The sequence below is a fragment of the Canis lupus genome, chromosome 15 (genome assembly GCF_048164855.1).
Source record: "Canis lupus baileyi chromosome 15, mCanLup2.hap1, whole genome shotgun sequence".
Classification (NCBI taxonomy): Eukaryota; Metazoa; Chordata; class Mammalia; order Carnivora; family Canidae; genus Canis; species Canis lupus.
Genome location: NC_132852.1, coordinates 41,999,687 through 42,260,164, shown reverse-complemented (window position 1 = coordinate 42,260,164; position 260,478 = coordinate 41,999,687). Strand labels below are relative to the sequence as shown.

Genomic DNA, 260,478 nt, shown 5'->3' with positions numbered 1-260,478 from the left:
AGCAGTTGTTCTGAGGTGGCATCTTCTTTCTTTACTGTCCAAACTCGACTTTGAATCCCCTCCCCCTCAGCCCTGTTGGGCGGTAAGGGGTGTGTGCAGCACCCCTCACTGGCTCTGCCCTCACCTAGTCCTTTTCCTGTCCGGCTGCTCCTGCAGTGATTCTTGGAAACAACAGCTAGTCTACAACACTGCCTTGAGTAAACTCATACATTGAAGATCAAGTTCAAAATCCACAACAGAGCAGTCAAGGCCCTCACGGGCTGGCCCCTGGCCTTGAAAATAGTTTCCCATCAGCGTGCACTCCTTCCCGCGTCTCACCGCTACAACATTCTGCCCCTAAATACATGTATTCCTTCTACCTGCAGCATCTTTCCTCATTTTCTCACTCTCTTTATCTGTTCAAGTCACTCATCTCTGGGAGTCTTTCCCCATCATAAGTAAATTAACTTTCATTTTTGTCCTGGTGCCTTAGCACTGGCGCTCTGTGAGCAGTCTTTAACTGCCATCAGTTCCTCTCCTAGAACTTTATTTTTTGGCTATTCCTAACTTTTCTTCCACAGCTCCTTGAGGTATAATTAACATACAGTCTGAACTAATGGGTGTTTCCAGAGTACCAGTTTCTATATACGTGTGATTTCTCCAACCCACCTAAGTTTAAACGTCCTGACAGCATGATCAGGACTTAAAATGTTTGTCTCCTGAGGCCCTCACTTAAGTGCCCAGGGAGTGTTGGTCAGTGGTAATGATGTGTGACCTTCCCAGTTGATGATTTAGGAAACAGCAATGGATTGATTGGGATTTTGTCCTATATGTGTACATATGAATTTCGTTTTGAACAAGTTTGAGGTTGTCTTAGGACACTCTCCCTCCAGATCTGGTGGTGCTTATGTACTGCCAGGCCCACCATAAGTTAAGCCTGGGTAAGTGTAGGATGTAGAGCTGTGCTGGGCAGGTGGAAGAGGGCACGGCCAGCTCTGAAGAGTTACAGAGGGAAAAACACGATGATAAGATGACAGTAACGTCCATGGTGACACCCAGCAGGGTTACTCAGGACTCCCCCAGGCACTCAGTAAATTTCTGATGGTGATTAAGCAGCAGTGCTCAGTAGTCACAGCTTCTGCCAGTCCTTGGGACTTTAATACATAAATGTGAGCATAGCAAGGAGAAAACTGGAACTTGTTCAATGCAAAATTCTTGTGATTCTGTCCTTCCAAGCAGAGTTTTTGTGAAAATGAAGGAAAGTACATCCCACCTCACGTGAGGCAAGCTGAAGAGACAGCGAGTGGTCAGAAAAAAGAGGGACTGGAAAGACTAAAGAAACACGTCAAAGGTCTCATTAACAGGTAAAACCTCACAACATTGTCATTCCATGCAGCGCCAAGAGCCTATTTTCCAAAAATACAGAAACTTTCCCAGGAATTAAACCGTAAGTGACGGGCGTGGCAAGGATTGTAGGACTCAATTGGCTCCTTTCTGTTCCTGTCTTGTTGCAGCTTGAAGAGCAGGATGCCCACATTTACCATTTGGTACTTTGAACCTTCAGGGTTTGAAAGCCATACAGGTTGCCCACATGGTTGTTCTGAGAAGTCCCAGGAACAGGCCTGGCAGGGCCGACTCTTGCAGGGACACTGTGTCAGGAGTGCGGTCTTCTGCCCCCTTGCTCGTTACACGTGTGTGCATTCTCTGAAGCGTTTTCACACAAAAAGTGGCGGGTACCTGCCCACAATGAACACAGGACCCCCCTGGCATCACATGGCTCTCCTGCTAGCCTTTGTGGTCCCACCCAGCCCTCCCCCACCCTCTTCCCCACTCACACCCATTGCTTAATTTTTAATTAAAACAAAATGCTGTTTCTGGGGCAGCCCAGTCAGTTAAACATCCAACTCTTGATTTTAGCTCAGGTCATGATCATGAAATCTAGCCCCATGTCAGGCTTCTGCTCAGCAGGGAGTCTACTTGAGATACTTTCGTCCTAGCCCTCTGCCCTGCCCCTACACTCACTCCTGCATGCACTTGCAGTCTTTCAAATAAATCTTTAAAAAAAAATTTTTTTTAAGATTTTATTTTATTTTATTTTTGAGAGAGAGAGAGATTGCTCATGCTCACAAGCAGGAGGAGGGACAGAGGGAGACGGAGAAGCAGGCTCCCCACTGAGCAGGGAACCTGATGTGGGGCTCGATCCCAAGAGCCTGAGATCATGACCTGAGCTGAAGGCAGATACTTCAACAACTGAGCCACCCAAGCTCCCCTAAAGAAAATTTAAAACCGGGAACCCTGGGTGGCTCAGCGGTTTAGCGCCTGCCTTTGGCCCAGGGCACAATCCTGAAGACCTGGGATCAAGTCGGGACATTATAGGCTCCCTGCATGAAGGCTGCTTCTCCCTCTGCCTTTGTCTCTGCCTCTCTCTCTCTGTGTTTCTCATGAATAAATAAATACAATCTTTTTAAAAAGAAAATTTAAAACCAAAACAAAATACTGTTTCCATGATACAGCCTGGAATTTTACCAAACATGCTTTTTTAATGCTCAGTGTCAGCACAGGTGCAGTGCATAATCTTCATGTGTGTATCCCTCTTTCCCCTCCACTCTGAATAGAGCAACCTTTCCCAGGGTGGGAACTAAAGATTTTTATGCTGGCCACTCACCAAAGAGTGGAAAAGTTGGATTTTTTCCCTACAGCACATACTGATGTGCTAAAAGTAAGGGTGCTTCCTTGCCTCTGACTCAGATGCTGGATCAGATACCAGGGAAGTATGGTCATTACAGTCTCCCTGGTCTTGAAGAGAGTCCGTGTGTGCTTCCTTGGGGCCATATTTCAAGTGGAAAGATGGCAGTGTGGTTATTAAAGGATTCCAGAGGATTATGTGCTATTACATGCAGTATCTGCTGGGGCGAGATAAAAACTATTCACGGGTTAGAGGTGTACATGAGATAGGATGTATTGGTAATGTTGATGACTTTCATTCTTTTAAATCAAACTAAAAACTAATTCCTGATTTGAGGCCTTTACTACTGTCTGCAGGTTGAGTGAACCGAGCATAGCCTCCATAAGTGGGCAGCTGGAGGAGCTGTACATGGCCCACAGCAGGAAGGACATGAACGACACTCTGACGGACATCCTCATGAGTGCCTGTGCTCCAGACACCGCCATGCCCAGCAGGCTGATGATGGAGCATGTGCTCCTGCTCAGTGTTCTTCACCACACAGTTGGGGTGGAGGTAGGGCTCCCTTCCCCTGGGCTGTTACCAGTGTGCAAACAGTGCCTTGCAGCGGGCTCCGTTCGGGAGATACCACTTTGTTACTGTCACATGAACACTTGATTTTGTGCTTGATCCAATCTAACGTGCCTTCTCATTTATTAATGACTTTTTTGGGGGGACTGACATTTTGGACTGCCTTCATCTTTGAATTCCAGCTGTACGGGTAACTTGTTTCAGATATTCTGAGCACTGTGGTCCATATGGTCTTACTACTTAAGCATTCATACTGGATGGAGATCAGTTTTTCATCAGTAAGAGGGCCTGAAGAATGGGAGGCAAAACTGGATTGAATTAAGTGAGGGGACGTGTGACAGGCCCGAGGCTTGGAGCCCCCCGGGCCACCTCCAGGTGGGCTCCAGACCTTCCTGTGCCCTCTTCTGTGAAGTGGGGTATTTTGTCAGGATTAAATTGGGCAGTGTACGCAAAACACCTGCCTGATGCCTGCTACCAAATAGGTGCTACTGAGCAAGTTGTTGTCCCCACTTCTCTTGTGTCCTCTGTCCTGGGTCGGTGGCCCTCTGGGTCAGCATCAGGGAGGCTCTGTGGTGTCAGCTCCCCATCTGTCACCTCATACAGTGCATCACAACCTCCAGGCAGTATTCCATTCCCTCGGTGTGGCCTCTTCGGGGTTGTTGCAGGAATAGTCTGATCCCAGAAGTTAATACTGCGGCATGGGAACAGACGGTGGATTAGTGAGTAGGGCTTCATTTTCCCAGGGGATGTTCCTAGGCAGAACTCATTGACCTTTTGAGTCTTTCTGTGGGACAGTATTTATTGTGGTGGTTGGTTTCTTCCGTTCTGATCATCCTCCTCCCAACAATGGGCCTCAGCAACAAACACCGCTAACTGCCTGAGCCCTGGGGGAGGTTTGCATATCAGTGTCTCCCTTACTCCTGGCCCTCTCAGTCCCCAGCAGGGCCAGGAGTACAGGTAGGCATGCAGCCCCCTTCACACCCACAGCAGAGCCCAGAAGAATGTGTGCTGGCCCCAGGGTGGCAGCTACAAAGTGCTCTGGAGCTGTTTCAGCACCATGGTCAGCATGCATTACCCCCTCATTTTGTCATTTGTTCCCAGAACTCACTGGAGTCTTGCAGAGCAGGCCTGTGCATGGGTCATTTTAAAGGCCATGGACTTGCCAACCACGTCCTTTTTGCTATTAGAGGTTCTGCAGGAGGGGGACGTGCCAGCATCCACCACATCAGGGATGCCAGCTGGCAATCTCCACACCAGTATCTTCCCCTGTAGAGTTGGTTTATGAGGTCTCCGTGCAATGAGGACATTCCGTGGCATGGTCCATAGGAAGTGCTCAGTAAAGGTTGCTTAGTCGTACTAAGCTCTGCTTGATGTGGGAGGATGTTTTCTGGTTGAAAGGCTCTCATCACCTGAGCCTGTCTGGTTTCACATGATCATTTCTTTAAAAAACAAAAAAAGATTTTATTTATTTATTCATGAGAGACAGAGGGAGAGAGAGAGAGACGCAGAGACACAGGCAGATGGAGAAGCAGGCTCCATGCAGGAAGCCTGATGTGGGACTTGATCTTGGGACTCCAGGATCACGCCCTGGGCTGAAGGTGGTGCCAAACTGCTGAGCCACCCAGGGATCCCCCAGGTGATCATTTCTTGCCCAGTGTGCTGACATCACACCATGCCAGCCCCTGTGCCTACTTCTGCCCCCCCTGCCCACCAGCCTCAGCTTGAGATTGAAAATGAGTGTTGTTAAGAGTAGTTTGATAGATAAAATCCTTAAAAAAAGAAGCAGCAGGGATCCCTGGGTGGCGCAGCGGTTTGGCACCTGCCTTTGGCCCAGGGCGCGATCCTGGGGACCCGGGATCGAATCCCACGTCGGGCTCCCGGTGCATGGAGCCTGCTTCTCCCCCTGCCTGTGTCTCTGCGCCTCTCTCTCTGTGACTATCATAAATAAATAAAAATTTAAAAAAAAAAAAAAAAAAAAAAAGCAGCAGCAGCAGCCTGGGTGGCTAGAGGTTGAGCATCTGCCTTTGTCTCAGGTCATGATTCCAGGTTCCTGGGATCAAGTCCCACATTGGGCTCCCTGTAGGGAGCCTACTTCTCCCTCTGCCTGTGTCTCTGCCTCTCTCTCTGTCTCTCTCATGAATAAGTCTTTTTTTTAAATTAAAAAAAAAAAAAAGAGTAATTTGACCTGTAGCCGTTCTTAATGTTTTTAATAACTTCATTTTTCTAAGGAACTGGAAGGGCTGCTGGCCAAAAATACTGCCTTGTTGGATTTAAAGACCAGAGGATGTGCTTAGAGATTTGGGTGTCACGGCAGATGGCTGTGTGGTGTCATTTACTGTAGCGTTCTCCAGTGTGTACACAGCTGCTTATAAAGTTTATGCCATATTGGAGTTTATACCATACTGTGTGTATGTTTTACAGACTAACTTAAAAAGCACTGATCTTTTTTCTACATACAGTTAAGTTTATTGAAAGAGGAAGAAAGATCCCTGCAAATAGCTTGCTAACATTTGATTCTTACGTGTTTGCAGTGATACTTTCTCTGCTCTGTTTGTCCAGGTCGGTGCTCACTTCTTGGAGGCCGTGGTGAGGAGGTTTGACACCATCTATAAGAATGGAGGAGGAGGGAAAGAGTGTGAGAACCTGCTTACCATCATTGCCCATTTGTATAACTTCCACGTGGTACAAGCTCGCCTTGTCTTTGACATTTTGAAAAAACTTATTGGAACTTTCACAGAAAAAGATATTGAGCTGACCCTGTTGATGCTGAAAAACGTGGGCTTCTCATTGAGGAAAGATGATGCGTTGTCACTTAAGGAACTGATCATGGAGGCCCAGGCCAAAGCCAGCGAGGCGGGTGGCAAGTTCCAGGACCAGACCAGGGTACAACTGTGTCTCCTGACCTTCCTAAGTCCCCAGATGCCCACACACTGACCAGAGCTTAAAAATAAGTATTTGGGGTAAAATCGCATTTACCCCACTGTCTTCTGCCTCATCAGGTTCTGTGGCTTTATTGTCAGTATGCAAATGAACTTTGTTTTTCTGCTAAGAACTCAGGTGTTCTGCGAATTTCAGAATCAGTTTCTTTAAAATTTATCTTCAAAACACGTTTACTGAGGAAGGCAATGTGGCATGGGCCTCAGGCATCAGCGCTCTTGCATTTCCAGCTCTTCTGCTTAACAGTGACGCACCCTGAGTCTTCCCAGCCTTGGTGTCCGTGTCTAGGAAATGGGGGCTCATTGTGGCTCCTGCCTCATCTGCTGGTTGGGAGGCACAAATAGGCTCCAGGAAGCCCATAAGGGAGGAAAGGATGTCACTCTGGGAACAAGAGAAGAGTTTGTGTCTGGAACCTGCAGGGAGCAGGGCAGTAAGAGTGGGCAGAGGCTAGCCTCAGGAGTGCTTTGTAAACCCTTTCAGGGACTTGGGGTTTTATCCTGGAGGCACCTGAAGGTTCTGAGCAGGCAATTAATGTACGATGTTTTCATGTCACTTTGACTACACTGAGAGAAGGAGGAGGTAGGCAGGCCGGGAGCCTTAGCATTGTAGCAGTAGATATGGATTTAGGAGTTAGAAGTGACCAGATGGTATAGACTGGAGGAGAAGGCTGGTTTAAGGACAGGAAGGGCCAGGGTCACCCCTGGTAGACCGCAGGACAGTAGGACAAGACTCAGACTCAGGAGGAAAGACAGGCCCATTTTGGAAGTCCTGAAATGGAATGCTGGGGTCAGCCATGAGAGGTGCGGTCCTGGGAGCTGTGCAGGTTGGGAAGTGAACAGAGCCCCACAGTTTCAGAGCACCAGCATTCATCTGCCTTGTTGGGAGGAGGAGCATGAGGAAGCTCCTGGAGTCAGGTCCCTGAGTGTCCCAAGGAAGCCCGTGTCCCTGGGCTGAATGCTCAGAGGCAAGTTTAAAACACAAAAGTCTACAGAGACAGGAAGTAACCTCTGTGCCCTAGGGCTGGGGAGGATGGGGATGCCTGAAATGGGTTTGGAGTTTGGTGGGGGTGAGAATATTCTGGAATTGATGAAGGTAGCTGCACACCCCTGAATGTGTTCATTGTATGCTTTTAAATGGGTGAGTTTTATGGTGTGTTAATTAGATCTCAATAAAATGTAGTACATGAGGAAATCTCAGAGAAGGATATGCAAAAATTCTTTTTTGTTGTTCTTATGACCTTAATTACAATGTTATTTCTAATTTAAAAGTCAAAAAGTAAGAATGGGGAGGAAGTTGAAATATAGTAGGGAGAGAGGGTAACTAAAACTGTGAGAGTGTGGGGTGGGGGGCCACTGGGGCAGGTCAGAGGAGGTGGGGCAGGGCGGGGGAGAGGAGGGCAGATCTGGCCAGAATTTCAGGGCGGGGGGGGGGGGGGGGGTGTCAGTGTCAGATGGAGGCCAGGTGGCACAATTGTATTAAAATAGGCTAGTGTCCTGAGCAGGAGGTTCATATTCATGGCCACTGTCAACTTGGAAGACCATCTGCGGTTGGTCAGTGGCAGTGGTGACTGTGCGTGTCCTTCCCAAGTCGGACAGTCGGATGTTTAGACTATATGAAATGATGGTTTCTTCTGTTCTCGTTTTTCCTTAAAGGTTCGGTTCATGTTAGAGACCATGTTGGCGCTGAAGAACAATGACATGCGTAAAATTCCAGGCTATGACCCTGAACCAATGGAGAAACTCAGGAAGTTACAGAGAGCTTTGGTGAGGCATTTTCACTTCTTATTTCGAGTTCCCATGTCTGCATGCGCTCGTTGTGACAGTACGGAAAGCATTTGGTGCTGTAAGATGCCGTATCTGCTTAATAAGATGTCCTGGAGGGACGCTGGGGTGACTGTGTCGCTCTAACGGCTGACTCGATTTTAGCTCAGGTCATGATCTTGGGGTGGTGAGATCAAACCCTCTGTCAGGCTCCATCCTCAGCAGGGAGTCAGAGTCTGCTTGAGATTCTCTCCCTCTGCCCTTCCCCTTTCTGTGAGCTCGCACACTCTTGCTCTCTCTCAAATGAGTAAATAAATCTTAAAAGAGTTCCAAGATACTGGGAGGAACCCTCACATTTCTGTGGTGAGAGCCTCAGAGTGGCCCATGGGCAGGGCAGCCCCTGTGAGTTAAGCGTCCCCAGCACTCAACCTGTGCTGCTGGACTCAGCTGCACAGTAGGTCTCTGATCACTTTGAAAGGAGGCTCAAAAAAAAAAAAAAAATGAAAGGAGGCTCAGGCCAGGATCCACCCAGACCAGTGAAGTCAGTGTGGCAGTGGGGGTGGGGATCATCTGTTGGAGCACCTCATGTGCCCCTGACATGGGACCACAGCTCCCCACTGACACCCTCAGTCAGGGGGGGTCCTCAGCCCTGTCTCTGGACAGATCTAGAATCGTTGGTTCAGCAAACCCCAGGCGCTGCTGGGCCACATTCTCACCTGGAGCTCCACTCAGCTCTCCTTGGGGCCTGAGTCTGAGCTTTTTCCCTGCTGTGACAGCTTTCCAGACACAGGAGTGTTTGGGGTGATAAGCCCACAAATCTCAGCCAGAAGCACTGAGTTTACCTCTAACTTTGACATTATTCCACACTAGCTAGCTAGTTGTCAGTGACTAACAGTTGTCAGTGACTCAGCACAATATTCACAAACCAAAAACTCCATGATCCAAAAACAGAAAAAGCCTAAGGGTGATGATCATGCAGACTGAGCCAACTAAACTGTTTACTAGCTCCTTTTCCTTCTCTCAGGTACGCAGTGCTGGCTCGGGTACTGAAACTCAGCTCCGCATCTCCTGGGACAGTGTCCTGAACGCCCAGCAGACCGGGCGCTGGTGGATCGTGGGGTCCGCGTGGAGTGGGGCCCCTATGATTGACAACAGCCAGCAGAAGACACTGGAGAAGCACCCCTCGGAGACGGTACAAAAAGCCCTGCACTCCTACCAGGAGCATGTCCATATCCCCCATGGTGTCTTGGGCATTCCCTGGAGTAGCCGCCTTATTCATTGGGTGGTTATCAAGACGTGTAGATGTGGGTTTATTCAAAGACCGTAGAGCAGTGGTTACTGTTCTGTGATATAATTTAATTCATTTTGTTATTTCTTTTTAACATATTTTTATAAGTCCCACAATAGCATACATAAAGGACTTAAAACTTGAATGAAATCAGGGGAATGTGTGAAAACCCAAATGTGGGATGCCTGGGTGGCTCAGTGGTTAAAGCATCTGCCTTCGGCTCAGGGCATGATCCTAGAATCCTGAGATTGAGTCCCACTCAGGCTCCCTGCATGGAGCCTGCTTCTTCCTCTGCCTGTGTCTCTGCCACACACCCCCCCTCACTCAAATAAACAAACAAATAAAATCTTTATTTAAAAAACAAAAACCGGAACGCTCCCCTTGCAGGTAACAGGCTTGAGAGGCAGACGGTGTGTCCCAGGAGGTGTGGCTTCTGGTCCATTGGGCTTAGATTGTTGGAATTTTTTGTATTTCTCTATATTTTATTATTAACTAAAGTCCTTATGTTATTCAGATTTCCTTCATTTTCCCCCAATACCCATTTTTTTTGGTCTCAGGAGCCCATGTCACACCTCGTCATCCTGGCTCTTCTAATTCATGTCATTATTGCCGAGACTGAAGATCATGCTGCTCCTAAGACGCTCTCCCAAGTTGGGCAGTTTTCTGAAACTCTTGTGGCTTGTTTTGTCTCTTGCTGCTGTTTTCTCTTTGTGGGTGCTTACCTGAGAACAAAGATTCAGCATTCACTTATGTATATTTACATGTAACCAAAATTAATCTTCAGAAGCATCCATGTTATCTTTTAGAAACTTTGATACTACAGTAAACCAAGGTAACTGTTCCTTGAAACAATCTTGTGGTCTGTGCCTTAATTACTCCTCTTTCAGGTTAGTAAGAAGATATTAGAACTCGCCCGAAAGCAGAGAATGAACACCGATGTCAGGAGAAACATATTCTGTACAATAATGACTAGTGAAGATTTTTTGGACGCATTTGAGAAGCTCCTGAAGTAAGCATTAGTGCAAACACTTGGATTAGATGTTGAAGAAATCAGCACAGTTGAGTTTCATGTTATGAAGGGTTGGGTCAGATGCTGCCCAGGCGGCGGCATTGTCCTGTTTCTCCTCCTGCCCTGGCTCCAGGCGTCCCCTGGTCAGCAGTCTTGCTCCTGTGAACTGGCCACTGGTCATTCCAAATTGGAACATTTTATGATCTATTTTGATTAAAAATATTAGATGACCAACTGATTATTCACAGTGACTGTTGGTTGCCATAAATTGCTTAGAATCCTCATATTGAGGTGGTTTTTCTGATTACTTCTAAATTAAAAACTTCCTGGTATAATTTCTATATTTATTTGTAAAAATTTTTAAAGTATCTGCGTACCTTTATAAAATATTTCTTAACAAATCTGATATTTTCTTTTATTGCTTCAAACACAGAATGAAATGCCTGGGCACAAGGCCAGGCCTGCCCGTAGCACCTGTCTTGTAACTCCAATCCCCCTCTCCTCGGTTCCCTTTTAACCAAACTGCCAGGCAGCATGTGCTCCTCTGAAAGATTCCTTACTCATCACTATCTGTTTTGTAGGCTTGGGCTGAAGGACCAACAGGAGAGGGAGATCGTTCATGTTCTCATGGATTGCTGCCTTCAGGAGAAAACCTACAACCCTTTCTATGCGTTGCTGGCTGGCAAGTTCTGTGACTACCAGAGGAAGTTCCAGGTAACCTCACTAGCAGCCCACCGGTTACCTGGGCCCCACAGTTTTCCTAGATATTCTGTCTGGCTCATCCCACCCGGAACGAGTGCCCTGAGTGAGGGGTCTATCCAGCTGAGAGCTGTGGGGGTGGGGACAGTACCAGGGCTCATGCCTACGGCCAGGCACCCCCTCCCAGGGAGCTAGTGGACATCACTGAGGCAGAGTGGCCGGGCTACCTTTTTTTGTCGCAGATGAGGGTGTCTTGTGCCCCCATCCCTGGGGCAGTGCCTCCTTGATCTTACGTGGAGCAGCTTTTTATGATCTTTCTCAACATTTCTGCCGATCAGAGCCAGAAAATCCAAATAAATTACAGTGGCACTGTCTCAAACCACTGTGTTGTCCTGACTCAACTTTGAAGATACTGCAAGTAGATGAGCAGTAGAAGACCTGGAGGTTAACACCGTTACTCACTTACTGTAACAATTGTCTGCATTGTAACTCTTTTTTTTTTTTCCCAATTGTTCTATTAGATGACTGTCCAGTTCAGCATATGGGATAAATTTCGGGACTTAGAAAATTTGCCAGCCACTAATTTCTCTAATTTGATTCACTTGGTAGCCTACTTGTTGAAGACAAAATCACTTCCACTTTCTATTTTAAAGGTTTGTATTGTGGATGAAATTATTAAAAGCAATGAAAAATGAAAATGATAGTGCAATTTGGTATTGATAGTGGTATTGATTTGGTATTGATAGTGTAGTTTGGTATTTTAAGAAAATGCATTTCCTTAGATTCTAGCTTATCTGGAAAGGGTTTTATAATGTCCTAGCCATCAGATAAAGTTGCCAGGGTAGCTTGCAGTGTAAACATAGCTCATAAACGAAGACACAGTTAAAGTCGTTTGGCTCATCTCCGAGAATCTTGTTTGGACTTTGGGTTCATGTGCAGGTCCTAGTTAACAGTCTTGCATTGGCCACTGGCGAATCAGGAGGAGGATGAGGAGACGGAGCCAGTGAGCTGCAGTGCAGGACTCACGCTTTTTCTCCCTTTGTGATGCCACCCCCCTCCCCTGCCAGCCCCGCCCTGTTTCTGCATCACATCCGAGTCAGGGAAATGCAGGTGCCCTGACGTTGGTCTGGAGTGGACAGGGAGGGAACCTGAGGGCCAGCGTGAGTGTCCAGGGTCTGGACTTCTGTGCCTCTTGCTCCCTGACCCGCAGATAGACTACAGATGGAATTTCCTGGTCATGCTTATATGTCTGTCCACCAGGGCACTGAAGTGGTTGACTGTGTGTCTGGGCTGTGCTACGAGGGGTGGGCCACTGTAAGTCCCACTGAAAGTCAGAGCACTGAGCCTTATGCCACATTATAAAAATGAGAGTGCTGTAAAGCATAGAGAGTACATGCCTTCTCATTGCAGGACTAGATCTTGCCTTCAGTTCACTCAAGTCTTGAGCTCCAAACGAAATAGGCTACGGTGTTTCCCTAGATTCAGTAGAACCTAGAGATGTCCTAGAAATCTGTCCCCGGTCCTCACTCCCCCCTTCCCACCACCAATTCACAGGGGCCTCTCTTGAACTCTTAGTGCAGATGGCACATCATCATGCACACAGTTTTCCTCCACATGGATAGCATTATCCTATCCCCGCCTCCACATTCTCTGTGGGTGGGGGTCAGGCCAGAAGAGGTCGGTTCCTCTCTGGCGCCTGCCTTCCCTCAAACTCAGCTTGAGCTTAAATGCTCAAAAATCTTCCTACAGTTCCCTGTTAAGTCAGCATGAGTTTGCAGTATATCCACGTGAATATCTATAATTCTGTTCTCTGATTTTATTATTTCTGTGCTGTATTTCCCTGTGTAAGTGTACTAAAATGTATATAAATTTCTTAGGGAATACATATATATGTACGAGTGATTTTCTCCTAGATCTGAATTTCTCATGTATGGTCTTAATTAGGGGGCAGTTTTTTCAAGGCATGGAGATATGTATGTTTCAATTCCTGAATTAAATTCCTGATTCATAAGTTCTGCACCCATAAAAGCTTAGCACTGGCAGTGTGCTCTCAATGGTGGTGTGCACATACCTGTGGGCAGTGTATAGGGTGGCCTGTGGTGGCCTTGCCAGCAGCTCTGCATCTCCTACAACTGGAAGTAGCCTTACTTAAAGGGGGCGGGTAATTTTTTTACTCTATTTTTAGAAATTAGTGAAAAAATTGACTAAATTTAACTTTCTCTCTGTCCTGACTCTAATTAGGTAGTTGAATTCAGTGAATTGGATAAACCCAGAGTCCACTTTTTACGAAAAGTATTACATATTCTGTTAATGGAAACAGAAGTTGAAGACCTTGGTTCAATTTTTGCAAGGTATGTTCTCAGCTTGTTCTATGAAAATATGGAAAAGAGATAAAGAGAATTATTTTCACTTATGTTGACTTATAAAGACAAGGTTGTTACACATTATGTACAGCTTAATACATTATTTTCAGTTTTAATTTTAAGCTAATATACATTCGATTTGGGGGACATGAAACTTGCCTAATAGCAAACTAATGACGATCTCTAACATGTAGAATATGTTGATAAGCTCTTGAGAATTCTATTTTTAAAAGCAGTTAGGTTATATCTCCCAATTGGAAATTGCTAGAAACTGCAGTATGGGAAAGACTGGCTTATCCCTGATGCACATTTATGCACCTCCTTTACAGAGTGTCTGACAACCCGAAGCTAGGCTTGTTGAGAGAAGGTCTGAAGCTTTTCATCAGCCACTTCCTGCTGAAGAGTGTGCAAGTGCACACAAGGGCAGAGGAGGCCAGTGTGCTGAGGGAGAGGGCTGACCTCGCAACAAAGTCTTTGCAAGGCAAAGCTTCCCTGAGAATGTAGTCTGGAAAAGGAGAAGAAGGGCGTGGTCATTTGTCTGCAAATGTCCTTTCTAAACCCAAAAGGCTTGTTACTCTGCTGACCATGTGCAAAAGCTTGGTTGAGCTATATATGCTACAGTCTTGTATTTAAGATACAGTGTTTGAGATCATTTTTTAATTCGAGGTTATATTGTGTTTATGTTTTAAACGATTTTCACATATCTGTATATGGAATGGGGTGAGGAGAAGGCAAGGGGGAAGGACAGGCAGACACGGGACACATTCTCTTAAGTAATGAGACTGGGTGGGATGCGATCGTTGTAGTCTTCCATAGACAGACGGTCCACTAGAGGGTGCAGTTATGTAGAAATTGATGCGGTTTTTATCTTTTGTGTGTATTGGTTAAAAGTTCCAAAACCGTGAGTTAAATGTGATACCTGATATTGGGAAGTACTGGGAATGCAAGTATGTTTGAAAAGTCAGCGGTTGACTTAAGCCTTGCAGGTACCGGTACAGCCTGGTATGTCCGGGAGCTTCCCAGCAGCACTTGCCTCTCAAGGACACTGCCCCTGTCTGTGTCCATCGCCTACACTCATCAACTCCAGGTTGTAAAGCACTTTACTAAACAACTTTGAAGTCCCTGGATAGATACAGGACACGTAATGGGTGTGCCTCTGAGCTGGGTTCTAGGAGGAGTAAATGTGAATAACACAATTGCCGCCTGCCAGGAATGAACGTTCATCTAGTGGAAGACACACCCCGCTGAGTACAGTAAACTGGCAGATTCTCTGAAGGAAGTAAGTCCTAGATTGACAAACATCTGTTGCTTCCCCGGCTCTTAGAATTTGCTTCTCTGTCTTAAATGCTGTAAACTTGATTTAAGTGTCACCTTTGGTTGAAAGTCATCAAAACGTGTGCTTAGAACCATGGTTTATATGGCATAAGCACATACCTGGCAGCGTGCTGTCCCACAGAACGACCACCTTGGAGAGCTGCCCTGGCCTGAGTGAGGTCACCCCAGACTCCCCTCTGTCTCAGACTTCCAAGTACGATCTTCACGTGACTCAACGCAGTTCATGTTTAGAAATCACCATGTGATATAAGCGTCTCCATGTGCACTCCTGAACTAATGGTTTAAGTCTAGAGATGCGCAAGGCCCATGAAAGCCTTTGTGTCCCCAGTTGGCTAGCCCACCAGCAGAGAACGGCGTGAACGAGCTGAGAGCCTCCACATTCTCTGTGGGTGGGGGTCAGGCCAGAAGAGGTCGGTTCCTCTCTGGCGCCTGCCTTCCCTCAAACTCAGCACACTGCCAGCCTCCAGGTCCTGCTCTGAAGAAGGCAGCATCCGTCAAACTAAACAGTGCACTTACTGACACAGTAAGTGCAGGCTCCTGCTTCCACAAAGACTCATGGAACTGACCTGAGGCCACTCACTGTGGGGGGCAGCCGCTGAGACCCCAAATGGTCCCTACCACCCCTGACATGCACTAAACCTAGTCGGGGGCATGGCTCAGCTCAAGCTAACTTTGCAGAAGAGGATCTTTTGTTAACAGAATCCCATTTTTATCTTGTCTTTTATAATTTGTCTTTTTTGAGTATAAAAGCCCCTGTTAACAGCAAAATATCAAAATATCATGGGTTATCACATTAGTAAGTATACTTATTAAAGTAAAGAATTCTATCTTGAGGGCAGCCCGCGTAGCTCAGCAGTTTAGCGCTGCCTTTGGCCCAGGGCGTAATCCTGGAGACCGGGGATCGAGTCCCACATCGGGCTCCCAGCATGGAGCCTGCTTCTCCCTCTGCCTATGTCTCTGCCTCTGTGTGTGTGTCTCATGAATAAATAAAGAAAATCTTTAAAAAAAAAGAATTATATCTTGAACAATAGTCACTGTGAATTCAAACTTGCTTGTGAATACATAGGTTTTTAAATGTAGTAATACTCCACATTTGAAAAATATTGGAGTCTTTGCTTGGTATGTATGTGAATTTTTGGACTTTTGTGATGCAGGCTTAGAATAGTGATTGTATTGATAGAATTTCTGAAAAGAAGCTGTCTTTTATTTTTTTCCTTGTTTTTTTAAGATTTTATTTATTCGTGAGAGAAAGAGGCAGAGACACAGGCCGAGGGAGAAGCAGTCTCCATGTAGGGAGCCTGACATGGGACTCGATCCCGGGGTGGTGCTAAACAACTGAGCCACCCAGGCTGCCCTATTTTTTTCCTTTAGATAATCTGCACCCAACCTGGGGCTTGAACTCGGCCACCCTGAGATCAAGAGTTGCATGCTCTACCGACTAAGCTACCCAGGAGCCCCTAGGGGACTTCATGTTTAGAATAGAGATATAAGGGACATAAGACAATAGAGACATAAGAGACATAAGGGTGGCTCAGTGGGTGTTGGGTGAAGCGTCTGCCTTCGGCTCAGGTCATGATCTCGGGATCCTGGGATCAAGTGCACTGTTGGGCTCCCTGCTCAGCGGGGGGTCTGCTTCTCCCTCTCTCCCTGTTCATTCTCTCTCTCGAATGAATAAAAATCTTTTAAAAATAAAGACATAAGGAACAGACTTTTTAATGTATTAAAATGTATAAATAAAATTATTTTTTATATTTTATTTAGACTGCCAGTAAAGGTTTATTTTGAAAGGTTTGTTGGTACTGCTACCTTATCTTTCCATTTTTTTAGGAAACCTGATTAGCATGTGGTTTGGGCTACACCTAAAAAATACAGTCTCCGTCTCCCACCTCCCCACTCTCTGCCCAAAGACCCAGATAAAGCAAAGGAGGCAAAATGTTAACCATTAGTGAGTCTGGGTGAAGTTTATACAATGAAGGATATTCTTACAACTTCCCCATAAGTTTTAAATTATTTCAAAATAAATAATTTTTATAAGGTATTCACAATGCAGAATTCATCCTTCAAAGTTTTAAAATGCTCTAATTTTTTTTTCACACAAATAATGAAGCAAATCGCCTTTGCCTCTTTTGTAACAGTCTAACTAGGCCTTTCTGTGTAAACAGTGATAGGATTTTGGTGTGTCACTAGCGTTTGGCGCTCCTGGGTGAGCAGGAGCTACAGCAGGTGGAGGGGCCGTGGGTCAGAGCCTCCAATGGATGCCTGCGCGGGGCTGAGTGGCAGCTGGCAAGTGGCTCAGAGCCGAGCGCCCCTGGAAGCTGTGCAGCCTTCGGACTCCTGTGTGCTCGAGACACCAGTACCCTCCCATCCTGAGGCACAAGCTTGCACTCAGCTCTGTCCCCATGGTCGGTCAGTAGGGTGGCCCAGGGTTATTTTCTGAACCACCGGAGAGGAAGTTGCATCGTCACATCATCCCTTCACCCTAAAGGACTGGATTTCCTAATTCTTAGGAATCAGGACGTGAACATGGGGTGGGAGGTTGGCGTAGAGTCCCTTCATGTGGGCTTTGGTGCTGTTCCTGACAGTCCAGTTGTACCTTCCATTCCTTGTCAGTGGACCACATCAGGAGGCACATGGTGACGATGCTAGCTGGCTGGCAGCGGAGGCAGTGTTGGCTGGGCTCTGCACCAGCTCCCCCGCAGGCAGAGCATAGGAAGCCACTGCTGCATCCCTGGTCACCCTGTGGCCTGCTTGGATTGGAAGGCCACAGTCCTTGCCACCTGGGATTCTCTGGGTCTCCCCGCAGCCTAGCTGGAAGGTTACAGTCCCTTGCTGCCTAGGATTCTCTGGGTCATGTTGATAAGCAGCTTGGCTAGGCCGCTCTGGGTCACACAGGAGGAGCTGCCCACCACCTGTCCTGGCAGCCCGATCCCCTCATGGATTAATCTTCAGCCCAAATAGTGAGGAGCTTCTGTTTCTTGCACCGAAGGCTGACAGTGTGGCAAGATGCGGGGCCAGGAGCGCTACACAATACCCTCCCCCCTGGCCACTGACGTCCTTTGCCCTTTGCTTGACCTTTTGCATCGTTGGGCTTTTCTGCCCCGGAAGCCAGAGTGTGTGTCAACTTGTCGAGTCCAGTGAGCACATGCAGCACCCTGGTCACCGTGTCCTAACAACAGGCTGGCCACAGGTGCACGGCAGGCGCTGTCTGCTGCGGGAGCTGCGGATGTGTCCTCTTGCATCTCACCCCACCCCCTTGGCTCCCTTCCAACTCCCGGTGTCGTGTGCGCGGATGTGGCATCTCTGACATGGCAAGGAACTTGGGTTTTCTCGGGAGAGTAACACTGGCCCAGGGAGCCGAGCTTTCCTTTTTCTCACCTTGGAGGTTCTGCGTCCTCCACGGACACTGGTGGGAGGCGCTGGCCGCTGCGGGGCCGAGTTCACAGGAAGGGGCCGTTTATCTTGAGCACAGCTGGATAAATGATGAAAAATTGTGTTTGCACGATAAGATGATGAAAGAGAAATGGGGCCCAGCTTCGAGTGCTCCAAGGGAGCAGGGGTGATGTCAGGAGCAGGGAGGGCTGCACGGGCTTGGAAACAATGCGCTGTGTGTGCCCCCCGGGGCCCAGGGAGCCCAGCGGCTTTGACCTTGAATGTGTCCAAACAAGGATGTATGGGCCACTGACCTTCACGGGTTATCGAGGCAGTGCTTTCTCACCCCTCCCCTAAGATAGCCCCCAGCGTGCGCAGGGACCTCACTACAGCCACGGCCGCCACCACAGGGCAGCCCACCTGGCACCGGGGAGCAGCAGAGAGGAGACCACCCGTCCCAGGCAGGGCCAGAGGCAAACCCCGGGCGGGCTGCGGCTTGGGCCAAAGGGAACGTGGGTGAGAGCACTTCAAAATGCTTCTTTTAGGAAGTCACTTACTAGGGACCAGTCATCTCACTTTCCTTTGTCATGGCAGGAATGTTTCCAAAGGAAGAGGGCGAGTTCTTCCCCTTCTGTGTTTGCCAGGGTTGCCTCCTCTCCTTCTGTCTGTCCACAGGCCTGTGTATTCAGCCACGTGCTGTGCTGGAGTGGTTTGAAAACACAGACGTGGGGACATTCACCTCCTAGCGCCTGGGCCTGCGTCTCTGGTCCTGGCCTGTCTTCACTCCGAGACCAGCGCACCGCCCAGTCCTAATGCTGCTGCGGCTGTTCAGACGTGAATTTTCTAGAGCCGTGTCTCCCCAGCGTCAAGGATACCACCAGGTCCAAGCACCACATGTCCTTTCACCTCTCATTTAGCACAGAACACCTCCCTCTCTGTTTCTTGAGAAAGTTCATGATGCCGGGAGTTTGAGGAGTCCTGTCCAAGGGTTAACGTGGAATTCTGGATGTGCCTGGGGAGCCTCGGGGTAAATGCTTTGGGAGCAGTGGCAATGACCAATGCAGCGCCTCCGCCAAGGCAAGTAATCCCATCAGCTTGAAACACCCCCCCCCCACCAGTCCCAACTTCCGTCTAAGGTCAAGGCCACCAGACCTCTCCACAGTACAGATACATTGTTACCTTTGTCATTATTAAGGGAAATTAATCACCAAATTCAAGGACACTTTACAAGGGGAAAGGATGGCAAAACATGGATTTCCTGTTCCCCACCAGTACTTGGTGGCTTTGGCGGCCATCGGTCACCTGAGCAGCCTTGGGGGTGCAGAATGGCTAATTGTCACTCCTAGGTTTTTAGCTGCCATTCTTATTTTAAACGAATTCTCCTAGGGGAACACCTGGCCTCTCAGGCAGCAGAATTTGCAATTCTTTTTTTTTTTTTTTTTTTTTTTAAGATTTTATTTACTCATGAGAGAGAGAGAGGCAGAGACACAGGCAGAGGGAGAAGCAGGCTCCATGCAGGGAGCCAGATGTGGGACTCGATCCTGGGTCTCCAGGATCACACCCTTCAGTTTGGGCCGAAGGCGGCACCAAACCGCTGAGCCACCGGTGCTGCCCAAGTGTGCAATTCTTGACCCCAAGGTTGTGAGTTCGAGCTCCACGTTGAGTGTAGAGAGTACGCAAATAAAAATAAACTTTAAAAAAAAATGAGCACACAACACGAGTCTTCCTCTGCCTCTCTCCCCTTGCCCTGGAAAAGCTCAAACTCTACCCATTTTAGTCTCCTGGAGGGACACACGATCCCCTGACTCGTATGTCTTCAGATGTCATCATTGGCTGTGGCTCTCCACCAGCACGCAGGAGCTGCCAGGCTGGGGTGGGCTCAGTGGAGCATGGTTCTGCCATCTCCAGGTTGGTGGCATGGCCTTCTGCCTGTCAGGGGCACGGGAAGCCCTGGGTACAAATGCCCAGCATGGCCTGGAACTCCAGCATGACCACCCCCATGGCCCAATGTGCAGGTTTGGGGTGCGTTTCTTATTACACCATCAACACACTTCTGTTATGTTGCCCGTGAGCTATTAAAGATGAGGCATCACACTGTACAATCCCACTTGAATGAGACAGTTGTGACCCTGACTAGACATGTGCCACTCGGTCATAAGGTGTAGAGAGACAGATGTGTCAGACCTGGCCAGCCTCCGCTGACCCCACAGCAGCTGCCCCACCTGCCCCATCGTGGAACTACTATTGCCTACCACATCACCCCGCCGTCGATGTTTTTGCTGATTGTTTAGGTGAGTTTGTGAACACCTATAAGTACATCAGTGATCTCTGCAGGACCCAGGATGGGCTCACTAGCAACTAATTAGGTCATCCTGTTCTCATGTCTTCTTAACACAGAAGTGAAGACTCCTGTCCACGAGCAGAGCAGGCAAGGTGACCAGGTGTCCTAGGTGCCCAGGCATCGGGGGCTCCCAGGATGGAGCTCTCTTGGTGCTAAAACTGGGGGAGTCCCAGAAAGCTGTGATGGAATGGCCACCCTAAGTCCAGGAGGCAGTGTGCAGCCCCAGACAAGGTCTTGGGTAAAATCTGCAGGGACAGGTTGGGGCTCAGGTACTGAAGTACAGGTGAGTGGGTGGGACTTGTCACTGCACCTGTGGTGCCCATCGCCACACCTGTGCCTGTTTTTTTTTTTTTTAAGATTTTATTTATTCATGAGAGAGAGAGAGAAACAGACAGACAGACAGAGGGAGAAGCAGGCTCCATGCAGGGAGCCTGACATGGGACTCGATCCTGAGTCTCCAGGATCACGCCCTGGGCTGAAGGTGGCGCTAAACCTCTGAGCCACCTGGGCTGCCCCCTGTGCCTGTTTTAATCAATAACTTGGTCAAAGAGGTAGAAAGTGTGCTTATGGGTTTAGCTGACAAGCTGACACTGGCAGGAATGAGGGCACGTCTAACTGGTGGGGTCTGTGAGTTTACGACCCAGCACGGTCTGTCTCCAGGTAGGTTCCTATCTAGACCAAGCAGGTGCCTGTTGGCCAAGAGCAGAACCTGGTCACTTCTCATCCAAGTGCAAGGATGGTCTCCAAAGTCATTCTTCTTTCTCGGTCCCCAGTTTGCCTCAAGTGTCATCCCAAAGGTCCGTATCAGTACCTACCTTACACTTCTTGAAAGCTGATGGATAATCCAGAACATTTTTACTGTTTCCGGGAAAATGATCCTAAAGGAAAGCAAAGCAGGACCTACAAAAAAGGACAAGATGAAACCAAGGTTTTGAAAGCCACACCCATTCCTAGAAGGTGCTACAGGAGTACCTGGCACCCGCACGCCCCCATAGGACCAAGGGCTGGGGTTATTTCTAGTGTGGTTATTACTTCACTTGCCCAGGCGTGGCCAAATCTCTGATTTCCTAGAAAGAGTCGACTCTGAGCAGATGTGCCCGACGGCATGATTATCGGACAAGATGCAAAAGCACTGCATGACAAAGGCAGATTTCCTAGGAAGTTCTTCTCCAGGGCTTGCTGTGCAGAAAATCAAGTTCCTGTGTTTAGGGCATAAAGCACACTTCTTTAACTCATCAAAAATACAACGTGTTTATTTGAGATTTATTTTATCCTCACCCTCAAACTCTTGATTAGTGAAGGAAGTGCATTTCAAGCTGGCCCCAGACCAGCAGGTGAAATCCATATAGCCCTCATTAGCACCCCTGCACAATTTGACTCAAATGGACAATGAGATTTTTAAAGCGCCCTCTGCTTTCCACATCAGACCTAATAGGGCAGACAGACTCTGCTTTTCTACTTCAGCACCTGTGAGCTCCGCAGCTTGAAACTAGGCCTCGGAGGCCTCCCAGTTGGAGCTGGGCCTGGGGAAGGCTGCAGGCCCCGGGTCTGCCCCGGCCCCGCTGTCCTGGGACATGGCCCGGCTTCCACACCCTGTAAATTCATGCAGAACAGTGACACGGAGAATCCTGAGATGCAGGACTGGCTTAGGGAGCTGGAGGTGAGTATTCCATCTTGTGTGCACCGTCGGTCTTATTGACACAGCCGTGTGTTCTGTGCAAGAATTTGAGTGGGCCTGGTCTTTTTCGAAACCGCAGGTCTAGGCCGAGCACAGTGTTTTCCAGAACCACAGGTCTGGGCCGAGCCCCGTCTTTTCTGGAACCGCAGGTCTGGGCCAAGCCCTGTCTTTTCCAGAACCGCAGGCCTGAGCCAAGCACAGTGTTTGGGCCGAGCCCCGTCTTTTCTGGAACCACAGGTCTGGGCCAAGCCCTGTCTTTTCCAGAACCGCAGGTCTGGGCTAAGCCTGGTCTTTTCCAGAACCGCAGGTCTGGGCCGCTTGCTGTAGGAGCTGAGGAGGGAGGAGCCCCATGGCCACCCATGGCTTTCCAGAGGGACTCCCCCCAGGCGGTTCCTCCCCAGAGCCAGACTGGCCTTCTGGGGCCTGGGGGAGCCCTGCTCTGCTCCAGCCTGCGGCCACCTGCCCATAAAAGACCCGGAGTTCCAGGGCCGTGGAACCCCGGGACACTCGTTGCTGCGCCTGAAGCTAGGCCTGAGGAAAGGTGTGCTGGCAGCTATCTCTAGAGGCGGGTCAGGAATCTGTGATCTCACCGCTCCCCACGGGGATCAGGGGCCTGGGGGCCATCGGGAGCGAGGCCGCCCACTGGCCCGAGGAGGCGGTCAGAAGGCTTCGTGTCCCAGGGCCCCGGGGTGGGGGGCGGGGCTCTCAGGGGTGCCCAGCAGCTGCCCCAGCCTCCCGGGCCCTGGACCCCAGATGGGAAAGGCCTGGGCGCCCCGGGGCTCCCCGCCTGCGGGCGGGATCATAAAGCGCTTTGTCACCTATGAGTGAGGCTGGTCAAAGCAAAATAGTATCACACCGCCTGTGATTAGGAGGCAGCTGGCACTGGAGCCCGAGGAACATTTATGAGTAAATATAATTTATTTCTCTTCTCTGATTATGAAGGTCACGGTGGTTTAACCCTGTCGGGAAGGCCTCAGACACATTATCTGCTCAAATAGAACTGGGAAAGAAAACACCAGCGCTCATTAAAAGTGAATTACTTTGTTTTTTGAAGATAGAAGGCCTCCCAGGCCTCGTGATGTGGGGGAGGTGAGGGCCTCTGGGGGGAGACACGGGGACCCTCCCATTCACCTGTAAACCTACAGGGAGCTTCAGGGCAGGTCGTGGGCTCCCCTGGTGGCTTGGAAAACTCTGGATTCTTCAATGGATTTTGGAAGCTGCCAAGAGTGCACGAGGGAGTATCTCCAGTGTTTTCTTTACCTGTGAAACTGAGGAAAGGATTTTTTTTTTTTAAAGATTTTATTTATTTATTCGAGAGAGAGAGAGACAGGCAGAAGGAGAAGCAGGCTCCACGCAGGGAGCCCAATACAGGACTTGATCCCGGGTCTCCAGGATCAGGTCCTGGGCCAAAGGCGGCACTAAACCGCTGAGCCACCGGGGCTGCCCCGAGGAAAGGATTTCTAAGCGCCAGCACATCAGCCTACATTTCTGGTTTTAGATTTAGCAGAGCAGTTGTGTTTTTTGACACCCTGGCTTTATTTTTCAGAGTGAAATGTTTGGCCAGGGATGACAGGGTTTCAGTACCCCCTGACTCAGTGAACCGGGGCTCCTCTTCACTGACCCCCCAACCCTTGGGCTTCTGGGGCCCTCCTAGTGGGGACTGGCTTATCTGGGCTCCATTTAGAAAAGCTAATGCTGGTAACAGAAAAGAAAGGTGGATGGGCACCCTGGGGTGTAGCTCCGTTCCCTGTATCCACCTCTACACTGGGAACTAGGGGGAGTTTAGAAAGCACCCGAACAGAGCTTGAAGGAGCAGATTTTTTTTTTTTAAGAATTTATTTATTCATTCATGAGAGACAGACACAGAGGGAGAAGCAGGCTGTCTGCAGGGAGCCCCATGTGAGGCTCCATCCCAGGACTCCGAGATCACGCCCTGAGCCAAAGGCAGACGCTCACTTACTGAGCCAGCCACCCAGGTACCCCAAAGGAGCAGATTCTTTTTTTTTTTTTTTTTTGCTGGAGGTGAGGTGGCCGACCCGGCCGGCGGGCCGCGCCCCCCCCCCCAAAGGAGCAGATTCTTAGAGGCAGAGTAGGCACCCAGAGGCCGAGGGAGGGTTCTCGTTTAATGGGACAGAGGTTCTGTTGGGGATGATGAGAGACTGTGTAGACAGGGCTGGCAGGCACACGACGTTGTGAGTAGATCTGCTGCCATCGAGTTGTACACTCGCAAATGGCTATTATGTGTGTTTCTCCACAACAGAACTAGAGAACCCCCACACGCACGGACACCTGTGGCAGTTTGTTAGCTGTTCCCCAATATCCAGTCTTCATCCAGGCCTGCAGCCAACCACAAGTCCTTATTTCCCAGTTCTTGATGAGACCGCCGGTGGCCGTGGGGAGAGCGCTTAGCCAGTCGGAGAGAAAATGCCGCTTCTGAACTCCCCGCAAGGTTCTGCATGCCTTGGCCTGTGTCCTTCGCCCTGTGGGCCCATATGTGGAACCCCGGAGCCATCCTGAATGTGGAGGAAAAGCCACGTAATTAGCATGAGCCGTGGGGTAAGAGGCCTGGGCCCTGGAGACCGTGGGCCCAGCCCCGCCTGGGCAGCCTCGGTGCCAGGAGATGGAAATAAACTCCTGTCGTGTGACCCACCGCCATCAGCTCTGCTGTCGCTCCAGCACCCCCAATCCTGACTGAGGCAATGGCTGGTACGGGCCCTGCGAGGAAGCAGCCAGCAGACTCCCGAGGGCAAGGCCACACTCAGTAACGATTAAGACCCTGTGGTCGTCGTCGGGACGGGAGCCTTGTAGAGAAGTCTCCAGAGTGCTGCCCACTCCGGCCACCGAACCATCGGCTTGGCCCTGAGGCCCACAGTGTAGACCACGTGGCTCTGCTGTCTCCTGCCTCCTGTCCAGCACCTGGCACAGCGTCTGGGGTCCACCAGAGGTCCAGGTAGCAATCGGTGGTCGGGGGCACACTGCCATACTTGCATGGGTGTGGCTTGAAAAGATGGTGTGGCCATGTAGCATGCTCTTGTGCAAGAAGCCACCTCAGACACATGGCCTTGCCTGCTGCTCAGCTGGTAGGACTCGTGCCTGGGGCCCATGTGGACCAGCACCTACCAGCCAGCCTCACATGCAGCTGGGGTGCAGTTTTCAAGGCTCTGGCCTCCTCACATTTCAAATATCCTGTCAGTCAGACCGGATCGTGCTCCCAGGTACGGCAAAGATGGAGAGGACCCCCCAGGGCCCTGGGCCTGAACCAGGAGGCTGACCCCTGGCTGCTGACAGCAACCCCTCCTCCGTCTCTGTGCTGATGGGCCCAGAGTCAGGGCTTGTGGGCAGAGGCGTGGACACACCTGCCAGGCAGGCCCAGGAGGGCAGGAAGGGGGCGGGGAGACCCTAAGGCTAGGGGGGGTGGGAGTTACTTCCTCTGTGACCAGCCCTGCCTTCTTCCTGCCCTCATGCAACTCTTTCAGCCCTGCTGGGAGCCAGCCACTGCTACTCCCAGCCTGACATGACAGAGGAGACTCGGGGCTCAGAGAAGTGTGGTCACTTGCCCAAGGCCACGTGGCTTTGTGCTGGAGCCAGGCTTTTGCCCCAGCTCTGCACCCCCCTCTGTCTACAAAGACTGCCTCCCCACCACATACACCTCCTCGCCTCTTACCCAGACTAGCCAGAGCCATACCTGTCTCAGGAGAGCTCGTGATACTGACTGTGAGGCTGCATGGGTCTGGAGGCCTCGGGTTGAAGAGGAATACACAGGGCGGGAGTGGGGGTGGGCCTTCTGTGGGTGAACTGTCCTGGGAGCCTGTATGTGGTTGTGTCCAACCCTCATGTCACTCTGCGAGACGGGCAGGGTCCTTATAGTACAGATGAGGCTGCCTGGGCACAGGGCACCAGGGACCCACCAGCCATGCTCTAGGTGAGGCAGGACACAGGCCCAGGTGCTGGGGCTCTGGGGCCCTTCCTTCCCCACGGCCCTTTGCTCTGGGCACAGTGACTTCATCTGGGGGGGATGGCTTGCCTCCCATCTGGGGGAATGGATAGGAGTAAGGAGAGCGAGGTGATGTGTGTCAACAGGAAGGACAGCCATGCAGACGTGTGGACACAGACACACCGTGCAAAGAGGGTGCTGCTCAGGTGCCAGGCAGGGGCGCAGGGTATCGGCGGTCACTGAATGTGCAGCAAGGGGCCATGGTCCGTGCCCTGCTCTCAGTGGCACCTGAGGCTGTGCCTGGCATCAGGTCACTGGTCCTAAGCTCCCTCTTCCAGAGATCTGCCCAAGTCTCTGAAATTGGCCATGAATCTTTCACATGAAGATTTTGGTTTTTATTTTCTAGAGTGGTGTTAAATGTGTGAATTAACTATTAACATTACAAAATGATGCACGTGGGGTGCTTGGGTGGCTCAGTCTGTTGAGCAGCCAACTTGGTTTTGGCTCAAGTCATGATGTCAGGGTCGTAAGATGGAGCCCCACATCAGGCTCCATGCTCAGCGGGGAGCCTGCTTCAGATTCTCTCTCCCTCTCCTCCTGCCCATCCCCCTCTCTAAAATAAACAAATCTTAAAAAAAAAAGAAATCATGCACCTAGAACTAATACAGTGTTATATGTCAATTAGATCTCAATAAAAGAAGAGAAAGAAATCACACATGTAATCTATTTCTCAAAACTCCTGCTTGCCCTATCCATAAACTCTCTGTTCTGTGCCCTGAAATATTCACGGCAGCAGAAGGCTGGAAGGGAGCAAGTGGTGGTCTGGGCACAGGAGCGGCGTCCTGCACATTCCTAGAGGCCTCTGCCGCCTCCCACCTCAGACAGCCAAAAGGAGGCTGCGGAGCTACCACCAGCTTCCTCACGCAGCTAACCACCTCCCACGTTGCAGGTCAGGTTCCAGGTGGCCGCTGTGGCCCAGCGGACTATGCTGACACTCTAGACCTGCCTTGGCCTTACTTTACAATGATTTACAACGTTGGACATAACCTTGTGTATTCATGCACCTTTCACGTTATATAATTTATGGTTTATCTTCTCTTTTCTCTACAATGTAACACCAAGAGGATGGAGATTTGGGGCTGCCTGGTTCACCAGCGCTTGGAACAGGGTGTGAAGTGTAGCAGGTATCCTTCTGAAAGTCTGGTTGAATCAATGACTGCCTGGGTTAACTGTTACTATCTCTTCTCTGGTCAAAAAGACTGCAGTGTCCCCGGGGGCACCTAATCCGAGGGCATATGGGAATCTAATGACACCCCCTGGAGAACATGTCATCACCAGGATTAATCCGCCAGGGTGGTGAGAGGTGCGAGGGATATGCTGCAGGCCCAGGAAAAAAAAACAATTTGCATTTCCTTTACAGATGTACCTATTTTACGAAATAAACTGCAAGCTTCCTGTCAGGGCCTTGGCCTCTCTGCTGTAACCCCCAGAGCCACCCCTTCCGACCCACCCGGCGTGGGCCTCTGCTTGGGGGGGAGGAGCCTCCAGAGGGACGCGCCCCCCTACCCCAGACTCAGGCCCCGGGGGACAGGGACAGGGACAGGGCCGCACTGACCCCACTCGCAGATGCCCTGCTTCTCTTTCCGGACCTTCACGACAGAACAAGAAATTTTAGGCTTGTTAGAAAGGATATTAAGAGGGAAGGTGGACGGGAATAGTAACCGACAGGAAAAGCGGAGGCGTTCCAGCGACAACGGGTGACCTTGGAACCATAACCGAAGGCCGATCCCTGCTCCCCCGCCTCTGCCGGGCACCCCGGCATCCCGATACCCCGGGGGAGCGTCGCAGGCGCCCCCTTCACGGCCCGGCGAGGTCCGGGCGCGCGGGCAGCGGAGCCCGGTCAGCGCCCCTGGCACAGCGCAGGGGGCGCCCCGCAGGACCGGTCGGCCCTCCCGCCCCCCCCCCCCGCGCCCCCGGCCTGACCCCGCGCCCCGCCGAGATAAGGCGGCGGGCCTTTGTTCCTCCCCCCAGCTGGGTAAACCGCGCCGCCGCCCCCCTGGCCAGGCCGCTAGCGGAGGGGCCCCCCTTTGTCCTGCCGGAGCGCGGTGGACAATGGACCGGACGAGCCGCACATTTTCCGGCACCGTGTGCACACCTGGGGGCGGCAGGTGCGCGGGGTCGGCGCGGGGCCGGGGGCGGGCCTCGCGGGGGTGGAGGGAGCAGGCCCGCTCGCTGGACCTGGCGGAGGGGGAGGAGGTTTCTGTCGGCGTCCAGTTGGGGACACACCTGGCGCGTCGCAAGGTGATTTACGAAGTGAAAGTGTTAAACGAGGCCACCAGCTGGAGGCCCGACCCGGCTTTATGAGTTTTATTAGGTGCCCTATTATGGAAAATAAACTTTAATCCGACCATAAAAACCAAATCTGAAAAACATATTTGCCCTTGTAGTCCGGAACAGTGCAGCATTCTTGGTGGAGGTCACACCTCCGAAGGGATTAGTTTTATTGAGGAAGACACAATGGGCCGCAGGACTTTGATACGAGACGGAGGGCCGCGCACTTTTGCGGGGGGCACGCCCCCACATCGCCCACGCCCTGCGCTGGCCCCTCCCTGCAGGCCCTGCCCCCCCAGCGGTCCCACCCCCACGGCGCGCCGCCGGCCAACCCTCCCGCCCCCGGCGCGCAGTCTCCGCCCGGCCCGGGGACCTGGCCAAGGATGGGGGTTCGGCCTACCCTCCAGCCTGGGCTGGTGAGGGGCCCGGGGGGCGGGCCGCAGGGCTGAGTTAAACCCGCAAACCTGCACCTGCCTGGAGTTCCGGGGCCTGGGACCCCGCCCCCCCCCCCCCCCCCCCCCCCCCCCGCGCCCAGATGTCCTCCTGCTCCTGTCCGGGGCTCCTTTCCTCTGCTGGGTCTGCCCCCATCTTTAAGGGAGGGAGGGAGGCGGGGGGGGGGGGGGTGGTGGGAAGAGAGAAAGGAAGGAGGACCGGTCTTTGTTTTAAGCAGCGTTAAGTGTTAGGGCAGTATTGTAAACTGGTTGGACAAAAGATCTCTAGAATCTTTTCATCTCCCAAACTAAAACTCTGTGCCCCTCGACAGTCACCTTTCCCCCTTCCTCCCAGGCCCTGAAAACCACCCTTCTACTTTCTGTGTCTTAAGAGTTTGATTTAGATTCTGCTTACAAGGAGGGTTATGCAGTATTTGTCTTTGACAGTATTTGTCTTTGACTGGCACTTGCTTCTGGCAGCAGAACGTCCTCAAGGTTCATCCATGGGGTGGCAGGTAGCAGGCTTTACTTCTCTTCAAAGGCTGAATACTATTCCATTTTCTTTGTCTCCTCATCTGTGCACAGACACTTAAGTCACTTCAACCTCTTGGTTATTGCGAATACTGCTGCTGTGAGCATGGGTGTGCAAACACCTCTTCCAGATTCTGTTTTCAATTCTCTTGTATTTAATACAGCTAGCAGTAGGATTGCTGGGTCATGTGGTAACTCTAGGTTTTTTGTTTTGTTATTTGTTTTGGTTTTCTTTGTTCCAGGAAGCTCCACCCAGCTTTCTAGAGTGGCCGAACTAGTTTACGTTCTTACCAGCAGTACACAAAGGTTCCCATTTCTCCATATCCTCGCCAACACTTGTAATGCTCTGGTTTTGATTTTAGAACAGTCATCCTAATGGATGTGGGGTGTTATGTCAGTGTGGTTTCTTTTTTTTAAGATTTTTTTTAAATTTTTATTTATTTATGATAGTCACAGAGAGAGAGAGAGAGGCAGAGACAGAGGCAGAGGGAGAAGCAGGCTCCATGCACCGGGAGCCCGACGTGGGATTCGATCCCCGGTCTCCAGGATCGCGCCCTGGGCCAAAGGCAGGCGCCAAACCGCTGCACCACCCAGGGATCCCTTTTTTAAGATTTTATTTATTCATGAGAGACACAGAGAGACACAGGCAGAGGGAGAAGCAGGCTCCATGCAAGGGAGCCTGATGTGGGACTCGATCCTAGATCTCCAGGATCACACCCTGTGCTGAAGGCGGTGCTAAACCACTGAGGTCAGTGTGGTTTCAATCTGCATTTCTCTAATCAGGAGTGACATTGCGCATCTTTTCATGTGCTTCTGGACCATTTGTGTGTCTACTTCAGAGAAATCTCTATTCAAGCCCTTTGCCTGTTTTTAAATAGGATTCATGTTTTTGTTGTTGAGTTGTATGAGTTCTTTACATTTTGGAATATTTACCCTTCACCAGACGTATGATTTACAAACATCTTCTCCCAGTCTCAGATGCCTTTCATTGTTGATGATTCCTTTGCCGTGCAAAAGTTTTAAAGTTTGATGGAATCCCATTTGCCAATTTTTGCTTTTGTGGTCTGTGCTGTTGGTGTCCTAGAAAGTGTTTTAAGCTGATCTTGGCCTGCTGACTTCTCTCTTCAGCCAGATTGTGGAAGGCCCAGCTCAGAACCAACAGATCCACTTCTAGGTTCTAGTCGTGTCTGCACCTCTCCCACTCTGCCTGTTAAAGCTGTGGGGGCCAGGGACCCTGGGCCACAGCTCTGCCTGGACTGGACAAGAGACCCGTGGGCTGGCACCAGGAAGATACACGTAGATTGGATTCTTTGTCACAGAAAGGGCTTTATCCACATCCTTTTGTTCGTGCTGGAGACACTCTCCAGGGCAGGTGCACCTTTTGTGAGAACGAAGTTGAATCTCCCATCCGCGGTAGAGAAAGCATGCTCAGACTCCGGCCCTGGGTAGGCAGGGGGTCAGGCTGGGGTTCTCAGAGCAGCCGGCCCCGTTGGGTGGGAGCCTGCAGGATCTTCGGGGCGCACCTCGCTCCAGTGGAAAACGGGATGGAAAACGGAAAGGCCCCCGCGATAGCCCAGGAGAGCCAGGGCCTGTCTGAAGACCATGCCTTCGTCTCCCCGCGGTTCGGGGTGCGAGGACCTGCCTCCAGGCCTTGGAATCAGGGTCCTGGAGAAGGGGGAGCTGCAGTGCTTCCCCCGCCCCTCGCGCTGTCAGCGGGGTTGGGGGCGCGCCCCGCAAGGCGGGCGGGGCAGGGCCTGGCGGCCGTTCATTAGGCGGAATGAATTGTTCGCCGTGCCCGGAGTGGGTGAGGATGAGCCAGTGATTATATTTAAATTTGCTATAATTGATTTGGGGAAGAGCTCCTGTGACAAGAACGAATTGATCATTAAATTTATTAGCGAGATAAATTCCGCCGCGATGAGGCAGCTGGCTGCAGACGCTGGGGCCGCGGGCGGCCCGGCTCCCCGCCGCCAAGTCCCCGCGCCAACGGCGCCCTGGGCTCCCGGCCGGGGGCGCTCCCGAGGCTGGGGATCCCTTGGCGGGAGGCACCCCGACTCCCAGGCCCCGCCGCCGGCCCTGCGTTGGCGTGGGGGGGGCCGCTGACCGAGCCCGCCGAGCTGGGGGCCGCCCCGGGGGAAGGCAGCCGAGGAAGAGATGGCCTCAGGCTGCGCTGCACCAGCGTGTTGGACGTTAAAGCGCCGGAGACGCAGACTCCAGAGATCTGGTTTGGTTTGGTTTTTCCTAACCCCTAAAGGCACCCGCCTTTCCCCTCTCTCCCTCCCCACCCCCTCCCCTCGGGGCCTTCTGGCTTGCCCAGTCTCCGGCCCCCCAGAGCACCTCTGGACCTGGAGGTGGCCCAGCACCCCCCACCAGCTGCCCCCGCGGGCCTCCGGCAGCGCGCGCCCGGCCTCGACCCACGCTGCACTTTATGGAACGAACCCCGGGGTGATAATGAGCTGCCAGAGAGGATATTAATCTGACCCCAGCCCTGAGGTAGAGGAGTGGCCCCGCTGGTCCGCGGTAATCACCCAAATGAAACGCCAGGCCCTCTGAACTCATTCATCAGCCGGGAGGGGGGAGGGGAGCGGGGAAGGGGCGCTCCCCTCCCCCCCTCCTCCGCGCCCAGGGGCTGGGGAGGGAAAGTGAGAAACCGCAGCGCCGAGGAGGAGGGCGAGGGAAGGAGCGAGAAACTGCGTGCCAAGGCCGCTGATCTCCTCCCGGCCCGCGAGGGGCAGGGGCGGGCGCGCCGGTGGAGCGGGCATGTGTGCGGCACCTGCAGGGCGGCGGGGCCGGGTGATTGATGGCCCGCGGCGGCAGGCTTTCCGAACCCAGAGCACTGCAGCCCCAGCGGGAAGCCATCCCTCCGCCGCCGCCGCCGTCCTCGCGGACGTGTGCACAGATCCAGGGAACCGGTGTCTGGCCGGAGCTAGAGAGGTCCTGCGGGAGAGAGGGCTGGGGAGAAGCTGGGGGGTTACTCGAGGCAAAGGGGAGAGCTGGGGCCGCCCGGACCCCAGAGGGCAGGAAAATCACCCAGTCGTTCTAAAGCTTATTTTCTGAAACATTCAAATAGTGTGTTTCCACTCCTGGACCGCCAGTGAAGCAAGATCCTCAACGAAATGAAAAAATAAATACTCGAGATCCAAAGTTACTCTCCTGAGATTCACACATTTGGAGGCACATACAACAGGTCTCAGGTGTTTTCACCAGCATTTCACACGTGCGACTCCCCTGTAGTGAGAAGGGAGTTCCCAGACCGGGTCACAGCCCAGAAGAGGAGGTGTTCCCCACACCTGTTTGGATTCTGTCAATTGCAGAATACAACCCCCATCATTTCAACAACAAAAAAAGTAAAGTGCACCTTCATAACTCACTCTGCAAAGATTTGCACTCTCATCCAGTAAAAAACCAATTTATTTTACATTCCATCGTGGGCGATGGGAAAAGCTAAATAATAATTTAGCATGCATAAGTAGATGCTTCTTTATATATATATATAAATACAATATACAAAAATAAAGACAGTACAGTTTTGAGATTTCCAGCAGTTTGAATGCTCATGACATCAAGTTTCCCCTAAGATAGGTAAGCACAAAACATGTTCCCTTTTTCAATACTCAGCAGAATGGCGATTCTGGAGAAGGTTTCAAGTCTTCCAGGTCGTCCAACACTGTAGGTTCCAGCCTTCTCCATTCAGGAAGAGGGGAGTGGGAGCCTCCCCTGGTAGTGGTCTGCTCTCATGGACACCACCCCCCAACACTAACCAAAATTAGGTTTAAAAGAACAGGAGTTCAAGTTCGAACCCGCTGGGCCTCCCTGTCTGTCCCTGGAAAAGCAGCCCGAATGGGCAGCCCACCTGCGAGGCTGGCCAGGCGGCTGCCTGGAACTAAAAGGGCCCCTACTGGGGTGGGGGCTGATGCCCGGCCCCCCCGGGCCGTGGAGGTGGCGAGTCGGCTTCGGAAGAGCAGTCAGAGGATACAGCGTGTGTGCTGGCACCGTTGCTGTAGGAGAAGTGGTCCTCGTCCTCGTCCTCCTCATCCTCCTCTGGGTCACTGTCCCTCAAGTCCCGCAGGCGGCGTCCGCTGCCTTTGTCCCCGACTGCTGGTGGCCCCAGCAGCTCGTCCTCTCCCTTGTCCTCTGCACTGCCACCTTTGCTCGCGCCCCCACCACCCTTCTGCTTCTCAGCCTCCTGCGCCGCCTGCTCCTTGGCCTTTTTGCTCCGTTTCCACTTCATCCGCCGGTTCTGGAACCAGATCTTCACCTGAAATCACAAGAGGTTGTGAGGCACTGGCCACCTCCTTCCCCACCAGCTGTCTCTAGGGGGTCCCCGGCTCCTGCACCTGCACCTCCCCAGGGCCTGGCCTCCCTCTGTGCCCAGGAGTGGGCTTCAGAGTAGGGGACACAGAAGCTCCAGGGAGAAGGAGCTCCCCACCTTGAGGCATCAACACACGCAGGAGTGGGGCTGGGGGATTCCGGGGAAGCTCAGACTAGACCTGGGCTGCTGGCTTCATGTCTTTCTCTGGAGGTGCTCTCCCATTGCCTGGGAAGAGCCAGAGCAGCCAGCGGAGATGTCTGCATATCTCAAGGTGTTCCCTCCTCTCTTCCCTCTCCTTCTGGAATAAAATTTCTAACATGTGGCCTGAGGCTTCAGAATGGGGGAGTGGGTGAAGGTGTCCTTAAAATGCAGATTTCTGAATCAGGCCTCGGGACTTGGTATGTGGGCCCAGGTCCCGGCAAATGAATCCTCCGCTGAGGTCTAAAGGGCTCTTCCCAGGTGCTGGGGGGGCGGGGGCAGCGGCAGAGGGCGAGTGCAGAGGGAGCAGAGCAGGCCCTAGGAGGCCAGCAAGTGTCCAGACGCTGCAGATGAAGCGGGATGGTGTACCTGGGTCTCCGTGAGCATCAGCGAGGTGGCCACCTCGAAGCGCTTGGGCCGAGACAGGTACTTGTTCAGCTTGAACTGGTGCTCCAGCTCGAGCAGCTGCTGGCTGGTGAAGGCAGTGCGAGGCCGGCGGCACTTCCCCAGGAGGTTGGACTGCGCCTGGGCTGAGGAGAGAGAGAAAATGACGACGTGAGGCCCATGGCCTGATGCAGTGTCCCAACCCTTCACTGCCATCCAGCGCCACCAGTGCGGTTCCCACAATGCTGCCACCTGGCCCACCAACCCTGCCTTCGATGTGGGCACCCTCTCCAGCAGGGACCCAGTGACGGGAGAGGACCCTGGAGCCCAGGACCCAGATGCCAGATGCCAGGTGCAGCCATCTGGGTTTGGGACTACTTTTTTTTTTTTTTTTTTTAACTCAGGGTCTGGGTGTTCTGATGAAAGAGAGCCTCTCTCTGGGGCAGCCCTGTCCATCGGGTGGTGGGCCGTCCAGGAGAAGGCTGCCAGCTAGCGGGAAGCTGAGGCCAGAGACACAGAGCTCCTACCTGCCCCTCGCTGAGCCTCCCCCAACTCAGCCTCCAGTCAAACAGCTCTCGGGAATTACCAGTCCCATTTCCTGCAGCCAGCAAGGAACTGGGGCAGAATTCTCACCATCAACTCCTTAAGTACAAAAGGAGGAGAAGTCCGGAAAAGGCAAACAGCGAAGGAAGGGAATGACCACATTCTCTGGGCTGTACATGTGAACTCATCACACTCCCCCACTGAAAATTCTTCTTGGCAGCCCCCCCCCCCCCAGCGAGGAGGGCAAAGCCCAGGGAATCTGGCAGACGGTCCAGGGCAGTTCTCATTTCGCAAATTAAAGGCCAAGGCAAAGGGGGATCCGGCTTTCTGAACGTTCAAGGAGGTCCCTTGGCTGCATCTACATAATTTCACACGGTTACATCACAGAGAATTTTATGACCTCAAAACGAGACTTCCCTTAATTTCCCAGGAGCCTGACAAGTGTTAGACAATAAACGAAAGGGAAGAACAGAGGCCAGCACAGCCGCAGAGCTCGGGCCCCCCGGGCAGGCAATTTGCTTTACGGGAAGGCCCACGCCCCCAGCTTTAGGTAAATGAGGCCCCAATTCCCAACTTGACAATACATTAGAACTTTAATTAAAACATTGGCTCCAAAGGGACCATTTGGGAAATGCCATCCAGCAGCAGAGACAACCAATTAAAGGAAACCAAACAGGTTTTCCAGCGGCCAGAGGAGGGACTCTCAGAACACATTCTGGCATCCTGGCTTGTTTATTATTGCCCTTTAGGATTTGGCGTTCAGATCCCTTTTCTAAACTTAAAGCTGGCTGGGTTTTAATTCTGCTACCTCTAGGTCAAGATTAGGAATCAGGGACGGGCAAAAGAAACGCCACTTTCACCAATTTCCTGGGCGACCTTGAGCTCCACGCAGGCCCAAGAAAGCACCCTGGTGGCCAGGGGAGGCCTGTGTGGAGACCACTAACCCCCTCAGTGGGAGACTAAGCATCCCAGCCTCTGGGAAATGCAGTTCATAAGGGAAAATCCGTGGGGTGGCTTTCCATCAGAAAGGGTTTGTTTGCTGGGCTCCACAGCCAGGCCCAGGAAGAGTGCTCTGAGTTTGGTTGACCCGGGATCAGCAGGTTCAGATATGTCTGAAGTTGCTGCCCCCAAACTGAAAGGGAGGTTCCAGCTTTTGCTGCTAGGGATCAGGAGGAGTTGACGTCCACCTGGAAGGGCTGGGTGGCCGTGAGGGTCTTTTGGGAGCTGAGCTGGAGAAAGCCAGGGGTGGCTAGGGGCAAACAGTGCACAGGCTGGGATTTTCTCACCAGGCTGTGACTTCTCCAGCTCTCAGGGCCCTAGCTTTTCTCTGTTTAGTCACAACCCTAGCTTCTAGCAGAGGACTCTTAATTCTGCCAAGTATTTATTTTTGTTTTCTTTTTTGCTTCTTCCCCTCCTATGCCTGCATCTCCCCAGTCTAAAGACATCCACTCAGAAGGAAACAATGGGGTCTCTTTGTTTGGGTGTTCTGCAGCTGAAAGCATAAAGTCTCATGCATCAGCCTCTGAGTGGAGCCCGGGTGGGGCGACTAGAGGGGAGATCCCGATTCCCCAGAGTCAACCCCATGTGCCCGCCCAACGGGCCAGGTGAGGCGAGTGGGCTCAGGCCTCCTGTAGGTGTACACGGGCCTGGCAAGCATGCTGCCCACCACCCAGCAGCTCTCAGGTTGGGGTTGGTCAGCTCTCCCCTGCTCCAATCTTGGGGAGAGGCTCACTCTCTGTTGGGTGCTTCCAATTCCGGGCAGGCACATGGTCCCTAGGATGGGGTTGGTGAAAGTGGCACATGTCCCATTCTGCAGCAGCGCACGGCCGCTCTGTGCAGGTTCGGCCATCTGCCTCCTGGGCATCACAAGGCGGACCAGGCACCCTCACTGAGGCGGGCAGAAACCCCGGAAGGGCCAGAGCCAAGCCAGGGACCTGGCTTTGCGGCGCTGGCCTCTTAGAGCCCATTTCTTGTTCTCTGCTCCCTAATTTCTCCTCCTGGGAGGGGCTGGGGGGTCTTCCAGAACCCAGAATGCGGTACTAAGTCAGGTCCGCTTCCCTGGAGATATAAGCTCCTGGTTTCCCTGGCCTCGATGCCCAGGCAGCCGAACTTGGGCGCTCTTTGGCTCGCCTTCCCCCACCACTTCCTTCTCCTCTAGCCTGCCGGTTAATCATTAGATTTTAGTCTCACACCTCCAGCTGCCCCTTCCCGTTAGGAGAGGAAGAGAAAGCAGGCCCGCGCGTGGCCATTTTAATAATTCGTCGCCGACCCCACGGCGTGCAGTCCACGCGAGTCTCCGCGCCCCCGGCGGCGCCTCCACCGCGCTCTCCGAGCGAGCCGGGAGCAAGGAGGGGTGCTGCCCGTGGAGGAGGACGCGCGGGAAAACCGTGGCTCGGCAAACCCCCCCCCCCACCACCACCACCGATGTCTTCCTTCTTTTCCTCCCTCCCCAGGCCCGGGCGCTGCGCGGTACTCACAGTTAAAGTCGGGCATCTTGGGCAGGATCATGCCTGCGGTGGACGCACGCAGCCACTGGTCCAGCTGGAAGGTGCCGGCGCCCAGCTTGATGGGGTCGGCGGGGTGCGCGGGGTGGGCGCCCTGCACCTGCGGGTAGGAGTAGGAGAGCGCAGGGTGCTGGCCAGCCAGCGCGGCCGCCGCCGCCGCCGCCGAGTAGCCGTACACCGGGTGGCCGTAGAGCGCCGCCTGCGCGGGGAGGCCCGCGCCGCCCTGCGCGCCCCCGGGGTGCAGCCCCAGCGCCAGGCCCCCCGCGGCAGCGGCGGCGGCGGCGGCGGCGGCGGCGGCGCCGGGGTGCGCGTGGTGGTGGGGGCCCCCGGGTCCGCCGCCCGCGCCCCCTGCGCCGCCGCCCGCGCCGCCCGCGCCCAGGAAGCCGGGTTTGGGTAGGAGCGCGCAGTGCGCGGCCAGCAGGCGCGGAGGCGAGGGGCTCTCGGTGTGCAGACGGTCGGCGGGCGCCGCGGGCGGCTCCGAGGACTCGGGGCTGCAGCTGCCGCTCGCCCCGCCGCTCGCCCCGCCGCTCGCCCCGCCGCCGCCGCCGCCGCCGCCGCCCGCGGGGCCAGACGCGGCGGCCGCGAGCGACGTGACCAGGGCCAGCGGCGCGGTCTGCGCCGAGGCCGCTCGCGGGGGGTCCACGGCCAGCAGCGCGTCGATGCGGAAATTTTTGGATTTTTCCATCGGCTTGTTTGGGGCTGGCGAGCAGGGCCGGGCGGTGGGCGACGCGGCCGGGGGCGGGCTCGCGGAGCCGAGCGCGGCGGCCGCAAGCCCCAGGGTTCGGTATTGTTATGGTGATTATTTGCCAATAATCAAAGTCGCCGCCGGAAACTCAGCCGAGGGTGACCATGGTCCGGGCGCCTCCTCCGTGCCGGCCCCGCCCCGGGCCGCGCCCGCACGCGCTCGCTCCGACTGGAGCCGGGGTGCCTGGACGCGCCCGGCCGGGGAGCCCGGCTCTCCGCGCTGGACCCTCGAGCGACCGCGCCGAGCCCGCCGGCGCCGCCTGGGCACCCGCGCCCCTCCGCGCACTTGAAGCGCAGCGCGGCCGCCGATTGGCGCGCTCGGCGGGCGCTCGGGGAGGGGCACGGGCCCGGCCATTGGCCGAGGGGCGCACCTGTCACCGTCCGGGCCGCCCGCCGCCCCGCCCCCGCGCCGCGAGGTCCTAGAGCGCCGGGCTGCCGAGCGGCGGCGGCGGGGCGGAGACGGCCACCGGCAGCCGGATCGGAGGCCCCGCCTGGGGAGCCCGCGCGCCCTCCCGCAAGTGCTGGGCGGGGCTGCGGGCGCCGGCACCCCGGGTCCCGGCGTGGGCCCCGCCGCCTGGGTCCCGCCCCGGAGACCCGCGGTCCCGCCGCGGCCCGGCGACACCTAGAGCCAGCGGCGCGCGTCTCGTGGCGCCTCCGCGCCAGCGCTTGAGCCTGGGCGCTGCTGCGTCGGGGAGCCCGCTTTGCTCAACGACGGCAGCACAGCGACGACCAAAGCGGTCCCCAAGCCCTGCTCCCGGGGCTCCGGGTGCACGGCAGCACGTGCGTCCCTGTCGTCAGCCCTCTGCAGGTCGAACCTTATTGCATCCTCTGGGAAGTCCTGTGCGTTTCAGACGGCATGCGTGTGAGAGAGCGTGAGTTTGCCTCCCGCAAGTCCTCGCCGTGAGCTCCTGCCCCGCCTGGGCGGAGAGGGCAGAGTCTGGGAGCCCCTAGGCCTGCAGGACCCAGGTCGACTTGGAGACGCTGCCCACCTGCTATTGGGAGGATCCTCTTCTCTGCGGAAGGACACCCGTGGGCGTGCAAGAGACAGCACCCTCCTCGGCTCTGGAAAGTCAGCGGGAGCCCCGAGTCCTCCCGAGGCGGGTCACTCTGCCCCTGGACCCTGGTTAGTCCCCGGGCAGCAACATGCAATGTCTCTCCTCTCCCCACCTGCAGCCTGGAGCCTCGGGGCGGAAGGGCTTCCGCTGGCTGAGCACCGTAGAGGAGTGAGAATCCAGACTACACGCCCCCCCCCCCCAGGCGGCCCCCCATACACACACTCCAAATATTTACAGTAAAGCACTTCCAAAGGCTTTTCTGGGCCGAAAGAATCAACACGAAGGTCGGGGAGTCAAGCGGCCACCAGCTCGAGGCTTTGCCACTAGCTCAGTTAGCTCTAGTTATCTTGCCCCAACAGGGGAGGGAATGCAGGAGGGGGTTTCAGTTCTTGAAGCCAGCTTCCTAAGCAGGTGAGAGGTGAGTAAAGGACAGGGTGGGGGCCCTGGGAGGGGCAGAGGAGAAGGAAAACTCAGGGCAGGTCAACTTTAAAATTAGCAGATCAGGTTGCTGTAACAGGGATTTTTTTTTTTAAAGGTAAGTATAGGGATCTCTTAGTTTCCCTTCAAAGGGTTTTTTGTTTTGTTTTGTTTTGCCTTGGCAAGCGTTGATTGCGGTGATTCTGTTGGCAAGAGGCGAGTTTCTTTTTCATTAAAATAGGGTAGTTCTGAGACACAGTACTAGCTGGAAATTAGGAAGATACAGTGGATAAGGGACAGCAGTGGAAGTAAATGTTATGTGGCTTTGCAAAAAACACTGTCAACTTGTAAATAGAAATTATAGCATTTATGTGGTGTTTGTCTAGTCTTGAGATGCTATCTCTTTGGGGTGGTAAAATGCAGTCCTGCATTTAAGGGGAGAGAGAGGACACTTACATTTCCTGAACACTGCTATATGCCATGAGCTTTCTAGAATTCTCTTCTTTAATCTTCATTGTGAATTAGGAGAAGGATTTTATCCTCTCCATTTCAGAGACTACAGGTCCAAAGAGGTTGAGACTCTTGTTCCCAGCAAACCGTTAAGCCTTAGTAGTTTGGAGTGGACCAGGTCTGCCGCAAGGGCCACACGGCGGTCACCTGCGGCCAACAGTGCTGACGTCCCCAGCCCTGTTTCTCCATGCCTCTCCATTCCCTTTGGGGAGGCAGGGTTTATGAAGAGACCTGAGATTCTTAGCCACTTGTTCGGGGCAGGAAACCCTTCGCCTTGCAAGGGACAGTAATGATGACGTTCTGGCTGTCACTCTGCCTCCTCCAGAGGGAACAGCACAGCCCCCACCAAGACAGGGGTTCTCTCTAAAGCGGACTGCCTCTCTCTCTCTCTCCTCCCTCCTCCACCTGCTGGGGCAGGACTCCTGGGATGGAGAGCAGTGATTTAGGAGGCTGGGGGAGGGGAGTGAATGAAACAGCCCAAGATTGATCTTGGAGAGCCTGCTGCCCTCTCTTCTCCCCGAAATGCCCACCACCAGGGCTATTTTAGTTAGAGACAGGTGTGCAGTTTATACACAATAAATCTCCCCATGTTCCTCAAAAAAAAAAAAAAACATGCCATTTTTTTTAGAACTCCTGGAGAATTCATTTCACGTCTCTTTGTTCCACAGTAACCATGCTCCTAAACTACTCAGAATCCTTGGCAGGGCCATGCCAGTCCCCCTTGAGAGCAGCTGAGAGCACTTCCTGGAAGACAGATTGGACAGGTATGTGGGGGAAGGCAGGTTTGACCCCTGAGACCACACCACCTATGGGGGCTGCCCAGGGAGGTGTGGAAGAAGCACTAAGCGCCCCGTGGGTCCTGGTCCTGGCCACCCTTCTGACTGCTGTGCTCCTTTATTTTTATGGATTTCTGTTTCTTTATTTAGAAAAGCCGAGGTTCAACCAATGCATTCTATGGGGCTAAAGGGCTTTAAAATTATCATATATTCCGTGTGTGTTAAGAAAAAAGTGAATATATAGTGGAGTTTTTCCGTGAAGTACGGAAAGAGAGGGGGCAGAGAAAGAGGGAGAGGTCTTGGAAGTTTGGGGTCTTTGTGTGGTTTATGAGGTGTGAAGCGGAGCGCACTGGGGCTCTTCCTGTTTCCAGCATCTGTATTGATCCAGCCCAGCTGGCTTTGAAGAAGGTTTTGGGCTGACAGGAGCAGGGCTTACGTCTGTTGGAGGGCCCTAGCCAGAGATCAAAGGTCTGGTCCCAGCAATACTCTGAATCTGTCTCTGGGTGACTCCGTCCCCAGCAGCCCCAGTGCACTAGGCAGCCCTGGGACGATGGGGAAACTCTGTTTCCCGAGTGAGCAGCAAAGGCTTGGTGTGCCTTTCATCTTGGCCTCTTCCCTGCCTGGCACGACACTCTTTCTCTCTCCACGCGGTCTCCCTTCGAGATACTGAATACTGCCTGCAGGCGCCCTTCTCCTACTACTTAGAATTGTGGTTATATCAACAATTGCAAAAAAAGACATTTGGGTTTTTAAAAAATATTTTATTAAAATTCAATTTGCCAACATATAGTATAACACCCAGTGCTCATCCCATCTAGTGCCCTCCTTAGTGCCCGTCACCTGGTTACCCCAGACCCCCTTCCCAAAAAAGACGTTTGTAACCCATGTCTATTTGTGTCTGGAATAACGTAGGTATGAAGTTGGGAACAAAACAGAACAAAACATATTCACACACGCAGAGGGTGGGAGGCAGGCATGGATGGTTATCACGTACATATTGCTTTCTTGATCGGGCAGTGGGGCAGGTACAGGAGATTACCCTGAGACCACCTGGGAGGGCACTGGACCCTGGGGGCTGCAGCCAGGCTTTCCCGGTAGAGTCCCTGTGCACACCCCCTTCCCACCCTGCAGCCCTGGGACGTGCTCGGTGTCCAGAGCCTCCTTGGGGACCTGAGCCAGGCCTAGGGTCACCGGAAGGCGAGTGCGGGGGAGGGGGGTAGGGGAGGAGGGGCAGACCGCACAGGTGTCCCCTCCCCCCCCAGCAGAGCCCCGAGGGCTAAAGGTATCACGTAGTTAGTGCTGCCCTTTGATCTGCTGACCTCCTTCCTGACCCGGGGCACTCCGCCAGCAAAGGGATCTGGAAAGGGTGGGGCCGAGCCTCCGCTCCACCAGAGGGGGGGCCTGGCAGCAGCTGTCCCAACCTTTCCTTGAGGCCCCTCCAGGTCAGCCTCGCCCTTCACACCTGGATTTCATGTGGCCCTTTCGAGATCGCCGCCCACAGTTCCCGGCTTGACCCTAACCCAGCCCACCTCCGAAGTCCCTGCGGCCGGGTCTGTCCCCGTCTACCCCGCCACAGGCCTTGTGCAAACAACCAGCAGAAACGGGGCTCACTGCTGGGGTTTGGATAAGACGTCAGGAGGATGCTGCATGATGTAAATGCCTAAACATTCAGCAACCTAAGAGCCCTACATTTTTGGAAATTTTCTCCAGACACAAAAGTATCTGCTTTACGCACAGACCTTGGGCAGTCTCTCAGCTTCTGTGGACACCAAAGAGGGGACAGGCCTGGCTGTGAGGTGAGGGTGGAGGGCTGGGGGGGGGGCATGCTCAGCCCCCGCCCCTGTGGGGAGGCAGGCCACATCCACCTGCTATTTTCCTTCTGACCCAGCAAGCAATCTGAGTGTTTCCAGCCTCTGTGTGGCACGCATTCGAAGCTCCGGGTTACAAAGAGAAATTCCTCCCAAGACTGGGGGAGTACAGGGGGAAGTCCACGTAAGCCCCTCAAATCAAGCTGGAGGGCGACGGTCTTCAGCAGAGATGAAGAACCTCCCCCAAGTAGCTTGTAGTTTTGCTAGAAGAGTTTAATTTAATTTAATTTCAGCATCACTCTTTCATACCGTTGTCGGGAACAAGGTATAGAACACACACGCCCGCGAAGTCAGCTTCCCCCCCTTCCAGTGTTGCAACCTTCACCACCCCTCTCCAGATAAGTGAACACCTAACCTGCACGTTGAAGGGAGTGGGTCTGAGCCTAGGAGCTTTCTTGTTTTGAGACCTGCCTTAGAGGAGCCCAGCTGTGCGATGTCCCCTGTAAAACGTGTCTAGAGGCAGAAGGCTCCGCGCTGCAGTTCTGGGACCTTGTGCCCAGGCAGCCCCATCCCCGCTGCCGCCGCTGCCACAGAGGGTCCAGAACCCATGCGGCCCCCAAGGAGGCCACCACAGCTGGGAGGGTCCCTACCGACCTGCGGGGTTGGAGGATACAGGGGAGACGCACAAAGAACAAGATGCCGCTTGCGATATTTTAATGCTTTGGTATATGGACTCATGAGTGCCTTCTGACTCCAAGTTATCGCTGAGTAGTAGCCCGGTAATGTCCAGATCCATGGCGGATAATGGCAGGAAGGAGCCGCTAATTGGTCTCTTTAGTAGTGCTGAGGTGGCAGAAGCTGGGGGTGCTGGCTGCACAGGGAGGGGAGGAGGGAGGAGAGGGGAGAGAGGGGGAGGATGAATTTCTTAAGCCACTTTCCAGAGCTGGGGGATGTTCCCCAGATGGGCAGATGGTGCCTGTGGTCCAGTTCTCTTTCCACCCAGCCCCCAGGTGCACACCCGAGGCCCAAGGGATGGATCTCAGGCTTGGAGTGGACTTTGGCTGGGGGCCGGGGGGGTGTCTGTCAGCAAGTAGGACTTGGCTGGCTTGCCCAGGACGTTATTCCCATGGAGCCTTCCTTAGAGCAGCTTCTCGCCCTTACACCGCGCCCCATCCACGTTTCCTAATGACTTGTGGAGGGGGGAGTGTGGTCTGCGGGGCAGAAGGAAGCTAGTGGATGGGGAACCCTCTGTCTACCGTACCGCTGGAACAGGATATGCTTTACCCAAGAGGAATGTGAAGCTGATGTCATAACATGCACAGCTTGGGAAGCCAGGTTTGAAATGGACTCTGAGGCTTGGGGTTGGTCGTGCCCCTGCTCAGCCAGGAGGCCCTCACAGTGGATGGTGTGCTCAGTGTACCCTCTTGCAGAGCCTCACCCACTAGGGACTGTAACTGAAAAATGTTGGGTGCCCCAGTCTTACAGACCCGCACCCAAGTCTCTGAGAAACGCAGGTGCTTTGCTGCAGAGCCCACAGCCACAGGGCCAGCCGTGACCTCCAGGCCCCGGGAGGGGCCTTAACCCCAACCCACTCAGCCACATTGGCCATTAGTGATAATGTCCTCGTTGTAGGATTCTAATAAGTTTTTCCCACTTGGCCTTTGACTAGCCAGGCTCCTGCCTGTGGAACATAAGGGTGGAGAGAGGTGGAATGCCTGCAGCTCATCGCCCGGAGCTGGGGTCCGTTCTTGCTGACACCAGTGACATGGGGCCATTTCCCCTCTTGGGCCCCTGCACGGCTTCTGCCCAGACCAAGGCGTGGGGTGGAGACAGACGCGCCGCCCGGCTCCGCCCCCTTCCCGGTCTCCGGGGCTCGGCGCGGCCCGCAAGATAATTTGGCTAATGAACTCGTTAAAGGGCCCCTGGTGACCCGCCCCGGCCTCCCCTCGGCCCATCTGGGAAATTCCACTGAAAGGCTGGGAGCCGCCGTCTGTCGCCGCAGGAGGCGCGAACCCGGTGACGCGGGGCCCTTACATTAAAATAATTACCCAGCGGAACAGGTGGCCCACTCCGGACGCCCGGGCGCATCTGGCCCGGGAGCCGCCGCCGCCGGGGGAGGGGAGCGACCCGCCCAGGGGTGGGAAGGGCAGGCCCCGGCCCCGGAGCCGGGAGGGCGCGGAGGGGCCCGGGCTCAGCGGCCCAGGCCGGGAGGGGGTGCGGAGCAGAGCGCGGACTCGCAGCGGCGGGCTCCGAGGCTGGACAGACCTCCCCGGCCGGCGGCGAGCGCACGTGTGCACGCGGGAGAGTGCGTGTGCAGGCTTTGCACGCGCGTCTGGAGTGTGCACACGTGTGTGGCGGCGGCGGACGGCAGCGCAGCCCCCAGCTCCCCGTGGCCACCTGGGAAGGTCCTGGGCTCCCCGCCCTCTGCGCGCCGCTTCCAGGCTTCCAGGCCCGCGGGGAAGGAGGCCCGGGTGCTGCTTCAAAAGAGACGCGCGATCCAGGCGCGGGGCCAAGCCTATTGCCAAAAACACATATTACACTGCGACATTCTGTAAATGAGATAATGATACATAAACCCGGATGATAGATGTGACATGCCTGGGATGTCTTCTCTAAATTAGCTGCTCGCATCGACTGCTAATAATGGTGAGTTTATGAAAGCAATTTCAGTGCAAAATGCGAGCGGGTCTTCTTACTCTAATCAGCCCGCCTGGGTTAATGCATGAGGGGGTCAGGCTGAGAATTATTGACACGCCCGTGCCCTTAACCTGTTTCCCAATAAAGCTGATTAGTTTTTGTCAATTCATCAGCTAACCACTCTTGCTGGAACTGCATCAAAGCCTTATTTGCTCAGGGGAAATCAACAAGTCACAGATCAGCTCCATTAAGGGGCTGCTGGGCCAGGACCATCCTGGGGCCTGGGGCCGCCCCCTGACCTCACGCCCCCAGAGTGGCTGATAGCATGGCCCCCTAAATTCCAAGCGCCACAACACAAATGAACATGGCACACTTGCTGGGTCTGAAGACCTACTCTTCCTGCGAGGGGAGGCCTCTGAGCCCAGAGCTTTGGGCAGGTGGTCCTGGGCCCTGACAGTCCTGGTTTGGGCCGGGTCACCTTCCAGTTGAGGTGGCAGTTACAGGGGCCCAGAGTGAGGGTGCCTGTCCCAAGGCTGAATGCCCTTCACCTGCATCCCCACAAGGTGATAGAAGGAGAAGGATTGCTGACTGCGGACTGAGCGGCCACACCACCAGCCTAAGCGCTAACAATGGGCAGAAAGGTGTTATCTGGGCGGGGTTACACCTACACCCAAAGCTGACCCTGACCTTGCTTAGCGACCTCTGTAGGCACACGGGAGAGAGCACTGGGCTTCCTGGGACTGCATCTGGGAAGGGGACCTTGTGCAGCTGCCCTCATCTGTACCCCAGGTGAGCTGGCTGCAGAAGCGGTTGCCGGCCTTTCCCGCAGGCAGGAGGGGCAGATCTGCATCTGGGGGAGGTGATCTGAAGGCCCTGGCCTGTGGGCGGGTGGGGTGGGGGAGGAAAACGTGTGCTGTCCCTTTAAGCCCTGGGCCACCGTCGCCTCCCGACCCCATCCCCCCTCAATTTAATTTCATTAAAACAGAGCATGAATATTTCTATTAAACCTAAAATGAAATATGAAGCCATTTAGACTCTGCCTGCACCAATCACCCAGATTTATGACTTTTATTCATCACATCAAGAGCTTGGAAAAATGAATTTTCTTCACCCAGGAAGGAAATAAAACCTCAGGCTTGGTCATTTCCAGAAAGCTGTTAATTTGACCGTGTGGTAATTACTTTCACAATTAACTAAAATACAAATCAACTTGACAAATTGGGCTAGTTTATATATTAATTAGCCCGCTTAAATTTATTCATTATGAAAAGACAATTTAAGGGGACCTGTGGTGTCTGTTTTATTGCAATAAATTATTGTTAGGAAATGGGTCTAATAAAATATCTTAATATTTAAGGATACTGTATACGCGAGGGGGGATGCTTTATTGACAATTTCATTTTCCAATTAGTAATTTTGTTGTAATATATCCGAGCCCAGGCCTCGCAAGCGGGCAGGCCGGGTTCCCCCAGCCGTGGGCAACAGCCAGTGTCTGGGCCTGGCCATGGGCAGAGGACGGAGTCAGTTCAGCGGGAAGAGCCGGTGTCGGATCGGGTGGCGGCTGGAGCGTCCAAGGACGCACGGAACCTGGGCCGAGATGCTGCGCTCGCCAGGGCCGCCTCCTCCGCCCGGGGCCCCGGGGCTGATTTAATAGAATGTCGATAGAATCATTCGATGCCTTTTAGCTTGTGATCTTTATAAATGTCCCTCTATTAAATTAGAAAATGATTCTCTTCTCGTTTAATTGTATTCTTTCGTTTCTTATTTCCAATTAATTAGTCCTATCGACGTTGCAATATTTTAAGTGACTCGAGTCCGTTTCCAGTTAGAATATATGGGTCAGCACAGGCAATTTTATACCCGACAGAACTATATAATGTGGGTTTTAACTACTCGCTTCTCATCTGTCTTAAACACCTGGCCGGAATGCGGCCGCCGCCCCCCCCCCCCCCCCCACGGGCCGCCTGGCAACTCCCTCTGGGGTAGGTGGGCACCTTCGGCCACCCGGGGCGCTTATTTGTAATTCTGTTTGAGATCCCGTCCCGGCCGTGGCTGGAGGGAGCCGGGAGCCCGCAGAGGAGCCCGCCGGCGCCAGGTGCTGTCCGCGGGGCGCGCGAACGGGGGTCCCCCCCCCCCACGGGCTGCCCCCCGCCGGCAGAGCCGCCCTCCGCCGTCGCCCCCGCGGCCCCCGGCGCCCAGGGGCCCCGCGCCGCGTTGGCGGAGGGACCGGGGCGAGGCCCGGGAGGGTCTCGGTGGCGGCGCGCAAGGCCTCCAGGCCAGGCTCCCCGCCCCTTCTGTTCCATTCTTGCCCCCACTTGCCGCCTTCAGGACTTTAAATCACTTCTCGAGAGCACGGCCTTCGCCCAGGCTTCTTTCCAGGCCCCCCGGACCTCGACCTCTGCGAGGGCCTGTCTGCCGCCCCTCACTGCAGGCCGCACCTGTGCCCCTGGGGACCGGTGGTGGCCCTTTCCTCGATGGCGTCCGCCGCCCCACAGCCACCCAACAGCCGGTGCGAGGGCGCAACTCAAACTGGGAGGGATCCACCATCCTTTTGTTTCATGGGCGAATTAACGAATTCCATCCGGGAAGATGTACGGGCTGCTGCTGGGGCCAGCGTCCTCCCCGGGTGCGGGTGCGCAGGCCCGGGCCCCCAGCACCCACCCCGCCCCCGCCCGCCGGGTCACAGGTTGGGGGGGCGGAGTCCACCAGGTGGGCACCGGTCCCGCCGCCCCGGCTCCGCAGGCCTGGGCGCCCGTTTGTCCTGAGGGTCCGTCCTGCAGGGGGAGATGGACTGCGGTGAAAGCCCGGGCCGCAGGAGCCGAGGGGCCGGCACCCCTGCGCGCCCCCACCCGCAGCCGCGCTCACGTCTCCCGAGGGCTCGAGGGCTGGGGCTCCCGAAGCCCCGGCTGGGAGGGCGGCCTGCCCGTTGGCCTCCCAGCCGCCTCGGCGGCTCCTCCGCCTCTCTTTCTCCTCCCTTCCAAGGGGCTGAGGGTGGGAAACCATCTTGTGTATTTCTCACCGATCCTTCTAGTTTACCAGTTTCCCAGGCTTCTTCTCCAGAGCAGACACCCCCCAGTCCCTTCTCAAGGCCTAGGTCCTAAAATGGAAGCAGGAGCCCCGGGAGAAACCCTGAGGTGTCCCAGCCCCTCCCCTCCGCTTGGGATAGCAGGGCTCTTCCGCAGAAACCTCCTGCCTGTGTCTCCAAACCTGGAAGGGTCCAACCTGGCTGGCTTCGGGAGGAAGGTGAACATTTCAAATCTGGACCTTAGGGACTGGCACCTCCTTCCTGACTCCCAGCTGGTGCCTCTTCTCCTGCTGGCGCTTCTTGTATCAGCACCCTTCTGCAGAGCACACCTGCTCTCAGGGGAAGACAGTCCTGGACCATGGGGGTCTTTAATGGCATTTTTGAGCTGGGAGGAGGATTTTTGATCAGGTGAGGTTGGTAGCCCATTAGTTCAGCACTTCTGCCTGCAACAGGAGGGTGGGAGGACCCTGTGAGCTGACTGACTGTGCCAGGCTCCTAAAGCACCTCCAGTACCAACCATCACAGCAGATTAACTTTTCTCTGGGGGTGTAAAGGGCAGGCCGCCTCATTTTAACCACCCTGAAGTCATCTGCTGACTAAAAGAAAAATCTGCTCACCTCCTCTCTCTGGTTATTAGCTCAGGTTGTCTACTGACAGGTTAAGGGGGATGATAGTCCTCACAATGAAAGAGCACTAGAAAATCTGCAGAAGCAGCCTGGCTTCCTCATCCACACTGGGGGCAGGGCTGTGCCTGGAGCAAAATGATGGACTTTGTTTCTGTGTCCACTGTCCAGTCTGAAGGCAGACAGAACAATGGCCTAAGATAGGCCTGCAAAGCCCAGGAGCCCTCATAATGCCCCAAAGTGGGCTGCCTGCCAGGCAGCAAGAGCTCCCTCAGATCGCGCTCTCGGAACACTGCAGCCCGCAGAGGAACTCGGCCTCCTCTTCCCTGCCTGGAGTGACAGCTCCACATACACTTTGTCTCTCCGCCCCTAACAGGCTATTGAATGGGACTCAAAGTAGCAAGTACTTCTGAAGCTACTTTGCGGGACCAGCTTGATACTGAATGACAGATAAGGCAGTAACTTAGAATACCCTTTCTGAGCTCAAGGAACTTTATTCCTTCTTGGAAGAGAAGAAAAGTATGTGTATGAAACAAATAGAAAACCCCATGGGATCAAGTATAATGATGTATAAGAATAAGAAAGAGAGGTGCCTGGATAAGAAAGAGAGGTGCCTGGCTCAGTCAGCTGAGAACCCGACTCGATTTCAGCTCTGGTCCTGATCTCAGGGTCGTGAGTTCGAGCCCCACATGGGGCTCTCTGCTGGGCGTGGAGCCTGCTTGGGATTCTTTCTCTCCCTCTGCCTCTCTCCTCAAAGCCTTGCCCTCATGCACTCTCTCTAAAAATAAATAAGCAATAAATGAAATCACAAACTTCAAAAAAATTTCTTTTCAATCATAAGGGAATTTTTTTTTATTTATTTATGATAGTCACAGAGAGAGAGAGAGAGGCAGAGACATAGAGGGAGAAACAGGCTCCATGCAGGGAGCCTGACGTCAGACTCCATCCCGGGTCTCCAGGATCACATCCCCGGCTGCAGGCAGCACTAAATCGCTGTGCCACCGGGGCTGCCCATCATAAGGAAATTTCTTAAAATTGTGTGTGTGTGTGTGTGTGTGTGTGTGTGTTTAATACAGTAGCTCAGTAGAGAAAGGGAAATTAAAATTGTTGAAAAATCTAGTACAAGCAGCTGCCATATGTAGTCGTATGTCCATTTTACAGGTAAGGAACCAGGAGTTTTGGTTGATTTGCCCCCAGATCACAAATCCTGAAAGTGGCAGAGTCAGGATTTGAACCCAGACCCGTGTGGCTCAGGATTCTCCTTGCTCATCACCCTTTGCAACAGCTGGGTGGCTCTTTGCAAAGGTGGCTCTGCAACAGACCAGCTCTAGTCCTAGTACCTCAGAGGGAAAAAATTGCCATCTGTACACAGGGATGATTTGCCCTGTCAGCAGGATAAAGTTTCACATTTCTTTTCTTTTCTTTTTTTTTAAAGATTTTATTCATTTGAGAGAGACAGAGCAGAAGCAAGGGGTGGGGCAGAGGAAGAGGGGGAAGCAGACTCCCCGTGGATGCAGGGCTCGACCCCAGGACCCTGAGATCATTACCTTAGCTGAAAGCAGACGCTCAGCCACTGATGCACACACACACACATACACACACACACACACACCGCCCCATGCACCGTATTTCTGATTAAAAAAAAAAAAAAAAAGTAAGCACCTCTGGTCTCTCAGCCGGTTTCTTTGTCGCTCGAGAGCTAGAGTTCAAGCAAGTACATCCAGAGGACAGAGCAAGCACAGGGCCACAGGGCGGTTGGGATGCACAGACAGAGCCACCAATGCGAGCCCATGACAACCAGTGGACAGAGGACAGCCACGGAGTGCCAGGGCCAGCTGAGGGGAGGAGGAGATTGTAAAGACAGCTTAGGTGGGTCCAGGTGGTCGGGGCGGGGAGGCAGACACGAGGGGTGGAGGGAGGACATGAAGAGAGTCGGCAGGCAGTTCTGGAAATGCTCCCAACACTGGAAGGTAAATATTAAGTAGGAAGAAAATTACAGATAACATCTAAAAAGCCAAAATAAAACTATAGAGATAGGACCAGAAAAAAATATCATAACTAATGGGAAAGGTGAGAAGTTTTTAAGATCCTTGAAATTGCCTCCTCTGGCCTTGTCTCCTGGTGGCCCCAGGTGAGGGGTGGAGTGGTGGTGGGCCCCAGGCCCTGTTCCCGCCCTGGGCATCTCCCCAGGAGACAGGTCTCTCGGTGCTGCGCTGCGGGGAGCTTGTCACTAGAGGAGAGGCCCAGGCACCCGGGATTTCGCTGAGGAAGACCTTGTCAAACCTGAGAAAGAGGGGTTAGGTATCTAGCAGTTGAGGAAGGAAAAAGGGGTGGAATTCTGGCCAAGGTAATTGTGGAATGCTGCCAAATGTGTGACAAGGAGCTTTAGTGTTTGTCTGGTGGGCATTAAAATACCATGAATCATTGACAAGAAACCAAACAGTGCTGATCTATATAACAATTCGAAACCATATTACTCCAAGTAAAATCAAATTAGAGCCTTTCCCCAATTAGGTTACGCAAACGCTTACAGAAAGCACAAAGAATGATGTTCGCGGGACACATGCCGGCGGCCCCCACCTTGCACCTCACGCAACACAGATACTCTCAAGCACAAGGGCTCAACACCCATGTTCTGTCAACATTCTACCTCTAGATAATAAATATGAGACACAGCACACACTGCTTTTAATTGCATCGATAAACTGGGATTAACCCCCAAGTCAGGCTTCACTATTGCAATTAAATGTCCTCAAATAAATTGTTTCCTCAATAAACAAATGGAAGGGGCCGTGTTTGCCCTGAATAATAACAGGTGTAATATTTTACCAGCTAAAGTTAAGTATTAAGTGGAATCACTTGCTGGCCCTGATTTATTCCCTGAGATCGGAAAGTCATTTTTCATACGTCATGTGCTGCTTCAGTACTGTATAAACAGCTAATAATGCACTAAATCAACCTAGCTTGACCTTGCATTTCACCTAAAGCCATCAGGCCTCAAAATCCTGGTGCTGACAGTTCTAAAGAATCAGGAGCTAGAAGCTGTTCTGGAAAGACAGAGTCTCTAGCTTCTAGGATTGGTAAATTAAGAATTGTATGAAAACCTCCCTCCTGACAATGGGCCTGATTTCCTTTATTCCCTTCATTGGCGAAATTGCACTGGAAATTCTGAAAGCCATTATTTCTCGTCCATCGTGCATGCTCACCTCTGCTTTGATGTTTGCGTAGACATAGGATAGACTTCCAAGGCCTTCAGTGTCCATGGACAACTTGTGGTCTCTGTGTCACCCTTGACTTTTAAGGCACCCCTGAAGGGCAAGCGTAGTTATGTGTCCTGGGAGTTTGGGAGTGAAGGGTGTATTAGTTCTCAAATAACCAGGATCTATTCCATTCTTCTAGAATAAAGTAGGATAGAATAATATTCTTGTTCTATGATAGTCTACAGGGTGTAGGCCAGCTCTATCTCTATTGTGAGTGGGGATTTGTTCCAACAGGGGCCTATGCAAACGTACGCCCTGCTGCTGACCATCAGTTTTACTCGGCCATTTGGAAAGTGCATAATCTTTTCTTCTGGTTCCTGAACAAATGTCTAGCCATGAGAATTTGTAAATGACCATTTTGGTGTTCATTATAAAAATAGATCTGTTTATAATCTTCCTATAATTTACTTAGTCTGTTGCTTCTTAAACTTTGCAACATGAAAGCACCCTTTCATTGTACCCTCTAAGCCATATACTTGCACTCAACCATATTAAAAACAACGCATTGCTTTTCTTTAAAGTGAGCCAAATGCATAACCTCTCACCCATATGAAAGGGCTGACACCTGCAGCCCCTAGAGGATCCCAGCTCAACCGGAGATGCTGCAGACTTTGGTAAAGGCAGCCTCATGGAAAGAAAAATGCCAGAATTCTACTAAACTGTCAGTATACTGAGATGATCTGAAAGACACGTCTTCCCTTCCCCCATGACTACCCTTCCTCAATGCCTGGAGACCTGGAGATTCTCGGTTGGGATTTATTGATTGAGTTAAAGAGCAATTTAAGACACATTTTATTAATATCCTCTTCATCAGCTCACTACCCCTCACCCTTCTCATCTTCACCACATCATTCTCCACGACTATGGAGTCACACTTATCTTGAGTTAGTGAATCTTCTACACTTACATTACCGCAGGACTCCTCCTCTTCCTTGGGCTCCCATACAGACAAAAAAAATATGCGTGGGGAATTATTATTAGCATGCCTTAAATATAGCAAAATAACCTTCCTTTGAACTGATGCCCTATAACTTGAGATAAAGAGAGCTTGGTTTTCCCAAACTATTATAAAACATCTTTTGATGATAAAGAATATCAGATGAGGAAGATAAAATATTTAGCATGCAGGACCTCATTCAGGGCATGAATATATCTATAGATAATTGTGAGTTCCTAGGAATACTTGATGGGAAATATATTGATAATACAATTTTTCTTTTGAAAGGGGTTGTAATGATTGCAAATTTGGTTAAATAATTAAATTAATAAGGACTATTTGATTCAAACACGGGCCTTTTAATGATATACAGAGCTAATAATATCCGTCTTGCCAGCTAAAGAGATTTTAAAAGACTGCATCGGGCCATCTACAATTAGAGCACCTAGCTGCCCTTTATTAATGCAACATTAACCTTTATATAAAAATGCATTTGGGGGGGCGCCTGGGTGGCTCAGTTGGTGAAGTGTCTGCCTTCAGCTCAGGCCATGATCTCGGGGTCCTAGAATCGAGTGTCACGTCAGGCTCCTTGCTCAGTGGGGAGCTTGCTTCTCCGTCTCCCTCTGCCTGCCACTCCCCCTGCCTATGCTTTCTCTCTGTCAAAAAAAATAAATAAAATATTTTTTTAAAAATGCATTTAAACATAGTCTGAAAATACTAAAGAAAAAACAAATACAAAATAGTTCACAATAATACCCTTATTTTACTGTTGTGAGTTTAAAAAATGTTATTTAGTTTTCCACAAAATACAGCTTTTCGAGTTTTAGGAAATCCATTGTAGAATAGAGATAAAAATACCTCATCTGTGTCAACACATTTCAGAACAGGATCTTACAAGTCAGTGAGAAGTTCAGGATACGTCTGCATTTTGTATGTAATGAGTGCATTTGGTCACTGGTGTGTGGGAGGCCAGCAGGTCTGGAGGCCGAGCAGCTCCGGCCCTGCATGTTATTATGTGACTCTGGATGAATTACTTGATCCTTCTCGACCACGTTTCCTTATCTTATCTGTAAAATGGGGATAATAGTGTGTCAATCCTAACAAGGAAGTTGGGAACAGTAATGAAAGTGCCCATATGGAGCATCTGGCATGCAGTAAGTGCATAATACGTGCTGGCCCACTAGGTCTCTCCGAGGGATATATGATATTTGCTACCAACTACCTGTGACCAGTGGTGGTGCGGAACTATGTGTTGGTGTGCGTGCCCATTCTGGCCTGAATATTCGTGTCCCCCCAAATTCATATTTGAAGTCCTAACCCCCAGTGGGATGGTATATAGAGCTGGGCCTTTGGGAGGTGCCTTCGGGTTTAGATGAGGTCGTGGGGTAGGGTCCTCATGATAGAAGAGAGACCCCAGAGCTCCCTGTCTGCCTCGTGAAGAGTTGGGAGGAGGCGGCTGTCAGCAAGCCTGAAAGTTCTTGCGGACCAGGATGGTCAGAGTTCCCAGCCTGGACCTCCAGCCTCCAGAACACTGAGGAAGGCATTTTTGTTGTTTAAGGACCATGACTCTGTTATGGCAGCCCAAGCTACAGAAGTGCCTGATAACTAAGGTTGAAAACCAGAAGCTCAACTCACTGTGCTCACGGTTTGGCAGCCTGCAATATGCCCATTCACTGACTTAATCCTCATGTGTCTGTGAGAGGGTTTCTACTCTTGTCCCATTTTACTGATCACAAGACTGGGGCTCAGACAGACTCAGTAAGCTGCCTAAAACCCTCTAGCTGGTAAACGGATTCACACCGAGTCTGATGCCCTTCACTGTGTGTCTGGCTTGATTTGCTAGTTTCCGCCCAGTGCTTGTTGGTTGATTATTGAAGAGAGAGAGTTAGACTGCATTTTGGAGACGCAGATGCCCTGAGAGTCCTGGGGGAGTTGGAATCTCCAAAGGCTGAGCCTCACCTTCCTTGGCTCTGGCTGCTGGAGGTCCATGGCTCTGGCCAATCTGGTGGGACTGGGAGACAATCCTGAGTCCCCTGCCCTTCCTGATCCATCTCTCCTGGGTCCTTTCAAGTGAGTGAGAAGCTGGTGCCACCCATGTGCCAGATCCTGGAAGCAGCATATGCTCAGAAAGCTGGCTTGCTGGCCACCACTTTCCACCCTTTCCAAGCTCAGGCATTTTCTGGGCACAGAGAGTCACAGGAAATGGTGAAGTGGCTTAGAGAGGTAACTTGTCTGGCCACAGAGCCGGTGAAGGCAGAGCCAGGGTGAGAACACACTTATGTGGGACTCCAAGCATATGCCTCTGAGCATCAGAGTCTTCTGTCTCCGGAGCGGTGGGGGCAGGGGAGGCAGAATAAGGTGGGGAGCAACAAGGAGAGCAGAGTGTCTGAGCCCCAACCCAGATGGTGGCTGCCATCTAGGGGGGCTCATTGTAGGCCCAGCACAGTTTGAGTCTTGATAATGTCTCTTTTCATTTATTGCTCACAACAACAGAAGTCTGTTTTCCAGAATCAAAACTGAGGAAAGGAAACTGTTGTTACGTGCCCAAAGTAACAACAGTTTGTGGTGGCAAAGGTGGGGTTCAAACCCAGGGCATCTCCTGCTACCCTCTGATGAGTGTCTTTTCTTTGCATCTGATCCCAAGTTGGGGACAGGACCACAGCTGGAATCTAAGGCAGAAGCTCCATTATCCTGGCTGGGTACCAATAGTGTGGGTGATAGGTGAGGCTGTGGCCCATGGGGCCCATGGTGTCCAAGTGGGTGCTGGGCTTGGAGCAGTAAGACCAGTTCCAGGTCTCATCGGCCAAGGGGAATTTCAAATGTCTTCTCAATGGGGTTGCCCTGGGCTCAAGGCTGATTGGCGCCTAGTCTGCAGTCTAATGGGCTCATGATGTATTAACCAAGAACAGACACCTTAGGGGCTCTGAGCCATCCTGACACTTGTCTCCACTCTTCTGTGAGGGTTCTCACCCCTACCTCTGCCTTTCCTGCCCTGCGTGACGCCAGGTAAGGATGGCTGGTTTCCTCTGGGTTGTCATGAAGTGAAGAGCCATGGCCAACACCATGAGGACCTGGTGGAGAGATGGGGCTTGCAGGGTTGGGGCCATGGTGAGCAGGGCAGGGAGGGGGGCTGACGGGGTTAGTGGAAGGGCGCAAGGCAAACAGGGATGTGCCAAGGGCCAGCACAGACTCCACCTCAGAGCTGAGAGCTCCTGCAAGGAAGAAGGGGCCTAGGGCCAGTTGTGTGTGGAGCCATAGCCATAGGGGGTAGGGGGTGGGGGAGGGTGGCAGAGGTGGGGGTGGGGTGGGAGCAGATAGGTGCTGTGTTCCAGGCACTGGCCAGGCGGTCAGAGCTCCGCCTTGGGCCTTGTCCCCAGGCCCCAGGTGCCGGGCAATGGGGGAGCTCCTCTGGATTGTCTGGAGATGGCAACACCTTACATATTTTGAAATAGTCCCGGGCTCTGTGGGCATGGGTGTCAGTGTCTCAGCGTCTTTTCATCTTTAGAGGACTTTCCAAACACTAAATGCAATTTATTAAAAAATGTTTTGTAAAAAATTAATTTCCCAAGAGCTTCCTCTATATTACTCTAATTGCTTTTCCTTGACTAATTTTTTAAACAGCAGTTTAATGAAAAAAAAAATCCAAATATTTCTAGATGAGAAATGTCTCGGTGGGAATTCAGCTTTCAGTGGGGTTTGTAATCTTTATATCTAGGTTTATATATTACCCTTCTATTGACACTACTTTTTGATTAATATTGTGTATAACATTCCTTAATGCATCAGCAGAATTAATTATGCAGAAACATTCAGGCACACGGACATTATATTGATGAAATGACGTTTTATTGACAAAATGACAGTTTAATACTGAGCTTTCTTGAAGCCGTATATCCAATCGATCGCCTCAAGTCTGTGAGTGAATCTGTCGGAGTCAGAGTGAGGTAAATCTGTCCTGCCTTCACCAGGCGCACCAGTAGGTGGGTGTGGGGCCTCAGGCGCACACACTGCGTTTCTGTACAACATGCTGATTTTGGTGAACCTCCTGAATGAATATGAAAGCTTATTCATCCCTGGTGTACTTATTCACATTTTTAAAAAGATTTTATTTATTTATTTATTTATTTATTTATTTATTTATTTATTTATCTATTTATTTATGTATGTATGTATTTATGTATGTATGTATGTATTTATTTGAGAGAGAGAGAGAGAGCACACAAGCAGGGGTGTGGGCAGATGGAGAGGGAGAAGCAGACTCCTCGCTGAACAGGGGCCGGACATGGGGCTCGATCCCAGGACCCCGAGATCATGACCTGAGCCGAAGGCAGATGCTTCACCAACGGAGCCCCCCCAGGCACCCCTTATCTGCATTTCTTTTACAAAAGTCTGCGACTCACACCTTTTACTGACACAGGCTCACCTTCCCCTGTTTAGTGGGTTGAGTTTTGTTCCCACAGAACGCGTTTGTTGAAGTCCTAAACTCTGCTACCTCAGGTCACGACCTCGTTTAGAGAGCGGGACTTTACAGATGGGCCCGCGGAGACAAGTCACTGGGGGGTCTGGTCCAACATTACCAGTATCCTCACGAAAGGGGAAAGTCCGACAAGCCACGAACGCAGTTGGGAGCTCTGCTACCCGGTCAAGGAACCACCGGGAGCTGCGGGGGAGGCCCTGGACCGACTCTTCCTGCCTCCTGTGGAGGGAGGCGGCCTTCACCTCTGACTTCTGGCCTCCAGAACTGTGGGAAGACGGATGGGTGTTGTGTTAGCGGCTCAGCCTCTGCTACTTTGTTCTGACCGCCCGACAAAACTCAGTTTCCAAACTGAGCGATGCCTTCTTCTGTCCTCCTCACAAGTGGAGACACGCAAGCCGGTCCTGTCAGCCGGTGGAGCAGCCTTCCTGAGCCCCCGGGCTCCAGCTTACCCGGGCCTAGATGGTGGCTAACTGGGGGCGGTCTGGGCTCCCACAGCCTGGTTCTCTGGCCGGACCCTCTGCACAGAACTCGGTCTCCTGCCCCGGGACTGGTCCTGAAGACTGGCTCGGTGGAGCTGGGACCTGAAAGAGGGTGGTTCCTGTTGGAGACATGTTCCTTTGGAGACCACTTGTGCCATGAGGATAAGTCCCCAGTGCAAGCTGGTCCTGCTGCCTCGGCAGGCAGCAGCAGTGACCACCCGAGAAGGGGCTGCAGGCAACCTTCAGTCTCCTTGAGAGGGTCATGCCAGAGCAGAGGGTTCTGAGTCAGGGCCGCTTGTCTGGCCTCAGGACCCACGGTGGGAGCCTCCCGCTGGCCCTGGGAAGCAGCACCTGTCAGCAGCCTTTGTCCCCTTGCACAAGGGCAGCAGGCAGCCACGGAGGACAACAGCCTGCCTGCCCACTGCTGATTGTCTGCATGTCACCTGGCACTGTGTACCTGGTTGACACACAGCAATCTTCTGCTGGGGTTTGGCACCTTGTTGGAAGGAGATCATTATTCCAATGTGACAGCAGGCTTCGGTGCCTGAGTACACCTGCTTCCCAGAACCCACGTCAAACCCAAACAGAGCTTGTCACAACACCTTGGCCAGCGGGGTAACCGGTAACTAGCATCTCGTCATTCTCTTTCTTTCATTACCAAAGATGATGAACTTTTATATTTATTTTTTTTAAGATTTATTTATTTATTCATGATAGAGAGAGAGAGAGAGAGAGAAAGGCAGAGACACAGGCGGAGGAAGAAGCAGGCTCCATGCTGGAAGCCCGACACGGGACTCAATCTCAGGTCTCCAGGACCGCGCCCTGGGCCAAAGGCAGGTGCTAAACAGCTGAGCCACCCAGGGATCCCCAAGATGATGAACTTTTAAAAATATATACACTATTGACCTTTTGTATTTTCTCTTAGATTGTATCCTTTCCTTTCTGTTTGGAATAGCTTTATTGAGGTGTGATAGCCACACAGTGAACCACAGCATCTTTGTGAGGGACCTGGCTGGCTTGGTTGTAGAACATTTGACTCTTGACCTCAGGGTCGTGAGTTTGAACCCCACATGGAACATTGAGTTTACTTTTTTTAAAAAGATTTTATTTATTCATGAGAGACACAGAGAGAGAGAGGCAGAGACACAGGCAGAGGGAGAAGCAGGCTCCATGCATGGAGCCCGACGTGGGACTTGATCCTGGGTCTCCAGGTTCATGCCCTGGGCTGAAGGCAGCGCTAAACCGCTGAGCCACCCAGGCTGACCAAGTTTACTTTTTTTTTTAATTTTTAAAATTTTATTTTATTATACATATATTTTTAAAGATTGTATTTATTTATTCGAGAAACAGAGAGAAAGGCAGAGACAAAGGCTGAGGAAGAAGCAGGGTCCATGCCGGAAGCCTGATGCGGAACTCGATCCCAGGTCTCCAGGATCACGCCCTGGGCTAAAGGCAGCGCTAAATCGCTAAGCCACCCGGGCTGCCCAATTTTAAAATTTTAAAAAAGATTTTATTTACTTATTCATGAAAGACACACAGAAAGAAGCAGAGACACAGGCCGAGGGATAAGCAGGCTCCCTGCAAGGAGCCTGATGTGGGGACTCAATTCCAGGATCTTGGGATCATGACCTGAGCGGAAGGCAGACATTCCACCACTGAGCTACCCAGGGGTCCCTCAAGTTCACTTTAAAAAAGAAATAAATAAAGCAAAATGTACCACTGGATAAGTTTTGACCTGGGTGTACACATGCAGTGAGACATGACCACAGGCCAGGTGACGCACACACCCATCACTGACCAAGATCTTCTGGCACCCTCTGTAAGCCCTGGCTTTCCCCTGGCTTTCTATTCCCAGGCAATCACCAGTCTGCTTCCTGTGACCACAGATTATAGATCATACATAACACCCTAGAATATAGACTCTTTTTTTATCTGGCTGCTTCACTCACCATATCTATTTTGAGATTCATCCATGTATCAAGTATCCCTAGTTTATTCTTTTTTTTTAAAGAGTGGTAAAAGCCATATTTTTAGGTAGCATCTTCTGCCATTTTTTTGCCCCATGAGATGGCCAGCTTTTTCTTATTGATTTATAAAAGCTCTTTATATTTAGAAGGCCCTACCATGTAATTATTACATATGTTGCAATATTTTCCCCAGGTTTTTATTTACAATTTAATTTTTATTATTTAAAACTATATATCAGTAGTTCGAGAATAATCTCATTTGTTTGTTCACCGGGATGATACTGATAACAGTCAGAGAGAAACAGAGCCACTGTCTGGGTGGCCTAAGATAGTTTTAGACCTTCTGGGCATCTCCTTCTCAATGGGTAGGGGAGCACACACAGGATGCACGTCTCATGATTCAATGAAGCAGGAAAGCCAAGGAGGAGAAGGTGAAAAGTTACAGGGTGCGCTGAACTCTAACTGCAGAGAAAAACTGGGGTTTTTCTTCCAGTTGTTTCTATTGCAATCCTGTTTTGTCCCCAAATTCCCCTGTTTGCACACTAAAGACCTGCTTCCTTGTGCAGTTTGTGAAAATGTCCTAGGGTGTTTTCAGCATCCTTGCTTCCTCTACCATTTGGCCTTCATTACACTCACCCAGCAAAATGCCACCCTGATGTCTCTTAGCATCTAAACGGTCACAACTGGGCACATAGCCATGCTGAGGAAATTGATGATCGTGGACAGCACTCAGGCTTATCCCCTCCCCCAACCCTGGCAACCACTGGTCTGCTGTCTGTCTGCCCAGACATTTGCCTGTTCTGGAATTTCCTATCAAGGGAATCCTAGAACACATGATCTCTTGGGACCCACTTCTTTCATTTCGGATGTTTCCCAAGAGGAGCCATGTTATAGGAGATGTCACTCCTTCCTTTCCTTTTATTGCCAAATAATGTTCCACTGAATGGAGTGACCACATTTTACTTACTTGTTCATCGGTCAATGAAGACTTGGGTGGTTTCTCTCTTTGGGCTCTTGTGAAAACTATGACTTTGAACATTTGTGTGCAAGTTCTTGGGTGGAATGGCTGGGTTAGGGTAAATCTGTGTATAAGTTTTGGGCAAGTATGTGATGGTCAATTTTACAAGTCAGCCTAACTGGGCCACAGGTGCCCAGGTGCTCGGCCAGACATGGCTCCACATGTCTGTGAGGAAGTTTTTGGATGAGATTAACACTGGAATATGTAGAGCGGGTCCAGCAGATGGCCCTCCCCATGTGGGTAGGCCACATCTGGGCCCTTGGAAGCCGGAACAGAGCAAAAAGGCTGAGAAAGAGGGAATTCTGTGGCCTGATAGATGAGAGGGAAACTGGTCTTTGCCTGCCTTCAGAGTTGGACTGAAGCTCCATCGGTGTTCAGACTGGAGTTTACACCCTCTGATCTCCTGGTTCATAGGCCTTCAACTTAGGCTGGAACCACATGGTGGTCTCCTGGGTCTCCAGCTTGCTTACTGCAGGTCCTGAGACTTGTTGGCCCCTGTGACTAGGAGCCAGTCCCTTACCATAAATCTCTACATGTGTGCACACACATCCTAGTGATTCTGCTTGTCTGCAGAACTCTAATACAGACCATCGTGATGGACCTTGTGCCCTCTGCTGGGTGAGCACCTGTGGAGAAGGTGGTTGTCTGCAGGCCAGGACACAGGCTTTGCTGGGAACTACATCTGCGGGCACCTTGATCTCAGGCTTTCCATCCCCACAACTGTGAGAATGACATTTCTGTTGTTTAAACCAGGCAGTCAGGGGTATCATGTTATGGCAACCATGCTGATGAATACCAACTGGGAAAATGTTTTTCAAATGGCTTCACCATTTTACACTCCCACCATCAATGTGTGAGGGCTCTCCATGCCTTTACAACACTATTATTGCTTGAGTGTTTAATCATAGCCATCCCAGTGGGTATGACGTGTGGCATCTCATTGTGCTTTTGAGTTCATTTTCCCAATTGCTAATTATCTTGAACATCTTTTTGGATGCTTATTGGCCATTTGTAGACCTTCTTTGAAGAATGTCTGTTCAGATCCTTTGCTCATTTTTAATGGGCAGTTTGTGTTTTTGTTGTTGAATTATAAGTGTTCTTTACATATTCTACACTTTTCAGGTGTATGGTTTGCAAATATGTTCTCCTACTCATTGGGCTGTCTTGTCACTCTCTTGAGGATGTCCTTGGAAACACAAAAGTGTTTAGTTTTGATGATGCCAAATTTCAAAATTTTTAAGGAAGATTATTTATTTATTTATTTATTTATTTGACAGAGAGAGAGAGAGCACGAGCAGGGGGAGGGGCAGAAAGAGAAGCAGGCTCCCCACTGAGCAGGGAGCCTATAAAATCAAGGTGTCTGCACTCTGCCTGATATGGAGCTTGATCCCAGGACCATGGAATCGTGACCTGAGCCGAAGGCAGACCCATAACTGACAGAGCCACCCAGGTGTCCCCCAAATTTCAAATTTATTTTCCTTTTGTCACTTGTGCTTGTAGTGTCATGTTTTAGGAGTACTTACCTAACCCAGGTCATGAAAACTCGCTCCTGTGTTTTAGCCTAAGAATTTTTATAGTTTCAGCTCTTAAATTTATGTCTCAAAATTAAATAAAGTTAATTGTTCTGTATGGTGCAAGGAAGGGATCCGAAGTCATCCTTTTGCGTGTGAATATCCAATTACCCTGGGACTGCTTGCTGGAGAGCCTGAATCAGTGCTGCCTCGGCCAGGGATAGTAAATGTAGCTGCTGAGGCAGCCACTCTGAAGTCTCAGTGGGGTGTGTGAGGCTCAGAACGTGGGAAGAGCGACCGCATGCTCCAGCCGCGTGAGTGTCCCGGGGGCACTGTTGCAGAGCACTACACCCCAGGCAGCTGGGAACCATGGATGTTGCCACTGTCTCTCCACCCTGGAGGCCAGAAGTATAAAATCAAGGTGTCTGCGCTGTGCCCTGGGAAGGCTTAGGGGAGGATCCTCGTTTGCCAGGCTTCCCCGGGGGTGGCAGGAAGCTCAGGGACCTGGGGCTGGCAGCTGCACTGCTGAGTTCTGCTTCCACTGTCACCTGGTCATCTTCTCTGGGTGGACCGGGGCCACCCTAGTCCGGCATGACTTCATCTTCAGGAATTCCACAGGCAACAACCCTATTTTTCAAATAAGGTCATGTTCTAAAGTCCTGGGGATTAGGACCTCAGCCTATCTTTTGGGGGGCACAATTCAACCCGTAATGCCCACCATGAGGAATTTAAGTGGGGTGACAAAGCAGATCGGAAATGCACCAAGCACAGAAGCACACAAGAGGACGTGTAACACGTGTTGGCTTCTCTGTGGGGCCAGTGGGATGAGAAGGGCCCCAGGGACTGAGGAGGAATGGGATTGGGCTTTGGAAATGAGTGGAGATTCTTCTTCCATGAGGGAAAACTCTGGGAAAAAAGGCCAGAGAGAAGAAAGACCTGGGTCCCCCGTGGGGCTGGCAGCAGACACTATGGGTGCCCCCAGACCCTGTCACCCGGCCTGGGCCCAGACCTGCTGCTGTGGGGCACTGAGCAGGGTGCCAGATGCAGAGCCTGCTGGACTGTGGGTGACTTAGGGTCCAGTGCTTTCCCTGGGATCGTGCCACGGCTCACCTTTCCTAAGAAATCATCCTGATCCACCTATCCCCTTCTGACACCCCTGTCCCTTCCAGATCTTTTTAGAGAGCCACACCTCCTGGAACCTCACAGGCTTTGTCCCCACCCTGAGTTTCACTTCTAGCACAGGGAATGGGGTCCACCGGGCGGGAGACAGGAAGACAGATTACAGGCCAGATATGTGATCCATCGGAGGGTGGCCATCTGGAGGCTGACTGGGGAGCCAGGCCACTCTTACATTTCTATTTCCATGGATGGAATCAATCCCAGCCATTGGATAAACAAGGCAGAGAACAAGTTCCTGGATTGACTGAACATCATCTTTCTATGTCAGGCATTTACATCAGCATTTCCTGACCCGTGTCCAGAAATGCAGCTGAGTGACCTCTGCATTCACACAACAGTTTGTGACGTGCACGAGCCATCGGGTCACGTTGGCAGATGCATCCCCTCACCCAGCCATAAGCCTCGGGGTTGAGCATCTGCAGGTGCAGGAAGCGTGCAGCCTGGGACACCAGGTGCCTGTGAATGTTGCTTCGTGTGAACACCTCCGGGTCCGTGAGGGTCCATGTGGCCTGCACATGGGGTGATCGCATAATGAAGAGAGAGGAAATACTGACATGTTGTGTGTCTGCCACCTGATGATGGCCTAGGAAGAGATATCTCGGTGCTAATGGAAATGTGATTGATGTAAGACTGTGATTCCTGTAGTGACTCCAAAGGCACAAGGCTCACTTGTACAACAGATAAGGTTGGAGGGAGCAGCAGGAATCCCAAGGCATTAATCCTGCCTGTATTTCTGGTGCCAAAAGCTAATAAGTAGCTGATTGTTTTAATTCAGATAGGTACCACCACTATTTATTGTATTCTCCAGATCGGGCCTGCCTGCTGATGAGTAAATCAATAAGAGCTTCATTATTTCATTTCTTCTCCCTCAACAGAGCATCTGCGGCTTCAGCACGACACACTGTTATTGATGTGACAATCCCGGAGGGGCGGCCGCGGAGAAGCACATCGGACGTACTCCAAATTCATAAACAAAAGTGCTCTGATGTGATGCTTCCTACGTGTAGCTGCCGTTCTTAGCTCCAGGCCCCCCAGGCCCCTGCCATGGGAGCTGGTGACAGGTGGCTCATTGTCACCCTTGCGTTTCCCTGTGTTGGAAGTGCACCCTGGCCCCTGGGAAGATGGGCCCTGTGGGGACCCAGGGTTCATTGTCTGGGCCAAAGGAAATGCTGCAAGGGCTGCCGGACCCCTGGCCTGCCTGCTGTACAATCCCGGCCTTGCCGCCACTGTGTCCCCACACCCCAACTCAGCCTGCACACTCCAGACCTCATGGGGCCTGCGCCCTGCCACCTCCCTCAGCTGTTGGCTCTGGGTGGGTTCAGACAACGGAGAGGCAGGTGGAAGATGGGATAGTCGGCGGAAGGGAGAAGCCAGGGTGCGTTTCCCTGTCTGACCCGAGAGGCATCCTGGCAGACAGAGGTCTCCTCCAGAGTCTGGTAAACGGTCCCCCTTTTGTTCCATCTGCTTCCAGAATGGTGGTGGCTTCCAGCTACTGCAATTTCTAGTGTGCCTCTAGCGGTCACCCACTTGGTTTACCTGCTCTTCCACCCTTAAGACCTCCCTCGTTTTAGATACGATCGAGTGTTTTCTGCTGTTCCGGCTGGAACCTGGTTCCAGTCCCCATCCTAGGTCAGGGATCCATTATCTTTTTTGTGCCATGGATCACTTTGGCTCTTTGCTGGAGCCTGAGGACTGCTTCTTGGAAGAAAGTTTTTCAGGGACGCCTGGGTGGCTCAGTAGTTGAGCGTCTGCCTTCAGCTCAAGTCATGATCCCAGGGTCCTGGGATCGAGTCCTGCATCGGGTTCCCCACAGGGAGCCTGCTTCTCCCTCTGCCTGTGTCTCTGCCTCTCTCTCTGTGTCTTTCATGAATAAATAAATAAAAGAAGAAATTTTTCAGTGCATAATGAAAAATACATGGGCTTAAAAAGGAAAACAATTATATTGAAACATACTTATCAAAATATTTATTTATTTTTTTTAAAGATTTATTTATTTATTTATTCAGAGAGAGAGAGAGAGTCAGAGACACAGGCAGAGGGAGAAGCAGGGTCCATGCAGGGAGCCCGACGTGGGACTCGATCCCAGGTCTCCAAGATCATACCCCGGGCTGCAGGCGGCGCTAAACCGCTGGCGCCACCGGGGCTGCCCTATTTATTTATTTTTAAAGATTTTATTTATTTATTCATGAGAGATACACACACACACAGAGAGAGAGAGAGGGAGAGAGAGGCAGAGACAGGCAGAGGGAGAAGCAGGCTCCAGGCAGGGAGCCTGATGTGGGACTCGATCCCTGGTCTCCAGGATCACACCCTGGGCTGAAGGCGACACTAAACCGCTGAGCCACCTGGGCTGCCCAAAACATTTAAATAAACACATGCTAAAGTGGCACACACACCTCTTTATCAGTGGGTGACATGGCAAGTCTCATGGAGGTCCTAATGCTTCCGTGCTTTGAAGGAGTGATATGTATACCCAACATCCTGAGATCTCTGCAAAAATGTGGTGCATCCTGAGATGTCTGCCATCACAAGATAGTAAAAAGTATCTGTGCTTTGATACACTTGAAACTAATATAACACAGTATGTTCATTATACTTCAATTAAAAAAAGAAATATCTATGCCTTGGGGGCACCTGGGTGGTTCTGTCAGTTGAATGTCCAACTCTTGATTTCAGCTCAGGTCTCAGTCTCAGGCTCTTAAGTTCAAGCCCTGCATTGGGCTCCTTGTTGGCCATGAAGCTGACTTTTTTAAAAAAAAGTATCAGGGCACCTGGGTGGCTCAGTGGTTGAGCGTATGCCTTTGGCTCAGGTCATGATCCCGGATCATGTCCCGGGATCGAGGCCCACATCCGGCTCTGCAGGGAGCCTACTTCTCCCTCTGCCTGTGTCTCTGCCTCTCTCTGTGTCTCTCTCATGAGTAAATAAATAAAATATATTTTTTTAAAAAGTATCAATTCTTTGTATTTGTGATATCGCAAGCTAACTGTTGTTTGTTGCCGTGTCCCATAATGAAAGGGCATGCCAAATTTTAGTTGGAGGTTAGCGAAAATAAAGATATAATTATTTCTTATCTAAGTTCACAGACTCCTGAAGTTTATCCACAGTGCTTTTAGGGGTCTCAGAAATGTAGATTAACAACTTGCCATGGACAAGCCAAACAGCCCTTGGATTTTCAGGGTGAGACTCACGCCGCCTTCCCCCAACTGGCCATTTCATTGTTACCCAGTCTCTAAGTGACCATGCTCCCTCTGTCCCCACACGTCGGGCCACCCCCTGCCTTACCCGTCCCCGGACCCCCTTACACTTGGAGTCCTCTGGGCCCTGAGGCTGGGCATTCTCTGCTGGCACTGCTGCCTAGGTGCTGCAGAATCCCACCTCCTCCACGACCGTCTTTAGGGTTTGAAAGCCTCAATTCCACTTCCAAAGCCCTTCAGGCACATCATCTTCAAGGGGGTGTGAATAAGTGCAGGTTGGACTCTTGAAGCAGAACTCTACTTTTAATATTTTAGGGAAATTATAGGATAATATATTTCTGCACAGGAGACAGTTTCCTGGCCCCAAACAAACCATTAGTCAGTTGTGGTGCAAGCAGACTCTTTTCCTAATGGAGTCATGTGCATGTCTTTGGCCCCATCAGAGTTCTGAACTGGGTCACAGACAGACGTTTTGTCGGGTTGCTTTAGTGCTCAGGTGTTGGCGGATGACACCAGGCCTCCACCTCTGATCCTCGTGGAAAGACCACCTGCACTCTTATGCTGGGATCGTGGGGGTGAGATGCTCCCCTGCTAGTGAGCTCAGGCAAACTGCTGATGAGAGACGCCAAAAAAAATCAGGGAAACTGTCTTTTCACCCCTTTGTAATGAAACTGACTGGTTAGGTAAAAAATTCTCGACACGAACTGTGCATGTGGATCGTGTACTGACTGTACCAGTCGTGGGGCCGTGGGCTGTGTTTGGAGCACCCGGCTCACAGCACGTTGGCACCATCCCAGCACCAACCCAGTGTGTGTAACAAGGGCACGGTATTATCTCTGGCCTCAGGGGCTGGAAGCCTGAGATGTGGTCGCGGAGACAGGGCAGGTTCCTTCTGGCGCCAGAGGGAGAATGGGTGCCGCGCCTCTCCCCAGCTCCAAGGATGCGCTGCCATCTCTGGGGTTCCCTGTGGTGGGGAACGCCCCATCTCTGCCTCCACTTTCCGTGGCATCCTGTGTGCATCTGTCCTGTGTCCATATTTCTGCTTTTTATGAGAAAGCAGTAACGTGGGAGTAGGACCCCCCTGGAAGACCCCGTTTTAACTTGATCACATTCGCAGGCAGCATCCATGGTGGTGACAGACAAGCCCTGAGACAGCCCGTTATGGCTCCTGACCTTGGCTGGACATCTGCTCCTGTTCCTCGGCTTCTTGCAGTTCCCTGAGCCTGTTCTCAAGCCCTCTATCCATCCCCTGAGCTATCGATGTATTCCCCATGAATTCCTTTTTTGCTTGAGTTAACCAAGATCCTGTTTCTTGTAGCCAAGAACCCCAACTAACGGGCATCAGTAGGTGATTGCTGCGTGAACGGGTGAGCTACAGGCGGCTGTGGGTTTCAGCGGGTCCCTGCTTGTCCCTTGGTGCCACCGGGCGGAGGGTGGCTGGGTGTCCTGGGAGGCCTGGGGTCACCTGCTTGCTCTGTTAGACGATGATGGGGCCTGCCCTGGGCATTGTCGGTCATGCCCCCCTCTGCTTTCGCCCTCTCCCCTGCCTCCCATATGGAGATGAGGCTACGTAGCTTAAATATTTATCAAGTGCATCTCTTATGCCAAGAAAAGACCAGGAGACCTTGACACAAGTTACTACTAAAAACAGTGCTGTGATGTATGTCCCCGTAAAGATGTCTGTATGTATGTACAAGAACGTTTACAGAGGAATTCTTGGGCCGGAGGGGACGTTCATTTAAAATTGTGAGAGGGGCAGTCCTGGTGGCTCAGCAATTTAGCGCCACCTTCAGCCCAGGGCCTGATCCTGGAGACCCAGGATCGAATCCGACATGGGGCTCCCAGCATGAAGCCTGCTTCACCCTCTGTCTCTCTCTCTGTCTCTCTGTCTCTCTCTCTCTCTCTGTCTGTCATGAATAAATAAATAAAATCTTTAAAAATAATAAAATAAAAAAATAAAATTGTAAGAGATGATCCCAGATTGCCCACCCAAGAGATTGTATCAGGTCCCCACCGCACAGAGCCACGTGCAACAGGGCTCGTCTCTTATCACCCCTGCCCCAGATGTCATCTTTGCAGGTCAACTAAGTGAGAAACACTTTCCTTTTAGACTTGATATGCAATTTGGCTTTATTGTTAGTGAGGAAAGGGCTCTTCAGATGCTTGAAAACACTTGTATGCCTACAAGTTCCACAGCCTCTTGACTGCTTTTTCATCAGTGAAATAATCAGCAGTAACGAGCAGCACCTCCTGGGTGGTGAGATTTACATCAAACGTGGTAGACATGGCTGTTCCATAACAGCTGGTGGCCTGGTGGTCACCCCAGGGACGCAAGACGAGGGGTGCATGAAACAATCAGAAAAAAAAGCAAGAAGTGGGGCACCTAAGTGGCTTAGCTGGCTGAGAGTCCAACTCTTGGTTTCAGCTAAGGTCTGCTTGAGATCCTCTCTCTCCCTCTCCCTTTGCTTCCTTCCCCCTCGTACTCTTTCTAAAATAAATAGATAAAATCTTAAAAAAAAAAAAAAAAGAGAGAGAGAGATGACTTGGGACAACTGGGTGGCTCCGTGGTTGAGCATCTGCCTTCAGCTCAGGGCGTGACCTGGGATGGAGTCCCACATGGGGCTCCCAGGGAGCCTGCTTCTCCCTCTGCCTGTGTCTCTGCCTCTCTCTGTGTGTCTCTCATAAATAAGTAAATAAATATCTTTAAAAAAGAGGTGACTTTAATCTGGAAAAAAAAAGAAAAAAAGCAAGAAGATATAGGATGTTGTTAAATATTCTCTGTCTCACTGTGATGAGCAAGGGTAGAAACAGCAGGTGCCATTCACCCTGGAACCTCCAGGCAGCTGATGCATCAGTGGACCCTGCTCAGAGCTCACCTGATGGTTGGAGAGAATGCCCCTTCTGCACCACTGGGCACTTGTCCTGGGCAATCAGAGGCCTTGTGCCTCCCATGAGGATTCCCACCTGGGCATAGGTAGGAAGTCTTTCCCAGGCACCCTTGCCGTCCCCCCCCCGCCCCCCGCCTTCCAGGCAGTGCTGTCAGAATGTTACCCTCCCTCTGCAGAGCCCACATACTATCCCTGCCTCTTTCTGGAGGCTTCTTTCTTTGTTTGAGCTCTGGCCCATCCCACTGAAGCTTCCATCAGGCGTCCCACTTCCATCAAGCATCCCCAGTGACTTTATGTAAAACGAAGGACCCCTCCTCCATAACTTGTTGCTCTCCCTCCACTGCTCTGCTTCCCACCCTTTTTTAAAAACCTGCCCTGATGTCCAATTTGCTTGCTTTAGGTCTAATTATGGACAATATGTCAAAGCCATTCATTAGATAATTCAGTTAAACGTATTAAAGACCAAACTACAAAGGTTGCTTGTGAATAAAAAAAGGGTCATGTTTATGCATGAAATAACTCAGATTGGTCCTCTCGGGGTGGCACCAGCAGGGGTCTGGTTCCAGCACTCTGGCGGCTCCAGTCACCCTGTCTCTGTAGAGCTACTAAGCTACTAGGGGGAGGACCACAGAGGTGTCCTGCCAGTTGAGGAGGGCCGGGCCGCAGCACCCCCCCCCCCCCCCCCCCCCCCCCCCCCCCCCCCCCGCTTGTAGCTCCTTCTGTCCTGGGTATCACAGAGCCCCTCCGATGGAGATGCACTTCCCGGTTGCTCTGGGTTGCTTCGGCCTTTAGAAGGATTATCATAGCGGTGCCCCCCACCCCATTATAAGCCCTTCCCATTTCAATCGATGGTGTTTGTGGGTAACCTAAAGCCTTTGATCCAAGGTTGTTTACCTGCCCAGGGACACCATTAACTTTCCTGAACAATGGCACAGCTCCAGGGAGTTATCTGAGACTCAGACCTAGTTCCAGAACAATCAACTCTAAGTTGTTTAAGAAGGCTGTGTACATTAAAACAGCCATAAATCACGGTAATGAATCCAGCAGCGTGGGGAGAAATTCATTACCCATCTGATACATGGGGCTCTTACTTCAGTGCTTGATGCATATCCTTTTGTGGGTGGTAAATGAGAAGATGTGATAGTAACACACTGCTCCATAAACAGAAAACATTGCACATGTATGGGGGTGGGGGCAGAGGGGTAAGAACCCAAGCAACCCACCCAACACGTAAGCGCTTTATTATTATAAGATTTCTTGGGGCCAACAGTTCAGCAAGGAGAATTTATAAACATATTTCAACCCTTGGAAGGATTTCAGCATAATTTGCTTGGGCTCCTTAAGCGAGGAGGAATGCATCTCTGGGTCTCTGCAGAGCAATAAAAAGAGAGAAGTGGCTGTTTGTATGTGCGTGTGCTTTCACAGCATCTGAAATGCTTCATACTTTCCAAACTAAATGGGTCTGTCTGCCTTCGAGACCAGGAAGGATGGCAGAGCCCAGGAGCGTCTGGGGAAGGCACAGAATGCTCTGAGCGCGGGCATGTGCTGCCAGGCAAGCCAAGGTCAGCGTCTTTCTGAAACTTTCATTTGGAAGTGAAAACGCTGATGCATGGGGCCCAGTTCTCATTTGATTTCCATTTGCAAATGAACAGGAATGATTTCTTCCACTTACCCTTGGTGATTAACGTTGGCCATCAACACTGCACAAACAAATGAGCCTGCCCCAGTTCTCAGCTGCATACGTTCGTTCAACACCTCGGAAATGTCACATCTTGGGTTTCTGGGTCAGGAATGAACAAGCACAGGGAACTACGAGGAGTTAACCTTGGCTTCTGGGGCTGGCCTGGTTCTTACATGAGACTTTTCAAATATTGGTCCTATGTCGGGTTCTTTCAAGTGGGTGATAGCTGGGGGAAGTGCCTGTCATCCAGAATGCTGTGGCCAAGCCGTCCCTGCTGTGTCCCAGCTGCTCTGCTGGGCAAGGAACAGCCGGGCCATGAGGACGTTTGCTTCAGGATCAGAAGGGGTCGTTGTGAAGAGTGAGATCACGCTGGCTCTTTGGGAACTTGCTTCCCCTACATACCACAGAAGCCACAGAACAGGGGCCTGTAGCGGTGCATCCAGGTGGTCCTGTCCTCCCTGGACGTGCCCTCTGAGCTGCCCTTGCATCTCTGGGAGCGAAACCCCGCCTGCCCTGCAGAGCCTCCCGAGGCTTCAGCAGATGGATCAGGGATGAGCATCTGTGACAGAGAAAAGGACATCCTCCTCCAGACCCAATCCCACACCCACGGAGCGGATGTGACCTTGGGATGCCCACTGAGTTTGGGACAAGCATCTCCTCATCCCCGGGCGCCCTGTGAGGCAAGAGAAGATGCTTAGGTGGGGTGGGAGAGGTGTAGAGGGAGGGATATCACCTGCTGATCTTGGGTGAAAACATGGAAAGTCTAGCTGTCACGCTCTCACGGCGTCCCCTCCCTGCCTCTCCTGCCTTCCTCCGACTCGACTCCTATGCCACCCCAAGCCCATCCCCCCGAGCCCACCCTCATCTATGCGCCCACCTGTCACCCAGAGGCCTGGAGTCTCCCTCAGGGGCTCCTAGATCCACTTCTCCTCATCCCACGCCCCCTGCTCGCCTCTGGCGGTGCCCACCTCGATTTCTACCATAGCTTGTGGATTTTCCTGCGTTTATCAAATGTTGCATTTTCTCGGGATCCCGGCCTATTCTCATGTTAAACCGTCTTTCTGTATGACGGATCTAACTTCATGGTTCTAACTCCTGACTCAGTATCCTCATCCTCAAGCCCTCCAGCGCTCGGACGGAATCGCGTGGCTGCTGGTCTGCGGTCTCCATGTGGGTGACTTTCAGGCAGCTCCCACCAACATCTCCAGGATGGACTCATCGCCTCCTTACCCTTAAAACCACTGCTCTTCTAGTGTTCTGTTGGTCATGGTGCCACCACTCACTTGGTGACTAAGCCAGGCACAGGGGAGCTCTGCGGGGCTCCCCGCGACTGTCCATCTACACCACCCGTCTGTCACTGGGATGCCTGGATGCTCCCACCAAATCACTCCTGAACCCACTTCTATGCATTCCAGCCCCCAGCCCAAGCCTCCATCAGCACCAACCTGAGATGTCCCCATAGCTTGGTGCCCTCTGGGCATCGCTTTTGGCTTCTCTAGTCTGCTTTCCACACTGTGGACAAAAGGACATTCCAGACTCTCAAAAGCAGTTCTTCAGTAGCTTCCAGTGTGCACAGACTCAAATCTGAAGCCCATAATGTGGCCGGTGACACAGGATTTGGCACCTGCTACCTCTGCCTTGTTTAGCTGCCTTCTTGTTTACGTTCTTTCCGGAACCGGATTCAAAGAGCTCCCGCATCGTAGAGGGCTCTTCCTTCTGGTGGGTCTTTGTAAAATTCACGACGCTGACCTCAAAGGCAATGGGTGAAAAAGACGGCATCTACTGCTGACATGAATGACACCACTGGAACTCTCCAGAATTGCTGACTGTGATGTCACTTGGCTCAACCACTCTGGAAAACTGACTGACTGCCTCCACCACAACAGATTGTACCTACAGCCCATGGTTCCTAACTCTACTTCTCCATGTGCACCCACAAGATACAAATAAGCACATTCACGGGGGGCAAAATGTAATCGTAGCCCCCGACTGGGAACATGCAAATCCATCAATGGCAGAATGGATACCTGGTGGCAGAATATTTACTCCGTGGGCAACAGCCAGCAGTGGGAATCACACTGCTCGGCCTCAAATACCCTTCAGGGAAGACTCTTCTTTCAGAACCAGTGATGTGCGACATGTCCACCCAGCCCTTTCCATCTGAAGAGTCACGTCCTTCAGTCCTGGGAAATGTACTGGGTTTTGTTGGTTTGTTTGTTGTACTTTCTTCTTTCCTGTTTTATCTCTTCTCCTTTTCTGGAACTCCTGTTTGTCTAACGGACGTTTGGGGTTGATCCTCTAATTTTCTTATTTTCTTCTCCTACTCAATCTTTTTGACTCTGTACATTTTTCCAGACAGATTTCTTCAGCTTTCTTTTCCAAGCTTTGAATTTTTAAATTCAGGATCCTATTTTTAGTATCTAAGAGCAGCAACTGGTTACTTGTGAACTGCTCCTGTTTTGTTTTGTTTTTAAGATTTTATTTATTTATTCATGAGAGATGGGGGGAGGGCAGAGACACAGGCAGAGGGAGAAGCAGGGCTTCTCCTGGTTTAAACTGATTCTGGGGGGCGCCTGGGTGGCTCAGTTGGTTAAGCATCTGACTCTTGATTTTGGCTCAGGTCGTGATCTCAGGGTTGTGGGGTTGAGCCCCACGTCCAGCTCTGTGCTCAGCATGGAGTCTTCTGGAGATCCTTTGTCTCCTTCTGCCCCTTCTGCTCGTGCACGTGTGCTGTCTCTCCCTAAAATAAATCAATAGGTCTTAAAAAAAATAAACTAACATTCTGTTCTATTGTTTCATGAATCCAGTATCTCCCTTATTTCTCTGATGATATTCATTACAGTAATTTGGTTTTTAGTTTTCTTTTGCTCTTTTTTGTTTGCTTTTTAGTGACTTCCTCTATTTTTCCTTAGTTTCATCTTTGTCTTTGTGTTGGAAGCTCTATTCAAATCTCTTGTGATATTTGGCTATCAGTTCACATTTGGGAACGAGGCATGCAAAAGCTGTTCAGAGCTCTCTGTGTGTGATGGATTAAAGATGGCCACACATTGTCTCTTCTCCTCCCATTAAATTACATCCTGAGACCTCCAAGGCCAGATCATAAGCAGCTGTGTGGCTTTTGCCCAGGCTTCCTAGAACTTTTGCTCATGGAGGCCACCTGCCACGCTGTGAGGAAGCCCAAAGAGCCACATGGAGGAGCCTGTGTTGGGGAGAACTGAGGCCAGCAGGCTGGGCCAAGCTGCTAGCTCACAGCCACGTGCATGAGCCATTCTGGAACCCGTTCCACTGTGTGAGGAAGTGTGTCTGCTGAGTTCTGCCTAAATTGGAGATTTGCGAGGAAAAGCAATTATTCCTGTTTTAAGCCACTGTGTTTCAGGACCACACGCCACATGATGCCACACGACACCACACGGTGTACAGAACTGCTTGTGTGCACAAGCAGGGCATTTCACCTGGTGGTACTCACTCTGGGGTGGTTAGGTGGCAAACGGCCTTTGGTTAGGGAAGCCCCCAATAACAGCGTTTGTAGACAAGATGCTGTTTGCCTCCAGCCAGATGTGCAGCCATCACTACCCTCTGCCTCCATAGCTCTTTTCATCTAGGAAAACAGAAACTCTACTATCCTACAATGTTTGATTTAACCAGCTCCAATTGGTTTCTATTCCTTGAAACTAAGTTCTAGCTAGGACATGTGGAACTGTGCAAGGCGTGTCTGTGCAAAAGCTGTAGGTGGAAGGCCAGCTTGGATGGGATCACTGTGGGTGCTGAGGTAGGCTGAGCTGAAACCTTTCTTAGGTGATGGGAAGATTCTGTGTTTTCTGAGCCACAGATGAGTAGTATAAAACTGTGTTGAGAAGTCGGACTTGACAGTGTTGAGTAATACGGAATGAAGAGGAATATGAAAGCAAAGGAGATGAGTTCATTAACTCAACAAGTATCTATCAGGCTCCCTGTAGACACCACGCCCTGGTCTTGGCCTTGGAAATACAGCAAGGGACAGAATAGTTGAGGTCTCTGCCATCATGACATTTATATTCTACTTGGGAAAGACATATAAGGTACAAGTCAATGCATACACAAGATAATTTCAGAGAGCAAAAATTGTTACCAAAGAGGGGCGCCTGGCTGAGCAGTTAGTTGGTGAACACGTGACTCTTGGTCTCGGGGTCGTGAATTCAAGCCCCATGCTGAGGGTAGAGTTTCCTTAGGAAAAGAACCAAATGAGATGGCAAAATAAACAGTGTATGGAGAGGGTGGGGTCCACTTTAGATATATGACCAAACAAGAAGTCTGTTAGGGTGGGGAGATGGAAGTACTGGTTAGGACAGTTAACTCAGGAAGGACTCCAATCAGTCCTGTTGAATTCCACAAATTTGCACCTCTGGCACAAAATCCAGGAGTTTAAAGGCTTAAATGGAGGCCAGAGGTTAGGGGGCACACAAAAGGCTGGTGCAGAAGAAAGTTAGTCTAGGGTCATTGAAAGAAGTCGAATGTGTGAGGAGAGTTAGTTTTGGGGGAAAGTTGATTCTTTCCATTTGGGATTTGGTAGTTTGAGGATATGAATGGGACACCTGAGTGGAAATGTCCAGCAGACCCAGAGGTCAAGCCTGAAAAAGTCAGCTCCTTTCTCTGCCTGTACCTCCTCGTGGATCTACCTCCTGACAACCAACCTTGGCCATCAAGCCCCTGTCCACGGCCACCCCGAGGTCAGGCACTAGTCCCTTCCGGCCTGTGGCTCAGCAGCAGCCACTTTCTTGACTTTACCTCCCAGTGTGAGGCCAACAGGAGATGCTCCACAAATGTTTGCCGAATGAAATGAGATGGAATCTGAGATGTGCAAAAAAAGAGGGGAGTGTTAAGCTGCTGAAATTTGGAGTTGGCAGCATTTTTATACTTTTTTTCCAGACTGGCAGGAAGAAGAGGCTGATGGGTTACAAAATGGCAGTGTGGCAGGAACATCTTGGCACCAAGGGCAGGCCTGAGACCGTGGCCCTCTGCTGTCCTCAGAAAGGTGGTGGAGCACACCCAAGATGACGGGTGGCCAGGGGCTTTAAAGAGGGTGCACCAGAGAGTTTCTGGGGGTCTCCGACAGTCCTGAACAAGTGGCATCCGTGTTCTGGGCCACTTTCTGGCTTATCGTTATGTCCCATACCCCTCCTGGCCTCCCCAGGAATTAACAGTGACCCTAAGAGGAGGCAGTTAGCCTGGTGCCAGGAAAGTCTCTGCTGAGCAGGTGCAGAGAGGAGGACATCGAAATTGGAAGTCACTTCTTGAGAGCCACACAGCAGGGCAGTGGTGGCAAATGGTAGAGGAGCCCCCACATCTTGTGCTTCAAAACTTGAGGCAGTGGTTCCAAGCAGCTCTGGGGTAGCTAAGCACTTGCACTGCTAGGCTGTCCCACAATGAATCCCCTTCTTCCCTCCTCTGTACCCTCTTCAGACAAGATTTACTGAAGTCAAGTGAACCTTGGTTCAACCTTGTTCGCAGGTTCTAAGTGGTCGTTTCACTTAAGACATTTACCTAAAAGCCCTTTCCATAGAACCAACTCCTGCAGGCATGCTGCCAGCAATTAATGAAAGATGATAAAATAATAAAAGAAGTAATACATTAACTATATTATCCTTGCACATTTGGGCAGTCCTTTTCATTATATCCTCTTTATGGACATTCTCCAGCAACATTTGAAGAGCTCCTTTATTGCTGTTCTGTGCCTGTTTAGGTTTCTAGACATTAACAGGCTACTTAAATGCTAATGCTCTCTTCGGCTCTCTGTCTTCGCTGGTGGGCTTTGACGCAAATGCTCAGTGGGTACATTACATCCATACCTTCCCCCTTCTGCTTGGAGAGGGAGCGGAAAGAGAACTCGGGATGACAGATTTCACTTTTGGGCTCCCAGCCCCTGAAGGAGATTGGATTGCTAATTAAGAGAAATGATGCAATCGGCCTTCATCTCTAATTTGCTTAGAGAACAACGTGGTCTAGAAGGCAGCGTCCCTTGGAGACCTAGGATTTCCAGGTCACAGTCTGGGGTGGGCACGAGCGACACCTGTCTTACCCGGAGCAGCCGACCTGGGGTGACATACTGTGTGCTGCGTGTCTGTGCTTCTGTTCCACCGGCTTGTCCCGCCCCCTCCGAGCCTTTCCCAGACCCATTAATACCTGTCTGATACACCTAAGGCCCAGCTGCTAACTTTTGAAAAGAGCGCAGGTTTTGGAGGAGAGAAACTGTGCCCAACAAAACCACGAACTCTTTCGGCAGCTGTGGTGGCCACGTGACACGGTTCTGACCAATGAGATGTGAGGAGAAAGTCGGAGGGGATGCCTGGGAAAGTCTATGAGACCACGTGACAGTTGACCAATGAGAAGCAAGGAGAGTTATGGGTGTGATTGTTGGGAAAGTTCAGGTGGCCACGTGACACGGTTCTGACCAATGAGATGTGAGGAGAAAGTCGGAGGGGATGCCTGGGAAAGTCTATGAGACCACGTGACGGTTCTGACCAACGAGATGTAGGCCGGATGGCACGATTTCTAGGAAAGTTCCTCTAGCCTCACTCAGGAAGCCCTCCTTCCTCTCTTTCCTTCCTCCTTCCTCTTACCTTCTTTCTGCCTGGCAAGGGGACGGATGGACTCCGGACAGGCAGCCTGCACCCCGAAATCATCGGGTAATAAGCCCGAGTGTGGAAATGAGCACGCTCAATGCGAGGAAGAGAGCAGAGACACCGAAGAGCCTGAGGGTCTGGCAGCATCTTGAATCGATGTGGGTCGGGTGTGGGTCACCTACCTCGGGACTCGTGGCAGAGACGAAGTCCCTGGGTGTAGGAGCCACTGTGGGAGAGGTTTTCTGTTCTTGCAGCTGGTTGCCTTCCTCGCTGATGTGGTGTCACAAGGAGAGAGCTGGGCCGGGTGAGCAGTCATCATCTTTGAAGCCTGGGCAGGACTGGGGACCGGCCAGGGGTCCTCTGGCGGGCACAGCCTCACCCCTGCTATAAACTTGGTCCCCGTGGCCTCCATTCCTCCTGTGCTGGTCACCCTTGTTCCTGTGCTTACCTGGCAAGAGCTGACCTCTGGAGGCCCCGCCCAGGACGCGGGCTGGGCCCCTCTCCCTCCCCAGCGTCTCCTCTTGTGTCCCCACTGCAGGCACATCTTCCAGTTTTGACTGTTGTGTGACGGAGGCGCAAGCCTTCTACCTCCCCCTGGCTGGAAGCTGACTGCTCTAAAGACAGCAAGTTGAGAGCAGACGACTAGAGAAAGTGAAAAAGACGCCAGAGAGCGGCAGTGGGCGCGGGTGAACCCAGCTGTGCCCCCTGAGAGCTTATTCTGCAAACCTCCTGTGTCTGCCTTCCTTCTTGAACCCTCAGTTGAAGAACTGAGCTCAATTTTCTGAGCTAATCCAAGGAAAGGAGAGAGCCTTATGCCGCTGGAGCGTCGTGAAGGAGAACATGGGCTGCTGGCCAGATGCCTGTGGCCTCCCTGGGTGTGGACAGGTGCCCTCAGATGGGAGGAGGCCACCATTCACTGCAGCACACGTTTCAGTGGTCTCTTGCCATTTTACTTTTCAGCTATTTTTATCAAAAACTTAATTTTTCCCTGCAGTGGACTTACCGGTCCCTTTGCCTAATGATAGTTCTGATTCTTGGAAGCTGAATGTCATTCGGGTTGTGCCTCCAGTGTGACGGCGTTCTGGGGCAAGGCCTTCTGAGTTCCAACCCTCTCCTTGTACTCCTGAAGAAGCTGTCCCAGAGGTGAGTGGCACTCCTGCCACAGCTGCAACCCCCCACCCCCACCCTGGCTTTTCTCTTCAGGGTTCTGGGCCTCTGCTCTCTCTGGTAAAGAGCAGAAGTGGGTCTCCAAGGAGGCGGACAAGCAGGATTGAGATGCAGAGGGGACAGGTTCCAGCACAAGGTAAGGTCAGGAGCCCGAGAGGTCACAGTCTTTTGTGAGCTCAGGAACAGGGTGACCAGGACAGGAAGGGAGGACAGTAGCCAAAGAAGAAAGCAATAATCTTTTCCAAACTTCGAGGCCTCTCCTGCTCTTCCCTCTCACATGACTTTCCTGGATGTCTCTGCTTCTCTGCTAAGACTCCCAGCATCTGTTGGCTCCTCAAGTTCATAGGGGACCTGTGGACCCCAGTCCTTTGCTGTGACATAGCTGAGCTCTCAGGCAGCTCGCTCCCCAGCCAGCTGCCCCAGAGGGTCAGTATGAGCTCGTCCTGACCTTGGATCAGTCCTATCTCCAGTGAACACCAAGAGCTGTTTGGGGAGGAGCTCCAAACTGACCCTGTGAACCCCATAGAAAGTCCCATGTGTGTAATGCTGTTGAGGCCTGAATGCTCTGGAGAGGTCGCCTCCAGCACTCATGGTGATGAGAAATTTTTGTGAATTCATGAGCACCTGTTTTTGCCTAAAGAATAAAAAAGACAAACACAAGTTGCCCGTGAGAAAAGGTCCTTGGTTTCATCCTCTTCGGCTCAACCGACCAGTGACATGGCTCGCTGGCACGACAATGACATATATTCACTGTATTAATATTTCGTGAATGGTTAATCTTATGCATCCTCCTTTATTCCTTTTATTTTGATCTTGGAAGGAACACTCATAACCTTTCAATTTAGACATTTTATATTATTCACGATGGAAATCAAAAAGCTTTGCCAGATTGGAGCTGAAATGTCAATTAATTGTCAATTCGTCACATTGAGTAATTGATTAATTGGCACAATGTTAATCTCTAAATCAGTGGTAATAAATTACTTGGTTTTTAATCTTGACCTTCAGAGTGCTAAAACTCTTCAAATTGCCACTGTTCTGTGGGAAAATGACTGATGGAGCTACATTCCTCCCATAATTTTTGTTGCTCCTAAAATTTCTACCTAATTGAGAGTCACAGGAGTGCCTGGAAGCCAGCTGAGCCAGAGCACTCCAGCCTTGCGCCGACGTCAAGGTGGAAGGATGAAAAGTGGGTCAGGGCGCCGGCTGTGCCCAAGAGCACAGCCTGGTTGATGGCTTTGGTGTGGGGTTTTTGGATTTTTTGTTTTTTTTTCAAACCTAATCACTTTAATATCACTTAGAATTAATGTAATAGGTGCCCTATTTACCACAAAATTTATAGCTAAGCCACTGAGAAAGTGTCCTTTTTTCTTTCTTTCACTGTTGAGGCCAAACACGGAATATGTAGTAACTGTGTTCTTCACTGTTCTCAGATCTGGCTTCCTGGGGTTTCTGGTCTCACATCCACAAACCCCATTCTCTCCTTGACCGGAGGAATAAATGCATTCACCCTGACCCCACATGGCTCATAAAGGGTAACGTTTTTGCAAGCTGGAAAGCTTTGGGAGTAGCTCCTTTGAATTTTCTTTCTAAACCAGGGGTGAGATTTGAGGTAGGTCACCTGGTCCTGGGCCTCAGGGCTCCACTCTCAGCCTCCTTTGTCCTTCCCATTCCACTGCTCCCTCTTCTGTGAATGCACAACAGATAGCTCGCGTGTGGACCTGCCACCTTCTGGGGCTGCTTGATAATTAACAGGTCCCAGAGCTGCCCCTGATGCCCTGGGAGCCCCCACGTGCCCCCCCCACCGCTGCTGTCAGCCTCTCCTGGTTGACAGTCCGTGGACTGTCCTGGGACTGGAGCATGGGCTCCTCTGAGGGACCACGGACAATCAGCTGAGGAGTGGTCACGTTGTTATGTGAACATGTCTACACAGCTGGGCTCTCACCACCTGGACCTGGCTACCATCATTCTGCCTTTGGGAAGCCACTCTGGCCTCCCTGAGGGCTTTCCCATGTGGAAAAGGTTTAGGAAGGTAGCGTTGTGTATACATAAGGTGGGATTTCACTTGTTTGATGTTTCTAGGAGTTTCAGTGAGATTCATGGCTTTTCTGGGAACCCCCCACTGTACAACCATCAGGCCTAGGGGCCTCCTGACCCTGGTTTCTCAGGTCCTCCTGGGACCCCACAAGGGACTAGGCCAGGCCACACACAGGGAGATTGACCACCAGCCGGGCCACGGTGGCCTTGAACGCAGCCCCTTGTGACCCAGGCAAGGAGGCCAGGCTGGCAGAGGCAGAGGAACTATAGGACTTGGGGTGGGCGTCATGGAGACGGGAGTGTGTATGTCCTATGCTAGTGCGTTTTGCCAAAAAAAACCTCTTCTGCATAAACATAACCTGTGTCATCTTATTCCCAGAGATGCTAGCTTGCATAAAATTAGGAGGAAACAAGCAGGACACTACAGAGAGGGGTCACCAGACAGAGTCGGGGAGACCCCGCCTGGCCTCAGCTGGCAATTTGATGCTGTGGAAAATAATCCCTCGTGTAAAAGAGACCAGCAGAGTAAAATCCAAATGCTGTGTAGGGACCTGCAGGGAATCATGACTTTAAAAACTCCCTCTTTAAATGGCATTTAGGGGACAAGCGGGGAAATCTGAGGATGGACGGCATAGCATGTGATCTGTGGGGTGGTCTGTTGTCTTCAGGGTGATGGTGACATGGTGCTTGTCCCATCACTTCAGGAGATGTGTGCTGACGTATTAGATGTGAAAGTCATGCTGTTTGTAGTTTACATTCAAATGGTTCAGCAAAAAATGTGTACACCCTCGCCCACCCAAACAATACGCCCACAACTACATGGACACGTGTGTATACACACCCACGTTCACATCCACAGACATGTACTGCATGCATACACATGCACATAGAGCAAGAATGTAAATGTGACAAGATGTTAACATTTGGTGAATTTAGGTGTAGGATATGTGAATGCTTTTGTACCATGTGTTTAGTTTTCTGTAGATCTAAAAAAAATTCTTTTTAAAGATTTTATTATTTGAGAGAGAGAGAGAGAATGAGCAGGGGGAAGGCAGAGAGGGAGAAGCAGACTCCCTACTGAGCAGGGAGCCCGATGTGGGGCTTGACCCCAGGACCCCAAGATCATGACCTGAGCCAAAGGGCAGACGCTTCACCAACTGAGCCCCCCCAGCTGCCCCAATTCAAACATTTTTTTAAAAGGATTTTATTTATTCATGAGAGACACAGAGAGAAAGGAGGTAGAGACACAGGCGGAGGGAGAAGCAGGCTCCATGCAGGGAGCCCAACGTGGGACTTGATCCCAAGTCTCCAGGATCACATCCTGGGCTGAAGGCGGCGCTAAACCACTGAGCCACCCAGGCTGCCCTCAAACATTTTTAAAATAAAAAATGGAGTGATAAGCACTGTGCAGGTCAAAGAAAACCCATTCATGGCCTGGGTTTGGCCTACTGTTGCCCGTAGAAAATTCTAGAACTAGTGGTTAATTTAAATTTAGATTTGAATTTTCTTCTTGCATCTCCTAAGCTGCTATAACTTAAAAAAAAAATACTTGAGAATAAGTAAAGAAATAGTATTACAAGTTTTTCTAACCTTTTGCTTCCTTCTTCAGATTTCCAGCCATGGTGTCTATTTGGTTGGAGAACAGAGGGCAATAGCCACAGAGAAGGGAAACATTCTGGATTTTCATAATTTATCAGAGAGCTTAGCGGAGACCTGACTTGATATTCTGCATCGTGTGGGCCCGTTTTACTGACTAGGACTGACTACTGCCTGGGTCTGGAGACCAAGGGAAAACGCAGGGCTCTTTCTCTCTGTCACTCCCAGGTGCTGGGTGCTGGTTTGTGTCCAGGACCCTTGGGACAGGAGGTGTCTGGATCCTGTCTGGACTAAATACCCTCCTGTGCATTTGCCTCCCTGGAGATGCTCTTCTGTGGTCCAGTATGATGTGTGCTTGAAGAATGTCCTAGAACATTCTGAAACATTTTCAGCTTGGTTTTTCCCTACGAATGAGCAACGTGGTTTTCCTCTCACTGGGAGCACACCCCAAACACTAGTGTGAGGAGCTCTCCTCCGGGAAGGTGATGACAGGCACAGAGCGGGCCTCCGTTCCTGAGGTGGACTCGGGAGCTTTTGAGCGAGGAATGCTAATTTCCGGGCCCTGTGAGCTGGTTGCCTTGGGCTCCCTTGTGAGCTGGCACCATGTGCGCCCTCTGCTTCTTGGGGGGCTTTGGTGGGGGGCTTTCCTGCCGCTGTGGGAGGAGGGCCGGGCCCAGTCCTCACCCAGCAGGGTCCTCAGCCACCGCTCAGGTGACAAGTGACAGACGCCCATGGCCACTCCGCTGGATCTCAGCCCAGGACCTGGGTCCTGCCCAGGGAGCAGCGGCAGTTTGCATGGTCTCCTGACCCAGCGACTGGGAGGGGACCCGCAGCCCCCAGGACGGTGGTGAGGGCGGGTCTGGTCGGGGCCTTCACCACCTGCTGGCACCGACCTGCTGTCCTCATGGGGCACGAGCACGAGAGGGCTTGGAACTCGCGGCCCTCGGGTCAGAAGTACAGTATAAACACCTTGGCAACACAGGCTGAGGGCGGGGCTGAGGATCGCATGCTCACCGAGCGATCCGGCAAGAAAACCCCGGGAGGGCAAGATGGCCTGGGTGGTGTCCGGGTGATGCAGCAGGAGGACTCCGGGACCCCGGGCCGTGGGGCACAGCTGGGTTTTCTGCTCCAGGCTTGAGGCCCTCAACACGTGCGTACCACCAGATCCATGGTTCTGCGTTTGCCTTTCCCGTGAGACTGGGCTGCTTACAGTTGGGAGTCCGTCCCTTGCTGACCCTTGGTTCCCGAAGACCCCACCCCAATCGGTGTCCTAATGCTTCTGCTCAAGAATCCTCAAAAGGAAAAAAAAAAAAAAAAAAAAAAAAAAAGAATCCTCCAAGCTCCAGTTGGGGCTTTTGGTGTCCCCGCCTGGGGCTGGGGACTTGAGGCTGCTCCTGGTGCCTAGGACACCCTCCCTGCCGCCTGGCCCCTGCACCCCCAGAGCCAGCCTTGGGCCTCTGGTAGCCTGCAAGGGGCCCGATGCTGCCAGATGTCCTATAGCCCCATGGGGCACCCCCTGCAGCACAGAACGATCTGATCCCAGTGCCGAGGTTGACAACTCTTCCTGCCCATACAGCCCTCTAACCCCGTTCCTAAGTATAGTGGACTATTTATAAAAGACTTTATTTATTTATTTGAAAGGGAGAGAGCACCAGCAGGGGGAGAGGGAGAAGCAAGGTCCTTTCTGAGCAGGGACCTGGATGCAGAACTTGATCCCAGGACCCTGAGGTCATGACCTCAACTGAAGGCGGATGCTTTACCAACTGAGCCACCCAGGCGCCCGAAGTATTATGTATTTTAAGTAAGAACTTAGAGAGACTGCTCCCTTAATTCCAGGCCTGTCCTTCTAGCCAAGGGTGTCATAGGCCTCTTGGGGACGTGTTGACGGGGACGTGAGGAGGAGAGGGCAGACAGAAACCGTGGTGGCCTCGCTGGGCCCTGGGCTCAGTCCATGTGGCTGGCCAGTCAGCCATGAGGATTCAGATTCAAACTCTTTTTCTTTGGTCACAGTATTTGGCCTAAATGATACAAATCATTCCTTTAATTCATCTCCCTTTTTCTATATGGACAACCAGAGGGGAAGTCTGTTTTCTTTGAATGTGTTCTTCCCCTTGCTCTGTGCATGCTCACAGGCATCTACACACCACAAATGAAATACTAAAGCCAATGAACTGTGTTGACTAAACTTGCACTTTAGCAGGTGGCTTCAAAGCCTCTGAGTAAGAGCATGAACATGCACAGAGCTTTGCCAGGCTTCTTCCTGATTCGGCTTCCTTCCCCATCCCCAAATCAACTTCTGACTAAGGTGGGAATGCCCAGTTCTTGAAGGAGCTGCTATCTGTATGATGGAAGCTTGAAGAATGTCCTGGAACAACAGTATACAGTGTGTAGGGAACATAGTGTGCACAGAGCGAGAGTCGGTGCCAATGAGTAGTGGGGCCCCCACATAGCCTGTGTTCGCCTGCGACATAGACGTGTCCTCCCGTGCAGCCAGCAGCATTGATTTCATGCTTCACCAACCAGAGCACCATGCTGGTTTTGGGGGGGACGCTTGGAGGTGTTAGCACAGACCTCTGGTCTCCCGGGATGGCTCATGAGCGCCGGACAATGGGCTTCTACAGTCGGGGTGCCCCTGACACTATTTATACCCTCATTTGCCAACTTGCCCTGGGAGCAGAGGACGGACGGCTCACCCAGCTTCCGCTTGTAGGAGTGACCCCACACATGGCTTCGGTTTTTCCATGCCCACTCAGATGCTTAGCACCCACATCCCTCCCCCAAGGCAGGGGGACAGAGGTCAGGTGGAGAGGCAGTGATCACACTGCAGGGCATGGCTGTGCTGCTCCAGCTTCTGCTCCTCTCGCTGTGCTCAGCTCCTGCCCTTGCGGCCCACTCCTGTCCTGAGACTTCGTCCTTGGGTTTCGGTGGGGGGTGTCCACAGGGCCCATGGAGACCAGCACGGGGGAGACAAATCGCCCACTTGTTTGACAGGGAAAGGGCCACAAATCAGCATGGGATGTGCGAGGGACGAGGGAGCGGAGGTCGGGTAGCAATCGGAGAGTGATGGGGGAGGCCGATGCACTCAAAACCCAACCCCCGCATTCACACCTAAAAATATAAAACTGTCAATTTTCATTAAGGCTGAAGCAAAGGAAATCTAGATGGTGCCAAATAATTAATGACTTTTAATAACCCTAATAAATTTGAATTTCATCGAAACCGTGTTGCCTACCATGGACGAGCTCTAGGAGAGTGGGGAGCTGTTAAGGGGATCCTAACACCTGTGTAAAAATGGATGCCACTGACATCCTTCCCAGGTACATCAATTATAATTAAAGAGTAATAAGAATGCCAAAATGGACTCCTTTAGCACTTTGATACATAGGCCTTTGCATTTAAAATTAAATCCATTAATTGTAACTACTGTACTTTTGTGATCCTGCAGGTAGCGCACAAACTAATTCATGGTTTTGGCAATCACACAGGCTTTGCTAATTAAGGATCTTGATTTATCTCACATAGGGAGGGCAGCAGGAGGGTGCCCAAAATCACACTGATAAAGGGTCATTAGATCATTTTGCTCCAGACATTTTAGGAACTGATCATGAAATATGTTCTCGAGAACCTGGACCAGAAATGACTGGGGAAGACGCAGTGGCATCCAGCTGTCCCAGAGCTCGCAGGAAAAGAAGCATGGTTTTCTCTTGCCTGCATGCTGGAAATTTATTTTAAAATAAGAGATTTTTAATGGCACTTGGCATTTTTTCTGACTATTCGGGTGGCGGCCGTTTTGATGCATCCATTTAGACTTCAGCCCACAGAGGCTAGAGGGGGAGACAGAGGAACCGGCCTCCCAGCAGCCCAGGCGGGCCCGTCTGGAGGATGACGGTGGGGCGGGGGGCCGAGGGGTGGCCAGCCTGCCGCTTGGCCCGAGAGAGCAGGGAGCAAGGGAGAAGAGGTGGCTCCGGGTGGGCGCTGCTGGCCCTCTGGTGGGAGGCGCCGGGGGGAGGCTGGGTCTGCCTTCGGGACCAGGGCCAGGGCCCCCAGTGGGTGGTGGCCAGGGCGGTGGCAGGGAACACAGGAGGGGCCCCCGTGGTGGAGGCCTTGAGTGGGGAGACAGGCCATCTGCCTGGGAAGGCTGCAGGTGGAGGCTGCAGAGGGGAGGCCACACAAAGTGGAGGCTGCGGGCAGAAGCTAGGCCCTGGGCTCCCGGCCGAGGCACTGCGAGGGTGATGTCCTGAGGAGAGTCCTGGAAAGGGGAGAGGCTTGTCAGAAGCCGACAGGCCCTGTGTTGAGTCCAGCCCCCGTGGGATGCCCTGACCCCACTGAGCGGGTGGGGTCCCCTGCTGTAGAGGTGGGGGGATGGTGGACAAGAGGTCCAGCAGGTGGATGACCAGCCCCCGAGGACTGTGTTGTTCCCTGATGCTCCCGCTGCCCCTTTCTGGCTGTCCCCTCACCTCCAGTGTCCCCAGGGCAGTCCTCCCTGGTCTCCTCTGTCAGGCTGGCCGGGGGTCCTCAGTTTGTAGCTCTCAACGCACTGCATGTCCTTGAACCAACCAGTAAGCCTCTCAGGACGGGGTCTCCCTCCATCATAGTGCATGGCCGGTGCCCTCCTCATGAGCCTGGGACAGCCACCACGGACGGAGTGTGGCTGGAATCCTTCTCTGTCCCTCAGCCAGGTGCAGCCTCCCCTCCTGATTTCTCCAGAAGCAGTCTCACCAGTTTCTGCTGAAAATCCTGAATTGTCTCCCCAGGAGCCCTCAAAAAAGCTCTCTCCTTCAATGTGAAGCTCTCCCACATATCTTAAATAAAAAATATACTTCTAGTAGGCAGAGTAATGCCCCGTAAAGAGGATCGCGTGGTAGTCCCAGAACCTGTGACTGTCCCACCCTAGAGGGTGAAGCGGATGAATGTGGATGTGATTATTTAGGGATGCTGACCTGGGGAGATTTTCTGAACTGTCTAGCGGGGCCCACGGCAACCCAGGAGTCCTTATAAAAGGGATGCGGGAAGTCAGGGTCAGAGGAGGAGACGTGAGCACAAGAGAAGCAAGAGCAGTGTGGTGGCCAGGAGGCTGTGAGCCAGGGGACAGAAAAGGCAAGATTCTCCCCCAGGCCTCCAGAAGGAGCCAGCCCTGCTGGCGAGCGGGAGTGTGCAAGACCTCCGAGCCTCAGAACCGTCACATGATGGGTGTATGTGTTTTAGGCAACTAGATCCACGGTCACTTGTGATGGCTGCATGGGAACTGATACAACACTTATATTCCCATCTCCTAAAAATGAAAACTCAAGCCTTCCCTGCTCCGTAAGAGCAAAGCTCAATAGAGTCAAGAGGCCTTACCCAGCACCCCAGGAAGTGACAGCCTCGCCGCTCAGCGGGGCCCTGCACACCTGCACACAGCACATCTGTCCACGCAGTGAGGACCTGGAAGGCCACCCCCCACCCTGTTGCCTCTTTCCTGCGTCTCTCCCCCAACCTGGCCACCAGCCGGTGCTCAAGGGAAGCCCCTAACTGGCACGGATGGTGTATTCAATCTTTACCCTAAGACTCTCTGAAGCCACAGTCTGAGATTACCTAATACCTAATAACCTGATCACTTATTCAAAATAATTGACACATTTGGTAACATAGATAGGACATTCTCTGCTCTTGGATTTTGAGGTTTCATGCTTCCAGTTTTCATTTTCACACACCCTCACGATACATTCAGTATCTTCACTCAACCACATACTGTGCTATTCGTACTTTCTTTTAAATCAAAAAGAGTTAAAAGTTATGTTAATCTTGAGCGGTTTTTCAACTTATTGTTTTAAGACTTAATTCTTCGGAAGGCCCTGGGACTTCACAAACTCAGGTGTGGCGTTGTGTCAGGTATAGCAGATGTGTGGCTATGGTACAGGGCGGCTGTCATGCACCTGATGGATTGGCCGTAGAACGTGGTGCGCGTGGACCGGAGAACAGCACCCGGCTTGCACCAGGTTGTGTGAGTCTTCATAAGGTATGTGAAGAAATCTCATATCCTAGCTGCTTCACTCACAAAATACTGTTCAAACTGTCACAGGGCAGGTCTGAACAATTGCTAGCAGTGTGTGGACAGGAAAGGAGATGAAGGTTTTTTCAGCATCAGATTGCATTACCCGTGTAGGGAGAAGAAATGTCCTAAAAAGCAGGGATGTGTGGAAATGTGTCAGGAATGGCAATTTCTAGAGCAAACAGCTACATGAAGTTGTTATTTTGGTTTATGAATTGCTTGTCTGGAAGCAGAGAATCCTGACAGCGGCCTTCTGTCCAGGCCCGGGAACAGAACTAGTAACTGAAGATTAAGTTTTTCTTGATTTCATTTCATCTCACAGGCTGAGTATATTTTATGGGTTTCGTGAAAGGCATGATTTATGCCTTGAGACTCCTGGAAGGGCTCACAGCTTTTAAAAATAATTTCTGAAAATGAATTTCTTTTTGGGGTCACTGACTCTACTGTGTAGCTCAAGAAGACTCAGGCATTTCCAACAACAGAGAGTTAAAATGTTCCCCTCTTCCTTCAAAATTCATTTATTCCTATGGAATCTTAAAAAAAAAAAAGTCAATAGTATCCATGTAAAATACGCATCTCTTATCTTTAACATATTCATGCTCCTATCCCCCAGCATTTATCTCAGCACCTCATCTGTGGTAGGCGAGCCATAGACATTGGCTGACTTAATTTCGGGGAGCCTACAGATGCCTCACCAGATGGAGGTGCCAGGCAGGCTGTTGTTGCCTCAGAGCTGAAGTCCTCACAGAGGTTGTGATCAGCATCAAGGTCAAGGTTGTGGAAAAGAGCCCATACCCAAGCCTATGTACATATTCATCACCTCATGCAATTACCATGTGTGTCGAGGAAGTAGAACCTTTAATTTTTAAGATCTGTCCACTTTGGAAATTTCAAGCATACGGTATAGTATTGTTAACTAAAATCACATTGCAGCTTATCAGGCCTCTAGGACTTACTCATCCTGCGGAGCTGCAACTGCGTTCGGCAACCAGCACCATTCCATTTGCTGGCCCCCACCCCAAGCCCAGCCCAGCCCCCCAGCAAGTGTCACCTGTGCTGTGTCTGTAGCTCTCACTGCATTAGATTCTACCTACAAGTGAGGTCATGCGGTCTTTGTCGCAAATGGCAGAGTTCCCTACTTTTTTTGAGACTAAATGATATTCCATTGGGCATATAGGCCACATCTTTTCTACCCATTCATCCATGGAAGGACACTTGGGCTGTTCCCCCAACTTGGCTGTTATGAATAATGTCACAGTGAACATGGGGCGCAGATCTCTTCGAAATTCTGATTTCAAATCCTTTGGTGATGGTGTATACGCAAAAGCGGAATTACTGGATCATAGCGTAGGTCTATTTTTAATTTTTTGAGGAACCAGCATACTGTTTTCCATAATGGCTGTGCTAATTTACATTCTCAGCACCAGCGCACAAGGGTCCCCTTTTTTCAATAGGCTCGCCAACATTTGTCACTTCTTGTCTTTTTGATAATTGCCATCTTAACAGGTGTGAGGTGACATCTCATTGTGGTTTTGGTTTGCATTTCCATACTGATGAGTGACATCAAGCACCTGTGTGCCTATTCAGATCCTTGGTCCACTCTTTCATTGGGTCATTTGTTTTTTGCTCCTTATATATTTTGGATACTGACCCTTATCAGGTATATGATTTGCCAATATTTCTTCCAAATCTGTAGGCTGGATTCTGCTCTGTTGCTGGTTTCCTTTGCTGTGGAGAGGTATTCCAGCTTGATGTTGTCCCACGGGGTTATTGTTGCTAGGTACCTGCGGGCGGCCCTCCACCCCCATCCCTGATGGGGTTTTGGAAGACCTCTTGAAAGCAGTTGTGGGGAGGCTCCCTCGTGTCCCCATTCTCCCTGTGAGATGCTCTTCCTCCCTGGCAGGATCTAAAATGGTTAAGGAGGGATAAGCCCTTTGGCTCCCAATGCTGCTGGCCTTGCCCCCGGCCAATCCTGGGCTCAGATGGAGCAGACACCGCAAGGGGATAAACAGGAGGAAGGAGAAGGAGTAACGGGTGGGTGGGGGGGGCGAGGGGAATTCCCAGGGAGAGTTTGCCCCTCACTGATCCTAAGAATTCTGAGTCAGGCCTAGGAAAGGGGGGAAGGGGCAACTTTGATAACAGATAATAATGGAGACAGGAGGTAGGTGAGGTGAGGTCCATGTATTACTCTCTCGTGTATTACTCTCAAAACTCCCTTCAAATTCCTTGACTATTTATTTATTTACTTATTTATTTTTCTTAACTAGGCTCCCTGCCCAGTGTGGAGCCCAACATGAGCCTTGAACTCACAGCCTTGAGATCATGACCTGAGCTGAAACCAAGAGTCAGATGCTTAACCAACTGAGGCACCCAGGCACCCCAGATTTCCTTCCTTTTTAAGGCGGGTTGAGAGTCCAAAATTCCTTTTTCAACCCATAACTTAAAAACTTGCCCTGAGGAGCCTAGCTGGCTGAGTTGGTAGAGTGTGCAACTCTTGACCTCAGGGTTGCAAGTTGAGCTCCACGTTGGGTGTTTTCTTTAAAAACAGAAAAACCTTCTTCTTAGCTTATCAATCTTCATTGATAGTAAACCAAAACTTGTCCCTACGCTGCTTAGCACCCTCCTGTTGGGGATCAGAGGGGCCCTCTGGGGCACTCTTTTTGGAGGCAGAATCCAGTTTACAGTCTTAATCACAGCCTTCCAGGGATGCCCCCATCTGTCCCCCAGAACATTCTCTCCATGCTGGGCACTGGCCCCACCACGCTCCTTTGGGTCACCAGGGGCCACAACTGCTTTGGCCTCAGGGCATCCCTCTGAGCTATTCCCTGGGTCCCGGATCCTCTTCTTCCACATTCCCTCCCCACTGCTTCCTAACAGTGAGGTGTCACTCAGTCACCTCCGCAAAAAGGCTTTCCTGACCTTTGGTCAGGCATTGTCCTCTACCCTGCCCCCTGTCAGCGTCACACCATCCATCTTACTTCCCTCCAAACCCGGGTCATTCTTCATGTGTCCTCAGCCTGGAGAGCTCCCGAGGGCCAGCACCTGGTTTGGGCTTCTCCTGGCACTACTAGACAAGAGCTGGGCGCAGGGCAAGTTTCAAGACACTTTATCAAACGGGGACACGAGGCAGACACGAGAGGTTGGTGGCACCCATTTGATACCCCAGAAATATTGAATGTAAAAACACCTACCTGGTTGTTAAGTTTCAGGATATTAGGGTGACGATCCTGCACATTTCTGTGGTTGGAGGAACAAAGTTGTGTGCAAAGGATTGGAAGTCAGAGCCTCATCAAATCCTCAAAATCACCAAGGTAAATGATGAGACAGTGAATCTAGTGCTCTACATCCAACCAAACTATTACTTACTTACATGTGAGGATAGAAAAAGACATTCAGAGACACTGAAGATCTCACAAGATCGACCTGTCTTACATTCTTCTCCACCAAGCTATTGACAGATGTGTTCCACCCAATGGTTGAACCAGGCCCTAGGAGATCACATTTCCAGAGAAACAGCTGTGTCCTCCCAGAGACAGATGTAGCTGACAGGTGTGACTGCATGTGTGACTGAAGGTGTGGCTGACAGGTATAACTGACAGGTGTGGCTGACAGGTGTGACTGACACGTGTGGCCAACAGGTATGGCTGACACGTGTGGCTGACAGGTGTGATAGATGTGACTGGCACATATGACAGATGTGACCAGTAGATGTGAATGACATGGGTAGCTAATGGATGTGACTGTATAAAAAGATTATTGGAAACATTGGGAGACATTTTATAGGGCTGCTGGAGGTGAAGACATGGATATTTGAAAGATAAAGAAATACATAAAAAATTAGACAGTTATTGGGACACCTGTGTGGCTCAGTTGGTTAAGTGTCCAACTCTTGGTTTCAGCTCAGGTCATGGTCTCAGGATCACGGGTGTGGATCGAGCCCTGCTTGGGGCTTTGAGCTCCACACAGAGTCTACTTAGGACTCTCTCTCCTCTCACTGCCCTTCCCTCTTGCTCATTCACACTCTCTCCCAAATAAAATAAATAAAATACTTTAAAAATTAGGTTTTTTTAAAGTAAGCTCTATATCCAACATGGGGCTTGAACTCATGACTCTGAGATCAAGAGTCAAATGCTCTACCAACTAAGCCAGCCAGGCACCTCAAAAATTAGATATTAACTTTTGGGAAAAGGTTATATAAGAAAGGAAATACCGTCGTAGTATAGATTTATTGTGGTGTCTAGTATGGGAGCCATGAGACACAAGTGGCAATTTAAATTAGAATTAACTAGATTAAACACAATTCGGTTCCTCAGCTGCGTTGGTCACAAAAGCTCGTAGCCACATGCATTTAGTGCCTTCTGTATTAGCTCAGATACAGAACATTTACGTCATCACAGAAAGTTCCGTTGGGTAGCACTAGCACAGAACTTGGGTCAGCAATGAAAAGTATTTACACAGAGTCATAATGATGAAAACACTAAATGTGGATATACTATAAAATTGTAATATATCTGAGGTGCCTGGGGGACTCAGCTGGGGAAGCATCTGTCTTCTGCTCAGGGTCAAGTCCTGGGATCGAGTCCTGAGTTGGGTTTCCTGCTCAGCAGGGACTCTGCTTCTCCCTCTCCCTCTGCTCCCCCTGCTTGTGCTGACTCTCTTTCTCAAATAAATAAAAATTGTGATGTATCTGTCCTGGGGAGATGGGGAAGGGGAAGGGGCACAGAGAGCTGCAATCCTCATCTTTAACCCCACGTCATCTAATGTAGCCAAAGTGTTGAAGACGGACATATCAGGGGCTAGCTGATAATGCATTTTATATAGAAATGAGGAGGGAAATAGCCAGAATAAATGACTAAAAGAATTAAAAGTGGCCACCCCTGAGGATTGTGGATAAGGTAAGTTGAGACCTCATCAAAATTTTTTTATGTCTACAAAAAGCTGTACGTATTTAATGCATATAACTTGATGAGTTTGGAGATGAGTATACACCCATGAAACCATCACTGTGATCTATGCCAGAAGTCTATCCATCACATGAAAAGTGTTCTCCCACCCTCTTATAATAATAATTATTATGTTTTTTTGGTGACAAGAGCACTTAAAAGATCTATCCTGTTAGCAAACTTTAAAGTGTGGAATAGAATATTGTTCACTCTAGCATTACGCTCTGTGGTCGCTCTGTAAGACATCCATGTCCTGTAACTGGAACTTTGTATTAATTACTCCCAATGTCCCCCTTTCTCCAGCCCTTGGCCACCACCGTTCCACTCTCTCCTTCTATGAGATGTTTTGTTTGTTTGGTATTGTTCAGTGTAAGGAGACTTTACTGAAGTCAGTGCTTCTGTAAAGAGACTGAAGACACTGTCCACATAAGACATAATGTTACATAAGACTGTAACATTTGGCAGTTTCTCAAGGAAATGCCAATAATGATGATGCTCACGCCCACAACCGTCGACAATCACATTTTAGAAGCATTTTCAACCATTTTAAAGAAATGCTTATAACATCGTTGTATGCTTATATGGGTTTCAATAGTTTGAATTCTTCACATATAGGGCATTAGCAGTATTTGTCTTTCAGTGACTGGCTTATTTCGCTGAAGATAATGTCCTTCAGGTTCAGCCACGTAGTCACCAATAGCAGGATTTCCTTCTTTTTTTGAAAAGGCCGAATAGAGGGGCTCCTGGGAGGGCTCCAGTCGGTGAAACATCTGCCTTCAGCTCAGATCATGATATCGGGTTCTGGGTTTGAGCCCCAGGTCGGGCTCCCTGCTCAGTGGGGAGTCTGCTTGTTCCTCTCCCTAGCCCCCCTCCTTGCTCATGCTCTCTCTCTCTCTCTCTCTCGAATAAATAAAACCTCTAAAAATAGATAAATTAAAAATAAAAGGCTGAATATACTTGGTGAGATATGCACGTCACATTTTCTTTATCGGTTCATCCACTGAAGGAGCTAGGGCTGTTTCCACACCCTGACTACTGTGAGTAATGCTGCAGTGAACACGGGGTGCAGACACCTCTAGGGGATCCTGATATTACTCCTAGAGGTGGGACCGCTGTGTCATATGGTAGTTCTGTCTTCCACAGTGGCCGCATCAGCGTGCATTCCTGCCAGCAGCGCCCAAGGGGGTCCCTCTTCTCCACATCCCCACCAACACCTGTTGTCTTTTATTTTTTATTCTATTTTTTTATAATAGCGTCCTCGCAATGGGAGGGGCTATCTCATTGTGTTTTTTTTTTTATTTATTTTTTATTGGAGTTCAATTTGCCAACATATAGAATAACACCCAGTGCTCATCCCATCAAGTGCCCACCTCAGTGCCGGTTACTGTGGTTTTGATTCGCATTTCCCTGATTTGTGAGCCATGTCGAGCAACTTCTTGTATAACTGTGGGCCATTCATCTGTCTCCTTCAGAGATATACCTGTTTGGTTCCCTTGCCCGTGTTTAAATCTGGTTGTTTTTCTGCAATTAAGTTGTAAGGGACTCTTGCTTTTGTTAAAAGCTTTGCAGTACTCTTTGATTTTGAAAACCATGTTCGCATACTCCTTTGAAAACAATAAAAAATAGTAAAAAACACGAGAACTGCAAGCCACATGGTACACTTGGGAGACAGAATGCTGGGGAACGCACATGGAAGATAGAATGGTGCCCTTGGGGCCACAGGGAGAGGAGGGACACGCAGGAGTATTTCCCCAATATCTGACAGTTTATTTATTTATTTATTTTGAGGGAAAAGGGTGTAAAGCAAGTGCAGGAAATATTTATTTTATTTTATTTAAATTCAGTTAATTCACATATAATGTATTATTGGTTTCAGAGGTAGAGGTCAGTGATTTATCAGGTTTATATAACACCCAGTGCTCCTGACATCATGTGCCCTCCTCAATGTCGGAAATATTTCTTAAATGTGGGTGATGTATAGACAGCTATTTGCTATGGCCTCCGTACTTGCGTATGAAATACTTCAAAGAATGAAAGAGAAATTCCCCCTTACAATGAGGTCTGCGGTCCATTTCTAGCAGAATGCATTAAGGTGGGCTCTTTCGTAAATGGGGCAGGGATCATCTGAGTCAAGCCTGGAATATCTTGTCATCAAGAAAGCTGTCACAGGTGGCACGGTTGATGCCAGGTGGGCGTGGAGGCTGGGCACTCTGAGCATCTGGAAAAAGAATGATTACCGTGGGTTAAACCACATCAAATGTATTTTCACTGACGCTTTATAAAACCTTTGCTGTTACCCAGTTGGCCCAACTACCCTCCACAGGACTGCTCTGGCTTCACACACCAGTCAGAAGTTTGGGGTCTCCAGGGCTACTCTCACTTCTGACCAGCTGGCTACAAATTCTGGACCACCCTCAGGTTCATTAATTCAGCCTACATAGAAAGTCTAGAAAAAGGGATCCCTGGGTGGCTCAGCGATTTAGCGCCTGCCTTCAGCCCAGGGTGTGATCCTGGAGTTCCGGGCTATCTGCATGGAGCCTGCTTCTCCCTCTGCCTGTGTCTGCCTCTCTCTCTCTCTGTGTCTCTCATGAATAAATAAATAACATCTTAAAAAAAAAAGTCTAGAAACACTGGCAGAACTCAGGAAAGAGTGATCCTTAGGGTTATAGTTTCATTAAAAAGGATGCAAATCAGAACCAGGCAAAGGATGAGGCACAGCCCAAATGCTGTTGCCTTGTTCTTAGGGATGCATGGCCCTCCCAGCATCTGAGCGTGACTATATACTCAGAGAGCCTTGCCAGTTCTTACATCTCTGGCTCTCTGGCATCTCCTGCCCCTGAGGAGGTAGTGGATCTTGTCTGGGGCCTTCCCCACACACACACCCCAACCACATTCGTATAAACCGTCATGTGTCATCCACATGAAGAATGGGGACTTGGGATCCCTGGGTGGCGCAGCGGTTTGGCGCCTGCCTTTGGCCCAGGGCGCGATCCTGGAGACCCAGGATCGAGTCCCACATCGGGCTCCCGGTGCATGGAGCCTGTTTTCCCTCTGCCTGTGTCTCTGCGCCTCTCTCTCTCTCTGTGACTATCATAAATAAATAAAAAATTTTTTTAAAAGTTAAAAAAAAAAAAGAATGGGGACTTGCCCAGCACGTGCAACCTCCAGGGTTCAGAACACATGTCCAGGGGACAGGGACAAAGGCCCGCCGAATTCTTTATGACACTGCTGGTCCTTTGGAGAATGCTCAGGAGCCAATGCTTTATTTTCAAAGCTGGTGGACAAAGGTAGAGAGCCAATCAAGCATTTATCCCTCTTTGCCTTTTTTATTGTCTCAGGTTACCAAATCAATGAGGGGAAATTTTTCTTAATAGAAGTTTGTCATTAGTAAAGAAAGAGGGAATGGACTGGAATCCATGAACTGGAATCTCTTTGTCCAGCACACACTCATAGAGGTTGAGTGATGATGGTGACAACAGGCACCAGCATGTTGGTGAGACTGCTGAGAGGCAACAGGACAACCAGCATGACCAGCCTCCTGACGCTGCCCAGGCCCACGGATCTCACTGGTTTCATCCCCACCACAGGGATGAATTTTGTATGACAGGCACCAGGGACCTGGTGTCTTCAGAAATGAATTGTTGAAAAAAAAAAAAAAAGAAATAGAAGTGGAATTTAGAGATTATATTATATTTTAGAGACATCTCCACAAATTGCCACCTGTGAACATCATTTGAATCCTGACTCGAAACAAAGTAAAAAATTATGAGGCCCTCAGGGAATCCAAACACTGCCTGGATATTGGATAGATTAAGTAATTATTTTTCATTTCTTTAGGTGTGATAATAGAACTGTGGTTATAGTCTAGAAAAAGAGCACTCCTTATCTTTTCAGGAATACAGCCTGAGGTATATATGGAGGAAATGGTGCAGTATTTGGGGTTAGTCTCAAAATGATCTGGGGCTGGGAAGAGGACAGGTGGCCAGAGAGGAAACACGATCAGTTATGAGTTGGTACTGTTGAAACTGAGTGATTGATCCAAGAGGGTTTATGATATTTGGCTCCCTACTTTTACATATGTTTAAATTTTTCTCCAATAAGAAGCTTTAAAAATGTCCATGTTGTTACCTGGGCAGAAGAAGAAACATTGATGTGTCATCGCTCACTTCCAGATCAGCAGCTAAGGCCGTGGGAGCAGGGGACGGTCAGGTCAGGAGTGGCCCCCCGCCAGGGCCTGGCAGTCCTGGGCCCCAGGTCCCTGCGGGAGGTCCTGTAAAGGGGACCAGGATGGCATGAAGGAGGGCAACAGGCTGCCGCTTGGCCCAATCCTGGGTGTGTTCTGCTGAATGTCCTCCCGGTCCTGAAATGTAAGGGAAAAGGCTCTCTTTGAAACAAGATTGAGATAATGTTAGGATAATAAACAAGGCATCATGATATTAATGTAAAGAATGAGAATTGGAAATTACATCCACTCGGATAATTTTCTTGACTTCTCTGGGTTCAAATTTTTTAATCTGTAAAATGAGAGGGTTGGACAAGATCCATGGCTATCAATCTTTGTGCTAGTTAACATTGATCTATTTAATATCTGTATGTCAGTCTTTGCACCTCAAAAATACATTAAATATTTTAAAGTAATCACATTTCCTCAGGAAAAATATCATCATAAACCTACTTACCAAATTTAATTTGAAAGATGAGTTACAGGTGGATTATGAAGGCTTGCTTTCTAGTGTGACACTGAGCACTTGGACATACATTCATGGCTCTGCATTCATTTATTATTATATTCTGCTTTTTTTGTGTGTGTGTAGAAGTGACTATAAAACCCAGATTCCAGGATATGATGTTCTATTGCACATCAATTCTATAATTTTTAAAAAGATTTTATTTAGTTATTCATGAGAGACACAGAGAGAGAGGCAGAGACACAGGCAGAAGGAGAAGCAGGCTCCCTGCAGGAGCCCAATGAAAGACTAAATCCCAGGACCCTGGGATCACAACCTGAGCAAAAGGCAGATGCTCAACCACTGAGCCACCCAGGTGCCTCAATTCTATAATTTTTTAAATTATGCAGTCCCAGGACATACGCTCTTAAATAGCTTTGAATCCAATCACAATTTCCAACTTCAGGAGGAAAACATCCTTGCTTGAGGAGCCTAATTTCGCCCTCCCCTGAGCCAGCAGTCTTGTGATTATTTTCTGAGGAGTTGTCATGGGTGGCAAATGACAGAATCAGCCACTGCCTTCACATGCACACCAGATTTCATGTTTCCTTTCTGTGGCCGTGATTGTGCCATAGCAGAGAGGAGTTTTATTGAGTCCCCAGGTATATGACTGATGGAATTGGAAGTGGAGACTCAAACATACCTGTACACCAATGATCACAGCTTTATTATTTACAACAGCCAGAGGTAGGATAGCTAAATTCACAACAGCTAAAACATGGAAGCAATCCAGGGTCCACCGATGGAAGGATGGAAAACTAAATGGGAAATATCCATACACTGGAAATTATCAGCTTTAAAAACGAAGGAAATCCAGACACTTGCTACAGTACGGGTGACCTGCATGGGCCAAGGGAAATAAGACAGTTGCAAAGGACAAATACTGCACAATTCCACTTTCATGAGGTCCCTGGCACCATCAGATCCATAGAGATGGAGAGTAGAGGATGGGCATGGGGAGAGGGGCAAGGAGTGTTAGTGTTTTATGGGGTCATAGTTTCAATTTAGGAAGATGGAAAGTTCTGGAGACGGAGTTGTGATGGCTGCACAACAATATGGATGTACTTAATGCCACAGAACTGTGCACTTTAACATGGTTAGCACGGGGGGCATCTGGCTGGCTAAGTTGGAAGGGCGAGACACTCTTGATCTCGGGGTCGTGAGTTCAAGCCCCATGTTGGGTGCAGAGATTACTTATATAAGTAAATATTCTAAATAAATAAGTAAATAAATAAATAAATAAATAAATAAATAAATAAATATAAAATGGTAAATATTACGTTGTGGGTATTTTGCCACTAATAAAAAAATGCATAAGTACAAAACAGGTTAGGTTTAGCTCATTCCTTAGACCCCATCCCTTGACTGGAGGGGGTGTGGGAAAGTCCTGAAGGAGGGACTGAAAACAGTTCCGTGGCCCTCCTCAGAAAGCAGTCAGCTGTGTTTGCCCCAACCGCTGTTGGTAACACAAAGGTGCCAAGCTGCTCCTGGGCTGCGGGGAGTGGGCTAAGCGTTTGGCTCAGGTCATGAGTCCTGGATCAAGCCTGATATCTGGCTCCCTGCTCCAGGGGAGTCTGCTCTTCCCTCTCCCTCTCCATGTGCCCCTTCCCTGGCTTGTGCTCACTCTGTTTCTGTCAAATAAATAAATAAAATCTTTTTTAAAAAAGATCAAAGGAAAAAAATAAAATAAAATAAAAAAGATCAAAGGCTCCCTCAAATTTCAAATACAATGTACTATGACATTCAATAGTTTGTTATAAGGGTTTTCTTGCTTTTAAATTCGATTATAGTGGCAGACTTTCAGATAGAATCCCTTATCTTGAAGGAGACTCTGGTCCCCTAGGTATCTGCCAGCTGGGAACGAGTAGGATCCTGCTGAGCAGGTCCCCAGGACGAGCGTGCTCGGGGTGCAGAGATGGGGGTGGCTCTATGCACCTGAAGGCCAACCTTGAGGAGAGGCCAACCCACGGTTGCCAGGCTCGGTGGCAGACGGGCCACAAACAGGGCTGGAGGCGCTAATGGGGAGGACTACAGGATGGACCGGGCAACCTGCTGGTGTCCCCAGAACTCCGACCCAAGTGGAGACAGAGAAGGTCGGAGGACGTACCTGCTCTACCCACCAGTAGGAGCAAGGCCGTGGCGGTCCTGAAACATGTCAGTGCGGAGGCCCTGGGTAGTGGTGCCAGCTTCCCAGACTGTTCTCCCCTGAGCCCCCTGCTTCTCTGGCACATTCCCTCGAAAGCCCCCACGAGGCAGGATCTAGAGGAGGACAGGCTTCTTCTGCAGCCTGAGGCCAGGGGCTCTTCCTACGACCATGAGCTGCTTTCCCCTCATGTGCTGGACACCGACGAGGACACTGGCCACCACGTTATCAAGGTACAGCTTTTAATTCTAGACCTAGGCAGTGTTTTAAGGGGAAAATGGTCAAAATATGGCACAAACAGCCACACTTTAACTCATGAGCAAGCAAAACACGGAAGGGGATGGAGGAAAGGTGATGGGCAAACCCTGCAGGTGGTTCTGGAAGCCTCCTCCCCTCTGCCTGCTATCTGCTTAGTCTTGTAAAAATAGCCCCTTCTGATCAAATGAGATTAAAGACTCATAACAGCTCCATGTAATGTCTGTTCCTCAACTGGATTCTGAACCAGGAAGAAAACTCCAAATTACTCTGGAATGTCTCAGGAAGTGGTTACAGGTGGCTGGCGGAGCTCAAGCGGCAAAGGTGAACCGTCAGGGCAACTGGGCAATGGCGCCCAGTTCTTCCAACTGTGATTGTGACTTTTCCATGTTTCACATTTTTTGTTTAATTTTTAAAAGTTAAAATAAGTTCAGCCCATTCTACCACACACCTCCCTCTGTGTGCCCACTCCCAGGTGGGAACCTCAGGTGGCTTTGTGAGTGTGACAGATGCACAGTTCCCAAGCCACCACTGCATCCTCATCAGACCCTGCTGTGACCCGTGGGGCCGGGGGTGACTGGAGTGGAACAGGCATTTCAGAAGCAGTTATGAAAGTGAATTGCATCAAAGAAAAGCCTTCTGCAGTCCTTGAGATCCGGCATGGCTCAAAGGTGAAGCTGGGCACAGGGCAGGCCTGGGGGTGCAGCTGCTGGCACTTGGCCCCTGGGGGAGAGGGAGCCACAGCCCCTTCTCAGTCATGGGCCATTCCAATCCAGGTGGGTGTCTTTAGAGCAGACACATGGTGCTCCAGCCCACCAGCACCTCCATCTGGAAACCTCTGGAACTGACTAAAAATTGGCTCTGCAATTTTCTCTGGAGAACTTGTATCTCAAGGGTCTGAGTACTGTAAACAGCAGCGCCAGGATCCAGCTTGACTGCTTTTCCTGGTATCAGACCCACAGTCCTGGCCTTATTAACTCTGGGCAGATCCAGATTTGCCTTAGAGCTGTATTGCTGCCTAGAGAATTACCCCAACAGCCAGTGGCTTAAAACAATAAACATTTTGTATCTCAGTTTCTGTAGGTCAGAAATCTGGGAATGGCTTAGCCTGGTGGTTCTCCCTCAGGGTCTCTTGGGAACTTGTAATCAAAATGGTTCTGGGGCTACAGCCTCATCTGAAGGCTCACCTGGGGCTGGAGGGGCCACTTCCAAGATGCCACTTTCTCCTGGTTGTTGGCTGGCAGCCTCGGTTCTCTGTGTTAACCACATCTTTTATCTTCTGTGTTCTGAGACTTTGATGTCTGGGCCTCACTGGCCCTGGAGGCTCTGCCTACCCAGGGTTGGCCACTGCTTAGGGACAGTCGACACTTGTCCACCTGTGAGGGCATTTCACAAATGCAAACTAAGCAATTTGGAGCCCATACCCCTATCACCTATTCTATTGGGTCCTCACACTCTGGGCCACTGTTCACCTGCCCTAAGCACCCTAGAGCAAGGTCCCAATGATTTGGGGGTGGCTCCTATGCCCCAGAGTCCTCTTAAGTTGTTCAAACCAACCAATCCTAAGCCTAATTACCCTGCCCGCCCATTCCTTTCAGCAGAAACCACAGGGAAAGCTCTTGCCCATCTTGCCCACGTCACCATCACCTGCCCCCACACCTCTTGACTTGCTTTAGTGCTTCCCACATGGCCCCCATGGTGTGGCAAGCCCCCTCCTCTTGGGACCTAGCATACTACTGTTTCACTTGGCAGTTTTGTCCAGTCTGTTGGCCTCACATGCCTGACTAATAAAGCCTACTAGACCAGACACCCAGCTTGGTTCTCTCCATCCCTTGCAAACACTCATTTGATGCTGCTGTAGACACTGTTGAGGTCATAGCTGGAGGATTCACCTGCTTAGACCTTGTCTGAATTACAACTGACTGCTGTGTGGCCTGACTGCTCATAGAGAGCTCTGAACAAGGCCGGATTTTTCTGGATTTTCCTTCAGGCTCCCTGTTGCTTAGAGCCTTGGCTCTTAAATGAACACCTTGTATCAGAAGAGATTTACTACTCTAACTATATCCGTATCTCAATTTAATGAAAATGTTAAGGATACTTTGATGGTCTTGCGCCAGTGTAATTTTAAATAAAATGTCTTCATTCTTTGGCAGCATATGCTGCCCTGATGTTTAACTATTGGAAAGTACTTAAGTGAAGTGCTCTTTACAATATTGTCTTTACAACATCAGCTTGTTTTACAGCATTATTTTCCCAGAGTAAACAAAAAATGTTTATGGAAATATTTAAGGCAAAACTTCATCTATGTTGCTAGAAATTAAATCTTAGTTGACGTAGATTATGAAGCAATGTATCTTGAGCAGGGAGGGGTGGGGGGGGACAGAGGGCTTTGAAGTTATGCAGTAGCTCTGGATTTGAACCTTAGCCATGTGCAGACTAGCTGTCAGACTTGTTATTAGAGTGTCCAAGCTTTGGTTTCTGGGTTTGTAAGATGTGGATAATGGTATTTATCTCGTAGGGTCGCCATGAGAAGCTAATGTGAAAAAGAATCCATTTTCTAACTATGATGCCAGTCAGAAAATGAATGCTTAAAACATAGTTGCTTCTTTTTTCCACTGCTGTGTTTATATACTCTAGCACTTAGTTATTTGTAGGTGACTTTGAACAAAAGTGTAAGTGTGTTTCTTTCCAAAACACAGTGCATTTGGAGGTTTAATACTTTTGCTCAGCTTAGGGAGGAAGAGCTCTCCTGACTGTCCTGGCAGCTAACAGCAGGCCAAGGCAATTTGGAACATTTGCAGTTTGGCCTCCTGCCTCCCGCATGTTGACACTCTTAATTGTCTAACCTTTTTAAGTGATTAAAATGATGATGATGATAATGCATAAAAATAGAATCAGTAAAATGTTAACAACGTATTACTGATGCTGGGCCTTTCCATATTGCTTCTTGTTAAACTTTCTTTTTTCTCCTGGGCACTTGGCAAAATGTCCTTTGAGTATAGATGTTTAGTACAAACAATAGACTACAATGGCAACGTTCGTTCGATGTATTTGTATCACCAAGACCTCGATCTCAAGAGCTATCTGGGCCTGCCAATTTGGCAGGTGAAGTTGATGAAGTTACAAAACTCATCCAAAGTCACACAGCCAGGACAGCAGGGCTAGGACCCCTACATGGGCAGGGCTGGGACCCAAGGCTGCTGTGGCACAATGCTTTGCAACAAGAAAACATGTTACCTTATAGCAATTGCATTAGGTATTTACCCCAAAGATACAAATATGGTGATCTGAAGGGGCACCTGTCCCCAATATTTATAGCAGCAATTTCCATAAGAGCCAAACTATGCAAAGAGCCCAGATGTCCATTGACCAATGAATAGATAAAGATTTGGTATACATATACTATGGAATATTACTCAGCCATCAAAAAAAAAAGAAATCTTGCCATTTGCAAGAGGATATTATCCTAAGTGAAATAAGTCAATCAGAGAAAGACAATTATCATATGATGTCATTCACATGTGGAATTTAAGAAACAAAACAGAGGATCATAAGGGAAGAGAGGAAAAATAAAACAAGATGAAATCAGAGAGGAAGACAAACCATAAAAGACGCTTAGTCAGGGATGCCTGGGTGGCTCAGTGGTTTAGTGCCTTGCCTTCGGCCCAATCCATGATCCTGCGGTACTGGGATCGAGTCCCACATTGGGCTCCCTGTATGGAGCCTGCTTCTCCCTCTGCCTCTCTCTCTCTCTCATGAATAAATAAATAAATAAAATCTTAAAAAAAAAAAAGACTCAGTCATAGGAAACAAACAGGGTCGCTGGAGGGGTGGGGGTGGGGGGATGGAGTCACTGGGGCATGGGCATGAAGGAGGGCACGAGATGGGATGAGCACTAGGTGTTATATAAAACTGATGAATCACTGAACTCTACCTCTGAAACTAATAATATATTATGTGTTAATTAATTGAATTTAAGTTTAAAAAATAAAACTAAAATAAAAATATGACCCTCATAGCAAAGAAAGAAAGAAAGAAAGAAAGAAAGAAAGAAAGAAAGAAAAAGAAAAGAAAACATGTTAAACTTTATTTTCCTTTGAAAGTGGAAAGCAGGGATCCCTGGGTGGCGCAGCGGTTTAGCGCCTGCCTTTGGCCCAGGGTGCCATCCTGGAGACCCAGGATCGAATCCCACGTCAGGCTCCCCGGTGCATGGAGCCTGCTTCTTCCTCTGCCTGTATCTCTGCCTCTCTCTCTCTCTCTCTATCATAAAAAAAAAAAAAGAATGTTTGAAAGTGGAAAGCATGCATGGACATATGTGCACCTGTTAGTGACAATAGGAAGAAGGTAACATGGCCATATAGACAAGGCAACTCGAAAGGATGAGGCCATTTTGTATTAGATTCATTTCAGTTTTTAGCAAAAGTAAATAAATAATTCATAGCCCATAATCTTTTTTTTTTTTTTTAAGATTTTATTTATCTATTCATGAGAGACACAGATAGAAAGCAGCAGAGACACAGGCAGAGGGAGGAGCAGGCTCCATGCAGGGAGCCCGACGTGGAACGTGATTCCAGGTCTCCAGGATCAGGTCCTGGGCTGAAGGCGGTGCTAAACCGCTTAGCCACCTGGGCTGCCCATAGCCTGTAATCTTAAAGAGCTTTCTGAGAAAGAGAAGAAAGGTAAACACTGATCAATGCAAAGCCTGGTTATGACTCAGGAGCTCTGTTTCACTCCATTCGTCACACAGGACCTGCCTCCAGCTTCTGGACGTGGCTGTGGGCCTTTGCCTATTTTCGTACATCCCCAGCCTCTTGTACCTTCACTTCCTGGTCTCTACATTTAAGGTACAAAGTCACGTATGGTGACTAGGACCATGGGACAGGCCTTTGGGGGCACATTTTATGTCCAGAGAGAGCATGTGGCCCTGGACATTAGGCCTCGGAGCACTGCGCTGACCCCAGTTTCCAGAAGCGTGGTGCCGAGTGCTGGCACAGCTGACAGCACACGAGGCTTCCCACCGCCGTGGGGCCACCTCTACTGCTGCAGCAGAGCGAGAGGATGTTCATCTTGGGCCATACAAAGTTTTGACCTCATTGGGCGAGTGCAGCTGATGGTAGGTTTGCCCGCATGCAAATGCCACGTGTGCCCTGACTGTCCTGGTCCTGCACCAGGTGAGAACATCAGAGAAGGTGTGGCTGTGGGCCTCAGCCTGGGCACAACCTGGAGGGCATCTCGGCCACACAGCAAGGGCTTGGGGCCAGCTGCTGGAGCACGGCCTCCACCTCGGCACAAGGCATGGAACAGGTCAGATGGGGAGACACGCTGGCTGTGCAAGGGTACAGAGGGAAGGGGCCCAGTGATCCCACGGCAGCCCGCATAGTACCTTCAGCGTGGAATCAGCTGTATCCAATGTGGGATACGAGGAAACTTCCCTAATCAATGGGCTGTAGGTCTAGCAATTCTGCAGTAAGGCGCAGGCCAAGGGCCCCTGTGGGGGAAACTCACGGTTCCCAAACCACCACGGCGGAGCCCACTCCTGGCGGACCTCTATGCCAGAGACACAGTTCAGGGGGAAAGAGATGAGGGCTTTCAGACATTTGGGGTAGGAGAGAAAGATGACCCAAGTCAGGTCTGCTTATTGGGCCTGTCCCACCGCAGATTTGTAAAGTTCGCAAAACTGCAATATCTTGAGTCCAGCTTTCTGAAAAACTGGTCCAGGTAAATCGGCCTCCTCCTGTGGATGTGGTGGCCACGTTGCACAATTAACCTCTCGGTAGGAACCAAGAATGCCTGGCACGGGGGCCTAACTGGCACAGGTGAGCCACATTTTTGTGAGCCTAAAATTTTATCTACCTGTGCTTGGGATACCGCTGCCCCTGCCATGATCTCCAGAGTGTTCTCTGGATTTTCATTCATCTCAACAGGCTTTTTTGGTTCCCCTTGCGATCTCTTCCTGAGCTAGGGACCATCTAGAATGTGTTAAGCTCCACATTTGTGACTCCCTCAAATTTTCCCTGTCCAGGAAATGATCATTTCATTCCGCTCTGGTCAGAGAACATATTTGGATTTCTGTCCTTTTACACGGACCAAGATTTGTTGATAGCGAGCGTGTGACCCACTCTGGAGAACGTTCCACGTGCGCCGGAGAAGAGCTGTGAGAGGGGGCACTCCTCAGCGGTTGGTGCACACTCCAATTCCCTTGGATTTCCATCTTGCAAAGCAAGCGATTTAATTTTTGTACTTTCCTTCCCCTGGAATATAATGGAAGAGGAGTATTTATTCAAATTAAGGGCATCTTCTTACTGCCATGTTACTCATGTTATGGACTGTCCCCCCATTCCTATGTTGATATCCTTATCGCCACCGCCCCTTCGCCCCCCGTGATGCTGTTGAGAAGTAGGGCTTCAGGAAGTGATGCCACATCCAGAGGAATCCCCTCAGGATTGGGATTAGCACCCTTATGCTGGGGCCCAGGGAGCCCCTCAGCTCTGCATGTGAGAACCTGGGAGGGTGCCAAGAGTGAACCGGGAAGTGGTTCTCACCAGACATCAGATCGCTGGGCCTTCTCTCGTTTGTAAGCTACAGAGTCTGTGGTGTCCTGTTGCCCAAGCTAAGACAATGAGGTCTTTCTAAAAGGATCTTATCCTTAAAATCATTGCACACACAGGAGGTATGTGTAATCTATCCACATTCCGAAGAATGATACCAAAGTTAGCACCCCCCAGGCTAAGTGCAGCCAGTACCTGAGAAAGCTCCCCCAAGACCTTCCCTGACCAGCAACTATCAACTATCATCCCCACTTCTGCAACAAAATTCTTTTTTTCTTCCTTTCTTTCTTTCTTTCTTTCTTTCTTTCTTTCTTTCTTTCTTTCTTTTTCTTTCTTTCTTTCTTTCTTCTTTCTTTCTTTCTTTCTTTCTTTCTTTCTTTTCTTTCTTCTTTCTTTCTCTTTCTCTTTCTTTTCTTCCTTGTTTCTTTGTGTATTTCTTTCTAATTTAATATACTGGAGTCTTTTTGTATTTTATTATTGGAAAAAATGTGATCACTTCCTCTCATTGCATGAGTTCTGGTTAATTCTACCAGACAATGTGGGTGGATTTTGGGGGGCATGATAAATGGAGGAAGGAGTGAATTTCCAGCCTTGGGTGTACAGTGGCCTCGGTGTTAATTTAATGAATGCTCTCTCTGGATGAATTCCAGAGTCTCTGAGGCAGCACCTACATGGCTCACCAGCATTTCTAGGATGATCCCAAAGGAAGGGAGTATATCCTCTGGGGAGAGTGAGGAACTGACCTTATCAGATGTAAGCTTGCACCCCTACAACTCAGCCATGCAATGTTAGGAAGTCTACCCCACAGGAAGAATTCATTCCTAAGCGTGAGAATGTTCTTGTGGCAGAATTTGTAACAAAAAAATGACATCAACTTCAGCATCAAACAATTGGGAAATGGTGAGATAATAAATTATGGTCCATCTGTACAATGAGATCCTAGGTAGCCAATGCAACTAATGCAGTACATTTTTTAAAAATTATTTATTTATTTATTTGAAAGAAAGAGAGCATGTGAGCATGGGCTGGGGTGGGGGGGAGGTGGTGGGTAGGAGCAGAGAGGGAGGGAAAGGGAGGGGGAAAGATTCTCCAGCAGACTCCACTCTAAGCATAGAGCTCAATGTGGGGCTCGATCTCACAACCCTGAGATCATGACCTGAGCTGAAACCAAGAGTTGGTTGCTTGACTGATTGAGCCACCCAGGTGCCCCCTAATGCAGATTTCTAAGTCCTGTCATGGAAGGATATCCATGCTACATTTGGTACCAAAAAAAAAAAAAAAAAAGATTTTGGGGTTTTGGAGGTTAATACAATCTCTCTTTTCTTTTCTTTTTTTTTTTATTTATTCATGATAGGCACACAGTGAGAGAGAGAGAGGCAGAGACACAGGCAGAGGGAGAAGCAGGCTCCATGCACCGGGAGCCTGATGTGGGATTTGATCCCGGATCTCCGGGATCGCGCCCTGGGCCAAAGGCAGGCGCCAAACCGCTGCGCCACCCAGGGATCCCTCTCTTTTCTTTTTAAAGTATGTTGCACACCCAACTTGGGGCTCGAACTTACAAACCTGAGATCAAGTGTCACACGCACTTCCCACTGAGGCAGCCAGGTGCCCTGATCTCTTTTAAAAATAGAACAATCCCCAATAGACAGCATGGTACCCAGAATAATGCCTCTCCTTCCAAAGATGCCCACATCCTAATCCCTAGAGCCTGTGAATATGTTACCTTACCTGGAAAAAGTGACTTTGCAGACGAGGTTCAATTAAAGATCTGGAGATGGGATGATTATCCTGGATTATCTGAGTGGATCCAGTGTAAACACAGGGGTCTGTATACGAGGGAGGGAGGAGGGTTAGGTAGAGAGAGGTGTGGGGACAGAAGCAGAGGACGGAGTGATGTGAATGATGGATGGGGCACCAGCTAAGGATGTGGAAGCCTCTAGAAGCTGGAAAGGGCAGGTAGATAGATTCTCCCCTGGGGCCTCCTGAAGGAATCAGCCCTGTAGACACTTTGATTTTGGCCTGGTGAGATTTTTAAATTTTTTTTAAAGATTTTATTCATTTATCAGAAAGAGAATGTGCCCATGAGAGCACAAGCTGAGGGTAGGGGCAGAGGGAGAGGGAGAAGCAGACACCCACAAAGCAGGAGCCCAGTGAGGGACTTCATCCCAGGACCCTGAGATCATGACCTGAGCCGAAGGCAGACACTTTACCCACTGAGCCCCCCAGGTGCCCTCCACAAGACTCCTGACTTCCTGAACAGTATGGTAATACATTTGTGTTATTGAAGCCACGAGATTTTTGGTGATTTGTTAGACTAGTGAGAGGGAACTAAGGCAGAGAGATCATCTCAAAGGCAGGGTGAAGGCAATGCAAAGCAGATGGAAATTTTCACCTTGTACTTTGCTTATGTTGCTACTGTTTTTATTTTAGTACTAAATAGTATTTTTTTTAAAGATTTTATTTATTTATTCATGAGAGACACAGAGGGAGAGAGGGAGGGAGGCAGAGACACGGGCAGAGGGAGAAGCAGGCTCCATGCAGGGAGCCTGATGTGGGACTCGATCCCGCGTCTCCAGGATCACTCCCTGGGCCGAAGGCAGGCACTAAACAGCTAAGCCACCCAGGGATCCCCTGTTTCATTTTTTTAGAAAAAGAAATGACCAAACGCTTTTCCAGTATGGCTGTAACATTTTACATGGGGGAAGCTGGATTTCTCTACCTCCTTGCCAGGATTTGGTGCTGTCAATATGTTGCAGTTTAGCTGTCTTAATGGCTGAGTAATAGTTACCTGATTTTAACCTACCTCTTTCCACAGCCTTTTAGAAATCATGGATGCAATTCACAAATACTTGAGGGCCTATTGCACAGCAACTAGAGCAGAGCCGCGAGGGAGCCAGCTGGCTCCTGTGCTCTAGAGAAGCTGCGTTCTAGAAGAGGAAGAAGGATAGGACACAATTAAGGGTCACTGGAGTTACATTCCACTGGCTTTACGCTCTAGGGTCAGCACATATGGTGGGGAACCTTTATCCCCAACCTATCCTTGACAACTGTGGTTAGTTTTTGTAGGATGATAATGATAGAATAATGTCTTCAAAGAAAATTCCCCCCCTTTTTAGGAGACACATACGGACATATTTACATGAAATGACATCTAGAGTTTGCTTCACGATAGTGGGGAGAGTGGTTAAGAGATGGGACATGAATTATACCAGAGTGGCCACGAGGTGATAATCTCCAAAGCTAGGTGACAGGTAACGGGAACCCATTACACCATTTTATACTTTGCATCATTAGCCTTGAAATTTCTTTTTTTATTTTTTATTTTTTTATTTTTTTTAAAGATTTTATTTATTTATGATAGTCACAGAGAGAGAGAGAGAGAGAGAGAGAGAGAGAGAGAGAGGCAGAGACACAGGCAGAGGGAGAAGCAGGCTCCATGCACCGGGAGCCTGACGTGGGATTCGATCCCGCGTCTCCAGGATCGCGCCCTGGGCCAAAGGCAGGTGCCAAACCGCTGCGCCACCCAGGGATCCCTAGCCTTGAAATTTCTACTTAAAAGTATTTAAGAAAAGTCTTTATAAATCTTTCAGAGTCCCTTTCCGGTGGTGACGACCTCCCCACGAGAATATGCCCCTTGCAAAGGATCTCCTGCACTCATCCCCGTAAGAGGATAAGAGGAAGCACAAGAAGAAGCACCTAGTGCAGAGCCTCAACTCCTACTTCATGGATGTGAAGTGCCTGGGATGCTACAAAATCACCACCATCTTCAGCTGCACACAGACGGTAATTCTGTGTGTCGACTGCCCCACTGGCCTCTGCCAGCCGATGGGAGGAAAAGCAAGGCTTACAGAAGGATGCTCCTTCAGGCGGAAGCAGCACTAAAAGCTCCCTGAATCAAGATGAGTGGGACACTATCCCAATAAACAGATTTTGGATACTACTACTACTACTACTACTACTACTAATAAAATAATGAATAAAAATCTTTCAGAGTGGGACACTATCCCAGTAAACAGATTTTGGATACTACTACTACTAATAATAACAATACTACTACTACTAATAATAAAATAAATAAAAATCTTTCAGAGGAATCATATTTTGATAAGCCATTTTTCCCTCTAGCTCGGGACAGATGACTGATTCTTTAGTGGAGCTCTAGGGCAGTACTTGGCTCACACAGCAGGCCACCTGATAAACCAGCAGAATGGTGTTCACACCACAGTGGCAGGTGTAACCTAAGACCAAGAGCAATGCTGGCTTTTTTTTTTTTTTTAAGATTTTACTTATTTATTCATGAGAGACACACACAGAGAGAAAGGCAGAGACACAGGCAGAGGGAGAAGCAGGCTCCATGCAGGGAGCCCGACGTGGGACTCCATCCTGGGACTCCAGGATCACGCCCTGGGCTGAAGGCGGCGCTAAACCGCTGAGCCACCCAGGCTGCCCAATGCTGGCTTTTTTAAAAAAATAGAACCATCTTCCCTGCACATGGTCCTGGTCAATTAAAACATTGGAAAAATACTCAGATGGAGGCCACATGCCTTACTTCCCAACAAAGCTGGTACAGGAGAGCCAGGGGTGGTATTCACACCTACTGGGATTGTCTGGACTGTCGAAGAGTTTATCTGCAGCCAACTCTGAGAGCTGTGAGCAGACTCACTCACTCAGGGCACATACTGGACATTACCAATAGTTTTAAGCACTGCTCATCTGACAAGTTAAAGAAAAGCATGATGTTCTATTTACGAAATCTGGAAAATTTCGGACGGGGTAGAAGTCAAACATCTTTGTTGAATCAAGGATCTGTTGACATATCAGAGGAGCTGTATATATTAGGTGGTATAGTGAGTACTCTTCCCGAGGCTTTCGAAGTTTTTTGATCCTGATTTATAAGAACCACACTCTGTAATGCAACCCCATTCACAGTTTGTGTGCACACATGGCACAATTTTTGAGACTGAAACCCATATCGTGTTGTGAAAAGTAATTTGTGCTTCATTAAAACTAGCATTAAAAAGGGACGCCTGGTAGGTTCAGTTGGTGAAGCCTCTTCCTTGGCTCAGGTCATGCCCCTGGGGTGCTGGGATCAAGCCTTGCATGGGGCTCCCTGCTTATCGGGGAGTCTGCTCCTCCTTCTCCCCCTCCCCCTCCCCTTGCTAGTGGTCTCTCTCTCTCAAATAAATAAATAAAATCTTAAAAAGGCTCAGGGCATTGCACCGTTAGGATAAAGCGTCCTAAGTTTGGTTCCAGCGGGGCGTAGATGACACGCACCTATGTGTACGCACTGTGTGTGCGCGCACGGGCGTGCACCTGCACGTGTAGGACGTCCGCGTGCGCCTGTGCACGCTCGCACAGCAGTGCACGAGCACACGGCGTGCAGGTGCCGGTCCCCGCGTCCTGCACTTGGCCCGCACGCTGGCCGCTCCCAGTCTCCTCCCAGGAAAGCGCACGAGCCCCTCGGCGCCCAGCGTCTGGGTGCACCTGCCCCGGAGTGCGCTTTCGCGGGGCTCCCCAGCACCACTCCCCCGGGGAGCCCTTCCCTTCCCTTCCCTTCCCTCCCCTTCCCCTCCCCCAGCGTCCTCGCCGCAGAGCGGGGTCACCCCGGGGCCTTCTCAAGCTCCGGCGCGCCTGCGGCGGGCGCGCGCACGCTGGCGGGCTCCGAGGAGCGCCGCGGCGCCGGCGTCGGGCGCGCGCACGCCGGCAGCCCGCGGGGCGGAGGGCCTCGGCGTCGGCGGCGGGCGCGCGCCCGCAGGCGGGACCGCGCACGTCAGCCCCGGCCGGCGGCCATCTTTCCTCCCGGCGGCTGCTCCCGGTGCAAGTGTGGGGTCTGCGGCCCTGCCGGCGCCCTCGGCCTCGGCCGGAGCAGTGGGGAGGCGTGGATGAGGGGGGAGGTGAGGAGGAGCCGTCCCCTCCCCAGCGTCGCCGCCTCCCCCCCGCCCCCGAGGGCAGGCCGGGCGGGCACAGCCTCCAGGGCGAGCTCGGGCTCGGGCTCGGGCTCGGGCTCCAGCTCGGGGTCGCCCCCCGGCGCGGCGTATCCCACCCGCGGGAGACCCCTCTCCTGGCAGACCCCTCCCCGCGGAGACCCCTCCCCCCGAGACCCCTCCCCGCGGAGGCCCCTCCCCCCGGAGCCCGCCCCGCCCGCCCCGCTGCTCTCAGGGTCGGGGGCTCCTCCCAGATGGGATAAGCTGTAAAGATGTTTAGTTTTGAAGGGGATTTCAAAACGAGGCCCAAAGTGTCTCTCGGCGGCGCCAGCAGGAAGGTAAGAGCGGCCTGCGTTGGTGCGGCGTCGGCTGGGCCTCCGGGGCGAGCTGCTCCGGGGCGGGGGCGGGGGCGAGGGGCGGGGATCCGCGGGCTCACCTGCTGCCGAGGCCCGGGGGCGGGGGTCCGGCCGGAGCCGCGCGGGCTCACCCCTGCAGCCCAGGCCCCGGCGGAGGTCCGCGAGCTCCTGAAGCCGCCGGGACGCTGAGGGCGCCCAGTCTCCCCGTTCCCGAGGTGAAAGCGCTCGGGCGAAGGGCTGTGTTTCTTCTCAGAGATGAATTCTGGATACTTTGTCATCCGTGACCTGAGATCGCGGTCGCGTGGAGGACGCTACCTAAGGAGTGTTTCCTGCTGTAGCAAGCGAACGGGTGTGTGAGCCCATGTCAGCAGCTCCCGAAATCGAGGCTGACCGCCGCCTCGGCCACGTGTCTGAACCCGAAGCGGCGTAGATTATTCTTGACCGGCTTTCTGGAAACGTTGCTGGGGAGACTCTGGACCGTTGCTCTCTGAGGCCCGGTCGTCTGTTACTCTTGCAGTTGTTGAGAATAAGGGGACGAGGCTGCAGTTACTCTGCCGTCCTCCCTGATGCCTGGCATCTATTGATCCAGCGGACTTGCTGATACATGGTTCGTTCGGTGCCAGCGTCGCTTCACTCGCTTGTTTTCACCTCTTCTCCACTGTTCTGGTTCGTGGGCGCCTTTTCGGTCTGTTTAGATTTTAACGGGTTAAAAATAAATGTGTGGTCTGCGTGCTGAAAGTGCTTGAAAAGTGTAAGTGAATATAATTAGCTGATTGTTTACGAAAGGATTTTTTAAATGTGTAAATGCTTTGCATACTATTTTTGGCCTTACTCAGGTAACTGTGTTGGCATGTAATTCTGGGGGAATGCTCGAATCCAAGGAGGAACTTGGATCGTGCCCTGGGTGAGTGCGTGTGATGGTTTCCTAGGGTAGAGGAAAGGAACCCAGCAGGGAGTTGGTAGAGAACTGCTGGTAATTTTCAAGTCTTGAGTTTTGCATGAAGGTAGCTGGCTGCAGAAGTAGGTATTGGTACTAGGTACTGTGTAGGTGTGGCAGGATTCCTGTGGGTAACACTCCCGGCCCTGGGTATTCATGAAAATGACAAATGAGATAGAGGAATTTCTGCCCTTGGAGGGTAGAAGAGGCCTTGGGGATTCTGTGGGCAGATCTGGGGTACAGGTGAAGTAGAGAGCAGATGGATAGATAGTACATGGCACACAGCAAGCTGGTGGCAGGCCACCAGCTCATAATTTCCTGACTTGTCTTTCAGACAAGGGTGCCCCTGCATGCCCTGCCCAGGTTCTCAACTACTAAGACAACTCTAGTCTGAGGAAAGTACTCATCTGTCCATCAGAATCTTGGGGAGATTGTACATCTTGCTGTTCACCAGTGCAAAACAATTTTTCTTTTTTATCCTTTTTGATTGAGGTATGGACTAAACCTTAAGTGAATGTGTCTTAGGTCATGTCCCAAGAAGAACTTGAGGAGGTGACCTTGGTGCATGTGAAATTGAGGGAGGGAAATGGTCTTCTTGCTTGGCGTCTATCTGTAGCCCAATCCCACCGAGAACTTAGGACTGTAGCTGGCATCATAGAACTGTCCCTTCTTGACGTACGGGGGTTAGAATTTTGTAAACCTGCCCCCCTCCCCCATCAGTTGGTCATTGGCCAAAGGCGGGAATGTGACACTGCTGGCCTCTGAGCTAAGTAAGGGCAATTATCCGGAGAAGGTAGCACTAAGGAGCCAACAATAGTTAACACACAGCAGCTGGGCGATGGGTGCTCTGATCTGGAATCTGGGTGAGGAATCACCTGCAGGTTCAGCTGGAAGGATTTTTATGGATGACTGCCCCCTTGCGACCCCTCCCCCCAAATCAAATAACATTCCCAGCATTCCATAGGCTCCCACCTGCTCCCTTCCATTTAGTATTCCTTCTCCTGAAGACAATTGATAATTGCTGTTAGGTCTTTTACTGTAGCTTAGTTTTGCCTGATGAATTTCATGTAAATGGAGTCACATTACAGTTTCTGTTTTTTGGGTCAGCATTCTGTCTGAGAGGCGGAGTCCATTCTCCTTGTTCTGTTGCATTGTATGAAAATAGCGTAGTGAGTACAATCTGTTTCTAGGTGTCTCCTGGTGTGCTCACGCGCACTTAAGCTGGGTTATTCACACACTGAGGCCTAGCTCTGGTGCACACACGTGCCGTGTGTCCAAGGGTATCGGTGGCCTCACTTGCTTTCAACATTTATTGTCAGTCCTTTTAATTTTGGCAGTTCTTTCTTTTTCTTTTCTTTTCTTTTTTTTTTTTTTTTAAGATTTTATTTATCCATGAGAGAGACAGAGAGATGCAGAGACACAGGCAGAGGGAGAAGCAGGCTCCATGCAGGGAGCCCGACGTGGGACTCGATCCCAGGTCTCCAGGATCGCCCTGGGCTGAAGGCGGCGCTAAACTGCTGAGCCGCTGAGCCACCCAGCCTGCCCTAATTTTGGCAGTTCTGGTGGGGATGTAGTTTCATTGTTGTTGTAGTTTTAATTTTGTTCCCTGGCAAAATTGTTGAGCACCAACAAATGCATATTATCCTTGATTCTCATTAGCTGCAATGTAATTCCTTCCCCTCACTTAAAAAGCAAAAGGTTGGGATGCCTGGTTGGGTCAGTGGGTGAAGGGTCTGTCTTCAGCTCAGGTCATGGTCTCAGGGTCCTGGGATTGAGTCCCACGTTGTGCTCCCAGCTCAGCAGGGGAGGGGGTCTGCTGCTCCCTCTCCCCACTGTTTGTGCGCTCGTGCTCTCTCTCTCTCTCACTCTCTCTCTCACACGCACACACTCTCTCTCTCTTTAAAATATTTTTTTAAAATTTTTATTTATTTATGATAGTCACACACAGAGAGAGAGAGGCAGAGACATAGGCAGAGGGAGAAGCAGGCTCCATGCACCGGGAGCCCGACGTGGGATTCGATCCTGGGTCTCCAGGATCGCGCCCGGGGCCAAAGGCAGGCGCCAAACCGCTGCGCCACCCAGGGATCCCCTAAAATATTTTTTTAAAAACCAGAAAGTTATAATGGTCTTTTCCTTTAAGGTCTTTCCTTAAAAAAAAAATGGTATTTTTTTTTAAAGATTTTATTTATTTATTCATGAAAGACACAGAGAGGCAGAGGGAGAAGCAGGCTCCATGCAGGGAGCCTGATGTGGGACTTGATCCCGGGACTCCCGGAATCATGCCCTGAGCCAAAGGCAGGCGCTCAACCGCTAAGCCACCCAGGCGTCCCTTTTCCTTCATGTGTTAAATGATTTGTAATTTGTCGTCCTTTCTTGAGGTTGGTGGAAAACTGAATATTGCTACCTTTTTAATCTTATCTTTTCCAAATTAAATGAATATTTTTAGTATTTATTTAGAGGTTCTGTGTAGCATTTGAAATGTAATAAGGAGAATTCTGCTCCCATTATAATCTTGTTAGAGAGATAAGACTTAATTAAAATTTAAGTAACAGTAGAGAGGGCAGCCCCGGTGGCCCAGCGGTTTAGCGCTGCCTTCAGCCCGGGGTGTGATCCTGGAAACCTGGGATTGAGTCCCACGTCGGGCTCCCTGTGTGGAGCCTGCTTCTCCCTCTGCCTGTGTCTCTGCCTCTTTCTCTCTGTGTCTGTCGTGAATGAATGAATAACAGTAGAGAATAGTTACTGTGTTCTAGATTTCCATTGGGCTGGTCCAGGAAAAGGGTAGAGTTGGTTGGGGTTTAGTCTTTTTTTTTTTTTTTTTTTAAGATTTTATTTATTTATTCATGATAGACACACACAGAGAGAGGGAGAAGCAGGTTCCATGCAGGGAGTCTAACGTGGGACTTGATCCCTGGTTTCCAGGATCACACCCTGGACTCAAGGCAGCATCAAACTGCTGGGCCACCGGGGCTGCTCAAGTTGGGGCTTAGTCTTGAAGGATGAATAGAATCAGGTTTGGCGGGGAAACAACACCGGCATTCTAGAGGTGGAAGGGCATACATGGAATAAGTATGCACTGGATTCCACTATTCTAAGTTACACCGTTTCCTACTTTTTAATGTTCCTGAGATCAGAATACATCTTAGTGGCATGACATAGTTCACTGGCAGTATTTTTTTTTCCCCCTTTCTTATAGTGCAGAGAAGAGTATCTTAGCGGCCATTCGATTACAAGTATAGAAATCCACTGAAAATTGCTTAGTGGGGGGAAAAAAGTGTATGGGAAGAATATGATGATTTCTCAAAGAACCTAAGCACAGAAATATATCCAATTACCAAGTCATCAGCACCAAGGTGGTTACTCCTGCGTTTTCTCCCTGGGCTGTGCTGTCTCCTTCATTCTTGCTTGATGCACTGCTGACTGGCTTCCTCCCTTTTACCTGTGCATGACCTTGGCAGTGTATGCTTTCCTAGTTTAGGTGTCCAACTGAGACATTTGGATATCAGTTCTATTTCTCAGGAAATCTGGTGTGGGTCTGCCTTTCACCTGATGAGCTGAGTCTGGGATGGGGTTGTAGGGAGTCTAGATGTGTGAGTTGTAGGGAGTGGATTATCCAATAGGGGGAAGTGGTTGTTGAATGGAATGTCTCTGTTTCTGTGGACTTAGGTAGAGGTGTGTAACGGGCTGTTGATTGTCTATGTGTGAAATGAGGGAGAAATTGGGGCTAGACATGCAGATTTGGTAGTTACAACAGGTAGGTGATGCAGAAAGAAGTCCTTAGAGGAAGGCCTGGAGTTTGGGGTGGGGTGGGCTTGTGGGCTATTATAACATCTAATGGGCAGCCCAGGTGACTCAGCGGTTTAGTGCCGCCTTCAGCCCAGGGTGTGATCCTGGAGACCCGGGATCGAGTCCCACATCGGGCTCCCTACATGGAGCCTGCTTCTCCCTCTGTCTTGATATATATATATATCAAGAATAAATAAATAAAATCTTAAAAAAAAACTTAAAAAAAAAAACATCTCATAAGTGAGGAAGAATACTTAAGAAAGAATCACAGCTGGCCTGGGGCTAGAGCAAGGAGGGGGAAGTGACCTCAGTGCTAAGTGCTGCAGGGGTGCCATGAGGATACAATAACCAAATATGAAGGCCCGAGTGACTTTATGGGGTTAATAGTCCAGGGTAGTAGGACTTGGAAGTCAGATTGCAGTACATCAGGGAGTGTATGGGAGGTCCAAAAATGATTAGATCTTTTCTGAAAAGGACTCAAAGAAGGATGCATTTGGGGTCTAAGGAAGGTTTTGTTTTGGGCCTATGAAAGAAGCTTGAGCAAGTTACAGACTGGGGAAGGAGCAGGTGCAGGAGGGAGGAGGACTAGGGGAGGGAGTGGAAAGAGGTGTGAGCAGAAGAGGAAAATATTTTGATATGTACAGGGAAGAAATGGATGTGGATATAGAACAGTTTGTAGGTAGGAAGGAAATTAAAACTTCTTTTCCAACTTTGCACAGTTGAGGAAGAGTGGCAGGAGAAGTAATATTTCTTATTTGTTTTTAAGATTTTATTTATTTGAGAGAGAAAAACAGGGAGCACAAGCAGGGGGGCATGGCAGAGGGAGAGAGAGAAGCAGACTCCCTGCTGAACAGGGAGCCCAACATGGGGCCTGATTCCAGGACCCTGGGACCATCACCTGAGCTGAAGGCAGATGCTTAACCCACTAAGCCACCCAGGTCCCCATAATATTTCTTTAATGTTTGTCTGTTGCTTTAAAAAAAAGTAGGACTTTATTTTTTAGAGTTTTATAGAAGAAAATCAAGCAGATGGTAGAGTTCCCTTTTGCCCCCTCATCCTCCACCTTCCATTTCTCCAGTTATTAGAATCTTGCATTAGTGTAGTTCATTCGTCATAATTGATAAACCAATGTTGATACGTTAACGTTCACTCTTTATGTTGTATTTTCTTTCCTTCTTCTTTTTTTAAGATTTTATTTATTTATGCATGAGAGACACAGAGAAGCAGAGACATAGGCAGAGGAGGAAGCAGGCTCCCCATGGAGAACCCAATGTGGGACTGAATCCCGGGACTCTGGGATCACGACCTGAGCTGAAGGCAGATACTTAACCACTGAGCCATCCAGGCGCCCCTATGTTGTATTTTCTATGAGTTTTAACAAATGTATAATGACGTTATCCACCCTTATAGTATCATACAGAAAGATTTATTGCTCTAAAAATCCTACCTGCTTTACCCATTCATCCTCCCTCATACTCCCATGGATCATTCGGTAGGAGTGTTTAGTTTTAACACTGCAGAAGCTAGGGCATCTGGGTGGCTCAGTTGGTTAAGTGTCCAACTCTTGGTTTCAGCTTGAGTCTTGATCTCAGGGTCCTGAGAGTGAGCCCGGCACTCAGTAGGGAGTCTGCTTCTTCCTCTCTCCTTGCCCCCCCCCCCCACTGTATGTGCTCTCTCTCAAATAAATAAATACATCTTTAAAAAAGAAAAAAATCTACAGAACTGTCCTCCAAAGTGGCTGCACCATTTTGCATTGCCACTGGCAATGATTGAGAGTTCTGTTGCTCCACATCCTTTCCAGCATTTGGTGGTGTCAGTATTCTGAATTTTGGTCATTCTAATAAGTGTGTAGTGGTATCTCATCATTTAATTTGCATTTCCCTGATGACATATGATGTGGAGTGTCTTTTCATATGCTTATTTGTCATCTGTATACGTTACTTTTTGCCCATTTTTTAATTGGGTTGTTTATTTTCTTTTTACTTCTTTTCTTTTTTTTAACTAATTTTTTTTAAGTTGACTCCATGCCCAGTGTGGAGCCCAGTGTGGGGATCAGTCTCGCCACCCTGAGATCAAGACCTGAGCTGAGATCAAGAGTTGAATGCTTAAGCGTCTGAGTCGGGTTGTTTGTTTTCTTATTGTTGAGTTTTAAGAGTTCCTTATATATATTTCTTATGTATTTGAAGGTGCCTCTGGGTTGTTTGTTTTCTTATTGTTGAGTTTTAAGAGTTCCTTATATATATTTCTTATGTATTTGTATATATTTTGTAAATATGCAAGCCCTTTGTCAAATATGTCTTTTGCAAATATTTTTTCCCACTTCTAGTTCATTTTTAAAATTATCTTAACTGTCTTTTGCAGAGCAGTTTTTTATTCTAATGAAGTCTAGTTGTATCAATATTTTCTTTCATGGATTATGCTTCTGATGTTGTGTCTGAAAAGTTGTTGCCAAATACAAGGTCACCTAGCTTTTATAAAAATGCTATCTTCTAGTAGTTTTATAGTTTTGTATTTTACATTTAAGTCTATGATCCATTTGAGGTTAATTTTTCAGAACGGTATAAGGTCTGTGTCTAGTTTATTGCTTTTGTTTTTATTTTTTTTCACGTGGATGTCCAGTTGTTCAGCCTGTTTTTTGAAAAGCTGTCCTTAAATACCCACCATTTGCTTCAACGTGGATGGAACTGGAAGGTATTATGCTGAGTGAAGTAAGTCAGTCGGAGAAGGACAAACATTATATGTTCTCATTCATTTGGGGAATATAAATAATAGTGAAAGGGAATATAAGGGAAGGGAGAAATGTGTGGGAAATATCAGAAAGGGAGACAGAACGTAAAGACTGCTAACTCTGGGAAACGAACTAGGGGTGGTAGAAGGGGAGAAGGGCGGGGGGTGGGAGTGAATGGGTGACGGGCACTGGGGGTTATTCTGTATGTTAGTAAATTGAACACCAATAAAAAATAAATTAAAAAAAAAAAGCTGTCCTTTCTTCATTGAATTGCCTTTGCTCCTTTGTCAAAGATCAGTTGACTCTGTTTTTGTGGGTCTATTTTTGGGCTCTTTTGTTCATTAATCTATTGGTTCTGTTTTGTTTTTGCCACCATACTATCTTGAATTCTGTAGCTTTATTCTAAGTCTTGAAGTTGGATAGTGTCATTTTGTTCTTTTTCTTCAGCACTCTGTGAGGTATTCTGGGATTTTTGACTGGGATGATGTTGAATCTGCAGATCAAGTTAGAAAGAACTGATAGTGACAATACTGAGTCTTTCTATCCAACATGGAATATCTCCAGTGTTTAGTTCTTTGACTTCATTCATCAGACTTTGGTAGTTTTCCTTATGTAAACCTTATATATATATATTGTTAGATTTAGACACGTATTTCGTTTTTCTGGTGCTAATGTAATGATACTGTGTTTTTCATTTCAAATTCCAGTTGTTCATTGCTAGTATATAGGAAAACAATTGATTTTTATATTTATGTTTCTATTTCTCCCATCCCCTAGCCCCTGGCAGCCAGTTTTCTACTCTGTGATTCCAAATGTTTGGCTTTTTTTTTTTCCTTAAAGATTCTACATGTAAGTGAGATCATACAGTATTTGTCTTTGCTTGGCTTATTTCACTTAGCATAATGCCCTCAGTGTCCACCCATGTTGTCACAGATGGCAGGATTCCCATCTTCCTCGGGGCTGAATAATATTCGATCGTGTATATAATTTACCACATCCTTATCCATTCGTTTGTTGATGTACCCTTATGTTGTTTCCATATCTAGGTTGTTGTGAATAATGCTGCAGTGAACACAGGGGTGCAGGTATCTCTTTTATATCCTGTTTCACTTCCTTTGGTTATATAGCCAGAAATGGGGTTACTGGATCATAAGGTAGTTCTATTTTTTATTTTTTTGAGGAAGCTCCATATTGTTTTCCACAGTGGAAGCCATATTTTTGTTTTTAATTTCAAATTCCAACTTTTCATTGCTGGTATGTGGAAAGGCAGTTGATTTTTATATATTAACTTTGTATCCTTCAATCTCATTATAATCACTTAATAGTTTCAGGAGTTTCTTAAATCAGTTGTTTGGAAATTCCTACATAAATGATCCTGTCATCTGTGATCAAAGGCAGTTTTCTTTTTCTCTTCCCAAGTCGTCTACCTATTATTTTTGTTTCTTTTCTCCCTGCATTAGCTAGGACATTTAGTAAAATGTTAAAGCAGTAGTCTGAGAGGGAGCATCCTTGCCTTGTTCCTGATCTTCCTGGGAATACTTCTGGTTTCTTACCATTAAGTATGATGTGAGCTGCAGATATTTTATGGATGTTCTTTATCAAAGTGAGGAGGTTCCCTTCTATTCCTAGTTTACTGACAGTTTTTTTTTTTTTTTTTTTTAAATCATGAAGGGGTGTTGGATTTTGTCAAATGCTTTTTCTGCATCTGCTGTTGTGATCATGTGATTTTTCTTGAGTCCGTTGATGTGGCAGATTGCACTAAGTGATTTTGGGTGCTGAACCAGCCTTGCATACTTGGGATAACTTCCACTTGGTTATGATGTGTAATTCTTTTTATACATTGTTGAATTCCTTTTAATAAAATTTTGTTGGGAATTTTTGCATCAATGTTCATGAGAGATAACTGGTCTGTGATTTTACTTCTTGTGATGTTTCTGTCTGGTTTTGTTATTAGGGTAATGCTGGCCTCATAGAATGAGTTACTATACTTTAGGGCCTACCAAATCCAGCTATTGCAGTTTTAATTTCCCCTTTGATAGGTTTAGACTATTCTTTGGATTTTAAGAACTTTGATTTGCTGGCTTTACAAAACTGCCCTTGTTCTGCAATTGCAGATCTTACTTAAAATATTTGAACTTAAAAAATATTCCTTACTATATATATATATAATTTTAAAGTAGGTTACCTGCCCATTATGAACCCCAACATGGGGCTTAAACTCATGCCTGAGATCAAGATCTGAGCTGTGATGAAGAGTCAGATCTTAACTGACTGAGCCATCCAGGCGTCCCTCCATGCTCCTTTTTTTTTTAATTTGGCATTCGGTAAATGGGTTGTCATGCTACTCTGTGTACATAGAAGTGTAAGATAAAACTGTTTCTTACAGATCTGGCATTAACTAAAACAAAAATATTTTCTTTTTAAAGATTTATTTATTTATGATAGACAGAGAGAGAGAGAGGCAGAGACACAGGAGGAGGGAGAAGCAGGCTCCATGCCGGGAGCCCGATGTGGGACTTGATCCTGGGACTCCAGGATCGCGCCCTGGGCCAAAGGCAGGCGCTAAACCACTGAGCCACTCAGGGATCCCCACAAAAATATTTTCTAAGATCAGATTTAAAAAAAAACTTTATTGTCAGGTCTGGTGTTATTACATTGCTATTTTTTTAAAGATTTTATTTATTTATTCATGAGAGATAGAGGCAGAGACATAGGCAGAGGGAGAAGCAGGCTCCATGCAGGGAGCTTGATGTGGGACTCGATCCTGGAACTCCAGGATCACGCCCTGAGCCAAAGGCAGACACTCATGCTGAGCCTCCTAGGCATGCATCCCTGTTACGTTGCTGTTTTATCTAGCAGTACCACATCTGTTCTCTTGAACATAATTGTTGGTAGCTTTCACATATGAGACCAAAAAACTGCAGTTCCCTGTAGCAGATAAGGTCAGGAGTTCTTGACCTGGTGCTTAGGGAAATTAAGCAGAATAGAAGGGCTGAGACTATTTTTCTAATTACCTCTGTACTTTTAATCAGGGCCTGGGGTGAGACAGCAAGGCACCTGGGGCACAAAGTTTAGGGAGGTGCTCACTTCAGTTGCACAGCTGCATGGTGTAAGGCATGGTGGGCCCCACACCTGCACCACCCATAGAGCAAGAACAAGAACACTTCTGTAAATCTCATACCCTGGGGACCTAGCTTGGCACCAGTCCCTGCCTGGCTGTGCACACTGGAGCTGATTTTCTTGGGTTAAGGAGTTAATTGCTAACTAAATCTCTTTCTCTCTTTTTTTTAAAAAAATGTTATTTATGAGAGAGAGAGAGAGAGAGAGAGGAAGAGGCACAGGCAGAGGGAGAAGCAGGCTCCATGTAGGGAGCCTGACACAAGACTCGATTCCTAGGTCCCCAGGATCACACCCTGAGCCGAAGGCGGTGCTAAACCGCTGAGCCACCCAGGCTGCCCCCCGACTAAGTCTCTTAACTGAGGGAACACCTAGGAAGTGTTGTGGACTGCAGAAGAGTCTCAAAAGAGTTTGTTGCTGAAGCAATAGGGAGTTTTCTTCTGTGACTCTCTTTATTCTTACAACTTTTATTGAATGCAGACAGCTAGAAGTTGGGAAGTTGACCATCTTATTCGTTGATGCCACTGTTAGAGTAGTTGCTTTCTACATGTTCCTGTTCTCCAGTCACAGTCTCTTCACACCTCCTTTTACTTACACTGTTGTCAGTGTGAAGGGAGGAGCAGAAACTTTCTTCTGTTGGTGTGTCTCCACAGAGCCCATCACTTGCCATGGTAACCAGGTTAAAGATGGAAATACAAAAAAAAAAAAAAAGATGGAAATACTAATGGTGTAAATTGGCACAACCTACTGGGATGGGAGGGATGACACTTTAGCATCGAAAGTTTTAATGAGTACGTCCCCTCTATTCCAGTAATTCTACTTTTAGAAGTTTATCCTAAGGAACTAATTTGGCAGGTGCATAGGAAAGATGTATGGGAAAAGATCATGACTGTGGCAATACTCCTATTAAAAATTTGAAACAACCTAAATGTCTAACAATAGGAAATTTGTTAAGCAAATGGTAATATAACAATGTAATGGAATATGTTACACAACCATTTAAAGTGGTCGTGATGGGGATCCCTGAGTGGCTCAGCGGTTTAGTGTCTGCCTTCAGGCCCAGGGCATGATCCTGGAGTCTTGGGATCGAGTCCCACATCGGGTTCCCTGCATGGAGCCTGCTTCTCCTTCTGGCTGTGTCTCTGCCTCTCTCTCTGTCTCGGTCTCTCATGAATAAATAAATAAAATCTTTTAAAAAAATAAAGTCATTATATTTTAATGTCTTATATTTATTAAAATGATTCATTGTTAATAGAAATAAACAGATTACAAAACAGTACTGCAGTGAGCATTTAAGTTATTAAGCTAAACAGTCATATTGGGGCACCTGGCTGGCTCAATCAGGAGAGCATGTGACTTTTTGCTTTGTATGTATGTGTGTGTTTAATGATTTTTATTAATCTGAGAGAAAGAGAGAGCATGAGCGGAAGGAGGTGCAGAGGGAGAAGCAGACTCCCCTCTGAGCAGAAAGCCCGATGTGGGACCTAATCCCAGGATCCTGAACTGAAGACAGATGCTTAACTGACTGACCCACTTAGGAGCCCCAAGTATGTGACTTTAATCTTGGAGTTGTAAATTTGAGTCCCATGTTGAGGTAGAGATTACTTAAAATCTTAAAAAAAAAAAAAAAAGTCATAATATCTGCTTTACCACTTTCTTAATTTCCAGTAAATGAAGGACATGTATGTGTTCTCTATTCCTGCATAATGTGGCTTAAGGCAGTGCAGTCTTATCATCTCAATGAGTTTTGTGGGACCAGTATCTTAGAGCAGCTTTTGGGGTGGTTCTGGCTCAGGATTTCTCAGAGGCTAAGGTGTCTAAAGCTTGGACTGAGCTGGGGAATCCACACCTAGGCTCACTTCTCCACGTACCTGGAATTTAGTTGCTGGGTCTTGGTGGGAGGTATCAGTTTCCTGCTACCCGCACATCTCCCGAGGGCTGCTTGAATGTCCTCACGACATGGCATGTAATCTGAGAGGGCAGAGAGAAAGTGGCATGCCTGTACAAGGTAGTCCTGAAAGTCATATACACTTTCATCGTATTCTGTTTGTCCATTCAGTCCACACTCAAGGTGAGAAGAATCAAGCTCTGCCTCTTCAAGGGAAGAAACAATTTGTGGAAATATTCTTTTTTAAAAATATATATTTCATTTATTGTGAGAGAGTTCGAGTGGCACACAAGCAGGGGAAGGGCAGAGGGAGAGGGAGAATCTCAAGCAGATTCACCACTGAGTGCAGAGCCAGACACAGGGCTCGATCTCATGACCCTGAGACCGTGATCTGAGCTGAAATCAAGAGTTGGAGGCTTAACTGACTGAGCCACCCAGGTGTCCTGAATTTGTGGAAATATTCTAAAACCACCATGGAAGGGGTTATCAGTTTTAGCTGAGTTGTAAATGCTACTACCATGTGACTTATATGTCATTTTCTATCTTAACAACCTATTAAGATTTAAATATGGCTTTCCTTCTCTCATACTATACTGAGTCAGTAGTTACTAGCTATGTAACTATTATATAAATAATGAAACAGTTTAAAAGTAAAACTTGTCAACCAGATAATTTTTCAGTAGACATTTTGATGAAACTTGGTTGACTTGGAGGCAATTTTGTAGCTCTGTGTCTTCGAAACTTAAGCAGATGTCATTTATTTGCAGCAATGTGAATTTACTTAGGTCATTTACTTCTTTAATCCAACCACCCTTGGAGAAAAGGGGGGATATACTGTTGGGCCAGGGGGAGTAGGTAATTTTGGAATGAATGTCTTTGGGTTGTCACCATGACAACCATAGGGCAGGAGGCAGATGTGAGGATACGGAAGAGAGGTGAGTCAAGTTAGGAGAGTATCACGGTAAATTTTTGTTCATCTGGGAATTATTTTTGGACAGTCGTATACCAGGATAGAGGGAGGAGGTCAGTTTTCCTTCTCTTCTAATATTGATGTATGCTATTTGCAGAGTCCCAAATGGTACAAGGTTAGTGCCATAGGCTTTTGTGTGCTGGACTGTGTTTCTTAGTACTGTTTATATATGAACATTGTTGCCATGAGTGAGAAGGAACAGCATGGGCAGAGGTGTCCAACCCTGGAGGAGTGGTAATCACCTACAGGTTGCTCAACATGGCTGGCTGGAGTCAGGGTGAGAGAAGAGAAGGCTGGGGAGAGGCAGTCAGGGGCTAGATCCTAAAGGGCTCTGGGGGGCACATCCAGCAGTGGTGAGCCAGTGAAGGATTTAAACAGTGAAGTGAGGTTTTGGAGAGATGAGTGTGAGGCAGTGCTGGTGTGGGAAACCATGCAAGAGAGCTGCAGTTGTGCAGAAGAGTCACGAGGGCCTAAAGCCAAGCCGCGGGCCCCTGAGTGGGGAGGAGTTCAGGAGCTGTCAAGGAGGCAAAACTCATAAGCTCTGCAATGAGAAGGTCACCTCAGGTGTTGGTCTGGGATTACCAGAGTGGATAGTGGCTCCAGAAACCAGACGATGTTAAATTCCTAACATCTTGATTCAACTTGAGATGTTCGGGGATGTTCAGGAAGCACTGCTCTGGACTTTTGGGTGGAGACTGGGAGTCCATCAGTAAGTGGTGGAAATTGGTAGATGCACTGGAATCTTCAGGAAAGTGTTCCTGAGAAGACTTGCAGGCTCAGAACAAAACTCTTAGGGATGCCAACATTTACTGAAGCAGCAGAGAAGCGGGCATGCAGCTGGGGCCTGGAGCGCGGAAGGCCTGTGTGTGTGTCCACGTGTGAACGGCCACCCTTACCATCAGACGGTAGTTGTTACTGAGGGAGTGAGCGGGGCTCATCAGAGGCTGCACACCTTATCATGAGGCTTTTTTTTTTTTTTTTTTAATCATGAGGCTTTGTTTTGCTGTAGCCATTCCTCTCTATCTTGTGTCTGACCATAAAACATGTAGACTCTATGTTATCCCAAAGCTGAGAGTAAAATCCTTCAATCTGTTTTCTAAAATTAAAGTTTCGTTTAATTTTTAAAAATTACCATGCGTACTCATTTAATGAACTTTGTATGAAGTATGTATGTTTATCCTTTATTTTTGGATGTTTAGGTCGTTTCTGTTTTATTGTGAACATCTTTAGAGCCAAAAATGTATAATTATTTCTTTAGGATAAATTAAAGAAGTTGAATTACTTGGTCAAAGTATGTTTTGTAAAGGCTTTTGATATGCTTTGTTCTCTAGAAAAAATTATATTGATTTCTATTCCTGGGCAGGACAGCTACGTGCTGCCTACACATCTTTGCATTGCTGTCTACTGTCCAGTGCTCTAAGGACATTTCATCTCTTTACTTGTTACAGTTACATAGGTGACTGTACTTGGGATCTGTCCTCCAGCAGGGTGTTTTGCTTGTGTGCTCACATTTCTCTGTGACTCCTGGAGGCTCTGGCATTCCATGGAACATCCTTTCAAGGGGGAAATCAGAACCCAGAAAGTCCAAAACTTGAGTGAGAACCACGGAGCTCAGATAGCCTGGTCTGTTCTCCATATGCTCTGCTGGATGTTGTGTAGCCTGCACATCCTGCATCCACCTCCTGCATGACTTAAGCTTCCCTTTACTGCGTGGGACGTCGAGGAACATGTCCTGCAGGCACGGAGAAGGTGGCTCTGATAAATCCTATGTCTTTCTGAATTAATTTTCCTTATAATGAAGCTTTAATGCTCTAATGTTTTTAAGGAACATTAGTAAACTCTAGTGTGTTGGCAAGCAGCACCATTTGTAGCACATCTTTACTACAAAATGTGGGAACCGGAAAAAAATGTTTATCTCCATAACCAACTGTCTTCAGTGGTAACAAAATGCTTATCTTTTCTGGTCTTCTCTTATTCACATCTTATACTATGAAAGTCATAATTCTTGATAATGGAAAAGTCAAGCTGAATTATCACTAATCTTCCTTGCTTTAATAATGTCTCCATTTCCAATCTCCAGATAGGAGCCTTTAAAACAATGTTAACTTTTTTTTTAATTGAAAAAAATTAGAAAAAGTGAGATTCATCTAAAGGACTTATGATGAAACCTTCCTCTCACTGAGACTCCTAATTTCCCCATTAGTACCAATTTCCTCAGTGTCTGTTCAGAACTAGTCTAAACATAAATAAACTTATCCTCCATCATTTTTTCAGTAAAAATGAGGGAGCATACTGTTCTCCTTAGTGTCCTATCTCAGTAATGACTCTGCAACAGCACCTTTCAGTCTCTGTAGCTGTGTTGTCATAGATGTGTAATATTCCACTGCATGGTTGGTATCATGTAACCACTTTCTTGTGTGTGTCTAGGTTATTTCCGCGATTTTGCTATTAAAATGGTGCCATATTTACCACCCAGTTCTTACGTAAGAAGAGAAAGTCTTTCAGAATTTATTGTAATGGGATTTAAACTATTGCATTTTGCTTTAGATGTTTTATTTAAAAGTGAGCTCTTTTTAAATTATAATGTTTATTGTAGAAAATTTTAAATATACTGAAATGAAGAAAAACTACGTCTTTGGAACCCCACCCTCCATAGAAATAAAACACTGCCGGGCAGCCCCGGTGGCACAGCAGTTTGGCGCCGCCTGCAGCCTGGGGTGTGATCCTGGAGACCTGGGATCGAGTCCCACGTTGGGCTCCCTGCATGGAGCCTGCTTCTCCCTCTCCGACTCTGCCTGTGTCTCTGCCTCTCTCTCTCTGTGTCTATGAATAAATAAATAAAATCTTAAAAAAAAAAAAAAACACTGCCAATATGTGGGTGAATTTTTTTATAGTCTTTTTCTATGTTTTTTGAATTAGGAATCATATTGGACATTCTATTTTATGAATATGATACTTAGTAATGGTATTCGATACACCTTTAAGTATTTTTTGCATTACATGAAGTTGGTTGCTCTTTTATTTTCATAAAGGTTCTTAGGAAAAAACCATATATCATAGATTGTGTCTTATTCACAAATAATACTTTTGCTAACATTTAGCATTTTAATTAACTCAAAAGGAAGTGTTTTACTTGAATATTTGAATTGTGTGAAACTGTTCTTACTATGTTAGTGCATGAGACTGCGAAAATACTAACTTAACACAGGTGTGAAACTGATTATTCTGTTTACACTGTTAAATGGAGTAAATTGCTAAGGGAAGATAACCCAAATAGTGAAACAAAGGAAACTTCATAGTAGTTTTTAAAAATCAAGATATTAGTAAGCATGCTAGCATTCTTTTTATAAATGGTTAGCCCATTTGAGCATTTGGTTGATGGAAATCATAAATTTATAGTTCTTTAACTTAAGTGACTATAATTTTTTTATTCTGATAGTTAATGAAATCTAATTTAAACCATGTAAGACTTACTTTTTTAAAAGCTTCATTTTGTTACCACTGAATATATCTGCAAGATTAAAAAAAAAGCATTTCTTTTCTCACTTAGAAACATTTTTGTTAATGGTACATTTGAAGTTTGGCCATATTTAATTTTCCGAGGAGATAAGATAATGTGCCTAAAGCTCGAAGCTCAAATAGAGAAGTTTGCTGTCATTTACTCTTATTTACATATTGATGAAAAGTTGTAGTGTCACAGCTGTGGAGGTGAGATTAGTATTGAAAGTGACATGTACGCAACAAGAACAGGCTTAGTCATTCCAAAAACATTTGATGATCCTGTTTTATGAAACTGGTATATAACTGCCCCTAAGAATTCCTAACTTTTCTAGGCCTGTATCATTTAGAAGGTAAAGGAGGTTTTCATGTATGTGTATAATAAATTGGAACCAAAAACTTGTTAAGAATCAAAATCTGAATGCCCTTTTTGCTGGTACTTTATTGTTCATTTCCTCCCAGCCACTTCATTATGAATTTATTCTTGGTTATATGGAGCTGCTTTTAAATTTTTATGTTCTGGGACACCTGGGTGGCTCAGTGGTTGAGCATCTGCCTTCGGCTCAGGTCATGATCCTAGGATCGAGTCCTGCATCAGGTTCCCTGCAGGGAACCTGCTTCTCCCTCTGCCTGTGTCTCTGCCTCTCTCTCTATGTCTCTCATGAATAAATAATTTTTTTTTAAAAACTAAAAAAAAAATAAAAATTTATGTTCTGACATAGCTTCATTAGTTTATTATTCCAAGAAAGTGGAAGTATTACATGGACATGGATAATAATTCAGGTGGTAGAAAGTAAAGATGCAAAATAATCACAGTCTCCCCACCTTTCATCCTGCCTCTTAGTCCTTCATCCCTGATCCTGACAATCAGACTCTGTCACGGGTTCTTCCCTGTCCTCTTGGCTACTCTCTGCATATGGAATCATCCAGGTGCGTGCTCTTCTGTTATTTAAACAAATGGTAGAGCATATTAGACAGTGGCACTTCTCTTACCCTTGTGATGATACGTTTTGGAGACAGTTCTAGTTCGCTGCAGGTAGATTGGCTGTACTCTTTTAGAAAGCTGGATGAGGGCAGCCCGAGTGGCTCAGCGGTTTAGCGCCGCCTTCGGCCCAGGGCCTGATCCTGGCGACCCGGGATGAGTCCCACGTTGGGCTCCCAGCATGGAGCCTGTTTTTCCCTCTGCCTGTGTCTGTGCCTCGTGTGTGTGTCTCTCATGAATAAATAAATAAAATCTTAAAAAAGCTGGGTGATCCTCAGTGTAATTAATGTTTCATAACTTAGCCCTTATGTATTTTAATGGCCATTTGCTGTCCATTTTTTGCTAATTTAAGCAACATTGTAGTACATATCCTTGTATATGTGCCTTTAATATGTGTAGGTTAGGGATCCCTGGGTGGCGCAGCGGTTTGGCGCCTGCCTTTGGCCCAGGGCATGATCCTGGAGACCCGGGATCGAGTCCCACGTCGGGCTCCCGGTGCATGGAGCCTGCTTCTCCCTCTGCCTGTGTCTCTGCCTCTCTCTCTCATTCTGTGTGACTATCATAAATAAATTTAAAAAAATAAAAAAAAATATGTATAGGTTAAATTTCGAGAAGTGCTAGGTCAAAGGCAGTGCACATTTTGAATTTCAACAGATTCTCCTAGATTGCTAAGGTTCTTCAGTGAATGAAAGTAGCTGCTGTCTGCTATAACTCAGAGCATACTGAGTTTGTTTGCCAGACAGGTTAAAAAGCCTGTTTCATTGTGTTTCTATTGCATTTTTTCCTCAAATGAGTTTTAAACTTTTAAGTTTTTAAAAGTTTAAAAACTTTTAAGTTTTAAGTTTTAAACTTAAACTTTCCTTTAAGTTTTTATGTTTAAAAGATTTTTATTTCCCTCTGTACTGTGTATAGCTTTTGCTAATTTTTCTATTTGATTGTAGACCTTTTAAAATTATTTTGGAGAGCTTTTACAAACAGTTGGTTTTGCACTGTTACAAATATTTATTCCCATTTTGTCATTTTATTACCCTGTGCTACATTTTTCTGTGTAGAAAGCTCTAACTTTCATGTACTCAAATTCTTAAGTAACTAATGACAAACAGTAACAAGACTTAATGTATGATATATTTTTCTTAGAGGAAATCTTCCACATGTCTTTTTTAAATTCTCATATTTTTATAGTGCTTTATTTATATAAAGCACACACACATATATAAATCTTAAGTCCCTGTGGGCTCTTTTTTGATATGAAGACTAGATACATTGTCCTTTATTTAGATCACAAAATTTTTGCTCGCATGTTTGTTGAACAGTATACTTCCTATATAGATTTTAAATGCCACCGTTATCACATGCTGAATCTATTTCCATGAGTCTCCCTGGAGACCCTCTAATGTTGACCTGTCTATTCATGCTTTAGCTTCATTAGTATAGGTCACCGTTTGTCTCAATGTTTGTGATGATTTAGGTGGCATATGAAGGAGCATTTTAAAAACTTAGCAGTTCTTATTTCAGTGTCCAATAGAAAAATATAACTAGGGTGTCAAAGCTGTGATTTCTCAAAGTGCTAGCTCATGATGAGGTTAGAGTTTAAGGAGCTTTGTGGTAAGCTAGGCATGCCAGCGACATGTCAGTATTCAGTGGTTGCAGTTTGGGATGTATGAATACATAATATGGGTCATATGTATAGTCTGTGTTGCTCGTGTGATTTCTATATACTGAATCGCGTTATGCTTTGTTGTAGGTTTGTTTATTTTTCTAGCAGCATGATGAAATTTCACTTTCAGAAGTTGATTGTTATTTACTAGTGTGAGCTACACTTAGGTATTAGGTAATAGGTAATAGCAAATTAGGATCATGCCTGTGTCTTTGTTTTTTTCCACCTGACTGCTGTGCCTGACATGCATGGTTTGAGTTTTATAACAACAGAAAATGTGTAATTTTAAGGCCTGAAGGTAAAGATTGTCTTATAAATTAAGGTACTAAGGATAATTAGGATTGTCATAATGTTTTCATTTATAATAAGGACCACATTTATGACCCACTGGAATTAGCTTTTTAGCTTTAGAAACTTAAAGCCTCCATAGGAAACACAAATTAAACAAATATGATAAAGATTTCTGAAACATGGTTTTTCATGCACTGGCTAAGACAATGAACCTGTCTCATTATGAGCCGGATCTCAGTGTGAAACCACCATGCTCAAACTTGATTTTTGAACCACACCCAACCTGTTAAACTTTTTGGGAACAAACAGGAAAGATTTCTAAATAGTCTGAAAGTAAGTGCAGAATGTGATGGTGAGTTAAAATGAAAAGCTGAGAACGCTTCATCTGGAGTATTATATTTAATTGCAAAGGCTAGAGCTGCTAATTGGGAAGATACACGAAAAGTTATGATTAAAAGTGGTGATTGGTAACAAAACAAATAATTGATGAGATTCCTTTGTCTAGTGAGTTAGTTCATTGTTCTCTTATAAATAAGTATGCTAGTTAATCTTCCAGGGAAGACAGAGTTGATGCTGCTCACTACCAACCAAGGAGCTCACTGATGCTTTGAAATCAGCAAATCCTTTGCTTGTCAGCTGTGAGCGGAATTAACAAGTCCATGAAGACTTTTTTGTCTGTCTCATAAATTAGGGGAAATCTTTTAAAATCCTGGGATCCCTGGGTGGCGCAGCGGTTTAGCGCCTGCCTTTGGCCCAGGGCGCGATCCTGGAGACCCGGGATCAAATCCCACGTCAGGCTCCCGGTGCATGGAGCCTGCTTCTCCCTCTGCCTGTGTCTCTGCCTCTCTCTCTCTCTCTCTCTGTGTGACTATCATAAATAAATGAAAAAAAATAAAAATAAAAAAAAAATAAAAAAAAATAAAATCCTTTGGTGACTTCGTGACAAACAGTAACACAGACTTAACGAATGATGTTGTGGAAAAAGCAAAAGCAGAGGTAGTACAGAACACCATGGTGGTTCAGTAACAGATTTGATCCAGTGTGTTCCAGCTCTAGAAACTGGACCCTTTCGTATCTGAAAGGCAGTCTTGTTCCTTTCCTGTCTTTAGGAGTAGTACCTAATAGGATGTCAGTTCATCACTCCTGTGTCAGGTGACGTCATCCTCTAGCTTTGTGAAGGTATGATAAGCACCCGTTTCTCCCCAGACTGAAAGCAGAAAGGTCTCCTCTTGACTGTCACTTCAAGAGGAACGTCAGGTCCTGTCGAATAAACCTTTTACCTAAAGCCATGGGAATTCCACCTGCATTGTGGCGGAAAGAATTGGGAAAATCTGGAAGGAAGTCTGTTGCATACCTTAGGTATCAAGTCAAGAGTGAAGGTCTCCAGAACATTCAGAAGATCGGGCCCTGGATGCTTTCCTGAAACTAAAGTTTGTTGAACCAAAGTCACACTTGGTGTTATGGTTAGGAATTCATTTTCAGAATCCAGTTCTGTCAGGGAAGGCTATTAAATAACATTTGCCTGATGTATTGATAAACATGTTAGCATTTTCTGTGTTGTCCAACATCAAAATTAAAAAATAGAATTATAAACTTATCCTCCTCTTAAACTTTACATAGCAACTCATACTCCTTTATTGTGATGATAAACAGTTCTTTTGCTTTAAGGGACTGTTTCTGATAGGTCTTTTCATAAATAAATTTATTAGGTTTTTCTTATAATTCATTGTTTATTTTTTAATTTAACTTAAAATTAAGGAACATTAAAATGTTCCTGCAGTTTTGTTTTCATTGTTTTATTTTTATTGTTTCATTTTTTAAAAAAGAATTTATTTATTTATTCATGAGAGACACACACACACACAGAGAGAGGCAGAGACACAGGCAGAGGGAGAAGCAGGCTCCATGCAGGGAACCCAATGTGAGACTCGATCCCCGGTCTCCAGGATCACACCCTGGGCTGAAGGCCGCGCTAAACCGCTGAGCCACCTGGGTTGCCCATTGTTTCATTGTTTTATTTTCTGGAGTACCTTGTATTTGTGACAATAATCCTGTAGGGGTATATGATGGCCTTGTGACTTATTACTGGGGAGGTTTGCTTAGTCACTTGGCTGGTGTCTGCAGGGTTCTCTACTGTACATTCACTGTCTTTCCCTTAGTAGTAGATAAATATCTTGAGGAGGTACTTTGAGATCAAACAAATCCTGTTTTTCCTCAAACTTTTGCCTACTGATTTTAGCACACATCAGTAAATATTGTCTGCACCATTTGTTAACTGTGGTGTTTGGTGATTGTTTTCCTCTTTCCTTCTACATTTATTTCTGGAGAAGAGATTTTTCTTCTCTCTCATTTATATATTTACTTGGTCATTTATATAAATATGGAGACACAGATATACATTTTACCATATACATTAAAGTCCGATATTATCATTATTGCATAACCACATTCCATTCGTAAGACAGTATTGGAAAAACCCAAATCAAGGAGCAGAATCCAGAATATAAAAGAAAAAGGTGGAGGAACTGTTATAGATTGGTAGGGGTTAGGAAAAAATAGTAATTAAATGCAGTGTAGGCTCCTGGATGGGATCCTAGAATAGGCAAAAATCATTTAGTATAAAAATGAGTGAATTTCTAATAAAGTTTGTAGTTTAGTTAGTAATGTTGTGCCAATGTTAATTTGCTGCCCTTGCTAATTGTATCCTGGTTATGGAGGGGTAATGGGGTAAGAGAGAGAAGGGATAAGGAAACTCATTGCAACTGTCTGCAACTTTGTCTAAAATTAATTCAAGGTAAAACATTTTAAAAACCAGTTTTACCTTTTACCTTTATTCCTTCTAAATTTAATCCTTCAATCTTTACATTGGGTACAATACTAAGTATCAAGATTATAAAGAATAAGGCATAGGCCTTATTCTGAGGGAATTTGTAATTTATTGAAGGAGAAACAAATACAATTAAGGTTACCTTTACTCTTTTCTCTTGCCAGGTGCACTAAGATAAATGTTTTTCTCTTTTAAATAGACACTATTGTGTCTGTAAGTGATAAAATCCTAGAGCCTTTGCTAGGTACATAATTCCAGACCCTAGTAAAGATTTAATATTACCAAGCTTGTGTGGTTTGAGCTTGGTTTGCAGGGGAGCATCCTCGGTGTCTCTTCCTGTGGGTGTGTGCCCTGTGAGGCTGCCTGTGGGCTCCCACAGCACACGCAGTCAGAGCCTGCTCCTTCCTGCTGAGAGGTCTCAACTTGCTGTCTGCGCATACTCTGATCATTCATTACTTGCTGTTTTAACTGACAGAGTTCAAGTTTCATTTTCTTATTTTTTGCCCTGAGCCTAAAAATGCACTCCAAAATAATCATACCCACACTAGCACTCCACATGTGCTGCAGAGTGATCTCCTCCAACATTTTGGAAACGGCGTCTGATCCCCATATTGGCTTCTATGATTTCATCTAGAGCAGATACCATCATTTTCTGCTTGGTGAATGGTAAGCCATATGTGCTAAGTACACTTCATGAACATCTTCTGGTCCAAGGCAATCTCGGTGCATTGGTGAACTCACCAGTTTATCGCGTGGAGGAGTGGGAGGGATGGTGGTCTTGTCGGGACAGCTTCACGGGGAGGACATTTAAGTGGAGTCTCACCTAAGATGAGCGGTACTTGCTCTGTGTGTGTTTCGGCGTCAAGAGGGAAGGAAGGCCAGATTGAGCAGAAGGGAGAAGGGCATTTGAGGCTTGAAGGACCGTCGGAGGGAGAGATGCGCTTGAGGCAGCATCAGGAGATGGTGTGAGAGGAGTAGTCGGGAGACAGAGGAAGAAATGTTCCTATGCTAAGGCTGTGTTTGAGCTTGATCCCTTAAAGTACACTGGTGGTTCTCAAATCAGATCCTCAGATAGGCTAACAAGAAATAGAAAATAAGGACAGTGGAATAGCTTTTCCATAATTTGGGTTAATTTAAATCACTGAGCATTGAGGAGATGATTCTTGTATTTGACGTTCAGTGATCTTTTAGGAAACGATTGAGAAGAGGTTGCAGTTTTTTCTTTGTTTTAAAGGATTGGCAGCCCTCCATGAGATGATATAGATAGGAGATGGGGAGTCACAGAAGGAGCTCAAGCTGAAGTGGTGGCTGATCCCTCCCTGTTGTCTTCATTACCTGTTTAACGTTCATTAATCCTGTGGACGTCTCAGTGGCACTGAGTTATACCTTTATTGTCATCTCCTTTCCATCCATCCTGTGGTGACACGGGGTCCATAGCCAGAAATAGAGCTCTCAGGTTCATCTTCACTCCCATGGATAGTTGCTGAAGTCAGTTCCTCCCCAGCCCTGCTGCCTCATGCTCTCTTGGGATGTGTTCCCATCTCGTCATCCTACTGAACACATCCTTCCAAGTTGCCTCTCAAATTTTCCTTTTCTTCTGAGCTTTCTCTTAGTTGCTGAGGCAGGATGTGTCTTCTTTCCCCGCTCTTAAACCTGGCGCAGCTCTGTGTACAGGGGCACAGATTGTCTTCTTCAGGCTTCACCACTAGCGTCTAGAACTGTGTCTGGCCCACAATGCGTACTCAGTAAACAGGCTTTTTTCTCCCACCAGACTAGGAACCCCTTGCAAATGAGCAAATGCCTCACTTACTTTTAAAATCCCTGGTGCCTGGCATGATACTTGATTCCCTAAATATTTGTTGAATTGGTAAATGCACCTCAAATGTGCCTCATCTGAGTGTCTTTTGAATGAAGATGTTCTCCAAAACGGGGAACATATGGAGAAGCTGTGGTTCTGATCTGGAATTTGGTTACATATTTAAGAGCTCCATGTTGATAATTTACATAATTTATAGACATGGACTATGTGCCATGTCACACTTTTCTTTCTGTGCTGGGCTGGCTTTTCATGGCAACCTTTTGTCCTGATCCTTTTTATGGCTTAGTTTGTCTTTTCTAGACATTCTGTATTCATGTTTCTCAACACCACCTGCTCCCCATGCTTTCTGAACTTATATCAAGTTTTGAAGGTCAATTTTTTTTCCATGTCTTCCCTCTCCCCACCAGCCTCCTTTGTGAATATCTTCCAAGGTACCCCTGTATAATGAAGACAAAGAATTTGTTTTAATTTCTCAAAAGATAAAATAATAGTTATTCTTTTTCAAAGTATATAGTATACTGCTTAGTGGGCTAAGCTCTCGACCATCTGAGTTCAGATCCTGGATCTACCACTTTTAAGCCTTACTTTTTTTCATCTGTAAACAGGAAAAATAATAGTACTGACCTTGTAGGCTCCTTTTAAGGAATACGTGAATTAATCAAAGCCAAGGGCTTAGAGTGTTGCTTAGTGTATAGACAGAAGCCTTCAATCCCTGATAGTTTTCTGTGTGTGGCACATGTGGCCTCCTCTCCTTGTCCTTCCTGTGCTCTAGGGCACAGTGTATGGGTGTAGACAAATCAGTGTTGATGGCAGCTGGTCTGCAGTTCTTAGAGTCAACTTTGTGGTATGCCTAACTTGTAGGAGATTGGGTTGACCTCTCCCTGTAGACCGTTTTCTTTTGTCTGCACAATATTTAAGGAGCATACGTACCCTTTGAAAGGCCTTATTAGCATTTTCAAAAATATATCAGGGGTTTTTTTGGTGTGTATATCCAGTATTTTGGATTGGCTTGCTATACCTTTTTTTTTTCTACTTTTTTTTTTTTTTTAATGAATTATCTTTTAAGAAACTTTATAGTCCTTGAGCACAGGTAGGAGAAGTGACCTTCACATTTGTATGTCCTATGTCCTGGGATTTTCATCTTCAGATAATCAAAAGTTAAGAATATTCATCCTCAACATATTCAGCATTGCCTCTTGTGCTTTCATGGCTCCTCTCATAGCATGAGCTTCAAACTTAGAATTTCCGAGAAATTCCAGTATTCAGTTAGAATCTAATTTTGCTTTTTGATACTTAGTAGCTATTTTGATTTCTAAAATATTGCAACCTAGGTACTGTGTTGCAGTATCCAAAAGTGCTTTGCAGCTGTTACAGTTACTCCTTCTTTTAGACTGCTTTGTTTGACTTAAAGGAAATGTTTGTTTAGTCATTTCATAAGTATTTTGAATACCTACACATGCCTGGTGTTGAAGCAGATGAAAGCAATAATGTACTCGGGGAAAAGGAGGTACTTGAGCCTGTGAGGCTTTTAGATTAGCAATGACTAGGAGCTTATTTGTGTGTGGGAGTAAATCTAGTGACTGTTTTGCCAGCATCACCATATTTTTAAGGTAAAATGTTGGTTTAATTTTAAGAAATGTATTCTTTCATAGTTGTAACAGTATATACTATTTTAAGAAATCTTTACTTTTTAGCTTTAGCCAAATAATGAACAATATTAAATCTGGACAAATGGAGATAGAAAGAAAATAAATTATAGACACAAAACCTACCAGTTCTATTGATTAAAATGGATAATGGCTAGAAATTTTTATCTAGAAGCTTCCCATAATCCTGAACATCATAACTTTGCACTTTTTACATTAGATTTTCCATTCCCTCTCCTCCTTTTAGTTAATTAAAATTTAAGACAAAATTTTTTTCTGACTTTGGACATGTGGTAGATAAAGGCTTTTTATTTAAAATTCAAGAAATGAAATTTTCTATAGTGGAAAATATCTGGAGGATTTCTGTTCCTTTCTTTCCTCTTTTCATTGAAGTAAGCTCTGGGCCTCTGTGGGGCTCAAATTCATTCCCTGAGAACAAGAGTCGCATGCTCCATTGACTGAGCCAATCAGGTGCCCTGGATTTCTTTGGCTTTAAATTTTGTCAGTGAGAAACGTTTTATTCTACACACTGTTGATTCACATATCAATGTATAATTTTAAATTGGCTTAATTTCTTTTTGTTTTAAGATTTTATTTATTTATTCACGAGAGACACACAGAGAGAGACAGAGACCCAGGCAGCTGGAGAAGCAAGCTCCCTGCAGGGAGCCCGATGTGGGACTTGATCCCAGGATCTGGGATCATGCCCTAAGTAGAAGACAGATGCTCAACCACTGAGCCACCCAGGTGTCTCAATTACTTCCTTTCTGACACTATTTTGAGGTTGTGTTTTTGTTAAGAGATCTATGTTTATTCATTTTTATAATGACTCATATATAATGTCTTAGACTGTTAATTTTATTTTGGATTACATTTACAAAAATAAAATGCCCATATATTATAGATTGGAACAGTTCTGGGGGAAGGATTATCTTTAAATATTTTTATTATTTGAAATGTTTAAGTTTTCCATTTATTACTTTGGTTCCTTCTGCATACCATGTATTTTTGTTCATAATTTAGTTTTACTTATGATGAAAGGAGAATTTTTAAAAATTCAGTAACAATACTGAATTTTGTTTCATCAGAAATTTTATTGAGATAATTGTAGACTACTATACAGCTGTTAGAAAGAATACAGAAAAGGCCGCCTGGGTGGCTCAGTCAATTAAGCGTCTGCCTTCAGCTCAGGTCTTGTGGGATCAAGCCCTGCATTGGGCTCCTTACCCAGCAAGGAGTCTGCTTCTCCCTTTTCCTCTGCCCCTACCCCTACTTGTGTTCTTTCTCACTCTGTCAAATAAGTAAATAAAATCTTAAAAAAAAGAAAGAAAGAGAAGAGTACAGAAAGGTCCTTTGTTCACATTGCCTGATTTCCCCTGGGAGTTATATTTTGCAAAACCGTAGTATGATCATCACAACTAGGATATTGACATTGATGTAAATCACTGATGATATTCAGATATTCCCGGTTTTACTTGAATTCTCTTGTGTGTGTAAAGAAATCATATTTTATTCTTAGAAAAGTACTGAAATACTAACTTTAATTAGCTCTGTGATCTGTTGGGGGGCTGTTTAACCTCTTGTGCCTCAGATTTCTCATTAAGTCACAGCGTTTGTATGATCTTTAGAATCCTTTTTGGGTCAAAAGATTCTATAATTTTGTATGAAGAGTATTTTAGAATTTGAAATTATAGCCTTTATCTTTTCTCTTTTTGTGTTTAGGAAGAAAAGGCTTCTCTTTTACATCGTACTCAGGAAGAAAGAAGGAAGAGAGAGGTAAAAACAGTTTTGTAATAGTCTCTTTAAGCATTTTCCATAGCACTTAAATAAGTCTTGGTTTTACTGTCATACATGTGTATAGATAGATGTATGTTATAGGTGACATAGCATATATTTTTATGTATATTAAACTACAGAAGCATATCTGGATTTTTTTTGGATTTTATAATGCATAATTTATTCTGGAATCAGTGTGGAAAAGATTAACTAGAAGGGCAGTTTCCAGAACAGAGCGGGGAAACAGGCTCTTATAAAGTTTACTTGTGTGCATGGTATGGCTTCCAGAAGATCTAGAAATGCTTAGTATGTGATGTTCATGTTTTGCCAAGCAGAAGAACACTCACTATTAAGGCAAGTATCTTAACTATTTGTGAGGAAGGTAAATAAACAAATGGAGCTATTGACATTTGTTGTTTTATTCTTTACTTTTTATTTTTTTGTTTAATATATTCTTTATTTTACATGTCTCTCTGGTGACAATTTGTTAACATGGCTTTATTTTGTTGATTAATTAGCAATTATGATATTTTATGGCCTACTTTCCCAGATTTTTATTTTGTGTTGTTTTCTAATCATTCATTCATTCCTTTAACAAATATTAATTGAGAGCTTGATATGTTCCAGGTACTGTTCTGCTTGCTGGGTATATAAATAGTGAATAAGACAGATAATGTTCTTGCTGGGTTCTAGAGCACAGATGTTAACCAAGATATTGAGCCAGTGATATGTGCCATGAAAGCAGTGGAGCAAGGTGATAGTGACAGGGAAGGGTATTCAGGGAAGGACTCTCTGAGCTGGTTAGAGGGTGAAGAAGAAGCTGCTTTATGGAAAGCTGGAGGAAGAGCATTCTTGGTGAAGGAAATAGCAAACACAAAGACTTTTATTTTTTATTATTTTTTATTTTTATTTTATTTATTTATGATAGAGAGAGAGAGAGAGAGGCAGAGACACAGACACAGGAGGAGGGAGAAGCAGGCTCCATACCGGGAGCCTGACACGGGACTTGATCCTGTGACTCCAGGATCGCGCCCTGGGCAAAAGGCAGGCGCCAAACCGCTGAGCCACCCAGAGATCCCCAACATAAAGACTTTTAGGTGGGGTTTCTCAGCCTCAGTACTGTTGACATTTTTTGGACCAGATAATTCTTTGTTGTGGGGGCTTATCCTGTACATTGAAAAGTGTTTAGCAGCATTCATGTGTTCTACTCTACCCATTAGATGACACAGCACTCCCTCCCTCCAGGTAAGATAACCAAAAATGTCTCCAGAAATTATCCAATGTCCCCTGGGTGGGAAAATTGCTGACACTTGAAAATGACTGCTCAAACGAGAAGTATTTAAAGTATTGTTTGTTTATTGTCTTTTATGTTTTCTGAAACATTCTCAGTTCTCATCTCTTGAGTAGTGTTTCTGCTTCATTCTTCCTCTCCTCTTCTTCTTGGACTCAAATTATGTACGCATTTGACCTTTGCATTGTGGCATGTATGTCTCCTATGCTTTTCTGTATATTTATTCTTTTAAATATTTCTGCTTTGGTTTGGATATTTTCTTTTTTTTTTAATTTTATTTATTTATTCATGAGAGACACAGAGATGCAGAGAGAGAGGCAGAGACACAGGCAGAGGGAGAAGCAGGCTCCATGCAGGGAGCCTGATGTGGGACTCAATCGTGGGCCTCCAGGATCACACCCTGGGCTAAAGGCGGCGCTAAACCGCTGAGCCACCCACTCTGCCCTGGATATTTTCTTCTGACCTAACTTCTAATTTACAGATGATCTCGTTACTAGTGTCTAATTGTTACATATATCCATTGAATTCTGAATTTCAGATTTTATTTCAGTTCTAGAATTTTCTTTGATTGTTTCATTTATTTCCCAGTTCTCTTGCCTTTAACTTTCATGAACATAGTTATGGATTATTAAAGATAATGTTTATACTCCAGTTTTGCATAACCTGTGGGGGTTTTTTTTCTGTTGTTTGTCCTCTTGATTTTTAGTTTTTGTTTTTTGCCTGGTTATTTTGATTGAAGACTGACAGTTTATATGGCAAAATGAAGAGCAGAAGAGCTCTCTTTTGGAGAGCATTACATTTTCTTTTGGTGGGCAATAGGTAGAAGGACAAATCACCTTTAAGTAATACAGGGTTTAGCTGGTATGCAGCTGGTCTTCAGTCCTTGTCAGGGTCAGTCTACCTCCAGTACACCTGAGATGGAGCCCTTAGGTCCTGGTCCCAGCCAGAGGCTAGAATGCTACCATGACTTCCTCCTTAGTGACAAATGAATGAAAAAAAAGTGTTTTGAAAGCTCACTGGACAATATATTATGGGTTTTTGTTGAAGTGCTCTTAGAATCATCATAGTAATGAATAGAGATTCCCAAAGTAGTTTTAAGCTCGGGGATTCCTTTGCTATAAACATTTGAAGTTCAGAAAATATACTTGCATGACCTAATTGATGTTCTGCCATCCCAAGATTGTAGGTGTGCATGTGCATTTCAAACCTGGCAGGTGGCCTTCATAGAAGACAGACACAGTGTCATGTGGTAAGATGAGTACAGGTTTCAGTGTCATACTAGAGTTTGAATTCTGAGTGTCTTACATCTTTCAGCATCATTTTATCTTCATGGAAATTTCAGCTTCCGTATCATAAAACCTGGAGTAGTAGTCATCTAAAATGATTGTGAAGTGTTAGGGCCAGCACATAGGAGCCTTTCAAACAGTGGTAGCTGTATTGATTACAATAGTGTGAAAAATAAATATTTTTGCTAGGTCACTGAAAATTTTAAAGAGTCTTAAGTCAATCAAAACTGGAGTTTTCTCTTTTGAGATAAGAAAAGTGGCTTTTAAAAATTGATGTTTGTGTTGTCTATATTCTTATTATATTTAAAACTGAAATTGGGATGGCTGGATGGCTCAGTGGATGCCTTCAGCTCACGTTATGATCCCAGGGTCCAGGGATCAAGTCCCACATTGGGCTCCCTGCAGGGAACCTGCTTCTCCCTCTGCCCATGTCTCTGCCTGTTTCTGTGTGTCTCTCATGAATAAATAAAATAAAATCTTTAAAAAGAAAATAAAAATAAACTAAAATTGTTGTTCTAAGTCTTACTGTACTGGTGGGATTCATTTTGGAAAACAGTCTGACAGTTCCTCAAATGTTAATTCCACTCCTAGGCATACACCCAAGAGAAATGAAAACCTGTATCCATACAAAACTTTTACATGAGTGTCCACAGCAGCATTATTTATAATAGCCCATAGTGGAAACAGCCCAAATGTCTATCAGGTAGTAAATGAATAAACAAAATGTGAGACGTTCATACAGTGAAGTATTAATTGGCCACAAAAAGTAGTACAGCTTAGATATATGGTACAACATGGATGAACCTTGAAAATAGCATGCATAGTAAAAAAAAAGTCAGACACAAAAGGCTATATATAATATGATTCCATTATAAGAAATGTCCAAAATAGTCATTGCCATACAGATAGATATTCGACTAATGGTTGCTGGGGATGGGGGGGACCCAGGGCTGGGATTGAGGAATGAGTGCTAATGGGTTCAGGGGGTTTGGAGTGGGTGATGAAAGTATTCTAAAATTGGACTGTGGTGATACTTGAACTTTGAATATTTTGAAAATTGGTGAACGATACACTTAAAAGAGTGAATTTTGTGTTATGTAAATTCTATAGCTTTTTTTTTTTTTTAAGTCTTTACTAGAAATGTCATTTCACTATGACCAATTGTTCCTTCCTCCCTCCCATTATGCAGGAGGAAAGGCGAAGATTGAAAAATGCAATAATTATACAGTCATTTATACGAGGCTATAGAGACCGGAAACAGCAAGTAAGTTTGCTTATAAACTGGGAAAGAATTAGAAAGGCATGCCAGAGCTAAGTGTGGCTTTGGAGTCTTAGAAATGGAATCTATTTTGTGGGTATTTTACTAAAATACACCTGTTTAATGAAAATTAATATTGATAATATTTCCCAAATAATTTCAGTGGTTTATGTTTACATAAAGATTTATAGGTAGAGGAGTTTTGAGGTGATTTTTAAATAATGAAATAGAAACATGGGCTGCAGCTAAAGGTTGAAGTTGGTGGAAGAGTCTTTTGGGGGGTTGAGGGGTCTTTATTCCATCCCAGGTTTTCTAGGTTTCAGTTCACTTTTCTTAAGAACTGCACGGGTACGGCAACCAGACTATGAGCCCCTGCTGCCATTCAGACCCCCGGGTACCCTCAGGCTGCTGCAGTGTGCAACTGCCTGTCACACTCATGTGTCATTTGTCTTGCCTCCAGCACGCCATCCAGAGAAGCGCCTTTGATCGCTGCGCCAGTGCTTCACAGTCAGGTGGCACTTTCTCTATTGCCAGTGGGCCCAACCTTACCCTTTTGGTAAGGCAGCTTCTGTTTTTCTACAAGCAGAATGAAGACTCAAAACGTTTGGTAAGTATTGCCTACACTTCCACTTATCGTAGTTTATGTGTTTTCCAGCGGTTTTGTTTGTTTGTTTGTTGTTTTTTAGTGGGGTCAGCTAACCCTCCAGCTAACCCTAATGCCTTTGTGAACTTCCCTCAGCCTGCTATATCATAGGTCATCTTTGTGGTGATGTGCTTTACCTCTTAAAGAGAGATCTAAATTGCCAGTAGGTTTTTTTTTTCCATTTTTAAAATTATGATACATTTCAAATGTAAAAAAAAATAGAATCATATATTGAACCATCCACCGTGTACCCAGTACTGTGTCCATAGTCATCCATGCCTATCTCACCCAGAGCCCTCCATACCTGTGCCTCCCTATCAGTCAGCCATCATAAATCTTATAGCATATTATCTGTAAATACTTTAAAACTCTAACTTATAGGGTCTCGTTCTTGAAACATCCCAAGTATGACTGTAGTACTGTTAAATTTTGTAGGCTTTTGAAACTAATGGTGATGAGGAATGGTGTTTGAAAATAAGGATGGGTGTGTAGATGAATGAACTTTTTAAAATGCAACTTGTTACTGTGTCCCATTTCTCAGAAAATATTAAGAGGTTCCTATGTAAATTATTAGGTTAAATGTGTGTTTATTCTTAGGAATTCTTCTTTACTTGTAATAAAAATTTCAAATTATATTAAAAGATGGTATACAGGGATCCCTGGGTGGCGCAGCGGTTTGGCGCCTGCCTTTGGCCCAGGGCGTGATCCTGGAGACCCGGGATCGAATCCCACATCGGGCTCCCGGTGCATGGAGCCTGCTTCTCCCTCTGCCTGTGTCTCTGCCTCTCTCTCTCTCTCTCTCTCTCTCTGTGACTATCATAAATAAATAAAAATTAAAAAAAAAAAAAAAAAAGATGGTATACAGGGACGCCTGGGTGGCTCAGCGATTGAGCATCTGCCTTCAGCTCAGGGCATGATCCTGGAGTCCCAGGATCGAGTCCCACGTCGGGCTCCCTGCATGGAGCCTGCTTCTCCCTCTGCCTGTGTTTCTGCCTCTCTCTCTCTGTCTCTAATGAATAAATAAAATCTTTAAAAAGAAAAGATAGTATACAATGAAAAGTATGTCTTCCATACTACAACCATACATACTGGAAAGATTCCCCATAAGAAATATAAATACACAAACACTTTATTGCTTATCTGGTGTTTGGCTTTAAAACCCAACATTCTGGGATCCCTGGGTGGCGCAGCGGTTTGGCGCCTGCCTTTGGCCCAGGGCGCGATCCTGGAGACCCCGGATCGAATCCCACGTCGGGCTCCCGGTGCATGGAGCCTGCTTCTCCCTCTGCCTATGTCTCTGCCTCTCTCTCTCTCTCTATGTGACTATCATAAATAAATAAAATTAAAAAAAAAAAAATAAAATAAAATAAAACCCAACATTCTTTCCTGAGTTGGGCTAGCCTGGAACCTGGGAAGAACTTGCCATAAACTAGAGACAGTCTAGAGAGGCAGTGAAAGTGGCTTCATTTGCTCATTCTAGACTTTCCTTAAGTACAGGCTGTCTTCAGGCCTTCTATCTGAAGTTCATAAGAAAATGAACCAGAGAAGTACTGTAGTAGATAATCAGGCTTGCTCTCTGGGACAGTCCATTGCCACCTTCATGTAGTCTAGTCTTACAGATTGAGAGATTGCTAAGGAGCACAGACATGCAGGTGCTGTGGGAGGTGTTGGTCATTTATGCCTCTCCAGAGCACCCCATTCCTTTGCAGAACTGCTCCTGCATGCTCATGTGTAAGGGCCAGTCCACAGTCCCCGCGTTACTGGTTCAGCAGCCATTCATTCATGCATAGTTTGGGGATGAATATGTGTTTGTTGCCAGGCCTTAGGCCAAACACAGCAAATTGCTCATGTGCGGATTCTGAACTCCTAAATAAAATTAAATGTCATCAAACCTGGTTAATAGAACAGAAGTGTGGGATCCCTGGGTGGCGCAGCGGTTTAGCGCCTGCCTTTGGCCCAGGGCGCGATCCTGGAGACCCGGGATCGAATCCCACTTCGGGCTCCTGGTGCATGGAGCCTGCTTCTCCCTCTGCCTATGTCTCTGCCTCTCTTTCTCTCTCTGTGATTATCATAAATAAATAAAAATTAAAAAAAAAAACATTAAAAAAAAATAGAACAGAAGTGAACTCAAATGTTTATTCAGTTTGCAAACAAAAATGCAAGAACAACAAATTAATCCTGTGTAGGGAAAGAGTCTCCCTGCTCCAGTCTTCATACTCCCTAATTACCCCCTAGGAGCCAGCATGGTGCCACTTTTATGTTTTTCTAAGACATTATATGCAAAGCTAGGTATATACTATGCCTTCCTCATTTCCTTCCTTTATTTACTTATTATTACTATTATTACTTTAAATATAGTCTCTGATAAAATAGTATACTCTGATTATATTTTCTTTTGTGTTCAGGTTTATTTAATTATTTCAGAGTTCATGATTGCCTCACTTTTGTTTAACTTCCTTTGAGTTTCTTGATAAAGTTGCCTTCCACTTTTGACAGTACTGTAAAATGCTTCTTAGTATAATTGTCCATGATTAAAGATGTCAGGTAGTCAGAAGCTCTGTTTCCCTGGAGCTAGCCTTCTTGGATTCTAGGAAATTTTTGTGTCATTATCTTGGAAAGGTCACTTGCTTTGCTTCAGTTTTAGATCCTCCCTCCTGATTCCATTATGTTTTTGCTTTCTTGATTTACTCCCTCATTTTATTGGTACATATCCTCAGTTGACTTCCTGAGAAATAAGGTGTTTTTAAAACTTTACTCATCTGCATTTAGTAAATAACAACAAAAAGTTAGGCCAAATAAGTGTTTAATGTAGTGATCATACAACTTTCTGGATGTTGTTGGTACATTTTTCAGGGTTGTAAAATACAGAATCAAAACTCAGTCTGGGGGCCCATGGGTGGCTCAGTTGCTTCAGCATCTGACTCTTGTTTCTGGCTCAGGTCACGATCTCAGGATTATGAGATCAAGCCCCGAGTTGGACTCCATGCTCAGCTTGAGATTCTTTCTCCCTCCTGCTTTGCCCTTCTCCTTTGCACACTCTCTCCCCCCTCCGCCCATCTCTAATTAATTAATTAATTAATTAAAATCTTCAAAACAGTCCAGAGAGTGTTTAAATATCACTACTGCTTTGAGTTTTTTAATTTCATAAAGCAACTTGAAACATAATTACTAGATTAACATATTGACAGCCTTATTCTTGAAGTTCCTACAATTGCCCTTTAGATTTTGATAATGTTTAGTTACTGTTTTTGCTATTTTTATTTGTTAAGATGGTTTGCAATTAGAATGAACTGCAATATACTATACCATCAGATAGTATAGATAGTATTGTATCCTGTTGATTCTTGAGAAAAATATGGGCAGGGTAGCTCCATACACCTCAAGAAGAAAGCTTATGTATAAGCAAATTCATATTTGGAATGGGTCATAGAGTTCTTTCCACCCAACCTAGGACCTATTGTAATTTGTTTTATGAAACACTTTTGCATTTGTATTTCGTCTGATAACATTTTATATGAAAGAAGTGCTGCTGTCAAAGGAGAAATTCCTGAAAGATAACACGCAAAGAAAAGATTCTGTGGCATATTTGCAAATAGCCACTTTTAAGAGGCTGTGTTAATTTTAACTGGTTCTAAATGAGTCTTATGAAATTAACAAGTAAGTAACAGTTGGTTTTACAAAAATTATAGCACAGAAAATAGAAAAGATTCGTTGTTGAGTATTGAGTTTTCAAAATCACTTATGGTAGCTACGCCCATAGCAGATAGGCTTCCTGGGTGCAAGTTAGATATCTTACATTTGCTGAGTTCACTGACTAGTCATTGTGTCCAGGAGAATGGGGAGTTCTGGACACCCTGGCATATCCCTGACTTTTTTTTCCCTAACTCTACTGAGGCATAGTTGGCAAATAAAATTTAAAGATATTTAAAGGGTGCACCATAATGATTTGACATATGTTAGCATTATGAAAGGATCTGTCCCATCTCTGTTTCCTCACATATTATGTACCTGAGCTTTTACTGGGTATAATAGAGCTATATGATCACCTTTCCTACAAAAATTTCATAGGGAAGGGGAATATCCAGTAGGAAAGGATGCTGGAGACACAGAGGCAAAAGGTAAAGAAACAGAGATCCTTGTGTACCTCATGATTAATACTATATTTCTCATGTTTTTTTTTTTACTGTGGATTACTGATTTTTGAAAATGAATGGTTTTATTTCAGATTTATTTTATTTTATTTTTTTTAAGATTTATTTATTTATTTGATATATATAGAGAGAGTACAAGTGGGCAGAATGGCAGGCTGAGGGAGAGGGAGAAGCAGGCTCGCTGCTGAGCAGGGAGCCTGATGTGGGGCTTGATCCCAGGACCCCAGGATCATGACCTGAGCCAAAGGCAGATGTCCAACCAATGGAGCCACCCAGGTACCCCTTATTTCAGATTTAGATGAGTTTTAAGTGTACTTTGTTTTAGTAGTAAATTTAGTGATTTAGCTTACTGATGTACTATTTTAAGATGGAAAATCTAAGACAGGAGGTATATGTTACAATATAAAACCTCATTTAGAAGATTTACTTTTTATCATATTTTAATTATTTACCACTTAAGGAAATTTGGAATGTTATATAATATAAACAATAAGTTTTTTATGGATTGAGAATGATCTGTATGTTTTGCTATTTCAGATATGGATGTATCAGAACTTAATTAAACACAGCTCTCTGTTTGTCCAGCAGTTGGATGGATCTGAGAGACTTACGTGTTTATTTCAAATAAAGAGGTTGATGAGCCTCTGTTGCAGGTAAGTCAGCAGCTTATCAAAGGTGTGGAAAGTCTTGAGGAGCTCTTTAAACTTCTCACACTATGTTTGTGATCTTTGATTTATCTGTTCTCCCTCTATGATTGTGCATTTTTCATCTCTACAAACCCAGTGCCTGCATGCTATTTGGCACATAACAAGTTCTCCATAGGAAGTGTGCGAGACAAATGTGATTATTGTCTGGTCTATCCTCGAGTCATGCCTGTTTTCAGAGACATCTAGTACTAGAACAGACTGGCTCAAACACTTAACCATAGCAAATGAAAGTTGTTTGCAGGAGCTTGGGATAACATTTGCTATCCAGTAAGTATGTGAATACTTTTTGTTTGTTTGTTTTTTACAGGTTATTGCAAAACTGTAATGATGACAGTTTGAATGTTGCACTTCCAATGAGGATGCTTGAGGTGTTTTCATCTGAGAATACTTATTTGCCTGTTTTACAAGACGCTAGCTATGTGGTGTCCATAATTGAACAGATTTTGCACTACATGATTCAAAATGGTAGGTGGCAGGTGGGATTGGGGCTGTGCTTAGGTAGGATGTTGTGTCGGGTTTGAACACTTGGTCTGAACACCAAGAGTGACTATAACAGGGCACTGTTAAGGGAAGCACATGCTGGAAGCGCTGGTGCCAATATTGGTCTTCAGCCCTCCGCACCCCAAATGTCTTTACATTTTCCTGATGCTTGAAAATGAAGTAAATGAGTGTATGCTTCCAGAAACTCTTCTGGTTATGCATCTCTCCAGCAGCCAGTCCTCCCATGGCTGGGCAGCCAGCCGGGTCCTGAGTTGGTAGGTGTGGTGGTGCCCCAAGTACGAGGGAGATCACCAGAATGGCCTTAGTAGAAAGTCAGTCTTCACATCAGTTCAGTAGAGGAGAGCAAGATATTTAGTCTGAATTTTCTTACTGCCTGGCTGTAAATGCTTTTATGCATGGACGCTCTTCTGATAATGATTCTGATTATATAAAGTATAATAATCTAAATCTGAAATTCCTCTGAGGACACATTTGTGGCACTGTTCTGGAGAAAGACTATGAAATACATATGATATCTAAAACTTTTATGATGAATTAAGCAGTGTAAGACAAAAATTGAAAAATCTGACTTCCAGTGTTCTCACAGGTAAAAAGTCAAACACTCCAGGGCTTGGACTTCAGAAGTATTAGCATTTAAAAAATATGTATGTTATTGGTCATAAGAGGAGCAGTATAATTTATATCCACTATAGATATTTCTAGAAGGCAGGAGTCACTGGTGAAAGTGAAAAATAAGTTTCCTTTTGTTTTCCAGAAGTGATGGACTAATCTAGACTAAACCTCACTAATTTAATCCTCAGTACTAAAACTGTAAAAATTAAATTCGTATACATCGCAACTTTAGCATTTGGCTTAGGTTTAAAATAAAAAAAGAAACCTTTGTTGAAAAATTAGGGAGTCAACTAAAATAGAATTTGATCTTTTAAAAAACAAAGCTATGGTAATTAGAAATCATTCCTTGAATCAATGCATTATTGTGTATACTGATTTAAAGCTAAGCAATCCGTGAGTTTTTTTTCTTGTTTTCTAAAAGCATGAAGAACATAACTCAGAAATGCATTATTTTGAAATGTGTCTATAAGTAGAAAGTATGTCACAGTCTTGCAGTGAAAGTGCTGCTTTTGGCACCTTCTGTGGTGACCTGCAGAGTTATATCAGTTTCAAGTGTGCTGTCAGTATGTTTAAATCCATGAGTTCAACATATTTTTTAAAAACCAAAAACTAAATATTAGAGGATGCTGAAGAATCAAATGAAAACCATCACAGTATATGGACCTTACTTGGATCCTGATTCAGGCAAACTAGTTAAATAAAATTTATAGCAAGAGAGAGTTGGAGACTTGAACACTGACTAGATGCTTGTGATAGCAAGAAATTAACAATTTATTTTAGCTGTCATTAATGGTATTTTTAAGAAAAATAAAGTCCTTTGATGACACAATGAAATAATTATGTCTTAGATTTGCTTTCCAGCTTATGGAGGAGTGGGTGATGGGTACATGGAATTTATAGACCATTTCAGGGTACTTATGTATTTAACTTTTCCTTAATAAAACAGTAGAAGGGGTGCCTGGTTGGCTCAGTCTGTGGAGCATGTGATCTTGATCTCAGGGTCATAAGTGCAAGCCCCTCATTGGCTGTAGAGATTACTTTAAAAAATTAGTAAATTGGGGGAAAAAAGCCATTGTTTAGCTAGTAATTTTTTTTTTTAAAAAAAAAGGAAAGTTGAAGAAAAATTAATTTAAATTTGGACCTATGGAGATTTATAAAAAGCATATAAAAATTGATATTTTTTTCCCTCATTATGATTAAGATACCAAATTCTAAATATGTGTTTTTCCTTTCTTTTAGGGTATTATAGATCTCTCTATTTGTTAATTAACAGCAAGCTTCCATCAAGTATTGAGTATTCTGATTTATCTCGAGTTCCTATAGCAAACATTTTGCTAGAGAATGTTCTGAAACCATTGCACTTTACTTACAACTCCTGTCCAGAAGGTGCAAGGTGAGAATGGGATAATTTACCAATTGTGTAAATTCACAAGGTCTCTATCTAACAAAAACTTTTACATGGATGCTATTTTACATATAGAGTTAAGTCAAATTTTTACTTTATTAATGTGACTCAGTTTAAAGAAAAAGTTTACTATTTGTTTGGCCTGTACCCTAATATAAATGTATAATTCTAATGACCTGGTTATTTTCCTGTTCTAGTAGCTATTGAGGGATATAAAAACATGGCAGAATTTTCTCAATAGGGAAGGCCCAAAATCAGTTAGTTTCAGGGCAATTTAGTTGATATTGAATGCTGACCTTCAATTAATTTGGAAAATAATATTTTGAAAGTTAATTTTAATCAGTGATTTAATGAACAATATGTTTTGATGAAAACTTGCATTTTTCTTTTTCAGGCAGCAAGTTTTTAGCGCCTTCACTGAGGAGTTTTTGGCAGCACCTTTTACAGATCAGATTTTTCATTTCATCATTCCAGCCTTAGCGGATGCACACACTGTTTTCCCTTACGAGCCCTTCCTGAGCGCGCTGTTGTTACTGGAGAGCAGACGCTCCGGGACGAGCAGCAGGACAAGCAGCAGGGCACCGTGGCTCTTCTTCTTTGTCTTAACTGTTGGCGAGCAGTATCTAGGTATGAGATCCAACATGTGTTTTCCCTCACTTCCCATGTACACAGTATTAGCACATAGAAATCAAGAGAAGGGAATCTGGTGACAGTTGTATGTTGTCAAGGCTGCTTCTGCTGGGGAGTGGGGTGGGGGGGAGGGGGAGGGTTTCTTGGAAGAGTGCTCAAGGTCTCAGCAGTGTCCCCAGGGAAGGTTTCTGGGCACATAAAAAAATCCGATTCAGGGGTGTCTGTCAAGCTCCATTGGTGGAACATGCAGCTCTTGATCTCAGGGTTGTGAGTTCGAGCCCCACCTTGCATGTAGAGATTACTTAAAAAAAAAAAAAAAAAAAAAGCCTGATTCAGATTCATGTTACAAGGCCACACAGATTAGAAAGAATTTTGAGGTTGAATAGGAGAATTCCTGTGAGCACAGGGATGTTATCCCCATTTGTGCTGAACTTCTAATATGCACCTATCCTAGAATTATTGCATCTTTCTCTGATGTAGTTTAATACATACATCTATACATGAATTACTAGAATTTTGATAATAAGTTCTGATTGGAGATGTCTCTGAATATAAGAAAAATGATACCTGAGTTTTCCAGTTTCTGTTTAATCACTTTTAATGAAATATTACAACTGACTGTTTTACAAAGGGACCCTCTCTGAGGAAGGACTGCTGGTGTATTTAAGAGTACTCCAGACCTTTCTTTCTCAGCTACCAGTTTCACCGGCCAGCACGAGCTGTCAGGATTCAGCCAGTGACTCGGAAGATGAGGGTGAAGAGGCAGACAAGCAGCCAAGCGCTCCTGTAAGCTCCTGTGGGCCTGGGGGTCAGAGAACAGATTATACTGCACGCCACTCCATCTAAGTAATACATTAAAGGCTTCAGACTGCACATGGAGTCTCTTCCCTCTACTGCCACCCTGCCCTTCCAGAGATGACCATCCTGGCCACTGGGGACTGGGGATGCTCTTCTACCCAGGATGCACCTTCTCTTGCCCGTCCATACAACTATATGTGGGGATACATAGTTGTGTAGGTTTTTTATTCAGAGTAGGCCATGCTGTATATTAATCTAATTGTTACTTAGGAAGTTTTCCTAGAAGGGAAATTGTGTTAAGGTTAAAAAGTTCCTGGTTCTCACGAAGGGCCCTTACTGTGTGCCAAGCACTGTTGTATTTTTATTTTATTTTATTTTATTTTATTTTATTTTATTTTACTTTTTTTAATTTTTTTTTTAAAGATTTTATTTATCCATTCATGATAGACATAGAGAGAGAGAGGCAGAGATACAGGCAGAGGGAGAAGCAGGCTCCACGCAGGGAGCCCGATATGGGACTCGATCCCGGGACTCCAGTTTCGCACCCCGGGCCAAAGGCAGGCACTAAACCGCTGAGCCACCCAGGGATCCCCGCACTGTTGTATTTTTAAGAATTTATAGCAGCTTTATTGAGATACACTTGACCATGAAATTCACCCTTTTAAAGTGATGTTCAGTTGAGTGATTTCTCAGTATATTAACCTAACCATAGCCACCACCACTCTGGTAAAGCATTTTCATTGTCTACACAGAAACCCACACCCATCAGCAGCCACACCCTCCCCCTTCTTACCCTATCTTGTGAACACCAGGTAATGTCTCCTGTTAATTTTTGGCAGTTTTGTAGATGACAAAAGTTGTGATTTATTTGAAAATGAATTTTGAGTGCATGGTCACATATACTCTCTATGCCACCCCACGTTTTCTCACCTCGCCTGGTTTGCTGTGTATTTTCAAGGAATAAAAAGCTTTGTATCATACACACACAATGTGTGTGTCTTCAGTGATACCTCTTTTTCTTTTAATTACAGAACTGAAATAACTTGAGATATGGCTGTAATAAGTTTAAATATTTTGTTGTTGTTAGGAACCTACTCAAGAGGCTCAGGTTTTCCAAAGGACCAGAGGAAGTAAATCTTTAGGATCTTGTGAAGTGAAAGGATGTGTTAGTACTGCCTCTGATACAAATAGTTTGATTAGCAAAGTTTGTTTTAAAAAGTAACAATAAGAAGAAACAGATGAGTTGTTGCCCCTTACAGCTAGGGGAAGGGTTAATTGCAAAGGGGCAAAACTGAGTGTTTTGGTGGAAGCTGGAAATCTTCCATCTGTCAGAATTCAGAACTGCACACAAAAATGTGAATTTTTATATGACTAAAAAAAGTGGGATTCTATAGATGGAATGTTGAGAAAATTTTTGTTTTTAGAAGACACTTTTTTGGGCAGCCCGGGTGGCTCAGCGGTTTAGCACCGCCTTCAGCCCAGGGCCTGATTCTGGAGACCCAGGATCGAGTCCACGTCAGGCTCCCTGCATGGAGCCTGCTTCTCCCTCTACCTGTGTCTCTCTCTCTCTCCTCTGTCTCTATGAATAAATAAATAAATAAATTTAAAAATATGTATTTTTTAAAGCCCATAAAACTATAGATGAATATATGGCTTAGAGCTTTTTTTTTTTTTTTTATAGATTTTATTCATTTATTCATGAGAGACACAGAGAGACAGGGGGGCAGAGACACAGGCAGAAGGAGAAGCAGGCTCCTCTCAGGTAACCCAATGCGGGACTTGATCCCTGAACTCCAGGATCACACCCTGTGCTGAAAGTAGAGCTCAACTGCTGAGCCATCTAGGTGGCTCTGGCTTAGAGCTTTTAAAGTTTTTGAATGAAAGACTTTGACATGTAAACCATTTCATGGGTTAGGCATCCCATAAAGTCATTAAAATTTTTTTTTGATAAACCGCAAAAAAAAAAAAAGTATAGCTTGATTTTGTTACTTATATTTGTGAGAATTTTTACTATATTTTTCTTTCTTTATATACAAGGGTTTCAAGGTCTGTATTAATATATGATTTATTTCTCTCTTTCATTTTTTTTCTCTTCATTTTTCCTTTGCATTATCATCTCTCCCTTCCTGTCCACATTTGGGTTCAGAGCCATTGACACAGGTATAGGCCAGGTACTCACAGATTTGACTCCAAATCTCTTCTATATTTTTCTGTCAGATGTTTTGATGGTTGCTTGCATCCTGCCTCTTTTTTCCTATGATGATTATGTAGAGTCTAATTGATTAAATGAGATTTTTCCAGAGTCAAATTTCATATAAACTCTTAGGTTTCTATATCGGTTTAGTTCTGGTTTGTGTGTAATGTATTTTAAATAGGTACAGTACAAAAATAGTACCAACATACTTTTTTCCTAACTTCCTTTATTAGGTGCATCTTATTTACAGATTCATGTTTGGCAGATAGAATTCATTACTTTTATCTAAAGCAGTGTTTTATTTGGTAGATTATTATAAATTGCATAAATTATTACCAATTTAAGTTTCCAAACAGTGTAGTCAGCAATACCCAGTGTTGTGTATATAGTCTTATATATATATATACTTGGACATATATGTATGTGAAGAAACTATGTATCTTTGACTTAATACCCCGAAGAAGTAAATGCATAGTGTCTCAGTTCAGGTTTTATTCAGTAAATCGGATCTTTAGAGAAATTAATATGTAAAATATATCTCATTTGATTAAAAAAAATTAAGTTCTTTAATATGCTAATTTTGCTTTAACTATTATCTCCCAAATAATTTAAAATGGAAATTCTGTTAGATGATAAATTCTCACACATGTATGCTTACTTAGTACAATGGTATCTAAAACTGAAATGAATTTTTCTTAAGATGTCAATACTGAAAATATTATCACAAAAATCAGGCAGAAACAGTATTTATAGTTCTGTTATTCTAGGTAAAATTGGTGCCTAACATTGATAGTGACTGTGGATCTCTAGAGAATCTCGTATTACTTTAGTGGATGCATTTGGGGAGATACTGATTTGTCCATCATGATGTGGGTAACTTTTAGATAATGCCTATTTTGTATTTTCATTTGAAGTAATATCAGATTTTCTGTGTGTTTGTAGCATAGAGGCTCATTTCTAAGAAAGTATCATCAACTTAGACAAGTGTATCTGGTGTGTTTTAGGAGGATGGTCGACTGTCAGTCCCATACATAACAGAGGAGTGTCTGAAGAAGTTGGACACAAAGCAGCAGACCAACACTCTGCTAAACCTGGTATGGAGGGACTCGGCCAGTGAGGAGGCTTTGACTCTAATGGCGTCGATTGGCCATACACTCATGGTGCAGCATCGGATGGTGGTGCCCAAAGTCAGGCAAGTGTCCTTGGGCGCTGTGCACGCATGGCGGTCTGTTAACCCCAGACCCTGGGCTTGGTTTATGTCTTCATCTCTGATGGTTTTATCTGCTACTTTCTGGTAGAATATGGTGTAGGATGTTCATTCAACTCTTCAAGCATGTCCTGGAAAATGAAAATGTGTTTTTCTTTTCTAAATCAGCTGATAACTATTTGAATCCATCTTCCTAGCCAGTAATGTATTTTTCTCGAGTATCTTGGAAATGACAATGGAGTTTAGCCCTAACCCCCTTTTAAACATTGAACTCATGCCTGTGTTATATAGTACCAATATATCATACATCTTTTAGGCTTTCCCACAGCACTCTTTTCATCAGATCGCCCTCAGAACTTGAGCACTCTGAAATTTTTGATTTTCAAAACTTTGAAATAAACTTTTAAAAGGGACAAAACAAAACAAATTAGAATGTGGCTAGTTTGTGCTGAGGTGAGGAAGTATGATCATAGTGTTGAACTATTTTTCTCTCTCTAATTTGAGTTATACTTTAGTAGTTTCTTGAGAATTTGACAAATACTTAACAGGGTCCACGCAAAGATTCGTAGTAGTTGTGGTAGGAACAAAGGGACTGATGTTATACAGGCAACCTGCTGAAAGGCGCTGCCTCTTAATACATAGGTCCCGATTTACGTTATCCTAAAGAATCCTTTTCTGTCTTTATAAAATGCTTTCCCATAATGTGAAAAGAGCGGTTTCTCTTGTTCAGGAAGGCATTCTTTGAAATGAACTGTATGCAGAGAACACATCACCCGCTGAAACTACCTTGTAAACACTAATGCAGCCAACTAATCAGGTGCTCTCTTAGCACCCTGGTGTTTATTACTGTTGGAGGAAGTAAGATGTCCGTGAAACTGTGATCCCTCGATTAGGTAATTAGCTCTCTGGAGGCTAATTGCATTAGGGCAGGATGTGAGATCTCAGGATCATAGCAGCTCATCTAGGACCCTTGCTTTTATTGTAGCACAAAGTCCATCGCTTTGGATAGTAATTACTGGATTTAAATGCATCACTGCCCTCGTCTGAGGTTCACTAGTGAACTGTTTCCAAAAGGTGTTTAATGGGTAAAGGAGCTTTATATGTAGCCTTGATTTTATGAGTACAACACCTATTTCCTCTAAGAAACTACTCTAGGAATTTTATTTATGGTTTAAATACATTAGGTTTTAAGTATTTAGAATGTTTTCATAGCTCATGAAAGCAAGTAGGCTCCCTTTAACTGTGGTAGATTTTCACTGCTTTCAAGTTTGTTTGGATTTTTTTAAGGTATTTAAAAGATGATTAATAAATTCCAGGGCTGATGACCCCTGTCAGCACCTTTGGACCCATATAAATCCCTCTTACTTTCATGGTTGAGATTTGCCATTTTAATTTCTTCTTCACCTTTTTTTAAAGATTTATTTAGGGATGCCTGGATGGCTCAGCAGTTGAGCATCTGCCTTTGGCTCAGGGCACGATCCCAAAGTTCCCGGATGGAGTCCCACATCCAGCTCCTGTGGGGAGCCTGCACTGCTTCTCCCTCTGCTTGTGTCTCTGCGTCTCTCTCTCTCTCTCTCTCTCTCTCATGAATAAATAAATAAAATCTTAAAAAAAAAAAGATTATTTGTTGCAGAGGGAGAGGGAGACAGAGAAACTCCAGCAGGCTCCATACCGAGTGCAGAACCCAACTCGGGGCTCAATCCCAGGATCCTGAGGTCATGACCTAGGCTGAAATCAAGAGTTGGGTGCTCAACCAACTGAGCCACGCAGGCACCCCTGCAATTTTAATTTCAGTTTAACATTGATAATCAGGATGTATGAAGGAACATGGAGACTCCTTTTACATTGATAGGGAAGGAAGGGAAGCTATGGTACAATATGAATAATACCTACTTTTGTGTCAGAATGGTAGAAAAGGTAGGAATGTATGTTTGTATTTGCATAAAAAATCTTGGGTGCAGGCAGCCCAGGTGGCTCAGCGGTTTGGCACTGCCTTCGGATCAGGGTGTGATCCTGGGGACCCAGGATCAGGTCCCGCGTCGGGCTCCCTACATGGAGCCTGTGTCTCTCATGAATAAATAAATAAAACCTTAAAAAAAAATCTTGGGTGCATACACAGGAAATTCTTAAAACTGATTATTTACATGTCTAGCTGTGCTGGGGAGGTCAAGGGAAGAGGAGAGTATGGACCTTTCCACTGTATTCTGTATTTTTTTAAAGATTTTTTTAGGGCAGCCCCGGTGGCTCAGCGGTTTAGCGCCGCCTACAGCTCAGGGTGTGATCCTGGAGACCCGGGATCGAGTCCCACGTCAGGCTCCCTGCATGGAGCCTGCTTCTCCCTCTGCCTGTGTCTCTGCCTCTCTCTCTCTCCTCTCTGTGTATTCTCATGAATAAATAAATAAAATCTTAAAAAAAAAAAGTTGGGAAAAAAAAAAGATTTTTTTTAAAAATTTATTTGAGAGAGAGAGCGTGAGGAGAGGCAGAAGGACAAGCAGACTCCCTGCTAAGCAGGGAGCCTGACATGGGGCTTGATCCCAGGACCCTGAGATCATGACCTGAGCTGAAGGCAGATGTTTAACTCACTGAGCCACCCAGGTGCCTATCAGTGTATGTTTTTTGATATGGTTTTGAGTTTCAGATCATGTGAATTACTTAAATTTTAGAATATTAAGTAACAAATGAGTTGCCAGCTCCTTTTATGAGACAAAATTTGTAAATCTTGCCATTGGATTTTGTACTTTGAATAAATATTTGGATGTAGAATTACTTTTTCCTAAGAAAACATATTCACTATTTTTAAGATGAATGTTACATGATTGTATTGTGAGAGGGAAAACAAAAAGGCAGTGTCCCAGTATCCAGAGAACTAAACCCAGAAAGGTGGGCACTTAAGTGGACACTTGAAGGTGGCCAGTGTCCAGTGCTCAATGTTAACCCTGGCTAAATCCGAGTCGGGAGATAGTAGGTTAGCGTGTCATCGGATGGATTTGTGCTGTTCAGAATTGTTACACATAGAGCTGAGGACTTTTCCTTTCTGTTTCCCCCTTCTTCTGGCCACACCTTACCTGCTCTGCCAGGGACGGGGGGACCCCATAGGCCCCCCAAGAAGCCCCTAGCAAGCCTAGCCCTCCATGGCCAACCGCATGGCTGCTCTTCCTCTTCTCAAACCTCCTCCCCTGTTAGCTTTGCAGACACTGATCTCATGAATTCCCCATTGCTTTTGGGCTTCTCATTTTCCTCTTTTTCCTCCAAGGGCTCTTCTTTGTGTTTCAGTGTTTCCTGAACTTCTTTGAATTCTTTTTCTCTTCAGTTTCTTTGTTTTTTCCTACTCTATTGATTATCTGGGTGATAGAAGTGGTATCAACCACTTTCTGGAGCTCCAGACTCCTATTTAGCTGCATAACAGGGACCGTCCTCAGACCCCTTCTATACTTCCTAAGAATGAGTTTAGCATCTTTTCCCCAAACCTGGAGGTCACGCTGGGGGAGCCACTAGCAAAATTTGGCTATGTCACTTTAAATTAATTACACTTAAATGAAAGTACCAACCCAGTTCCTTGGCCACACAGCTCTCCACATTTCAAGTGCATAGTGGTCATGTGTGGCTGGCCAGTGGCTACCATATTAGATAGCACAGCATAGACCATTTCCAGCATCACAGAAAGTTCTGTTGGACAGTTTAAGCTTAGATCCGTTCCTTTCTTGGTAATTCCGCACATGCATTCAGTCACTGTGATAGGTGAGGGCTACATTTTTATACTCTATTTTTGCCAAACTGAATTGTCAGAAATGTAACCCTGTTACTTACTCCCTTGTTCAGACATCTGCCAAGGCATCCCCTTTGCTTTGAGGAAAAATTCACATTCCTTAGTTTATTGATTTGTTCTGCATCCTTCACTTATCAGGTGTTTGATTACCTCTCTGCCCCAAACGTGCTCATGCTGGCTTTCTGTCTCCCCTGTATCTCAGACCAGTACCCTTTTGCCTCTGCTAGACTCTGTCCAAAATGCATCTTCCCTCCTTGTCTTTCTTGGCTCAGTTGTCTGTTAGATTCATGCTAAGGTTATCATCTATTGGAGGCCTTCCTGAGTTATACACAGATTTCACCTGTAATTCCACTTTGCAGTGACATTTTCATTTTATGGCAGGCACTTCTGTTAGTGCTGACGTCGGGAGGGGGTGTACACCCTAGGTGCTAGGTGGACTTGTTCTTGGTGCACGCCTCTTCTGTTCCATGGATTTCTAAAACCTTTGAAATGGAGATTTAAAAGGTAGTGTTTAGGGATCACAAAGGTTGCTATTTTAATTTCCCTGTGGTTTCCTTTTAAATACATCAAATCACAAGGCCTCACAGATCAGTTTTATTGCAACATGTGCTTTGTTTTTCTATCAAAAACTAATAGAATGAGGTGGCTTAATTGTATTTTATGTTATTAATTGTGGTTTAGATAATTGTGTGCCTGGAAGCACATGGCTGTTGTCCCATCTGTTTTCTGAGCACTATCAAGTAATGGACATTTTTAAAATTCTGGTTTGCAAGTTCATGTCTGTAATCATTTGAGGTAGCATAATTATGCACATGGCTTCAGTGGAGAAAAACACAGATTAGTGTTTGTTTTATATTGCAGATTATCCTGTTCATATTTTTGTAAACAAATTTTTACAATTTTCTTTTGAAAATATTGAGACTAGGTACCTACAGAGAGAAATTTACTTTTTCCTGTGATTTCATGCTTGCTTTTTTTTTTAAGATTTATTTATTTATTTATTTATTTATTTATGTATGTATGTATGTATGTATGTATGTATGTATGTATGTATTCATGAGAGAGAGAGAGAGAGAGAGAGAGAGACAGGAGGAGGGAGAAGCAGGCTCCACGCCGGGAGCCCGACGTGGGACTCGATCCCGGGACTCCAGGATTGCTCCCTGGGCCAAAGGCAGGCACCAAACCGCTGAGCCACCCAGGGATCCCCCTTCACGCTTGCTTTTATTATCAATGTTATTTTCAGTATAATTAATACATTTGATTTGTTTTTGATTTGTGTTAGAATTTTCTATGATAGAGGCCAAATAAGATTTGTGAGCTTTTATTTTTTTTTAAGATTTTTATTTATATATTGGAGAGAGAGAGGAGAAAAAGAGAGCATGAGGGGAGCAGAGGAAGAGTGAGAAGCAGACTCTCCACTGAGCATAGAGCTCAATATGGGGCTCAATCGAGGACCCCCGAGATCATGACTTAAGCCAAAGGCACTTAACCAACTGAGCCACCCAGGCATCCCAGATTTGTGAGCTTTTATTTTTATTTTTTTAAAGATTTTATTTATTTATTCATGAGAGACAGAGAGGCAGAGACACAGGCAGAGGGAGAAGCAGGCTCCATGCAGGGAGCCTGACGTGGGACTCGATCCCGGGTCTCCAGGATCACGCCCTGGGCTGAAGGCGGCGCTAAACCGCTGAGCCACCTGGGCTGCCCGATTTGTGAGCTTTTAAATATTTTAATACATAATGATTTTATTATTAAATCTATTTTGACATCATATGTAGTTTATAAACTAATTGACAATTGTTAGACACATCAGATTAATAAAGTGGTCTTGATTTGGTCAAAGAAACAAGTGAGTTTTGAAACTTCTGAGAATTTTCTAAACATTTATGAGTGACAGCTGATTCACAGGAAACACAAGTGACCTTGAGAAAAGCAGCCTGTGTTGATCTTCATACGTGTATTTTTTAAGAGTAGTGTTAAATAAATAAATAAAACCACTACCAGTTTACACAGTTCCCTTTCTCCTGACAACTGCTTTTATTTAAAAATGAACAGATCTGTAAACTGAACTTTTCCATACTACAGTTTCATTAAAATGGGGAAAGTAACATTTGTTACATTGGATGTTTTCCTTACCATTTCTTAACACTGGTTTTCAGTTTGTGAAAAGAAATTCTTTGGCAAATTGCCTTAAACTGAAATATGTCTCAAAAATTTTATAATAGTAAAGGAAATTTATAGTGTATTTTTAATCTTGTATTATCTCAGAGGTGAAATGTTATATGTGTTTTTTAATGTTACTTTGTCAATAAAGTGATACAGCAGGAATACACAAAGTATTACATCTGCACTTTGGTCGGCTGGCTTGTCTTTTTCTTTTACCTGGGACACCTTCGCATACAGAGGAAGTGTCTAAGAATGCCTTTCCTGCCTATGTGTGCACTGCTCTCCTCCTCTGTGTTCTCTTTAATGACTTAGTAGTCCCTGCAGACAGCTGGCCTGAATTTATGACTCAGGTTGAAAAGGTTGCCCTTTACTAAGTAACTCATAGGGTTATCTCAGCTAAATAAAACTTAGTATATATAAAGAACATGTTACTTCTTTACTTTTTAGCAGTAAGGTTCCAAACTAAATAACCTTCAGTGATTTAGAAAAATGTTTAATAATTTATTTTATTTTTTATTGAGTGATGAATTTATGAAATACAGTTGTTTCAAAGGTAACCTGAGATACAACTTTTGAAATGTGTAGCTGTTAAAATGGTGTTTCAGAAATATATATATATTTCAATGTGGAAAGATGGTAATTATAATCTTACGGGGAAAACTGTCAGAATGTACTGGGAGGACCCATTTCTGTTTACATGTGTCCACATAATATCTGGAGGATTTATCCCAGAGCATTAAGTCTGGTTATTTTGGGATGAAATGTTGCTAATGCTCTTAGGCCATATTGTCGTGTTGCTCCTAGAAGAGCAGGGGCAGCTGGGTGGCTCAGTCAGTAAAGCGTCTGCCTTTGGCTCAGGTCATGATCCCAGGATTCTGGGATCGAGTCCCATGTTGGGCTCCCTGCTCCACAGGGAGCCTGCTTCTCCCTCTCTCCACCTGCCACTCCCCCTGCTTATGTTCTCTCTGTCAAATAAATAAATTAAATCTTAAAAAAATAATAAATAAATAAAACAGAGTGGAGAGTATCAGTTAAAAAAAAGAAAAAAGAGCAAAGGAGACACACATTGAAAATATATAATTTCTCAGTTTTTTTTAGATACTAAGTTTTAGTATTTATATGTAACAATTTTAAGAAATCTTATTGCTGTCAGTAAAATTATACTAGATAATGCAATTTTTAGAAGAACTCAGTTTCTTGATGAAAGAGAAATAAGACAAATACTACCTTCCAAAATTCTTTTGTGTTTTTCATAGCTTTCTTCTCTCTACGTCTTACATGTTGTTTCGGCATCCTTCATAGTATATAAAGGTCCGTAAAGGCAGGAAAGTCAAATTTAACACTCTCTGCGTGTTAGGTGTGTGGCCAGCATTTTCAGGGATGGTAGTACAGCTACCAGTACAGCTCTCATGTGCAACAGGGGAGTCCTTTTGTTTTTGGAAGTGGGAAGTTTAGGTGGGAATTTGCTTACACATTAATGACAGGGATTCAGCATGTTGGAAAACATGGTTTTTTAACATTTCTCTAACTACTTTTGAAACTCACCCAGTTGAGCTTTTTCATATGACTGAGTGTTGTGTTGTTACCTCTTTGTCCCAGCACGCACCTGTGACAGATCTAATGCACTCCTAGAATCACCATATGTCTGAGTGGCAACCCCATCACATCCCGATGAGCACAGATTGCTTGTGGCCTCTGTGGCATTGCAGAGCGGGTGGACCGAGTGTTCTGATATACTGTTTGTAGCTGAGGTTTCAGGATTCCAGGTCAACTTCACATACTCTTTCCTGCTCTCACTGGTTTGTAAATGACTATGCTTTTATAGCCATTTGGAAATCTCAAAATGCACCACACTACAATGAGATTGGATTTTTTATTTATTTTTTTAAGATTTTTAATTTTTATTTATTCATCAGAAAGAGAGAGAGAGAAAGAGAGAGGCAAGACACAAACAGAGGGAGAAACGGGCTCTATGCCGGGAGCCTGATGTGGGACTCGATCCCGGGTCGCCAGGATCACACCCTGGGCTGAAGGCAGCGCTAAACCGCTGAGCCACCAGGGCTGCCCGAGATTGGATTCTTTAAAACCAGTACTCCTTAATCGCCATTGTGTACTCAGAAAATGCTAATACTGAAGAATGTATCTGATATTTTGGATTGAATGCAGGAAAATAATCAATTTTGAGATATTTGTGTTGAAAAGTGACTCACTTGTCTAAACTGTTCACTTCTACAGTGGACATTTAAATTAATGCACTCCTTATAGAATTCAGTCTGTTAAAATACTATGTATTACATTTACTGTACAAGTTATAGTAACTATAATTAAATGCATGGAGAACTGCAGATGCACACAGCATAGTGTTTTTGGTGAGATCATCCAGTCATTGGTAATGGCCGTTTCTTACCAAGACAAGTGGAAGTGGTCTTGGGAGATCGTGGGGGCTAGTGGAGATAGGAGGAGGAAAGAGAGGAGCCCTCTGGGACTCAGGAGCCTGCTGCTTATTCTTGCTACAAGCTGGCTCTGATGTCTCTTCCACCATGAAAATCCAGCGATTTAATCCTGTTAGCTCCAACATCCCAGGAAAAGTATATAAGACTAGGTGATTTGCAGATATTTAAAACATGGGGTTCTGGGGCACCTGGGTGGCCCAGTGGTTGAGCGTCTGCCTTTGGCTCAGGGCGTGACCCCAGGGTCCTGGGATCGAGTCACACATTGGGCTCCCTGCATGGAGCCTGCTTCTCCCTCTGCCTGTGTCTCTGCCTTTCTCTCTGTGTGTCTCATGAATAAATAAATAAATAAATAAATAAATAAATAATCTTTTAAAAATACAAAACAAACAAACAAAAAACATGGGGTTCTGCCCTCTTAGTATTTTTATCTGCACATTTTCATTCCAGGATCATTTCTAACACATCCTGTGATTGAACTGACAATGTTTGTATTCTCCAACTCTGTTCACCTAAACCACCTATGTTTTTGCTCTTTTACTTTATTGTTTCTTCTGAGATGATTCTAAAGCAAGGTGACAATCCTTTCTTAAAGGCATGTTTTCCTACTATCCTAAACCTTTTTAACTGTGATTTAGTCTTATAAGTTTGAATTTAATTTTTGAATCCTACACTTCTAAAAATGTCTTATGTTGGTTTTTTTCTGATTATAACACTGTGATGAGAAAGTGTATCCTATTACAAAAATGCAGTATACCACAGAGTTAAATAGACTTCTCTTTTTTTAAAGATTTATTTATTTTATTAGAGAGAGAGAGTGTAGGGAGGAGGGGTAGAGAGAGTCTCAAGCAGATTACACACTGAGCATGGAACCCAATCTCACAACCCTGAGATCATGACCCAAGCCAAAACCAAGAGTCGGGAGCTCAACCAACTGTGCCACTCAGGCACCCCTAGGCTTCTGCACTTTATCCACAGTTTTTTTAGTCTTTTTAATCAAATTGATATATTTTTAAAAGATTTTATTTATTTGGGAGAGAGAGAAAGGGGAGGGGCAGAGGGAAAGGGAGAAGCAGACTCCTCATTGAGCAGAGAACCCAATGCAGGGCTAGATCTGGGGTCTCTGAGATCATGATCTGAGCCGAAGGCATGCCCAACTGACTAAGCCACCCAGGTGCCCCTAATCAAATTGATATTATACAAGAGGGTTTTTTTTAAAAACCTTAAAAATATACTTTTAGATTTGAATTCTATTTGAGATGCTAGTTAGCATTAAAAAGCACATTTTTATGTGTTTGTTCAAGAATGGTGACTTAAAATTAATATTTAAAACAATTTTAATTTATATTAGTAACATATAATATTAGAGCATACGATACATACTCAGAGGGTGAGCACACTCAGCTTGTCCTCTAAAACAGCCCGTCTCTTCTTCTTGGGGTGGACCTCGTGGCCCCGGCTCAGGACCGGCTAGCTCTGGAACAGCACCCGTGGATCGATGCCTTCTGCAGCAATCGCGGTGTTAGTGTGTGTTGCCCTCAGCAAGAGCCTGGTGCGGGATGCATGCTGTTGGTGGGCTTAATGTAGATGTTTCTAAGTTGTACACTATCTTCATTTTATCGCTTTCTTTAATTTTGTAGAAATATGTTGAGTATCTGTTTATTCCCACTTATTTTCTCCCATTCCCTTCTTAGGCTTCTCTACAGTCTAGCCTTTAATGCCAGGTTTCTGAGACATCTTTGGTTTCTCATTTCTTCCATGACAACACGGATGATCACAGGGTATGTATCACATGAACCTATAAACTGAGTTTAAGTACGTGGAAAGTGATGATCGAGTTAAAAATACTGTAAGATCTACTTATTTTATGTAAGAAAAATTCTAGATGGTTGCAATTTTATAAAAAGAAGAAATTAATGCCTAATTTTACAATTGTTTATCTGTATACATGAAGAGTATGGCTTTATCTGAGAGTCAGTTTGTTTTTAATATCCTAGTTGTTTTTTTAAAACCATGACTTTCATGTTTTTTTTTATTTTTATTTTTTTTTTCTTTTTTTTCATATGTTTTTAATAGTGAAAACAGTGGAGGCAAATTTAACACCAATACAGGCATTAAAACATATTAAATATTGTGGAAGTTGGGTTTTGAAACTTTTTATTTATATAATTTGATTTTTCTCTTATGAATCATTATGCAACTTGAGATCTGAAATCTTTAATAAGAATATTTTAGTTGAATGTGTATTTAACAGAACATTTAATATTCAGATGTCCTTCATGGTGAGCTGACCTAGCCTAGTGCCTCATTGAATCTCTCCTCTGTCAGGAGTCCAAGCCAACTCCTCTCTGCTGTAGTAGGAAAAGATGAGTGTGTGACCCGGAACCAGAGACTAAACTTCCAAAATGCAACTAACTCTGCTAGTGATTACAGTGGTCTGCAGCCTGTCCAATGAAGGAAAGATACATCTCAGTTTTAGGGCAAGAGTTTGGAAGGGACTATCTTCCTGTCTTCCCCACCCCACCCCCTGTGCCTCGGCATATGACAGGTTTATTTAGCACAAGAGATCAGGGATTGCTGGAACAGGAAATTATCACTAGCCTCAAACTGTTTGAGCTTAGCAACAGAGACCCTACCATAGCTCTGCCTGATGATTGCCTATTTGTTTATGGCATTTGTCTCTTGGTAAGGAAATGGAGTGTGTGTGAAATAAAAATGACATATTACTAATTATATTAAACTATCAGTATTACTTTATGAGTATATAAAGTTATACAAAATTTTTAAAACTCATTATTTCTTAAAAGCCAGTTTGAGTATTTTGGTTTCATTTTACTTGTTTAATTAAAATAAAGTCCCTCAAGAAACATATGATGGGATATATATATTAGTACTGTATTAACACACTGTAAGTTTCTTGAGTTTACTATTAGAATAACATTTAAGTTGGAATGCCTGATTTTTCTGAAACTGGTGTTGAGTTAATTGGGAAATAGTTTCATAATGAGACTTACACTGGGACTTATAAGTTCTAGAGAGTGTAATGGTCATCTCAGAAGCATGTGAAAATGTGCATTTCCTTGTTAACACCTGAGACCTGACAGTGGCCTGGATTTAACAGTCCAGGGCTCTGTGACCTCATAGACTCCTGGGTGGTTGAGGTGCAGCTGAAGTTGCAGGAACACACAGACAGCTGGTTTGTCTTTGTTAGACATACCTTTCTTTACCAGAGGCTCACATTAGGGGCTTGGCTGAGTCACAGCTTAGGCTGTCATTCTTCTGATCCCAAAGCTGGTGTGGAGGACTTACCTGCTTATAATCAAAATTCTGTGCAGACTGTTTTGATTATAAATTACCCGTTTCTTGTCACACTGACACCAGTAGTAAGTAGTACTCCTAAAATTCTTTTTTGGCAAGAAAGCATTCAGGAGCAACTTCTGTAGAAGAGAAGTGCTCATTGAAGGGGAAGTGGTGCCACAGACCCAGCATGGGGGCGCTCACATAGAGGGTGAGTCCACAGGTGCAGAGCTATCTGCATTCTCAAGGATGCTCACGTACCAGCCAACTCTCCAAGCTCTGAATCAATGTCTTTTCCATTATAGTAAATTAGGGATTTTTATTTGCACATAAGTCTTTGAGATTGACCTGTTTTCAGAGGAATATTTGAGTCAATGTTTATGGCATAAAGTGGCCAGCAGAGAATCAAGAAACATGCTTCATTTACATCTCTGCTGGAGGAGACCACAGGCACACATCTGACCCTCCTTGTCAGTCACATTTTCTGTCATTAAGATAAAAATGATTAATTCTTTTTGTTTACCTTATGGGGGTTAAACAAAAAATAAGCTGATGTTGAATAATTACCCCCATCTTGTTTTAGGGAATCCCATTGTGAGCATGTTGCACATACTGTCATATATGTGCGTAACTGATGGTGATGGTTAAGTGCCAGGATGGGTGACAGCTGGGGGCTGGCGTGTCCCTGTTCGAGGTTCAGGATTACCTTCTCCACCTTGGCAGCCAGTAACAGCCTGTACTGTGTCCCCCTGAATAGCATTTACTCATCACTGTCCTCTATTGTTTGTGTAGTTCTGCAAGGGAACCAGGAGATACAAAAAATTTTTACTAATATCAGTGACACGTAGGACATTAAGCTTTTTTTCTTCTCTATGTCAACAAAATTTTGTGTTGTAAATGACCCAGTACTAGGCTGGTGGGGAGTAACTCAGGAGGGTGAGGAGGGCTCCCACCCTCTCAACACTTGCCAGTTCAAGGGGAGCCCACATGCCTCTTTTATCCTTACATGTCATCCTGACTTTGGCCATGAGGTAGAACAGTTGTACTTTGTCCCTTTTTATATGTTCTCACTGAGCTTTTATTTTGGACAGACCACTTTCATCCATTGCTTCACTCAGCTGGGCTAAGTGCTGTGACTGACAGAGCAGTAAGGCATGTTCTGGATCAAGATAGGAAGATGTTTGGAATATGTTTCTTCTCTGTGAGAATGAAGTTCAGGCTGCACATCTGGGTCCCTGTTCTCATAGCCCTGTTGGTAGCAGTGCTTTCCCCTCAAGTGGGCCCTGTGGAGATATAAAGCTCCAAATGGTTCAGGCCGGTTCACCAAGGCCCCATTAGCCTGGCCTTAACTTCTGCCTTGCTCTTTCACATAACTTTTGGCAGTGGTGGGCAACAAGTTGGTAATTTGTGAATCCTTACTCCTAATCACAGCTCATCTAAACCTGTGGTTTTGTGGAAATAGAGATTCAAGGCATAAGCATACATGGATGAAGATCAGAAAGTGATCTTGTCAACAACATCTGCTAGCTCAGGGTTCATAGGACATGCTGTAGGTGACCATGGGGTGTTACAGATTGGAAAGAACTTATAGGTGAACCTCTGGTCACTGAATGTTCAACAAGACAAGGAACCACATTTAACCAAGAGAGAAAGGGAATAGATTCTAGGTAGAAGAAGTAAATTTAATAGCTCACAATGTCTCAAGCGTCCTGGTAAAAGGAGAAGTAACAGGAGCTGGTAAATAAGCTTGGATAATAGAATCAAGACCCAGCATACAAGAGGGGAAACTTTGTTCCTAAAGGTTTGAATCAGGGTTCAATATTCACCTGTCTTGAGTGTTCCTAAATATAAGTAACTGGATAAAATTTTCATGAGACTTTGTTAAATATGGTAGGTAGAGAGGGGAGAAAGGGGACCGTTTTCAACATAAAAGTTAAGTGTGGGGCAGCCCCAGTGGCTTAGAGGTTTAGCGCCTGCCTTCGGCCGAGGGTGTGATCCTGGACCTGGGATCGAGTCCCATATCAGGCTCCCTGCATGGAGCCTGCTTCTCCCTCTGCCTGTGTCTCTGCCTCTCTCTCTCTCTCTCTCTCTCTCTCTCTCATGAATAAATAAATAGAATCTTAAAAAAAAAAAAAAGTGTGTGTCTTTAATAGTGGCATTACTCACTATAACCCTCTCTCTGGGGACCACTGGCTCACTCTCAGTAAGGGCGTCCTCCCAGTTGATCATAATAGCAGGAACGTTAGTTAATAGCAGTGGGTTACTGTCTTTGTAATTTGAGCTCTTTACAAACCCATATTGTTAGAAAGACTTTACCTTCCCTTTAAGTAGTTTAATTGCTAATATGAGTGTTGTTTTCCCTGATTATATTTCCCTGATATCATGTCTTAATTCATTCCCAAATTGAAACCAATCTTGAAGTCACATTTGTCTTGCCATTTCAAGGTCTGTGGTGCCACTGCTCCAGGTGATCTCGAGGGGCTCCCCCATGTCTTTGGAAGACTCCAGTCGGATCATCCCTCTCTTCTACTTGTTTAGCTCTCTGTTCAGTCACTCGCTAATTTCCATACATGACAATGAATTCTTTGGAGATCCCATAGAAGGTAAGAGTTTTGAGGAATCCATTTTTTGCTGGCTTCATGGACTATCCATTTTCGTGGATAGAAAAGTTTTAAGCCTCTTGAGTCTTTCACTTTGTTAAGAAATGAAAAAAAAAAAAACCTCAAATATGATAGAATATTGGATTATGTTTTCCAGTTGTAGGTCAAAGACAATCATCAATGATGCCTTTTACTCTAGAAGAACTAATAATGTTGTCTCGCTGCCTTCGAGATGCATGCTTAGGGATCATCAAGTTGGCTTATCCAGAAACAAAACCAGAAGTTCGAGAAGAATATATTACAGCATTTCAAAGTATTGGAGTTACGACTAATTCTGAAATGCAGCAGTGTATACAGATGGAACAGAAACGATGGATTCAATTATTTAAGGTATAGAGTATATGGGTGTGTGTGTGTTTTACTGAGGTCAAGTGATGTACAGATGTGTTCTGACCTGTTTCATAAGAATAGAAGTACCGCTTTGTTTTATGCATAATTTTTAATTTGCAAAACTTTTTTAAATGAAGAGTCATTTTCATTTTACTTCTGCCGTCTTTGAAACCCTTGTTTTTACATTGTTGCATGTATTGTTTGTAAATTGCTGAGTACTTTGAGTGACAAGATGAAGTATAAATAAAATGTTTCAGTATTTTCATTTTTCACTAAACGATCTCTTACAGATTTTATTTTTTGATCTTTTCAAAAATTGATTAACAAAGGTGGAGGATAAGGTCATTAGTGTAATGCAAGTTGCATATAAATTATTTTTAAATATCTTCATTTTTAACCATTCAGAAAGAGAAGTTATGAGTTACTGTGGCTGGAGCACTGGCAGAAAGTCATCGCTGCTGAGAATATAACTGTGGGGTAGAAAAAAAGAAAAGAAAAAGGGTGCTTGACTTGCCATGAAATTTCTGCAGCAAACACATCTAGTCAGCTAAAATCGCTCATTAAAGTAGTGAGAGCAGAAGAAGTGCATTTTCCAAATTGAATGCTGGATTTACAGTCCGTTTAATACCCGTGACCCCTCGCACACTAATGTGCAGCTCGAGTCATCAGCTGTCCCTTCAGGTCTTTTATCACTGCTTTTGTCAAGCTATCTATTTAATTGAAAGAAGTTAATTGAATGAAAATGATCAACTAAGCTTGTATTAATATTGCTAATGGAACTTTCTTCTTGGCCATGTTTGGAGAAAGATGTCAAGCTAGACTTTAGGAAAGGCCCATTAATGCTTGCACTTAACCTGATGGGCTAATTAAGGACTGCTTATTCATCCTACGAGTGCACGATAGTCTCTATCCAGCCCATTCTGCCTGATTTTACAACACATTTCACTTATGAGCATGAGCATTAGTAGCAGTGAGAGTAACTGATAATGTTTTGATTGCACTGAACACAGTACTAATGCATCATTGAATTTATAATTTGTGCAGATTGATGTAATATATGTTTGCACAATTTATTTTAATTACCTATCTCTATATTCCCAAGTAAACTTTAAAGGTCACATGTTGAACTCTTAATATATCCTCCCTTCTTAAAGATTGACAATTTTGCAACTTCTCTAAGTTAAAAATAAGCTGTCTGACCCATTTCAAACTCACAGTTCTTAGGTAAACTTTGCTGGATATGTATATTATGGTAGCATATGTGTTTTTCCTCAAGTATTTAATTAAACTCTGGGATCTTTGTTAATAAAGCTTTCCATTATATTAGGATATCAGGTTTTGTGTACAGTATCAGATAATCTCATTATTTTATAGCACCTATTGAGAATTTCATAATTTTCATATGACAGGCTTATCTTTAGGACCTAGAAATCTCAGGATTTAATAATGCTATAGAAGACATTTTCCCCTGGCCCTATTTTATTTTGTTTAAGCATTAAATGAAAATTTCATAGTGAATTTTTTTTTATGCCTCAAAAATGACTCATTACCACTTGATTGAGTGAAGGTGAAGGTCCACTTTTTTGGTATGGGATTGTTTTAGGTTTGAAATTCAGGTGTTACAAAGACCTTCTGAGTTTAGGACAGAATTGTTTGAAGATAGTTTTTTGAACAGGATTCCTGTTCTTTGAAGGGTAAAAAAAAAACCCAAACTTTCTCATACTATCTGCTAGTAAGCTGAGCCCAAAAGGTAATGAAAAATCAAGGCACATAGTCTTTGAGTTGTAGAGAAAGGTTCAGCTGCTACTAGTTTTTCTTTTAAGAAAAAATTATCCTTAATATGAGATAAAGAATCCCCCTCAGTGGTTAGTGTGTCCCAGGCAGTAATCTAAGGGCTTTACATATACTGATTCATTGAACACAATAATTCTACCAGGAAAATGCTATTATTACTCTCATTTTACAGATGAGCTCACATAGCCAGTAGGGGTAGAACCAGCACTTAAACTCAGCTGCTAATCGGCATCGCCCTCTGGAAAGTACTAGCACAGAATGTTAGCATTTTTCATGATTTTAGTGCCAAATTTAAGTTGAAGAGTTCAAGGTAGAATCAACTGAAGAAGGTAACAGCATTTTGCCAGTGATTTCCTGCCTTCCACTGATTTTGACAGAATTGCAAATGATGAGACCTGACTCCTTCAACCACCAACCATTTTCATTTTTCAGTCTTATGATGGTCCTTTCAAACTAATATCTGTGAGAAGCTCTGTTGGCTGGTCACAGAACATAGAATTTTAAGTGGAGAGAGTCATCTTTCTTTGTCACTATAAGAATTGAGGTCAGTTGCTAAGCCCTGCATTGACACTGCTAAAACAGTTTATGCATTTATCAAATTTATAAACTCCTCTTGAAGTGTAATTTATAGCTATAATTACTTTAGCCCTATGAGGAGATAGGAAGTCCTGTTTGGTATCCCTTTGTGTGCAGCTATCAGCCTAAGTCGGAGTCACCTGCAAGGAAGAAAGTCTCTGGGAAGAGGAAAGACCTTCTTCATGCCTCTCTCATCTACACACATCTGTATGAGAGATAGAGGTCTGTGTTACGAGGGATGTTTGCTTTCTTAGTGGCTGATTTCATTTTTCAGTTTCAGAAAGAATTTTTTTTAAGTGGAAATTAAAACAGCAGCAATACCTAACATGACCCTCAAGTGCCACCATTAATTATCCATGTTAAACAAAAACAATATGCCCTTTGTTCTTATAGAGCTGTGTAGTGTCCTTTTCCACCTTCAAAGGTGTTTTTTGTTTTGTTTCTGACTCCCAAATAAAATGGGTACTCTAAGAAATAATTTTGTAGTGTTTTAAACATCCTGGAGGATATTGTTGTCTTTAAAAATACAGCAGTTTTCATAAGTAGTAAGTCAGGGTTTTATAAATCTGGGTTAACCTTTTGACATTGGTAGTCTGTTTGAGCACTGATGACTGATGCGGATTCAGGCTCTGCTACTGCCAGTTACTTGAATACCCAGTCCTTATCCCAGGCACATTGACTCCAGGGACCCCTTGCTGGGGTGTTATGAATGGTGTTAGACTGGGCCCTTGCTCGCTCAACATTTTTATGTAGTAAAAAAGATGAACATTCAGCTAACCATGTTGTGATAAATGAAATCAGTACCATTAGAGCACACAGGATAGAAAAACAACTGAGGTGACTCAGAACTTTGGTTCGCTCTAGGAAAATAGTAATTCTGGTCTACAAGATGATGTTCTTGGAGCTGTTGCTTTACCAGTGTTTCTCATATATTTCTCATTTTTCATTTCTATATAGTCTTCATTATGAAATCAAATGTGGCATCTGGGTGGCTCAGTTGTTTGAGTGTCTGCCTTGGACTCAGGTCATGATCCCAGGTTCTTGGATTGAGCCCCACATCAGGCTCCCTACCCGAGGGGAGCTGCCTCTCCCTCTCCTCCCCACTTGTACTCTCACTATCTCTCTCAAATAAATAAAATTAAAAAAGAAATCAGATTGTAAAAAATTATTGTATGATATATATTTACCACATTATACATTTACCACACTTAAGTACCCATAGATTATGTGTTATATCCTGTACTTTGTATTGAACTTTTTGAAGAATTACCTAAGATGTTTGATTTTACTTACCAGATTTTACATATAAGATTTGAAGTAAAAAATTATTATTTTATATTATAATTTAATCTTGCAGTTGCCTTTCACAATGTAGACTATATGAACTTTTTTTTTTTTTTTTTTTTTTTTGGGTTACAACAGTTTACCTAAATGTCAAGAATCTCCATTCAAAGTGTCAGAATTTACCATCGATAGTCTTCAGCATCTAATGTACATATAATGCTAATTATATTTATATATATGATGTAGAATGTGTGATGCTTGAGAATATTTCTTTAAATCATTAGGATTTTGTGTGATCATCATAGCCAGTGCACTAAGACACATAGGGTTCTGTGGAACGGTGTCTGTTAATTTGCCATTTTGACCTGGGATAACTGTCAAGGGAGTTTTTATGAGCGGTCTCTATGTTTCTAAGCAGTTACCTACTTGATCTTTTTAACGTTAGGGTTCAAGGAACCTGTTTACATGTGTCACCTCTTCTTAATTCAAATGGCAAATAATAGAACATGTATAATAACAGTTGTGTGCATTTCTGAATGTTTACTTAAATAATTTTTTGAGTTAAGGACGGTTTAGATCTAGCATGGAAAAACACGATATAGGGGACAAGAGTTAAACACACCAAATAAATGTAATATATTATATTTATAACTATTGAAGTCTGCTAAACCTGTATATTGATCTAGGTATGTCTAGTTAGTCCAGTGTTTGCTTGTTTACTATTTTATTGTACTTTGTAACTGCATATCAAGATCTCCTGGGGAACAGTTACAAACATGACATACTACCTCACATGAATTGGATTAAATCCGCTGTTGGTGGGGCCTCTGCATGGGCATCCATTAACAGGAGATTTCAGTATGCAGGTAGGGGTGAAGAACCATAGGCCTCGCTGTACAAAGAGGTCACTCTGGACAGATATTTATAACCTTGGATCTTGGTTTACAAAATTGAGCTTATCAATGCTTTAGGTCCTATTTAAATCTAAAATTCCTTCAGTTTTGGAAGTCTTTTTTAGTAGGTATATCTGTGCCAGAAAATTTAATAAAATTAACTGAAAGAAAGACTGCCTTCTGATTTCAACACTGGCTCTCTGTTGATCCAGTTCAAAATTGTGACCCCAGTTTCTCTTCCCTTTCACAATCTTTAGTCAGTTTCTATAATTGTAGTGGTTACCTCCATATATGTTCCAAGTATTTGTATAGCAGCTGAGAGTATGTGATCCTAAAAATGGGTACAGGGAAATCGGTTGTGATTAAAGATGTTCTGTGCAATATTTTGGATATATTTACATTTTTAAAAACAGTATTTGGAATATAGTTATACTTAAAAAAAGTTCTATATTTATCTGAAATTAAAATTTAATTAAGTATCCCTTATTTTTCTCTGGTAATCCTGTACAAGCCTCATCTTCAAGGTTGGCTTGCTATCAACTCTAACTTACTAGGCCTGCTCTTTCACAGTGACTCCTGTCTGGACATCTTGTCCTTGACACACCTCCTGAGGCTCCTGTCACTTTGTGTCTCCCACTTTCTCCTTCTCTCTCTCTCTTTGCTTTTTTTTCTTTTAAAAGAGGGTCACTGATACCAGGACATTTATAAGTGATGTAAGATTACTTCTTTTTTTATACTTTTAAATAAGAAAAGGGGTGCCCTGTATTGAAACTTTTTAATGTTCAATTTAACAGTAATTTATTATTTTAAAGATTTTATTTATTTGAGAGAGAGCATGAGAGAGAGAGATCACAAGCAAAAGGGAGGTATGATAGAGGGTGAAGCAGACTCCCTGCTGAGTAGGGAGCCTAACATAGGGATCATGACCTGAGCCAAAGGCAGACACTTCACTGACTGAGCCACCTACATGGCCTAATTTCACAGTAATTTAAAAGAAGAAAGTAAGTTATGCCATTAATTGCTTCATAGGTAGTTTAATATTTGTGACCTGTAGAAAATAAATGACCTCATAACCATAGATTAAAAAGAGATGACTACGGAGTTAGGCAGCCCTGGCCCTGCCCCTTGGCAAGCCTTTGAGTAAGTCTCTTACTCTCAATAAAGGTAAGTTTCTTCCACTGTGCCATGGGGAAGGTAAATACATGAGGATGTCAGCATCTGGTGGGATGACATACATAGGCCGTAAGTGAATATATGTAAATATTTGTCAGCATGGTTTTTGTTAACAGTTGTGGTATATTATGTGTAAATTTCAGCCTGGTATGTATTCAATCTGAATTTATTTAAAATACTAATATAGCTGGTTATGAAAATGGAAAGCTAAGATGTAGTATTCTTCATACAGAAAGATTGTGCTGTGTCTCTGCTGTTGGAAGAGCATATGTTTATGTGGTATGCTCTGTACACACTGACCTGACTTGTTCCAGATAAGATCCCACATGTAACATAACTCATTGGCATCTGGTCTTCTCTTTTGAAGAGCAAAACTGAGAGACTTCTAAAATTTAAGTGCATTAGTTTAATGACCATACTTTGTTATGACCATGAAATTAACCAGATAGAACCCCAGACTAGGCTGTTCTTAGTCTACCTCACCTATACTTGAAATGATCATAAAACCATTGCATGTGTTATAACTTAACCCCTGAGCAAGCACAACAGGAGTCAGGGGTAACTAAGTTCGAGGTCATTCTGACTAACCTAGGCTCGGTTCTGCTGATTCATAGAGGATACACTGTAGAGTTATGATAGGTAGCGTTAGGATGGGTAGGTTTAGGATAGGCTTCAAAATACTACCAGGCAGATGTCACAGCTACATTGGTAAGAAGCATCCATCAGTCAGAAAGCTGTATTCTACATCTTGAGACGTTTGTACTAATTGTCTCCATGGCCAAATTTCTACCGTATTTGTCCTCTGTCAACGGGCACTGCATCTTCTTGGTGTGTCTGCATTATAGTGATCTGAGGTGGCAACCAAGGGCCATTTCTCACCCATTTTTATTGGACACAGAATTTTTGGGATCCCTGAATGCCAGGGTTTGCATGTCACAAGAGAAGCATTTGTATTTCTATTGTATATAGATGCTGAATTATGAAATTTTAAAGGGAAATCTCTATTAACAGTTGAAATGATGCAATTGTTTGACTTGTGGGTATATTTTGAAATTTATCACGTGATCCTAATATTATTCTTTACCCAAGTCATTATCTTATCCTAATTCCTTATCCAGATTATACTTTATTTAGAGGCAATGTGTATAGCGGCCTGGCTGACTTTTTTAGGAAACATCATTGTAGTCATACTTTACAAAGGAGTGTGATCAAATCCTGTTGGTAAAGGTTTAAGACTTTGGATTTAACAATTTGCGTTGGTTTATCTTCATTTATTACAAAGTACGTTTGTATTTAATATAAAGTATCAGGTCTTTTTTATTTTTAATTCTAGCTTTTAAAGATTTTATTTATTTTGAGAGTGAGCATATGCATGGGGGGGTGGTGTGGGAGGGACAGAGGGAGAGAGTGAATCACAAGCAGAATCCACACTGAATGTGGAGCCCAGTGTGGAGCTCTGTCTCCTGACCCTGAGATCATAACCTGAGCTGAAATCAGGAGTCAGAGTGCTCAAGCAAGTGAGCCACACCCAGGCACCCCATCATCAGGTCTTTTTAAATAGGTAGTGCCATGAGTTCTCTTTAGTCATATATTTTAAAATTTACAATTAGTTAACTGATCCCAAGTCAATCATCAAATGCCTGCTAGGTTTCCAGGTAGTTGGGAGTTTCTTCTTTAGGGAGCTTCCTGCATTGCCCGGGGTGGGGGGGGGGGGTGGGGGGGCACTGATGCTCATTGTCAAAGCAGGAATGAACGATTCAGCTTGCTGGTATGCGGAAGTTAGACTGAGTTTGTGCAAAATTATGATGAGAAGTAGGCCTGACTTCAGACACTTACATAAGGGAAATACTGCAATTGTTTTTCTTTTCTTGATGGATGTCAGAGATCCATCCAGGACATTTGATAGTGTGTCTTTTCAGAAAAATATGAAATGCTATTACTGTAGGAAAAACTTTACAAAATTGCTATCCTTGGAGATTTCTGACACTATAGCTCAAACAAGCTAATACATCTCCAAATTTGTATTTCAGAACTTAATTACTACTTCGTGTCTGCCTTTAACATATTCCTGTAAATTTTTCTCCTTTCATTGGCACATAACTGCTTTGTACATAAAATTCATTCTTATGCTCACAGGATAAGGTACTTCTCTGTGGCCTTCAGCAGTAGCCTAGGGCAGGCCAGGCGGAGGTGGGGGATGGGGCTGGTGTGCCAGGTCCTGGGGCTATTGGTTGGCACTTTGCTGCCTTTGCACCGTGGTGGTCACTGAGCTTGTTTATGAGACTTAGCCCTCTGTTTCCTCTGCAGGTGATTACCAATCTAGTGAAAATGCTCAAGTCCAGAGACACAAGGAGAAATTTTTGTCCTCCAAATCACTGGCTGTCAGAACAAGAAGATATTAAAGCAGATAAGGTTTACTGACAGATCTTTCTAATATTTTTTGTTAAATGTATTTTTTCAGCTTTTGTCTTTCTGGAGAGAATGATAAATCCTTTTAAATTGTTTCATTTATTTTTATGTAACTAAATATTAACAGTAAGCTTTTTTTTATTATTCTTAGATCATCAAATATATAGCAGTATCATTGACTTAAACATACATCCTGAATTTATTGTTAAACCTAATTTTCAAAAAAAAAAAAAAAAAACTAATTTTCTCCTTTAACCACAAATTATGTTGGAGCTTAGCTTAGTGGTTCTTTGTTGTGATTGCAAGAGATTTTGCTTTTATTGTTGTTATAATTATCAATCTGTATTTAGCACTTGAGGGAGATAGAGCAAGTCGTTGATTTTCTAAAGGAACAGAGACAGATTTGAATATTATTAAGATATAGATCTAAAGTAGATTCAGTATAAATATTTTTAGAAATTTAAAGAACAAAGGTCATGAATTATTTTCATTCTTGTCAGAAAAAGTCATGATTGTATTCATTTCAAAATCTTGGGGCTGAGGGCAGAGAGTGGAGTGTATAGAAGAAGGGAGAGCATAGAAACATTAAAGAAAAGAAAGCAGAGGTGTTTTGCAACAGTTTCAGATACTATGTCTGCACGAATCTTGAAGCACTTGGCTTCTAGCCATGCCCACTGGTCAGACTGAGAAGCCATGACAGATCATATAGCCATGGCCACCTCCAGGGCCCAGGGTGGGGCCCTCTGAACAACACTCACCACCAAAAGGAAACAGCCTTTGGTGTGATGGAACAGCATGGCTCCAATTCTCTAGACAAGACTGAATGTGAAAGAGGCTTCAGTCTGCACGCTCATAAATACATGAGAAAGAACTTGAGTGGCTACCTTGTGGGCTGCAGAGGAACCACCTCCTTATTCGAGTACTGTTTGGAAAAAAGAAGTAACCGCATACAGAGCATGCCTCCTTCGTGAACTTTAGTATCTCAGCCTAAGCAAGCGGTGATGTGAGCGCCTTCTCGGTGTAGAAGTAGCTAAGGATGCATGAAAAAGGCATTTCTGACCTGGGGTCACACAGTCTACAGGCTCTAATGAGTACACAGTGTGGGCAGTGCCCCTTAGGGTGCAGGCCCCATGGTTACCTGCTGAGACCGGACTGGAGACCCTGGCTCATGGGGGTCCAGTGCCGGAATATCTATCACCGTGCTGTGGGAAAAATGCCAGCTGAACCAAACTGCCTGCTGTCAGGAATAATTGATTCCTGCATTGGCACAAGTTCTCAATCCCCTCACTGACCTGTAGCAGCCAGTACACAGGCCTGCAGCAACTAGACATTTCCCTGTTGAGAGAACATGCTGCCTAGGAAGTTTTCTGGCCAAAAATCAAACCTGGATGTGATGAAACCTCTGGATGGAATTGCAGATTTATAGGGAAATGGAGGGCCTGGTAGCCCACAATGACGCTGAGGGGATGCAGCCAGCAAAATCCAGGTGGTGGAACCATAGCTGGCCAGCTGGGCAGGGCCACAGCCAAGGCTGAGGGAGCAGGCAAAGCCACAGAGCATAACAGAATGTCCACAACCCCAGCCTTACTGGGGTGCTGATGCAGACAGATTATATTTTCAGAATTATGAGACACTGAATAGTAATAAGAAATTGTTAATTCTTTAAGTGTGATGTGTTTTCATTTATAAGGTAACCACATTATGACAATTTACTATATGCAGGTATTACACCGCATTAAACAGAACAAGTAGAGATTTCCTTAGGATATATAGAACAGTTACCCTGTACAAGTGTAAATGTGCAGCCGGCCAAGGAGAGGGCGCATGGAAAGGTAGCCTGAAAAGGACATGAGGTCAAAGACCAGGACCTGGTGCTAAGTGCATGGACAACATTGGTATAGTTCACATGTGGCAAGTGAAAGTTTGTACCATAACACAGGGATGTACTAAGCCAGGATTGCTGGCCCCACAGGTCACCCAGCTCTACGTCCCGGCTTCCAGACACGTGTGGAGGTTCCGGCGGATGGGGAGAATTGGCCCCCTGCAGTCGAGCCTGGACGGTGAGTTCTCTGGGGAGTGTGTTTCTCCTTCCATCCAGCCTCACAGGCTATCATTACAAACGGGGAAGTCCACTGTTTGGTGTACTGTTCTGTGATTTTTCAAAACTTTTTTCTAGTGGGGAAGGGGCAAAGGGAGAGAGCATCTCCAGCAGACTTCACTCGGAGCATGTAGCCTGACATGGGGCTTGATTCCACGACACTGAGGCCACGACCTGCACTGAAATCAAGAGTTAGACATTCAACCTACTGTACCACCCAGGCACCTCTAGTGGTCTGTGATTTTTGATAAACATCTGCCACCATGATCAACCATATAGAAAAAGTTCATCGCTCCAAAAATTACCTCATCATCCTTTATAGGTAGCCGCTTTCCCCATCTCCTGGCAACCACTGATTTGGTTTTTGTCCTGATAATTTTTCCTTTTCCAGAATGTCTTCAAATGGAGCTGTATAGTATGAGTCTGGAAAGGAGAAATCTAGACATATACTGCTGACACAGGGCAGGTTTGGTTCCAGACCAGTGCAATAAAATGAATGTCCCAAAACAAGTCAGTTTTTGATTTTCCAGTGCATATAAAAATTACGTGTGCCAAGGTGCCTAGTGACTCAGTCAGTTAAGCATCCAGCTCTTGATCTTAGCTCTGGTCTTGATCTTAGGGTTGTGGGTCCAGGTTCTGCACTGGGCTCTGTGCTGGGTGTGGAGCCTACTCAAAAAAAAAAAAAAAAAAAGTAAGTGTGCAATAGCATTGCATCTAAGAAAACAATATACATACCTTCATTAAAAATGCTTTGAGCTAAAAGATGCTGACCATCCTCTAAGTTTTCAGTGACTGGTGATCACAGGTCACCATAACATATACAGGTTTGTTATAAGTTTGAAATATTGCAAGAATTACCAGAGTGTGACACAGAGACACAAAGTGAGCAAGTGCTGTTGGAACATGCTGGACATGCGGTCCCCACAGACCTTCGGTTAGTAAAATGCACAGCGTTTGCAAAATGCGATGAAGTGAGGTTCTCCTGGGCACAGAACTTAACAAAGGCTTTCCCATGTGTTGCAGTGGGTTTGGAGTCCCCGCCACTGTCTGTGTCTGAGGAACGACAGCTCGCCATCCTGACAGAGCTGCCCTTTGTGGTTCCATTTGAGGAGCGAGTCAAGGTGTGCAATTTGGTCTCTTTATAGATTGACTTCATATGTGTTATGGTTACTTACATCATTTCAGTGTTAGAGAATTGACACCAACGGAAAAATCTCTGAAAGTGCTTAGTGCTGAGCTGGTTACATAATTTGTATTTTTCTCATTAGATTGTAATAGTGGACAGTGATTTATAAAACCATAGTCCAATCAAATACCTCTGTATAGACTTGAAGGATATTTTTTCCTTAGTTGTAACTGTAGTTGAAAAGGCCTGTCACACCATTGTCTTCTTACAATGAGAATATAAGGGCCTTTCGTCTAGTAAGTTTTGCATTGTTTTTAAAATGCAAATTTTTTTAAAGATATGCTTCTATACATTATGTTGAGGTTATTGATCATAAATACTACTTTATAAAACAGAGTTGGACAGGTATTTTAATTTCTGCCTGGTGGTTTTTGACCAATGTACAAAACTGTTTACATTTATGTTTTGAGATTTAAAATATTTTGTTTGTATTCACCAACTTAGGAAATTTCTAAAAACTGTTAGGCTCTATTCCTAAGTAATGGCATCAAGAAGGTAATTTTAGTCCTGCCCACCTTATAGGGTGAACAAAAGAGTGAGTTTCTTTTAAAGCTATTGGTTTCTTCATTAAGACACACAGACACGGCACAGATGTAAGATGACATTACATGGTTCCTGAGCTCCCTCTACTGGACTTTTAGCATCCAAAAAAATTACTTGAATCTTGTTACGGAGATATTCTTACTATTAATCAATTTTCAGCTTTACAAAGCTCTTCTTTCTTTTTTTCTACCACTTGGGCTTTTCTAAAGGGTTTGCAAAAGAAAATACTGAAAATTTACTACAGCATGGGACTTTTAAAATTTGTTGTAAAATGGGAAAGGGGGGCAATATTACAAACACATAAGTATTACACATTTACTGATAAGGCATAAAGTCTATATTTGATACCTTGGCTTTTAAAATTTGTTTCACAATTTATGGAGATAGAAAAGTTAAGGTTTATTTAGCAGTTTTCCCTTGTGTTGCTTATGTTTGTAAGAAAAAAGTTTCAGATAACCTGACAACTTCCCCTGTTTATTAGATCTTTCAAAGGTTGATTTATGCAGATAAGCAAGAAGTTCAAGGAGATGGCCCATTCCTGGATGGAATTAATGTCACAATAAGAAGAAATTATATTTATGAAGATGCTTATGACAAACTTTCCCCAGAAAATGGTATATATAATTCTGTCTATATGTCTGCATGTGGCAGGGGGAGGCTGAGGGAGTATTTTAGAAGATGGTTATCATTAAAACATTAGTGTGCATCATTTTGTTTGGCAATGACTTGTTAACAGTGAAATGTAGTATGTCAGATTTGGCAGATGTGTCAAATAACATTCCCAAGATCGACAATTATAATGGAAGCCTTTAAAATACTGATTTTTTAAAAAAAATTTTTTATTTTTTTTTTAAGGCAAGAAACTCCACCCACAAATGTCTGTCTACAATTTAGTTGACAACTTTAATTCTGAAAATATTGGTGGGCAGCCATTGACATTCTGTAGTACATATGATAATCTATTTACGTAAATATTATAGACTCTAAGCCATATTTAACAGAGCAGAATAAACCTCACCACAGTGCAGACCTCTCTACAGACAGGCATAGACTTCGGTGACGGTACTAGTAGGTGAACGCAGGGGATCCACACTGACAGTGATTTGCATTGCATTTACAGCTCAGCGACATATTCTGTCTTATGTGAATATTTGACATGCAGTGTTAAATGTGTAGTATTATAATTTATGTATTTAATAATTTTAGCTTCAGTATATGGTATCCATGACATTGCATTGAATTGGGGCTCGATCAGCGCAGAGAATCAACAACAGAAGCTTGGCAAGATCTGGATCACAGTTTTGGTAGATGATGGGAGGGTGTCAAAAGTGAAGTAACGGTTGCCTCTTCTAGGGGAGCAAAACCTCAAGTAATTTTTTTTTTCTTGGGGACCTGATTGTGTCACTCTGTGGGAATAGCAGAGGATAGCTGGCAGCAATCTCTGGCCACTTCTCTGTGCCAGGTTTTTTTTTTTTTTTTTTTTGAAGATTTATTTATTTATTCATTCAGAGAGCGAGAGAGAGAGGCAGAGACACAGGCAGAGGGAGAAGCAGGCTCCATGCAGGAAGCCTGATGTAGGACTTGATCCCAGGTCTCCAGGATCACACCCCAGGCTGCAGGCGGCACTAAACCGCTGCGCCACCGAGGCTGCCCCTGTGCCAGATTTTGTGTGCAAGGGTTTGATGTTCACCTAATGTTGTCTTGTCATGTAATCTGTGCTGAAGCCCACTGAAGCCAGACACCACAGACTCACTCCTGACTCCTGGCTGTGAGCTCTCCACTGCACCAGCTTCCTCTTGCCTCGCATAGTATGATTTTAAATTTTCTATATGAACAAGGCAAAAAATCTGGGACTCTGACTTCAAGAAGCCCAACATATTTTTTGGGGAAAAAAAAAAAAAGATCTCCCTCCTTAGGGATCCTGTCCCTGTAAATGAGCCCTCGTAGTTGTGTCTCCCACTTGGCCAGGGCTCCCTACTCTGTGGGATGGAGTCCTTATCCTTTGCTCCCCTGAAACAGCTGGTGCTCAGTAGATGTTGAATTTGCCACTGAACCCAGGGAAAACTCAGTAGACAGACAAAAGTGGTAAGTGTGCCATCGGTTCAGAAGTCTTGGGAACAGAATTGAGATGTGGTTGATGCTGGAGGGTTTTGTAAAGCAGTAGGATTTAGAAGAGGGAAGACAGTGGTACAGGTGGGGGAGCAGTGATGGGCATACCAACTGTGCATAGGGCTGGTGCAGGCTCAGAATGCTGGGGTCAGAATGAGCTCCTTGGCCAAAATGAGAGTATGTGTGTTTATCAGCAGTTCTAAATTAACTTTAAAACTGTTTCATGTAGATAGTTTTTAAAGACCTTACTGTCCAGGGTAGCCCCTGTGGCTCAGCGGTTTAAGCACCGCCTTCAGTCCAGGGCGTGATCCTGCAGACCTGGGATCAGGTCCCACATCAGGCTCCCTGCATGGAGCCTGCTTCTCCCTCTGCCTGTGTCTCTGCCTCTCTCTCTCTGTATCTCTCATGAATAAATAAATAAAATCTTTTAAAAAAATGAAAAAAATAAAAATAAAGACCTTACTGTCCAATTACAACAAGCCCCAAATTTCCTTTTTTTTTTTTTTTTTTTTTAAGATTTCATTTATTTATTCACCGGAGACACGGAGAAAGAGGGGCAGATACACAGGCAGAGGGAGAAGCAGGCTCCCTGTGGGGAGCCTGATGTGGGACTTGATCCCAGCACCTCGGGATCACACCCTGAGCTGAAGGCAGATGCTCAAATGCTGAGCCACGCAGGCATCCAAAACCTCAAATTTCGTAATGAATCCTTTAGGTTAAAGTTATTCAGAAGTTGATCACGCCTTAACTCCCCAGGTGTGTGCTGATACTTGTGTTGAGTTTAAGGGACTTGGAAGAATCTTCTCCTAATACATAGGTTATAATGCTTTACATCCCTACAGATGTTCTCTAATTCAGGCCTTATTAACAATAGTTTTTTAAACCATGTGTTAAAATTGTTATTTTGCTAGGGAAAGTAGTAAAATTAAATATCTCAGAATGTGTCACTTATTCATGGGAAATTGGTGTGAAGTGCTTTGTTCACTGATTATTTACACATAATCAGTTAATATGATTGCTCCATATGCCGTCTCATCCTTACAGCACATCGGGCCTTTATGGATACTCATCCTCTCCTATTCATATCTTCTCAAGACAGTTTTCTTTCTTTTCTTCTCTTTCTTTTCTTTCTTTCTTTCGTTTTACTTATTAAGTAATCTCCACACTCAGTGCAAGGCCTAAACTCACAACCCTGAAACTGAGCCAGCCAGGTGCCCCGTAGGCCAGTTTTCTAGAGTGTGGGTGTAAGCCCCATGGGTGGTTGAGCTGACTGCTGGAGCTCAGAGACATGTGCTGCTCCCAACACCAGGCTACCATGTGTGCTCTATACCCTGCCCCACCCAAGCGTGCGAAGGTGGAGAAATGATCACGGTTACCCTCTGGACAACTCTAGACTCTAGCTCTTTGTATCATCTGTTCTCTTGGCTAAGAATCCGCTAGAGCTGGCTCTGAACTGTAGTCTAGTTGGTTCCTGAGACCTCTCTATGCTTTTGTGTGTTGGCTGGTTTTATTATGTTTCATTTAAGGGGCAGAATGTATTACATTGTTTTCCTGAACAAGAAACTATAATAGGGTAAAATTCAGAGTAACATTAGTAACATTACTTAGGTTTTAGGGTTTTTTCCCCCCTCCACTAAAACCTTCGTGTGTAAGTAGATATTTTAAATTTGTCCTTAGTAACAAATAATGAGGGGATCCCTGGGGTGGCTCAGCGGTTTACCACCTGCCATCGGCCCAGGGCATGATCCTGGAGACCCGGGATCGAGTCCCACATCGGGCTCCCTGCATGGAGCCTGCTTCTCCCTCTGCCTGTGTCTCTGCCTCTCTCTCTCTGTGTGTGTGTCTCTAATAAATAAATAAAATCTTAAAAACAAAAAAAAAAAAAACAAAAAAAAAACAACACAATAATGGCCAGATACCTCGCAGGCTTGATTTGACTCTGAAAACATTATTGTGGCTAATATATATTACTGTTTACAGAAATGAGCTTTGGGGAACACAGAATCTCAATTCCAGCCAACTTAGAGGGTGACTTCTGTGACTGGCCACTGAGTCTGCAGAAGCCAATGACACACTCCTGTTCCCCTTACTGCCGCTATAGCTATAGGGGAACGGGTGTGGTAAAAGGTGGGCCTGGGCTAAGTGTTTGCCACTTAGAACGTTTGTGCACTTAGAATGTTTACAGGATCTCCTACTAACTGCTGACCATCAGTTTGAGAAATAATTATATATGACAAACAAATGCTTATAGTCCTTCCTTGAAACTGGGTATTAAGAGGAATATGTTAAGGTGAGAAATACCCAACTATATTTTTGCATTCCATCTATAATTATCTGCTTAGATTTCTTTTGGCATTTTAGCCAGATCTTGAGAGTGAAGATATTTTATAATTCTATTAATCAGAATAGATGCAAATAACATATTCATGGAGTCAGTAAAAAGCATTTTTTTCATGTAACTATAGCTAAAATTTAAAAATAAAAGAGAATATGGTTTAGTATAAAAGCCTGTGCTTTGTCGTCAGTAGACCTATCTTTAAATTACAGCTTAGAGTGGTAGCTATGTCTTAGATACATAGAGACATATAGCTACTTATATGTATATATATACTTATATGTATATGTATACTTATATGTATACTTGGTTTGTCACTGCAGAATGAAGATAATTTTTTTTTCAAGTTTTTATTTAAATTCTAGTTTGCTAACATACAGTGTAATAATGGTTTCAGGAGTAGAATTTAGTGATTCATCACTTCCATACAATGTTTAGTGCTCATCACAACAAGTGCCCTGTTTAATCCCCCTCACCCAGTGGCCTATCCAGAATGGGGATTGTTCTTAACCCAGAAGGTTGTTAAAGGACTTGAAGTAAAGTGTGTGAAATCCTAGTGTAAATTCTAGCTAGTGGTAAATAATCAGTGGTCGTTATTCTTTACAAAGTATGAGAGCGAGCTGTAACCAGATGGTTTAGACTTATTTGCCTTATTCCTGTGGGAAATGCAGGCATTAACGTGGCACTTGCCTGGCACAGCGTTTGTCCCTGCTGGCAGGACAGGGGTAGCCCTTCCCCGTGCCAGCCCAGTGAAAGATGATGTCTGTACTGCTGTGCACAATGGTGTAGATCTCAGTCCATACAATAAATCATCCTGGCCCTGTTTGAACCATATTACAGAATATTCACAGCCAGGTTCTGTCTTCAGAAGTACTGACACTGTCCCGCCACAGTGTTGGAGGCTCTAGCAAGCATGTGTTCTGCTGAGCCCCTTTCTGGAGTGTTTTCTCCAGGTCCCCATCCCTTGGGATACTTGGGGTGGCCACATAAGAAGCCTGAACGATGTCAGCCACTTGTTAAAGCCCGGGAACTCTGGCACCACATGCATACCCTGCTCCTTAGCACACTCACTTGGCAGCCCACCGCCTCCGCCCTCCCCACTGGCTTAGATGCAGAGCACCCAAGACACAGGTGGGGAAAGGTGAAGGATGTGCCATTTGCTTTCTCAAACCTGCACCTTGATTAAGCCTTTCCAATGAAGACCACCTGGTTTGGACTTTTGGCAGAATCACTTTCTTTGGCCTTTGTTTGGTAGCTGTGTACCATCGTAGGTGAGTCCAGGGATGTTTCCCTGCTGATAGCAGAACTGTCCTCTTGAGGACCTGGGTGGGAATTACTCTAAGATATCAGGCATAATTAAGCAACTTCACAATTTAAAAAGATTTTCATCTTTGTGGCACACTTTTTTTTTTTTTTTAATTTTATTTATTCACGAGAGAGAGAGAGAGAGGCAGAGACACAGGCAGAGGGAGAAGCAGGCTCCATGCAGGGAGCCTGATGTGGAACTCAGTCCCAGGGCCTCGGGATCCCGACCTGAGCCAAAGGCATACACTCAACCACTGAGCCACCCAGGTGTCCCTTTGTGGCATACTCTTAACCCAAAACACTTTCACCCTTTCAGCCAGATACTGCTTTTAAATGATAAGGTAGAGGGACGCCTGGGTGGCTCAGTGGTTGAGCATCTGCCTTTGGCCCAGGGCGTGATCCTGGAGACCCGGGATCGAGTCCCACATCGGGCTCCCGGTGCATGGAGCCTGCTTCTCCCTCTGCCTGTGTCTCTGCCTCTCTCTGTGTGTCTCTCATGAATAAATAAATAAAGTCTTTAAATAAATAAATAAATAAATAAATAAATAAATGATAAGGTAGACTCTAGGTCCTGACTCTGCTACATTGTTCACCTCTTTCAAACACTGTACTGTTAATTGCACTGACATCTTCTTTATTCATTTATGTTTTCTGACTTTCCTGTTTCCTTAACAGTTTCTATTCCTCTAGTGCTCTTATGTACTTAATTCCCTCCCTCCTCTCCTAGTATTAGAGTGTCATATCCTTTAGAATATGAGGGATAACTTTATTTTCTCCTGAGCACTCTGTTTCCCCTCACCTCTGTGTGTGATCCATTAACTTCTTTCTCTTTCTCCTCTTGGCTTTGGGGAAAATATGCGTCCATCTGTCTCTTCTTCTATTATTAATCTCAATTGATTTTTTTGAGTCTTACATTAATATATCTCTAATATTCTTGCTCCCCTTCCCAAAACTTCCTGTAATACCAGCTTATTTTATTGCTTTCTTTTAAAATCTTTTCTCCTCCGCACCCCCCCTCCCCCCGTTACCCTTGTTTTAACAGAGCCTGATTTGAAAAAGCGGATCCGTGTGCACTTACTCAATGCCCATGGCCTGGATGAAGCTGGCATTGATGGTGGTGGCATTTTCAGAGAGTTTCTGAATGAGCTGCTCAAGTCAGGATTTAACCCCAACCAGGGGTTCTTTAAGACCACGAATGAAGGGCTTCTGTACCCTAGCCCAGCCGCTCAGATGCTCGTGGGAGATTCCTTTGCCAGACACTACTACTTCCTGGGCAGGATGCTTGGAAAGGTAAAGTAACTGTGTGTGAAAATGGATCTCAGACACAGGATGTTGAAGTTTTGCAATTCTATGCGGTTGCTGTCTGTTTTGTTGAAAATCTTTCATCAAAATTGCTGAAGTAATTTTGGTAAACCCTGAACAGGATTCTTTCACATAATTAACATTTCACTGTTATACATTCCATGCACAGTGGTCACTTATATAAATCATTTGTACAGTGTAGAAACCCCAGGGAACATAGGATATGAAGTCTGTCGGTAGCTATCTGTAGCCATCAGTGAGCACCCTGGAAATACTGCAGACCTCCCCGTTGTTCCTGTTGACCATGTTCATTCCTTTAATGTTCTGTAAACTTTTAAGATGCTACGAGGCAAGAGACTAGTTGTTTGGTATGGGTTAAGTTTATTATGTTATATGCACACTCTAGGAAAATGGCCCCTAAGAATGACATGATAGTATTGCTCTAGAAACCATTGTTACACACCCGCCGCTACACAAAGAGTTTACCCTCTACTGTCAAAGAAAGGAAAAAAGGAATGATGTAGCCTAATGGAAGCATCCTATTTAATGGTGAAACAGTGATAAAGCAGATCAGTCCTACCCTGTTGTAGCCCCTTCGGGTGGCTACAACAGAACACCACAGCCTTGGCAGCTTATAAATCACAGACATTTCTTTCTCACAGTTCTGGAGGCTGGACGTTCACCATCAGGGTGCTATGTGGCCTCACTTGGTAGGGGTACTTCTCCTGCTTCATTACCTAGGGCCATCTCTCTGGGTCCCTTTAATAAGGCACGAATCACATTCCTGAGAGCTCCATCCTCCTGACCTAATCACCTCCTAAAGGCCCACCTCCTAATGCCATCACCCTGGGGGATTAGGACTCAGTGTGTGAACTTCCTTGGAACACCAGCATAGCCTGTGGGTATGCCAAAGGCAGGGAGCAGCAGGGGTGGCTGACTAATTCCCTGTGGGTCAAATGCAGTCCAAAAAAGCAATTTAGTTTTTCTTTTAAATTGCTTACTAACTTTTTTTTTTTTTTTTTTTGCTTACTAACATTTTTAAATGGGGAATATTTATATGCAAGGTTATATTTCTGGGTTACTTTGTTTTATTTTGTTTGCATCTTTGTACTTGAAACAAATTCCGCATCAACAGTTGCTAATCTTAACAGGATACAGCTAGCAAATATCCCAATAAAATCTATAATTGAGACTTAGGTCTAAACTGCTCTAAATGAGGTGGGAAATCATCTAGGCTACTTCCCCGGGAATGGAAAGTCGATTCTTGATTTTTTTTTTCTGAATGAATGATCCATTCCACTCATCATAACTTCACAATAGAGAAAGCCTGAGGTGTGTGGGGCAGCGCACAAGGATCTCCCAGGATTCAGACTTACTACCAAATAGTCACTCTAGTGACAAGCGACTCAGGCTTATCCCAAACCCACTGTGTAAATCAGAAGCCCGCTGGAGTACCCTGAGAGTCGAGGGCTAGAGAGAGCATGGTGCTCAGGACTCAGCAGCTCCCTGAAGGACATGGTACCTTCCTGTCCTCACCAACAGTGCCTTCATGGCTCTTCATGTGGGTTTTGGCCAGGCACCGGCCCCAGTTCAGAAGATATCTTCCTTGTTTTCATTATTGGGATGTATCTTGCGGCATAGAATAAAGATGCAACATATCTGAATCTGTAAAAGGACATAACATATCCAATAATAAAACTATTATTAAATAAAACTTATGTTACTCAGGAATCTTTGGTGTCTTATTATAGATAGGTAGATGTTTTCCATGGTATTTGGGAGAAATTTGTTAGGATTTTTGGATAGTCTGGGAATGTATTTTGATTTCCCCTATTTAAGACTGGAATTGGAATGCCTGATACTATTTACTGCCCAGTACATTTTGAGAGACAGATTGGATTTTCACACAAGAATCATAATCCCTACAGTTTCTGCAGGTCAAAGGTATGACTAGACGTGACACTCTAGAATCAAGGGTAGCAACAACTACAGCCTCTGTCCAAGTCCAGCCACCTATTTTTTGTAGTCTTAAGAAAAAAAAAAAGGTTTTACTGGAAATCAGCCAGGCCTTGTTTACATTTTGTCTGTGGTTGCTTCCCCCACAACAGCAGTTGAACAAAGCCTAAATAAGGTGTATGCTTTTGGGGTCTTTCCAGGATATGTGCTGGCCCTGCTTAGGGCTAAGCCAGCAGACAGATCATAAAGAGCCAAGAGCCTTTGTGTTACATAATAGAAAGTTTGGTCTCGGGGATCCCTGGGTGGCTCAGCAGTTTAGCGCTTGCCTTCGGCCCAGGGCGTGATCCTGGAGTCCCAGGATCAAGTCCCACATTGGGCTCCCTGCGTGGAGCCTGCTTCTCTCTCTGCCTGTATCTCTCCCTCCCTCTCTCTCTCTCTCTCTGTCTCTGTCTCTGTCTCTCATGAATAAATAAATAAAATCTTTAAAAAAAAAAAAAGTTTGGTCTCCATACTGTGGATCATGGAAAATCATTGTTTGGAGCAAATGGCTGAGACTTACTACATTTGTAAGGAGTCAGCATGGGGCAAATTGATTTTAGAGGAGACTAAGACTCAGGAGTTACAAGTTAAAGGTCTGGGACAGTGGCCTAGCTCCTCAGTAATACTGGCTGTGATCATAGCAGTATGATGCCATAAGGTCAGCAAGACTGAGAAGTGACTGCAAGATCAGCCCTCAAGTCTTGATTTCCCTGGTGCTTGTTCTTACAACCGCTTTATTAAGAAATGACTCACATACCCTGCAGTTTGTCCTGTTTAAGAGTGCGATTCAGGGGCTGGCTCAGTCAGTGGAGCATGCAACCCTTGATCTTGGGGTCACGAGTTCAAGCCCCATGTTGGGCGTGGAGATCACTTGAATGAATGATTTTTTTTTAAGTGTGTGATTCAGTAGTTTCAGTAGATTCAGAGTTATGCAACCATCACCACCATCAGATTTAGAACATTCATCACCTGTGTCCTAACAGTTTTTGTTTCCCCCAGACTCTAGGCAAACCCTAATTTACGTTTAATCTCCATAGAGTGTCCTGTACTGGACATTTCATGTAATTGTACCACACATGTGTGGCCTTCAGTGAATGGCTTCCTTCACCTGGCGTCATATGTTCAAGGTTCATCAGGGGTGTAGCCTGTGTCAGCACGTCAGTCCTGGCATTGTGAAGTCCTAGTCCCTTCTGTAACAACCAGAGTCATCCATCCATCAGGTGAAGGGCATGTGGTTGTCCTTGGTGATGTTTTCAGCAGAGTGGTATGATAAAAATGAGTTTGCTATGGTGTGACGAAGAGGAAATGGAAGGTATGAAAGCAGAAAAGAGTGTCAATGCCTTTTCAGAAGGCTTTACTCTGAAGGGAAGGAGAAAGAGAATCCCTGAAGAAAGAACAAGTTCCAGAAAAGCATGAGCAGGTTGATTTTTCAAAAATAGGGCAGCTTTGTGCAGGTAAAATATCAATGATAAAGAACCACATGAGAGGGATGGTTTAGCATGCTGGGAAAGACAGCAAGGGACTGGGACACAGCTATGCACCAGGAGAACTTGCTGCGTGGTGTAGTGTCATCTAGCTGGGGCCAGGCTGGTTCAGGGAATCAAATTTATGATGTAATTCTCATCAATTTGGATGTAAGCAGCCACTTGTGGTTGGTAGCTGTGGTGTTGAGCAGCTCTGGAGCATAGATAAAGGTAGTGGCTTCAGGTGTCATGAGCAAGAAAGGTGGGCCAGGGGGATTTCGTGTAGACTGGGTGAGTAAGGAAGGTCAAAAGGTGGGCTGTCACTGGCACAGGTGCCCAACTGATAGAAGGATGAAGAGCCAGAGAGACTTAAGGGTGTGGCCACGTGGGGAGGAAGATCAAAGAAGAGGGGTTTTAGAAGGGAAGAAAGTGTATCGCGTGCATTAACAGCCTTTTCCTCCAGCCCACCTCACCAGCCCCAGGCCATCACTAATCTGTTTCTGTGGATTTGTCTGTTCTGGGCATTTATAGAATGGAGTCCTATAATAGCATATATTGCCTTTTGTGACTGGGTTCTTTGACTTAGCAGAATGTCTTCAGTGTTCCTCAATATTGTGGAATGTGTCAGAACTTCTTTTATAGCTGAATAGTATTCCATTGTGTGGATATGAGACGTTTTGTTTATGCATTCATCTATCAATAGACATTTGGGTGTTCCCACTTTTTGGTTATTATGAATAATACTGCTATGAACATTGTCTACTGATCTTCCCTGACTTAGGATGGGGTTACATCCTGATAAAAAAAACCATCAGTTGAAAATATCAGACATTAAAAATATATTTAACACACCTAGCCTAGCAAACATCACGGTGTGGCCTGGCCCACTTTAAGTGTACTCAGAGCTCTCACATTAGCCCACAGTTGAGCAAAACCATGTAGCATGAAGCCTATTTGACGGTAAAGTGTTGATTAGCTCCTGTAATGCACGGAATGCTGTACTGAAAGTGACAGATGGAATGGCTGTGTGGGTACAGATGGCGGTCAGTGTATCAGCTGCTGACCCTTGTGATCATGTGGTTGTGAGAGCTTCAGCCACCACCCGGCATCATGGGGGAGGATCAGGCCACATGTCATTAGCTCAGGAAGAGATCCACATTCAGAACTCAAAGCGTGGTTTCTACTGAGTGTGTATCACTTTCACAGCATCGTAAAGTCAAAAAATCCTAGGTCAAACCATCATAAGCTGGAGATCATCTGTATAATTTTCTATGTGGTCATAGGTTTGCATTTCTCTTACCCAAGAGACATATACACCTAGGAGTGGAAGTGCTGGCACATAGGGTGACTCTACTGTCAAAGTGTTTGCAGCCTTTATAGTCCCAGCAGCCGCGTAGGAGGGCTCCAGGTTCTCCTTACCTTGGCAACACTTGATATTGTCTGTCTATTTATTTTCTGTCTTTTTTATTATAACTGTTCTGGTGAGTGTGAAACAGTATCTCATTATGCTTTGGTTTCTTTCCCTAATGACTAATACTGTTAAGCATCTTTTTGTATGCTTTATGTCTTCTGTGGAGAAAGATCCCTTCAAGTGCATTGTCCATTTCTTAAATTGAGTAGTTTGTCTTGTATTAAGTCCTGTATATAGTCTAGTTTCATCCCGTATCAGGCATGATTTGCAAGTATTTTTTCCCACTCTGTGGGTTGTCTCTCACTTTCATGATGGCAGCCTTTGAAGCTCCAGAGTGTTTACCTGTAACGAAGTCTAATGCATTTATTTTTCTTTTGTTGTCTGGGCTGTTGGTGTCTTAATCTAAGAAACCAGGGTCCTACGGCTTAATCTGAGGTCACAGAGATTTACACCTGGATGTGTCCTCCTAAGAGTCTCATAGTTTTAGTTGTTATATGTAGGTCTTCCATTTGGAGTTAACTATTTTTATGGTATGATTAAGGATTTTATTTTATTTTTAAGTTTTCAGGGCCAGATAAGCTCCTCTCTTTCCAGTTACATACCATTTTGAGTTAATATTTGTGGGTAGTGTGGGTTGGGAGGTCCCAGATCCCTTTGAATGTGGATATCCAGATGTCCCAGCATCATTTGCTAAGACTGACCTGATTCCCTTGTCAAGAATCAGTTGACCATGAATGTAAGGCTTCATTTCTGAATTCTCAGTTTTGTTTCATTGATCTCTGTCTAGCCATACTGTTGTACCTCTGTAGTCAGTTTTGCGTTGTGTATGTATTTTTGTTTGTGTTTGTATTTGTCATTAATAAATCATGACAGATGGTGGGTGGCTGAAGGGCTCCCTCAGTGGAGTGTCTGCCTTCAACTCAGGTCATGATCCCAGGGTCCTAGGATCGAGTCCTGCATCAGGCTTCCTGCTCAGTGGGGAACCTGATTCTCCCTCTCCCTCTGCCCCTCCGCCCTGCTCGTGCTTCTTCTCCCTCTCTCTGTCAAATAAATAACTAAAATCTTTAAGGGAAAAAAAAAAAAAAACAAATGGTAATGGAACTCCAGCCCAGCAAAGCAGAGGGGTAGTGTCGAAGGGAACCAGTAGATCCTCAGTATAAAAATCATACCCCTTTATTCCTATTTCTGAGATACATAGAGGCCCAATTATTATTCATTTGTTCTGATTCCAAATGTTGCTACTTTAATAATATGGTCTCTTAAGTGTTGTTCACATTTAGTAATGGGCTCCAACTTGACCTCACCATTACTACAGTATTTCTTTAGGCTGTCCTTACCATTTCAGAGACAAATTTCAGACATCGGCCTGGTGTTAAATTCCTTTGCATAACTGTCAAACAGATCATTTTCTCACTTTATTTTAAGACATAACCTGTCTCTCCCACTTGAAGCTGAGTGCTGGCTTTGGTGTCTGTTTCTTCGAGATGCCGTCTCTACCTGGCAGTGGTCCCCATGACTCAGCTTCAGCTCTCCCTGCCCTCCCCAGAAGATACACATTTCATAACTTATTTCATGAAAGTCTTTGAAATGATGCACTAGTTCTTTCTATTGAGGTGAGGCCAAGAATCTCCTATATTAACAATAATGAAATTCAATTTTTAAAGATTAATTATATATTTGTGAGAGAGCACAGGCAGAGGGGAGCTGCAGGCAGAGGGAGAGGGAGAAGCAGACTCCCCGTGGAGCAGAGAGCCTGATGCAGGACTCAGTCCCAGGACCCTGAGATCATGACTTGAGCAAATGCAGACACTTAACTGACAGAGCCACCCAGGTGCCCCTGAAATTAAATTTTAAAGTAATAATGGTAAGCCTTTATTTTGCTAGACTAAACTGAGATACCCTCTAAGTCTTTTAAGTATTTACTTTTTATTTAAGCAATCTCTACCCACAACGTGGGGCTTGAACTCATGACCCTGAGATGGAGAGTGGCACACTCCACTGACTGAGCCAGCCAGGTGCCCCTGAAGTACCCCCTTAATTTGGTGGTTCTCACACAGTGTGGTTACAGACAACAGATGGAGTGATTTTATTTGGATGAGTTAAATCCTATTAAAATTTTATATTTTTCTTCCTGACTGTATAAATTATCCAATCTTGATTAATATAGAGATAAGATAATTAGAGGATCCTGGTTCACTAAAGTTTTCTGGCCAGTAGTTAATGTAAGTTTGTTAAGGATACACTCACTTTTCCCTTCTGTTCATTGACATGCTGCTCTTAACTGCAGATACTGTGAAGAAGAGGTTTCATTGTGAAGTACTGGGGCTCAGAACAGACAATAGATTGCTCTTACTCCTCTATTTGCGAATATGTGTCTCTTTAAACCAGATTCCAGGGAGGATAATTTGAAATGTACATTTTTCTCCCAAAAATGAAGTTTATGTAAATTATATATCAGTAAAGCTCTTTAAAATTGTGGAGGTTAGATAGAACCAGTAACAAAACTATAGTTTTATGAGGATGTTAGATAACTTAGTTACATGTATTTAAGATTTTACTTATATAATTTTCTGCATTTTCTGGAAATTCCTAAGGGAATACTAGTATCTAAAACATCTGATTATTATCTGATTATAAATGGTTAAACTTTGTACCAACATGTTAAAAATTATCCAGGTCTAAGTGAGCATGATAGAATAGCACTAATAGTGTGGTATCTGCACATTAAATCCTTAAGAGAAGAAAATTGTGTATTGATTGATTATGATATTTATTGGGTCATAATGTATTTAAATTTTCTTTAATGCATATGTTAGTGATTGTTTACTGTGATAAAGTGCAAAGAGGTCTTCAAGAGCAATCCTACGTAGAAAGAATTACCTCATGTCACTGGTCACTTCTCAATTAGAAGTTCCATTAGCAGATGATTCCTGCTTCTGGTGTGGGTCGTGATTGCATTTTATTGCCTGTAAATCAGGCTTTAGACAGGGAATAAATAAACAGCTCAAGGATGTGGTAATGTCATCTTGAACTTTTTTTTTTACAGATAGAAGCACCTAGGTCCATTTAAGCCAATTAAGTTCAGAAATTTATTGAAGGAAATCTTTTATCATATTTGAATTCTATTTGAAAATGGCTTTTTCCCCCTTGCTTCAGAATATTGATTTAATTGGAACAAGATGCCTATAAATCAAATTACTTAATAATGTCTTAATCATATATTTCCAATTTTTAATTAGACCGCGAAACTTGCACGTGATTGGTAATTTTGTGTTTCAGTAGAATACAGTGTGCACTTAATGTAGCATAGAGTGTAGTAGTTAACGGTTTATCCTTTATCCTGAGATTTTTGAGAGTTGGGAAAATTTATTTTTTTCTATCATTTGTAAAATGCTCACTGAATTTGCTGAGCCTTTTAAAGTGTAGATTGAAGTGAGTACTAGTGATTTAAGTTACCTTGGTCTTTAAATGGCAAATCTCTTTTATAATATCTTGTTTTGAACTCTCAAACTCATTAAGGGTCAGTGTAATTGAGCATCTTCATCTGATTGTCATTGGACTAAGTGCTCTTGTCTCTAAAGTTAATATATCTTTCCCCTAGATTTTTTAAACATAATATTCAGCAAATAGTTGATCATTCTGTGCTTAGCACAAGCCTTCCAATCAATGTTAAGACTTTTTTACTTTGATGTCAGCAAATTTCACAAGCAAGCTTTTTCTGAATCTCCCAATTATCCACAGTGGACATTCATTATGAGTTTGCTCTTATTGACCTTCAACTTTTTTTGGAAACAAAAAAATCAAAGACCATAATAACTTACAAGTGATCAGTTTATTGGACTCTTGCCCTTTCTGAGGACTGTGCCCACCTTCACAGCTTTCTGATGCTCACGGTTTACATTCTTTCCCTTTAACAATGAAGTGCTCGCCCATCTGCAGATTATTCCTCCTGTCAGGACCATAGTTTTCTTTTTCTTTTTTTTTTTTTTTTTTAGGACCATAGTTTTCTAAGTTCATTTTATTTCTTCAAAAGTAAATGTGAAATTAAAATAAATTAGACTGTATGGTAAAAAATAACACATGTGCTCCAGAATTCAGTTGCTTCTGCTACCTAAAAGTATTATTGGGATCCCTGGGTGGCGCAGCGGTTTGGCGCCTGCCTTTGGCCCAGGGCGCGATCCTGGAGACCCGGGATCAAATCCCACGTCGGGCTCCCCGTGCATGGAGCCTGCTTCTCCCTCTGCCTGTGTCTCTGCCTCTCTCTCTCTCTCTCTCTCTCTCTCTCTCTCTCTGTGACTATCATAAAAAATAATAATAAAAATAAAGAATAAAAGTATTATTGTAGTTTTAGCCACTCTGAGATATTTACTAAAACTCTGCTCCTGAATAAAGTAGAGCTTGCTTACGATTGAGGTATCCTTTCTTATAATTTTTAAGCACATCCAAACGCTAGTTAAACACAGATCAGTACCGTATTGAGGCCATTTTCCTTTCTGTAAGCCATGTTAAATCATCACTGTGAAAATTAGAAACATAGGCTTACTGGGTAATTTGGGTGGCTGAGTAGATTGAGAATCTGCCTCCAGCTCAGGTCGTGATCCCAGGGTTCTGGGATCGAGTCCCATCAGGCTCCCTGTTCAGGAGTGGGGGGTCTGCTTCTACATCTCCCTCTCCCTCTTCTCCCTGCTTTTGTTCTCTCTCTCTCTCAAATAAATAAAATCTTTAAAAATTTAAAGGAAAAAGGAACACAGGCTTACAGACTTGCTGGTCCTGCTTTAGTCTTCTGCGTATCTTTGGTCTTCATTTGTGCAATAAGGACAATAAATATCCAAAAATAAAATAAAGCCCACCTAAACCCTCTGAACATTTAGTATGTGTGCTACTGAAGCAAGCACATTCATTCTGAACATTTAAATACTAATTGGGGGGAGTGCCTAAGTGGCTCAATCAATTAACATCCTGACTCTTGATTTCAGCTTAGGTCATAATCTCAGGGTCATGGGATCAAGCCCTGCGTCAGGTTCTGCACACACCTGGGTGCCTGCTTATTCTTCTCCCTCTCCCTGCTTGCACATGTGCATGCTCTCTCTAAAATAAATAAAATATTTTTTAAAAATGCTACTTTAGAATTAGTAAACTTAATTTTATGAAAAGCAGACCAAGTAAAGATGTACATTGTTACTCTTGTTTCCAAAATTGTGATGAACTTTGTATGGGGGCAGCAAGAGATCTTTGAGCTGAAGCACTTGAGTAAGACCAACCAGTCTGGGATTCCGGTTTCAGCATCAGGGATCTGAGCAGTGATGAGATATGAATTATGAATTATGTTTAGCTGATCTCCTGCTGCTACTATTGTAAATAGCTTAAATGGCAGCAGGAACTCATGCAGAGACCAGTTGGAGGTATTCCAGGCACTCAGATTGAGTGGTCATTAGTATCTCCATCCTGGGAGGTAGTGTTGGAGAGAAGTAGTTGGACCCAAGGAGATTTACTTAAAAAAAAAAAAAAATCCGATGTTGAGATATGAGGAAGAGAGAGACAGTGGGGCTACACAGAATTTGTTCTGATAACCAGAGGATGGAGGTTTCATCAACCATGGTGGGGAAGACTTGGGGAAGGATGATGAGATGTTCGTTTTTCCTTAGGTCTCAGATGTTTGTCAGACATTCATACAGAGACTTCAGCTAAATATGCAGTTGAATCTGTGGACCTTGAGTTGAGGGGTGAGGTCTGAGCAGAGCCATCAGCGTTCAGGTGGTACTGAAGATCATGAGACTGGGCAGTGTTGCCCAGGGAGGAAGCACTGAAGAACCTAGTTCAGAGGCTGCAGGAAACTGTAGCCACCAAAGATCAGGAGAAGCTGATGGAGAGTAGGGAGCAAACCAGGAAAGTGCAGTATTTCCGAGACCAAATCAAGACAGTGTTTCAAGGGAGAGAATGATGAATAGTGTCAGATACTATTCATATATTAGGAAAATAAGGGCTGAGAAGTGAGCATTCATAGTGTGTTCAAGAAGCTTGTGTGGAGGGTGGAAGCCAAAGCACATGGAGGCAGTGTCTTCCATAAATGCCTTATTATGTGCCCTGTCCTGTTCCTCTGTAGCTCTGTCCCAGCAGGAACACATATGTATTTTTGCCAAAATAGGCATATGAGAATGGTTACGGTAACACTACATTGTAGAGCCCAAACTGAACCATCCAGACGCCCTTCAGAAGGACAGCGTATAATAAATTGTGGGACATTTACGGGAACTAGGGAATGACCAAACCACAAGTATTCACGATATGGAAGACTGGCATGGACCTAATGTTGAGTAAAAGAAGCCAGAAACAAAGGAGTACATTCTGAGGACTCTATTTATAATCAGCTCAGAAACATGCAAGCTGGTTTCTGTTGTTGAGCGTCCGGTCCTTTCTCCCTGACGGGGTCAACAGGAGCTTCTGGAATGCTGCTAAGTCTCTCTTTCGGGGACTGAGTGCTTTGAGGGTGGTTCACACTTAGGACCGGGGCAATCTGCTGCAGTAGATGTCTGTGTGGTTGTAGGAGGAAAGGAGGGGAGGGGAGGGTTGGTGGGCTGGGATGGACAGTTCTTGAGGAGTGTTTCTCTAAAGAAAACCTGAGCAGTAGCACAGGTATGGGCTTGATGGAGCTTAGATTCTGTTTTAAAGAAGAGAGAAGGCATACGTGTTCATGTGCTGCTAAAGTGGCCATGGAGACATAGGGACACTTGCTGGAGCAGTGGCCTGGAGAAGGTGGCAGGCAGGGCTCTGGTACACAGTCCAGTTTGCACGCGGGCAGTTTGTGTGGGAAGCAGAGGCAGAGTGTGGGGCATGGTGGTGGGAGGTAGGTGCCCACAAGCTGTCCTTCTGAGCATGACTAGGAGGGCAGCCTTTGGTGAGGTGAAGGTGGGGAGGGAGGGTGAGAGGCCAGAGATGAGATGAGGACGAGGCAGGGTCTCGAAGGATGGCTCTCAGAGCAGCAATGGGGCTTGTCAGTCATGCCTTTTCATGGCCTCTGCCCCAGGCCTGCTGGGCCGGCTGGCCTCAGGCTCCCTTGAGGCTGGCAGCATCATTGTGTGGCGGGGGGTCGGGAGGGGGGGGTCCAGGCACGGACACTGGTGTGGTGGCAGGTGTTTGCTGGCAAGTATGATAAAGAGTGAGCTGGGTACAGGGGAATCGAGGACATAAGAGGTGATCATGGCCATGAACCTTTAAATCTGGGCTGTGCTGAGGAGGCTCTCCATGAGGACCCGAGGGCAGGGAAACAAGAAGGTGACAAGACAAGATATGGTGTTGTGGTTGGAAGAGGGCCACGTGGCCTGACAGGAAGGAGTCAGAGTGTGGGGTGCTTGAAATCAGATCAGGGAGGAGCACTCAGTGACTGGCAGCAGCACTTCCAGGACAGGCCTAAAGACTGGGTGGCTGAGGCGGAGCAGAGGACGGCTGAGGGCAGAGTGACAGAAATGTGTGGGAGCCAGCTACAGGCTCAGGGTCAGCGTCAGAGCATGTGGGAGACGGCTACGGAGTCGGGGTCAGGGAGCTGGCAGCCGTGGGAAGAATGGCAGTGGGTTTTCTGGCCCAGTACATGAGAGTGAAAGCCAGGGACGGGTGGGTGGCAGGTGTGGTGTGAAGCGGCAGTGAGAAATGGAGGGTTCCCTATCTCACTTTTTCCACTGGTGCAAGAGTGCGGCAGAGCAAACAACTACCAAAGGAGGAGGGTGCTGAGGAATATGAAGAGCATAGCACTTAAGGCACTGGTGAAGTGTTGGTGAAGCATCCGACTCTGTTTCAGCTCAGGTCATGATCTCAGGGTCTTGGGGTCAGCCCTGGTCAGGCTCCCTGCTCAGTGGGGAGTCTGCTTCTCCCTCTGCCTTCTGACCCTCCCCCTGCCCATGCTCTATCTCTCTTTCTCAAATAAATAAAATCTTTAAAAAAATATAGGTTGGACTTCATCAAAAACTTTTGTTTCAAGGAATACCGTCAAGAAACTGAAAGGACAGCCCACTAAAAGAATGTATTTGTAAATCATATCTGATAAGAGACTTGTAGAATGTAGAAAGGACTCCTTAATAAAAAGACAAACTAATTTTAAAAATGGGCAAAGGACCTGAATAGATATTTCTCCAAAGAAGATAAATGAACATTTTTTAAAAGATTTTATTTATTCATGAGAGACACAGAGAGAGAGGGGCAGAGACACAGGCAGAGGGAAAAGCAGGCTCCACGCAGGGAGCCCGATGTGGGACTCGATCCTGGGATTCCAGGATCATGCCCTGGGCCGAAGGCAGCGGCTAAACCACTGAACCACCCAGGGATCCCCATAAATGAACATTTAGCACATGAAAAGATGCTCACCATCTTTAGTCATCAGGAAAATGCAAATCAAAACCACAGTGCAAGACCACTTCATGCCCACTGGGATGGAAAGAATGGCCAAGACTGGTGATACCCAGGGCTGGCAAGGATGCAGAGAAAGGGACGCCTGTGCATGAGGGTAAGGAGGAGTGTGAGACAGTATGGCCACTTGGGAAAGCAGATCGGCCCATCCAGGTGACATGGCTACTTTTGATGCAGCCAACATATGTTCACACAAAAAGCATTCACAGTAGCATGCTTTACAACAGCCTACAGGGAGGAATGAGCCCAATGTCTGTCATCTCACAAGAGTAACAGAATTGGTCTGTCCATACCGTAGGATGATTTGGCCATGAAAATGAATGAGGTCCTGAGAGCTGCTAGCACACTGCTGTACAAAACACGCTCTGTGAAAACAGTGCATCACAGAGGATCACCATCATAGGGTTCCATCTCTGAAATGTCCAGAGAGGGAAATATGTGAAGTCAGAAAGTAGATTAATGATAGTCCCAGGAAGAGGGTGGGAGAAATGAGGACCATGAAGGGGTAAAAGGTTTCTTTTGTGGGGAATGAAGATGTTCAAAAATGAATTGTGATAGTTACACAACCTGGTCACAGAGCCATTGGATTGTTCACTTTGATGAGTGAATTATAAGGTACGCGAATCTTCTCTCAATAAAGGTGCTACCCAAAAAAAGTGTCACGCAGTGATTTTGCAAGAGCCAAAAAGTGTCAAAGGAGTTAGCAGAAGGAGAACTGGATATGGGGTGGAGTTTGTGAGTGTGGTCGTTTTATTTATTTATTTTTTTAATACGGTCTTTTATTTTTTTTTAATTTTATTTATTGTTTTTTTTATTTATTTATTTATTTATTTATTTATTTATTTATTTATTTATTTATTTATTTATTTATTTATGATATCACACAGAGAGAGAGAGAGGCAGAGACATAGGCAGAGGGAGAAGCAGGCTCCATGCACCAGGAACCCGACGTGCGACTCGATCCCGGGTCTCCAGGATCACGCCCTGGGCCAAAGGCAGGCACCAAACCACTGCGCCACCCAGGGATCCCCCGGTCTTTTTTTTTTAATAATAAATTTATTTTTTATTGGTGTTCAATTTGCCAACATACAGAATAACACCCAGTGCTCAGCCCGTCAAGTGCCCCTCTCAGTGCCCGCCACCCAGTGACCCCCACGCCCCACCCGCCTCCCCTTCCACCACCCCTAGTTTGTTTCCCAGAGTTAGGAGCCTCGGTGTCCATCGAAAGATGAATGGATAAAGAAGATGTGGTTTATGTATACAATGGAATATTACTCAGCCATTAGGAATGACAAATACCATTTGCTTCGAAGTGGATGGAACTGGGGGGTATTATGCTGAGTGAAATAAGTCAATCGGAGGACAAACATTATATGGTCTCGTTCATTTGGGGAATATAAATAATAATGAAAGGGAATAGAGGGGAAGGGAGAAGAAATGGGCAGGAAATATCAGAAAGGGAGACAGAACATGGAAGACTCCTAACTCTAGGAGTGTGGTCCTTTTAGCGGGAAGGACCAGTAGCTGTCCTGTGTCATGCTGTAGAGAAAGTTTTCAGCACAAGTAACAAAGTTACTTGTCCTGGAGGGACATCCATATCCTCAAATTTCAAGGGAGGTAGCATGATGGATTTCACCTTCTACTTTATTACTCTGTGTGGTAAAAGAATTTTCAAACCTGAAAAATGTTTCCTTTTATTTTTTTTAAGATTTTCTTTCTTTTCTTTTTTTTTTTTTTTCTTAAGATTTTATTTATTTGAGAAAGAGACATCACTAGAGAGACAGAACCACAAGCTGGGGGCAGAGGGAGAGGGAGAACCAGGCTCCCTAGAACCTGACATAGGGCTCAACCCCAGGATCCCGGGATCATGACCTGAGCCAAAGGCAGACATTTATACAACTGAGCCACCCAGGTGCCCCAAAATATTTCCTTTTAGTTAGTGAAAGCAGTTCTGCCGTGTGGGGTACCCTAATCGGGCCTCAGTGTTTTTCTGAACTGATAAATCTTTCAGAAGCAGGGATGTAACAACTGTCCTAACTCCCAGGTATTTCCTTCTTGGGGTTTGTCACTTTGGTGTGAACCCTTTTGGTCCTTTATCTTCCAGAAATAGCTCTGTGGACCGAGCGGGAGGAGCAGGAGAGCTGTGTTTCTGGGGGAGCTGGAGCCTGGGAGAGCGAGGGTGGACACGCGCAGGAGGGAAGCCTCAGCAGTCGGCTGGTCAAACTGACTCCACGTTACTGGTTGGTCTCTGGGTGTCCAATGAGGAAAATAGGCTTTGAGAAGTGAACTTTCATTTCCCACTCACCCAGCATCTCCTGCACGTTTTCCTACAGGTTTAACTATTTTTAAAAATAAAGCTGTCAAAGCATTAAGTGCAGATCATCAGTTACAACAAACAAGAAAAGACCTGTCCCAGTGGAAGCCTTTGTGTCCAGTGCTCGCGGGTGGTGGGTGCCAGCAGCACGCCTGCTCACTCTCCTGTGCTGCTTCTGTGAGAGGAGGCCTGTGAGGAAGGTCTCAGAAAAGGAAGCTTGGGAGCAAGGCCCAGGCGCTCTGCTCGCTGGCACTTTGGAGCCTCTGTAAGGAAGAGGGAGGCAGTGCCTGTATCCTGGCATGGAACTTCAGGGTTTCAGTGATTCCTTGTTTTTAAACACCAGAGCCACCAGCCTCTGCTCAGTTGTGCCTGGTGGACGTTTGCTGAATCACAAATGGACAGTCACTGTATGGTGCCCAAGAGTGTGAGGGACTGTGGAGCTGGAGGGGCCGCCTTGGCGTCTTGGGTGGTGACCACGCATGGGAGACGTGTGGAAATATGGGACATCACCCGATAAAATGCAAATCTTGACATTCCGTGTTGCTGCCATTGTGAACAGTGTGGAAAGACCTCTGGGATAGGATTGCGAAGGCCCAAAGGTTTGAAATGAATCTTGACACATACGTGCTTTTGCATAATCTGAAGCATGTGTTTCAGAAGAAATGGGATTTTACAAATCAATTCATGGTTGTAGAATTCCAGTGTAGAATGCAGTCCCTAGCACATGGTTGGCACTTAATAAATGTGTCTTGAATGATTTGGATGCCATATGGTGTACATAGACTTGGGCATTAAGGATGAGGTGTGGTTTCTGCCCTGCAGGAGCTTGTGGTCCTAAAAATCCACTGTAGTCCCAATCAGAGACCATGTTTTCCACTCCCAGTTATTATTCATTTTGAAGTGCAACTATTAAATAGCATATTACTATCAGCCTACATCCTTATGTCCCATTTCTTTTTTTATTTTTTTAAACTCCAAGGTTAGGGATCCCTGGGGGGCTCAGCGGTTTAGTGCCTGCCTTCAGCCCAGGGCATGATCCTGGAGTCACAGGATCGAGTCCCACATCAGGCTGCCTGCATGGAGCCTGCTTCTCCCTCTGTGTCTATGCACCCTCTCTCTCTGTCTGTCATGAATAAATAAATAAAATCTTTTTAATAAATAAACTCCAAGGTTAGCATGATCTGAAATAATTAAAATTATCTTCTTGTTCAGTTAGAGTGGCTTTAACACAAGACAACTCTGATATAGTTTTTAGATTAAGTTATAAATGTTCACTTTAGAACTACCTGAAGATTGATAGAGATGCATTTGAAAAGCATTATTTTTTTATTGATTCTTAATGTAGTAAATTACTGAAGTTATTTGGCAGCAAACAGAAATGGCCTCTCATGCGGCTCACATTTATTCTCTCGATAGTGCCACGATTTGCATTAATTGCATTGCGACTGCACTCACTTATATTAAAAGGCTTCTACTATAATTAATCCTTTTTATTTCAAATCATTTTGGCACAATTTCTAGCTATAAACACTCATAAAAGACAGACAGTTGAAAAATACGTTACAGGTTTTTTCCATATACCTATTGCAATTTTTTTCGTGACAAGTAGTTATTGATGTGCTTCTGGGATGAGTGTGGTGCAACTGGCCGAGAATTAAGGCCAATGTGAAAAATGCTAAGTGGATTATTTTGCATAAAAAATAGGCAGTTTTGAAATTGTATAATTAACCTGTGTTTAGAAAATACCTTGATTTATGCTTACATTTGTATCTCGGTTGCATACATTATGGAAATTTAATTTATAATCCATTTAGCTGATGCAATCATAGTTTTTAGTGCTATCATTTATTAGTGCTTGTATATTAAATGCTCTAAAGGTTTAAACCTGCCTTATGTAAAAAATTATACCTAGGCATTTACATTTTATGAGTCACAGTGGGATTTCTGTTTAAAATTCAGGTAGCTGATACATTTAACGAATTTCACTGGTTTATTGTTACTGATGCAGAAGTGGCAAACAGTGACCTTATATATTGAACGTCACATGATTTACACTCTTCCAGTTTCCTTTAAAGTCCACTGTACACATGAGGCTTTTTCCTCAACACCTGGAATCAATCACGACGTCTGGCTCACAGTGTTCTCCTTGGCTTTGAAGCCATCATTCATTTACAAGTAATGGGATTTTTAAGTGCTTCAGGTTAATAGTATTAGCCATTCTTAACTTTAAGCAAACTGTGGCTTTTCAAAACAACTCTTTGTGTTATCAGTAGATAAGTGCTAGTCGCCATTTTATTGCCCATTCTCTCCTCCAGGAGTCCTTTTTTGCCATGTTTTCAGAATTAATCAGGTAATCATTAGTCTTCAAATCAGAAGTAAAAGCACAGGAACATAACAGTTCAGTCTCCCTGGCAGAGAACATCTGGAGTCTTAGCTGGGGGGTTGGATATTATGAAATAAATAGTTAACGGTAAACCTGAAGCCCTTAACCTTGTGAAAAGGGTTATTCGTGCTGTCTGTCCACGGCTTTCTGAAACTAGAAGTCAGTACACTCTGGATGTTTACTTTCAGGAGGATGTGTAATCGCTGTTTTCTGGTTCCTTCCACTCCTGTTAGCGGGAGAGACTTTAAAGTGTAGGTGTCAATGTGAACCTGAGCATTCTCCAGTGGCAGAGAAGGAACGGGGAAACACTTGTGTGAGGGTGTGTTTAAGGATCAGTGGTTTACAGACCAGTGCCACTGCTGGTTGTTACTCGTGCCGAAATAGCACATGTCTAACGTGACATAGCTGAGTAAATGCTGTGGTGGTGCAGGGAGCCATCATCAGGGCAGGGTGATGCAGGGGCCGGGGTTTGGAGGCCCGGAGCCTCTTCTTCCTGGAAGCTGTGGGTCTCCTGTGAATTTGCTTGCAGGAGTATGTCTCAGCAAAGCCTTGTGTCTCACTCCTTGATGTGTGGAAGTGGCCAGGTAAATGGCCTCCTAAAAGAGGGGCTTCTGAAGTTGCATTCTTATGGCTGAATGACTCCCCCTGGGGTTCAAGTTTGTTTTTATGGCCATGTTCCACGAGCAGCATGGTGGCACTTGGAGCTTCTAACAGTGACTTAAAAGCTCTGAGTACATCTGCAGCACAGTACACATGATGCAGCTTACTGCAGGACTTTCTGCAGTGGGTCCCCTCTGCCATCCCCCTAAAAGAGAAAGGCTTGTGATAATGTGTGCTTGAGACTTTGCCTCCAGCTCTCTACCTACCAAGTGGGGGTGATGACTCCACTCCCACTGTCATTTTCATGTCTCTGCAGACCACTCTTATTCTAGCAAAAATGGCCTTGGTCATGGAAATCCAGATTTCCCCTAGACTTCCGTAGAAGAGTCACTCTTCCCTTCTACTTAGGAGATCCTCCATATAGGCCAGATGGAAATGAGACCATTGATGTGTGCTTAGTGCAGCGCCTGGCTAAGTAGTAGCTTTGTTTCCTCAGAACATTTTTAAGAAGACTTGGGGCTTCCAATTCCGCCGTCTGCTAGAATAAAATAATAAGAATGTTTCTGAAAATTTTACAGCCCACTTCTCATTCCTTGTTGCATTTTATAGCCTTAGGCCATAGGAATGTTTGTCATGCAAGATGAACCCTGACATCATGTTGGAAAACCAGCATCACTTGACCTCCTCCTTCTCTTGATAGAGAATCTGGAGGTTAATATAGTAATATTTACCAGGACTTAATTTATCCAGTACCACTGGTCATCAGGGAAATGCAAATTAAAACCATAGTGAAGTACCCCATTGCAGCAACTGGAATGACTAAATTTAAAAACTGGCAACACTAATAAATCAATGAAGTTCTGGACCATCTGGAACCTTCTTGTGTTGCTGGTCATGGTTGAAAATGGGTGCGTTTTGGAAAACAGCATGTCATTGCCTAATAGAGCTAAACGCACCTCACGACCCAGTGCTTCCCCTGTCAGCAGGTCTTGTGTCTATACTGAGAGACGTCAAAGCACAGATCCACAGAAAGGTTCGCCTGGACAGTCCAGCAGCTTTATTTCCCATAGCCCTAAATCCAACAACTGGTCTCTAGAAGAGAAAGGAGAGGGAGGTGCAGACACACATAGGGAAGACAGCCTCTGAAAGAAGCAGGGTTTGGAGTGGCTCAGCCAGAAGGCAGGGGCCCCGGGGATGGTTGGCAACACCAGAAAAGACAGGGAAGCCTTTCAAGAGAGTGCGCCCTGCTGCCACCTTGATTAGACCTCTGGCCTGCAGAACTCTGGGGTGTTAAGTTTCTGTTGCACATTATGTGATGAGCACTGGGTGTTCTATGCAACTGATGAATTATTGCACACTACATCTGAAACAACATACTGTAAGTTGGCTAATTGAATTTAAATTTTAGAAAAAGTTTCTGTTGTTCTAAGCCCCCAGTGAGTGGTGTTTTGTTACAGTGGTCCTAGGAGACTCCTATGTCTGCAAATCTCTGTACAGAAAACATGTGCCAACCTCTGCTGCAGCACAAAAGATGTGGCTCTTGAGCATCCCCATTGAGTCAGCCCAAAAATACACTGACATTCTATTTTAGGATTTGTGACATACTGAATGCATGCATTAAATGGTTAAACTGGGGATCCCTGGGTGGCTCAGCGGTTTGGCGCCTGCCTTTGGCCCAGGGCACAATCCTGGAATCACGGGATCGAGTCCCACGTCGGGCTCCCGGCATGGAGCCTGCTTCTCCCTCCTCCTGTGTCTCTGCCTCTTTCTCTCTCTATCTGTGTCTATCATAAATAAAAATAAGTAAATAAATCTTTAAAAAAAATTAGTTAAACTGGCCTAGCACAGGGTAAATGCTCACCAAATACTAGCTTCCACCGTTGTCATTATCAGGAAGAAAAGTATCTGCTGTCTTAGGATTCTGTTAAATCTCAAGTTGGACTTTTTTTATTCATAGGTAGTATGAAAAAAGAATTCCTCTGAAATGCTAATCATTGGTCCTTGTTCTCATTTGAAGGCTCTCTATGAAAATATGCTGGTAGAATTGCCCTTTGCTGGCTTTTTCCTGTCCAAATTGCTTGGAACCAGTGCAGATGTGGACATTCACCATCTGGCCTCGTTAGATCCTGAAGTGTATAAGAATCTGCTTTTTCTCAAGAGCTATGAAGGTGACGTGGAGGAGCTTGGACTGAACTTCACCGTGGTGAACAATGACCTGGGGGAAGCACAGGTGAGAAGGCCCATCACCACTCTGTGACAGACACCAGCTCCTGTCCACACAGCAATAGGAAAGATTCCCAGTGTGCTGAGGGTGTGATGTCGGGAGCCTGTGGGGGCTGAGGACACATGAGCCCTGGCCCCAGGCCTTGGTGACAGCTGTCCTCTGGGATTCTCTGCCTCCAGGAGCATTGGTTAGCACCTTCCCAATGGGAGTCCTAAGGGTCCCTAATGTGCCCTTGTTCCTGGCCTGCCCTGACTGGCCCTGGGGTGCTCTGACACTGATCGCTGGCCTTCATTATCAGTCTGGTTGGTCTTGCTGTCTTTATCCCTTTTTTAAAATCCTTGCATGTTAGAAATTAAAACTAATTTGTTAAATGACAGCATTATTGGGATATAATTTGCATACCACAAAATGCACACTTTCAAGCACATTCCTGGTCAGTGTATTCCCAGAGTACACAGCCACCACCAGCATCTCAGTTCAGGATGGTGTCATCTCCCCATTAACAGGTCACTCCCACCCAGCGTAGGTGAGCACGATCTACATGCAGTTTCTGTGTGTCTGTCAACCCTGGAATCTTACAGTCTGCAGCCTTCTGGGACTAGCCTTATCACTTGTAGGAGCCACAACTTCCTTTGTTTGGCTGAACATTGTCCCATTGTATGGATATACCACATTTTTTTTTAAGATTTTATTTATTTATTCATGATAGTTACACAGAGAGAGACAGAGAGGCAGAGACACAGGCAGAGGGAGAAGCAGGCTCCATGCAGGGAGCCCGACGTGGGATTCGATCCCGGGTCTCCAGGATCACGCCCCGGGCCAAAGGCAGGCGCCAAACCGCTGCGCCACCCAGGGATCCCACATTTTCTTTTTCAGTTGATGGACATTTGGGTTCTTTCCACTTTTCAGCTACTAGGAGGAGTATGCTATGAACATTCTTGTACAACACACTAAACTGGAAGAATTGATAACATCTGGAATTTGCTTCCACTATTACAAGAGCAGGGGCAGTGTGTGGAGGTAGAAATAACCTATATTGGCCACGAGGGGATACTTGCTAAGATGGGTGGTCAGGGGTTGGCATTTTGTCTACGTTAGCCTATGTTCAGATGTTCCCATAATTCACAAAACCTTTCTTAACATATACTGATGAACCAGGTTGTTTGAGGACCTTTGAGGTCGTGTTAATCTCATTTTATTAGATTTTAAAGTGACGAGCTATGCTTTTCTAACTTATTTTTGTTTTTCAGACAAATAGGTCTATTTTGTGTGGGGGGGAAACAGCTTTTTTGCTATTCTTATGTAGATCAGTCATCTTTTCTGGATCTACTAGTTGTATTTTAACTATAAAACTATTATCATCTTTTATCTGTTATTACTTGGTTTTTATTTTTTTTTATTTTTTATTTTTTTAGATTTTTATTTATTTATGATAGTCACAGAGAGAGAAAGAGAGAGAGGCAGAGACATAGGCAGAGGGAGAAGCAGGCTCCATGCACCGGGAGCCCGATGTGGGATTCGATCCCGGGTCTCCAGGATCGCGCCCTGGGCCAAAGGCAGGCGCCAAACCGCTGCGCCACCCAGGGATCCCCTATTACTTGGTTTTTAATTCAAGCTTTCAAAGGTCATCAGCTTTGCCAGCTTAAAAATAACTTCATATTAAATATATATTTAGTGTTTAATCAAATCACCATTGATAACGCATCGCCCCATACAGGATACTTCTTAACTTTAACCCTCCAGGTTGTAAGCACTAACATTTTATTTCAATAAACACATACACTGGGCAGCCTGGGTGGCTCAGTGCTTTAGCGCTGCCTTCGGCCCAGGACATGATCCTGAAGCCAGGATCGAGTCCCACATCCGGCTCCCTGCATGGAGCCTGCTTCTCCCTCTGCCTGTGTCTCTGCCTCTCTCTCTATGTCTCTCATGAATAAATAAATAAAATCTTAAAAAATAATAAATAAACACATATACTGAACAAATTTGAGCTATTGCAATTTTAGCTATTTTTATATAACACTACCTACTTGCCATCCTGCCTAATCTGTATTTCTTCATCCATCCATTCATGAAACATAATTGCTGCTCTGTACCAGCCATTATCTGTGCAAAGGAGTTTTTTTCTAAACTATGAGAGCATACACATTCTAATAGGAGAGGCAGATGTGAGCAGTAGCTCAGTTCCAAGTAGGTCAGGGAGAGCTACCTGGAAGAGACACTGGGTGGGTAGAAAGGCATTCACCGGGCAGGTGAGCACATTTAGAAGTGGCTAAGCTTAGGGGGCTATGAGATTCCAGGAGGGCTGGGCTTCTCCTGTTATTGTGGAGAACAATTAGAGGCCTTGGACTTTAGAAAGGTTAGACATAACACTCAGAAGGAGAACCAGTGTCTCATCCCATAGTTGGTCTGCAGTATTTAGTGCTTCAGGGTAAGATGGCCTAAACAGATGCATTTCAGAGCCAATAGGAAAATGAATAACAAGAAAACATTTTTGACAGGTGTCTGGCTGGCTTGATTCATGGAGCATGTGACTCTTGATCTCAGAGTTATGGATTCTGTCTCCATGTTGGATATGGAGATTACTTTTTAAAAAAGAAAAGAAAGAAGAAAACCGCTGAACTTCCCTTCAGGGAATATGAGATCTTGATTCTCTGAGTCAGGGCGGGACCCAGGAGCAGCCTACTTATGTTCCAGGTCAGGTGGTCCAGAATTCAGAGAAACCACAGCTGGAGGGTTAAGCAATGAAAGGCATTTTAACAAGAGAACATCTGCATAATCTTCATTTTTAAGGTTATGTTCTGTAGGTATAGGTCAGTATCTTGAGCAAAGTAGGTGTTATTTGAGGAGGAGGAGGAAGGGGCAGGCAGGACATTGTGATACTGAACCCCTGTGCCCTGGTGCCCACCATCCTACTTCGGGTCTCTGTGTTTGAGGACTGTGAGGACCTCATGTGAGTGGAATCACACAGTGTCTTTTTGTGACTGGTTCATTTCACTGAGCAAGATGTCCTCCACCTTAACCTGGAGTGCAGCACTCCCCAGAATGTCTTCCTTTCTAAGGCTAAGATTCCACTGTACGTTTATCCCTTCATCCCTTGCTGGACATTGTCTCAGCTGTCATGAGTAATGACACCATGAACACGGCCGTAGAAATACCTGTTCAAGTCCCTGCGTTCTACTCCCGTGGGGATATCCCTAGAAGTAGGACTGCTGGATCATACACTGATTCTAATGATTAACTTTTTTGAGGACCCACCATACTGTTTTCCAGTGAAGTGAAGTGCTATTTCATTGTGCTGCTGTAATACACAGAGCTAGTCCTGAGAATTCAAAGTTAGGAGTTAGGAGATTTAAGGAAAGTTAGGAGATTTAAGACCTTTTTATTGGCTTCCTCCCTGGACTGCAGAACCGGAGCATGGCCCCCACACCACAGTGGTGTCTTCAGAAACTAAGATAAGCACACACAAAGATGTCTACATCCTAGTTCTAAACCCTCTTGGGAGGGATCCCTGGGTGGCACAGCGGTTTGGCGCCTGCCTTTGGCCCAGGGTGCGATCCTGGAGACCCGGGATCGAATCCCACGTCGGGCTCCCAGTGCATGGAGCCTGCTTCTCCCTCTGCCTATGTCTCTGCCTCTCTCTCTCTCTCTGTGTGACTATCATAAATAAATAAAAAAATTAAAAAAAAATAAATAAACCCTCTTGGGTATTTTTAATGTCCGTCTTTGTGGTACTTGAATTTTAGTCTATTTCTTAGCATTTAATATATATATATATTACGATAGAGAGAGGGGGGAGGGCAGAGACACATGAGGAGGGAGAAGCAGACTCCATGCCGGGATGAGGACAGAACCCTATTGTGTTTGGACAGCATATTTAGTTGCTTTTGTCTCCACCTCTTCTTCCATTTTTTTTTTTAAGATTTTATTTATTATTCATGAAAGACACAGAGGAGAGAGCAAGAGCAACCTCTTCTTCCATTTTATAGAGCTGAAGTTTCAACATGTAAAATTCAGATTTTTTTTTTTAAAGAGGTTTGTTATTGATGTGAGGACACCATGAACACATAGAGCCACTGCTGCCTCACTCCACCTGGTGGCATGATTTAAAAACGAAATAAAAGCACTAGGACAGTCAGTTTTATAATGACCTGTCCACAGTCTTTGCTAATGGGAGCATTTCCCATTTTTCCTTCTGAAATAGATGGTAATAGTGAAATGTCGCATATGTAAGAGTTCCATTAAAGCACCACTGCTAATATTGGAATCTATTAAAAGCAAAAGTGTGAAGATGTTCCAGTTATTCATAGAAATTCCCACAGAATAAAGAGATTATGGATGACAGTGCAGAGGAGTAATTACACTAAAGAGTCAAATAGGACAAATTAAGAAAGTCACTGGCAAAGCAGCTATTTGTGGGGGAGATCTTATGGGGGAGATCTACAGAGATAGATAAAAAAACGTAGTCAGGTTTAAGTTTATAAAATACTATGATTTAAAGATTTCTGATGGGCAGCCCCGGTGGCGCAGCAGTTTAGCACCGCCTGCAGCCCAGGGGGTGATCCTGGAGACCCTGGATTGAGTCCCACATCGGGCTCTCTGCGTGGAGCCTGCTTCTCCCTCTGCCTGTGTCTCTGCTACTTCTCTCTCTCTTTGCATCTCTATGAATAAATAAATAAAATCTTAAAAAAAATAAAATAAATAAATTAAAAAAATAAAGATTTCTGATATGCAAATACTTCTTTATGTTGGTAGGATATGTTAATCTTCCCTTTTAAAATACTAGTGTTCCTCTCCAACTTGTTTTCTTTACTATAATCAATATGGCTATTTGTAAGCCTGCTTAAAAATGAACATGAGGGGTCCCTGGCGAGCCCTGTAGGTGAAGTGTCTGCCTTCGGCTTAGGTCATGGTCCCAGGGCCCTGGGATCGAGTCCTGTGTCGGGCCCCCTGCTCAGTGGGGAGTCTGTCTCTCCCCCCCACCCGTCCCTCCCCCTGCTCATGCTCTGTCTCTCTCAAATAAATCTTTTTTTTTTTTTTTAAGTGACATTTTAGACTACTGGTTTGTACATCTCTTCCCTGAGGACAGTGCTCGGGGCATAAGATGGTACCATAAGTGATCTTTGTTACGTACAAGAGCATGAACTTGAGTCACAAGACCTTGTTAAAGTCCTGGTTTTGGTGCTGTGCTCTGTGACCCTAGGCAAGTCACAGAAGCCCTTCCTCATTTTCAGAGGGTGTGTACATAGCTCTGAGGATAAAATGAGCTCACTTCTAGCAAGTAAACGTGAGGCTCCGTGCATTCTGTAGCGACATTTAGGAGTATCAGGGAAGATAGCTCTTGCCTTAAGAACTGCTCTAGTTCCATATGTAGAGATTTAAATATGCTCTTAGAACTGAAATTCTAGGACAGATTTGACATGATTTGAAACATGGATAGTTTCGATGTAGCCTAGAGAGGAGTTTATATGACCACAGCACAGTCCATGTACGGTCGCTGGAAATGTCATTGCCATCTGATGAGGTAGGGCTACTGGGGCTTTGGAAGTCCTTTACCTGATCCTGATCGTTTCACGGGTCCTTTGTCTTTGAATCACTTAGTACATGATCATTTATTACCTGCTGTTAATCCACTTAAAGGAAGGGTGGTGTTTTGTACATTAAAACAGAGCAGTGAGTTCGTGAGGCCCAGGTAACAGATGGCCCATCAGCTGACTGTGAGCGCGGAGGCATTGCAGCCTCTCCCCGGAGCAGAGACTTGCAAGGAGATGTGGGTTCACAGCCCTTTCTCAGGCCTCTGGTTCCAGCATGGAGCACGAGAATTAGTGAGAAGTGAGGCGTCATCTAGAATGTGCAGTGCAAGAGGAAGTAAATCTAATAGAGCTTAGTAACTTCTGTAGCGCGAGATGGCCATGTAACCACTGGGTATATGGTGATGTAAGTAAAGCTTTTCAGCAGACTTTAAAATGGCCTTTCTGTAAAGTGGTTAAAAAAAAAAAAGGGCTGAAATGCCATTGCCCAAAAGAAGAGAGTTTATGCTCGGGGTATAATAACCACCAAGAGAACCAAAGACTGTGACAGAACCATGAGGGGGACATTGTGTGGTTTCCATCACCCACAATGTAAGCAGCACTCTGTTTCTACCCTGAAGTTTGCCCCCTGCTTGGTCATTCTGGAATGGCATCGTTCACCTACTGTGGATTTGTTCTGTTTCTTTATCCTTAGCATAGATGGCCTTATCCAAATGCAACTGAGAATGTATTTCTTCTGTTTAAGTTCTAGTAAACAAGCTTTAAAAAGTGCGTTCTCGTAAATTAGTCTTTTATGTTTATAATTGTCTGTGGTGTTTTGTCTGTCACCTTTGGGTGTATATGAGTTTACATAATCACAGTTCTAAGATAGACAAAGTAAAAATATCAGCATTTTATTAATGATGAAAGCAGTTCACGGGGCTAGGTGTTTTGTGTGTGTCCACGTTACGGTGGTGGGGGAGACTCAGCATCTGGCTTCTGCTCCTGCCTAGTGCTTCCAGGAGTGTTCTCCAACTCTGTGCTAGACCTGCAGATTTTGTGAGTGTGGTTACTTACATACAATGAAAGGTTGTTCTTTGGGATTCAGCCCAAATATGTAAGAAAGATTGGTCAGTTATCTCAAATGTACCACTGTCCTCTGAGTCATACTTAAAGTGCTCATGGGGGCCTGGCTAGCTCAGTTGGTAGAGCATGTGACTCTTGATCTCGGGGTTATGAATTCAAGCCCCACGTTGGTGTACAGATGACTTAAACATAAAATCTTTTTTTTTTTTTTTATGATAGTCACAGAGAGAGAGAGAGAGAGAGAGGCAGAGGGAGAAGCAGGCTCCATGCACTGGGAGCCCGACGTGGGATTCGATCCCGGGTCTCCAGGATCGTGCCCTGGGCCAAAGGCAGGCGCCAAACAGCTGCACCACCCAGGGATCCGAGATATAAAATCTTTTTAAACAGTGAAAGAATAGGGGCAGCCCCAGTGGCTCAGCTTTTTAGTGCTGCCTTCGGCCCAGGGCGTAATCCTGGAGACCTGGGATCGAGTCCCACATTGGGCTTCCTGCATGGAGCCTACTTCTCCCTCTGCCTGTGTCTCTGCCTCTTTCTCTCTCTCTCTCTGTTTCTCATGAATAAATTTTTTAAAAACTTTAAAAAAATGAAAGAATAGGGATCCCTGGGTGGCGCAGCGGTTTGGCGCCTGCCTTTGGCCCAGGGCGCGATCCTGGAGACCCGGGATCGAATCCCACATCGGGCCCCCGGTGCATGGAGCCTGCTTCTCCCTCTGCCTGTGTCTCTGCCTCTCTCTCTCTCTCTCTCTGTGACTATCATGAATAAATAAATAAAAATTAAAAAAAAAATGAAAGAATAAAGTACGTCATAGTGGTTAATAGCATGATGGAGATAGAGAAGAATGTGCTATTTGTACAAATAGGAGTAATCGTTCTATTGCAACCTTCATTCCTTAGCCTGTGTTTTCTTCAGATTGAATCCCTTTTGACGTGTTCAGGTTTTGGATCATATCTTTGTCCTTTGTGATTCCTAATTTTTTATTTTTTTAAGTATTTATTTATTTATTTATTTATTTATTTATTTATTTTAGAGAAAGAGGGAGAGTGTGTGTGAATGAGGGAGGGGCAGAGGCAGAGGGAATCTCAAGCCGACTCCTTGCTGGGTGCAGAGCCCAACACAGGGCTCAATCCCATAATCCTAAGATCACGACCTAAGCTGAAATCAAGAGTTGGACGCCCAACCGGCTGAGCCATCCAGGGGCCCCAGATTCCTAATTTTTTAAAACAAGTCGCTGTGATTACATTGCCACATCATTCCTTAGTACTTTGAAGAAACATTGGTGACTAACGATTAACTTAAAGACAGAATAAGATACCAAGCTTTGGAGATTCCCACCAAGGGTGCATCTTTGCACTCACACGGACTGGTGTGTGCAGCAGTGGTGTGGCTTTTTATGTAGACTCTTGTGTACAGAGCAATGCTGTCAAATTTCTTTGAAGTATGTGCTTCTTGCTTTTCTTTTCATCTAGTCATATTTAGAATTTTCAGACCCTTGTTTTAATATTTACAGGTAGTAGAACTAAAATTTGGTGGAAAAGACATCCCTGTCACCAGTGCCAACAGGATCGCGTACATCCACCTTGTTGCTGACTACAGATTGAACAGACAGATCCGCCAGCACTGCCTGGCCTTCAGACAGGGCCTGGCCAATGTGGTGAATCTAGAGTGGCTGCGAATGTTTGATCAGCAGGAGATTCAGGTACACTTCTTACTGGTGCAGGGAGTCACACTTGTCTTCCAACATGGAAAAGCTTTCTTAGGGGATCCCTGGGTGGCGCAGCGGTTTGGCGCCTGCCTTTGGCCTAGGGCGCGATCCTGGAGACCCGGGATCGAATCCCACGTCGCTCCCGGTGCGTGGAGCCTGCTTCTCCCTCTGCCTGTGGCTCTGCCTCTTTCTCTCTCTCTCTCTCTGTGTGACTATCATAAATAAATAAAATTAAAAAAAAAAAAAAAGAAAAGAAAAGCTTTCTTAAAATCTACCTCAAATTTTATGAATTGAACTTTTTTTTTTCCAGGTATTAATTTCTGGTGCACAAGTTCCCATAAGTCTGGAGGACCTAAAATCCTTTACAAATTATTCAGGTATGTTGTCACTGCTGGGTATTTATCCCTGAAACTATTATAGATCTTTCCAAACTAATTTTTAGTATACTTTTTGTATAGGTAATTCATTCCCAGGGTTTAGAGCCCAGCATGGGGATGGAGGTGTACAGTGAGACCCCTCCTGTCCCATGCTGCCTCTGCCTCTCCCACCGCAAGTAACCACTCCTCTCAATTCTCTGTATATTAAAAAAAAAAAAAAATTCTCTGTATATTTACACACAAATACAGAATTCTCACCTTCCTCATTCTTATACATTATTCTGCACCTGTGGTTCTCTCATTACACCATGTCTTTGTAAGTGTCTACCAATGCAGTAAGTTGCTTCCAGTCTTTTGCTTTTATTTATTTTATTTTATTTTTATTTTATTGTATTTTATTTTATTTATTCATGAGAGACACAGAGAGAGAGGCAGAGACATAGGCAGAGGGAGAAGCAGGCTCCACGTGGGGAGCCCGATGTGGGACTCGATCCCGGGACTGCAGGATCACAACCTGGGCCAAAGGCAGGCGCTAAAACTACTGAGCCACCCGGGAGTCCCAAGTCTTTTGTTTTTATTTTATTTTATTTTTTTAAAAGATTTATTTATTCATTTATGATAGACATAGAGAGAGAGGCAGAGACACAGGAGGAGGGAGAAGCAGGCTCCATGCCGGGAGCCCGACGCGGGACTCGATCCCGGGACTCCAGGATCGCGCCCCGGGCCAAAGGCAGGTGCCAAACCGCTGAGCCATCCAGGGATCCCCCTCTTTTGTTTTTATAACAGGGCTAACTGGGAACCCTGGGTGGCGCAGTGGTTTGGCGCCTGCCTTTGGCCCAGGGCGCGATCCTGGAGACCCGGGATCGAATCCCACATCAGGTTCCCGGTGCATGGAGCCTGCTTCTCCCTCTGCCTGTGTCTCTGCCTCTCTCTCTCTCTCTCTCTTTGTGACTATCATAAATAAAAAAAAATAAAAATAAGGGCGGCCCCGGTGGCTCAGCGGTTTAGCGCCGCCTTCAGCCCAGGGAGTGATCCTGAAGTCCCAGGATCGAGTCCCACATCAGGCTCCCTGCGTGGAGCTTGCTTCTCCCTCTTCCTGTGTCTCTGCCTCTCTCACTGTGTCTCTAATGAATAAATAAACACATCTTTAAAAAAATAATAATAATAAATAAATAAATAAATAAATAAAAATAAATAAATAAAACAGGGCTAACTAAAAACATAAAAACAATTTACTAACAATAAAAGAATAAACAAACAAATTGGACCTCAGGGTTATGAAATTAAACTTAAAAGTTTCTGCTCTTCAAGAAAATGAAAACCCAAAAAGAACACAAATGGCCAATAGACACATAGAAATGTGCTTGACAACATTAGTCGTTAGAGAAATAATGAAATTATTCAGAGATGGAATTGGTGTATCTTTTGGGCTTTTGTAAGATTTTTAAAAGATTAACCTCATATATACTTAGCAGTGAATAGAGGGGAAAAAAATCATCCTTAAAATAATCACTCATTTTGGTGAGTTTTCATAGCCTATTATTCTAGTTTGTGGTGATATATAATTTATAGTATACATTCTGTTTGTTTAGCATCAAAAATTTTTAAAAAAATTTCTAGCAGACAGCTTCTCCTCTGCTGCCCTGCTTGCCTCTCCCTTGAGATGTATTCCATAAACTTCTGTCTCCTTTAAAAATGTGTGTGTGTGTACTCTTTATGCAATTAATTGTTGAGATTAAATAGATATATAAGATTTATTTAACATTCCACTATAATAAGTAACTTCATGTATATTTCTAGGTATAAAGTCTTTTTCTTTTTTTTTTTAATGAGACAAGTCCAGAAAGAAGTTAAATTCCTTATTAAAGGATCTGAAGATTTCAGGGGTGAGATTATGATAAGTAGGACTCACAGGGAATATGTGGCAAGCAGTAATTAACATTTAGCAAGTGGCGTATATTCTTGAGTTTGGCTGAAGATAACTCTATCCTTTCAGTCTTTTTCTCTCATCTGTAAATACATATTACAGAAATCTACAGTTGTGAGTCATTGATTCTTTTCATTAATGTGCACATGGACATTTTAAAGTATTTTTTAATTTTTTCTCCAAAGATTTTATTTATTTATTTTTAATTTGAGAATATGGGAGCACAAGTGGGAGAGTAGCAGATAGAAGGGCCAAGCAGGCTCCACTCTGAGCACAGAACCCGACTCAGGGCTGTATCCCAGGATCCCGAGGTCACAACCTGAGCTGAAATCAAGAGTTGGGCACTTAACCGACTGAGCCTCCTAGGTGCCCTGAAAGTATTTTATATACCAGGGTGCTTGGTAGAACATGTGACTCCTGATCTCAGGATTGTGGGTTTGAACCCTACCATGGGGTAGAGATTACTTTTTTAAACAGTAAAACATAATGTAAAAAAATGTTTTATATATATTAGAAAATTTAAAACATAACCTTAAGTAAACGTGATGATGAATTCAATGTGTGCATGTGATACCACATCTCCGAAGATGGGATTAAGATCTAAGCAAAAGTGTTAAGTGGTTGTGAGATGATGAGGCACCTTTGTTTCTATAAAGTGTTATTTCTCTTTCTTTATTATGTTATACACTGCATAATTCACTTTTCAAAACCAAGAAAACTTTAAAGTCATTTCAGTGTTGGGCGCCTGGCTGGCTCAGTTGATGGAGCACGTGTGTCTTGATATCAGGGTTGCAAGAGCCTATTTTTAAAAATTAATTTTTTTAATTTTTAAAAATATAAAGTCCATTCATTTTCATAAAATAAGTCATTTACAGTTAACAAAATTACAGGTGACTTTTCTTCATTGTACTTCTCTCTTTTTTCTAAATACTATAAAATTAATATTTCTTTCAGAACAGTATTTAAGCCTTAAAAACATATCCTGTACAAGATTTACAGCTACATATGGGTAAAGAGAGGATTTCTCTCCTCAAAGATCACTATTAGCCTGATATCAAAAGCAAACAAAAATAACACAAGAAAATAATGATGTACCTCAGGAACATAGATGCAAAAATCCTCAAAATATTAGGAAACTGAATCCAGCAGCTAAGTAGCATTTATCCCATGAATGCAAGGGTAATTTAACATCTGAAAATGTATTAATGTAATAAGCAGTAATGGCAGTATAAAGAGCAAAATTCACATAGTCATCTCAGTAGATGCAAAAAGAGAAAGAATAAGCAAGTGCAACCCATGAGCATCTAAGCATCTCTCACCTGTTCAGGATTAAAACCCTCAGGAAACCAGGAACAAAAGGGAATTCCTCACCCTGATATAGGACATGCACAGAAACATCACAGCTGCCAGCACACTGGTGAAAGTTAGAGGCATTTGGCTGGGGTTTCTAGCTGGTACAATAAGGCAGGAGGGAGAGAAGAAAGAAGAAAAACAGCCAGCTTGGTAAAGAAAAGTGAAACAAGTAAAACTAGGGGGTACTTGAGGGGCTCGGTCAGTTAAGTGTTCAACTCTTGGTTTCAGCTCAGGTCGTAAGTTCAAGCCCTGCGTTGGGCTCCGCACTGGGCATAGAGCCTACTTAGATTCTCTCTCTCACTGCACCCCCCTCCCAAAAAGGAAGTAAAACCGTCTTTCTTCGTACATAGCTTGACAAAAAATTAGAACTAAAAAAAATTTCAACAGGTGGCAGCACAAATCAGTACATACAAACCAAGAAAGGAATTAAACAGTTCCATTCAGAGTAACATCAAAAAGAATAAAATACAAACATAGCAAAGTAATTGTACATGCAAGACTTCAACACTGGAAACTGCACAGCTCCGCTGTGAGAAATTGAAGAAGATCTAAAGAAGTGGAGAGGTAATCCAGCTTCACGGATTGGAAGATTCAATATTGTCAAGATATAATTCTCTTCAAATTACTCTACAAATTCAGTGCAACCCCTATCAAAATCCCAGTAGTCCTTTTTGTAGCAATCAGCAGGTTGATTTTAAAATTCATTTGGAAATGTAAAGGACCTAAAATTGCCGAAACAATTTTGTAGAAGAACAAAGTTACAGTATTTATACTCTGATTTAAAACTTACTAAAAGGCCACAGTAATCAAGACATTGTGGTATTGGCACAAGGATTAGCATATTGATTGATAATTAGGAATTCAGAAAAAAATCCTTATATTTATGACCACTTTACCACGGACTTGACAATACGAGAATGCTGGGACAACATTCACATGGAAAAAAATGAGATTAGACCTTTACCTCACACCATATACAAAAATTAGCTCAACAGAGGATCAGAGGCCTATAGGTAAAAGCCAAAGCCATAAAACAAAACAAACAAAAAAGCCAAAGCCATAGAACCTCCAAAAGAACATAAAGGAGAAAATCTGCATGACTTTTGGATTAGATGGGTTAGATGGAATTTTTGGTTGTACACCCAAAAGCATGAGCCAAAAAAAAAAAAAAAAAGAAAGAAATTGATAGAAAATTGAACTTGGTCAAAATTAAAGCTTTTGTGCTTCAAAAGATACTATTAAGAAAATAAAAAATAAAAAAAACAAGAAGAAAATGAAAAAACAAGCCACAGATTGGGAGAAACTATTTTCAGGTAATATATATAATGACTGCATCCACTGTGTGTGTGTATATATAAAGAACACACCTTAGTAAGACAAGCAATTGAATTTAAAAGCATGGCCAAAAAAAGCTTCACCTAAGAAGAAATATTATAATGGCTGGTAAGAATCACATGAACAATTGTTTAACATTTAATCTTTGGGGAAATGGAAATCAAATCATAATGAGATATCGCAACATACCCACTAGAAAGATTGCAACCAAAAAGATAAACAGTACCAAGTGTTAGTATATGGAGAAATTAGAACCCTCTTGACTGATGGGAATGTGGAATGGTAGCTTCTTTGGAGAAGTTTACCATGATTTTAAAAGTGGCTGTACTCCTACTTCATACCATATATAAAAATGAACGCCAAATTGGGCAACAATCTTAATGTAGGGGCTAAAAGCATAAAACTCTAAGGGGAAAAAGGTAAGTCTTTATGACTTTGGATTTGGTATTGGATTCTTTGATATGAGGCCAAAAGCATGAGCAAAAAAAGAAAAAAATATATATAAATTGGGCTTCATCAAAATTACAAAACTTTGTACATTGAAAGATATTATAAAGAAAGTTTAAAAGACCAATCTACAGAAGGGGGAGAATATTTGGAAATCATATATATATATTCAGAATATATAAAGACGGGCAGCCCCAGTGGCTTGGCAGTTTAGCGCCACCTTCAGCCCAGGGCCTGATCCTGGAGACTCAAGATAGAGTCCCACATCGGGCTTCCTGCATGGAGCCTTCTTCTCCCTCTGCCTGTGTCTCTGCCCCTCTCTCTCTCTCTCTCTCTCTCTGTGTGTCTCTCATGAATAAATAAAATCTTTAAAAAAAAAAAGAAAAGAATATATAAAGACCTCTCATAACAACAAGAAGACAAGCCAATTCAGAAATGGAAGGTTGGGGCAGCCTGGGTGGCTCAGCGGTTTGGCGCCGCCTTCAGCCCAAGGCTTGATCCTGGAGACCTGGGATCAAGTCCCATGTCAGGCTCCCTGCATGGAGCCTACTTCTCCCTCTGCCCGTGTCTCTGCCCCTCTCTCTCTCTCTCTCTCTCTCTCTCTCTCTCTCTCTCTGTCTCTCATGAATGAATGAATGAATGAATGAATGAATGAATGAATAAATAAATAAAATCTTTTTTTAAAAAATGGAAGAAGGACATGACAAACAGCCAGTAATCTCACAAAGATGTGCAACATGACTAATCACTGGGGACATGCAAATCAGAGCAACAGTGAAACACAGTTCACACGTCCATGAAGACGACCACAAACAGGCACCATGTAGAAAATTATAACAGGTGTTGGCAAGGGTGTGGGGAGACTGGAGCCTGTGTTCATGGATGGCAGGCACATAGAGTAGCCACTACGGAAAATGGTTTGGTGGTTCCCCAAAAAGCTAAATATAGATTCACCATATGACCCTCTCTCTCTCAAATTTTTCTTAAAAAAGGTTTAAAAAGTGCCTCAGTTGGTTGAGCATTATGCTTAGGTTATGATTTTCGGGTCCTGGGATCACACCCTGCATCAAGCTCCCAGCTCAGTGGGTATCTGCTTCTCCCTCTTCTTCTCCCCTCACTCATGCACTCCCGCACACTCTTTCTCTTTCTCTCTGAAATAAAATCTTTTAAAAAAGGAAAAAAAGGGCAACCCGGGTGGCTCAGTGGTTTCGCGCCTGCCTTCAGCCCAGGGCCTGATCCTGGAGTCCCGGGATCGATTCCCACATCGGGTTCCCTGCATGGAGCCTGCTTCTCCCTCTGCCTGTGCCTCTGCCTCTCTCTCTCTCTCTCTCTCTCTCTCTCTGCCTCTCATGAATAAATAAATAAAATCTTTAAAAAAAAGGAAAAAAATAAATGATTTTTTTAATAAAAATAAATTTTAAAAGGTTTAAATGGGGCGCCTGGGTGGCTCAACAGTTGAGCGTCTACCTTTGGCTCAGCGTGTGATCCTGATCCTGGGATCCGGGACCGAGTCCCACATCAGGCTCCCCACAGGGAGCCTGCTTCTCCCTCTGCCTGTGTCTCTGCCCCTCTCTCTCTCTCTCTCTTCTCTCTCTGTGTGTGTCTCTCATGAATAAATAAATAAAATCTTAAAAAGGTTTAAATGATGAAATATATTTTCTGTACTTTACCACAGTTTAAAGAACCCACCCCACCCAGACTCCTCTGTTTTATTTTTTTTTTTAAGATTTTATTTATTTATTCATGAGAGACACACACGGGGAGAGAGAGAGAGAGAGAGAGGCAGAGACACAGGCAGAGGGAGAAGCAGGCTCCATGCAGGGAGCCCAATGTGGGACTCGATCCTGGGACTCCAGGACCACACCCTGGGCTGAAGGCAGCTCTAAACCTCTGAGCCACTCAGGGATCCCCCTCCTCTGTCTTATTGAGTGCTGTTTCCCAGGCTTTCCTCCCAGGTCCCTCTGACCGGGTTTTGGAAAGAGCATGGTACAGGTGGCAGTGTTTGCGTGTGCTCTGCCATGCGGATGAGCCATCCCAGAGAGCACACCTGCAGAGATAGCAGATGCTGGTTATCTGTAGGGGAACGTGGGATTCGCTCAAGGAAATGGGAATGTTCCAAAGTGGTTTACGGCGACTGTTGCAAAACTACATTTGCTAACATCATTTACATAAGTAAATGTGTGTCTATTTATGTATATAAATATATGCATGTATCTCCCCTTTCTGTAATTTTTATTGCTGTAATTTTGAACTCTAATGTTTATGTAAAGGCAGATAATACATAAGGTCACTTTGTCCCTACTATCAAGTCATAAGTTTAAAAAAATGAAATCAATCCAACCATTCCTTTGCCAAGAAATTGTCTTGGGTTGTTTGCATTACCCTATCTGCACTGAAAGCTTATACCTTTAATGGTCTTAGCTATTCCAGTAAATAGGTTTTAAAATATTATCATATTCATTTTGGTGCCAATTAATGCACTTAAGATATTTTATCGATGTTATCTCTGTAGTATATTAACAATGAGGGAACAATATATAGCAATTATTTCAGTTTTAGGAAGCACTCAACTAGATTAAAAGCTGTAAGTAGCAGATATTACATTTGAGAATAGTGGTCTCATCGTGTGCTAGGGTTAGTGGTTAGCCATGGTCTGTACCTTATTATCACAAGAACAGATGATAAAATGAATTTAGACACTACGATCACGTTGGGAAAATAACTAGCTCTATTAGATATAAAAATCCCAGCGTGTGCTGTTTTCAGATATATGGCTCTCCTATAAAGCCTTTGTTATTTAGGGTCTGCTACTGAACAGAGGCTGGTTTTTAACTGCCAGCAGAGTTCCTAAGAGTCAGAACCCTTTGCAGCTTCCTTTGCTGCCAGGGCTCATCCTGTAGCTGCAGGCTATGCCTCATTCTGCCTCCTCCTATGCTTGTCCATCATCTCCCAGGAGCAGAAGGAGTGGTGTCTCTTGGAATGCCTGGCTGGCTCAGTCATGAATCAGGGTCTTGAGTTCAAGCCCCATGTTGGGTGTGGAGCCTACTTAGAAACAAAGAAAGGTGTCTCTGGAGTTGGCTCTCAGCCGTGAGCTAGCATCCATTACTAGCAGGTGGGCAGCAGTGAATTCCTCTTACCAGTTTATTGCTCTGGGGTTTTTAGGACAATTTTGTTTTGTAATTACCTTGTTTTTAATAAGACATTTGTTCATGTTGTCATAGGAGGCTATTCTGCTGACCATCCTGTAATCAAAGTCTTCTGGAGAGTTGTGGAAGGGTTCACGGATGAAGAAAAGCGTAAGCTGCTCAAGTTTGTGACCAGCTGCTCCCGACCCCCTCTCCTGGGCTTTAAGGTATTCAGCTTTTGTGTCACTTGCTCTAAAAACCAGCATGTAACTAGGAACGGCAGCAGCATAACAAATGGGATTAAATGAAGTAGTGTGCTACCCATTGTTCTCAGGGAGTAACATATACTGTGTAGGGCTTTTATAACACCAGTTTTTTCTATTTTTAGCTACATTAACTAAGTATTTCAGCCAGGTTGATTAAGTTTTGGTTATTAGGTGTATTTCGTGTTGCCAGTCCTCGTGTTAACCTGTTGGTGTGATGGCAGTGATCATGCCTGCCTGTGAACAGGGCCTGCAGGCTGCCAGGCCCTGAGGTGGGCTCCCCGGCCCATTTCCTAAGTCTGTAATGCACCTTAGGCCAGTTTTACCACTGAACTGAAGAAAATACACACCCAAAATGTGGATGTCGTGTGTTTGGGAATGATAACATATGAGCAGAGGTGCAGTTGACCTGTGAACGGCATGGGGTGAGGGGCGCTGACCCCGCGCAGTAGAAAATCCACCTTCAACTTATGAGTCTTCAGAAACTTAACTGTGGGCAGTCCCAGTGGCTCAGCGGTTTGGCGCCGCCTTCGGTCCAGGTTGTGATCCTAGAGACCCATGATCAAGTCCCGTGTCGGGCTCCCTGGGTGGAGCCTGCTCCTCCTCCCTCTGCCTGTGTCTCTGCCTCTCTCTCTCTGTGTCTCTCATGAATAAATAAATAAAATCTTTTAAATAAATAAATAAATTTTTACTTTGAAATTATTTTAAAAGTATAGAAAAGTAAGAATTGGACAGAGAACTTCTAGATATAAATTGGACTTCGATCAAGCTATTTTTATTTATTTTATCTTTATTTGTATGTATATATACACATATATTTTTAGAGGGGTGTGGGGCAGGGCAGCAGGGGCAGGGGAGAGAGTCTCAAGCTGACTCTGTACCCAGTGCCAAGGGTAACTCTGATGGGTCCATCTCACAGCCCTGAGAGCATGACCTGAGGCAAAATCAAGAGTCAGACGCTTAAACTCTGGAGCCACCAGGCACCTTCCAATCAAACTACTTTTAAAAATTGACATAAAAAAAAATTGACATCAATAGGAGCACCCAGCCAATTCAGTCAGTGGCGTGGGCAGCCCTTGATCCTTGGGGCTGTGAATTCCAGCCCCACGTTGGGAATAGAGATTACTTAGAAATAAAAATTCTTTTTAAAAAAAGTTGACTATCAGTAGCTTCATACAACATCCCACTAGTACCATCAAAGCTGGAGCCCTAAAACAGAGAGGTTGGGGTGGGGGTGGGGCATGAGGGCAGTGGTTTTATTGGTCACAGGACCTGCATTATTGACATTGTTGTGCTTTGGAAGCTGTGAATAATTTTCAGTGACATTAGAACTAAAACCACTCTTCTGTCTTCCAAAGTATCAGAGGAGGAAAATAGCATGCCCAACAAGACAAACGGAACCCACTTCATTAACCAGATATAGAAAACAAAGTTAAAAAAAAAAAAAAGAAAAAAAAAAGAAAAAGTTAACACTTAACAGTCCTAAAGTGGACACTTCACATCAATGAAAGAAGGCTGAACCATTACAGTGAATGTACATAGAATAAACTCATCTGTTAAAGGGAAAAAACTTTCAGACAGGGTTAAAATATTCTGTGTACCAGCAACACACCTAAACAGAGCAATTCAGAAAGATTGAGTGACGCTTCTGGTCTGGTGTGTAACTGCCCCCTGCTGACCCCAAAAGAACTAGAGGGATCTGCTTCATGGTTTTATGCACTGGCGCCATGACCAGACATGAAAAGGGGCCTCTGTGAACCTAAAGAAAATCGGGCAACCGCCTAAGAGAAACATGTCTTTGCTTTCTGGTTCCCTGTAGGTGTCCCTGACGTCAGGGATGTTGCCGTAGCAGGGTGTGGAGAGCAGGAACACGGGAGGTGCACGAGTGCACAAACCAGGAGCACCAAGGAGCCCTCGTCTGTGGCCCCTTAGTTTTAGCATCTAGTCATGTAAGCAGTCGTGGAAGCTGAATTCTTACATATTAAGATTGTAATACAATTAGGTCATTTTATCAGTAACCTTTATTAGGAAAGACCAGGCTTCTAGAATCTGCCGGTTTCAAAATGACACCAAACTGAGAAGTAAAAAAAAATTCATGAAAGGAAGTTTAGAAGATATGCTCCTGTCAGAATTGAGTGGAGGATCCACTCAGCTGGATGTCTGCCAGCTCCTGATTCATTTAGTCCAAGGCCAGTAAAAATTCGGGGTCTTGCTGGATGGAAGAGGTGTAGGTTCTAGACTTTTGGGCAGCCAGTGGAGGAGTCCGCGTAAAAGGCCAGTGGGAGCATTGCAAATTCAGAGGGCAGGAGAAGTAAGGGATTTACATTGGTTTTTAAAATCCCAGATGGAGGGCAGCCCCAGTGGCTAGGTGGTTTAGTGCTGCCTTAAGCCCAGGGCATGATCCTGGAGACCCAGGATCAAGTTCCACATCGGGCTCCCTGCATGGAATCTGCTTTTCCCTCTGCCTGTGTCTCTGCCTCTCTCTCTCTCTCTCTCTGTGTCTCTCATGAATGAATAAATAAAATCTTAAAAAAAAATAAAAGAATAAAATCCCAGATGGAGGGACACCTGGGTAGCTCAGCGGTTGCGCATCTGCCTTCAGCTCAGGGTGTGATCCTGCGGTCCCAGGGTTCGAATCCTGCATACGGCCTCCCTGTGTTGAGCCGGCTTCTCCCTCTGCTTCTGTCTCTGCCTCTCTCTGTGTATCTCATGAATAAATAAAATCTTTAAAAAATAATAATAGGGATCCCTGGGTTGCTCAGTGGTTAAGCATCTGCCTTAGGCTCAGGGCGTGATCCTGGAGTCCCGGGATCAAATCCCACATCAGGCTCCCTGCATGGAGTCTGCTTCTCCCTCTGCCTGTGTCTCTGCCTCTCTCTCTCTCATGAATAAATAAAATCTTTAAAAAAATAAAGCCCCCCCCCAAAAAAAATAATAATAGTAAAAATAAAAATAAAATCCCAGATGGAGTCACAGTGAGAAGGCTATTGTCCCTGTTAGTGACCCCCATACAATCATAAACATGTTGTCACTGTACCACGAAAAATACCTTTTGGAGGCTGAGACAATCTCCCTATTATAGATTTTTTTTCAAGGATCTGAAATATATTAAATGTGAAATTTAATTTAGAGTTTTAAAATATCTTTGGAATTGTCAGACTAACCTTGGGTTAAGCTAATCTTGAACTTAACCTAAGTTAAGCTTCCAAGGTGGAAAAAAAATCACCTTAATATCTGTGCTGTCTAGTTGGCTCCGTGTTCCAGGTGAAGGGTCGACAGGATTTGGATGTAAGAGAAGACAGTGTCCTTCAATCCAGTTCTGTAAAGAACAAAGGCAAACTTGCATAATTTAAAAGTTACAAAACTCCTTAGTGCTGGATTATTGGAGAAGAATAGCATCTGCTAAAGCTAATTAAAGTTTAATATGTTCAATGAATGTGATTGTTACAGACAAAAAAATCATTAAAGCGCTGTAGAAAATTGTTAAGTTGCCATCAGGCCACATAACAAATTGATGATTTTTCTCACTCTGAATTAATGCAAATTCCCGTTGTGCTCTATTTAATTATGCACAAAATAGTGCCCTTGACTCAGATTTCAATGAAGAACTTCATTTTTTTTTACTTTTAAGACTCCAAGTAGGAAATTCAATTAGCATTATGAAAGAAATGCTAAAATGGGGCATTTAACTCAAAATGTATTTCAGCTCTTCCCATTTAGCCAGTCACTCACCTGTCCCCTGTGCTGACTATACTGGCAGAGGCCCTTTTGTGTTTCAAAATGTGAAATGTTTTCATTTTAGTTTATTCACACATTTGAGAAAATTATTGCCCTCAATGTTCTCAGAATGTGAAATAATAAATGTAAATAATGTGCTTGCTGTGTCTCCTTTGGTTCCTGTTCTCACAGTTTTACGAGACACTTAAAATAGCATATAAACTGCAATTTTTAAAGAGTCGATTTAGGGCAGCCCTGGTGGCGCAGAGGTTTAGCGCCACCTGCAGCCCAGGGCATGATCCTGGAGACCCTGGATCTAGTCCCACGTTGGGCTCCCTGCATGGAGCCTGCTTCTCCCTCTGCCTGTGTCTCTGCCTCTCTCTCTCTCTCTCTCATGAATAAATAAAATCTTAAAAATATATATAAAAGACAGTCGTTTTAGCTCACATTATATGTCACATACACTTTTTTTTTTTTTGCCACATACACTTTAAATGAAGTTTTTAATTTACCAGTGGGAAATGTACAAAGGCTGATAAAAAGTGTGTATGTCTCAACTCAGCGTTCCGTGGGCTGTGCTATCCCTCAGTTTTGCCCCATTGTAAAATACATGCTAAATCTAACACACAAGTGGAACAAAACCAGCTGAAAGGCAGTTGTGGGCAGTTGGGTACCTGATGTGCTGCGGCACAGGGCTCCAGGTATCCCCATCAGAACAGGGACATTGCTCCAGTTCTGTGTTCTCATTTCCACTACAATGGTTGGTAGGTCATTATTCTTTTTACTCTTCGATCATAATTCCTAAATATAATTTAAGCTGATTATGTGCTCAGTTTTATAGGCTTTTTTTTTCCACTCAGCATTACATCAGGATCACTGTTCCTCATACTAAATCATCTTTGAAATAGTTTTAATAAACTTCATAATGTCACATCATGCAAATTTACCACAATTTACTTACTGTTTTTTATTAGTTCCTTATGCTAGGAACATCTTGGTGCATAAATCATCATCTGTGTCTCTGTTTGCTTAGGATACAATCCTGGAAGTAGAGATCAGAAGACATGCATGGTAGACTCTCAGCGCCCGCTGCCAGCCTGGCCTCGCGGGCAGTTAGGCCAGGCTACGCCTTGGAGAGGAACAGTCACAGAGAGTGCTAGCAAGTGTCGGTGGGAGCCTTTGCGCTGGTGTTGAAAGCATAGATGGAATAAAATCTTTAAAAAAAAAAAAAAAAAAAGGGCAGCCCTGGTGGCACAGCGGTTTGGCGCCACCTGCAGCCTGGGGTGTGATCCTGGAGACCGGGGATCGAGTCCCATATCGGGCTCCCTGCATGGAGCCTGCTTCTCCCTCTCCCTCTGCCTGTGTCTCTGCCTCTCTCTCTCTGTGTCTATGAATAAATAAATAAAATCTTAAAAAAAAACAAAGAAAGCATAGATGGTCTTGTCACAGTTCTGAGGAGGAAGCATGTGACAGTGTACAGGGCACTGGCCTGGAGGTGAAACCATCCTAGTTCCAGATACTAGCCAGGCACTTGTGTGGGTAGGCCACCATTTTGCTTCCCTGGGCCCCATTTTCTGGCAGAGTCAGGGAATGTAGGTAGTAATAGAGCTAAAACCACACTTGCCAGAGAGTTAACAGATTCAGGCTTTCAGGAGGAAGACAGTCTCTACTTCATTGGGCTCCTGTTGGAGGAGAACATATAAATCACATCTTATGCCTAATGACATTTGTGCAGAAGAGGAAGTGAGAGTCCTTGACTATTTGTAGCTATCAAAGAGCTGGCATTTCCAGAGATCTCACATACATCTGCACAAGTGTGGGGTAACTTAGCACATGCTTATTCATAGCACTATTATTTGTAAAATTAATAAGATCAATAACATCAACAGACGTTGCTGCATACATCTGGTGGCATACCTTTCACCCCCCAAAAAGGAGGGAATTGGATTGATAGGGAAAGATCATAAAGACAGGGTATCACGAGAAAAATGATCAAGGTACACCCCAGGATACATGGTATGCTAACATATTTTAAAATGGAGAGAGAGAAAATATTTTCTTGTCTGCGCACTAATGTGTGGGAAGGTGTGTAAGACCCCCAAGCATCGCTGCTCGTGGGCCGGGAGCTGGCAGCCGAGATGGAGAGAGTGTGCACTGTGCCTGAGAAAATAAGCAGAGGGATGCTGCCATCCACTGCGTTTGCTCAGTGTACTGCTCTCCTCTCTCTCTCTCATCCATGCTGTCGGCCTCCCTCTTCTCCGGTACTTTTGTCCTTTAACTGATGGAGGAGCCTCATCGCTCCTTTGTACATCTTGTTAAACTGGCTGTTAGAGGATCATCAGACTCCAGATATGAATTTTTCTTTGGCAGTAATGTTGCATAGACAACGTCATCTGCTTTACATTTTCTCACTTGGGCGTCAAAGACCCAGTGTCTGAGTCGGCGGCCCAAGGGGCTTGGGCACGGACTGGGGCACAGGTTCCACTGTCTGCTGCTCCCTAGATCCACTCTTTCATGCGCTTGTAAAATAGCCATATTACAACTACATCATCTCTTCATCTTTTAGATGAAATTTCCTCCAAAGAAAAACTTCATTTTTTCTCGCTATTTGGTGCAGAAAAGATAAAATAAATCGTGATCATTGTTCATTGACCAGTTTTCAGAATACTGAGTGGGTTGACTAGGTAACCATATGTTTGACTCCTTTACTATCACCATGAACTCATGGGCTTTAACATTTTATGTTTTGGTCATTTGCAAGTATTCTTTCTCGTATTCAGAGTGTGCCATCTGGGCATAGGGCTGCCTTCAGGTGTGCCCTGTAACCCAGGGGGTTTGGGATAGCTTGCTTTCTGGTGTGACACGTGGTGACACTTGTCAGGTGCATTTCCTAGCTCCAGGTGGAATCCTGTATTTTCCTAAAGAGCCCTGATTCCTTTCCATGAGAAATGGGTCAATAGAAGCCAAGACCTGGGTGCTCAGTCTGTTCCTTGTCACACGTGGTCGTTTCCAGGCCTTGGAAACTACGGACAGTTACAAAATGGGTGGGTTTTATCTCTAAGAGAAAATTCATCACAAGTTCAAACTGACATTTCCAATTCAAATTTAGACTTCCAAGATTTTTATTTCTTTGATTTTATATTTGGAATTTGTTTTACCAATGATATTCATGGTTTCAGTTAGCTCTTTGGCTTCATATTCTAGTGAGTTTTGGGGTCCACAGTCAGTCACAGTTCTGTATAGACATGCAGGAGTTATAGGTAACTCTGTAGTGGTCTTGGAACAACACTGCAGGGGCGGGGGGCGTCTGGGAGGCCCAGTAAGTGAAGCATGACCTTGGGGTCCTGGGATCGAGCCCCCATGTTGGGCTCTCTGCTCAATGCGGAGCCTGCTTCTCCCTCTCCCTCTGCCCTCCTTGTGCTCTCTGTCTCTCTCTTTTTCTCTCAAATAATAAAACTTAAAAAACACCACTCGGAGTAATGCCTCCCTCTGTGATTAAGCCGTGCACAGTTCCTTTGTTTTGTTCTGCTTTCAGTATTTGAGATTACTCTTCTCCCCTCCTGAGTGAATTTGGTTTGTATATCCTGTTGCTACGTCACATGGCTCCTGAGTTAGAAGACGTCCCTGCACTCTGCTCCTTCCCTGGGGTGGCTTCTGTCTGTCTTAACAGAAGCAAATGGGAATATATATGCAAGTCTTGACCCTCATACCTTTTTGAATTTTAACAAAATTTTTAAAGACTAAAACACAAAGCCATAAAGGCCCTGCTCACTGGAGAGGTTCTCTTTGCCATGAGTGAACATTATTCCTGTCCTTTCTCAGGTACAAAGCGTAGTGCAGGGTATTTGGTACGCTATACTGCTCTGCCTGCAGTGTAATGAGAAACCAGATGTCTTTTGGGAAAATGTGACAATGGTTCACTGTTTGAAGCAGGCAGGTTTTGTGTGCTCTCAAAAAAATCTGTTCAAGGGCCTGCGTGCTAAAGCTGCGTCCTGCATACCTGCTGTCTTTCAGGAGCTGTACCCCGCATTCTGCATTCACAACGGGGGCTCTGACCTTGAGCGGCTCCCCACGGCCAGCACCTGCATGAACCTGCTGAAGCTTCCTGAGTTTTACGACGAGACCCTTCTGCGGAGTAAGCTCCTCTATGCTATCGAATGTGCTGCTGGCTTTGAGCTGAGCTGAGCTGAGACTGGGACTGACCCTCCACAGAGGGGTGACCAGCGCCCACACTGCGGGTGGTGCCCCCTGGCCACTGAGGGGGCTGGGGCCGGACTCCTGCAGCTCTCCTGTCTTCCCCAACCCCTGTCCCTCACTCCCCACCCCCCCCATGTTTTAGATGGTCCGTTAAGTCGTGGTCACTTACTTAGATGGATACTGCTTTTCAAGGAACTTAGAATAACAAATGTTATGTGCCACGTGGCTACTTTAGTCCTTTTGCCAAGAAGAGCACAGCCTCAGATGCGTGGCGACTCCATGAAATAACCAAAGATGAAGCTTTGGCTTTGCCGATGGACTCGAGCCCGTCCAGAGGTGCCCAGGCTCCCACCGGGGGCTGCGCTTACTCGGTCTATGGAGACACAGGGCCTGGGAGGGGAGACACTTCCTCTCAGGGCCCTCTGCTTCTCGTGTGGCTGAATTGTTTACAATCCCAATTGTTAAAACTAAAGGCATTTTCTCTCCTGCTGCCTTTTCCCAAAGTGGTTAGGTTTGGAAAATACACAACAATGAGAATATTTTATTTGTGCTTTTTAAGCCATTCCCCTGAACGGGATTAGCATGCTTGTTTCGGTATACCGTTGACCGCAGCGTGGTGGTTTGGGTATTCCTGTGTGTGGGTGTGTGTGAGGGGGATGCTCCATCCCTCTTCCATGTTCGGCTCCACATCGTGGCTGGAGAGCATCCGGGCGAGGGGCAGGCTTGTCCAGCTCCCACAGCGCGTGTGGCCTGTGATCAGCAGTGACCTGGGGAGAGCAGACACTGGCATCGATTGGAGTCACTTGAACCAAAGTGGCGGCCTGCTATGGCGGGGCCGCCGCCCATCCTCCTCCCCCCAGGGCCGCACCCGCCCCTCCTCCTGGGTATTTGGGTAGTGCGCCATGCTTCTGCACCCTCTGCTTCTCGATGGTGCTGCCCTGGAGAAGACTGGACAGTCCCAAACGCGTGTCCGGGGAGAGGAGTGTTGATGACCCTTCCTTAAAAAGGCACTTTATCAGGACCTGCCTTGTTGCTGGGTGATTTCGCTCTCTGAGCATGAGCTGTGGGAGCCAGAGTGACCCTCACTACTGCCGGCGGGGGGTGGGGGGGGGAGGTCTCCTTCCGTTTTCCCTCTGCCTCGCCCAGCGTTTCCTGTCACTGGGGCTGTGGGATGTCCTATGGAATTGACCAGAATTAGCAATATGCTTTTAAATGCGGGGATACTGAATGACACTTTTAAGACAATGACCATATCAAAAAAAAAATGTATAATTTCATAATTTGAATAATAAATTAAGTGTTTAAATGCTATTTGTAGTCTTGATATACAGAAATAAAATAATTAGGGTTTGTCCTTGGTTTTATTTTTATCTTAGGTTGGGTTATATTGAATGTTCTGTATCTTCTTATAATAGTTTGTGTATTTTATTATCAGTATTTTGAAAATGGATTACCTGGGACTGAAGGGAGATGGGTGGTTATCTCTACTTGGGTTGTTTTTTTTTTTTTTTTCTTAGCTTCTCTGAGCTTATTTATTTATTTGTATGTTCCAGTGGTTAAATATTTGCATTAAATGTTTTTTTCCCCAAGACTGTTTTGGAGTCCCCTGAAATCATTGTGATTAGTTGCTGAAACAATTGAAATTCTAAGAGTGGACTATTTTCATCACGGGTGCGTGAGTGACATCAGGTAACACGGTATAAGAACAGCCTGTGAGTATTGCTGAGAACCCACCAAACCAGACAGGATGCCAACCGTCTGCACACTTGGAGAGGCTCTGGCAGGTGGCCGTGTGCTGGGGGGCCCTTCCTGGGCTGCTGCTGACAGCCAGGGTCCCCAGCCCCAGGGGACTGCCACCCTCCTGGGGCACTTGAAGGATTAGCAAGACAGTGTTGAGAACCATTATATCTAAAGGGAGGCTCTCGTGCAGTGCCTTGTTTGCCTTTCTCTGTGTTCTGTTCTGCTTCATGTTCACTGCTGGTAGTTTTGTGCTCAAACCTGAACATTGAATTAAAGTAGGGCGTACTCCAGGTATTTCTCACAAGCTGTCACCTGCAGGTGGATCTGGCCAGTGTCCTCGCTCATCAGTGCTCTTGTCACCATATCCTATCCTGGTGTCGGTGACAACCCCGCCCCGTGGCTTATGTGTGCCATGCACCTCTGCAGCACTGCCAGGCACCGCGGAGCCCACAGAAGCCACGTGGCACGGCCCCGGCAAGCGGCAGCCTGCCGTTCATGCAGGCCGATCCACGCAGGCCTTCTCACACAGACATGCCGCTCACAACAACGGAGAACTGAGGCAGCGCCTCGCACACCTATGGGTGCTCATGGGATCTGGAGCCTAGGAAGGGCTCCAGAAGCTTCCTCAAGAGGAGTGGTGAGCTGGACATAATTTCATATTTAAGCCATCTCATACCTTGAAGAAAGACAGCCAAAGGTGAATGAAGATGCAAATAAAATGGAAATCTGGAGCCTTCTCCCCGGGGCGGCCGCGCGGGAGGAGGCCGCGATGGCCGATGAGATCGCCAAGGCTCAGGCCGCCCGGCCTGGTGGCAACACGATCTTCGGAAAGATCATCCGCAAGGAAATCCCAGCCAAAATCATTTTAGAGGATGACCAGTGTCTTGCTTTCCATGACATTTCCCCTCAAGCACCAACTCATTTTCTGGTGATACCCAAGAAGCATATATCCCAGATCTCTGTAGCAGAAGATGATGATGAAAGTCTTCTTGGACATTTAATGATTGTTGGCAAGAAATGTGCTGCTGATCTGGGCCTGAAGAAAGGTTAACGAATGGTGGTGAATGAAGGTTCAGATGGGGGACAGTCTATCTATCATGTTCATCTCCATGTTCTTGGAGGCCAGCAGATGATTTGGCCTCCTGGTTAAGCATGTTTTAGAGATAATTTTCCCTTCTCTAGGCAATGATCAATATTTCTAAGTTCCAGTATGTTAAACAGTATACTTTTGCCTGTGTATGGATAGATTGAGGAAGTAATTTTTAAAACCCATACATAATAAAAGACAATGTTGCATGGCAAAGAAAGAGAAAGAAAGAGAAAGAAAGAGAAGAAAGAAAGAAAGAAAGAAAGAGAAAGAGAAAGAAGAAAGAAAAAGAAAGAAAAAGAAAAAGAAAGAAAGAAAGAAAGAAAGAAAGAAGAGAAAGAGAAAGAAGAGAAAGAAAGAAAGAAAGAAAGAAAGAAAGAAAGAAAGAAAAAGAAAGAAAGAAAGAGAAAGAAAGAAAGGAAGAAAGAGAAAGAAAGAAAGAAGAAAGAAAGAAAAAAAAGAAATCTGGAGCCTTGACTAGGAGCCTGAAGGAAACCAACCAACACTAATGATTAGCTGGCCTCTTACAGCCACAATATTAACAAACTCAGACATGCAAGGCAGTCAACTCCGTGAAATTCACCTGTGCCAGGTCAGGAGGCACAGCACGTGCGTGTTGGCCTGAGAGGATACGGCCACGCTTGGACCACACTGACAGTAGGTTTCCCTTGGCATGTCTCCTCCCCCAAACTATGGGTGTACAGAGGCCTTACCGCACACCACAGTGGCAGCCTCAGCGAGTCCTGGTGGGAGGCCTTGGAGAGCTGAGGACCAGCCAGGCTGCAAGTAGGAGGCTCCCGTGGGCTCCAGGGCCAGGGGCCACGCAAAGCTCTCTGCTTGCAGAAAGTACTGAGGGCGAGTTCTTAAGCCTAAGTACTTTGTGCATCGGCTCCTGTGTCTGTGAAGGTGGGGACAATCTAGACACTTGGGCTTCGCAACTGTGTTAGGAAGGGATGAGAACTGTTCTCCTCCCATGGACTGCTATAGTAGAAATGCAGTGGACTCTAAGCTGTGGCCTTACGAGGTTCGGCCTCACATCTACCAAGTGCAGAAGGATGACCTTCACCCGACCCCTGCCGTAAGCAGCACGCAGCCCTGTTGACGCCATCGCTGTTGCCTCCGCGGACTTGCCTGCCTCTTGCCCTGTGCATCTCCCCCTTCATCCTCGGTTTACAGCAGTAGCTCCCGTCAGCCGCTGAGCCTTGGGTTGTGCATTGACCGCCTGCTACTGCGGGATCCAGAGGCAGCGCCTCTCGGGAGCAGCCTCCTCAGGTTACATTTGTGACAACTAGCAACTCACTGTCATTTCTGACATGGCTTCTTTACAGGCAACGCCAGTGAGCCGAAGATACTTCACCTTACACCGGCTGCGCAGCTTTGGCTAGGAGCCCCCACGCTGGCCACCCCGGGGTGGGGGGGGCACAGCAGCAGTGGAGGCTCATCACTTGGTGTTTTTCCTGCAGAATAAAAGCAGAGGGCGTGTCCCTTGTCACTTGCCCAGGACAGTGATGCTGCATCACGGCGCGTAGCCTTGTGATCGCGAATTTACTGTGGAGGTAGGGGCGTTTGTGGGGTATGTTGGGAACACGGGGTCTGAGCAGCTCTTGGCGCTAAGGCGAGTCAACTGCCAGGACTGCAGATTCAGGATGAGCCTGTGAACGTTAGTGTCTGAGTGGTGTTACCAGAAGCTTCTGCTTGGACACAGTGCTAGGTGAAGGGGGCGCTATTTGAGAATTTGAGATGGGGCAATAAATGCATGCTGTAAAGGACCCATGGGAGGAGGGCCAGCCAGAGATACAAGGCCCCGAGTCATGCCTGCACGGATTGCAGAAGCTTGGGGAACGATCTGCGCAGAGAACGTGAGTGTCATGGACGTTAGACTCCTGTGGTGGCCATGCCACGAGCTCAGCACCCATCCTCGTGCCGGAGGCCCAGCCCCAACTGGGAAAGCATCTGTCCCCTGCCTCCCCGTGTCCTGGCGGCCGCTGGTGCCCCCACATCTGCCCATGTCACATCTGTGTCCGCCCTTCTCTACAGGTGCTCGTCCGCTGGAATCAAGGTCCCACGGAGAACCCAGAGTGACCCCTTCTCAAGGTCCTCGGTTACACCTGCAAATACTTGTTCCACGTAAGGCTGTGGGGACAAGGACGTGTGCCTCTGTTGGGCACACCCCCACACACACCGGTCCCCTGGGGCGAGCACAGTGGTGGGTGAGCCCAGCCCTTCTGGTCCTTCCTGCTCGGCTGCAGGCAGCAGAGCCTCACGAGTCCGTCCCTCACCATGCGGAACCTCGGGCCCATGGCAGAGCCCTGTCCCTCAGCCTGAGCCAGGTGGTCCAGGGGAGGAGCTCACATGTCTGCAGTTTTACTGTCCCAGTTGGTCCCTGGGAGTAGTTGTTGGGAAATAATGATAGCACCTCAGAAACTCTTGGGCAGCTCAGATCATGAGGGCCGGGACTTCTGAGCGTCCCACTTGAGATGTGTGGGGTCCGTGCCCTTGGTGCTGGGTGACACCCAGCCCCTGCTGCTGTCAGAGCCAGTTCCCTCCCTCTCGGTTCCCCCATGTCCCCCACCCCTGCCGCAGGTGCACAGGAGCAGGTGTCTCCCGGGATTCTGGTCGGGGCACTGCAGGCCAGACCCTGCTTCCGTGTCCACCATTCTTCATCGCAGTAAGGGGGGGATCTCCAACCTCTTGCTAACTGGGCTCCACTGGCTTCTTTGGTGTCCTCCTCTGGCCTCTGGGCCTTTGCACTTGTTCCCTCTACATGAAAGCACTCCCCACAGACACTCAGGTGGCTTGCTGCCTCACTTTCTTCAGGCGATTCTTTGCTCAGTGTCACCTTTCCTTGTCATAACCTTGTTGTGAGTTGTCCTTGCTTATTCACAATTTTCTGAGAGGCACTAGTCCCTGTCTGATATATTAACGCACTCCACACCTTCATTCTCCATCCGCCCCCACCCCCACTGGCATGTAGGTCTCATTAGGGCAGCAGTTCGTCTGAACTGCTCAACACCAATACCCAGGGTAATGCCTAGTACACATCAGGCTCCACGATTGTTGAATGAATTTGCTTGATGAATGAAGGTTTGGTTAAGGCCTCCATGATCCTGCGGATTGGGAACCCTTGGCAAACACAGTAACGAGGAGGAGGTGATCACCTGTAAGACTGCCCTGCGCTTCCAGCCCTGGAGCAGACACCGGGTACCGCCCCCTCCACTGCCATCCAGGTCTGGGGCTTCCTTGCCCTCCCTGGCTGGCCACTTCCCGGGTGACCCCGTAGGCTGCGCACATGCTCCATCTGGCGGTGGCCGCACCGCTGTGGGATTAAAGCCCGGAGGAGCGGTCCTCCCTGCCTGTCCTGGTTTCTTATGGTGACAGCACCCTGAGCTGCCACTGTTAGGAGCCGGCGGCTTGTCTTGAAACTCGGACATCTTCACGGAACCCGCGGGATTATCCTACTGTGTCTCTATCATGTGGTGGCTTTAAAATGATAGGATGTGGGCAGCCCCAGTGGCACAGTGGTTTAGCGCCGCCTGCAGCCCAGGGCGTGATCCTGGAGACCCTGGATCGAGTCCTACGTAAGGCTCCCTGCATGGTGCCTGCTTCTCCCTCTGCCTGTGTCTCTGCCTCTCTCTCTCTCTCTCTCTCTCTGTCTCTGTGTGTGTGTCTCTCTATGAATAAATAAATAATCTTTTAAAATAAATAAAATGATAGGATGTAAAGCAAGGCTTCTAATAAAAAACCTTAGATAAAGTTTAAAATCCCATTGCCTTAGTTCCTCAAAGCGTTACACGCTTGCCATGCCATGCCGTGCCACTTCCAGGTTCATACCAAGACATGAAGACGTCCAACAGGCTTGCATCTGGGCTGTTGGAGTGACATTATTCATTATCCAGCCAGAAGCTAAAGAAAACCTATGTGTCCATCAGCTGAGGATGAGGAAATTAGTATTCTTTGGACATGACACCAAAAGCACAGGCAACAGATAAGCAAGACAGGCTCAAACCGCAGAGCTCCTGCACTGTGCCGGGAGCAAACAGGGTGAAAAGGCAACTCACCACTTGGAGAAAAGACGTGCAAACCATGTGTTGTTAAGGGTTGATGTCTGCACATAGAAGGAGCCGCATGGCAAAAACAGCCAAATTAGAAAGTGAACAAAGGACCTGAGCTGACATTTCTCCAAAGAAGATGTGCAGATGGCCAGCAGACACGTGAGAAGGTGACGCGCGTGGCTCCTCGTCTGGGAGTGCAGGTGAGATCCAGTGAGCTGCACTGCACGCCTGGAGTGAAAGCAACCACTCAGAGCAGAAGCTGGCCAGGATGTGGAGTGGGACCCCGCATGCCCCACCAGCGGGAATGCAGGCTGGGGCGGCTTCTGTGGAGAGCAGTGTGGGGTCCCCGCGAAGATCCCAGTAGTGCTACCAGCAACCCCATTTCTGGGTGCGGACGGGCCCAAAGGACATGAAATCTGGTGTCAGCGACGTGCACCCACACGTTCACTGCAGCACTGTTCGTAGTAGCTGAGACGTGCACGACCTCAGTGACAGTGGATAGGTGAGCGGAGGAGGATGATGGGGCAGGGGGTGAGCAGGAGAGAGCTGGAGTATTCCTCAGCCATGAAGAGGCAAGCCCTGCCAAGCATGACAGCGTGGATGGGCCAGAAGGCCCAACACAGAAAGGCCAACGCAGAGTGATCTGTGATGCGCGGGGTGTGACAGAGTGGAGGAAGGGAAAATGGTGGTCACCAGGGCTGGGGAGGGAGTGGTGGGTCAAGGGTACAGGCTTCACGTGGAAGAGGTCCAGGTTCTGAGCACCTGACACACAGCCCAGGCCCGAGGTGAGCGGTGCTGTGCCATGTACTTGAGATGCGCTGAGAGGGCCTGTGTGTGTCCTCACCGTGCTCACAGGTCAGCAGGGTGGGGGCATGTGCATCTGGGCGATCGTGTGCGAATCAAGCCATCACGTTGTACGCCTTTAAGAAAACCAGGTACGTACCGTCCTACCAGGGTAAGATAAGAACCTAAATAACGAAAACAGTGCATGGAGCCCCGCGGACAGCTGGGATGGTGCGCGGGTCCGCGGTGTCCACCTCAGTGCTGCTCTGGACACGAGCGGTGCTTACCTGATGCGGGCGCCGCACCCTTAGGACAGAGCTCGGGAAGGCCGGCGCCGAAGACCAGTGACTGGACCTGGCAGGAGCGGCGGCACACACCACAGGGGCTGCCCCCACGTCCGTACAGTTCTCGCGTCTGCGCAAGACGTGTGCTTAGCTCATCTACCGTCTTTTTTCCTCTTAAATGGTTTAGCTTTTAGGGCAATTTAGTTTAACGCACATTTAACATCCACAACGATGTAATGGGAGACGGGCCCCATGTGGGTTCTCACCCAGGACTCACCCACCTCTCGTGTCCCTGCTGGAGCTGCCATGAAGGCCCCTGTCCTGCAGAGCCCCCCAGCTTCCCCTGCTGGTGCCTGGGGCAGGTCTCAGGGGGCGAGGCCTCTGGGAGGCGATGGGCCATGAGGACGAGTGGCATGACAGGGTGTGCCCAGAACTGACCACCACGAGGGCCCGACGGGGGCGGGCTGATGTCCGCCTCTCGCCACGCTCACCCCTCCCAATCCCAACTGTGAAGGGCCGCTGCCCCAAAGGCTGTGCCTGGTGGGTCCCTAACCTCCCTGCTGGGCCCCACTCTCACCTGTGCAGCTGCACACCCACGTGGCATGTGGCTCGTTAGCCTCTCTGATCCCTCCCTTCATGTCTGTCATGTTATTTTGTCTTAGGCCAGAAGCCAAGCTCAATGTGTAGTGAAATGTCCTGGGGTTTGGAGTGAACCTGCTGTAACCCTGCTGATGACCGAATGAAGCTATGAAGCTGCCTGTGGGGATGCAGCTCGCATGTGTGCCTTTCCTGCAAGCTCACCAGAGGCCCAGGACGGATGAGTGCCGCGTGGGGGGGGGGGGGGGGGGACGTGAGTGCACCTCCAAAGCGGCAGCTCTGCCAGCCAGTGAGAGACTCTCACCAGGCACGCGATGCTCCTGGGCTCCCAGGGGCCAGAACTTGAGAAGTTGGTGTCCACGGCACCCCCCATCGGCCTACGGGCTCATCCAGGGCCCCCCACCTTCTCCGCGCACAGGAAGCCTCCTGCTGGCTCCCTGACCTGTGACCTCCACCTCCAGCCTGACCCCACCTACCCTTCCCCTGGTGTCTGTGACCCCCCGGCTTGGGTGGGCCACAGGGCCCTCCATCCCCCAGCCGTGTCCTCCTGGCTGGGCTCTCCTGGGTCAGCTCTAGCCATCTTGTGTTCTGTGCTGGGCAGTCACCGTGTCCTGCCCATACACGTGCTGTCCACACGCAGCCTCTGGTGTAGACTCCCCTTTGTGCCTCTCTGTCCTCCATGTGAACTGGGCTCCCCCACGAGGATACATCAGGGATCCTCAAAGTGAGATCCCCCAACCAAAGGCAGATACTGCATCATGTTGTCCGTGCCTCTAGGGGCCCCTGGAGGCCTCACCTCAGGCCGGCCTGGCCCCTGCTGTGCATGGGCCCCATGCTGTCCCCCACCGTGACCCCACGGCAGGAGCCGCCCATGCTGGGCTGACGTGAGAACCGGGGCGGGCGGACCACGCAGCTGCCGCACCCAGCACAGCATCTGATGCCCGCAGATGCAGGGAGCTGTAGAAAGGAGAGAGGCAGCTGGGGTAGGGCGGGAGCAAGAGAAAAAAATCTGTGCAATGAATATGATGACAAGTTTCTCTCTGACATTTTATGGGTCAAAGGCATAAACGGCACATTTCATGTGGAAAGATCACCCCAAACATGAGGCCTGGGCTGTCCCATCAACACTTTCTGTGGTTTCCCAGAACACGTTCACTGTCTCCTCCCGTGTGAGCATCTCAGCCCCACGTTCAAGGTGGACCCCCTGGGCCCTTCCCCGCCTTCCCCGATCGTGGCCGCAGCCTTCCACCAAGTCAGGGTCCCAGGGCACTCCCCAGCCTCCAGGGCCCCACCGCGGCAAGGACAGGGTGGCCCCTGGAAACTCACCAGTGCCTGGGGGCCGGGGTTTCTCCACGGTCAGCCACGCAGGCCGAGGGCATCCCTGAGGCACGCTGCTTACTCATCCTGCCCCCCAGGACTGCGGACCCCGGCGCGGCCCACACTGCAGACAGAGAGCGAACCGCCTTACCTGCCAGTGCTTGTGGGCCCTGTCAGTCTCGGGCATCAGGGGACACTTCTCTCAGGGGAGTGGCCTGTGGCGCCGGGGCACGGGCGACACTGTTCTTGGGGGGGACAACCTGGACAACCAGGGTCCTGTAGACCGTGGACCTTTGGAGTGTGCAGTCAGATGAACCTGGCCCCCTGGGGCCCTGCACCATCCAGTGGACCCCGAGCCCCTCAGCCACATGGACAGGACCCAGAGCCTCACCCAGGGCACTTGAGGCCGGGGCTGTAGGGCGCTGGCAGGTCCCCGGCTCACAGCATCTGCCGATGACCAGCCCGGCATAGACACCCCCGCCTTGACCTGCCAGCTGACCCCCTCTCGAGACGGTACGTCCCACAGCCTGATGCCAGTGGTGCCCCAGCAGCCACTCGCCACCTGCCATGGTGAGGCTGCCCCTGGGGAGGCAGTGCCTGTGCTGGGGGCCGGGGGTCCTGGGGAGGGTGCCTGGGAGCAGCCTCACAGAACGAGGGGGTCCAATGAACGGGTGAGGGGAGGTGGGCACACAGTCCAGGTGGGGCCCTTGGCAGGTGGTGGGGACACAGACCTGTCCCCCCAAAAGGAGCAGGAGGTCACTGGGCAGGAGTACAGGCTGGGCAGGGAGTCAGGGAAGGGCTCCCGTGTCCCTTGGAGCAGATCCTAAATACCAGAGCTGGGAACTGGCTTGGACGGCAGGCAGTTGTGAGCCCCGCGGGTGACAGGGACCCGCAGGTGGGAGGGTGGCTGGCACCCCTCAGGCGGCTGGGGTGCAGGTGGCCAGGTGGGACCATGACGACCGGGGCGGAGTGAGCAGAACGCAGGTCCTGATCATTGAGCAGAGGGGGCCCGTGTGGGGACACGGCGTTGTGTGAAGGTTTCGGGGGACCCTCGGGAGCCAGAGAACGACACGCCCGTGTCCTTGGTCTGCTGCTCTTCAGGGACGGCAGATGTCCGCCCCACGCTGGTCGCCGGTGGCCGGAGGGCTGGGTCGCATCCCGCGGAAGACCCCGGAGCCCGCGGCCCGGAAGGCGGCTGCCACCTGCCGGGGACACCCGGTGGCCTGGCCGAGCGGCGCAGCCCCGGCCCGGAGGGAGGCCGCGGGCCAAGGGAGCAAGCCAGGAGCTGCCCACGGCCGAGGCGCCCGCAGCCCGAGGGCCCAGAGGCGAGGCCGCGGGGGCTGGGGATGCGACGGCGGGGCCCCGGGGGGGGGGGCGCCGGAGGACCGGCCCCGGCCTCGCAGGGGCGCCCGGCGTCCCCCGAAGGCGGCGGTGCCGGGCGAGCCACCCCGTAACCCGGGCTCGGGACCCCAGGGCCGCCGCGCGGCGTGCGGGGGGCGGGAGAGGGGGCCCAGGCCCGCCCGCGAGTCTACGCGGCCCCGCCCGCGCGAGCCCGTGGGAGGGGTCCCGCCGCGCCCGCCGCAGCCCCGCACGTGCGGACGTGGCCGGCAGGGGGCGCTCCCAGACAGGAGGGCGGGGGCCGGGGGCGCCTCTGCCCCGCGCCGGGCGGGGGTGGCTCTGCGCGGTCCCGCGGCCCCACCGCGCCGTCTCGCAGGAGGGGACCGGGACCCGGGGTCGGGGTCGGGGGCCCTCGCCGCTCAGCGTCCGGCCTCTCCTGGGATCACCTGGGACAGACGCGTCCAAGGAAGGCCGTGCCCCTCGCCGACCCGGGAGAGGAGCTCTGCCACCTGGAAACCCCCTCCGCCCCGGCCCCGCGCCCCGGCCCCGCGCCCCGGCCCTCCCGGCCCTCCCGGCCCCGCGCCCCCGGCCCCGCGCGCCCGGCCAGCAGGCCCCGCAGCCGCCCCCCCGTCGGCCCGGCGGGGAGGGGGAGGGGGAGCGTCAGTTGCGGGCGCGGCTCCGGGTCTGGGCCCCTCGTCCTGCTAACCCCGCGGACCTGCCGCCCCGCAACGGCCTCTCCCGCAGGGCCTGTGCCGGCGGGTTTGGCTCCGGGGGGGGGGGGGGAATGTGGGCGAGGCTTTTTCCCAGATAAGGACGCGGGGATGGGGGGGGCCGGGGGGGGGTGGCACCCGATGATCCAGGATAACCTGCAGCCCAGCATCCTAAACTGAGCCCCTGCCGACCTGCCCCGTATGACGCTAAGTGCACACCTTCCAGGGGTGGGACGGAGGCCTTTGGGGGCTGCCATTCAGCTGCCCCCACCCCGAGATGACTCCTACGCTGTCTTAATGCTGGTTTTGATTTTTTAATATTGTTTCAGCCTCTCACAGTCTCTGGGCCTCAGTTTCCCTGGTTGTAAAATGAACATTTGCCCCAGCACGTGGGCCCAGGGCCTCCCCAAGCCAACAGTGTGAGGGGCCAGCGCCCAGGGCTTGGGTGCCAGCCCAGCAGGGGACCCCACCTCCTGTCCACCCCGGATTCTGCACTGTGTTCAGATGGCTGCTGTTTTTGTGAAATCCGAGTTGCGCATGCATGCGGCTGAGAGGTACAGAGGCCCACCTGCCTACCCTCAGCCCGTGAGCACCAGCGCTGCCACATAGCACAGGACTCGTGGGTGGCTCCTCGGAAAGCCTCGGTGTCTGTACCCCTGCAGCAGCAAGTGGGGGCACCTGCCGGAACCATGGCCGCTCCCTGCTCTGGGCTGCAGCCTGCCCGCCTCCTGTGGCCGTGGGAAGCCTTCCTTCCAGGGCATTGCTCTGGCAGGCAAGGCATTTGCACCCCAAGACCACAAATACCTCTGTTTGGTTTGTTAGGGACACAGCACAGGCCAGGCCCGTGGCCAGGGTGGTGGAATGGCCACTGTGCCCCCTTATGCCTTACCCCACACACACCTTGGTGGGACATGGGCTCTGGGGTCTTTCCAGGCCCACAGACCAAGGCCCGAGGACAAATAAGCCTCGCCCTCTGCATGCATCGGAGCAGGTCCAGTCCCTGGGCTGGCCTCTCTGCTCCTGCCTTCCCTCTACAAACACTTCATAAGACACCCCCCCTCACCACCCCTCCCAGCTGCCACCGCCTGCCTCCCCCTTCTTCCCCAGTAGGGCAGAGGTCAGACAGCAGCACTTGCTCCTCCACAGGGGATGGAAGCAAACTTTCCCACACGAAGGCTGAGCTGAAACCCAAAACCCAAGTGGGACCAGCTCTGCCAGAAGGGGATGGCAGGGGAGCAGCAGGGCAGGGAGCAGCAGCATGGCTGGGGATATGGGACTTGGCAGTGGGTGCAGCTGATAGAGCAGCCACGTGGGCCCAGAGCACCGGGATTTGGGGATCAGATGTGGGGCCCCAGCCATGTGCTGGCTCAGTGGCAGCGCGCAGCATGAGGAGAGGTGGGAGGCACATGGTAACCAGGAAGAGGGGCCACCACCCCGTGACACCTGCTGCCCGGGGCAGTCCTTGCACCCACTGGAGGGTGAGCCGGCGGGGGCTGGCAGCACATGGGGAGGCGGGCTGCGTGCACCGGCACTGACAGGTGAGCAAAGCCCGGGTCATCCCGGAAAGGGGTGGGGACCACGCTCGGCAGAGCGACCAAGGTCAGCATGGCTGCTCCTCTGGGCCTGTGGGCAGCTGCCCTCATCACCCTCGCGATGCTGGCCAGGCCCCCAGGCAGGGAAGGTGCCTCCTCTAGTGGTTCAGGGAATTGGGAACCAAACCAGACGTTGGCATCTGCTCTGCGGGGGCAGGGAGAGGTGCAGGTGTCCCGGGCTCACCCAGGGCGGCAGCTGAGGTTGGTGTCGCGCAGCTTATCCTGAGTCTGCCCCTGGTTCGGACCCGCGGAGCCTCCCCTGCCTCAGGCACGGCCCCCGGTGCTGTGACCTGCGTGAGGCTGCCTCACCCATTGAAGGGAGCGAGCCTGCTACCCACACCCGGTGAGTGGAGGCCCCGGGCGCTGTGGACCAGCCACCAGGCTAGGACCCCCCAGCACAGAACGGTCAGCCTCCAGGACTCTGGGTGCACCGTGGCCAGGGGCCCCATGAACGGATGCGGAGGTTTCACAGCAGAGACCCTGGAGCCCTGCCTCAGCTCTCTGCCTGCCCACGGACACGTCCCCTGCCCGAGCTTCTCAGCCCCTGGCCGGCGACGTCCTCGGTCAGGACTGGGCAACACACTGGCTGTGGCTTCCGAAGCACCTTACGTCCGCCAGGTAATTTAAGTTATGGTTTCTTTAGCAAAACCCTCAGTCCTATGGTGCAGTCTGCTGTGTGCCGACCATTCTGGAAGGTGGAGATGTGGGGCCGGCTGTAGGAAGGCCCCTTTACAGTGCAGGTGGAGGTGGGGGAGAGCTCGGCCCCAGGCGCCCCTTTCTGCGTCCCTGGGGCCACTTTCCGGAACATTCCATTGGAGAGCCAAGGCCTGTGGGAGATCACGGCTATACCCGCCTGAGGGACAGGACACCCAGGGAGGTCGGATTTCGGGCAAACAGTGAGCTCCACCCATTATCCCGGGTGTGCCTGGGACCCAGGGCACCACTTACGGGGCAGCCAAAGCCAGGAGGGCGCGGTAAAGACTGGGTCTTGGTCCCAAGCATGTCCAGGGGGGCAGCAGCCAGGACAGCCGATCCCTGGGGTGGCCTCCAAGTCCTCCTTGGGGTTGGGCCAGAGCCTGGAAGGCACAAAGACCGCCCCAAATAGGAGACCCTGGTCTGTCCGGCCTGGCCCGGCAGTGGGTGGCAGACATAGAGCAGACCTCATAAGGACCTTGTAAAGACGAGCCTGGAGGGCAGAGGTGGAAGGTCGGCATGGGGTCCTCTGTCTCCCTAGAGGGCGCGGGGTGGCTCTTCCGGCTGGACCATGGGGGCATGCCCGGAGCCTGGGCAGGCTAGAGAGAAGGGAAGAAGGTAAACACAGCTGCGGAGGACAAGGGCCACCTGGAGGGATGGCAGGCCCCTGAGTCACGCCCTGATGACACGGGGGCCGCCAGCTGGGCCAGAGTGCTGTCCCTGCATCCAGAGCCCCCGAGGAGGAGAGGAGGCCTCACAAACTCCACTGGCGCCTGCACCCCCCGAGTGCAGCTCCCCAAGACTCCCAGGTAGGCCTCCCCACCTGGGCAGGTGCAGTGGGGGTGGGGCCTGTGGTCCAGGGCCAGGTAGGTGTGAGCACCCTGCCCCAGGGGCCGAGGAACACAGTCCTCAGGCGCCTCAGACGCACCCTTCCCACATTAAGGTGAACCCGTGTGCCGTCCATGGGGTCCGCCTGCCCGCTGCTCTCCCTGTGCCTCCTGAGGGACACTCCACTACGCTTGCTGCTGCTCTGTGGCCCTGGTGACCTTGTACTCTGAGGACGAATGTGCAGGGAAGGAAAGGGTTCATACGCTGTGGGAAGTACCCCGTCCCTTGTCCCTCCCACGATGCCCCGGAGACAGAGCTGGCCCCAAGGGGGTGGGCAGGCTGGGGGCCAGGCCAGAGGAGCAGGTGGTGGCCAGATCTGGGGTTTGCCCTTGCAGTGGGAGGGAAAGAGGGGGCATCGCCCGATCCCAGGGCCCTGGGGCTGCGTGGGGGGGGGGGTTGCAGTGAGAGGGGTGGGGGGCTGGGGCCGATTCTGTAGCCGGGGTTTCTAGGAGGAAGGGGACGAGGACTGGAGGCCTGTGACGCTGATGAGATGGGCACAAGCTCGGGGGACCCCACGCGGACATTTTGAACTTGTTGGGTCTCTGGAGCCTCTGGGACCCAGGGCCGCGGGAGCAGCCTGGGGCATAGGGAGGGGGCTCGTTGTCCCATCTATGTCTCTTCTGGCCCCGGGCTACCCATCCCCAACTTGCTCTGCTTCTCCAGGGCCGGTCAGCGCCATCCACCCTGTGTTCTTGCTTGCTCCTGTTGTGCCCAAGATCGTGAATCCGAGAAACCACCAAGGAGCCGACACCGATGCAAACACACGAGGGTTTATTTACAAGCTCGAGCTTGGGTCCAAGTGTACCCGACACAGCTGAGCAGGGGCTTGGACCCCGAGGTGGGTTCCAGCTTAGTTTTAAGGGCTGGTCTAGGGGACCTCCAGAAGGGGTGGAGGAATTCCTCAAGTTCTGTTTACATTCTGATATGGGGCCTTCAAGGGCTTTGAGCTCTGTTCTCATTCTAATAGGGGCTTCCTGCCCTTGGCTTGGGCTCTGTTTTTATTCTAATATGGGGCTTTCTAGGACGTCAAGCTCTAAGCTGTTTCTTCCTGTAACTGAAGTAAGGTAAAGTTCAGCTTATTCACAGGGGCCTGGGATGGCTGTACTTGTGCTAACGCTGAACTTAAAGTGGAATGGCCTTTATTTTCTCGGCCTCCACAGCTCCGACCGTCACCGTCCTCACGAATGCACCTGTGCCCTCCCATGCAGGACTGGAGGGAGGAGCCCCAACAAGAGCCCTGGGTCTAACCCATGAAGACCTGGGGCTCATGGGGAAGCAGGGCCGTGCCAGAGCACGAGCCAAGGGGGGGGACACAGGGAGGCAGGAAGGAGCAGGTGCTGAAGGGACCCTGTCTCAGGAAGCTGGGGTGGGAGGCACCCGGGGGCCTGCCCAGCATGGCCCCTCACTGATGGCACCATAGTCCTTCCCCTCCCCCCATGGAGCCTGATCCCAGGACCATGACCTGAGCTGAAGGCAGAGGCTTCCCCGACGGAGCCCCCCAGGTGCCCCCAGAAATCAAAATGTTTTTATTACCTGAAGGAGCAGACATGCAGGGCTGGAACCAGGCAGTTCGGAGCAGCCGCTCAGGCCTGGGGCTCCCCGGGCACCCCCAAGTGAGGCAGGGCTGCAGCTGGCGGGGAGCCATGGGCTCAGTGACCTATGGCACCCTGTCTGATGGCTCCCCCACCTGGGCCGTGCTCTGCGGACGGTGGGGGCGGGGAAGAGCGTGTGGCATGTGTGGCCCACCCTGCGTGTCCCCACCCTGGGTCCCAGCCAGGTGCGCCCACCCTGTTGTAGCCGCCCCCACCGCACCTGCGTGTCCTGCAGGAAGGCCCGCTCTGCGCGCACCACCTGCACACACCCGCACTCGCCCAGGCCGCACCCTACGGCCTCCCCCCGCCAACACAGGGCCCGCGGGGCCAGGGAGGTGGCAGGAATGGAGGCAGTGAGGACCTGGCAGGTGCTCATGGTCCAGATCCGGGAAGAAGTCGGAATCTCTGCCCCGGTGCCTTCCCGGAATCACGTTCTCGGGCGTTTTCACTACCGCCCTATTTCCGTGCCTTAAGCACTGCTGGTTGCCCGTAACAATAAGGCACCATTTTTCTGTGATAGGGTCATGGGAAACATTTGAGGCTTTCTGTTTTGAAGATGCGGCACTGAACACCTGGCTCCCTGTGGATGGTTCCCTTAGGTCTCCCACGGTCATGCCAGCATCTCTCAGACGCCTGACTCCGCATCGTGGAAAATCTAAAAAGTTTGGTCTAATAATGAACAGTGTGTTACTGGCACATCAGAGGACCTGCGGCAGACACTCCAACCGGGGGGCGGTCACAGGGTAGGCTCTGGCCACCTGGGAATGGTCTCCCAGCACGGGACCCTCCCTCCTGCACCTCAGGACCTGGAGGCCAGGGGTTCCTGGGGGGCGGGGGTCCCCCCTCGGGGTCGGAGGCAGGCTAGCCAGGGCTGCTGTGGGCAGGCATGACTCACAGTGGCAGCACCCAGGCCCCATCAGGCATATCATGACGACAGCGGCTCCCGGGGAGGGTGCCCATGTCACTCCCTCTCCCACACCCACACCCAGTTCCCCAACTCATCCCCGCCATGCCTGCCATTTCCACTCCAGCCTGTGCGTCGGCACCAGGGGTGTCCCCAGCCAGCCCATCCTTATGCTGAGCTTAGGCTCTAATTGTCCTAAGGGAATCACAGTCCTTTTTCCTGTCTTACCGGTTTCTCAAATGATGATTCTTGGGATTCGGAGAAACATCTGTATTTCCCCAGAACCGGGAAGGAATTGCAGGCAGCGCCACTGGTGGGCCAGCCCCAGAGGGCGGCGTGGGCAGCACACCACAGGCCTCACCGCACTCACCGCGGGAATGGCCGTTCACGGAGACGGCGCCAAGGCAGATCAGCCCCCCACCCCAGTCCCGGTCCCACCTTCCCAGGATCTTAAAGGTCCTCTCCGCGGGCTCCATGGAGCCAGTGGACCCTAAGGTCGACTCCACAGGGAGAAATGAAGGGTTCTGTGTTGATTTATTTTTCATTAAAAAATAAAGGAGGGGCAGCCCCGGTGGCTCAGCGGTTTAGTGCCACCTTTGGCTTGGGGTGTGATCCTGGGGACCCAGGATCGAGTCCCACATCGAGCTCCCTGCATGGAGCCTGCTTCTCTCTCTGCCTGTGTCTCTGCCTCTCTCTCTCTCTCTCTCTCTCTCTCTGTCATGAATAAATCAATAAAATCTTAAAAAATAAAAATAAAAATAAAGGAGGAACACCTGGGTGGCTCAGTGGTGGAGCATCTGCCTTCGGCTCCGGGTGTGACCCCAGGGTCCTGGCATCAAGTCCCGCATCAGGGTCCTCAAAGGGAGCCTGCTTCCCCCTCTATCTCTATCTGTGTCTCTGCCTCTCTGTGTCTCATGAATAAATAAGATCTTAGAAAAAAAAAACAAATAAGAGAAAACGTAAGCCTGATGCGTATTTAATGTACAAAATGACCTTTCTTGGCGCCTTAGCCCAGGTCTTGAACCCTCAGCAGGAAACACTGCTCCATCACAGAGCTGGTGACGTCCTCCGCCGGGGTGAAGACTTTGCACGTGGTGGATGTGCAAGCGTTTCCGGCCACCTGGGCACCCAATCCAGGTTGGGACCCACTCGATGTACCAGGAGCCGAGGAGGTGCACCCCAGGTCCACAGGGGCACACCAGTCACCGGCAGGGGCACCCAGCTAAGGGGTGGGGCTCGACAAAGAAGCTGCAGGGGATCCCAGGCCCCCCACCCACCTGGGGCCTCACTCTCTGGGGATTGGTTTAGGTCAGGACAGTGGGTGTCCCTGGGGGGCATCCTGGGTCTGGGCAGGGCAGCGACCTTCGCAGGGCTTGCCGGGAAGGGGAAGCTGTCACAGAGACCCAGCTCCCACAGAAGCGGAGGGACTGGGTGCTCCCTCGCCTGCCGCCCTCCCACCCCCCGCTGTGGGTGCCCCCCTCACTGGGCGGCTCTCCCAGCTATGCTGTGCTCCAGCACCCACTGCAGGAAGAGTGTTGTCCACACAACCAGGCCACTGCAGGACCCCCCCACCCCCCAACGTGGGCCCCCAGCCTGCACACTGTTGCTCCATTCAGCTGAGGGCCTCGGTTCGGGGTCTGCTGAGAACAGCAAGGGGTGAAGCCTGCTCTGGGCCCAGGAGTCTCTATCCTCTTCTAGAACTTTCTGCAGGTGGATGCTGCCCATGCCCCTGCTTGCCCAGCCCCTTCGGGAGAAGGCTGCCCTGCTCTCTCCCCGGACATGTCTGCCCTTTGGGAGCATGAATGGACAATGCTTCACCCACAGTGACAAGAGCCAGGTAGCCAGCCTAGTTTCTAGATGCAGGCAGAAGACGGGCCCTGGGTCCAAGCCGGGGTCTGTGTTCCTGCTGGCAGTGGCAGGGGACCCAGCACCAGGTGGGTCTGGCAGCTTACCTCCCTGCCCCCTGCCCCAGGGACACGAAGGGCGCTGGGGACTGCCCTGCAGGATGGAGCTGACCAGACGGCAGGAGTGCACACCTGACCTTCACAGCCTGGGGTGCTCGTGGGTCTCCAGGGAGAAATAACCTGAACCGAGGCAGCTGGTATCCCTGCTCCCGCTCGCAGCACCTGCAGCTGTGCAGTCATGGGGCCCGGCTCCCGATGGGGCCAGCAGTGGAAGGGGAGCCTGGGAGCAGGGCCAGGAGTGGGCAGTGCTGGGCCGAGGTGGGACAGACGCCCCCGGGCCGCATGGAGGAGGTACTATGCCCCATCGAGGGACCGCCCTGGACAGAATGTGCTGGAAGTGGGTTCTGAGGCTGGCTGGCGGGAGAAGCACCACAGGGAGCAGAGACCTGACCTCTAGCCCCCTCCTCGCCTCCCCCAGGTGTGTCTGTGGGCAACCTGGGTCACTGTGCCCCCGCCGTTGCTCCCCTCTTCTGAGGTAGCCTCCTCCCTGGACGGGTCCCTGCGTCCCAGCCCGAGAGCAAACCAGCTACTTGGAACCAACAAGGGTGTCAGTGACTGACAGCCTCCCAGGCAGAGGGACGCCCACAGGGCAGGGACAGGTTTCTTTAGGGGCTGGGGAGGTGGGGGTGGCTCCCCTCCAGGCCTGGGCTGCAGGAATGGGGAGCAGGGGCAGCTAACTAGGGCGCCGTGAACAGCTCCTGTGTGGGGGCAGCGGGAGGGGCCGGAGAGGCCAACGCAGTGAGTCAGGGCAGGGACGGCAAGCAGGTTCACCTGGCCATTCCAGAAGCAAGTGTGGCGGGCATGTCACTCGGCAGAACTGGGCTTTGAAGCCCAGGGCCTCCCAGAAGGGCTTCTGTCCCCAGCTCTGGGCCTGACCCCACCAGCCCTGCACCCAGGGCTCCCGAGGCTCCAGTGACCGTGCACGTGGGCACACCCAGTTTCCCCAGATCCCGGCAGCCAGGAGGCCATCTCTGAGGGGACAGGTCAGGCCGGGCGGAGGCCACTCACTGGGCACCCAGGACCCTTCCTGGAGCTGCGGTGCAAGGTCATAGCCTCTGCCTTGGCTTGGGGGAGGGGCCAGAGGCCTTGACCCCCAGGAATCCTGGTCTCTGTGGGATGAGGGGGCGGGACACACATGCGGCACCTGCAGGGCTCCCTCCCCCACCAGCAGCTGAGTGGTGCTCAAGCGTCACCAGGTGTGAGCCGTTGCTTTGAGTGTCCCCTGAGCCGATCCGCAGGCCCAGGACATCTGGGAGGGAGGGGATGGGGGGGTGAAGGAGGGGAGGAGCCCTGGGCCCCCGTCCAGGTCCAGGGGGGTGGGTGGCCAGGAAGGAAGAACAGTGAGAGCACACGCGGGTGGGTCATCAGCCAGAGCAGGACGGGGCCTCTGACGCGCTCCGGACATCAGGCCTGAGGTCTGGACTCCCTCTGAGTGACCCGGGCCAGGCCCAGGACAGCAATGCCATGTGTGACCACGGCCAAACCATCCTTGGAGGAGCCAGGTTCACACACAGGTGAGCGTTCACCAGGGCAAAGGTTCCACTTGGGACCAGGGAGATGTTCCGTGGTGGGTGGTGGCCGTGCAACAACGTAAGTCTCCTTATCGCCCCTGAAACGTGCACATGAAAATGTCACAGGGGTAAATGTTATGTGTATTTTACTACAGTCAAAGCGAAAGGAAAAAGAAAAAAAATCCTAAATAAAGATACAAGTTAGCAGGAGGAGGGCATATGTCCCGACCCCCTGAGAGCTCCTGGAAGGCAGTGCCTGGCTCCATTGTCCCCACTCGCTGCCCCCGCCCTCACCCCGCAACCTGGGCACCTGCTCTGGGGGATGGGCAGGCGTGTCCAAGCAGCAGGAGGCCCTCCCACCGGGAGGGTAACAGGACAGCACCTCCCAGAGGGCTTCCAGGAGATGGCATGGCCCACCCCCGCGGCAGCAAGGACATGCACACTCGGCGTGCCCCTTTTGTGACAGGAAAAATCCCAGGGCTTGTTCCCGTTCCCAAGTCGTGTGTGAGACATTTTCAGACGGACAGCGACTGCCTTTGGGGTATAGGATGCACCTGTCGCGTCTGCATGTTTACTTTGGGCTCACGTTACTGTCACATCTCAAAGCATTACTGTTAAAAGGATGTTATGTAGAGTCGCACCTTAGGCTGCTGCTATGCGGACCCCACTGTCCCCAAACCGCAGTGATGAGCCACGCAGTTCACTGTCGAGTGCTAGTGTTACTTATTCATCTGTTTGTACATGTGTATGCATGTGTGTTTGAATGTTGTGATTATGTGTGAAAGCACATGTGTACAGGGGTATGCATGGGTGGGTGTGTGCTGCTGTGTGGGCATTGTGTGTATTTATGTGTGTGCACCAATGTGTACATGTGAGTGTGCCTCTGTGTGTGTATACATGTGTGAGTGTGCCTGTGTGTGCACCAGTAGGTACATGACTCTGTGTGTGCTGATCTGTGTACACGTGTGTGTATAAACACTTGTGAGCGTGTGCTTGTGCATGTGAATGTGTGCTAGTGTGTGCATGTGTCAGTGTGTATACATGCGTGGGTGTGTGTACGTGTGTGTTAGTGTGAGGAGTGTGTGGGTGTCAGCATTTGCCAGTGTGTGTATGTGTGTAGGTGTGTGTGTCTGTGGGTGTCAGCGTGTGCATGTTCCAGTGCATGTACATGTGTGGGCGTGAGTGTGCGTGCATGTGACAGCCCTAGGCTCCTTGGTCTGCCCAGGCCCGTGGGACACCAGCCGGGGAGTCCTGGACAGAGGCACCCATAAGGCCTGAGGCCGTCACCCTGACCTCGGGCCCAGAGCTCCAACCTTGGCCGCCCCTGCAGAGGCCACGGCCCCAAGGCAATAGTCCGTGTCCTACCGGCCACCCAGCTGGCCCCCCAGCCACCCACAGGTCAAGGACCTGGCGGAGGTCACCGCTGTGTCACCCTCGCTCGGGCCTGGGAGGGGTGTGTGTGACCCGCAGGTAATTCCCAGTCCAGTCCCAGAAGCCCTGCCCCTGCCCGGGCTCTGGCAGGTCCAGTACGGGAAGGTCGGCCATCCCTGGGGAGCCCCGTGCTCCGGGCAGCGGGAGACTCACTCTGCGCCGGGGCTGCCAACTCACCGTGGGTGCAGCACCCACACCC

The 260,478-nt window shown here is 46.8% G+C and overlaps 4 protein-coding genes, 3 long non-coding RNA genes and 1 pseudogene across 12 annotated transcripts in view; 6 read left to right on the top strand and 2 right to left on the bottom strand.

Annotated features, from left to right (window-relative positions):
* NOM1 (nucleolar protein with MIF4G domain 1) overlaps positions 1-16,379 on the top strand; it is a 17,595-nt gene extending 1,216 nt beyond the window's left edge. The window contains exons 2-11 of one of the 2 annotated variants that reach the window (XM_072776819.1): positions 1,219-1,343; positions 3,022-3,217; positions 5,792-6,115; positions 7,822-7,932; positions 8,954-9,121; positions 10,105-10,226; positions 10,808-10,940; positions 11,447-11,578; positions 13,167-13,276; positions 13,618-16,379. In XM_072776819.1, the coding sequence (XP_072632920.1) occupies positions 1,219-1,343; positions 3,022-3,217; positions 5,792-6,115; positions 7,822-7,932; positions 8,954-9,121; positions 10,105-10,226; positions 10,808-10,940; positions 11,447-11,578; positions 13,167-13,276; positions 13,618-13,792 (1,596 nt within the window). In that variant the 3' untranslated portion in view covers positions 13,793-16,379. Of the gene's footprint in view, positions 1-1,215; positions 1,344-3,021; positions 3,218-5,791; positions 6,116-7,821; positions 7,933-8,953; positions 9,122-10,104; positions 10,227-10,807; positions 10,941-11,446; positions 11,579-13,166; positions 13,277-13,617 lie in introns of both variants that reach the window. The other variant, XM_072776818.1, reaches the window with a different exon arrangement.
* Positions 16,380-32,619: 16,240 nt separating this feature from the next.
* On the bottom strand, positions 32,620-38,184 carry MNX1 (motor neuron and pancreas homeobox 1). Its single transcript, XM_072776817.1, has 3 exons — positions 37,153-38,184; positions 34,118-34,278; positions 32,620-33,496 (listed from the first exon to the last, which is right to left on the bottom strand). Exons 1-3 carry the CDS (start codon positions 37,862-37,864, stop codon positions 33,134-33,136), a joined length of 1,236 nt encoding a protein of 411 aa, XP_072632918.1. The 5' UTR covers positions 37,865-38,184; the 3' UTR covers positions 32,620-33,133.
* A 135-nt stretch (positions 38,185-38,319) lies between these two features.
* On the top strand, positions 38,320-64,588 carry LOC140604970 (uncharacterized). Its single transcript, XR_012007760.1, has 3 exons — positions 38,320-39,046; positions 40,574-40,669; positions 64,478-64,588. It is a non-coding gene; the product is annotated as an uncharacterized lncRNA (long non-coding RNA).
* A 5,837-nt stretch (positions 64,589-70,425) lies between these two features.
* On the bottom strand, positions 70,426-77,620 carry LOC140604968 (uncharacterized). The gene is made up of 3 exons (XR_012007759.1): positions 72,812-77,620; positions 71,358-71,925; positions 70,426-71,054 (listed from the first exon to the last, which is right to left on the bottom strand). It is a non-coding gene; the product is annotated as an uncharacterized lncRNA (long non-coding RNA).
* Positions 77,621-111,009: 33,389 nt separating this feature from the next.
* LOC140605540 (small ribosomal subunit protein eS27-like) lies at positions 111,010-111,349 on the top strand. The gene has a single exon (XM_072777710.1). The coding sequence runs from the start codon at positions 111,136-111,138 to the stop codon at positions 111,292-111,294; it is 159 nt and encodes a 52-aa protein (XP_072633811.1). The 5' UTR covers positions 111,010-111,135; the 3' UTR covers positions 111,295-111,349.
* Positions 111,350-113,172: 1,823 nt separating this feature from the next.
* On the top strand, positions 113,173-239,387 carry UBE3C (ubiquitin protein ligase E3C). Of its 4 annotated transcripts, none has more exons than XM_072776813.1 (23): positions 113,173-113,674; positions 141,558-141,611; positions 145,378-145,452; positions 145,907-146,053; positions 150,826-150,893; positions 151,255-151,412; positions 153,300-153,453; positions 153,860-154,092; positions 154,727-154,881; positions 158,092-158,279; positions 168,371-168,457; positions 172,419-172,576; positions 172,731-172,963; positions 180,991-181,095; positions 183,065-183,152; positions 184,214-184,311; positions 185,401-185,533; positions 191,711-191,958; positions 212,551-212,763; positions 220,861-221,049; positions 221,366-221,432; positions 229,716-229,846; positions 237,614-239,387. In XM_072776813.1, exons 1-23 carry the CDS (start codon positions 113,609-113,611, stop codon positions 237,782-237,784), a joined length of 3,219 nt encoding a protein of 1,072 aa, XP_072632914.1. In that variant the 5' UTR covers positions 113,173-113,608; the 3' UTR covers positions 237,785-239,387. The 4 variants fall into 4 exon arrangements, with proteins under 4 accessions (XP_072632914.1, XP_072632913.1, XP_072632917.1 ...); XM_072776812.1 differs by having other exon boundaries at positions 150,778-150,893; XM_072776816.1 differs by lacking the exon at positions 237,614-239,387 and adding an exon at positions 234,633-234,768 and having other exon boundaries at positions 150,778-150,893.
* On the top strand, positions 239,301-240,811 carry LOC140604967 (adenosine 5'-monophosphoramidase HINT1 pseudogene; annotated as a pseudogene).
* Positions 240,812-249,817: 9,006 nt separating this feature from the next.
* Positions 249,818-256,321, top strand: LOC140604965 (uncharacterized). Of its 2 annotated transcripts, XR_012007758.1 has the most exons (4): positions 249,818-251,914; positions 252,531-252,798; positions 253,541-253,715; positions 255,026-256,321. It is a non-coding gene; the product is annotated as an uncharacterized lncRNA (long non-coding RNA). The 2 variants fall into 2 exon arrangements; XR_012007757.1 differs by having other exon boundaries at positions 249,818-252,798; positions 255,026-256,320.
* The last annotated feature ends 4,157 nt before the right edge of the window (positions 256,322-260,478 follow it).

What these genes read in the sequence shown, in the direction of transcription:
- MNX1 (XM_072776817.1), bottom strand. Translation starts at nt 37,864, where the DNA reads ATGGAAAAATCCAAAAATTTCCGCATCGACGCGCTGCTGGCCGTGGAC. An exon ending in CAAGATGCCCGACTTTAACT is followed by an intron (nt 34,279 to 37,152) that starts GTGAGTACCGCG and finishes CTCTCTCCTCAG; the next exon opens with CCCAGGCGCAGTCCAACCTC. An exon ending in TGATGCTCACGGAGACCCAG is followed by an intron (nt 33,497 to 34,117) that starts GTACACCATCCC and finishes TTGTGATTTCAG; the next exon opens with GTGAAGATCTGGTTCCAGAA.
- LOC140605540 (XM_072777710.1), top strand. Translation starts at nt 111,136, where the DNA reads ATGGATGTGAAGTGCCTGGGATGCTACAAAATCACCACCATCTTCAGC.
- UBE3C (XM_072776812.1), top strand. Translation starts at nt 113,609, where the DNA reads ATGTTTAGTTTTGAAGGGGATTTCAAAACGAGGCCCAAAGTGTCTCTC. An exon ending in ACAAGCAGCCAAGCGCTCCT is followed by an intron (nt 154,882 to 158,091) that starts GTAAGCTCCTGT and finishes GGTGTGTTTTAG; the next exon opens with GAGGATGGTCGACTGTCAGT. An exon ending in CTTTGGAGATCCCATAGAAG is followed by an intron (nt 172,577 to 172,730) that starts GTAAGAGTTTTG and finishes TATGTTTTCCAG; the next exon opens with TTGTAGGTCAAAGACAATCA.